The following is a 230,599-nucleotide window of genomic DNA, read 5'->3' on the forward strand; positions in this document are numbered from 1 at the left end:
TGTATGAGAAGATAATATATTTTTATTAAAGTTGGCAGCAGGTCATGTGAGTTTCTTTCCAGATTATTAATAATAATAATAATAATAATAATAATAATAATAATAAGTACAAAACTACATATACTAAAAAGATTGGTTAACTGTTCAGTTATGTCAAATAAAATGATTTATATGTATAAATATATAAACTTACCTTCTGTAATGAATTTATATAAGTATTAGCAGTTGTTTCTCATTGGAAGTCATCCATGTCAGGTCTTCTTTAATAAACTGCCCTAAAAACAGCATTTCTTCTGAATGATTTGAAGCACTCAGTGTGAACTTTCACCAAACTAGCATCTATAATGACAGAAAAACAAATGTTCGCCATACACGTTTTACACTTTCGTATGTATTTGCCATTTGCATCTGTCTGACATCTAGCGCCACGAAAAGCTTACAACACACAATGCATCCAATCTGTGCATACAAATGATGATATATTGTGAGGTTTTGGTCAAATTAATTGTTGGTTTGGCGATATTTCCCCTGTTTGCATACATCTTAGAAAAACACATGACGATGCGGTTGCGGTTTTCTCCGTGTTTTTCAGTAATTTGAATAATTAACCGATATCCGTGCACTCACGTGCATGTAAACGACCTCGTTAACTCACGGTATCTAGCCTATATGATTACCTCATAACGAGCATCATATGGTGAATAAACGAGCTTTCATTTAACTTAATTTCATACCTTCAATTTGGAGTGCATGTCGCGTTTTATCATGGTTCAATTCTTTCGTTCATATCTCCTGTTAATATATCCTTCTTGGTTTTAAACTTTTAGCTAGCAGTTTAACTTTATACTAAACTAACAAGGGAACAACGTAACACAAGGTAGCTCTGATTAAACTGAACCAAATAACGAACAAAGGGAAAATAAAATGGGAAAAATATCTTATTTAGGTTTTTTGGCATATGGCTGCGTAGAGTCAGACAGAGAAATAACAGTTTAATTTAGCTAAACCATGTGAATATTATGAGACTGATTTACCTGATCTCTTCAGTCCTCCTGTGAAAGAAAATGGCGGTAAAATCCCTGACAGGAAATGTTTAGTGGAGGCGTGGCTTGATTTACACCGCTCAGAGTGAAATCTGATAACACCCTTGTTTAACACTGACACTGTCGTGAATATAACACTGGCCTAGCAATGGCAGTGTTATTTTATTACCAGATAGTGTTAAAACAGTATCAACACTGTGTATTTAACACCATCCCTGAAAATTTAACACTGGTGATTTTGCTGTGTACGCACAGTTTCATAAATCAGGCGGTGAGAGGAGTGTAAGCATAATCTTACGCCAACATATACGCCCGTTTCTACGCAAGAATGATAAATGAGGGCCATTGTGTTAAAAAAAAAGAAAACATAATGGATATACTTTTGAAACGACTTTTTTCAAATAAACTAATGAGTTTTGCATCAAATAGATTTTTGTTCCTTGCAATAAACGATGAATAATGACTATTCATAGAGAGTTTATCTATGACTTGGATAAAAAAATACGTTTTGTAAATTCTTTTCCTTTTAGAGACCAGCCCGTTTGTTAAAAGACGCGCTCAAGTTTATTTAAAATATAGACGCGCGGCCGGCAAGCGCACTCAATATAGACGTGTCTGAAACAAAACTCGTGTTCAAGTAAGCGCTTTGAAAACCAGAAGACAGCGGCACGTCCTGCGTTTCCCATGCGTTTTAGATGTCAATGAACCCTAATGCAAGAATTCTTCCAATAAGTGGTCGGTACTCGGGACACAATCAACTTGTGCAAAAAGCGGCGGGGACATCTCTCACCCGCAAATACGCGTCATCCCGGTGGCATGACAACACCGGCCCTCGTGGCCAAAAAAACAGACCGGCCCACCGGGAATCCTCCCGGTTCTCCCTATGGCCAATCCGGGCCTGCTTGCATTTATGGTTTTCAAAAGCGGTAAACTCAGCGCATCATATTCAGCACCAAGATGACTGACATATATATATATTAACGAATTAAATGCAGCACCAAACAATTCCGCACCAACCAATAGGCTGTAAAATAAAAAATGAAAACGACTGAACAAATCAAACGAACGCAAGCAAGCAAGCACGGAGGCCCCTATTGGCCGAGGCCCCTATTGGCCGAGGCCCCTGGGCTCAAGCCCAATGGTAAGCCCGGCCATGTCTGACTTAGATGCCTTGACTTTGTCTGAGTACCTGAAACAAAAACTTGGACGCGATGTTGCTTGTCAGAAAATTGAAACAATACAAAGCAGATACAGTTCATTTAAACTATCTGCTGAATGTAATGAAGTCAGTGAAATGTACTGTATGACCCACATCTCTGGCCCGAAGGGGCTTTTGTAAGACGCTATTATGAACCACGTAGGGTGGGAATCAATGGGTCAAATACTGCTCCAGTCGCTGGGGAAAGTGTGCGTCCTCGGGTAGGATAAACAATTGTGTACCTCTCATGGACATTCGGGTTGTGTCATATAACTGTCGTGGCCTTCGTGTGGGCCAGGATGATGGGGACAAAGCCCGCCGTGTGGTTGTGGACAGTCTGTTAGAGAACTGTGATATTTTATGTCTGCAAGAGACTTTCTTACCAATGCAAGATTTAGATAAATTAAATTCTATTCATGATCATTTTCATGGTGCTGGTGAATCCACAGTGGATCTTTGTATGGATTTAATTAAAGGTAGGATATCTGGGGGTGTAGCCATACTATGGAATAAAAAGCTAGATCCACTGGTTAAGGTAATTCGATTGGATGTTAATTGGTGTATTGCAATACAGATAACTTATCAAGATAAGAATTGTATTATTCTAAATGTGTACACACCTTACGAAAGTCATCATAATGAAGATGAGTATTTAAATAGATTAGCTTTTATCAGTTCTTTTATAGAAAGTTCTACTGTTTCTAGTGTGTATGTCATTGGGGATATGAATGCAGATATTTCAGATAAAAAGTCTATATTTTCCAGTCATATTGCTCAGTTTTGTCATGATAATAATCTTATTCTGTCAACAGAAGTGTGTTTGCCTGTAGATAGTTATACCTATGTTAGTGAGGCTTGGAACACAACATCATGGTTGGACCATTGTATTAGCACAGCAGATGCACATGCATCGCTGAGTGGTATGAGTATTCTGTATGGTATAGTAACAACTGATCACATACCTGTGTCCATTGTGATAAATGCGGAGTTACTTGTTGCAATGTCTAATAATGATAATAATGTCAATATAGCAAAAATTGATTGGTCTGCACTTACAGAGGAGGATCTTTCGGTTTATTATGTAAACACAGATAGATGTCTGGGTAATATTAACTTGCCTAGGGATGCAATCATGTGTAGTGATGTCAACTGTAAAGATCCAAGTCATCAGAGGGATATTTGCTCAATGTATAATGATATTGTTAATGCCTTGCATGGTTGTAGTAAGCCCTTTTTTAAATTGAAAGGTATACCAAATAAGCCTAGGCCTGGCTGGAGTAAATATGTATCTGAATATCAGGATGAAGCCAGAGAAGCTTTTAAATTATGGGATATAGCAGGAAGACCCAGGCAGGGGCCTGAGCTTGAGTATAAAAAATCTACAAATGCAAGATACAAGTACGCTATTCGCTTTATTGATGAAAATGAGCAATCATTGAGGGCTGATTCTATGGCTATGAAGCTATTAAATCAAAATACCACAGATTTCTGGAAAGATGTCAGAACAATTAATAGATGCAGAGTATCTCTTCCTTGTGCCTTGGATGGAGTTTCGGGGGCAGATAATATTGCAGAATTATGGAGACAGCATTATTGTAGTCTTTTTAATTGCATCCAAAATGAATTATATAATGTGGATGATATTCAACCTAATGATTCAATGGTGATTATGTCACGTGAGGTGGAACATGCTATGAGTAAATTGCCTCAAAATAAAGCTAGTGGACTAGATAATATTTCTGCTGAACATCTAAAATATGGAAGTAAGAGGATAGCCCCTTTACTAGCTGTCTGTTTTACTGGCCTTTTGATTCATGGCGTGTTAGCAGAGTCAATGTTGTCTGTTCTGTTAGTCCCAGTTATTAAGAACAAAGCTGGTATGGTAGGCAACTTAGATAATTATAGACCCATAGCTCTAGCAAGTATCCTGTCTAAAGTGTTGGAAAAAATCTTGCTGGATAGGTTAAATGTGATTATTGAATCTAAAGACAACCAGTTTGGATTTAAGGCTTAACATGGTACTGATCTCTGCATTTATGCATTAAAGGAAATTGTAAATAAGTATAGAAATAAAAACTCATCAGTTTTTATGTGCTTTATTGATGCATCCAAGGCCTTCGATCGGGTCAACCATGCAAAGTTATATTTAAAAATGAAACAAAGAGGGGTGCCAGAATATATTGTGAGAATCCTGGCTTATTGGTATGCCCATCAGATGATGCAAGTCAAATGGTGCAATAAAGTCTCTGCCCCTTTTGGGGTTAGTAATGGTGTGAGACAAGGGGGGATTTTGTCCCCAATTTTATTCAATCTTTACATGGATGATCTATCAGAATGTTTGAATGCCTATAAAACTGGGTGTATGATTGGGAATATGTGTGTGAATCATATTATGTATGCAGATGATCTTGTGGTGTTTAGTCCTAGCAGTGCTGGTCTTCAACAGCTTTTAAATATGTGTTCTGAGTATGGTCTTAAACATGATATTTTATATAATCCTGATAAGAGTGTGGTTATGATCTGTAGAACTAAGGAGGATAAAAGTATAACATTTCCAGTCTTTAAGCTGTCTAATAAGAGTCTTACTGTATCTGTGAAAGTAAAATACCTTGGTCATTTTATCACAGAACATATGACAGATGATGAGGATATAGAAAGACAACGGCGTATGATGTATATGCAGGCGAATACACTTTTACGTAAGTTTAGTTTCTGTTCAGATGAGGTGAAGGTGTCTCTTTTTAAAGCATTTTGCACTACACTCTATACTGCTCACCTGTGGTTTAACTACAGAACATCAAGTTTACAGAAGCTGCAGGTAGCGTATAATGATGCTATGAGAATCTTACTTAAGAAACCTAGATGGCATAGTGCAAGTGAAATGTTTGTGAGTGTTAGAGTAATTACTTTTAAAGCACTGCTACGAAATCTCATCTATAGATTTATCTGCCGGCTAAATTATTCTGATAATGAGATTATTGTGGGTCTATCTAATATAAGTGTGAGTACTACACAACACATCCTCATCCCATGGCGTCAATATTTGACGCCACTTGACCATGCGTCAATATGTTACGCGGAGGGTATACCCTTCGCGTCATTTTTTGACGAACTGGGGACTTCAATACTATTGAGTCCGTTGCATTCTCTTTCCTATTTTCGTACCATTTTCTTACCATTTTCGCGTCGGTTTAGGGTTAGATTTACATAATGACATCCCTACCCAAACCTATCCCTAACCCCAATGTCAGGCGACAACTGTTTAATTTCGCGTACTAGTATTGAAGTCCCCAGTTCGTCAAAAAATGACGCGAAGGGTATACCCTCCGCGTAACATATTGACGCATGGTCAAGTGGCGTCAAATATTGACGCAATGGGATGAGCTCACAGTGGGTTGATGTGTGGGTTGTTTATCTTGTTTTAATGTCTTGTCTGTAGTATTCTTTTGTTTTATCTGGACCCCGAGTCTGTAATAAAGATTGATTGATTGATTGATATCATTATTGGCGAAAACGTTAATCACAGTACTGCGCCTCTTTTGTGCGTTTTTGTTATAAATAAAACCTGCAGCCCTATCAGTTAAAACACAGCGACATTTTACACTTTTAATAACTAAAGCCATAAAGCATCTTTAATATTGAGTTGCCTCTATATGTCATGATTTCGGTCTTATTGGCTGTTTTGTCTTTGTTTCACTATGTGTTGTGTTTTTTTTTTGTCTTTGTTTCACTATGTGTTGTGTTTTTGTTTTGACAGCTCCACACGTGCGCGTCTCCCACCTGGTGATCTCATTATCTCTGACTCTTCTCACCAGCGTCCCGCACCTGATCCTTATTATTGCCCAATCCGGTTTGATTTAAATTCCCCTCGTTTCCTTTGTTCCTTGCAAGTTCGTCTCAGTATGTTCATGCCCATCTAGCTCAGTCTAGTTCATGTCTAGTCGTGTTATTCGTTTGCTAATATTACCCGTGCTCTCTGCTGCATTTATTCTCCCAGATCCCCTGTTCAGCTGCACACTGCCCTAAGGATTTGCTTTCTGTCTTCGCCCACCATCCGCTGGATTTGCTCACGTCTCTGCTCGATCGCTCGCTCGGTTGGAGTGGCAACGGCCGAGCTAGCGCCTCTACTGTTAAAGGGTTCCCCGAACGCTATCCTCTTCTGAGCGCTGTCCAGCGCTACACCTGCTGAAGCACCATCTGTCTTTACCTCTCTCTCTCTCTCTCTGTGGCCCCGCCAGGATTACTTCGGTGTGGGTTTCGGATGTGCGAGTGGATGTCCTACGGCAGTGCTGTGTTTCCCACTCTGTGACTTTGCCGAAAGGATTCTGCTGTGCCCTGTCTCTGTGTTATCTATTCTTCACGTCATTACCTGATTACATCGAGTGTTTTTCTTCTATACATATTGACAGTCATATTGTGTTTTCTTATATACATTACCTGATTACATTGAGTGTCCTCTATTATACATATTGAATAAATACCTCTGCGCTGGGATTCCTGCGTCTGTCATCCCTAACACTATAGGTCTGCTCTGCTCTAGATTGGTCAATTATAGACAATGGCCGATTTACACTTCAGTTGTGAATGATCATGTTAATGTTTTTTTTGTGAAATAAACATAACTGACTGTAAATGGCTGCTCGTTTGTATTCTTTTGTCTGTATTCTGATACCCATCTGCCTTCTAATAAAAACAACAACCTGAGAAAAAATGTGTATAATTCAATTGCAAATGTGCATTTTCACTAGCAGGTTGGTAACAAAGACTTATTTTAAAAACCACATGATTAGAATGATTTTCAGAATAATCTCTTTTAAAGTAGATTTTAACAAAATTGTTTTAATATTATAAAAAGTCAGATAATTACTGAAAGCTTAATTTAAAATAGTAAGCTAACTGGAAATAAAATTATAATAATCAATATTAATACTCATGTGAACATAGTCATTTATAAAACAGTCATTTCTAAATGACACATTAGCTTTACAGTTAACATAGCCTGTATTTAATATTTCAAAACAAATAACATCACAGGCTGGTGCAGTAAGGGAAGACGTGAATTATATTAATTGTATTATTTCTATTAATACACAGTCCAAGCAACTGTACTGTAAATAAACAAACAAAAATGAAAGTCGGACAAATGGCTATAGAAGGTTAAAAACAAAAACAGTTTAACTTTTCATCAGAAATGGTCTCATTTGTTTTTCCCACATTATATTATCTTTTTGATGTGGCATTACATCTGTTATGCAGTAAGGTTGTCATAAATTATTTGTTTATGCTTTACAATAAAAATAGAAAATGAAACCAACTCAAAATAATGTATAGGCAAAAGTGAAAGTGAAATTTAAAGTGAGACATGCTTGTCAATATTCAACAACATAATGGAAATGTTACCTCTGCATTTAACCCATCAGAGTGAAGCACTGCAGCAATTAGGGTAAAGGTGCTTTACTTAATACGGGCGTCACAGCGAGGGAAGACCGCATTATCCCCCGGAGAAAAACACGTCAGGCTGTTTTCTTCGTAAGGGCAGATCAGCAATGGAACACAGTACCGGAAATCATCAGAGAGTCTTTCTCATTATTTTCATGCAAAAAAATGGCTTGTAGAGAGCCAAAACTGTGGGCACTAATTCTTTCTGTGTGTATTTATACATGTATAATTATTTTACATGAATTGTATTTGCTAACCATAATGTGTTGCATGTAATTTTATTTTTTGATTTTATAATTGTGATTATTTTTAAGGTTGCCCTTTTTACATCTGGCTGGAGGATTGCCGATGAAAATTAGCACGTTTGAGCAAACTCGGGTACATTTACATAATTGTAATGTTGATTTATTTACTATGTCCGCTTTTATAAATAAATATAAAAACAAAACAAACATCACCTAATAGTTGAGTAAACTCACAAAGCTGTGCAGCAAGTTGCCCGGGAAATTTAAGTTAAGTCAACTTTTATTTTTTACAGTGAAGCGCCTTAACCCTAATTGCTGCAGTGCTTCACTGGGATGGGTTAAATGCAGAGGGCACATTTCGAGAATGTGTTATGCATACTTGACAAGCATGTCTCACTTTCACTTTTACTTTATTTCGACTTTGTTTTGATTTTCTATTTTATTGTACAGCACTATGTGGCATCTCATTGTCTGTGAAAGGTGCAATGTAAATAAAATTTACTTATTTTTTATTGTTTTACAATGCAGATGCTGATTTTATTTTATCCCTCTTTTCGTTATTTCTTCTCATTCATTACATGTGAGTAAACAGTAGCTACCCCTGTCCTTGTAATTTACACTAATATAAGTGTTTACAACAACTGTGTTGTTGTTTTTTTAGCCCTCTATAAGCATTTGTCAATTTATTCTCAAGTTTGACTTTCATGGGATTTTTTTACAATAGAATTGCTTATATTTTCTATAAATCGAAATAATAAAATTTGATTTCACTCCTCCCCTGTAAGGTTATTTTTGTCGCCCTAAAAGGTTTTGTGTCTGTATTCACACTAATGCGATAACATCTTGCTGGACCTCTATGTGAATAAATACAGGCTTTAATAATTTTAAAGCTAATGTGTCATTTAAAATGACTGTTTCATAAAAGACTTTCACATGAGTATTACTATTAATTATTATAATAATATTTCCAGTTAGCTTACTATTTAAAGGAACAGTATGTAAGAAATGTATGTCAATTAATTATAAAATGGCCCTGATATGTCAGTAGACATTAAGAAATCATTTTCATTTAAAATACTTATATCACTGACAACAGTAATCTGGCCAGGATATTGTCATTTAAAAAGTGGAGTTGCAGCCCTCAACTGATGTTTATGTTGTCATGTTGTGTATTGGCCACCAGTTGTGTGATTGCAGTACCAGTTTTAGCCACAAGTTTTGTGATTGCAGTACCAGTTTTGGCCACAATCCTACATACTGTTCCTTTAAATGTAAGTTTTCATGAATTATCTGACTTTTTATACAATTATAACGATGTAAAAAATCTATTTTAAAAGAGATTATTCTGAAAATCATCCTAATCATGTGGTTTTTAAGCGTTTGTTACCAATTTACTAGAGATAATGCACATTTGCAATTTAATACAAAATATTTTTTTCTCAAGTTGTTGTTTTTATGAAAAGGCAGGTTTCTGAATACAAACAAAAGAATAAAAACGAGCAGCTATTTACAATCAGTTATGTTTGTATTACAAAAGAAACAACACATTGACATAATCATTCACAACTGGAAGTGTAAATTGACCATAGTCTGTATAATTGACCAATTTAGAGCAGGCCTATAGAGGCAGCTCAATATTAAAGATGCTTTATGGCTTTAAGTAATAAACGTGTAACATGTCGCTGTTGTGTAACTTATACAGCTGCAAGTTTTAAGAGTTTATTTATAACACAAACCAAAAAAATAAGCGCAGTGCTGTGATTACGCGTCGTTTTAAGTGAAATAGTGGATCAGTTAAAGTTACACAGCGGTTTGCAACGGAGGTTTCCCATGTACTGCCAGCATATTGACAGATAATACACGCTATACCAGTTTGTTTTTAACATGTATCTTACTATAGTGTTATAAGCGCTCAGGGGCGTCATACACCAAATTTTAAGAGGGCACAGTGTGCACAGCTCACAGAAATTTGTGAAAACAGACATTAAAAGAAATAGAGCGTTAACAGTCCTGCACTACCACTTACATTTAAAAAATTCTAAGCCCTCTGCCTTCATGTGAAGACCACCAAAATAGTTATAGTGACTAACTTTGATATGAATTCAATCAGAATAATGACATATTGGCATCATATTTACATCTAAAATTGCATTTTTGTTTATTTACGTTCTGTTTAATGACTTGTTTAATTTAGAAATTATGCATTTACACAATAACTGCGTCATGTTATGAAATTAATCTAAAATTATTTTAAATCCATAAAGTATATAAACAATGAAAATTACATGTCATGTGATTGATTTTAATGTTCAACGCGGCAAAAGCAATAATGCTGTAAACTACACTTTTGTTTATTTTCAACTTTTTATTTTCATTGCAAATTTAACAATGTAATAATATTACGCTTCTGTTGCATTTTACATCATTATATGAAGTTGTACCAAGATGAATCTAGAAATCTACTTATAATGTCGAGGCTGTCACATGTTGAACCATACATACACACAGCAGAGCATAACTGCACATTACTGGGGTTTGGAAATGTTGTGAGCGTTTCTGCCCCAAGGGGGGCCCCAGCCCCGGCGCAAGAACGTTTGAACGGGGGGCTATGATTCTGCACGGGGAGCTCACAGTGTCAGTGGGCGTTAAGCAATCACATCTTTCATTTTAAATCAATTAATTTCTGCTCTTTATTTTCTCTCGGACGTTCATACGCGCTTTAGCCTACGATAGACATCGGATTATTAATATTAAATTAATGTATTTTATTTAGTTTACAACTAAATAAACTAAAACTGTAGAACTGCATTAATATTTATTGTTATTTACATTGTTATTTATAAGTTCGTTTCAGTGTCAGTCAGACACTTTTTATTCTTTGCTTTTGTTAAATAATTCAAGTTGAGGTTTTTTAAAGTCAGCCCAGACAGCTGAAAATATACTGCGCAAATCAATTAAGCAGAGAAGTCCGTGAAAGGGCGTGGCTTCCAACTATAATTGTATATAGTTTTAATTAAATAAGGTGGATAATTTCTGTTGAGCTGCCTGTTAGTGACGCTGAAAGTGCAAATAATAAAATAATGCAAACCAACAGGAATCCTTGCTTTTTTATGTGGGTAGGGCTCCTTATTAGTTATTGAAACGGGCCACCAGATGTTAAGGTCGCCTCTGGTCCTTCCCATTCACTTATATGGCGAATCGTTTCGTGTCGTTTTATTTATTGGTTTCTCGTTTGTTTTCTGTTTTTTAAACCATTTTCGCTTGGGTTTAGTAAAAAACAAAAAACAGAAAACAAATGAGAAACCAATAAATAAAACGACACGAAACGATTCGCAACATAACTGAATGGGAAGGACTGGCGTATCATTTGCACCTACTGGAAAAGCGGAATCACACTGCGTGTCATAAGATTTTTTTTAAACATTTATAGTCATTTTGTATTACAAACGCTTTTGTAATTTGACTAATGCTGTTAAGGAATGTAATGTAAACATAAATGTATTATAAAGTTAATCTGTGCAAACAGAATTTAATATTTGCCTTTTGTTTTACTTATTTTAAAGGTTCAAAGATATTTGAAGCAGTTTACAAATGAACCCCCCCCCCAGAGTTTAGACTCCACCTCTCTCAGGTCTGCAAGTTTCTGGGCGGGGCTGATGGTGGGCATAAAAGATGAGACAGAAGTTCAGTTACCAATTTTTCTACTTCTAGAGAAGGTCTTCGAACTCAATTGAGGATTTCCCTTGTTTCCTTGCTGTTCATTTTAACACATTCTTTAAATCTTTAAGAATGGCTTCTCAAGGGTAAGTCAACCAGAATTTAAATCTAACTGTAGGCTATTTGAGGGCGCATTTATACTATCCAAACCGCGCTCGTTTGACCCCCAGAGACTGGTTCGTTTGACTAGTGTACTCTTTACTTCACCGGGCACGGTTTGGTTAATCGTGGCCTTGTAAACTTGCAGAGATGGGTTGGAGGGTCGGTTGGGCTCAGGCGCGGAACTTGAACTGTGATCGCGGAACGCAAATCGCGCCACGACCACTCACCTTCATCTGCCATTCTAGAAACCTTCTGATACGCGCAATATGGTTACGTAAATCTATCTGATACACAAGCGACAGACCAATTAGCAATATGATGGTATGAGAGGGATGTGTGTCATCGCGCACCAAACTACTCCGAATAAAAAAACACAAACTTAACATTACGATGGGTTCCACTGTTAAGAGAGCGTCTTACTTCCTGCTGTGTTTAAAACAATCTCATTTTAATGATGAAAGCGCGCCCAGGCTCGGATCATTAAAGTACAGTGTGAGTGCGTGCATCTGGGGGAGTATGGAGGGTTTGGGTTGGATAGAGAGTGAGCCCTGAATCTGCAGAAAGTCTTGGGTAAAATAATTTCTCCCTTCATTAAGCATTTGCTTAAAAAGCTAAGAGCTTTTTCTTTATAATAATAACTTTGTATATAATAAAATAATAAGTCGATGTTTAGGGATAAGCAGGGTTGTGTTTATTTTATTTTATCTGGACTTAAACATAAGAAACCCATACAAAGTATGTGAGCCATCAATTCTGATGGTGCTTCAGTGATTATGCAAATACCCGTAAACCGAGCCATTAATGACTTAAAAATTTAAACGTGATGACTGGCTAACAGCCCCATTAAATTGAAAATTAATGAACATTATCTCCTACTTTTTGGGACAGTTGCAAAACATTCTCTTAGAAAAAGTTTTTTTAATAAATAATCTCTTTATTTTGTTCCAGAACTCACAAGAACAGACATTACTTGCTGTGTCCCATCTGTAAGAAGACCCAGGCCACTCTGTCGGTCCATCTACGCAGGGTCTGCATGAAGAAAGCTACACCAAAGGCCATCACAAATGTGGTGGAAAAGGCTAAGTCAGACGTCCTGGAGATTCTGCAGTGTGGCAGGATCTTTAGCTATGGCCACCTTCATAGGATTTTCAATTATCCAGATTCACTCAACAGGTTGGTGAAAAAGCTTTTTCGTCTTTTTTAAACATTATTTCTTGCTGTCTCTGTCAGGGAATCAGTATGTTTTAATCTTTAAAGGCTGATTGAGGAACTGGAGCAACGCCACATGGTGGTGACAGATGTTCATCCACCGCTGAAAAACACTGACACCAATGTCAGGCCTTCCACCAGCACAACCACAAAACCAGCATTGACACAAGAGACACCTGAGGAGGTCTGCAGTGATGAGAGCTCTCCATGGTGAGAATCTTGATTGTACAGCGTCAGCCATTCGGTTTGTTTTGGTTTGCGAGTTACATGAATCACAATAAGCATTATTATAGCAAAATGTGTTTTCTTCATTACAGTGACACAGACACTAATCCCAGGATGCTCATGGCAGAAAAAGGCCTTTACAAAAAGCACTCTCTGAACGATTCACTGCTGAAGGACTTTGGCACACACCTGGAGAAAGACCTCCACAATGAGAATTTCAAACAAGAGGTACAATTAAAACATTGTGTTTAAAACTTTATGTAGAAAGATTAGCTTAAATGTTGAGCATATGGTAATTTTAAATGCTTGTCTCTCTTTTCAGGTTGAAAACGTGGCCAGGTTCCTGTATTACATGAACCCAAAGGAGCCATGCCTTCTTTTCGTCAGGAACAGGCCAAAAACCAAACAGTACCTCCGTGACCTCTCTGAGGCCAAGCTGACCAAATCAACTCAGCTCAACTACCTCAAGAGCCTGAAAAGGTTGGCATTTTATATATTTTTGTTATTTATATTTAACCACAGTTGAGTACAGCACAATTTCATTGGGTTAAATACATGTGAATACTTGTACTTCCTCTGACAGATTCCTCACGTACCACACCATGAACACCAACCTGGAGTATGAAGATGAGAGGCTGCACGATGAATGCACATTATTCATTGAATACATTGGGTCTCTGCAGAAGAAATGCTCTGACGAAGAGATCACCCAAAAGAGGTATGTACCATTCCCTTCAAATGGATTACACTACATATACGTGAGCACTGTGACAAGCAATACTGTCAGAGGCGTCATGCCCATTCAAACTGAGGGGGCACGTGCCCCCTTGGTTTTTTTTGAGCCAATGGATTTTGCATCCAACCTCAAAATAAGCGTCCATTAACCTGTTATTTGACTTTTAATCTTAATATGCACAATATTATACATTCTGTGCTGCATCCTTGTCACTTTTCGGAGATTTTCGCCGTTTTGATAGTGTTTTGATTATGTTACATTACTTTTATTCTGGCGGCAGCTGGCGCTGCAGTCAGCGCGCAGTTGCAGACGTCATCAGCGTCTGGGCGCGCTCACGAGCTCTCTGCTGTTGCTGGCTTGCTGCTGCATTTGGCTATCTGAGGAATTAAAACGTGTTAGAAACGCTCACAACATTTCCAAACCCCAGTACGGTAATGTGGAGTTAACCTCCTCTGTGTAGAAAATGTATGGTTTTAAATGTGACCGTCTCAATGTTATATTAGTAGAGATTCATCTTCTTGGCACAACGCCAAAGTTCGCCAGAGTTCACGCGGGCGCGGAATCTCACATGCTCACATGAGGTCAAATTTAATGCAAAAATCCGTTCCTCTAATAATTTTATCTAAACATATTTTTTAAAATCATTATTGAACATTAAAATCAATCACGTGGCTACAGCTTATGTCATTTTCGTTGTTTATATACTTTATGGATTTAAAATTACATAAATTTGATATGATAATGTAGTTGTTGTGCAAAATTCATTAATGACACAATTAAACAAGCCATTAAGACATGCCGTTTCAGATGTAAATATGATGCAAATGTGTCATTATTCCGATTGAATAGTATTTGATATTAAAGTTAGTCATCACTCTTATTTTGGAGGTTTTTGCATGAAAGCAGGGGTTTTCAGATTGTTAGAAATGTAAGTGCCATGGAAAAGACTGAAAGCTCTAAAATATTTCGTTTGATGTCTGTGTATGCACAAATTTCTGTGAGCTGTTGACACTGTGCCCCCTTAAAAAAAAATGGTGCATGACGCCCCTGAATACTGTGATTTGGTAATACATTCAAACATTTTCTTAGGAATGACATATTGATTCAGGAGAATTCACTGACACCACGAGACTGCTGGGCTGTGTTGCTGAGAGCCAAGAAAGACTTTATGGTAGTAATGGATAAGATCTTTCCAAAGATGAAGACCACACCGGAGTTGTCAGAGTGTGCATTTGTGGTGTATTACCTTGAGGCACTGATGATTCTTAAATATCTCCAGCGACCAGGCGTGGTGGAGCACATGACAGTGAGTATTACTGCAGTCTTTACTGTTAGAAAATTGACTTTTTACCTTTTCCACCATTACTGATTACTTATTAATTGTTGTTTTGTGCAGGTGAAGGAGTGGAGAAATAGACAGCGTGATGAGTCTGGTGTCGTTGTGAGTGTTAAAGAGCACAAGAGAGCATCGTTTTATAAGATAGCCTCATTTGTCCTTACCCAGGAGGAGGAGTTGGTAAGTTCATCAAATTAAGTTAGATTTAACAAACATGTCCTTTCAGTACTAAAACTAACTAAAAGCAGGAATTAATCTGTGTTCCTGTTTTTACTTTTCCAACAGTGGTTTGACCTGTACTTTAAGCATTTAAGGCCTAAACTCCTGACCTTCAAGAAGGGTAAGAGGACACGGGACAATGTAGAGGCAGAAGACAGATTTTTTGTCTCCACCTCAGGGAAGCCAATTTACAATGCGTCCAATGATCTCAACCGTCTTCACTCTAAGTAAGCTAACCATTATGATTCATTTCCTATATGCACTTCTATTAATACTGTAGCTATATCTGAAATGTAATATTAATATACTGTTTAACCTTGAATTTTAGATACCGACTGCAGTCTGTGACCAGCCAAATGGCCCGAAAAGTCTTTGAGGCCGCTGCTAAGCCTTCATGTGAGCATAACAGTATGAAACGTTCACTACAAAACCTCATCTGCAAGATGGCCGGTGACTTAAGGTAAGCATGCTTTTATATTTACTGTGTTTGTCAAGCAATCAGCATTTCGTCATCATATTCAAACTCATCGTAAGCTATATCAAGTGCACAGTGATCACTGACTGAATTTTTTATTTAGTGATGGAGATTATATCTCACCTACTGTCTGTGAAAATGAACGTGATTCTGTTTGCGGGCGCAATCCTCTGATGGACGTGCAGGCAGCATACAACACATTGCTCCAAACACACCCGGTGACGCTGGACGGGCAAGTGCCAGATAAGGAGGTGCGCATGCTAACGTCGCCTACATTTCAAAGGCAGCTCTACGAACGTTGGCTGAAGGCACAAATGAAACTGCGTGTGCGGCACGTCATCTGTAAGTCTTTTTTAATTGTTATTGAAATGAATGATGCTGTGTATGTACATCATTCAAAGTTGTCAGTTAGAGTAAATTATTCTCATTCTTGCAGCACACTTTGGCCGCCGCCTTCCTTCTGAGAACCGAGTCAGTTCCTGGATCGTGAAGCAGGACTGGAAGAGTAACATCCCCACCCCTGCTCGCATCATCAACGAATGGAAGCCCTCAGGATTGGTGGAAACAGTGATGGACCTCAAAAGCATCCGGAGGCTCGTCCGCAGTCAGAAGTGGAAAGGACTCGCAATCGCAGACATTGAAGATAAAGGCAAGGGTATCATTGTGACCCGCTGTTTTCAGGCAGGAGAGGTGGTCTGTGATTACCACGGACGGGTCGTCACAGCCAAAGAGGGCCAGCAGATCCATCGTAACACCAGTGAGGACGAAACTGGCTATATGTTCTTCTACGAGAACAGCAAGGACCAGAACATGTGCATTGACGCACATTTGGCTTTCTGTGAGTGCCACCAGGACAAGGAGACTTTTGGCCGCCTTATCAATCACTCTAGGAAACGTGCCAACTTATGGCCCAGGGTCTACACTGTGGAGTCTGATGGGGAGGAAAGGGATGTTATCCTTTTCATAGCATCCAGGAACATTGATGTGAGTGAAGAACTGCTTTTTGACTATGGCGTGCAGAAGAAGTCCTTTAGAGGAGAGGGCTTAGACCTCTTTTGGCTGTGAATCCTGTGCTTGATATTGTTTGTCATCTCCATCACATTGTGCAAATGTCGCTTTGAGTGTCTTATTGCATAAAGTGTAGCAAACACTGCACCTTAATAATAATCTACATGCTCCATTATTCATCTGCACTAGCACACATCATTATGTGTACAATACATGTGTATATAGGTATAGTTTTTATTTTTATGTTTTGTATATTGTGTGCTTTTGTGTATAATGTGGATGTCTGCTAAAGTATGCCCAATGTCCAATGTGTACTGCGTGTATTCCATACTCTCAACATTGTTATCTTTTAGCATGTATAATTAAATCTGCTGTCTGTTGGTGATGTATAACAATAAAAGTGCCTATGTTAAATTGGAGTGCTACTGTCTTAATGTATTAAAACCGAGCCAGAGAAGGTTCAGGATCGTTTTGCACACATATTAAACGTTCAGGTATCATGATCTTATTAATTATAATAATACAATAATCAATATTAATAATAGGTACAGTATTACCTTGTGCCAAGTTCCCCCAATCCACCCCTTATGGCCCTGATGTAGTACATAGTGAATGAGGAATTAGTGGTCAGGTTAACACAATATTGTTTTTTAAAGTTTCACGTTAAGATTGCTATGACAGTTTCTTAACACAACAACACACTGGCAAAAACAGTCAGACTGGCAAAACAGTTAATATCATGCCCAAAATCACACATTGTAACCTAAACTAAACTAAACTCTCACACTGTTTACCAAAACACTGCAACATGTATCATGAACGAGTTATTTCATATCATCAACCCATGTTTTTTTTCAACAGAAACATTTAGTCCATGAAAACACAAACACTAATAGATTTAATATGTGTCAGGTCTGTCCTTATAAACAATATTTTGTATTGATTATGGGCAGAATTGCTGAAGTAAAAAAAAAAATTATGATGAGGAGGAGAAAAGAGAGGGAAGCATGAAGTTTGATCCTGTCGTCTATTTTAGAGAAGAGCAAACGGATTGAATTAAAAACCCACAACAATAAAAAAACAAAAACATACAAAAATGTATACTCATTCTTTAATAATAAAAATAATAACAAATTATATTTCTAGTTGTTCAGGGTTTCCCGATAACGTTGTGTCTTAGCACGCTACGGAGACTCTTAAGTTAAACCTTAACTATAGGTACAGTGCCGGCGCCAGCCGAACGCTGATGAGGGGGCGTCTAAAATACCAGAGGGGGCGATCAAATGAATGCATATAATTCCCCCAGCTAGAAAATACATAGGTTTGGTACATTAAGTTTTAAAGTGTTATAAACAAACATCTCTGTATAACCACAAAAACTACAGCTATAGTGAGCAACGTACAGAGCTCTGAACAATACAACAACAACAAAAAAACACATACCTAACGTTACATATTAGTACATATTCAGCCCAAAAACGGTCCAAACGCAACATTTGATCAACATTTTGGTTCAATTTGATCATATAACGTAGTTATTTTAACTGCCACAAGTAATGCACCATAAGCTAGCGATTAAGCAGCTACAGAACCACAATAGCAAAATGGCAATAACTCGTTTACATATACAGCTATGCTGTAGGATAGGCTAATTCAAATTTGTTAATTATAAATTTAACAATGTCTGTTTTTTATCTATTTACTCCTGATAAACAGGTGTGTGTGAGAGAGAGATCGAACAGGCTTACCTTTAACGTTAAATGCAGAACAATAATAGGCTGTTGGTTGTACGTTGACTTGCAAGGATGCTGAAGAACATGAACATCTGAACTTTTCAAAACTATGTACAGTCTGGCTGAATTTCATGGTGCCCGAATTGACTTAATGACAGCCGAACATTTGGATCTTTGCACCTGAAATGCTCCGATAATTCATCCACGCCACGGCATTAATTGATGTGTGACAATCCGGAGTCCGGTTTGTAGAACTTCCAATGCTATTTTCCATATATCCATTGCTACAGGGCAGGCCCAGGTCACTCTCACACTCCTGTCTGTAAATTTTTATATAATTTCTCACTTCGACATCTTGATTTCCCTCTGAGACTCAGAACGCGGGCTCATTGTCGGCGTGCCTCAAGCCGTCAACACAAACTTGTTCAACTTCAGGCGCGGCTGCAAGAACCAACAACCACATGACGTCAAAGTACCGCGAGAACGATTCGAGAAATCATACTAAGTGTCGTTTCGTCTCGCTCTCGCGGCATTTTGACGTCTTCGCCTGAAGAATTCGAACAAGCCTATAGGCTACACATGAGTGGGCGTGTGTCACGGTAGAATACATGCACACTTGTTTTTTTGTTTTGTTAAATAATTAGACTTTAAAATTCACTTTAGGAAGACAATACACAAGGCAAACGTGATTTTTAAATAGCGCATTTTATCATTAAAATCCCATTCAACATTAATGGTGATCTAAGGGGGCGGGATAGTGCCAGTGAGGGGGCGACGCCCCCTCACGCCCCCTCGTGGCGCCGGCCCTGTATAGGTATACCTTTTCTAGGCGTGTTTCCCGAACTGTAGCCTACCTTAGCGGGTTTCTTAAGGTAAACTTTCTTACGTACGACGTTACCAGGTGCTGTCCATTCCGATGGTGCTGAATAGGTTGATATCAATTGCTCGACAATCAATTGTTCACTTTATGTAATAGGTTTCGTTTCGCTGCGTTATGAGATAGCGGTGTTCTTTATTAAAGAAACATTTTTAGAAATTGTTCAAGTTACATTTATTAGGAATATCTGGTAAAAATATTTCAAATTGCAAACAACTAAATTCAACCTTATTAAACCCGCGCAAAACCCGTAACTTCATTTCCAAACGTACTATATCATGCATAAACTGCTCCATTGCATCCGCTATGCCTTCACTTTAATGGATAATTTATATTAGGGGGGGTCCCAATAAGTGCGTTGCACAGGGGAATAAAGTGGGTCGTGCAAGTCACCTGGCTGTGCATTACACTTAAAATATATAAAAACATTGTTGTTCAGTAGTTCACGCGTTTATTGTGCTTGGACACTGGATGCGCTAGGAGCGCGGTTACAATGCGGATTAAGCTTAATGGACGCATTTCTGGAGCCTGTCTGTCTACCTCAAATATAAAATATAAAAATATATTATATAGGAAATAAATATATATTAGGATTGCTTTTAATTTTAGCTTTGATTAATTTTAATGTAGAAAAATGTGTTGACCTTATAATCAAGTGGAGCAGTTTATTTTGAATGTTTATAAAGAATATGACATGCAGTTGCCTCAAAGATATAAAACATTAAAAAACTTCGATGCAAATTCGAATTAACATTAATAATCATAATTAGGAAAATCAACATGATTTTTTGATGAATGTGCTCCCATGCGATTTAAAATTATTTATTTATGCAGCTTTTTAAAGATTTAACGGATATGACATGCACAAATGAAATAGTGAGATTCGCTGTATAACTGCCATAGTTCACCAACTCCTCCACCCAAAATATATATTTAAATAGTTTCTTAAGCCTGTAGCATTTAATAGTTCGAAGCTGATGTTCCTTTGGGAAACATAATTAAAATTTTAACAACCATCAGTGTAAAGATGTCTAATTATGTGAATGTTTTGTTTTATTCTTTAAATATACAAATAATTTTTTTTACATATATTTAGTTATATAGACTGCAATGTAAGCATTTATCAGAGTGATGGCCCCTTGCGGAGTCAAGTGGGATAAGGTATGGCTAAGAGTGCTCCAGACCAACCTTACGAACGTATGACTTACATAAAGTATACTATCCAGCAAGCAATAGCCGTCATTTCAACGTCTCGTTTCAGTGTAGACCCGATATAGCCGGGCTGTGCCTAGCCCACTTCTAGCCCAAATAAACTTTAATTTGGTTACATGTGGTTTTTGACAAAATAATTTGTGAGATGTATGCTATTTTATCATGTAAGAAAAGTTAACAGCGATTACAAGGTATTTCGTTTCATTTCTTTAAAGTGTTTTATGCATCGTCTGTACGTAGTCATAATTTAGCTCATAAATAGACCGACTACGAATAAACCACGTTTAGCCCAGAAATAACCATGAATTTAATTACATGTTGTTTTGCCAAAATTATTTGTGAGATGTATGATATTTAATAATGTAAAAAAAGTTCAAAGCAATTAAGGTATTTTGTTTCATTTCTTTAAAGTGTTTTATGCACCGTCTGTACTTAGCCACTATTTAGCTTACAAATAGACTACGAATAACCCTTTAGCCCAGAAATAACCATTAATTTAATTACATGTGATTTTTGCCAAATAACTTGTGAGATGTATGGTATTTCATTGTGTAAACAAAGTTAACAGCGATTAAGGTTTGTTTAATTTCTTTAAAGTGTTTTATGCACCGTCGTACATAGACCGACTACGAACAAACCATGTTTAGCCCAGAATAACCTTGAATTTAATAAAATTTTGTTTTTGTCAAAAAACAGCCCGGTCATCGCAAGTATGACTCGCTGCAGCCTGCGGTGGACAGCCAACCCCGTCCACATCCAAGTGTCACGCCAGATGCCACGCCCATGTCCAATACGTCACCGCCTGACTCCCATATATGGCAAAGCGTGGTTCCCCTTACTGAAACCCGCTAATCCTATCGAAGTATGTTGAAGCAGTTTATTGCAATCCTGGAATCTAAATAAAATTTTATATTTCGTTTTAACAATACACGTATTCTTATATTTGTAAACGATATCCAAACTAATATGACAAATTAAATCTAGGCCACCCTCCCCCAATTTGATAAAAACATTATGAACGGAGCTAATTTCATTGGTTAAACAATAACGTATATGCTTGCTTTACCTTATTCCTTTACAGCATAATGATATAAATTCCCATTTAATATGATCGATTGTAACATACCCAAAACAAGTTTTAAATGTTTACATGTAAGTGGACATTACTTTTAAGTATTGTAAATGTAATGCTTAACATATTTTCATGAGTTTATTTTCATTTAATTTTCTAAACATTTGTTTCACTTCATCATAAAGTCTAAATATGTCAATTATAGGATCAATATGCAATAGCCTACACAATATACATACATATAGACTAAATAGAGAAATTACTTGTTTTGATAGATTATATAAGATTTTTATTTTCATTGTACATGTGCAATGACATTCTGGTGGAGCAAGCTCCAGATGCCTTCATAATAAATACAAATATATCAGTTTTCATGTTTAAAACTGTACATAAGTTTCATACACACGACTAGAAGCACTAAGCATGACCGTACACTTTACAATAGTCACAAGAATATTACAATATACAGTATAATCACAACAAAGTTGCCAATATAGTATAAAACACAACACAATACAGCATAGAGCATAAATGTTTATAGATGTAAACATTGTATGTTTCATTGTGCAATGAAACACAAAGTGGCGTGTGTTAGAATTGACAGTGGAGCATAGACGCCAAATGTTAATAATGGAAAAATTGTGTAATGAGACCAAAAGTGACATGTGCTAGAAGGTCATATTGCACTTCAGTAGAAGTTTAGTAACATGGCATTGACCTTCAGAGGTTTTGTTCTTTAACAACTTGACATGAATATGTCCAGGTCACCCAGATACTTAAAGATAAATTAAAAGACACTTCTGGCTTCACCGGGCATTTTTGTATTTATTATTGAACAAAAATATTTCATGGCCCTTACAGGCCTTGTTCCTCATAACAGTTTGAAATAAACGTGTTCAGATCCTCCAGATATTCGAAAACAAATCCATCTGGAGAAAGGCAGGCTCCATCACCTCTCCAAGGAATATCTTGCGGTGACTCTCTACCCAGGACCATGCTGGCCCAATGTTCCTTATGAACTTCCACTTTATGTTCTTTCTGTAATCCTGTAATAAAAAAAATTAAAGGTGTATTTGTGGAGCATGCAGCTACAGAGGGAGTTGAAGATGTAAGTGCTTCTGTCATAAAGCATTTGGCATTTCCTTGCGTACTAGTCTGGCTGCAGTTCAAACTGTAAAAATGGGCTGTGGTCCTGCACAGTTCAGTTCTTTTTTTAGATAAAGTAACCTGTAAGAATGTATCACCAAATTTATCAACACTACAGACTGTAAACGTTAATAACGTGCATGTGTGAAGTTCAACTAGGCATATTAAGCTGTATCATGTGCATGGACTACACAAATGACTCACAGTTTTTAAGTTATCAATGTTTTACATTTTAACAATTTCTCAAAACAAGATACAATTAAGTTTCATTTCACTTTGGCTTGACAGATATCTGATAGGTAAAGTTAACAGCAGCAAAAGATTAACCCTTACGAAAATTAACCATGGTTTTACTACAGTTAAAACCAAAAAAACATGGTTACTGTAGTAAAACCATAGTAACTACAAAATTACCATGGTTTTGACAACCATGGTTTTGACAACCATGGTTTTCAAAAACCATAGTTAAACCATGGTGTAGTAAAACCATGGTTCTGCTGATAGTAATCAATACACCAAAAAACCATGGTTACTACACTTTTTACCACAATAAAACTTATTTTCGTAAGGGAAGGTAACTGTTACGTGCACCACAGTACAATCCTTGTGAATATATTGATCATGGGATTTTATCAAGCATAAATATATGTATTAATATAGATACATTTTGGAATTACATTAGACTTTCGAACCAAATACTTTTACTTACCGACGTAGTAAACAAGTTTAGTACTTCAACTTCGTGCTTTCTCTCTTCTTCGTGCTCTTTCTCGGTTTTATAGCGGGTAGCACCAACATAAGGCACATTATCGCCACCTACTGTGTTGGAGAGAGATGTGAATGGGCGTAGTAACTGACGTCACGTCTGGATGTGGGCGTGATTGGATGTCCACCGCAGGCTGCAGCGAGACGCTAGTACTGTCTCGAGGCAGCGGATTTCTCAGCCGGCCATCGCACAGCGGATCTTTCTCTCTATGACATTTTCCTTTTTATTCACTTGTCTTTATTCATTTTATTTACTCTGCCTTGTGGATACTGACTGTCATCTTTAATAAATTGTTTTTCTGCAATTGGATCCTGTTTCTGTCTCCTCCTCTGCCCTGACAGGAAGCTGGAAAAATTATTTCAAAATTCAATGACGGTAACAAATACATAAAATGACAGAAGACAACTTTGTGACTAGCAAAAAGCTTTAGTAAGACAGTATATGAGTAAGAAAAATAGAATTAAAATTTTAATAACTTTTTTATTAACAATTTAATAATTATGAAAATTATAGAGTATTGCAAATTAGATGTTTCAGTCTTCTACAGTTTCACGTTGCCTGTGCAACGCGTATAGTGTGAATTGGTGAGTTTGACAGGATTCATTTTTCGTCATGACACCATGATACGGTTTTCCTGTATTTTATGTACACATAATATAAAAATAACATTGCTTTGTGGACTGCGTATCAATGTTTCTTCAACGAGATTAAAACATGAAACGGATCATGTTCTACATGTATAGCCAAATTATAAGTGGTTCTGTCAGGGATTGACAGGGCCGCCTTAACCTAATGTGAGGCCCTGGGGCTGAGAAGTTTTGGAGGCCCCCCATCCCCTCAATTTATAGTCTCATTTAAAAAAAAGTGTAATATCTAGGTAATCTTCATCACAAAATGCATTAGTTTCTTTCAATACATACAACAGTGAGTTTTCCCTCTTTGACCCAGAAAACACCATAATATCATTATTAACATACCACTGAGCCCACTTGAGCATAAACACAAGACACTTTATTTAACAACCACACACAGCAACATGTGGTGAAAATAAAACCAAAATGTATGAGAGTATATGTTTATATATCTTTATGTTTATTATAGTTTTTGGAATATACAAATTTGCAGAAAATTGCACACTAACTAAATGCTCACCACAGTTGTAAAAATATAAGAAGTTAAAGTAAGTTTTAAAGTGAACATGCATTAATGTTAACAAAAGATAAGTCTTTATAGACAGAATCTTGTTTTTTAATCAGTTATTTATTTTGTAGGCCATTGAAGATATAGTATGCATTGTATTTAGTATTTATGCATACATAAGCATGTAAAACAAACCCGTATGAATATGCACAAAACAGACAGGGAACATACCTGTATATAAGATCTTTAGATACGGAGATTATAAATATGAATGGTGCGTTCAGGGGATGATCATTTGAGATGGTCTTGTCGCGCTTTGACTTGCACATTTACCGTTGCGTCGTCTTTCTAAACCAACAGATGTGTGTACTGTGAGCTTACATCGCGTCAAACTACATTGCCCCAGCTGCGCACGCGTCACTGATATAAACGCGATTAAACTTAAACTTTATTACAACGAACAGCATTAATATGTTCGGGAACTCCTTTCGGTAACACTTTAGAATACTGTATCTTACTTACTGTATAACTAATAAGGAATTACTGCAGAATTAATTGTTAGTTCTTCATTAACACTCAAGTCACTACTATTAACTACTAAGAAATATGTGTTAACTAATCAGTAGGTCATAGCAGTTTTTAATTATGTTAAGTAACTATTAATTAATCAGTAACTAATCAATTTAGTCATTCCTCCTGAAGAACTACAATTAAGTAACTACTAATTCCGCTTCAGGAGGAATAACTATTAAGTAACTATTAATAAACTGTGATGCTCAGTATCCGGTTATGGCCTGTCTTCTTCTTTACTACTAATGTTAGTTGATTTACTTAGATGTATGCCTACTATACTGATTACATTCAGGTTAAAGTTTGAGCGCACACAGGTAATATCTGTGAGTTTTGTAATATCTCCCACTTTGTAAGAGAGATGGGACTGGGGGTTTCCAACTGTCAGCGGAGAGGTGCATCGCTATCGCATTTTAACAATGCGCTGTCGACCCTTAAACCAAACACTGTAGATACCACATTAATGAACTGTAAAAGTACAAGAAAGTTGCTTTTTTTGGTGGGGGAGGGGTTGTCTAAGGCTTAGTTGTTTAAGATAAAATAAAACTGGAGAACTGTTTCACTTTCTGTAAAATGTAACATCTTTGATTCTCCAATAAAAAAAAGAAAGAAAGAAAGTTGCGTATATTTTTTGTGTGTGTTTTTAATCAAGATATTTCACATCACTATTATAAAGTGATGACAAATGAATTCTGTATTCAAGGCAATGATCAAAGAATTACCACATCATTCTCAAAGAATTACCTTGAACCCATTGATAATTAATAAAGAATTACCACATCATTATCAAGTAATTACTAAGAACCTGGAACAGTATTCTAAAGTGAAAACAATGGGAACTACCACATAATTCTCAAATAATTACTTTATAAATGAACCCATTTGCGCCTGATTCTGCGCGCCGAAACATAACATCTAATGCTGGTGCATGCAGCATCAGGCGCAAATGGGTTAATAGTGGGTTTGAAGTAATTCTTTGAGAATTATGTGGTAATTCTTTATTGTCAATGGGTTCCCATTGTTTTCACTTTAGAATACTGTTCCAGGTTCTTAGTAATTCCTTGATAATGATGTGGTAATTCTACATTAATTATCAATGGGTTCAAAGTAATTATTTGATCGTTGCCTTAAAGAGTAACTAAACCCTAAACCAACTTTTTTTTAGTTAATGATCTGAAAGAATGATGCTTTATTAGTGCTGTTCATTGATTTTAGTAAGTTTTTTGACATTTGGATATAAAGTGTTTCAATACTACAATATGGTGTAAAAACGTCTGAGTGCTGCCCTCTTCAGGTTGAACGGTGGCTACTGCAGTTGAATTTTTCTATTGGATGTTGGGTCCAAAAAAGAACTCGTGACGTAAGCAGGTTCAAGCTCACCACGCCCTTGTTACGATCTCACCACACACTTGGTACGAGCTTAGTTCATCCCCTCTTTCTCCGTTGGGATCTACTTTTCTTGCATTTTTCAAATATTGCAATGGGTGGAGTCAGGCTCTGACCGGGGGTTTAGTTACGCTTTAAATACAGAATTCTTTGTCATCACTTTATAATAGTGATGTGAAATATCTTGAGTAAAAACAGACACACAAAATATATATATATATATAAGGCCATAAACATACCTGAGGTATTGGCAGGTCATGGCTCCATCTAAGTAAATCAGCTAACATTAGTAGTGAAGAAGACAGGCCATAACCGGATACTGAGCATCACAGTTCATTAATAGTTACTTAATAGTTATTCCTCCTGAAGCGAAATTAGTAGTTACTTAATCGTAGTTCTTCAGGAGGCATGACTGAATTTATTAGTTACTGATTACTTAATAGTTACTTAACATAATTAAAAAACGCTATGACATACTGATTAATTAACACATATTCCTTAGTAGTTAATAGTAGTGACTTGAGTGTTAATGAAGAACTAACAATTAATTCTGCAGTAATTCCTTATTAGTTATACAGTAAGTAAGATACAGTATTCTAAAGTGTTACCCTCCTTTCTTTATTTGGCGGCCACGGCACAGTATCTTGCGCACAGTTGGGGAGACTTCTGCATGCCAGAGACTCAGCTGCACGAGCACAGAGAGAGCGAGCGAGCGCGCGAAAGAGAGAGAGACCTGCACCTCACTAGTGCTTATTATGAAATTTTAGAAATTACTCTTTCATTTGATGGTGGATTATTTCCCGTTTCTCTGCCACACTCAGTCTAACATGCAGGAATGCCAAGTTGACAACGCGCACTTAATTACATTACGCGGAATAGAAAAATCTGTTACATCTGATATTTTATTTCACGGTAAGTTACCACGGACCAATCAGCAGCCATGTAACGTGCAGTTAGAGTGATTGACAGATAACCTGACAAGTTAAAAAACAAAATGAACGTGAACTTGGGAGGCCCCTGAACTTGGGAGGCCCCTGGGCTTCAGCCCAGGTAAGCCCGTGCATTAAGGCGGCCTTGGGGATTGATAATGGATTATGGCAGTGGTTCTTAAAGTTATTCCCGAAGGCTCACTGCTCTGCACATTTTGTATGTCTCTTTTATCTGACAGACTCAGTTTAGTTAATGGAGATCTCTTCTAATGAGATAATGATTTTTGTCAGACCTTATTTGGTGAACCAGATATTTTTTTTAAAGAGAAACTTCATTATAATAATTACTTATTATCTTATTAAAACAAGATACGACCTCATTTTGCCACATGGAAAGTTTAAACTTAAAATATTATGAGTTTTCTTGGCATTTGAAAATTGGATCCATGCATTTTAGGTCATTCAACTATATAAAGCCTAAATTAAACGCCTCAAGTTGAAGGCCCTTTGATAGGTATCTTACCCAGAGGTGTCAAGTAACGACGTACAAATACTTCGTTACCTTACTTAAGTAGATAGTTTGGGTATCTATACTTTACTGGAGTAATTATTTTTCAGACGACTTTTTACTTCTACTCCTTACATTTTCACGCAATTATCTGTACTTTCTACTTACATTTTAAAAATCGCATCGTTACTTCTATTATTTCGGCTTGTTTTCTTTTTTTACATTCCGGCTTGTCATCGTTAAAAAAACCTATCTTGATAATTTGCATCATCCAGATGAATGCGATTGTGGTTGGATGAGAAGTATAAACATACAACATTCCGACACCCTATTGGTTTGTACGCAATCCCCGCCCCCAGCTGACTGCAGATGATCAAAAGTTTGTTCGATGCTGCTGCACAGAGAAACATAAAAGAACCGCGAGAGCGATTAGAAAGCATGCGGAGCAGTTTGCTCTCGTGATGCTTTGATATCATCCGCCATCTGTTTGTACAGTAACAGAACGCGGCATTCTGTCTTCAAAAGGAAAAGTACGAAATAAAACTCGCCCATCACTTTCAGGTCAGTTCACATTCACAAGCCTGTGTAAATGTATAGCTGTCTGCTGACACCAACTCATCTGTGTGATTTAAATAGTGTAACAATACCAATTTATATCATGTAACTTCAGTTGTTCAACTTAAATGACATTGTGCTGCGTTGCGTTTTGAAGCATGGCAAAGATATCTATGCTAAAGACATCTGTTGTTTTGTACATGCTAATACCCTAAATTTTATTTGCATTAACAAAACCTACTTAGCTGAATGCTTGAGTGTTAAATCAATCAAACACATAACCATACATACAAACTTTTGCTTTTGTTAATAGACATCAGCTGTTTCCTTAAACCTGACTTTTAATTTACTTACAAGAAAGACATTTAGTAATTCTCCTTAATTGCTTGGATTTATACTGACTAAAGTAAAGTATACTAAAGCCCATTAGCTACACAAGTACAGATACAGGAATATAGGCTATAATATATAATTGCATATTTGTATAATTGTAGTTTGTGTTGCTGTCAAAATACAGTTATAAATGATAACAATAGCATATTTCTATTCTCACACATACTATAGTTGTGTGTGATTTTGTTGTTTTTTAACTAAAGAGGGCACCACTGTAAAAGTTTTGCCAGCAGCGGCCCTGCTCTGAAGTTTGACTTTTTGCACCATTACAATATTTATAGGCAACTAGTCATCATATCTTCCTCTCTATGGAACACATGTTAATGCTCAGTAGTACACATATATGGTTCTTTAATGCAGTGGTTATCAAACCTTTTTTTTTCCGCCTCCCTTGTGTACAGTGGATTCCTTCACGACCCCCCAAAGAAAATGTATGACATAAACATTCTAAAACTTACAATTTGAATTAAACAAAACATATTAAATTATACAATGTATTGCTTTTGTTTAGTAGCCTTATTTTTTGAGGTTTATTACACAGAATTTATAATAAAGTAATGTATTTCATAAAATATTATAAAACATCTTGCGGTCCCCAGTTTGAGAACCACTGCTTTAATGTATTTGTTTGCATTGTATTAAAATGCGTTCATTTTTAATGGGCATGTACCGTATGTGGTTGAAACAGATAGCCTAGTGCAGGGGTAGGCAACATGGAGTGCCGATGTCCTGAAGTATTTAGCTCCAGCCAGGTCTAATCAAGCAGACCTGAACAAACTAATAAACGTTTATAAAGTCACCTGAAACTACAGGTAGCCAAGGTTTTATAAGGGTTGGAGCTAAAATCTGTAGGACATCGGCACTCCAGGACTGATGTTGCCTACCCCTGACCCTAGTGCATCCCAAATTTTTTAACATTAACATTTTTAATATAACACTAGAGTTATTATGGCCTTTAGAAACATGTTTTAGAGGATATAGGGTAGTGCACAAAAGGCCCCTGTGGCGCGGCCTAGGCTTTTTTCCGTAATGACATTTTTTCCTTACATTACTTTTACTTTTATACTTTAAGTAGTTTTGAAACCAGTACTTTTTCACTTTTACTTGAGTAAAAAGCTTGAGTTGATACTTCAACTTCTACAAAAGTCTTTTAAAACCCTAGTATCTATACTTCTACTTGAGTAATGAATATGAATACTTTTGACACCACTGATCTTACCATTCATCAAGGTTGAGGTTGGTGACCACTGATTTAGAGCATCAGCTACATCATCATTATTTATTTCAGACACATTGGTCCATATCAAAAACTACGAAAAGAAAAAAAAGAAAAGAAATATAGACAAACTTTACACACAATATCCCATTTATAAGAGATATTTCACTCCAGTGTTTCCATAACCAAGAAAAATACCTTGTCTCAATGTTAGATCATTTAAGCCAGGCCATTATAATTAAAGTTCTACAATTATTTGGCTGACACAAGATTCTACATGTAACTCCTTAACAGCATACAAGGTAGGGATATTGTTAGATACAAATATTTCACTAAATTTGCCCACTTTGTGAGATTAAGTAGAATTATTAATGTATCATTAAATGCTACCTGGAGCGTTCTCATTTTTGCTTTACTATACTTACTATACTGCGATTCCTCTGGAAACTGATGAGAGTTGTGTGGCAAAAAAGGAGATACCAACATCCTGTCAGAGAGGCGGAGGGATCCTTATTCCCAAGGAAAAGGACTCTGCAGACATCGGGCAGTTCCGACAGATCAGCCTTTTAAATGTGGAGGGAAAATCTTCTTCAGCGAGGTCACTCACAGGCTGGCAGGATACCTGCAAAGAAACAACTTGATTGACACGTCAATCCAGAAAGCAGGCATCTCAGGCTTCTCCGGTTATGTAGAACATACTAGTGTCATCTGGCATCAGATCCAGGTCACCAAAAAGAAAGGAACAGATCTTCATGTGGTGTTCCTGGATCTCGCAAATGCCTCTGGCTCAATCCCTCACAACCTGCTGTGGACATCCTTTGACTACTTTAGAGTCCCTGCAGCTCTCACAACCCTTGTCAAGGCCTATCTTAAGGACGTCCAACTCTGTGTGACAACAGCAGAGTACACAACAGCTTGGCAACACCTGGGAGTGGGAATCATGGCCAGCTGCACCATCTTCCCTCTGGACAACTCAAGACCTGGGCTGAGGCTGCCGCCAGTCAGAGCCTACATGGATGACCTCACAACTCTCACCACGACCAAGGCTTGCACTGTACGGCTATTAAGTAAGCTCCAGGAAAACATTGAGTGAGCTTGCATGAAGATCAAGCCAAAGAAAGTCCAGAAGTATTTCCATCATCAAGGGGAAGCTGTTAGACTACAGCTTTCACATTGGCAATGAACCCATCCCAACTGTTTCGAGAAGCCAGTAAAGAGCCTAGGTTGTTGGTATGATGCCTACCTTAAAGACAAAGACCAGGTAGAGCAGCCTAGGAAGGAGGTAGCCAGTGGTCTTGAGAACATTGACAGAACTTTGCTTCCGTGCAAGCTGAAGCTCTGGTGCATGCAGTATGGACTACTTCCACGTCTCCTGTGGCCACTAACCCTCTATGAAGTCCCACTCTCAAAGGTGGAAAAGCTGGAGAGATTGGTCAGCTCATATGTAAGGAAGTGTCTTGGCTTTCCCAGGTGGCTCAGCAGTATTGGACTTTTTGGCAAAGGGATGCTACACCTGCCCATTACCGGTCCGGTAGAGGAGTACAAGTGTGCCAAAGTCAAACTGGAGATGATGCTACTGGATTCAAGCGATCCATTTGTAGCCCAAGCTGTCCCTATCTTGGCCACCAGAAGAAAGTGGACCCCGTTGGCTGCAACTGAGCAGGCAAAGGCAGCACTCAGACACAAGGACATTGTGGGCCGGATGTAGGAGGGGAGGAGTGGTCTTAGACTTGGGGCCAGTACACCAGTGTGGAGCAAGGCCTCTCCATCTCAAAGACGCAACATGGTGGTCCAGGAGGTATGTCGGGAGGAGGAAACGAAGAAGGTGCACCCAAGCTGTTGGACAGGCAAAGCAAGGGCAGTGGATGGCATGGGAAGGAGTGGAGAAGAAGAAGGTCTACTGGAAAGAGCTATGGGAGATGGAGACAAGGGCAAGCTTTACTGTCAGGGCTGCCTATGATGTCCTGCCTTCTCCCACAAACCTAAGCCAATGGCATGCCGAGGACCCTGCGTGCCCTCTATGCCAAAGTCTAGCAACACTGAAGCACGTCTTAGTGCGATGCAACATCAGCCTCACCCAAGGCCTGAAGTTGCTGAATTGACTTGCTGCAGTGTTGTAAAGTCAATGGCCAAGTGTAAATGCCATTCCTCCCCCATCATCCCAGTGTGGCCAACTTCATTTGTTCGGGAGGGTGATGGTCAAGCCACCCTCACCACCATAAGATCAGACTCTGGTCAACTAGGCAGGAGTACAGGACTGGAAGTTGTTGGCAGACTTGAACAAGAGACTCTGCATCCCAGCTAAAAACTGCAGCCGCAAACCTGCGACCAGACCTTGTTCTGTGGTCAGTCTCACTCAAGCTTGTCTACATCATCAAGCTCACCATGCCCTGGGAGGGTGCATTGGAGGAGGCATATGAATGAAAAAAGCTGAGGTACGCTGAACTTGCAACCGGTGCATAACAACAAGGCTGGAATGTGAAGGTACGCCCAGTGGAAGTAGGTTTCAGAGGGTTTGTAGCCACCTCAACATCCAGGCTACTCCAGGAGATGGGAGTGCGAGGAAAGGCCCACCGGCAGGCAGTCAAAGACCTTTCCGCGGCTGCGGAAAAGGGAAGCCAATGGCTGTGGGTGAAGAGAAAAGACTCCGTCTGGGTCTTCAAGTGAGTTGATGGCACCTAGGGAGTGAACCTGGGATGCTGGGATTCACTGCTGAACCCTCTGGAGGTGTCATGGGCCTATCAGGAAACACCCAGGAAGGAGGGCGCCCACTTGACAACCAAAAGGGTGCCATCACTCAATTGACCATCCCATGGAGTCGCAACGATGCCTCAGGTAAGTATTAAGGGATATCAACATTAAGTACTATACAATAGACCGGTGTTGTTGGGTAATTGTGATAGTTTGCCACCATTTACCACTGAACCTGCATTAACGATGACAGTGGGGCCTCTGGCCTAAGTCAAACGGGTTGGCACATATGTTCGGGTTAGGGTGAGATATTGCCTTTTTCTTGTGGTCTTGTGTGTTGCGGCAAATAGTATGCCATACAGAACCATTTGCCACTGAGCCTGCATTAACGACAACAGTGGGGCTTCTGGCCTTAGTCAAACAGGATTGTGGCGTTAGAGTCTGAGGTTAGGTCATGTCAAGGGTTTATGCACTGAGTTAAGGGAAAGGAGCAACATCAGGAGATGGAAGGGCTGATGAGCAGTGTGGCAGAGGGTCACTCAATTAACTATCCCACAGAGTCTCATCGGTGCCTCAAGGATGCATTAAGTGATATCAACATCAAGTCCTGTACAACAGATCACAACCTGAACACATTTTAACACACTGTTGTTAATTTACATCACCTGAACACATGTAAACATACTTGCTTGTCCATACAGATTACAGCATTGATGCTGCATATGATAACTCAAGTAATATCCAATAATATGACTCAAGTATTTTTTTTTCACATTTAGTACCTGATCACCCAAACAAAATAAAGGAAAATATACCTAGTATTGTTGCAAACATACAGCAAGAGTGTATGTGAGATTACCATTTAGCAAAGAAACTTCCTTGTATGTGTAGCAGGGCGGTAAATTGCAAATTTTGAGATACCAATGTTCCGACTACGCCACCCGGGAAACCCGGGAAATCTTTAACTAAGACACACAGGTCCAATAGTCGTGGGTGGGGTGAGAAAGATACAAACAATGAATTATGAAAAATATAATTTCTTTATTATAATAATAAATAGAAAACATGTATGACAGTAAACAAAAGAAACAAAATCACATCAATAAGGGGAGCTCGCCTTCAGGAAGTCAAGAGGTCACCCCACACTATATAAAAATACACTCGTGAAAACACCAAAAACATTCTCACAGCAAATAGTGTACACACGTTCCGGCGCAATCTCCCACGTTATAGAGGTGAATACATACAACACTAAATTAAATAACTCAAAACAATAACAAAAATAAATAAATAACTAACACTGGTCGATACGTCACACCGACAACCACTCCTGCATACCAATACACGTTATGGGCACAGCTGAATTCAGGTTATACACCTCCCAGCCCAAACCCCTGAATGGATGCAGTCCAATAAATGGTGAGGTTGTGCCACCAGACGAATCCACCCACACAAACGAAAGAAACGAACTCCAGGCAAAGCAGCAATGTAGTCTCATCCGAAACGGAACTTACATTTATCTGCCAAACAAAAATACAATTTAATACAAGAAAATAATTTTAACAAGTAAAACAACAATACATACCGAGGGGTTAATGAAACCGTCATGCCCGGTCAATCAAACGAGGTATTACCAGTTTGCCTGTGCAGCAAACTAAACACACAAACAATTAATCTCCCTTTAACCGCATTAGGTTTTCCCAACGCCAAAATAACCCACCTGTAGCTGCTGCGAATACTGCAACATACAGCCATCTGGGAACCAGCTAAAAGCCGATCCTGCAGTAATAAATGCCATTATAAGTGATTTAAAGTTAACTGATGATTTACATACCACCAAATCACTTACCGCTCGTTCACAACACGCAAAGGCAAGGGTAATGAATGACGCGCAGCCGCCCTCCGCTCACTCACAGAGAGCGCTTCCATACAGGGCATGACGTAAATGACAACGTTTCCAGGTGCTACACCACTAGGATTCTTATATCCTACAAACCCGGCTCCGATTGGTTTGTAGATTTGTGTAGCACCAACCAATGAGCAACCACGAAATCATAACATGCTCCGATTGGTCCACAGAGTTAACCAAAACAAACCAATCGGTGAGGCTACACACCACCACATATGTCTTCATTTTAATCTATTACAAAGAACAAACATATTTTCCTTTGCAAGGTTAGATTTTATCAGCACCCAGCTGCCTTCATTTGCCTGAATCACCTGTATGAAACACAAACAAGACGGTTATTGATGATCAGACAGTTATAGAATAAAGTCAATTAGATATTGACATCTCAAGTTACATATATAGATAGTGACTATTTTAGAGTTACATCTTCACTATACATCCAGGGTGCAGCATGTGGAAGCAATTTCGCAGGGGAGCAAAATTGTCCTATATGATGTTAAACAAAGTAACATAAGCAGGCACACATATAAAGTTTGACAGACAGGGTAACACCCTGCTAAACACACATACCTGAAGAAACCATGAATGGGGCCCAACGAGAGGGCGGTGCCAAGAATGACACATCGCCAGGTAACTCAAAACCTCCCTTTATATAATTATTTACCCATCACGTTAACTAATAAGCAAATAATCTTACTCACTCTGCTACAGTATGTCATAAAACATTGTTTATTGTATCACACTCACATAATACACTGTTTGAAACTTAATGTTTAGGATTAGGCATCACTTGGTTTAAATGTAGCTATTTCTGTTGCTCACATTTGGATTAAACACTATATATGTTTTTGTTTTGTGCGTGTACTGTATATATTACTCCATCTGTTGAAGTTTATTATTGGATTAGCACTTTTTGGTAACATTTAATGGATTTCATTGTCTCTCAAAGGTACATTTGTAAAACAGTTTGTGAATTAGCATGCTGTGTATAGATCATGTAGATTAAACACTAACAATATATTTAAACTAAAATGTAGGGTGGTGACTAGGCCTGGCAAACTCGATTCCTTTTAAGGATCCGGGTTATTGTGAGTCACTCACTAAAGTGATCCGGGTTGTGTGAGTCACTTGAGTCAGTATTGCTAAATTGCCAAGGAAACTCAGTACAGACGCACTTGTAACTGGCTGATCCACGCGACTCGAGATTCTCAGAGCCGGAAACATTGCAGACTCGCAGACCATGGACATGAGACTCGCTCTACAGATCCACTAACCGGCTGATTCGCGTGGATCAGCCGGAGCCGGTTAGTGGATCTATAGAGCGACTGAAGTCTCCTCAAAAGCAAATCCACAACAAAAGCCTTTCACTTCTGAAATAACATGCTTATAGGTTTTAGGTTTGGGGTGTATGGTCGACCATTTAAAAAATAAGCCTAATAACAATAGCATAATAATATAGAGAAAATATACAAAAAAACTGTGTCCTGCTTATGTAGCCCCCAGAGCCGGAGAGACAGTTCGCGCAGATCAGCCGGTTACGGATCAGCCGGCGGATCAGCCGGTTACGGATCAGCCGGTTACGAGTTGAGAGATTCTCGAGTCAGAGCAGATTCGCATGTCTCTTGAGTCTGCATTGTTTCCGGCTCTGAGTGAGAATCTCAGGTCAGTTCGGTTACGAGTGGATCTGTAGTCCGAGCGAAGTCTTATCAATAATGTTGAAAGAGGTTTGTGTGTGTGGTGGCGCTGTTTATGGTTTTACATTAAATTGTAGTAGGACTCAACTGATCCGGGTTAATGACACTAGAGACTCGCGACTCATGAGTTAATTTAAAGATCTGGGTTAAAGATCCGAGTGAGTCACGTCTCAAACAGGTCTAGTGGTGACTCTGAATGTATAAAAGCACAGCGTGTCAGTCGTAGGTGTGCGTCATTGAGGGGGGCCGTTACGTTATCAACGCGCCGCCACTTGTTTGCTTGAGTGGATTGTTTACTTCTGTGTTGGTAGGGACTGCCGAAGCTGCTAACCACTGTTACAAATGTCTATTTGCTGTGTGAGGAACCGAGTGTGGACAATAGAGACGGTAAGGAGAGCGTACCGTGTGTATAATGACGTGTGTTTATAACATGTTTTGTTTTGGATCGCTAGTGCTGTGACGTCTGCTTTATATATTTAAAGGGCGATTTCGTCTCTGTCTGGCTGGTGCTGCGCTCTTTTAGGGGTGGGATCACTAACCTCTTAACATCCAGAGTTTCTCAGCGTTTCCTATTGTGAGTATCACTGGCTGCTTGAGCCTTAAGCTAAGGGAGAAGAACGAGCAGCGTAACATCTTGCTTTGTGTTTGTAGGCGCGAGGTGAAGGCAATGGCTGCATACTAAGTGCCGCGTTGTAGGCTGCATATTTCATGCTGCATACTTCCTGCTTTGGGTGCAGACTCCATACGCTGCATGCTTCATGCTTTATACTGCATATCTCGTCCTCTCTGTCTCAGCGGGCGCTGCTGTTTTGTTTCTATTATGTGTTTTGTTTTCTGTGTGTGTGCTGAAACGCGACTGCACGTTTTCTTTAAACAAGGCTGAAGCGGCTGTGTATTGTGTCTTTGAAAGTTCTTTCTTTCTAATTTTTTTTTCAGCAGGGTTTCCCTGTCATGTTAAACTTTTCTTTTCTCTGGTTGATATATTAATCATTTAACTTTATTTGTGTTTTGGTGTTCTAACTCATTTGATCTGAATCCAATTGTTTATTCAATCTCTTTTCTTTTCTTATTACTTTTACTATTATTCATATTATTTGGTTGTGAAGCTAAGGACATTTTGTCTTAAGTTTTGGGTTTTGTTCATTTGATTTGTGCAGACTCAGAGACTGGGCATTGCATTATTCCATACACATACGTATATTTGAAACTGTGTAATGTTTTATGACTTACTTAACTTAGTCTAGTAAGAATATTTATTTTGTGCAATTTGGTCTTTTGAACTGCACTAAGTTTATTGTTTTGTTATTTCTTTACCATTTTTCTCTGTAAACTTTCTCTGCTTGCCGCGCTCATTTCAGACACAGCGCTTGCATTCAGTGCAATAATTGTTTATTTTAATACCTCTTTTTGTTTTGGCAGGATCTGGGCGCTGGGTGCAGACGAGTGGCTCTATTGTGGTGGTGGTGTGTCCTTCCCCGTGTGTTGTACTTTTCACTGACACCAGTCTGTGTGTGTGTGCTAATGTTCACCTGATTGTAGTGATTTAATTCGGCATATGAGACTGCCCCAGTTGGTAAGCCCCAGCTCCTTGCCCACAACAGAAGTGTTTTATTTGTGATGAGTGGCCATATTTTTAACATTTGTAAAACTCAAAAATATTTTTGTACATTTACTACTGTCTCTGACTCCTGGCGATTCGAACCTGTGCGTGCCTCTAGGCCAGTGTTGGGAAAGTTCTCTTTCTACATGAACTAGTTCAGTTCACCGTTCACAAATTTTAAAATGAACTAGTTCAGTTCATAGTTCATATTTCAAAATTTTGAACTAGTTCACAGTTCCAAAAATGAACTAATTTATAGTTATTTTTTTCCCATATTATTTTTTAAAACTTATTGCCATTATAGCCCATATAGAACCACAGACAGCAATTATTTTATCAGTTTTAACACTGAAGCTAAATGCGTCAGATTTCCCTTTCATATCCAACTTTAAATCCTTATCCAACCAGGGTTTACATTGACTGTCTTTTATTTTTGTATTTGCTTGCACATACCTTGAAAGGCTAGCCGGGTGCTTGCGGCGATCCGCGGAGGCTTGCGTTGTGGACCAAAGCGCGATTATAAACAAAGCTTCAAGGGGTCGCAATCGGGGCAAGAAGCGCTGCGCTGCGAGGCGTCGCGTGTAGGACAACTCGCAGGTACAGTATTGCACACCGCGCGTGCACGTTAAATAGCGTTAACTTAGAGTCTATTTCAAGATCCAGAATATGCGTTAGCAGCCTATGTTAATTGTTAACGGTTTAGGACAAAAATGATGTTATTTAATGTTAAACACTGTGAGTGGGCGGCAGGGATTTCAGCAGGGTCCAGAGTCAGTGTTGTTTTGATGACGCATGCAGCCTGCTGGCAGTGTTGCCAGATTGGGTGTTTTTCCGCTACACATTAAGGCCTGTTTACAGTGTGTTTTAGCCGGGTTTTCGCCTGGAAGACTATAGAAATCTGGCACCCTATTGAAAGATGTTAAACTTAGAGAGCGTTCGTTCACAAGCACCCGAATGAACGAGTTCATAAGAAGTTCATCAGGAAGTAATACAGTACGTTCAGTTCACGTTCGCCCAAAATATGAACGAGTTCATGAACTTTCGTTCAATGAACTCGTTCAGGCACAACACTGCTCTAGGGGGCACTGTTTGTTCTTTGGTTAAAATCCCAAAGTGGGGTAGTCGGAAATAAATTTCATATTGACTGTTACGAAAGTCGCTTAATTGAGTTGTGTGCATTTTGTGCACCCCGCTAAGGACCCCTCCTGCCACACATAAAAGTGCAGAGTAAGTAAAGCTTATGATATACAGAATGTACAGTGGAGTTGCTATATACAATATTGATCAGAGTATATACAGAATATAAATATGAATGTAATGAAGGGATTGTATGTACATTATGAACAAAGCCAAGAAGGGTTATATACATTATGAATAGCAGGAACTTGAGAACAGTGGTAAGAAATACAGTTGAATGAGTGTGCAAAAGTATTTAAGTTTAACCATTTATTATATGCAAAATAACAGTAGTGCAATGATATTTTGTGTAGAAATAGTTTACTGTGCTTGTACAGTAACAGCGTTAGACAGTTTATAGTGTAATGGATTTAACCATGTGCAGTCTGTGCAAAATATGAGGAGTGCAATACATGTATGTAAAGTACTGTGACCAGTGCAGTAAAAGAGCAGATACAGGTTAGATTGGTGGTGCGGCGTTCAGGAGTGTCACAGCCTCAGGAAAGAAGCTCTTCCTGAGCCTACTAGTTCGAGAGCGTAGGCTCCTGTAACGCCTGCCGGATGAAAGGAGGGTAAAAAGTCCATGGTTAGGGTGAGAGGCATCCTTGATGATGTTTCTTGCCCTACCCAGACAGCGCTTCTGATAAATGTTCTCTATGGAGGTTAACTGGGTGCCAGTGATCTGTTGAGCAGTTTTCACAACCCGCTGGAGTGCTTTGCGGTCAGATGCAGAGATAATGCTGAGATACAGTTTGTGAGTATGCTCTCAATGGTACAGTGGTAGAATTCAGAAAGGATCCTAGGACTGAGGTGAACTTTTTTAAGGCTCCGTAAGAAGTAAAGGCGCTGCTGAGCCTTTTTGACCAGGGTGGAGGTGTTTAGGGACCAGGTGAGGTCATCTGAGATGTGGATGCCAAGGAACTTGAAACTCGACACACACTCCACTACAGCTCCGTTGATGTAGATGGGTGTGTGTGCATGATTCCTAGTCCGCCTGAAGTCCACAATGATCTCCTTAGTCTTCTGGGTGTTTAGTTCCAGGTTGTTGGTGGCACACCACACAGCCAGGTGCTGCACCTCATCCCTGTAGGCTGACTCATCGTCATCCTTGATCAGACCTACCACCATGGTGTCATCTGCAAATTTGATTATGGTGTTGGAGCCATAAACAGGAACACAGTCATGGGTGAATAGGGAGTACAGGAGAGGGCTAAGTACGCAGCCTTGTGGCACTCCAGTGTTCAGGGTGATGATGAAGGAGGAGAGGTTATCTAACTTAACAGACTGAGGTCTTTTAGTCAGAAAATCTAGAATCCAGTTGCAGATGGGTGTGCTGATTCCAAGATGGCTGAGCTTGGAGATCAGCTTGGAGGGGTTACCGTATTAAATGCAGAACTGAAATCTATGAACAGCAATCTCACATGTGTGTTCTAGGGGTGACCCCGAATAGTCGAAGATTCGATGCATCGATAGGAGAAGCCTGATTCGACTACCAATCTCATAGTCGAATCGTCGCAGATGTGTTATGAAATGAGGATCATTTAATTTTGGCCGTATGGGTGCACACATTATCTGATTTCACATATAACAGCTTTCTCACAATATATTAATATACTGCATATTATGATAATGCTGCAAATAATATGTGAAGTAGCAGCTTTCAATAAATATTTTTAAAATGCGTTAATAAATCCAACAACCCCTGTGACCGGGCTTCACGTCCATAAGAGGTCTCTATGTTAATAAAGCCTTGCCTCTTTGTTTCGACATTTAAAAGACAAAGCTGGCAAATTAAACTATGACTTTCGTTCTTTTTATAATTTCTATATTTTATTTTATTTATAAATCACTTTGGGTTATCTGATTTAACTATTTGGCTTGTGTTTTGTTTCCGTGCACTTGAGGCATTTTGCATATTTGTTCTGCACTTTGTTACTTCTGACCTTATTTTATTAAAAAAATGGTATTTATTATAAACGTAAATTCCGATCTACTTTAAGAATGTAAATTTTGGATAGCTTTTCGTTGTATCGATGTTGCGCTATTGCGTGCTGGCCAAGCTTGCGCATGTAATTTAGCCGAACGGGTTAGGTGCTCTGCGTCTCATATTTAGGAGTTCATCAAACTAAACATTAAAAAACGGATGTTTTTCGACGAGTATAAGTTTTTAAAATGTATTTAAAACAGAGTGGTTATATTGTCTATCTTAAAGTTAAACTACAAAACAGGTAAGCCGTTTTTTTTATTTCGGTGATGAAACTGAAACTAGTATCTGCACCGAACCTATTTTTGCCTGACACGAATGTCTTTCTTGTGATTTAATATTATGGTCAGTCGGTGTTCACTTTCAAATGATAGCAAAGAGATCCCTGAAATAAATAATATCATTCGGTCTTTCTGTATCTAAAGTGAATACAGAGATGATCAAAGTCAAAGCAAGCAAGCAGGTATTTCTGTGCTAAATAATAACGCGTAGTGTCTATAAAATCATTAATTTCAGTGTTTTTCTTGTTATAAATTAAAGTTTAATGAATTGTATATAAAGATTAGTTTTTATCATTTACAGTCACAATCAAAAATTATTTGTCATTTCTCATTTGTCGGGTTTTTTTGGTCATGACTGCTTTGACGCACTATCTCCAAATTAAATAAAAACACGTAATTGTAGCCGGAGTTTCCAAGGCAGGATCATCTTTGTTATTTTTTTAGGTTTAGTTATCAAAATGTATTTTTGTGTGATGTTCTGTAGATCGTGGCTTTAAAATGTTATGAGGAATAATTAAACAAATGTTGCCTTACATTTTACCTTAAAAAAATATATATAAATGCATCGTCAGTTTTGTCTTCGTTTATTACTTGAAAGACAGTTTTGGTCACTTTATCAGACAGTTGTTTATGTGTGCTGCTTGTGAAAGAAAATAAAAGTTACCAATTTGTACCTGGTCTGGCCCCCTCCCAACCCATGCACACAAACATAGATGATTCGACTATCGGTCGACTATGGAAAGATTCGAAAATTCTGATTCGAATATGTAAATCCTTAGTCGAGGACACCCCTAGTGTGTTCTGACTGTCCAGGTGGGTGAGGGCAGAGTGAAGTGCCGTTGAGATGGCGTCCTCTGTTGACCTATTGTTGCGATAGGCAAATTGGAATGGGTCTAATGTACCAGGGAGACAGGATTTTAAGTGGGATGCGACCAGTTTCTCAAAGCACTTGGCAATGATGGGGGTGAGTGCAACAGGACGGAAGTCTTTAGGGACCGAGGCAGTGGAGTGCTTCGGTACAGGCACGATGGTGGAGGTTTTGAAGCAAGTGGGGACATTTGTTTGGGCCAGGGACAGATTTTAGGCTTTGAGCACACGACCAGGTATTCCATCAGGGCCAGCTGCTTTGCGTACATTCACTTTACGCAGAGTGGAGTAAACATCTGATGTGGAGAGTGTGAGAGGCAGTTCACTGGGTTGATGCTCAGCTTTGAGATCTCCTTATTATTTTTATCAAAGCGAGCATAAAAGTGATTGAGCTCATCTGGGAGGGAGGCAGAGCTGGAGGGGGGCACAGAGTTAGGTGGTTTGTAATCTGTGATAGATTGTATGCCTTGCCACATGCGCCGGGGGTCTTAAGAATTTAAGTGTTCTTCAATCCTCTGTTTATGTTTGAGTTTGGCCTGGCAGATACCCTTCCTCAGGTTGGCTCTGGCTGAGCTGTAAGCCTCCCGGTCTCCAGACCTGAAGGCTGCATCTCTTGCTTTGAGCAGGAGGCTTTTTTTTGAGTGTGGTCACTCTGCTCACACATCTGTTGATGTGCTCCAGGACAGAGTTTGTGTAAGTGTCAATGTTAATCTGAGAGTTTGTGGTGGCCTGGGCAGCAAACTCACTCCAGTCTGTGTGCTGGAACTGATGTTGAAGAGTGGTGTCTGCACCTTCCAGCCAGATTTTAACAGCTCTTATTGTAGGTTTCACACATTTGATGACCGGGGTATACTTGGGGAGCAAGAACAAAGAGAGGTGGTCAGACGTACCCAGATGGGGGAGGGGTGTGACTTTGTAGGCATTAGTCACATTAGTATAAACGTGGTCTAGTGTTTTATGTCCCCTTGTAGTGCAGGAAACATTTTGATGAAATTTAGGGAGAACAGATCTTAAAGGGCAGTGATTAAAGTCCCCAGCAAAAATAAAGGCTCCATCCGGGTGCAGGGTTTGTAATTTGCTAATAGCAGCACAAAGTTCTTTCATAGCCACGTTAGCATTAGTGTCCGGAGGTACATAAACTGCAGCAGCAAGAATGCAAAAATGCAAGTAAACTCACGTGGTAGATAGAATGGCCTGGACTTGATAATCAGGAACTCCAGATCAGCAGAGCAGTAGGTATCAACAATGACAGAGTCTTTACACCATGATTTGTTAACATAAATGCCTACTCCACCACCTTTGTTTTTACCAGAGGTTGCTGCTACTCTGTCAGCCCTGAAGAAAGAGCATCCATCCATATGTACCACGCTGCTTGGGACATCGTTGCAGAGCCATTTTCAGTGAAAAACATAACATTACAGTCCATAAGCCATTTCTGTGTGAGGGTCCAGATCTTTAGTTCGTCCATCTTGTTCATCAGAGACCGTACATTAGCAAGGAAGATGCTGGGCAGAGCTGGTCGATGTGGGTTTAGCCTTAGCTTAGCATGCAGCCCTCCACGCTTTCCCCGTCTTTGTTTACGGTCTCGACGCCGACGCCGAAAACTTCTGGTCGGTACGAGTGGTCCGCTTGTCCACTGTGATCTCAGTAGCTCTGGCGGGAGTTCGCTGAAGTCGAAAGGATAATCTAAAACTATGTTGGAACACCGTTTGTTGATGTCCAAAAGTGACTGTTTAGTATAGATGTAGTTTGCATAACTAAATCGTGCCAACACGAGTGAAATAACCAGGTAGATTAACACTAATTTCCGAAATCTGGTAAGAAGCTGAGCCTCGCGATGTGATCGCGCCGCCATTTATATCCGCATGCCATCCGCCAGACACAAAGTAATGGAAGCACATCAGTTTTCATGCCATTGCCGGTATCCCGCGAATAATAGGCCTTGTGTAACTGCCTTTACACCACGCTCCTCTAGCCTCAACGTGCTGTAATCTCCTCACGACTCCTCTGAACTCGAAATGGCTTCTGTCAACACAAGCACAGCACTACACTGCAAGCTTTAGGTGTACACACGCACAATGAAGACAAAGACTCACCCACGGCACTCCACACACTTTAAGTGAACTAAGGACTGAGCCAAAATCAACCCGGGTTCGTCGTGTGGTTGGTTGGGGGTTGTTCTCAGTGGAGGGGAAAAGCACCTAAAGGATGGACACCAGGCCTCCTGCGTTTATTCCTATTAATATCTCCTCGGCTCACCCACAGCTCTCCGCAGTGGGACCGTAGATATGTTTGTCCAACTCACAACACACGTTAGGTAAGATACCCTCTTCAACAATACATAGTACAATGGATGATGCTACTCACGTGCAATGGCAATATTTCGCAGCGCTGGCTTCCTATATGGACTTCCAGTATTACTCCCCGGCTCGCCCACGCTTCTTTCCACAGTGGGGCCGCAAATCTGTTCATCCAACTCACAACACACGTCAGGTAATATACTCTCTTTCTCCACACTACGTAGTACAATGTATGATGTTACTCACGTGTAGTTGGCAATACTTCACAATACTGACTTCCTATGTTATCTTCCAGCACTACTCCCCGTGTGATAGAGTGAGTCACTCTGAAGGGGATAATACTGGTCTGACAGTTTCCTTTGACAGTGCTCCGGTCAGAGAGAAGGGCACGGAGAAATCTTTCCAGAAAACTTTATTATTGAAGTTTTAGAACAGGCATTGATGTACGAATAGGTACATATGTAGTTATGTTGTAGGTGTGTGGGGATGTATGCATGTGTGTGTGGTCTACAAAAGAAACAAAGAATAAAATATTATTAATCACAATGTACAAAGTATAATGAAATGTACAAAGGTATACAGTTATATCCAATACAATAATAAACATTGAATCAGAATATGGAAAATAAAATTATTTAGTCAAATAACCTAGAAAGAGCCATAAACAACTAATATACAGGCATTCAAAGGGTAATAAAGCAAAGTACTAAAGGGATTTGGTGGTCTTTGCCTCCCTCTAGTGGAAGCGGACGTAACTGCACCCCATGCGCTCATTATGTAATGGCTCGAGACCAAGACATGCTGAACTACACACTAATTGCGTCTAACAGTGACACAGATCTTAAATACAATTTAGCAGTAAGACAAAAGGGTACAAGAACTGAAATATACCACTCATGAATACAGCGTAAAGCTGACATAATGTAAAAGGAAATAATCTCCAATCTAACAATGGCTTAAAACAGTCACATGATATCTATTAACTAAAGAAATACACGCAAAAGTATTAAACCATGCGCATAATATACTTAACAATAAAGCAAGTGAAAGTAAACAACATCTAAACGAGTCCTATAGCAATATTTGCATATTAGTTCGAAATAAAACTTACTTTCTCTTAGATTACGCACACGAGAGCAACCATCCCACAGAATGCAGAGTCGTGAATGAAGAAGTGACGCGCTCGGAACGGAAATGATATTAATGCGATTTCAAAATAAAAGACTTTCTGACATAGCCGCCCCCAAATTTAGCAATAAATTTGAATCCCAGAGGAAAGTCTACTTAGTCAGCGTCCTCCCAGGCTGGCAACCGCACAAGACGCACGACTGGCCGTAGGTAGGTCTGTCCCTTGATCTTAACTTCAGCTGCCCTGACTCGTCCATCCGAACCGGAACAAATCTTCACCACTCTCCCAATGGGCCACTGAGCTCTGGGTAGCTGCGAATCAACTACCATCACCACCTGGCCAACAGTCAGATTGTCTGTGTCCTTGTTCCACTTCGACCGCTTCTGAAGGTCCGGAAGATGACAACGGATTAAGTTAGACCAGAAATGGTCCACCAGGATCTGGCTGTGACGCCATCTTCTTCTGCTGAGAAGGTCACTAGATGCGTAGACAGCCTGTGGGAGTGATGCGTCGCGGCGTCCCATCAACAGCAGATTCGGTGTGACGGGGTCTGGATCTGCAGCATTGGAGGAGATGTACCCAAGCGGTTTAGCATTAAGTATTTCCTCCACTTCTATTAGCACAATCTGCAGCACAGGTTCAACAACGGTATGGTCCTGAAGGATGACTTGAAGGGCTGACTTAATCGACTTGATCCCTCGTTCCCACGTCCCCCCAAAGTGTGGAGACCCAGGGGGGTTGAAACGGAACTCAATTTGCTGTTTGGCTAGCTGTTCTTGAAGAGGAACTTCTAAAGCGGCAAAACTGGCTTGCAGCTCCACCTCGGAAGTTGGTTCCTCTGTCAGACAGGATCTCAAATGGTTTGCCGCGGCGGGCGATGAAACGACGGAGAGCCATCAGGAAAGCATCAGTGTCTATGCTCTCCAGTAGGTCAAGATGCACACAGCTCGTGGTCATGCACTTGAAAATCAAACCCCACCGCTTCTCCGTACGCCGGCCCACCTTGACTATGTAGGGGCCGAAACAATCAACCCCAGTCGACCAGAAAGGTGGCTTGTATAAGCGGAGTCTGGCAGGGGGTAAGTCTGCCATCTGAGGGACTACTGGAGTAGCACGCCATTTCTGACATTCAACACAGCCGTGCTGATGACGCTTGATGGACTCTCTTCCCCTGAGAATCCAATATCTTCTCCTCATCTCGGCGAAAACCCATTCGGGGCCAGGATGTAGCAGTTCACTGTCATACTTCTTAATGAGCAGCTTCGTGACATGAGATTTATGCTCTCTTCTGCTCTACCTCCCACTCTCATTAGGCCAACTGCTTCATCATACTCTGGAGTAAGCATGAGCAGGCGACTCAGTCTCGAGATGGGCTTACCAGTAGAAAGAGTTTCCACCTCTTCAGGGAAAGACTCCCTCTGGGCTTGTCTGAGAACATGTAGCTCTGCTGCTTGGACATCAGCTGCTGTCATAGTGGGGCTCTTCTGGTCATTAGCCGCCCCGTGAAGGCTCTCATGGGTAGCCTTGAGAAGACTGTCCCAGTCGTCTATATCAGACCTGAGTGTTGTGGTTGGAGAGCAGGTGATGGCTCCACAGAACATTATTTTCCGAAGTTCATCCTCGTCAGCTTCTTGAGCTTCTATTAACTGAAACACTGGCCAGGAGTCCGGATGTTGTCGAAGGAATGGTGGACCCTGGCTCCACCGGTTCGGCTGACTGAGATCGAGCAAGGGTTTGCCACGAGTAAGGTCATCGGCTGGATTGTCAGTGGTGCTAACATACCGCCAAGTTGAGTTCTCAGTAAGTTCTTGAATTTCGGAGACTCTAGTACCTACAAAGACCTTGTAGCGACACGAGTCCGAATTGAGCCACGTTAAGACTGTCATTGCGTCGGTCCAAAGAGTGACTTGCTGGGAATGGAGTGACAGTTCTGTCATAATGACTTTAGCCATCTGAGCCCCTGCTAAAGCAGCACACAATTCGAGGCGGGGCATAGATAGTTGTTTGCGAGGGCTTACTCGTGACCGAGCCATCAGGAATGCAATGTGGACTTCACCCTGATTATCTTGGGTGCGGAGGTAAGCGACGGACCCGTAGGCTCTTTCAGAGGCGTCGCAGAAGATGTGTGCCTCTCGTCTGGATGACCCAGCATCTGCTACTGATGGGACATAGCATCGGGGAATTTCCACTTGTGGAAGATGAACTAGTTCCCTCTCCCATTGTGTCCAGATATCCAGCAGAGTCTCTGGTCTGATCGTTTCATCCCAGCCAACTCCCACTTTCCACAGGTCTTGAATCAGGATCTTCGCTCGTGTGGTAAATGGGATTAGATACCCTAGGGGATCATATTGTGTTGCCATTACTCGCCACCGGCCATACGATTGTGCTATCGATCTCCTCCCCGGCACTTCTCCGCCCAAGGGTAGACTTTATTCTTTATCGGGTCCTGAGAGAGAGGCTATGGACCAGTATATAAATTATGCCCTGCGTGCCGGTCTCATCCGTCCCTGCGCCCTTGTATTGATTATAGGGGTTTGAATGACATTACTGTTAAGAATAGGTACCCCCTTCCTTTAATGTCTACTGCTTTTGAGCTCCTGCAGGCTGCGCAGGTCTTTACTAAGCTAGATTTACGCAATGCCTATCATCTTGTGCGAATACGAGAGGGAGATGAGTGGAAGACAGCATTTAACACCCCAACTGGACACTTTGAGTACTGCGTTTTGCCGTTCGGGCTTTGTAACGCTCCCTCTGTCTTCCAAACTCTGGTCAATGATGGGCTGAGAGACATGATTAACAAGTTTGTCTTTGTGTACATAGATGATATTCTCATCTTTTCTCCCTCTATGCAGGAACACACTCAGCATGTCTGCCGAGTCTTAAGCCGGTTGTTAGAGAATAAGCTTTATGTCAAGGTGGAGAAGTGCGAATTCCATCGTAAGTCAGTTTCGTTCTTGGGTTTTGTTGTTGCCGCAGGTGAGATACGTCCCGACCCAGCCAAGATTAAAGCGGTTGCCGAATGGCCAGTCCCCAAGTCCCGCAAGGATTTCTTAAGGTTTCTGGCTTTCGCCAATTTTTACAGGCGATTTATCAGAAATTACGGTCAGGTTGCTCAGCCTCTTACTGCTCTCACTTCCACTAAGGAGAAGTTTGTCTGGAATTCTAGTGCTCAAGGGGCCTTTGATAATTTAAAGTCCCGGTTTATGTCTGCTCCTGTTCTCACTATTCCAGATCCTGTTGCTCAATTTATTGTGGAGGTGGATGCTTCGGATGTCGGGGTAGGCGCCGTTTTGTCTCAGCGGTCTGCTAAGGATGGCAAGGTGCATCCCTGTGCCTTTTTCTCCCATCGGTTAAACCCAGCAGAGCGAAATTATGACATAGGTAATCGGGAGCTGCTGGCGGTCAGACTGGCTTTGGGTGAGTGGCGTCACTGGTTAGAGGGGACCTCGGATCCCTTCCTGGTCTGGACGGATCATAAGAATCTTGAATACATCCGTTCAGCCAGGAGGTTATCTTCTCGTCAGGCTCGTTGGGCACTCTTCTTTGACAGATTTAACTTCACCCTCTTGTACCGGCCCAGTTCAAAGAATATTAAGCCCGATGCTCTCTCTCGTTTGTTCGAAAGCCCCTGTTCCGCTGGGGACGAAACCATCCTCCCAGAGGGGCGGGTGGTGGGTGCCCTGCGCTGGGGAATAGAACAACGGGTGAGACGGGCCGGCTGGGAGGGGGAAGTGCCAGATGGGTGCCCAGCGGGTTGATTGTGGGTTCCGGATTCGCTTCGCTCCGAGGTCATCCGGTGGGGTCACGAGTAGGGATGTCCCGATCAGGTTTTTTTGCCCTCGAGTCCGAGTCATTTGATTTTAAGTATCTGCCGATACCGAGTCCCGATCCGATACTTCTATAATACATAAAAAACAGAACCATGATGTTCCTTATGTCATGCCCTACGCATTGCTGTTTCTGTGTGGAGTCAAAAGAGTCTAACTCTGTGCCAGCACATAACTATTGATGTGTTAAAAAATAATGAATATATACTATATATGTTCAGGGGTTAAATTGGGATTTGTTTTGTGGGAATGCTCTGTTAGGAGGGAGGGTTCGAGGGGTAACATGTTTAATCCTGATGACAGCAAAGCCACTGGTGTGTTTCAATGACATTTTGTATCTCTGATAGGATTTTATAAGTTTCAGTTTTAAAGCTGTGCCACATGTTGACCCAAACTTTAAAACCTGAACTTTAAATTATGCAAATCTATGAGTCTGACACCCTATATGCATTTGTTGCACATGTCATTATGCACAATTGATCAAACTTTGAAGGAAGTTATAAGACTCAACCTCCTTGACTAATTCTAGGCATAAGATAGGCTACCCAAAAAGACTCAATTAACAAGAAAAACATCATACTGATTCAGCAATATGTCTTATAAATTAGCCATAGAGATTTCCTAAGCTGGACAGCAGTTAGTTAAACAATCACTATAGTTAGGTTGTAATTTATTTGTATAATCAAAATACATTATTTTATTAAACAATACAACAAGTTGTATCCAGTTATCTAGTTAACATATTGTAATAAGATGATTGATATGGCTATACATACTTTAATACTTTGTTTCTAGACTTCTATTAAGTTTTTTCGACGTGTGCACCCTTCTTACCTCTCTCTCTATCTCTCATCTCTACAATGTGTAATGTGATCCTCCAGCGCGAATGCGCGTTCTTGAGGTTCTGAGTGAGACACGGAGCTGCGTGCTGATGTAGATTAACTGAGCATATAGTGACAAAAACGATCGACGCGTCGTTTAAATGAGCAGTAAAAACCCGCTTTTGGGTGCACCGCATGCACGAGTGTGTGAAGCCTATGAATGAAAACACGTTTATTATTTGCGTCAGTTCATACGCACCAGCGCAGCGCGTACACTGGCGCGGAGCAGAGCGAGACCTTCAGTATGTGTGCTGGCCCAATTTAAACCCTGCATATGTATCCGAGTCCTGATCGGAAGGTAACGTCAGATTCCGATCGAGTCTGAAACCACGTGATCGGGGCCGATTTCTGATCACGTGATCGGATCGGGACATCCCTAGTCACGAGTCCAAGTTTGTCTGCCATCCGGGGGTTCGGAGAACATTGGCTACTGTACGTCAGTGTTTCTGGTGGCCCTCTATGGGTCCGGATGTCAGACAGTTTGTGTTAGCCTGTCAGGTTTGTGCCCGTAATAAGGCCTCTCATCAAGCCCCTATTGGTCTGCTTAAACCGTTACCCATTCCCTCTCGCCCTTGGTCTCATATCGCCATTGATTTTTTGACCAATTTGCCTAATTCTAAGGGAAACACTGTTGTTTTGACCATTGTTGACCGCTTCTCCAAGGCGGCTCACTTTGTCCCTTTGCCCAAGCTTCCCACTGCCAAGAAAAACAGCCCAGGTAATGATCGAACACGTCTTTCGCTTACATCGTCTGCCCACAGACGTTGTTTCAGATAGGGGTCCTCAGTTTATTTCTCATTTCTGGCAGGAATTCTGTAGACAAATTGGTTCCACGGCCAGCTTGTCTTCGGGGTATCACCCTCAGACCAACGGGCAATGTGAACGGGCTAACCAAAATTTAGGTAGAGCTCTCCGCTGTCTGACATCACAATATCTGAGCTCCTGGTGCCAACAGCTACCCTGGGTCGAATACGCCCATAATTCTCTCCCTGTTTCTTCTCTCAATATGTCCCCTTTTGAGGCGTCCATGGGGTTTCAGCCTCCTTTGTTCCCGTCCCAAGAACCTGATGCGGTGGTTCCGTCTGCGCTGGCTTTCGTCCGTCGTTGCAAATGCACCTGGAGGAAAGCTAGATTTACATTACGCCAGGTATCCAGACGAACCAAAGCCGCGGCCGACCGTCACCGTAGACCCGCGCCCCGTTTTATCTATGGGCAGAAAGTATGGCTTTCGTCCAAGGATCTACCTCTCCGTGAGCCCTCTCGCAAGCTGGCTCCATGGTTTCTTGGGCCATACAGCATAGTTAAGGTTATCAATCCCGTGATGGTCAGGCTCAGATTGCCCCCAGCTCTCGGTCGGGTTCACCCTGTTTTCCATGTGTCCAAGCTTAAACCTGTTTATTTTTCCCACCTTAATCCTGTTCCCTCTTCTCACCGGCGTCACACACCTGAATTCAATTATTTGCCCAATCCGATTTGATTTAAATTCCCCTCGTTTCCTCTATTCTTTGCAAGTTCGTCTTTGTATGTTCATGCCCGCTAGCCTTGTCTAGTTCATGTCTTGTCGTGGTTTGATAAGTTTATCTTATTATTCATCCGTGCTCTCTGCTGCCTTTGCCCCTTCAGATTCCCTGTTCTGTTATACTCTCTAGTGGATTTATACCCTGTCATCGCCTTCTCGCTGCTGGATTGTTTATCATCTCTGATCTCTTGCTTGCTCGGCAGAAGTGGCACAGCCGAGTTTTGCGCTCTGTCTGTCAGCGGATTTCCCTGAGCGCTGTCCATCATCTGAGCACCGCGCTGCTGAAGTGCGCTGTCCAGCAGCCATAATAGCTGAAGGCTTTGACTGTTAATCTCTCTCTGTGCTCCGCCAGGATTTCTTCATTGTGGATTTCGGATGTGCTAGTGGACGTCCTACAGCTGTGCTGTGTTTCCCACTCTAGTGACTTTCCCGAACGGATCCGGTTGTGCCCCGCCCACCTAGTGTTATCTTCTCTTTATTACATTCTCACGGACACGGAGTGTTTTCTCTTATACATACTGACTTTCATATTGTGTTTTCTCATATACATATCTTCAAGTGTTATCCCATTATTTATCTGATTACATCAAGTGTCTGTCTCCTAAACATATTGTGAATAAACACCTCTGCGCTGGGATTCCTGTGTTGTGTCATTCCTAACAGGATCGCCGCTAAAACCTCATTCTTAATAAAGGGTGGCACGTTACCTACATTACCCTTTTCGAAGGTGTAGAAAGAGGAAGCACCTGAGCAAAAATGCTGCAAATATCAACACCAGTCTCCACCAGTTGATTCGCCAAATCAATCTTCTTAACGAAAACAACAACAGCACAATTCATCCGCGATGCAGACAAGATATTCTCATAACCAATTCCGTCCCTATAGCTAAGCTACATTCTTCCACACCGAAAACTGAATCAATTTTAACCGCATGCCGTCTCATTAAAAACCCAAGATTTCGCACACCTACATACCTCATATACAAAAAACTGGGAGCAGAGAGCCCAGCGAATTGACCACTTTACCATCAACCACGAAGACAATACACCACCAAACAAAACAAAACAACAAAACAAACACACATAAAGAAAAACAAATAGAAAATAAGCACTCGTACCTCACACTCTCCAAACGCCTTACGCAAACGCTCCCCGCACTCACTCTGCACATGTGCACAGAAAGAGAGAGAGAGAGAGAGAAATTTAAAATTTTTAGATTATGCCAATTGTGAAGCCTTTTTTATTACTTGCAATGAATAAATATTTCAAATTGAACAATTTAGATCAAGTCTGTTAAAAAACTTTTTATTAAAATATTGATTTACACCAAATTCAGAAATGAGTTTGCATGAAATGCAAAAAAATAGTTTGAACTGAATTGTTTCTGAACATTAGGTCAATTTAAAATATTTATTGTGAATGGTTACTTCAATTCTTTCAACATTTCCTTAACAAACTAACAAGTTTATAAACTTTCTGACCTTTGTTATTTTCCCTCATTCCCAGTTGTTCACATTGAAATAAAATAAATATTTGATAAATTCATAAGAAGGTGAACATTATAATTAACGCTATCAAAATGAAATGTCAACAGAAAAAATAGCTGACCGCAAACTGAATCCAAAAAGACTGAACAGGACTAAATAGACGCACTAATCAATAAGAGATCACAAAGACGGTAGGTAAAACAAACCCACAGGGATTAAACAACAGGATAAATTCCCCACAACAATCCACAGTAAAATGATAATAAATACAAGTATAAGTAAAGATTTACAAATTTTTTTTTTTACAAAATTAGAACAGAGTGGGCTAATTTGCATAATGTTAATGACGCGATGGCGCTTGCAGGTGTGTCTCATTGCGCATGCATGGAAATGGAATGTTTTGGATCATGGGTAATGTAGTATCGTATAACAACGCAATGTTTACGTTACATCTTTCAATAAAGATAAAACAAGACTTATTTTAGTGAGGTTGAGGTGGTAGGCTTTGGCAAACTATGGTATTAAAACGACACCTTTTAGGAGATGAAGAGAAAAAGAGAAAAGCAGAGAAAGAAAAGCAAGGTAAAGGTATTTTCTGCTTTCCATAGTTTAATGCCTACTAATTTAAAAACATTAGAAAAATGTCCATCACCCTTTCTTAACCCGTTTAATCCCAAATTTTTTCTTGGAATTTGAATACATGCAATTTACTCCTTAGACCTCCCTAACACACAAACTTTATGCCTTCTTTGATTTTATGTTGGTTAAGTTAGTGAAATATTAGGTTTTATACCCGGTCACAAAAGTGACCGGTGGGAAACATCATAGCCGGACTTCATTAAAATTCAATTAGACATATTTACATTAGAAAAAGTGTGTTATACTACCGGTCACAATTGTGACCGTTAAAAAAATTCTCAAAATATATCTGTAAGTGACCCCACCTACAAAATTGATAGTTCTATTTGTTAATTAAGATGTTTTAACTCTTTTTGTAGTAGTCTGAGGTAGACATCTTCTTCTAGATGTGCAAGCAGGAAGTAAACTGATCTGGTCATGTGACCTTTCACCCTAGTCACATGACATTGATACATTTTAATCAAGACAATCTATTTTTTCATTTAAAAGTTTAATTTCTTGCCCAGAGCCAACATCAACACTTTTAGAGCTTTCAGAAAGAAGAAAAAAAACACGGTCACAAATGTGACCGGTGGGATTAAACGGGTTAATTAACCCACATGACAAATATTTTAATTAACTGCAGTAAACTGTAGTAAAATTCGTAGATACTACTACACTGAAAAAAATTATTCATTCAATTTACCCAATTTTTTTAAGGTAAGCGGTTACAATCAATTTATTTAAGCTACTTAAAATATTTATTTATGACTAATGAAAAATTATTAACTGGATTTACTATATTTTTTTAAGGTAAGTGGTTGCAATCAATTTATTTTAGCTATATTTAAATAAACACATTTCATTGACTAACTTTCAACATTTTTAAGGAAATTGTTTGCAATCACTAACCTTAAAAAACAATATATATATATTGACCCCCCATTTATCTTAACTTAAACTAATACATACCTTTATGTCAATATATCATTTTAAACTACTGGCCTTGAAGTTTTAATTTTTATACTTGTCCACCAGGTGGCGCTACTTTTTACCATTTCATGCATTCATCAAAATGTCACAATTTTTGATGTTTTCTGCGGACCGCATAGCTGCTGAAAAGATAAACCTTTAATGTTGAAAATTGGTGTGTGTGTAAAATAAGTGTGTCTGAGTGGTAAGGGGGTGGTGGTGATGTCGGGGTGGAGTCGGTGTTGAGTGGGGCAGGGGGGCATATTCAACATATCCAAATTCTTCTCTCTTTGAAGGGCACATTCTGCGTTATAAACTAATTCAGTAATAAAAACGATGAGAGACCAGAACCAAAACAAAATCAATGTTCATTTTGTTTCTCGCTCATGTTGTTTATGCAAGTACACTGCTATAAGTATGAACAGTATAGCAGAAGTAGTGAAAATGGCAAGGCATTACAGCACACATAAGGCTCCTGAAATAATCATGCACTTCAAGAGCAAGGACGGCTGCTCATCTTCCTCCGAGGATTCTGAGGTCGACACGGAGGCCTCAGAGGTGGAAGTAGACCAGCTGGAATCTAATTCATTAGAGGGATCTTCAGAAGACTTCTCAGAAGGTGAGAGCAGAGAGGAGATGGATGAAGTGGCGGCAGGATGGACGTCAAATATGGAAAAATCTTCTGGTCTCCCACAAACATGGAGATGCTCCGCTACTTCCCAGCAGCCAGAGATTTGATCCCAGGGCTCACACACTATGCCACTGCCCGAATCAGTGCCATGACTTCAAGCTTTTCATTGATGCTGATGCATGAAATCCTGCAGCATATTGGGGCCATGACAAACCTACATGGGAGACAGTCATAGACTGGAGAGATCTTGAGACAGAGAAACTGCAGGCTTATGTGGGGCTTCTCATTCTGGCCGGTGTTTACAGATAAAAAAAGAATCAGCCCTCAGTCTCTGGAGTTAGAAATCAGGACAGGTCACTATCTGGGCTACGATGTCCCACAAAAGGTTTCACGGCTTCAGCCGAACACTGTGGTTCGATTAATGTTAACATATTGGCATTTAAAGGGTTAAAATTTCCAAAAATTATATTAATATTCACATACATGTTTCAGGAAGAAGTAGTGTTAAAAGATTTAATAGTTTAAAGTGGAAAAAATTATTGATGTATGATATTTTTAGAGCAGTTTTTGGGAAGGTGTCATTTTGGCCTTAGGATCATTTTGGCCTTAGGAAGTGTGAGTTTTGTATAAAATCTGACCCTGTTCAAAAAATAACAATGCATCAAAATCAATGTTGCTACCAATCTTTGACCCATCCTAGGGTCTAATAATAATTATAATCAAATGGTAGTTCAAATGTTTTTTGGGGGGAAAATATTTAGTTTTTTTGTTTTTTCTGTTAAAAAACATGGGTTAATGTAAACAAACTGGCATGTAAAGGGTAAAAATTTCCACAAATTATATTAATATTTCATATGTATGTTTCAGGCAGAAGTAGTTCTAAAAGACTGAATCATTTAAAGTGGAAAAAAATATTGACATATGATATTTTAGAGCAATTTTTAGGAAGGTGTCATTTTGTGGCCTTAGGAACACTTAAGGAAGTTTTTTATAAAATCTGACCTTGTTCAAAAAATAACAATGCATGAAAATCAATGTTGCTACCAATCTTTGACCCATCTCAGGGTATAATAATAATAATAATCACATGGTGGTTCAAATGTATTTTTTGGAAAATATTTAGTTTTTTTGTTTTTTTCTGTAAAAAAAACATGGGCTAATGTAAGCAAACAGGCATATAAAGGGTTAAAGAGCACCAATTATGCTAATAAATTAGCACGTTAGCACGTTATTGTAATATCCCATAGTACATACATGTTATTAAAACTTGAACTAATGCACTGTGAGTCTTATAAATTGCTTACATACCTCACCGATTTCTGCATGTCTAGAAAACGCTCGGATTTAGTTCCTGTCTCCGCCTCCCAAAATGTCTAGTGTATTCGGATTGGTCAGATGACTACTCAACTGTTATTGGTCAACTGGGTTCGGCGTGTGTTTGAAAGGTTACGCCCCTGACTACGCGTGGATTTTCCGGTTCTGACTGAGAGTCACAGGCAACGTAAACAAGCGCTATATTTCTCTATAAACGATGGTGTCTGTACTGCATTACCACTTCAAGCTCGATCCAGAGAGTTCAGACGGCCGTTACGATATAAACGATCTCCGTCAATGAACGCGATTGGATTTAACTTTTTTAGGTGTCCTTAGCTCTGCCAGAATGCTAAACGAAGACGAAAATGTGTTGCAAAGACATCCAAAAGGTAATTATAACGTACTACATTACTTTGCAAACTATATGGAAACACCAAATGTAGCACATAGAAGGTTTTATTTGAAATGATTATAAAACTATTTCACTTATTAACATTATTTTACTATAGTAAACTTTATTATAAAAGACCGCTTACATACTATATTACTGTGCAAACTATATGGAAAAACCAAATGTAGCACATAGAAAGTATTTGTTGAAATGATTATAAAACTATTTCATTTGTTAACATTATTTTACTATAGTAAACTTTATTATAAAAGACTGTTACATACTATATCACTGTGCAAACTATATGGAAACACCAAATGTAGCACATAGAAAGTATTTGTTGAAATGATTATAAAACTATTTCACTTATTAACATTATTTTACTATTGTAAACTTTATTATAAAAGACTGTTACATACTATATTACTGTGCAAACTATATGGAAACACCAAATGTAGCACAAAGAAAGTATTAATTGAAATGAATGTTCTACATTATTTCACTATGGTAAAGTTTATTATGAAAAACTGCTTACTTATAAGTGCTATGTTTTTACTTATTAGGTTTTAAGGAGAATGCAACATGTTCCAGGGCCTCTTACCTGCGTGATTCATCATCCAGGTTTTGCACAAATTGTCTAAATCCCTACACACAGAACATTTATTGTACCGACTATAAGCCTTTGAGGTGCAGGACTAGAGTAAGTTTTATTACATTTTTAAACCAATAACACTAAAGTATCATTATAGTAACAAAGTACCCAAAAGAACAAAAGATGCAACTTTAAAGAAAATATAATAGTCAGTCAAAAGTTTTATTTATTTATTACAAATATATATTTAAATGTTAAACAATATACAAATATACATACTTTAGTAACCATATTGTGCTCTTGTTTCAAAAATTGTTCAATTCATTTCTTACAGCTATCTATTCAGATAAATGGCATATCAAAGCTTTGTCAGCTGGTGCTATCTAAGACGACACTATAAGGTTATCATCCTGTCGTGTGTTGTTCTCCAGATACGCTTGGAGCTTCCTGATCAGATCGGTCACAATTTTGGCTTTCGACGACCCCTGCACTGAAGATGGCATGCAATCACGTCCTCCTTTGAAGGTCTCTCAAACTGTGATGCCAGGTCCATTGGAATCGGGGTTTCCTTCAGCTTATCTTCAAATACCTCATCAAACACAAGCCTGATCACATCCTCCACATAACTGTAGAAATATTGCAGTCAATAAATCTTTTGTTTTGATAATTTATTTCCCTGCTTCATACATTAAGTTTTTAATTATGAATGTATTTGAAATAAAACATTACTGCTTACGGTATGTCATTTGTGTTTTGGGAACATAGCCTTGTACTTTCCCTCTCCTGCTTTTGTTACGGCTTGGTGACATTGTAATGGATGGCTGCAAGGTACAAATACCTGTAAAATATAAACAAGCAATTAATTTATTGTAAAAGTAAATTCTACTTTATTTAACACAGTTACTAAAATACTTAAATACCTGCACAGCATTCCAATAAATGAGAAAATCAATTTTTTTTGCTGCAAATCTGAAATCTCAGGGTACGGACGGCAAAGGCATCCACTGATGATGGTGATGGAAACATTGTGAAACGATGCTACTGCCTGGGTTCCTATTATTATGCAGAGAAAAAAAACTTTGTCATCATCAGTTATACATTTAAGACTGGTAGTGGTTTCACTAGGTAAATACATAATATGTGTTAAACACCTTTGCTCCTCATATGCCAGTCTGACTCCTTGTACTGTGTGTAATGATGTTGCATGTTTGCATACAGTGTAGAAGGATGTGTCCAGCTGCAAATCTAAGATATAGACAAATAAAACAAACATGTATTCAGTCAAAAAGAAATATTATAACAATAGAGTACAACGACTATAAATCGTTAGACTATTCATTAAAACGTAAATGTATTACATATTACATGGCCCAACATTAGCAACACACATTACGTGTTTACTTCGTTTCAAAATCTAAGAAAGCTTCAAGTAAATACAACAGTAAAATACATATAACTTTAAACAAATCATCTGTACTTAGAGTTTCTTGAGTTTGATCATGAGAACAAATTTTACCGGTAACAGTTTAGCTGGCATTTGTATTTGTATTTATCTTAGCAACTTAGCAAGTTTGTAAACATGTCTAAACCAACATCGATAAAAAAAACGAAAGCCTGCATAATTCAACATACACGTGTGTAAATATGGTACGTTGTTTATGAAATACAGTATTACAACACAAAACAATTAGCTTGCAAGCTTAGCTCTACACGCACATTATGTTAATCTCCGGTTACCGGTTACGTAATGTACAGTAAAATGCAAATAATAAACATGAATACTTACAGTCTGTGATCCAGAAGTGCACAGTAATCCAACTTTCAAGAGGAGACGTTGCGCAAATCCAGCTTCGGTTCATGAGAAGCAGTTATTGTGAAAACTCCGTGAACAACTTCTGACTGGATTTTTCCGGAACCGTATTAAACATGATGTCCTCTGTGGAAGTCCATAAAGTGCTATTTTGCCCTCGCATCTAAAGAGACAGCGTCTACTCGAGAGATTTAATCGCTTAAACAATGAAACAAGAGTTTGCAAACAGAGTCAAAGCAGGGACTCCCAACCTCCGCCATTTTAGCTCTCTTCTGACTCGGCGCTCCCCACCCCACCCTCGTCTTTGAGGGCGTACCCAAGCAAAGCAGAGAGGGCTGAACTATGATAATGTTGGTCTTATCTACGTCACTAATCCCAGGAAGTAAACTGTTGCCTACAATCCGATTGTTTTTTGTAGTCCTCGAACGTTAGAGACGATAACTCGTGTCATCGTTTTCTTTAAAGTATGTACTTTTTGAATATCGTTAGCATGTACTAATGCACACTTACACACAAAAGGATGTTTAAAAACGTGTATCCCATAATAGGTGCTCTTTAAAATTTCCACAAATTTAATTAATATTTGATATCTATGTTTCAGGCAGAAGTAGTTCTAAAAGACTGCATCGTTTAAAATGAAAAAAATATTGACGTATGATATTTTTGGGAAGGTGTCATTTTGTGGCCTTAGGAACACTTAAGGAAGTTTTTTATAAAATCTGACCTTGTTCAAAAAATAACAATGCATGAAAATCAATGTTGCTACCAATCTTTGACCCATCTCAGGGTATAATAATAATAATAATAATCACATGGTGGTTCAAATGTGTTTTTTGGAAAATATTTAGTTTTTTTGTTTTTGTCTGTTAAAAAAACATGGGCTAATGTAAACAAACAGGCATATAAATGGTTAAAATTTCCACAAATTGAATCAATATTTGATATCTATGTTTCAGGCAGAAGTAGTTCTAAAAGACTGCATCGTTTAAAATGAAAAAAAATATTGACGTATGATATTTTTAGAGCAGTTTTTGTGAAGGTGTCATTTTGTGGCCTTAGGAACACTTAAGGAAGTTTTTTAAAGGAACTCTTGAGGGTTAAAACTGCACAAAAGTCCAAAACAGTAGTGCTGACTTTACACATTGCACAATAATTCATAAAAAAGTGTTAGATTTTTACAGACAACAGTAGATTTGTTTATGAATCATTATAATCATTATGTCACGATCGGGAAACACAGGAGACGAGGGAAACCCAAACGCAGACTAAAATGAAGAATACTTTAATATATACAAAGACACAGAACCAAAACACCCACGAGGGGGTAAACATACAATAAACAGACACGAGAACTAAACTAACTACATAAACACTGAGAACACTAAACTACATAAACTCACACAGGATACCAGAAACAGGAATACACTCAGGGAAACTTGCAGGGAACACAGAAGAATACCAACGCACGGAGGACAGGACAGAAGGGTATTAAATAGGGAATTCTAATAACAGACACCTGGAGCTTAAAGGTAGGGTAACACATTTTGAAAAATGCTAACGGTAGCCGCCTAGCAATGAAATCCCGATCCCACCCTCAAGTCAAATCGCTCTCAAAAGTCACGCCTCTTTCCAAACACATGAACACGCACAGATCAGACGGTCACGTCTCATGTCTCATTCACCAGTGAGAGAACTTTGCAGTACAAAGTGAATAACACTTCCAAAATAACCAACATAAACAACTGGTTTACATCAGAATTAGTTTAAGCACACGTTCGATTGTGTAGACGTAGTAACTATATCGTTATGCTAATCCGTAAACGAACACAAATTTCATAAGCAACACAACGTTTCATCAAAGTATAATATCTGAATTCATCTCAATACAAACATATCGCGTACCTACCTTACCAAAATAAACAGTGCAATGACCCTTTCAGACCCTTTGCCTCCTGTAGCTGTTTGCATCTCGTGGTAAAGCAGTAAAGTTACTGATGTTAATTTGGATTTTTGCTCTTGCTGATCCAAGCAGTTTTTGCTGTTGTTGTTATAAAAGATGCATTTAGTTTTGTTGCTCCTGTGTAGGTTGTCAATTCAGCAGAAAAGTTTGCTGTTCTCGCTGTTTACAGACAGAGCGCACGTGAATGCGCCGATGACGTATGGTGTCTGCGTGGACTCGCTGCGCGGTGGGAATTCAAATTACACTTACATATGAGGGACATAAAAGGAAACGTCCGTTCGGACCGAAATCTATGATTTGTTGAACATTTTTTGGTCCTACGCCTTTCACAGATGACATAAATTTTTACAAATACATTTAAACAACTTAACACAGTGATTGCTATCAGGATGTGAGGAGACTTTTAACCAGCATAACTAAAAATGTTTCAGGATCAAATCTGTTACCCTACCTTTAATCAAACATAAGGGAGCGGGAAACAATTCACGAACCCTGAGAGAAACGGGAACCGCGGAAGGGCATGTCACACAACTCTCTCAGGGCAGACACGTACTGTCACAACCTAATCTCTCAAACTCGGATAAGACAAGAAAATAGAGAGATCAAGTCATGACACATTATTAAAATGTTTAAAACTACTGATTCCCAGGTCTTAAATGAAAAACAGATCAGGCTGTGATATCTGGACTAACATTTCATGCCGAGGATGCACGTGCATAACTGCTGCAAAATTTCAGTATTAAAAGTTTTTCAGTCCTTGAATTTTTGGGGAGAGCTTTAGAATCCATCTGCATAATGAATTTCTAAAAATTCATATTAGTATTTAAGTTCTTTGGGGTACGCCAAATTAAGCACATAGATTGAACCCAGCATCAATGCAGGCTTGTGCCACAGATTTGAGCTGCTCAAGAATCATCACTCCAACAACGACTCCAATATCGTCATAGTCTCCAAGAACACCTTCTTTCTATTTGATTACACATATGCCCATGATGATGTTTTCCGGGTCTTTCAATAAGTCATATTGTTGACTGTCCTACATTTAAATAAAAATAAACTGTTATTAGAGATTGTTCTGATTCATAACACTTTGACAAGTCTACAGGCAAGGGTAATTACAAAAACTATGACACCCCTGTTCCCCATATATTATACAGTGCCCTCCATAAATATTGGGACAGAGTGCACACACTGAGCTTTATTTAGAGGGAATTCACAAATTCCAATTTGTCTTTAGGATTTAGGAATTACAGTCGTTTAAATGGGCCAAACGTAAATGGACAGTTGACTTAAAAGCTGTTTAATGGACATTAATTTTGTATTTGTTAAATAATCTCCTCATAAATGAAGCATGTTGTGGTCTGAAGTTGAAGTTTGGCATTTGGACGCTGTGGCTGTGAACCCACATCATGTACACAATTCGTGTCCATAAAACAGCTTTTAAGCGAACTGTCCCATTACATTTGGACCTGAAATACACTGAAATACATTTGTACATATATATTAACATATCCCAATATTTATGAAGGGCACAGTGTGTGTGTGTGTATATATGTGTGTGTTTGTATAAGCAACTCCGAGAAAGTGAAAACACATTGGAACTGCAGGTAAGCACTGCAGCTTTAAAATTTGGACAATTGATAACGAATTTATCGTGACGTGAATATTAAAACACGTTATGAGATATCGCCACTGATATATTTATAAGCAGCATGCAAAAACATCTTTCTGACACTAAAAAATGTTTATAGTAGGCTACTGACAAGAACAAAGTCTAATAATAAGCGAGTGTTCGTATCGCGTTAAGATTAAATGGGAAAGCAATAGTGACGTTACATAAATATGGTTTTATTAACTTTTACCTCGCGCCAAAACAATAACAACACAAAACACACTAAATATGAATAAGAAAACAAGTAATAGTTTCATGACACCAAATACTGCTGATTTGATCTCATTTCTGACATCAGAGCCAGGGAATCCCTGTCAGAACTGTAGCCCAGAGAGGGCGGTGGTCAGCCGGGCAAGTGAACACTGACATACGCGCTCTGATTCTCACGTAGCGAAGCTTCCTAAGCAAGCGTTCAAACAGGCGCTATCTTTACTAATCGACTGCATATTTGAATATTATACATATATATTCTCTTTAAACTACACATTGTGACCAAGGAACGGTAATATTAAGAAACGGCTATTCTGTCCATCGAGTTATTATGAGATTCAAAGCAGCCGAGTGTTTCCTGTCATTCTGGCCGCCCTCAAATCCGTGGCGGAACTTAAGAAAGTAGTTCCCAAACAAAGAGGCTTTTAAAATAACTCCGTTGTTGTTTTCTAGTTTTCGTTTTTCAAACTTGTGCCGTCGAACTGTTGTATAAAAGCGATATCGCTCTCGGAGTCGTGTGGTATTTGTTTACGTTATATCGTAACGGCTGTGATTGCCTCCGGCACTCGCCTGGAGCAGCTCTCTTATAAACGGCGTATTTTAAGTTTATAAAAATATTCAATGTAATAAAAGGTGCTGTATGACATGAAATTTACTTACTGTGAAAATAGACTGACTGAGAAAAACTCCAGTGCTGAAATATCCCAACTTCAGATCGACCGTAAACCTGACTGGAAACTTCTTGTAGCTCCAGGAAAAAATTTGCATTTGCGCGCATGCGCAAAGATCAACCTTTTTTTTAAAACTGAATTTAATTAATTGACATGACTTGGATTTAAAAGACATGCAATTAGATTAATTGGGGCCATAATCATTTTTTTCAGTGTAGTAGAGTTCAAAAACAGTATACAGAATACGGTATCATATAGTAATTATTTTGTATTAATATCCATGATATTTGTATTGATATATACAGTACTGTAGTTCTGTTGCACTACAGTTGTTGCACTAACAACATTGCTTCATATGTTGCACTTAATAAAAACTTCTACACTTAAATAGATCCCTGCTGAAAAAAACAGCATCAAACCAGCATGGACCAGCATGGGAATTATGCTGGTTTAGCTGGTGGTCACAGCATACCAGCACCAAAACACAACATATGCTGGTATGACCAGCATGGGATGCTGGTGCTAATGCTGGTTTAGCTGGTGCTAATGCTGGTTTGTTGCTGGTTTAGCTGGTGCTAATGCTGGTGCTGATGCTGGTTTGATGCTGGTTTAGCTGGTGTTCACTAGCAAACCAGCACCAAAACACAACATATGCTGGTCTTACTGGTATGTGGTTTTTTCAGCAGGGATACATTTTCATTTTTTTCAGTTTTAATTTCACTTGTCAAATTGCATTGCTATAAAAAATTTACACAAGTGGGGCTCATTTTCAAGGTTTCGCCTATAGGGCCCCATAACCCCAAGGGTATAAGTAGAATGAAGACAGGGTTATTATTATGTTGGCTTTGAAAAAGCCAATATATTGTTATTGCTATTAAACTTATTATTATTATTATTATGTTGGCTTTGAAAAAGCCAATATATTGTTATTGCTATTAAACTTATTATTAGTGGTGCTTGCATTTATGCAAGGCATCACTATTACTATTGCTCATACTTATTATTTATAATTATTATTCTTCTTTTTCTGGACACTTTTTCGGCGCGTAACTCGTCCCGCACGGTTTAACGTAGTCCCACGAAAGAGGGCTCAAATCGACCGGATTATTGAGGAGAGGTGTGCTATGACTTTTATAAGGGATCGGGTGCAGGATTTCTGAAAGGGGGGCGAAAAACCACCCGAAAAATCCCATTGACTTAACATTGCGCCCAACTTTGACAGGTCATAGCTCCGCTCGAGGATTTTATAGAAACATGTGGGTTACAACATTTGAAGAGGGTGGTAGGCTCTGTAAGAACATGGATCACAATGGGGTGTAAGTTGTACCCCTGGGGTGTAAGAGGCACCCAAAAATTCCCATTGACTTATAATGGGGCAGGAAACATGCCCATATAAGGGAATAAAACAGTTCCAGATGGGATATCTTTGCTTTACAGTGTCGTAGAGATAAGTGGGTGGGCTCATTTCACTCGGGCATCCAATCAGTCTCTCAGGATCATCCCAGAGCTATTAAGCCACGCCCCTAGCAACAATTTTGGGCACCCTAGCAACATCTCCCTTAGACTGCCATTATAAAATGCCCAGATGGATATCTTTGCATCACACTGTCATAGAGACATGGGGGTGGGCTCATTTTACTCAGGCATCCAATCAGTCTCTCAGGATCCTTACAGACTTACTAAGCCACGCCCCTAGCAACCACTTTTGAGCACCCTAGCAACATAAAATACAAACAGTTATATCTCGGCATCAGAACATCTTAGAGACACGGGGGTTGGACCGTTTTACTTGTGACTAGGGGTGTAACAATTGGGCACATCATTGGCCACTCCCAAGCCACGCCCCTAGCAACCAAATTTGAGCACCCTAGCAACCGAATAAACAAAGCCTTATATCTCCGCATCAGAACATCGTAGAGACACGGGGTTTGGACCGTTTTACTTGTGACTCGGAGTGTAATCACTGGGCACATCATTGGCCACTCCCAAGCCACGCCCCTAGCAACCAAATACAGTACCCTAGCAACAGAGTAAACAAAGCCTTATATCTCCACATCAGAACATCGTAGAGACACGGGGGTTGGACCGTTTTACTTGTGACTCGGAGTGTAATCACTGGGCACATCATTGGCCACTCCCAAGCCACGCCCCTAGCAACCACATACAGTACCCTAGCAACAGAGTAAACAAAGCCTTATATCTCCGCATCAGAACATCGTAGAGACACGGGGGTTGGACCGTTTTACTTGTGACTCGGAGTGTAATCACTTGGCTCATCATTGGCCACTCCCAAGCCACGCCCCTAGCAACCAAATACAGTACCCTAGCAACAGAGTAAACAAAGCCTTATATCTCCGCATCAGAACATCGTAGAGACACGGGGGTTGGACCGTTTTACTTGTGACTCGGAGTGTAATCACTGGGCACATCATTGGCCACTCCCAAGCCACGCCCCTAGCAACCAAATACAGTACCCTAGCAACAGAGTAAACAAAGCCTTATATCTCCACATCAGAACATCGTAGAGACACGGGGGTTGGACCGTTTGACTCATGACTCGGAGGGTAATCACTAGTGGATGCCATTTTTTTCCCTAGCAACCAAATACAGTACCCTAGCAACAGAGTAAACAAAGCCTTATATCTCCGCATCAGAACATCGTAGAGACATGGGGTTTGGACCGTTTGACTCGTGACTCGGAGGGTAATCACTAGTGGATCCCATTTTTTTCCCTAGCAACCAAATACAGTACCCTAGCAACAGAGTAAACAAAGCCTTATATCTCCGCATCAGAACATCGTAGAGACACGGGGGTTGGACCGTTTGACTCATGACTCGGAGGGTAATCACTAGTGGATGCAATTTTTTTCCCTAGCAACCAAATACAGTACCCTAGCAACAGAGTAAACAAAGCCTTATATCTCCGCATCAGAACATCGTAGAGACACGGGGGTTGGACCGTTTGACTCGTGACTCGGAGGGTAATCACTAGTGGATGCCATTTTTTTCCCTAGCAACCAAATACAGTACCCTAGCAACAGAGTAAACAAAGCCTTATATCTCCGCATCAGAACATCGTAGAGACACGGGGGTTGGATCGTTTGACTTTTGGCTTGGAGTATAATCATAAATTGTCCCACGAAACTTGCCACGGCAAGCACCACTCACATTTTCTTCAGGAAATGTACCTATCTAGTTATTATTATTCTTTTTCTGGACACTTTTTCGGCGCGTAACTCGTCCCGCACGCTTTGTCGTAGACCCATAAATTAGGGCTCAAATCGACCGGCTTATCGAGGAGAGGTGTGCTATGACTTTTATAAGCGATCGGGTGCAGGATTTCCGAAAGGGGGGCGAAAAACCACCCAAAAAATCCCATTGACTTAACATTGCGCCCAACTTTGACGAGTCATAGCTCCGCTCGAGGATTTTGTAGAAACATGTGGGTTACAACATTTGAAGAGGGTGGTAGGCTCTGTAAGAACATGGATCACAATGGGGTGTAAGTTGTACCCCTGGGGTGTAAGAGGTGCCCAAAAGTGCCCCAATGAAAAGTCAATGGGGCAAAATCCCATAGACTTACCATTGCAAAAATGTTGACGGGTCATAGGTCCGAGCCAGGATTTCATAGAAACATGTGGGTTACTAAATTTGAAGAGGGTGCTAGACTCTGTCAGGACGTCCCCCACAATGGGGTGTAAGGTTACCATAGCAACCATTTTGGGCACCCTAGCAACCTATACCATAGACTGCCATTATAAAATGCCCGGATGGATATCTTTGCACCACAGTGTCATAGAGACATGGGGGTGGGCTCATTTTACTCAGGCATCCAATCAGTCTCTCAGGATCCTTACAGACTTACTAAGCCACGCCCCTAGCAACCACTTTTGAGCACCCTAGCAACATAAAATACAAACAGTTATATCTCGGCATCAGAACATCGTAGAGACACGGGGGTTGGACCGTTTTACTTGTGACTAGGGGTGTAACAATTGGGCACATCATTGGCCACTCCCAAGCCACGCCCCTAGCAACCAAATTTGAGCACCCTAGCAACCGAATAAACAAAGCCTTATATATCCGCATCAGAACATCGTAGAGACACGGGGTTTGGACCGTTTTACTTGTGACTCGGAGTGTAATCACTGGGCACATCATTGGCCACTCCCAAGCCACGCCCCTAGCAACCAAATACAGTACCCTAGCAACAGAGTAAACAAAGCCTTATATCTCCGCATCAGAACATCGTAGAGACACGGGGGTTGGACCGTTTTACTTGTGACTCGGAGTGTAATCACTGGGCACATAATTGGCCACTACCAAGCCACGCCCCTAGCAACCAAATACAGTACCCTAGCAACAGAGTAAACAAAGCCTTATATCTCCGCATCAGAACATCGTAGAGACACGGGGGTTGGACCGTTTTACTTGTGACTCGGAGTGTAATCACTGGGCACATCATTGGCCACTCCCAAGCCACGCCCCTAGCAACCAATTACAGTACCCTAGCAACAGAGTAAACAAAGCCTTATATCTCCGCATCAGAACATCGTAGAGACACGGGGGTTGGACCGTTTTACTTGTGACTCGGAGTGTAATCACTGGGCACATCATTGGCCACTCCCAAGCCACGCCCCTAGCAACCAAATACAGTACCCTAGCAACAGAATAAACAAAGCCTTATATCTCCACATCAGAACATCGTAGAGACATGGGGGTTGGACCGTTTGACTCATGACTCGGAGGTTAATCACTAGTGGATGCCATTTTTTTCCCTAGCAACCAAATACAGTACCCTAGCAACAGAGTAAACAAAGCCTTATATCTCCGCATCAGAACATCTTAGAGACACGGGGGTTGGACCATTTTACTTTTGGGTTGGAGTATAATCATATATTGTCCCGGGAATTTTGACACGGCAAGCACCACTTCACATTTTCTTCAGGAAATGTACCTATCTAGTTATTATTATTATTATTCTTTTTCTCCCCCCAAAATTATAAACACTAACTCGTCCTAGGGCTTTCAAGCTACATGCACCAAATTTTCCACAGACCTTCAGACTGGTCTGACTTAGTGTGCTATATCTTTTCTAACTGATGGGACCTTCCGAATTCCTAAACGGGGGTCTCGAACACCCCAAAATTTCCATTGACTTAACATTGAGACAAACTTTGACGGGTCATAGCTGTGAGTGAGAAACTTGTAGAAACTTGTGGCTTACCACATTTAAGGTGGCTGACAGGCTCTGTAAGAACATACATCACAATGGGGTGTAAGCTATACCCCTGGGGTGTAAGAGGCCCCCAAAATTTCCCATTGACTTATAATGGGGCAGGAAACATGCCCATATAAGGGAATAAAAGCGTCCCAGATGGAATATCTTTACTTTAGAGTGTCGTAGAGACATGGGGGTGGGCTCATTTTACTCAGTCATCCAATCAGTCTCTTAGGATCGCCCCAAAGCTATTTAGCCACGCCCCTAGCAACAATTTTGGGTACCCTAGCAACATCTCCCATAGACTACCATTATAAAAAGCCCAGATGGATATCTTTACACCAGAGTGTCATAGAGACATAGGGGTGGGCTCATTTTACTCAGGCATCCAATCAGTCTCTTAGGATTCCTACTGAGGTATTAAACCACGCCCCTAGCAACCAATTTGAGCACCCTAGCAACATAATAAACAAAGCCTTATATCTCTGGATCTGAACATCTTAGAGACATGGGGGTTGGGTCTTTGGGTCATGTTAGCTTCATGCTAGCTCCATGCTAAGTCATACTAGCTTCATGCTAGTTTCATGCTAGCTTTATGCTAATTTCATAATAAATCTTGCTAACTTCATGCTAAATCATGCTAACTTCATGTTAAATCTTGTTAGCTGCACGCTAAATAGTGCTAGCTTAATGCTAATCATGCTAGCATCATGCTAATCATGCTAGCTTCACGTTAAATCATGCTAGCTTCATGCTAATCATGCTATTCTCATGCTAACTTCATGTTAATCATGCAAGCCTCGTGCTAGCTTCATGCTAGCTTCATGCTAATCTTGCTAGTTTCATGCTAGCTTCATGCTAATCATGCTAGCATCATGCTAGCTTCATGCTAATCATGCTAGAATCATGCTAGTTTCATGTTAATCATGCTAGCATCATGCTAGCTTCATGCTAATCATGTTAGCATCATGCCAGCTTCATGCTAGCTTCATGCTAGCTACATGCTAATCATGCTAACATCATGCTAGCTTCATGCTAATCATGCTAGCTTCATGCTAATCATGCTAGCTTCATGCTAATCATGCTAGCATCATGCTAGCTTCATGCTAATCATGCTAGCATCATGCTAGCTTCATGCTAGCTACATGCTAATCATGCTAGCATCATGCTAGCTTCATGCTAATCATGCTAGCTTCATGCTAGCTTCATGCTAATCATGCTAGCATCATGCTAGCTTCATGCTAATCATGCTAGCATCATGCTAGCTTCATGCTAGCATCATGCTAGCTTCATGCTAATCATGCTAGCATCATGCTAGCTTCATGCTAGCTACATACTAATCATGCTAACATCATGTTAGCTACATGCTAATCATGCTAGCATCATGCTAGCTACATGCTAATCATGCTAGCATCATGCTAGCTTCATGCTAATCATGCTACCATCATGCTAGCTTCATGCTAGCTTCATGCTAATCATGCTAGCTTCATGCTAGCTTCATGCTAATCATGCTAGCATCATGCTAACTTCATGCTAATCATGCTAACATCATGCTAATCATGCTAGCATCATGCTAGCTTCATGCTAATCATGTTAGCTTCATGCTAGCTTCATGCTAATCATGTTAGCTTCATACTTAAACATACTAACTGCCAGATAGCCTACTAAACTAAACTTCTGTCAATCCGTTTTAAACGTTCAGGCTACGCTTTTTCAAGCCAACATAAAGTTTGTCTTCAAACTTTAATATCTAGTTATTATTATTATTATTCTTTTTCTCCCCCCAAAATTATAAACACTAACTCGTCCTAGGGCTTTCAAGCTACATGCACCAAATTTTCCACAGACCTTCAGACTGGTCTGACTTAGTGTGCTATATCTTTTCTAACTGATGGGACCTTCCGAATTCCTAAACGGGGGTCTCGAACACCCCAAAATTTCCATTGACTTAACATTGAGACAAACTTTGACGGGTCATAGCTGTGAGTGAGAAACTTGTAGAAACTTGTGGCATACCACATTTAAGGTGGCTGACAGGCTCTGTAAGAACATACATCACAATGGGGTGTAAGCTATACCCCTGGGGTGTAAGAGGCCCCCAAAATTTCCCATTGACTTATAATGGGGCAGGGAACATGCCCATATAAGGGAATAAAAGCGTCCCAGATGGAATATCTTTACTTTAGAGTGTCGTAGAGACATGGGGGTGGGCTCATTTTACTCAGTCATCCAATCAGTCTCTTAGGATCGCCCCAAAGCTATTTAGCCACGCCCCTAGCAACAATTTTGGGTACCCTAGCAACATCTCCCATAGACTACCATTATAAAAAGCCCAGATGGATATCTTTACACCAGAGTGTCATAGAGACATAGGGGTGGGCTCATTTTACTCAGGCATCCAATCAGTCTTAATAGGATTCTTATTGAGGCATTAAGCCACGCCCCTAGCAACCAAATTTGAGCACCCTAGCAACATAATAAACAAAGCCTTATATCTCTTGGTCTGAACATCATAGAGACATGGGGGTTGGGTCTTTGGGTCATGTTAGCTTCAAGCTAGCTCCATGCTAAGTCATACTAGCTTCATGCTAGTTTAATGCTAGCTTTATGCTAATTTCATAATAAATCTTGCTAACTTCATGCTAAATCATGCTAACTTCATGTTAAATCTTGTTAGCTGCACGCTAAATATTGTTAGCGTTATGCTAATCATGTTAGCATCATGCTAATCATGCTAGCTTCACGTTAAATCATGCTAGCTTCATGCTAATCATGCTAACCTCATGCTTACTTCATGCTAATCATGCTAGCCTCATGCTACCTTCATGCTAATCATGCTAACATCATGCTAGCTTCATGCTAATCATGCTAGAATCATGCTAGCTTCATGCTAATCATGCTAGAATCATGGTAGCTTCATGCTAATCATGCTAGAATCATGCTAGTTTCATGTTAGCATCATGCTAGCTTCATGCTAATTATGCTAGCAACATGCTAGCTTTATGCTAATCATGCTATCATCATGCTAATCATGCTAGCAACATGTTAGCTTCATGCTAATCATGGTACCATCATGCTAACTTCATGCTAGCTTCATGCTAATCATGCTAGCATCATGCTAGCTTCATGCTAATCATGCTAACATCATGCTAACTTCATGCTAGCTTTATGCTTATCATGTTAGCATCATGCTAGCTTCATGCTAATCATGCTAGCATCATGTTAGCTTCATGCTAATCATGCTAGAATCATGCTAGCTTCATGCTAATCATGCTAGAATCATGCTAGCTTCATGCTAATCATGCTAGAATCATGCTAGTTTCATGCTAGCATCATGCTAGCTTCATGCTAATCATGTTAGCAACATGCTAGCTTTATGCTAATCATGCTATCATCATGCTAATCATGCTAGCAACATGTTAGCTTCATGCTAATCATGGTACCATCATGCTAACTTCAAGCTAGCTTCATGCTAATCATGCTAGCATCATGCTAGCTTCATGCTAATCATGCTAACATCATGCTAACTTCATGCTAGCTTTATGCTTATCATGTTAGCATCATGCTAGCTTCATGCTAATCATGCTAGCATCATGTTAGCTTCATGCTAATTATGCTAGCTTCATGCTAATCATGCTACAATCATGTTAGCTTCATGCTAATCATGCTAGCATCATGCTAGCTTCATGCTAATCATGCTAGCATCATGTTAGCTTCATGCTAATCATGTTAGCAACATGCTAGCTTTATGCTAGCATTATGCTAGCTTCATGCTAATCATGCTAGCATCATGCTAGCTTCATGTTAATCATGCTAGCATCATGCTAGCTTCATGCTAATCATTCTAGCATCATGCTAACTTCATGCTAATCATGCTAGCAACATGCTAGCTTTATGCTAATCATGCTACCATCATGCTAATCATGCTAGCAACATGCTAGCTTCATGCTAATAATGCTACCATCATGTTAACTTCATGCTAGCTTCATGCTAATCGTGCTAACATCATGCTAATCATGCTAGCATCATGCTAGCTTCATGCTAATCATGCTAGCATCATGCTAGCTTCATGCTAATCATGATAACATCATGCTAGCTTCATGCTAATCATGCTAGCATCATGCTAGCTTCATGCTAATCATGTTAGCATCATGCTAGCTTCATGCTAATCATGTTAGCATCATGCTAGCTTCATGCTAATCATGCTAACATCATGCTAACTTCATGCTAGCTTCATGCTAACATCATGGTAGCATCATGCTAATCATGCTAGCTTCATGCTAATCATGTTAGCATCATGCTAGCTTCATGCTAATCATGCTAGCATCATGCTAGCTTCATGCTAATCATGCTAACTTCATGCTAATCATGCTAGCATCATGCTAATCATGCTAGCATCATGCTAATCATCCTAGCTTCATGTTTATCATGTTGGCATCATGATAAATCATGCTAAATCATGCTACCTTCATACCTAAACATACCAACAGCCAGATAGCCTACTAAACTAAACTTATGTCAAACCGTTTTAAACGTTCAGGCTACGCTTTCTCAAGCCAACATAAAGTTTGTCTTCAAACTTTACTATCTAGTTTATATTATTTTATTTCTGTTCCTAAATACTGTTAGAACTTACTTTATTTGTGAATTTTTATTTTTATATGCATTTATTTTTATATTTGTAACTTTTTTATTTTTATATGCATAAATTTATTTTCATATTCATTGATTTGTTCTTATTTTATTTTCCTTATTTCCCTTTTTTTGCTGATCCGAAAATCATTCGATCCCTGACACAAAAAACCTTAATGTTACCTGTGTAACCACTATATTGTGAATTTATGTAATATGAGAGTAGACATATAGTGGACATCTGTGAAATAGAGTGGACATCAGTTTAAAAATTTGTACACGCAACATTTTCAACACTTTATAAGTAAATTTGTTTCGTGTTTAAGCATGGGAAATAGTCGTCTGTGACGCATGACTGGACTGATCGGGCAAGTGACAGTCAATAGCCGTTTTGTTGTTTTCCCTTCACTCTTTTGAATTGCGCAAACAGACGCGCCTTGAAAGTGTGTGATGTGTGATCTACGCCCATGATAGTGAGACAGCGTCCTTGTCAGTGTCCGTAAACACGATATACTCATTTACGACCCAATAAGCTAGGAAACTGATTGAGACGCACGGTTTAATTTTAAATCCAACTGGAAACAGAGAGGGATTTCAGTCACAAATCAAGGTTTCTTTTCATGGTATGTATTATGTTATATATTAAAATATGCAGTGTATAGGGGCAGTAAACGCTCATTAGTAACATATAGGTAACATTATACATATTTTAAAATGTAGAATAGTTAACAATTTGTTTGTATTATTGTATTATTTGTTTGTATTATTGTGTAGAGCAGTCATGTAAAGTATTTGCTTTGTTTGCACGCCCTAAACGGATTCAAAATTTAATGTTTTAAGACTAGATATCAACAGTAGGTTTTTGTGAATTTATTGGTTAAGTTTGATGAAGTTTGTGAATTTTGTGTATGGATAGAATGGAGTTAACCGAGATAAATCTGGTTCCATGTGTGACGTTTAACATTTTATTAAGGGTTTTAATACTTTACGATTTAGCGCAATGACAAGAAACATAATCTGGTGTAATTATTTATTTTTTCTCATAAAAAGAGAATACAGTCACCAAATGTTTGTATATGCTATTTGAGTATTGTAACTTCTAAGTTAGATTTTACTAAGTAATAATGCAAGATAGGGACCGTCTGCAAAGTACAAAGCAAACACAATAATTCCACCAGATGCTTCACTCTTTAAATTTATCTGAAGTATATTTGAATATTTCTGAAGTATATACTGAATACTTTTGCCCCCACAAAGGAGCAAAAGGGGGCATTACCCCCTCAGTTCTGATTTGTGCCCCCTCTGTTTCATTTTTGTATTCATGGTTACAAATAAAATGTTCAACCTTTTGAGTTAAATAATAATTTAATCTTATCCCCATATGGGATTTAGAATATTCAGTGACATGACGCTGTCATATATCAACACTATGCAGTGTTTTCAACCTCATAATGTTTATTTTAGATTTCAGACATTTAAATACACGTAAGCACTGGTAAAACAATAGCCTACATTTAGTTTGTAAAAACACACTGCTGTCTGTGGAAGCAGCAATAAAAATCTATTCAAATAAGATAATAATTTGCAAATAATAAATAAAAATTATTTTCAAATAAAAATAATTTGCCGACATGTGTTATTCTATCAGATAAACACAGTGGAACTAACTATAAACTAAGAACAAAAAAGTTTTTTTTTACTTTTTCTGGAAAGCCTGCAAGATACAATGTCCTATGCTTAACCGACTATTCCAACATTGCAACAAGTACTGGGAAAGACAAACATGTATTTAAAAATATTTAAGTATCATCTTCATATATACTTAACATTATTAACATGTTTAAAGGCATAAAATGTTTGGAAATAATGACAGCAGAGAAAATATTTCATTTGCATTTTACATAACAATGGTTAATAACTTTTTTATTTTTAAGAATATTTTCATTTTATGACTGCTACTAAAAAATGCTTCTTTGTTCTAACTGTTTGCGTAATGTCCTAGAGCTAGTGAACTAAATATTAATTTCATATCTGAAAATACAGAACAGTATATCACAGTTTTTGTATGTGAACAATGCAATTTTATAGACTATTAATAGAGGTTTTCCTGATATTTTTTTCTCTAATGTTTGAGACCTGACAGGGTAAGATGTTATGTGTCTTAAACTCATCATCTCTCATTTTTGCTTCCCTTTCCCTGCTTTGAAAAACTTTTTACAAAACATTTCTGATGTCCATCACATGAGTCAATAGTGATCGGGTGAAAATAAGATTTTCATTATTATTTAGAAACGTACTTTAGTCTCGTCATGTTTTCATAAACCAACTCAATCGCGTGGAGTCACTTTTACTTTGTATGCGGCTGCGCACTGCAAAACAGACGCGCACAGACATGAATGGGTGCGTGGACGTGGACATTAATTGGTGCGACTGCTGCGTCACTTTTTCAAACGTGAATTGGGTCTTTGAATGAATACACTAGTATTCTGCTTCCAGGATTTTTTTTTCTTCTTTTTATCACTTCTTAAATATGGGTAGGTTTCTTCAAAAATACAATATTTTGAGGAAAAAGCTGAAATATTTGCATTTTTGTAAAGGACTTTTGTTAGAGATCAGATTCAGAGCGATGATCAAAACATAAACTGAGTTTTCTGTCTCTTCTCTATGAAATTTTTCCCAGTCTAAATATAATTATTTATATGACACATTGATCATGCATTTATTGCAATGCATACATTCTGGCTTCTTTGGCAAAATTATTTCAACATAACAATAAAGTTTACATGTAAACTACCGAAAAGCATACAAAACCCCAAAAGGCTGCAGTGCAGTGATTATGAATCGCAGTATCATGTAAACGTGTATGAATCTTAAACAAATAAACTACAAATTTAGATCTCCAGAATATTTATATATATACAGAAGTTGTATGTAAAATGGAATGTTAGGCTTCAACAAATTTTGAATATAATATTTAACAAAAAGCAAATAAGCATTTATAATGCCATTTTTCATTTTATAACTAGCATTTAAAGCTTTGCCATAACAATCCAAAGTATAAAAAAAACAGATGTAATATGTAATTCTAAAAAAGTGCTCTCTGCACAATAAAAACACATTAAAGAAGGTGCAGTAGCGTAACGAGCCAACAACGGGCCCCTAAGCAGGATTATCAAGGCGGGTCATTTACTACAGCACATGATGACGCAATGTCCACAAGCAGGCTACAATGAATGGGACAGGACAGGATCATAGAGACATGAGATGACTGACAAAATCAGAAATAGCCTACGCGCACCACAACAAAAACATAACATCGGGGACAGCGCACCATAACATATGAAAAACACTGCTGGTGACAGCACACTATAACATTTTGTTACTCATTGCTATGACTACACACACACATACACCTAGGTCTAAATACATATAAAAGATGCTCACTTACATTATAGGCTATAGCGTTACATTATAACCACGTTATAATTTGTAGAGGTATTTTCAGGGCTTCAGTTCTGGATGGCATGATGCACACAGCAGCTCTAAACTTCAGAAAAAACACAGCTCAATCATTACATACGTAGGATCGATCCATACCGTTCAAAATCATTTGTTTACTTACTGCTGCACTTTGTGCTTTGCTTTAGGTGTCTGGTGTAGTGTTTGGGTATTTAAAGCATTATCGTTTCTTGTTTGTGCTAAGAAACCAAAAGATACAAACCAGCCGATTTCAAACGTGCACAGAAACTCTGGGCTGTGATTGGTTGGGCTCTATCGCTAGCGGTGATTTCATTGGGCGATGGCTTGTTTGACTTCATGCGCCGCAAGAATTGATAGCCGGGTTACGTCAAACTACCGCAAGAGTGATTCGCGAAACCATACGGAGGAGTTTGCTTTTAAATCGCTCTCGCGGAACTTTGCCGTCATCCGGCTGCCTATTGAAAACCCGTGAGAAAGCCTGGGAACAGCGGATAGCAACGAATATGTGATAGGGCCCGCCGACTGTCAATCAAATTCTTCCAGTCGGGCGGGCCCCTGATTGGTCCGGGCCTGTAAGCAACGCTTACCCTGCTTACCGATAGTTACGCCCCTTTGAAGGTGCTAGATTATCATAACTATGCACATAGATACAATGGAAATAGAAAATATTCAAACATTACACTATTACAGCTGAAACAAGCATAACATACAGTAGAATTCACAGGATGATCATTTAAAGGAACAGTATGTAGGAATGTATGTTATGTGTATAATAGTATGTTTTGTGGCCATAACTGGTACTGCAATCACACAACTGGTGGCCAATTACAAAATGACAACATTAACATTAGCTGACTCCACTTTTTAAATGACAATATGCTGACCAGACCACTGTAGTATTTGAAATGAAAATGATTTCTTAATGTCTAGTGACCTATCAGGGCCATTTTATGATTAATTGATATAAAGTTCTTACATACTGTTCCTTTAAACCTCCAACATAGATGAGAAATAGGGTCAGGTTTTGACTTCATGCATGTAGTATATTTATACTAAGTGCATCTCATAAGTATGTAAAAAAATTGAGGCCTAATAGTTAAAAGTGGAAACTCTACATTCTATGTAGAAGGTCACTCTCAATTGACATCAAAGTTAGATTACTTAATTTCTGTTGTGCTATGGATCGCAGTCTGTTTTTGACTAGATTTAATTTGGAGGAACTGGCTCATCATGGCAGATGAAGTCTTTGTACTGGACGATTCCTTCACAAAATATATTTTCCAAGTCAGTGTGGTATCTTCTGTGTAGATCTGCTGCTTTTTACGCAGATGTTCTGCAGAGAGAGCAAATATGTTGATGAGAAAACCAGAGTAGACGTTGAGGTCATTGTAGGATTTAAAACGCTGATCAAGTTCAGCCAGCAGCCGGTCCATCACAACTGATAAAACACCAGATGAGAACTTTTCTTTTCCCGACAAGGAAGCCTCAGGTGTTGCAGACTCACTCACATGAGTTTTGTGTTTTCTTTGTCTTTGTGTGTCTTGTTTGTATGTTGCTGAAACAGTGTCTGACATTGCTTGTATCTCGAAAACGCTTAGGTTACTCACGTAACCCCGCATTAAACTTTCGTTTACAAAGACGTGAAACTCACCGAGTGGTCAGGGGTGTTCACTGATATGCTCACACAAAAATCGCTGCAAAAGATGCTTTCCAACAGCTGTTTTAGCATTCGTTGTTAACTTGTGGACCTATTTTCCCAAACGCCTTACACCCGTACATTCTTCCGCTTAGAGCTTGAATAATAAACACTCCAGCCCAGGTGGTGGCGCTAATCCGCCTTTGCCAATTGCAAGAATAGAAACAAAGTTCCCGGCGCGGAGTAATCTAATACATGTCAATGGAGTTGGTAAAAACTACGATAAAACCTGTTGGAATGCGTCTTTTGGAGCGATTTTTGTGTGAGCATACCAGTGAACACCCCTGACCACTCGGTGAGTTTCACGTCTTTGTAAACGAAAGTTTAATGCATTTTAGGAAGGATTGTTCCAGTGCACCATTAAACCCATTGTAGAGGTCTGAGCTGAAACACAAACACGCGAAAATTCTCAGGGCAGCCGAAAATGTCGAAATTTCAGTCAAAACCATTCTATTTCACCATAAACAATCTGAAAACAGGGCTTTAAGTCTAAAATACCGAACTTGTCCTTTAAGAACTTCACAATGATAAATTGTGAAGATCTTGACATTTCGTTAAAGGGGCGTGTCCGTGGCGGCCTGTCAAAGTGTGATATTTCGCCATGAAAAAGCTGTTGTAACTCAGGCATACGATGTCCGATCTGTCACAGACATCATACGTCTGACACGGGTCCTGGCCTGAACACATCAATATAACAACAATCAGTTACAGTCACAGCGCCACCTGCTGCGCACAGGGAGTTTGGCACATCAAAATTCTTTTGAAAATGAACCTATATTTACCCACTTAAATTCATATCCCCTTGGTTCACTGCTTTACTAAGGCCATAGGGTGGCGGTGCACATGCGTGCGAGGGCCCTTCCATCGCTGCTTGCAGCTTTAATTTATTATTATTATTTTGACAGACTTAAACAGGTACTGTTTATTAGACTTAAAGACATAACCACATGTTTTTTATAATACACTCCCTTACAGAAAAAGCACATGTATTTCACATGTGCAAAACACATGTGCTCACATGTGCAAAACACATCTGCTCACATGTGCAATACACATGTGGGCACATGTGCAATACACATGCTCACATGTGCAATACACATGTGATCACATGTGTGTGATTTTGCACATGTGAAATTTAATGTGTGAACACATGTTAAAATCACATGTGACACATGAAAACATGTTAAAATCACATGTAGAACATGTGTTTTGCACATGGGAAATGTGTGCTTTTGGAACACTTTTGTGTGAATCACATGCGAATTCCCATGTGAAACACATGCAAAATCCCATGTGAAACACATGCAGATTCACATGTGAAACACATGCAAATTCACATGTGAAACACATGCAAATTCTCATGTGAAACACATGCAAATTCACATGTGAAACACATGCAAATTCACATGTGAAACACATGCAAATTCACATGTGAAACACATGGGCTCACATGTGAAGCACATGCAAATTCACATGTGAAGCACATGCAAATTCACATGTGAAGCACATGCAAATTCACATGTGAAGCACATGCAAATTCACATGTGAAGCACATGCAAATTCACATGTGAAGCACATGCAAATTCACATGTGAAGCACATGCAAATTCACATGTGAAACACATGCAAATTAACATGTGAAACACATGCAAATTCACATGTGAAACACATGGGCTCACATGTAAAACACATGGGCTCACATGTGAAGCACATGCAAATTCCCTTTCAATTTCACATGTGAAATGTGTGCTTTTGGAACATTTTTGTGTGAATCCCATGTGAAACACATGTGAAATTAGTGGATCACATGTGGCACATGTAAAAAAAAATGGTCACCACATTATGCACATGTGATCACATGTGTTTCACATGGGATTCACACAAAAATGTTCCAAAAGCACATATTTCACATGTGAAATTTATTGTGTGAAAACATGTTAAAATCACATGTGACACATGAAAACATGTTAGAATCACATGCAGAACATGTGTTTTGCACATGGGAAATGTGTGCTTTTGGAACACTTTGTGTGAATCACATGTGAATTTCCATGTGAAGCACAAAAAATTGTCATCACATTATGCACATGTGATCACATGGGTTTCTCATGTGATCACGTATTTTTTTACATGTGAACTTGAGAGTTAAAGTATATAAAGTAGGCCATACAATTGCTTATCATAACCCAGGACTCAAACTCACCCTTTGACCCCAAGGGTAAGCTATAATCTTGCTAAGATGTCGTTGATATAAAATAAAGGCACCATGATGTGACTTTGACATAAGACACATTTTACTGTAAGGAAAAACTGATTCAAATGGAGAATTTATTTGCAAACATACAGAAAATTATAAGAAGTATCCAAACATATTCATAAAACAACAAGTATCAATAAAATGCTGTCCATACAACAACAACTGTATATCTGAGTGTGTGTGTATGTGGGAGAGAGAGAGAGAGAGAGAGAGAGAGAGAGAGATGTGTCTTTATGCATGTCCATTGTTATATGTGCATCAGTCCTCAGATTCTCTTCCAGCAGGCTCCCTGTTTTAGGATAATAAAAAAAAAGAAGATTAGAGCAGTACAAGCATCAGTCTCTCTTGATAGCATTTACTTTTTCTTTTTGAATTTCAGGATTAGCTGTTTTTAGTTGTATGGTCTTTGTAGGAATGGCCACTCGAATGTGGCATCGACGATCGATTATGAAACCATGATCGTGTGGGTTTATTTATTTTTTGTGGTTATGGCAGCATTTGGTTAGCATTACAACTTTTAAATATTGATTATGATGAACTATGCATGTGCATAATGAAACACCTGTTCTTGTCGCAGGTCCTGGCATATACAGGTAGATACAACAATAAAATGCTCACTACTGTTTCACCATGCGAGAATGCATGAGAAAAGTCAGGAATCGATCAAAAGAATCAAAATGCGTGCAGCGTAACGAATCCCCGGTTCTTTAAAGTTTTAATCGGTTCTAAAATGAAACTGATTCTTCATACCCAACCCTAGTAAGTATTGTTATTTGTATTGGTGTATGATCTTACTCTGCACTTATGGCGCTTTTCCATTGCATAGTACCCCACGGTTTAGTTTAGTTTGGGTCGGGTCAGCTCACCTCACTTTGGCGTGGTTAGCTTTTCCATCGAGTTTAGTATCACTTCCTAGTGGGAGGGATTATAGGGGTGTCGTTATATTTGCGCTGCAGACTGTGACATCATACAAGTGAGAGCATCATTGTACATTTCCATACTTTTATTATTTTCTCAGTCCGCCACAAAATTAAAATTGGCCACCACAAATAGATGTTTGCACATCGCGTTTATCACTAACGTTACCTCTGTCTCACATGACAGTTTCTGTTCAAACACTGCGGCGTCAGTCGACGGCGCTCCGCTGAGCCTCAATGAAGTTGAATTTAAGCATATAATGCTGAAGTGCTCGATGTGAATGTTCTGCCAAAAACTGCAAGTTTGGAAAAAACTGTTATGGTGTTCCTGATTCTCAACTTGTGGATGTTTTTCATCGCTAAAAGGGAGTTTGGGAACTTATAGCAGAGCACAGATGACAACATGTTTGCTCGAGACAGCGCAAGCTAGCACAGGTAAAGCTAATCTACATTATAGGATGACGCGATTTTCTCAGACCAATCAGTGATTTACAGTGTTTTCGCATCAAGTTTGGTATCAGCTCGGGTCGCTTTGAACCCCAACCGAGGTGGTACGAAAAAAAGTATCGGGTACTATGTACTGCACCCAATGGAAAAGCGCCAAAAAGTAAGCAGACCCGACCCAAACTAAACCAAACCGTGGGGTACTATGCAATAGGGCTGTCACTTTTTATTCGATATTCGAATATGCATTCGAACATGACGTGAAATATCCGTAGTCGAACTATAAATAAACAATCTGGTTCTTAAAATGCCATGGGTTGCTAGATATTCGAATATATTCGGATACATTGCATGATATTCGAAACCGTTCGAATTTGATTTTTCTCAAAAGTGACAGCCCTACTATGCAATGGAAAAGCAACATTAGAATAGGAATGTAATAGTTAAAAAGAATAATATTTGTGTAAACAAGTTGGTAAACTAGAATTTGCCCAAAACTCACAATATTGTAACATCCTTACCTATTACTAGCTTCACTTTCTCTGTCAGGACTCTGTCTTTGTTCACCAGTGGTCCCTTTTTTCCCTGTGACGGAGCATGTTGTCATTTTTTCTAAGGTGGAAATGGAGTCCATCACAGTTCTGGTGAGTTTCTTGTAATTCTCACACTTTTGGGCATAATCCAAGGTGACTGGGTTCAATTTAGTGACAGATGTGTTCTGTAAAGATAAAAAAAACAATCCTATATTAACAGGCCAGCCAACCTTGGAAAAATATTTTAAATACAATAGTGTAACAACTAAAGGGACAGATGACCCCAAAATAAACATTATTTACCAATTTACCATTATGTTAATCTTCAATATTGTGAGTAAAACCTTACATTCTGTTCATCTTTCAATCTGTTTATATTACTAGGTATTATAGAAATACCTTTCTTTGTGTTCCACAGAGTAACATAAGTGTATGGAATTGAAACGACATAAGGGTGAGTAAATGACAACAGAAATTTCTTGTAAGGGCGGACTTTGCCCTTAAAGGCCTGGAGAACTTTGTAGAATCTTTTGTTGCCCTGAAAGTAATAAGAACAAAACCTATGCTTCTTTAATTTTGCTCAGTACAACTAAGAGACAAACAAAGAATTGTGTTTTGTTTTCTCTTAACTTTTACTGCCTGTCTAAAATATACTTTTTTGCACATTAAAGCAGGGGTGCCCAAACTTTTTTCTACCAAGGGCCAAAAATCCAACCTGACTAAGAGCCGAGAGTTTAAAGTAAATGTTGCTGTGTTATATATTAATATTAAAGTTGCCCTGATTCTCCTAATTTATAAATTTCTAATATTTAAAAAATAAATAAGCAAACATTACTTTGTTGCCAACAATTTCCCGATACGGTACATATCCAGATACAAGGCCACGATACGATGCACATCACAATACTATAATATTTTGAATTACATTTTGTTCAGAATTTAGTTACATTATTATTATTATTATCTGTTTATTATACATTGAATAAGCAGTGTTGTAACTGTTGTGTGTTTGACATTCATTTATTAGCTTTTGGGGTAATTCGTAGAAATACTTTAAGTAATACTTAAATAAAGTTTTTTTACACCAGATTTACAAATATAGTGCCTTACTCTAAGCATTATATTTGTCTCTCATTCAATTATTCTATATCTATGAATATATGTATACACATGCAGTCAAACCTAATACTACTGTATTTAATAGAAGTTTGCAAGTTGTGCAGACCCGTGTGCCCTTTAACTTTAACTCTACATATTCCGGGAGTCATATGCGTATTTTCGATCAACAGCGATTCGTCATGCTACCTTCAAAAGTGCATCCGAATCGATACGGAAGGTGAGGTATATATGCGCGCATCGTCAGGCGTTCATGACGATGTATCTTCGTATCAATATTTTGAACACAGCACTAGTGTTTATGCATAACTAATACAGTTTTATTTTCAAAGGTAACTGAGAAAAGAATTTTGCCAATCATTTTTACATTTACATTTTCCTTTGTCTGTGTGCCACTCCCTCGACCTCCCCATTATTAGCCTATAGTGCAGGGTACCTGAGTTCGTTGAGTTTCGTGATGCACACCTTCAAGTATCCATGTACATTAAAAATAAATGTATTCATTTTAATTCCTTGCATTTAATTTCAATTTACATTTTTGTAATGTACAAATAAAACAAAAAAATTACATTTTAAAAACTGTTTAATTAGAAATATGAACATCTGCGTCAATGATGTTTCCTTAACTCACGTGGCATGACATGCCAAATTAAAGGTCATTGGCCCTAGTTTGGGCACCTCTAAATTAAAGGGATAGTTCCTCCCAAAATGGTCATAATTTACTCACTTCAATGTTGTTACAAACCTGGATACATTTCTTTGTTCTGATGAACACAAAGGAAGATATTTTGAGTAATGTTTGTAACCAAACTGATCAGAGGCCCCATTGACTTCTAGTATTCTTTTTCCTATTATGGAAGTCAATGGGGCCTCTGATCAGTTTGGTTACAAACATTACTCAAAATATCTTCCTTTGTGTTCATCAGCACAAATAAATGATGCAAGTTTGTAACAACAGGAGAGTGGGTCAATTTCCCTAATTTTATTTTTGGGTGAACTATCCCTTTAAGCAAGTGAATGTAAACAAAACAGGTTCTGTTTTATTTGGCTTACCTTTCATTGCTTTGCAGTTGAGTGTGAATCATCCACTATCTGAAAAAGAAGTGTATGGAGTGTTGAGGTCAGCAGTATTTTAAAAAATGATTATGAAAAATTGCACATCTATCAGCTGTTTACAAACCCAGGTATTGCTAGTGCAGGAGTTTTTAAAAGGTATGAAAGCTAGTACCCCATATGATAAAGTTTTAGCGAGGGACCCGTTTCCTAAAGTTTTTATCCATATTTTGTAAAGAAACATTGTAATTATGTTTTCAGCAATTTTTTTACAAACTTAAATAATTTGCTACTACTGTGTATACGTTTACCATTTTTGATTTGTCTTTTTCCTTTTAAAATTTGCTGGGGAATCTCTTACTGTATGTTCACACCGCCGCCGACTTGAGCTTCCAAAGTAACCGGAAGTCATTCATTTACAATAAAAGCTGACTTCTATCAGCTGCAAGGAGCGTCAAATCCATCGGCGTCGCCTTTTGAGCGACCAGAGCATCAATCAAAAAGTTGAAAGAAGCTCAACTTTATTGTAATGAGGTATGACGGGGTTCAGCGATTGAAAGTTACGACGATACAGTTTACATGCACCCTAAACACTGCAATCTGATTTAAATGTTCGTTTACATCTACATTATATAGAATCCGAACCGACAGTCTGCACAAGCACACCGCCAGCGTTGCCAGACTCGCATATCAAAACCATCCGAATGGATGTTCAAAACTAGCCCAAAAGCCCACTGACTATTCACAGCCCAAATACCAAGAACTAAGCAACGAAATAATTTATTCTTTAACCCGCAGAAAAAACAACTGCTGGAAACAGTTTAAACAGTAGCCCAAATCTAAACTCGAAAAAAAGCAGAGGACTTGGCCACGCTACGCTGCGGACAGCATCTCTCGTCGAGTTCACGCTTTATCTCTGGATAAAAGTTAAAACTGAGTTAGAAAGTTGTTCTTAAGAAGTTTTCAGATATAGGTAATGAAAACACACATTTTAAAAGGCACAACGCTATATTAATTACTTTAAGTAGCCTAATGTTTTAAAAGTACACATAAACGCTGCAGAATTTAGTACATTGCGTGCACAGCGTGTGACCCTATTAACGTTACGTGATGCATTACCTTGTTGTTGCATGTTTCTGTGATGAGAATCATGTGATATAAGAGGTAAATAAATATAATACGTGAACTTGGAGCACAAATGTTCAGCGCATGTGCACAATGTATTTTTGCATCCGATTTAGAAAATACTATGATTCACGCGTTTACATGCATACTTTTCTCCTGCTGATCGGATCACAGATCGGAGTACACCACTTCAATACGATCCAATTTGCATCCGATTGTCCTCAATCATATTGATTAAGGTGTTTACATGACGACTTTTCAATACGATTGAGCCATCAATATGATTACAAACGGATTATTTGGTTGCATGTAAACGTACCTAATTTGGGGTGATACCGGGTTGCATATTCACCTTATGGTTTGAAGGAGTCTCATCCTCTTCGTTATCATCTTCCTCACGAGCAAATGTAGCCTTACAAAACACCAAAGCACATTTAATAGGACAGAGGACACATGAGAGTAATATATGAAAAGATATAAGAAAAGAGACAAAATGAGAGCATGACAAAGGAAATGTATTAAATATTTGATTTGAAGGACAATATCTCTCAATTATAGCATAACATACCATTTGTTTTGATGTCCACATTTTGTGTGTCTTTAACCACTGACTGGTACTCTGCCTTTTTTTACCCAAGGCTCTCTGTATTGAGTAAAGCAAAAGTGATTATACAACAGTATCTTGCAGAGTATAAAATAATAACATAAATGAAAGCATCAAAATATTTATAGACTTTCCTTTTTAATAAAGGAAATTTATTTGTTAAAAATAAGTTAGCTGATTAACTTAAACCTATTTCTGTCAGATGAACTTTCCTATCAGCAAGGAATCACCTCAAAAATACATTGTTGTAGATATTTTTGCTATCAAACGACATTGTTTTTTTTACAACTTTACTCACAGGTTGTGGTTTTATAACGTGTATCAATTCGGAGATCGGTCCTATCAGACTGCTGTGCAAGCGCTGGTCTGAGTTCAGTTTAAGGCGCGTTTTGTTATATTTCCCATTTATGTTAGCTCTGATAGCTCAACATTTAAAAATAGCAGTCTGCGTAGCATGTTAAACATGACTTATCAAATAAACATGTTTACCATGAGGCGACTTAAAACCTATAAAAGTTAAATAAACGAATTAAATGAAATTCACTTACCGTTCACGTTGAGTATTTGTGCTGGAAACGCTTTCCAACCGCCTTTAGGCGGTTTGTTCCTCGTTGTCCACAAGACCAACCGTCTTTGGGTCACTTAACATTTATTGTCCTTCGCATATTTATCCAAACCAACTCTTACATGGTTTTCTTTTATCCATTTAATGAGCAAGGTTCAACTTGTTTCGTCTTATTTACCTCAGACAGCAAGTTGCAACGGATAAAGAGCGCGAATCACATTAAACCAGATCAACTGACAGACGTACAACGTCAAAGTTCCGCGAGAGCGATTTGAAAGCAGACTCCTCGAATCGCTGTCGCGATACTTTGACGTCATCGTCAGCCTGTCAGTTCTTTTGGCGCCGTATGAAGTCGAAAAAGCCTTTTGACTGGATGATCTGGATGAATGAATACGACAGACTGTAAAAAAAAGATGAATACACAGAACAGATTGGAACCGCCTTGAAAAAAAGAGGAGTGTGTGCGCGTGTGTGCCTGCGTGCGTGTGTGCTTGCGCATGCTCACTGGGATTGGTTAAATGCGGATCAATATACCCCTTATTTGCACAGCAGAGCCATCAAATAATTCTGTGTTCCTTGGATATGCAAGATTGCAATTAATGCATATTTTTTTTTCATGATAATGCACTGTAACTAACAGGGTGGCTTTTTTCCAGGTTGATGATGACAAGGTGATGACACAAAGGAGCTTCCATTGCCTTTATTGCAACTAGGACTGACAATAATGTCTGCAAACCCTTCTCCAAATATTACAGTCTTTCTGAATTGCTAAAACACGTTTTTTGAAACCATCACTCATTTTCTCAAAACCTTAAACACAAATCCCAATTTTAAACAAAATTCACAGAACCCCTGACTCTTCTAGCAAAATCAAACAATTCCTTCAAAACCATTTCACTTGTACTCAAAATCAAACTAAGCTTTCAAATCATACACACATAAGTCTATAATATAAAACACTACAAGCATCCATTAGACACTACCTTAAAAAATGTAAAACACAACATCCAGGACATCTGCTTACAGAAATACATGTTTATTGTACATAACAACACACTTGACAAATACTGTTAAAAATCTCTATTACTGTAATCACACAAGTTTAGTTCAGTGAATATAGCGAATACTTTACTGTAAGTACTTCAAGTAATAGTAAGTTTTCAATATTACTGTAAGCAGCACTTGTATTTTGTAAAAAGTCAGCAATCCAACTGCAAATTTTGCCAATTGCATCGTCTCTGGTGTCCTTTTCTTCCTCATACTCTTCATCTTTCTCTCAGACTGTTTCCAATCCACACAATTGGTAAAAAATACCATTAGATAAAAGTGTGTAGAATTTTGAGTTGTTGTGTTTACTCGATGATAACGGTGTTTTAGTTGTGTTCAACTTTTGCCTGCCTGTGTTTAGCATTTATAAAACAAGTGCATTGCAGTGTGAAATGTGTGTTTTAGTGAGAAGTTTGTGTTTAGAATTTTGCAAAAAGAGTGCATGATTTGACAAATGGGTTTAGGCCACTATGAATTTGGTTCAGAGATTGGGGTTTAGTGTTTTAGCAATTCAGAAAAACTGTAAGTCTTATTCTATTACAACATTGCCACCTGCCAGCAACCAAATATCTGTTTAAAAATATGTTGTCAATTTTTGTAAATAGATCATTTTGTCAAAATAAAGATTTAAAAAAATCTGCCACCTTATTTGTGTGTATATTGCCTTTATGCAGATTTCAAATGTATTTATATAATTTATCATTGGAACCAAAGTACACATTATCACACTTGTTGATGCGCAGTAAAGCCGAAAGTTGATGTTTACGCAAACATTAGCCTACTTGTGGTTTGGTAACATGTGATCCACATGTTGAAACTATTGCATTATATAAGACATTTCTCACATGTGCTTTATGTTATAACATGTTCCACATGTGCGCTATTATGTTGCAGCATGTGGTGAGATGTTGTTCACAAGTGGTAATATTGTCCACATGTGAGCACATATTTTCCAGATGTGAGCATAAATTGTCCACATGTGAGCACATATTGTCCACATGTGAGCACATATTGTCCACATGTGAGCACATATTGTCCACATGTGAGCACATATTTTCCACATGTGAGCATAAATTGTCCACATGTGAGCACATGTTGTCCACATGTGATAACATGTGATAACATGTGGTCACATGTGACCACATGTGAACAACATGTGAAAAACATGTGAAATGCATGTGCTTTTTCTGTAAGGGCTTAATATGGGGTGGCCAGTCAAATGTCACTGGGTAAAGTGCACAATGAATTGTCTGTTGTTTAAGTAAAGAAAATTGCGATAAACTCTTATTGCAATGCGACTCTGAAGAATGAGAATGAAATGTGAGGGTTTTTCTCACTTTGGTGAGATTCTGTATATGAATATACTACATATGAATATCATTCTTATGAACAAATTATTAAGAGCAAGTTAATGTACCTCAGTTTTACATTTAAATTGTTTTTTTTATTTTTATTATTTGCAGTTCCTGTTCAAATGTATGTTCAGTATGATTGTTTTGATAGAAGTAACAAAGATACATTTCCAGTTTTATTATTACTTATTTTTCAGACATTCTTCTTAAAATACACTCACCTAAAGGATTATTAGGAACCACACTGTCTTACAAAACAAAACATACATAATTAGCTCCACTTGTTTACGCTAGTGTGTCTAATACAATTAAAAGCATCTACGTGCAAATGTAGGTCGCAACCTACTTACCGGTCTCACAACCTCTCCAACCAGGCTACACAGCTTTAAACCACGACAGAATAAAATGTAAGTTTCATCAGTACCATGGCCGGGAACACTCCGCGTTTCACATCAAGCATGAATTAAACACACGAGCCGAGCCAAACAAACACTCACAGCGTTTTAAATCAAGCATGAATTAAACACATGAGCTCAAACAAATGAGCACGACAAACGCAACATCTCTCCCCAACCAAGAGTATGTCTTTGAGCTGCCGCCATTGAAGTTAGAGCCATTCATAAACAGCTCCTTGGTCAGCGATTGGTGGCGCGATCCATGACGTCAGACCCTTAGGCCCGCAGATTGACAGATGGATCGTCAAATCAGAATCCAAACCTGAAACACAGCATACAGACACGCACACATATACAGCAACAACAACAACAACAAAAACAATTGCATAGCACAGCATACGTAACACCCCCCCCCCCTTAAAACTAAACATAAAGTAGCTTTATATAGATAAAGTATCAGCAATAACATTCTGTGAACTTTTTTATGCTTTATGATTAAGTTATAGCTCTGCACAACCAACGACCAACGCATAAGGCGTTGATTGTGATTGTACATTCTGGCCAAAAACACCAAGGGATTGTGGTCAGTGTAGACAGTAATGGGCAGAACCGATGACTCCACATAAACCTCCAAATATTGTAAAGCCAAAATCAAACCAAAAGCTTCCTTCTCGATGGTAGAATAATTTCGTTGATGTCGATTTAATTTTCAAGAGAAGTAGCAAACTAGATGCCCTAAACCAAAAGCATCATCTTGAAGAAGCACGGCTCCAATGCCTGAAGCACTAGTGTCCACTTCCAGTTTAAAAGAGCGTGTAAAATCTGGGGCAGCAAGAACAGGCACTAGTTAGCAAAAACTTTACACCTTCAAAAGCATGCTGACACGCGTCAGTCCAAATAAAAGCATTTGCTAGACTTAACAAATTGGTCAAAGGATGCACTATGGTAGAGATGTTTTGACAGAAACTTCTGTAGTACCCACCCCTACTTTTTGCCAAAGTTATCGTTGCTTTACCAAACTCACACTTGGACAGATTAATTGTTAAGGAGGCGTCAGCTAACCTTTCAAAAACAGTCAGAAGAACAGTCAAATGTTCAAACCAATCAGACGAATAAATCACTAAATCATCTAGATATGCATTAAAATTTTTAACTCCTGACAGTACAATGTTTACCAGCCGCTGAAAAGTGGCGGGTGCATTTCGCAGGCCGAATGCAATGACCCGGTACTGTAGGAAGTAATCCGGTCTAACAAAAGCTGAAATTTCTGCCGCTCGAGCGGTCAATGGCACTTGCCAATACTCTTTCAGCAAATCCAATTTCGTCACAAATTTAGCAGAACCCAAGTTATCAATGCAGTCTTCCATTCTAGGAAGTGGATAGCTATCTGGTACAGTCACAGAATTTACTTTTCTGTAATCTGTGCAAAAGCGAAATGTACCATCGGGTTTCGGAACAAGAAGGCAAGGTGAACTCCATGGACTGTAGCTAGGTTCAGCCGTTTTTTTTTTCAACAAATAATCCACCCCAGTCTTCATCACAGAGCGCTTGAAATTTACTCTATATGCATGTTGTTTAATGAAAGAACTACACGTCACTTGAATATCATGCTGAAACACATGAGTTTGAGTCGGCACATCACCGAACAACATAGGAAATTCTTGGATTAATGTCATAATATCCTGTTTTTGTGACTCAAGCAAATTCTCAAGGTTTTCTGGCAAGTTCTTTAAAACTTCAGAATTTGAAAGTCTACCACCCATTGACAAATCATTACGAAGTGTAACACCATCATCGGTATAACACTCACCAGAAGGTGGCAGCAACATCTCATTCACTGCAGTGGAGTCAGGCCCAGCAAGGACAGCAGCGGCTAAAACCTGGTAGAAACAAAAGGCTTCTCATGCCCCCCTGAAACTTTCTCAGATACCTTGCGATCAGGCATGTGGATCACAAAATCAGTCTCGCTCAATCTCTTAGAGTTCTTATATGGACCAGAAAAATGAGCAGTCAAAACTGATCCAACAACCCGTCCTTCACTATTTTCAACGGGCCTCGAACAGTATGACCAAAACCAAGTCTGCAGGACTAAACCCCAGAGATTCTTGAGTTGCTTCCCGAACTGCAAACAGCACAAATGGTACTCCTTCATCCCATTCTTTCCCAGAGCTTAGATAATACTTTCTCAAATTGACTTTAACGTCTTATGAAAACGTTCAATAGCACCCTGATTTTCAGGATGATATACACTTGAAATTCGATGTGTGATGCCCAAAGTTCTTAACACTTGTCTAAAAACGTTAAAAAGAAAATTTGTCCCCTGATCTGTTTGCACGATTTTTGGCAACCCAAATGTAGTAAAAAATTTGAGCAAAGCTTTTATAACAACAGGTGCAGTTATTTTTCTTGTTACGTCCCTCGTTAGTTAGATGTTATTTTTCTTAATGGGACAGCTTCCGGAATTTGTGATTTCGGCAAGGGACCAACACAATCCAAGATTATGTGTTCGAATGGATCGCAAATAACAGGAATCTGAACTAATGGAGCTGGTGGAATCTTTTGATTGGGCTTACCCATCATCTGACATTCATGACAAGTGCTGCAATACTGAGAGACATCCCTTTTCAAACCAGGCCAGAAAAAAATGCTTAAGAATGCGGTCACACCCAAATTACCTGCTAACTCATGGTCATGTGCCAAACTCAACACTTGTTTACGGTAAACAGTAGGCAAAACAATCTGGCACACAACCTCCCACTCATGCTCCACATCTGGATTAGGACGCCATTTCCTTAACAGCAGACCATTTTCAATCACGTATTCTACTAAACTGGTTGAATCAGATTTTGTACTTTCAGCAGCAGAAAAACAATAAGTTAGTGACACGTCTTCTCATTGTGTGATCTTAATTTGTTCATGAGAAATGGGTTCAGCTAACAATTCAGTCTCAGCAACAGCATTAAAAGAATATTTTGTCCTGCCGAACATCTTCAGCATCCTTTTTCTCTAACCCTGAACTTTCTTCAGTAAACACAGGTTACATAAAAGAGTCAGACAGAACTATGTCATTTCCAATTCTGCGTTTTTGAGCACGAGTAACAACATTAGCAGCAAATACCTCTTGAAAATGATCAGAGATGTCATCAGCATGGATAAAACAGTCAGGTTTATCAATAACTTCTGGCACAGGTGACACTTTACCTCCTGCCAATTCATTTCTACGGATGAATGTAAAGCTATTAACATGAAAGGAAGAACGTATCCCAACTTTAACAAAACCTGAAACTAGGTCATTCTGTAAGTGTATCTGATGCAACGGGACCTTTATTACAACCATTTAAATCCCTTGAACTAATACACTTGACCCACAAGACATCCGTTCCGACAACAGAAGTACATCAGCTATTACAAACGATTGGATTGAGCCTGTATCCGTCAGGATTTGTACATCTTTTTGCTCCTCAGGTTTACCATTTAAAGAGATTAAACCATTCATCAAGAATGGCTTAAACCCTGCATCAATCTCATCCTTCTCTAGAACAGTTTCAGACACAGCCTTTACAAAACTAACAGGTTTTACCCGTCCTTGCTGATTCTTGCGCTTAAGCATCAGGCCAGGGCCGGCCCATCCAACAGGCAATATAGGCGATTGCCTGGAGCCCCGCGACGAGACAAGGACCCTCCATGTTTAAAAATTATTTTGTCATTGCACAAATCTCATAAACGCGATCAGCAGACAGTATGCGCTGCATGCACAAGGACCTTATTGATTAAAATAGGGATCACAATGACGGTAGGTGAAAAAAATCCACAGGAATTGAACAACAGGATAAATTCCCCCACAACAGTAAAATGTAAAATTACATTAAAAAATTACAGTAAAATTACAATAAATACAACACCTTAGTATAAGTAAAGACATAAAACATTACAAAATAAGAACAGAGTGGGCTAATTTGCATAATGTTAATGACGCAATGGCGCTTGCGGAGGTGTGTCTCATTGCTCATGCTTGGAAATGAAACGTTTTGGATCATGGGTAATGCAGTATCGTCGTATAACAACGCAATGTTTACGTTACATCTTTCAATAAAGATAAAACAAGACTTATTTTAGTGAGGTTGCGGTGGTAGGCTTTGGCAAACCATGATACGCTACTGTACTCGGTCTGAGATACCTCCCATTCAAACCATTTTCCTCCGGCATCGAGACGGCCGTGACCGTCAAATCAACGAACAGAGGGCGGGCTGAGAGCCGTGACGTAGACGTTAAGCGGCAGCGCCGAATGTACGGTTGTGGACATGGAGGCACAGAAAGCTATTCACTTTGTTGTGGAGAACCGGCACTTGCCAACTTTAGCTCGAACAAGAAGAGTGTTTGTTAAACATTTTGAATGGAGATTATGTTGTTGCCCCACTCCCGACAGGTTTTGGGAAAAGTTTAATTTATAAACTATTACCGATCGTCATAGAGAAACTGTGTGCAGCACAGCTTGACGTGCACAACAATCAAGAAATCATGGAAGGGAATTTCATTGTTCACAGTTAATGGTGGAGGACGCGTGGTTAAACATTCTTTGGTGACGTTCCTGATTAATCAGAAAATAAGGTAGGAAGATTTAATTTACATGTGGTTATGGCTGTCTGGTGGAAGAGTTTGAGAGGAGAGAGGGGCGTTCCTCCACTTAGATGTGAGTGGAAAGACACCGTAAGGATAGTGTTTACCTAGCTCTGGTCCGATTTACTTAACATAATCTGCAAAAGTCGTTCACAGCCATGTTAACTTTGGTATTTCGCTCGATGGCTTTGTTTTCACATCATACGTGTATTTTACAGCAGAAATTCGATGCGGCTGAGCCGGCGCATAACGCACATCATAACCAAACGTTATCTGATTGGCTTACGTCTAGACCAATGATTTTAAACTTCAGACAAGCCCCTCCCACTAGAAGAAAAACGATTGTCAATTATGCCCAACCAGACTCTTGTCTATGAAGCAAAGCAAAATAGCAGAGGATGATATTACCAGGCTACCTTTTAGCAGAGGTGGAAAGTAACAAATTACATTTACTCACATTACTGTAATTGAGTAGTTTTTTTGGGTACTTTTACTTTTTTAAATAGTTTTTAAAATCTGTACTTTTACTTTTACTTAAGTATGTTTTGTTTAAAGTATTTTACTACGCTACATTTTAAATCATATCTGTTGCCGAGTAAAAAAATATTTAAAAAAGCAAAGTGATAAAGACGTGCAACGGATGATTGATGGGCGGGGGAACGCGAAAAAAGAACCATGGAGACGGACGAGACAGGCGCGTGCTAATGCAGACCCGCCTCAAATCTTATGAAAGAAACCCCAGCCATATTTAAGCGACCATTTTCCACTGACACAAAGCGAGTGTTTCATTCCTATGAAAGATTCATGCTCTTGAGTACGAAATTGCTGACCGGGTTTTTACCGCTCATTTGCACAACGCGTTTTTAAAACCATGCACATTATTTTCCGAGGTCTAGCAGCTTTGCGTCAAGTCAAACACAACTTCAGAACATCCTCGAGAATGCGCAGGTCATTAGACATTGCACAGAGAGAGAGAGAGAGAGAGAGAGAGAGAGAGAGAGAGAGAGAGAGAGAGAGAGAGAGAGTGAAAGAAGAATAAAGGTCTGACATCAGGTACCCAGCTCAGGGAAGCTAGAAGACAATAAACATGTCAAAAGTATATAGGCACTCATCTCAACATTATATGCTCATTTAAACTATATATAGTTTAATAAAATAATGTTTGTTACCAGAAATACATCAATTACAACCTTACTATAGTGATTGTATTTACTAGCTGCTGACCACCTTCAAAAGTTCATAATTTACATGTAAAAATCATTAAACAATTCCATAAAAGTTTCTTAGTTTAAAAAGCTTTTTATTTTATTAACTTTTTGTTATTGCACTTTAATTGTTAAGATGTTCCTACAATTAAAAACAACTAGTTTGAGATTTATATTCCCTTGTCGTTTTTGAACTATACTAGAATCCTCCACCTCTCCCCGCTGTAAAAAAAAGTTACTTTTACTCTGAGTAAAGTTAAAATGACTTACTTTTTACTTTTACTTGAGTAGATTTTTAGACCAGTAACTTTACTTTTACTTAAGTAAAATATTATTAAAGTAACTTTACTTTTACTTGAGTACAATATTTTATTACTCTTTCCACCTCTGCCTTTTAGGAGCTGAAGAGAAAAAGAGAAAAGCAGAGAAAGAAAGGCAATAACAAGGTAATGGTAGGCATATTTTCTGCTTTACATTGTTTAATGCCTATATATGCTAATTTAAAAACATTAGAAAAATGTCCATCACCCTTTCTAAATTAACCCACATGAAAAAAGACTATAATTTACTGCAGTAAACTCTATAGTAAAATTCTTAAATACAAAAAATATACTATAGTGGGGTTCAAAAACAGTATACAGAATACTGTATCACCCTATAGTAATTATTTTGTATTAATATCCATGATATTTGTATAGCTATACGGTACTGTAGTTCTGTTGCACTACAGTTGTTGCACTAACAACATTGCTTAATATGTTGCACTTAATAAAAACTTCTATACACTTAAATATATACATTTTAATTTTTGTCTGTTTTAATTTCACTTGTCAAATTGCATTGCTATGAAATTTTTTAAACCAGTGAGGCCCATTTTCAAGATCTTGCCTAGGGCCTCAAAACCCCAAGGGCCAGCCCTGCTTTAGGCAATCTGAAATAACGTGTCCCACCTTGTGACAATAGAAACATTCTCATGTCTCTTTCAAGGCTTTGAACCGGTTCACGGAACGAAAACCAGAAACTTTGATGTTTTGCAAGGAACAGAAACGAAACCAGAAACTTTCCAAAAATATATGTTCCGGAACATAATCGTTTATTGAAAATAATGGTAACCGGTTAACTCCTGGGGTCCAAAAACTTGCCGCTGCGTTTTGACGTGTTTTCTCCTTATCATGGCGGAATCAACTTAAAATACTCCATCATTAATAATCATACACTTACGTGTTTGACATCATTTAAAACTGTGAAGGGTCTTCTTTAATTTGTGTACATTCACAGTAAAAATAGATCTTTGTGTTTTTTGTCAAATAAAGAAAATAAACAAGGTGCGCATTCAGACATTTCTGTCTCCGCCAGTTGTCTCTCAAAACACGTAGCAAAAATCAATTGAAACTCTGCGAATACTCGTCACACAAACATGATACACATATCCAAAGAAAGCCTGAAATGTCTACTTTTAAACAAGCTAATTATAATCAAAAACAAATATTGCCTGTTTATATAATCTGCATTGAAGTAAAAAGAGTACTGTTTTTCAATTCAATTCAATTTTATTTATATAGCACTTTTCACAATAGTTAATTGTTTCAAAGCAGCTTTACATTAATAGATTGATGAAAAGCATAGAAAAACGAGCATAGTAATAATGTAACGTATACAGTAAAGTAGTAAGTTAAGCCAAAGGTGGCGGACTCTCCCCTAAAAAACCCCTAGGAGAAAAACCCTCCTGGCTAGTCCAGGGGAAAACTCCTAGGAGGGAAAAAACCCTTGATATATATATATATATATATATATATATATATATATATATATATATATATATATATATATATATATATATATTTATATATATAAATATATATATATATATCGGGGTATGTGAACGGGTAAGCCAATTAAACTGGTTCCGTGTGGTCGCTGGTCAGGCAACGGCTGGGCATCTCGTAGAAGGACGGTCAGTAGATCAACGGTGTGATGACATTCACGATTGCAGGAACTGGGTCTGTTTGTCTCATTGTCCTCAGGGTCGAGGACGAGACAGGGAGAGAGAAACAGAATCCTATTAGCGTAGGGGCTGTTCACATGTAATGCAAGTGTCATACAGTATAGTGGTTTAAGTCAGCTCGGTTCCAGACAGGCTAACTATTGCTGCAAAAGTATATTACCCAATATGAGGTATGTGAGTGCTTTGTTCTAGACAAACTAACTATTGCGGGATAAGTATATTTACTGGACATTTTATGTGAATGCTTTTTTAAAGAAGAATGTCTTAAGTTTAGTTTTAAATTGATTGAATGTGTCTGATACTCGAACATTATTTGGTAAATCATTCCAGAGCTTAAGGGCTAAGTAGGAGAAAGATCTACCACCTTTAGACACTTTTGATATTCTAGGGATCATTAAGTGGCCAGAATTTTGTGATCGCAGTGTACGTGATGGATTGTATTCTGACAGTAATTCTTTAATATACGAGGGTGCTAGGCCATTTAAGGCTTTGTAGGTGATTAGTAATATTTTAAATTCTATGAGATTTTCCTGGCTAAGCTCATTATCTCTAATGCGGTCATGCCCACAGGCGGTACCCACTGTTCACATGGTAATGAACAGATGGACAGTTCAAACAATATCAAACAAAGCATAAAGTTTGATCAGATTTAAAGACTTTATCGCATGTTTGGATGATAAACTTTATACACACACGTGAGGAATATCTTCATTTATGTCTGGACAATGAGGAAGAGAAGCGTTTATCTTTAACATTACCTAAGAAGAAGAACAATGGAAGATGTACAGGAGGAGGATATATTCCTGAAGTAAATTTAAGTCATTTATCCTCATTTATATTTGCTTTCATGTAATATATGCTTATGGCTTGTGCAGTTCAGCCTACACAAGCAACCTCAGCAGACTGCACGCTTCGGATTGAAAAACTTTCGCATTGTTTACAAACGAGGATGCATGAAGTCACATAATGGTGAATAACTGTTACATGCCATACAGTGTTAGACACAGTAATTCACTTTCGTATCCTTCATGGCAACTTTCAGTAAGGCTGCACTGCAGGATCTTTTAAGTGTGTGCTGTAATATGATTCCATATATTGTTTACAAATGAGGACGCATGAAGTCACGTAATGGGGGATAACTGTTACATGCCGTTCAGTGTTAAACACAGTTATTCACTTTCATATCATTCATGGAAACTTTCAGTGAGGCTGGACTGCAGGATCTTTTAAGTGTGTGCTGTAATATGATTTCATATATTGTTCACATGCAATGCAATTCCATACATTGCGCTTACAACAGAAGCTAGACGATCATTCAATGGGCATCTGAAAACAGCTTTATATAAAACTAATCACTGCAGATGTTTATCTGAGATGTTCTGAATTTAGTTTAAGTACATGATAGTTTATCTGAATGTAGTGCTATCAGTGATATTTACCCATCAGTTATGTATGTAAGAGTATTTCTGTGGACAATTTATGCTAAGAGTTGTTTATAACTCTCTTACAGGTCTGCATCCCTCTCATCAGTACAAAACTATGAATTGGAAAAACATATTCACAATTTTTGGACAAAGTTATATGGTAACATGAGCCACATGAGCAGCTCTATTGTTTCTTAGTTTATACAACTTAAGTTTTTGAATAGGGTTTGTTTCTACTCACATTAATTTCTATTTTGATTATATTGTTCACTTCTTAATAAACCACAAACAAAAATGTATATTCCTTTTGTCCTCTACATTCTTTACTGTAGTGCCCTCTCACATTCCTGCCTCATTATGCAGCTCATTATGCGATTCTTTTGTTGCTCAGCTGTCAATCAATCCTTCTTGCATACGGCCCCTCTAAACAAAAAGTGTATTACAATTTCTAAATCAACATATTGTTTTATGTGAATGAGTAGGCAGAATGATTTTCACATCATTTTAAAGAAAAAACTCGAGACTATTAGATTATGTTTAGAAAAGTCTTGTGAAAACATGTTTAGTATGGGTTTTGTGGACTTATATCAGTGACTTAAAAATTTAGCTTTTTTAAAAACCACGCATAAACATTTTTCTCTCAGAAATACAAACATGTACATACATGTAGCTCATATAATATGATAGCCCAGTTTGTGCTGAACGCAGTGTTATGAGACACTTGCCATTAATGTTTTAAAGCAACTGAAAAAAGACAAAATGTAAGAGCATGTCACAACCTCTGCCAGTGTCCCAAAATGGTCGGACCCCAGAGGGTTAATACCATTATTTTTTTCTGTTCTTTGACAAGATTTCTGTGCAATATGGCTCTGTGAAGTTTACTTCCGGTTGTCGTTGACTCATCGGAGAAATGAGAAGCTTGCCACCAGCAAGTAGCCTACTCAAGCCCAAGTCTTTAATGCTCAATCATAAAAGGTAAATATTGTAGGCTACCAAAGATATCAAGATGTTTGTTTTTTTAATACTAATTAGTGGTGTAACGGATCGCAGTTGATCCATGATCCATACAGATCACAACCCACGGTTCAGCTCGCATGCGATTCGCAGATTAATTTGCAAATTTAAGTAGGCTTGAAAATGTTAACACTTAAGTGATTTTAAACAATTTAACCGCAAAAAGGTGCTAAAGTGAACAATGTTCTGTACGCACAGACCCACATGTGGTTAAATGTGTCGGTCCAACTCCAATCAAACGTCGTTATCTTTATGCTGATTATCTCTCATACTTTAGTCCATTAAAATACATTTGGCGAATAAAGCACTGAAAAACAACGTCATTTTCACTTTACGTGGAGCGACTTTATGTGTTTATGCTGCAACTTCTTCCCAAAGCGCCGTTTGGAATTCGTCCTCCGTCTGTGTGTGTGCGCGTGTTTAAGTGCACTCAACAAACGTAGGCATGTCAGAATTACAGTTATGCCGCTTACATGTAGTCTTTTTTAATGTTTGATGACAAGATAGAGACTTAAGAAAAATTATGTAGACTAATAATTTAAGTTTAATGTCCTAATGATCAGCCTACTCATTTAGTCCCACAGCTGACATGGAACGTTATTAACCAGTTCGAGAACTTAATTTTTTTGTTCTAACCAGTTCAGGAACGTCAACTTTAGGGTTAAACTGAAAACCAGAAACATTAAAATACTGTTTTTGTTCAGAACGAACCAATTGGGTAAAAAATCTGGTTCAAGGCCCTGGTCTCTTTACTCTGTGGTGAACAGTTTTGAGTTGACAACGAATTCAGTGCTTTCTCTGGTCGGCCTGAAACAAAAACACTCTTATGTGTTAATACGTACTCATCCACAAGAATAGCAGCTTGTGACAACAACGTAACTTTTTGTTCATTCAGGTATGTGACTACTCGTTCTGACAAACAATTCTTAAAATCTTCTAAAAGCATTAGCTCTCGCTACGAACTTAAATCTTGCATATTGTTAGTAGACAACCATTTATCAAAAAGAACTCCCTTCTCCTGGGCGAATTCCACAAATGTTTGATGAGCGACCTTCTTATGGTTCCTGAAACATTGCTGATACGCTTCAGGTACCAATTCAAATGCGCGAAGAACAGCGTTCTTTACCACATCATATTGCAAGCTTTCCTCTATTGATAACGCAGAACAAACTTCCTGAACTTTTCAACTAGTCGACACTGTGGCAGAAGACACCAAAACCTCTTTTGGCCAATGAAGTGCAGCAGCCACACACTCAAAAGCAGCAAAATACGTATCCACTTCGGATTCTCTAAAGTGAGGCACTAAAGCAATTTGCTTACTAGTATCAAATGTTGCGGTCGAAATATCACTCACAGAGTATGCCAAATTCACTGAAGTAACAACGGGGCTAACAGGTTTAAGCTGCGCGGTTTGGTCAGAGACAACCTTCGCTGACTCTAACTAGAGCTGTCCCAGTTTTATCTGTTTCTAAATTTCCAATTTACGGATCTTTAAGTGTAGCGTTATTTCAGTTTGGAGTCTACCAGCTCGCTCCTGCGCTTCCATCTGGAGTCGGGCTATGCGAACCTTAAGTAGTGCATCATCCCCAGACTCCACAGAAGATTGAGACAGTGGATAGAAGGGAGGTAAGACAGCCTTGGGCTTGGCCTCCACCTCGGCATTCTCACCTGTTGCCTCCTCTGAGTTCCCCACGCTAGGCATACTTTTATCCACAGCCGACATGTCAGCTCGCTCCTCCTTGAATCTGAAGATAAGAACACTTTTAGTTCGACCAAATGTTTCCAAATCTCAATCTTAATAATGCCCTTTAGAGACTTTCTCACCACAGGAATACGATAGTGGTTAGCTATCTGCAACAACTTGTCTTTTCTACACCGCTTAAACATTGCAAAGTTAAATTGGCAATAAATGATTGCAAGTCAAAAGTACTCATTGAATCCAATTTTCACTATACTCACTTTCCAATGCACCAAACAATGCCCTTGTCATTGCATTTTCCCACGCCATACACACACACACACACACACACACACACACACACACACACACACACACACACACACACACACACACACACACACACACACACACACACAACTACCCTCTGAGATATTATATATGGAAGGTATTTTTGGACTTTTTTAAATTAATTAATTAAATTATAAAATAATTAATTAAATTATAAAATATAAAATAAAATCGCAAAATATGTCCCAAATTTGAAAATGAAATGCAAAAATAAAAATTAAAACATTATATTAAATTATTTCATTTTTATTTTTAACGTGATGAAGCATCATTCCGGCCAAATTGAAAAATTTAATTAAATTGACGATTTGACATTTCATTTTCAATATAATCTTGAGTCAAGACTGACAATATTAAAATAAAAAGGCAAGCTTGAAAAGGAATCTGTAAATACATTTTTTAAAAGGCTTTTTATTCATGCCCAAGCAATAATAGGGACAAAATTAAAATGTAAAGTTCAGTTTTAATTTTATGTTCTGTTTTTCTTTTTCATTTTCGTTTTAATTTTCGTGTTCATTTTTATTTTCAACTTGTATGCAAATTCAATGTTAATCAGTGGGTGGGGCTTACTTGCTTAAAAAAGGTATTGGCTGAAGCAGTGTTGCCAACTCAGTGACTGTGTTGCTTGCCAACTTAGCGACCTTATTGCTACATCTAGCGACTTTTAGACCCATTTAGCCAAACTTAGTGACTGTTTGGATGAATCTTAGCTTCACATCTGTACAGATAGGCTACTGTGTCGATTGTACTGGCCAACGAGTGCGGGGTGGCGCTGTCACGGTGAAATGTGCGTCTACCCTCTGTGCATGGAGCTGGGCAGCGAGCAACATTTAGACTGTAGGAGCTGACGCGTGGATGAGATTCGCGTACATTGTTGCAGTTCTGACCATAGCTGAAGCGTGAAAGAAAGCTATGCACATAAATGCGGTGCGGTGATGTCACGGCATATAGAAATACATAGTAATTCATGTTGTTATTGCTAATATAATTTGTTGTTTTAATAATATATAAGATTACTGCTTTCCTGGGGTGGGTTGCTGTTAACAGCCTACCGTGTGATTTTGTTGCTTCTTCACCGTGGTAAAACAAAATCCCGTACGGTCACAGCCCACAAATCAGCATTACAAATGAGGACCACTTACAAATTATGCAGGGTTTAAAAACTGGGCCGAAGCTGAACCCAGTCACAAAGGCTGAAGTCTGCTCCGGTGTGCCCGCTGCAAAAGTAAGTTTCTGGTCGCTGTGTATGTCCATTCTCATGAAATGCATCCAAATAACACGCAGTGTGATTATCGTGCTATACGCCAAATTTCAATTTTGAGAGCATATGATACACCAGTCCTTCCCGGATTTCGGCGCATGTATTGCACGATTATCACACTGCGTGATACTGTATGTGTATGCATATGAGAATGACTGACGCCTCACCGGATCAGATGTCTAAAAATACGCACATACATAACAGCAGACCAGCTTCTTTTAATGAGCACGACAAACGCAACATCTCTCCCCAACCCAGAGTATGTCTTTTAGCTGCCGCCATTGAAGTTTGAGCCATTCATAAACAGCGCCAACAATCGCAGACATGATCTGCGATTGGTGGCACGATCCGTGACATCAGACCCTTACGCCCGCAGATTGACAGATCCCTGATAGCACACATACATCTCAAAGACGTCTATTTGATGTCTGCGTTTACATCTGAAAGACGTATTATTTACATTGTTTGCTCATCTGCAATACGTCTCTGAGACGTTTCCTAAAATATGTCATATAGACATATTAAAGACGTCTGCAAGACGTTTTTGATTTAGAATGTATGTAAAGCAGCTCTTTCTAAGACCTTTATGTTTTTACACACCAGATGTATTCCAGATCTCCAGATCTTTACTAGACATCTTGCAGATGTACCTGTGCTATCTGGGATGGATGGTCAAATCAGAATCTACACCTGAAACACAGCATGCAGACACGCACACATATGCCGCAACAACAACAACAACAAAAACACTTGCATAGTACAGCGTACGTAACACTGGTTGAGAAAGGTTTGGGTGTGCATCATTTTTCAGTCAATACACATCTATGAAGTAGTTCTAGGTCTGTTGATAGCATTACAGTTCCATATCAGTTTACAAGTTGAACTAAAATAATAGATGCATTATTTTCAAATAAGCCAACGGCCCATCATCAGAATGTTCATTTTGTTTTGTACAATGTAATCTACAGATCCTTGAAATCTAGTCTGGCAGCGAAACTCTTCACACAGCAGTGATCTATGCTCGATATCTCCTCTCGTCATTAGAAAACTGAACATTTTATTTTTGAAATGGTATTCCTTTCAGAGATCAGTTTAGTCTCTAGCCTGACCGATAAATAAACACAGACTGGAAATGAACTTAGGACCAGCTGCGTAACGTGGCAATGTGCATGTGTCCAATGACACTATAGGTCCTTGAATAAATGTAGCTACCAATAGACAAGTACATTAAGAACCAGTATCAAAAAGGATATTAAGATATCTTACCTCTTAAGCATACAAACTTAGGAAAAAACACACAAAATTAGCATTTTTTTAACTTTCAGTTTTTTTTTTATTTAAACTGTGGCCATTGGCAGGTAATGCAACAAGGATTGTTATAGTCAACAGATTCTAGTAATATATCTACCAATCTCTTTGTAAAAATACAAAGAGCCATTATTTTAAAAACATTTGGCACTCCATTTTTGCCCCCACTTTACAAATCAGTAATAACTCAGTAGGCTAAATATAAATCCATTGCATTTAATATTTTTGCATTCTTCCTCATGTTAGTATTACTTTCTCCAGAAAAAGTATTCAAAAATGTTCTAAATTTGGTTGATTTGACACAAAATGGCCCATACTATACTATTAATATAGAGGTGGATATTGTTAGTACATCTGTCTATGATAGCTATCCACATATCCAAGAGTTTTGCTTGACGTAATTAGTGAAATCTGAAAGAGATATTTACATGTGTAATTGTTATTATGAACTTTGAAGATGTTAGTGAATGAATGATTGATTGGTTGCACACATGTACAAAACAACCACACAAAAAGAAAACAAAACAAACAAACAAACAAACACAATGGCTTGCCAAACATGTATGGTAAGCCACAGGTATGTGTAACGATACAAAAAGGTACAGGAAGCAGTCGCAGGGATACTCAAATGTTTATTCACATACAAGGATAAGACACACAGAACAGGGAAAACACAGAGTCCAGTTGGTGGTAATGGGGACCGAAGGACTATGGTGATGAGTGCTGGTAGTAGGTGATGACGTTGGTGGAGTATGGTCAGTGGTGATAATCCAACAGAATACCAGAACATCCACACGAAGATGACATGTAACTCGATAATCCAACAAACAGAAACACGGTAATCCAAACGACACGATAACCAACATAGAGTGAGGGTCTGGCAGGGAACAGAGAGCTGAGTGAATATTTATGGAGAGCATCATTAAATGCTCAGTGAGACAATCAACACAGGTGAAGGGAATCGGGATAACGAGCACATGACATAACAGGTGAGTAAACACCACACACAAGACATGGACGAAACAGTGTGTTTGCCTACCGTGACAGTATGTAGGCTGAACAAACAACGACAGTGAGCAGCCTTAACTGTGGCATTACAAGGGTGAGTGTCAATAAAGGTGCAGTGAATTGGGCGTTTTATACTGTTGTCTTCCGTCTACATATGACGTTTGCGTGGTTTTTAACCCTCTGGGGTCCGACCATTTTGGGACACCGGCATAGGTTCTAACATGCTCTTACATTTGGTCTTTCAGTTGCTTTAAACTAGGGATGCACGATAGGATTTTTTGGGCCGATACCGATTTAAACAGACAACTTCTGTCCGATACCAATGCCGATACCGATATTAAAAACTTGTATACAAACTATACAGTTGGTCTATTAGCTAGTTTATTTCTGCATCAAATTATTTTTACTTAACATGAATTGGATCTAATTAACATTCAACTAACCAACATAATAAGAGAGGCACAAAGTAAGCTAAAACAAATATAATATAATAAGACAACATGACAACCTTCAAAGGTGTTTTTTTGCTATAAATATTGCTACTTCAAAAAAAGAAGTTGGACTTCTTTTCCCATTATAAAGTGCAGTCTGTTTCTTTTATTGTCCAAGACATTTGAGCCAGCACAATAGTCCACACCAGAAAATTAAATCATTTTAATTGAACATAGATCAGATCTGTTTAACAATTATAAAAATATGCAAACATGTCATACCTTTGCAATAAACTTATACACTTGCAATACTTTTTTTAACAACAAAATCAAATTTAAAGTACTATGAAAAAGATTAAAAACTCATGAATGAACAGTTCATTCAATACTTGTGGATGGTGCAAACTAGAACATTGAATCATTTCCAATGAACATACAGTAGATGTTTAACATAAAGATTAAAATATAAAATGACAAACTTCAAAGAGAGGTTTTCTTCTTTACAATAAAGTCATATTTAAACTGTTATTGTCATGACTTCTGAGTGATCGGTGGTGGTGTGTGGGGTATGTGTTGTTTATTTACCTGTGGTGACGGTTCCTCATGTGTTCACTAAACCCCGCCCGCTCGTTTCGGTAATTGTTCACCGGTGGTGTCTTGTTTACTTTTCCCTTTATATTTCACGCCGTCCTGTCTTTCGTTGCGCGCTCAATGTTTTGGTCACAGTCTTGCTACCCTGCCTTGTCTTGTCGGACGTTTCTGTGTATTCCCTCTAGTTACCTCAGGTTTGGCTTCGGCGTCCAGAGGCTCGTCTTCACCCGGGATCCTCTCGCCTGTGGATTACATTTGCCATCCTCATTGACTCTGTATGTTTCTCGGAAACAGCTGGTTCGCTTCGTATTCAGGGGGTACACCAGTTGCTTTCGGGTTTCTCCGGCTATCTCCATTTCCGTGAGTGGTATATCTAGGTTTCACACATTGTGGATTATATGAACTCTATGGACTTTGATTGTTTCTCGGAACGGCTGGTTCGCTTCGTATTCAGGCGGTACACCATTCACTTCCGGGTTGCGTCATCTACATCTGCGTCCACAGTGGATTACCTCCAGTCGTTAAACATTGGATTTAACATCTTCCATCTCAGCCTCATCCACCTTCAGTCGTGCGTGTATCATGCCCTCTGTCGCGTGAGGTGATTGTGCTGGTGTTTACTACGGTGAACGTGGGTGGCTCTCTCTCTTCAAGATCTGTACTGGACTATTCTCCTATAGTGTCGACTCACTCTCTCTCCTACTGTCGTGTGTGCTTCATATCGGCAGTAGTGATTATATCCGGCGTGAGTCGAGGGTATTGCCGTGTGTGGATCTTGAAACATTGACTTTGCTCTGCATCTACCTCTTTTCTAAATAAACATTGTTAACTTGCTATTGACTCCGAACCCTTCATTGTGACAGTTATGACACAACATAGTTTAAAAACCCACTAACAGTTTATTCAGTGCATATACTGTTATCAAGTTTTATGGTTGCATCTTATAAACATGGGCAAGTTCTTCTATATAAAAAGAAGCTTTTCAGCTTTTTCACAGTGCAGTCTGTTTCTTTTATTATCCAAGACATTGGATGCAGCACTGAACAGTCATTCACTATCAGTGCTTGTGCACGGTGCACACAAATACGTGCGGGCAGTTTGCAAGAGATGGAAAGCGACCTTGATTGACTTGCCAGTATTGCAGGGGATTCTCATTTCTTTCTATTGGTATTTCTGCGATGTATGCATCCTTTTGTGTGATGTAGGGTTAATCCTTATTCCATGTGATAAATTCTCCTCCAGAACTTCATCGAACATATCAAACAGACTGGGTGCCTTTTCGTTTTCCTTGTGTGGCTTTTTGGCTATCGGGTTGTCCTCTGGTTGGCGCACCGCGTCGCTTCCACTACTTTAGTCGCTCAAATCAAGTTGTGCTTGTAGCATCATGTGTATTCCCTGCTTTTTGTCCGCATCGAAGTAGTTATTTTTGTATCGTGGGTCTAGCAGCGTTGCGATACAATAAAGAGGTTCTGAGTCAATTTTAGCAAAACCCTTAGGCACTGCATCTAAAAGTTTTTTTTTGTGGTTTTTTCTCCCTGGTCAGTTTCAAGGTCCTTGCTCAGTAGCTGCTTTAGTGCAACGATTGATGGAATCACATCCACTGCAGATGCTCCAGATGCACTCATCTACCTCGTTAGTTGCTCAAATGAAGAAAGAATAGACACCGTGTTCTCAATTAAACACCAATGATGAGCAGTTAATGTCACGGGCAAAACATAGTCTGCACTATAAGCCGCGATTGCTTGATCCAAGAGGCTTCGCAGCATATAAAAAGTGATGTTTCACCGTGTGGCAATGTCTTGCTGAAGAATTTTTGGTTGTATTCCCATCTGAATTTGGACACTGTGTAAATGCGAGAACGCAAGAGGGGAATGCTTGAAGTGGCCAACGATTTGTCTGCATAATGCTATCATGTCAGATATGCTCTGTTGACTTAACAAGCCCAAGTAAGGGTAAACTTGCGACATCACTGACATCCATTGCCTTAGTAATGTTTCTTGCATTATCTCGTACAACTGCATGTACTTAGAATTTGTCGATTTTCCACGTTTCAAGATTTGTTGAATGCTGAGTAATCTCGCATGATTAACTACGTGATTTATATTTTTATTCCCTCATCGCACATCAGACAAACTATAATTTATACAGATTTATTTTGTTTTGGGAAGTATTTAATTATTTTGATAATTATTGTTAAAAATGCTGGATTATGCAACAGACATGCAACTCATTGCTTTTATGCAGGTTAATTAATAAACAATCGGCATCAGCCTTTCTCGTGCTATTGCCGATATGCCGATGGTTTCAAATTCATCAAAATTGGCCAATAACTATCGGCGGCTGATACATCGGTGCATCACTACTTTAAACATATTAATGGCTAATATCACATAACATTGTTTTCAGCACAAACTGTGCTAAAATAATATGTGATGTGTGTACGTGTTTGTATTTTTAAGTAAATGATGTTTATGCATGGTTAGTAAAAAAAAAAAATATAAATAAAGTTGCTGAAATAAGGCCAAGGAACACATACCAAAAATGTATTTTTCACTAACAAAAAAGTACTGGATCTTGTACAACTGGAAAGTTACTACAAATAGATGTAAAAACCATTTTACCCACTCATTCACATAAAACAATATATTGATTTGACTTTTGTAAGACACTTTTCCTTGTGTAAAGGCAATATGCTAGGGACAGGGCCAGATTAAGACTTTGTTATACCCTGGGCAACAATATTTAAGGGCCCCATCATCACGACTCCAGGATCGCCATAATATTAGGGATGCACCAATACCGGTATCGGGTATCGGCCTCGATACCACATTTTCTAAAGTACTCGTACTCGTTAAAAGTCCCCCGATACCTGGAATCGATACCACGGTCTGAGAAATGTCTATGTTTGAGCGGCGTGTAAGGGGTTTTAATGCCTCTTGTGTTGTCCAAAGAGGCAGAGTTTACAACTAACTGGAAAACTAGTCCTTTGTTTTTTTGTTAAATTATATGACTAAAGCTGTTACCTGTAAATTTAAACCATGTTTATTTATTAAGTACTCGGTATCGGTATCGGAAGGTACTGAAATGCAAGTACTTGTACTTGTACTCGTATTCCAAAAAAGTGGTATCAGTGCATCCCTACATAATATGGTCATATACAGAATATGTTACTGTAATATACAGTAAATATACTCAATACTTCAAATTCTAACTGTCATCAGGTGTATTTTGAATATTTAAATGCTCATTCAAATGCACTACTATGTCCCCTATAAAAGACATTCACTCACATATGATGCTGCTATGAAAACAAAACACATCAGCATCTGTATAATCTCCAGGCTGTAAACGTAAGCTGGTGGTGTAGAAAAGTCCTGGCTAGCGGAGTTGTCCTTGTCGTTGACGGAAGTTGACTTAACAGAACTGTCTGCAACATTAACAGGAGTGAAGAAATTACCTATTTTCAGTGGTGTAGTCTAGATTTTTGTAGTGAGTATACTGTGATTTTTCCCTCTCACCCTTATGCTCACTTGTCCCAGTACGACACCCCATAAGCACCACCACACTCATAGATGCATACAATATGGATCTTCATATATCGTATCTGAGAGCATTCTGAAAGTGTACTCATAAACACATAAACTGAATGTGTTTTCAACATGTCAGTTTTTTATAAGAAAAAAAGACTTTAACAGCCAATGGGTTTACAGCAGGGGAAACTGGACTGATTTTTAGACTGGTTTAGTTTTCATCAACATCCAACTCAGGGCCAAAAGTTACTCAACTGTTAATTAAAATTAAATAAACTGTTTACAATCTTCTATCCTCACAGAAGTTTAAGATCATATACATCTTGAACGTAGATATATAAATGAACACAGAGAAAGGAAGTTTAACACTGTGAAGCACAAGCAAACATGCTGGAAGGCAGCTAAAAACCATCAGGACATAAACACCGGCTTATTTTATTTTATTGGAGCCTTACCTCCAGATAAAGTAATAAACTGGACTGATGATTTAAATGTTGTTTTCTCACATGTGCGTTGTTAACTCTCCGGATTTTATGTTGCAGCACTCGTTCACTTCTCCACATGGACTGATTGTTTACAGGGTTGTGTGAACTGCTACACTGCAGGTTCGACTTAATTTGGCGCTAAGCAGACCTCTTGGTGATGTCAAAGTACCGCGAGAGCGATTCAAAGCAGATTTCTCCATGTGATAACTGGAATCGCTCTCGCGGTACTTTGCTGTCACTCGCCTGTGGGTTCTCTGCTCCCCAGTATAGCGCCGCTATAGTAATTTGATTTCATATGCCGATTGGATCGCGCAGATACCTGCGTATCACGTATACTACACCACTGTTTATACGTTACATTTTCTGATGTCCTTTTCCTTTTTTAATTTCCACTTTGCGCTCCCACTTAGCGTCTAATTTTTTCAGTTGTAGCTACGCCTTGCGTCCGTAACACTCAGCGAACCTTTGATCGACCTCATGCGGACTGACCAATGAAGAGAGGGTCTTAACTTGAGGACCTCTCTTCATTGGTCAGTCCGCATTAGACTGACTCCGCTCTCTCAACTCACATTTAAAGTCATAGGCAGCGCAGCATCTCTCTGTGCAGCGCAAAAGCCCGTGTTGACAGTTTGTTTAATATAAAGCGGCCAGCGGGAGATTACCAGATACAGTATTTTGCTCGTGCCCTTGCTGCCCTGGGCCCTTTAGAGGTCTTGGGCCCCTGGGCAATTGCCCAGTTGCCCATATGGTTAATCCGGCCCTGGAAGGGAGGGTCAATGGTAATGAATGTTGATGTGATTTAAACCTGCCGATAAAGACCCAACCCCTTAAAGGCGCAAAAGAGGATGTTTTTCGCCGACTGAGAATCCAAAAACGGTTACTGAGTTTTTTAAATGAGCGCATGCGTAAGAACAGCCTCCCTCCTTCACAGCTCATTTCTAGGGAACGCCTTCCAAAACTCGGGCACGAATATTTGAACACGAGTGTTTGTTTAACACCGGCATATGCTGTGTCGCGTGACTCGCGTCAGTGGATTCATTATGTGAAATGATGATGATAATAAACAAATAAGACGTTAAAACATTAGATCAGTCTACGCTACTCCCATTTCAACTAGCATGTAGCAGACTGGTCACTGCCTTACAACTACAGTACAAGAACAACGTCAATATACTTGAATAACAGTACAATAATAATTATTCCCCAAAGAAAGAATAATCACTTTTACCTGTCGGGAAGAACTGCACGTCTGTTCTGACACCTCTCTGTTCCTTCATTGCTCTCCAGCGTTGAAATGTTTCTCCAATAACGACTCTGTTTACATTACGTTCTTCTGACAAATTTCTCCTATTCCCAGCGGCTTAAAAAAGTCTTTCTTTTGCGTCCTCCTTCGAGTTTCTTCTTTACCGTGGTGCAAATTCGAGGAGGAAAGCAGGATCGACAATGAAAACAAAACGAAACTTAAGACGGAGTTTCATGCGCTATGCGCATGCGTCGCCTGTGTTTAGTTACTGGAGCACGCACGTCTCTCACAAGGATCGTAATGGCAGTGATTGACAAGCCAGAGGGCCAATCGCTTATGCGATGACTGCATGAGGAATTGGCTGATTTTTTTAAGGCCCTATCTTGTGCACAGATGACGTATATTAATAATATTACTTTCAGTGCAGCTAATAAATCTTTTATCATTTAGTAAAGACAGTTTCAAGTGATATTGCAAAAATGTATAAAACAAACATCCTCTTTTGCACCTTTAATGCCTCAATGGGTTGTGCTAGAATGAATTTGAGGAGACTTAAAGAGAAAATGTTTTGCTTGTAGTTTAATATCAAAATAGTGTACAATAATAAGTATCAAATGTAAATTTTGTACATATACATTTTAGCAGATAACTTTGTGTCTGTTTGGAAAACAGTTCCTGAAGATACAAGTGAACATCACATGACTGGCATTTCCACAGTCTTTATAGATGGTTTCAGCATTAACAACATAAACAAAGGCTTTCATGGAACACATGTAAATTTCGGTAAACTCCGCTAAGAACAAATAACAACAAAGTCCTTTTAGAGTAGTTTAATTCTGATAACAAGCACAATAAACAATAAGTAGATCACCTTAGTTCATATTTCATAGCTAAAGCTAATAAAAAATGACACTTAGCCAACGTTGCTGTGTAAAATGTGTACTATAATGTATACAATGCCAACTACAAACCGGCTGCCAAACCTCCCTTTACATAATGGTGATTCATGTACACATACACTCATTCCAGAGATCAGTTTAGCCACTAGTCAGACCATTAAACAAAAGAAACCAGAAGTGAAGTTCCGACCAAACTCGTTACCGTGACAACACACGTGCATCCGATGAAACTGTCTATTGAGGGTATGCACTGACGTCACTTTCCACGTGAGCATGCCGGAGCTCTCCCTGTTGAGTGGCAAAACATTTAGCAAAATTTGCTGGCTATTCTAGTGGTGGCCACGAAAATGTCAGTATAACTGACAATTATCAGTAAAAAATACATTTAGTTGGACTTGATAGTGACCCTAGCAACTTGTCAACCCACCTGTGGTCAGTGGACGTTGGCATGGACGGTCCATTTATTTTCAGTGATTTTTTGGCAGTCTGTAAAACGATAGCTCAGAATTCTTGTTAAATCTGTTAGTACAGTCTATTTAACAACAGCTTTTTCCTCATTTAGAGGCGTTTTCCTCGTGTTTTCGCTGATTTCATACTGTACACAAATCCTGCCACTCTGTCTTTTGCCACTGGATGCAGCCAGTATTTGGTGCCTAGGGATGTTCACAATTGTTCTCTCACGTTCATTGGCATTGATGATGAATCACGCCCTACACTGCAGACAAGAAGCTGAGTTTCTGGTTTTGACGCTGGGCTGCCAGACGTGAGGAGTACAGTTGGGGCTTTCACTGCAGGGAACCAACCCTCCTCCACTCCATAGCCAGTTAAGATGTTGGATGATAGGGCAGGACTGTTAAAGGCAGTTCCACTGCTCTCCTCCAGAATACCAGTTGCCATTCGCTGCATTGGAAGGTGAGCATTTCTCTTTGCAGACTTGGACATGCTGTGTGGGCGTCCTGAGGTATGCTTTCCGAGACGATTAGTTCATGGGGCAGCTCGGCCAATGCAACTGTTTTCACTGCGCTTCACCTTGATGCCTGTCCGGAAGTGCATTGGACCTGCCCCTGCCTAAGCTGTGCAGAGGATCTGAACATAAGAACACCCAGCCCCTCCAGACTGCACAACTTCCTCCCCTGCTGGAGGGCCTGGCGTAGAATATTTCATTCATTTCTGTTCCGCTACTGGCTTTCAGCTGGCAGTACCCAAATTTCATGAACAGTTTCTCCTTTTTCAGATCTCCAGAGGACCCCAGGTGCTATGGGCGGAGCAGAGCTAACCCATTCTCCTTCCTTCTCTGTTGCCAGTGGACTGTGACTGGATGTTCAGAGAACCCAACCAGGTTTCTTCATGATCCATCAGTTGAACCGTGGAGCTAAGTGAGTTCCACAACACGCACCCTTGGCACCCCCTCATGCAGCCCCAGACTGGAACATGGCAAGCACCTCTGCTTTGCTCGGATGCCCCACTGTGGGTACATGTGCAGGACCTTAGTCCCAGTCGCACAGGTCCTGGGAGCCTGGCTAGAGCTATCCAGTCTGTTGTGTTGGTACAGTCGCACCATCAGACTTGTCTAAATGTGGAAAAGTGGTCTTTTTGCAGTAATATTCAATACTCAAAAGATATACAATAGACTACGCCACCCTGGGACTATACCAGGGAATCACAGTTCACTTAAAATGTTATAAGGAACCCAGGTTCATTCCACTGAATAAAATGAGCAAGAGACGTGGGTAGCAAAATAGAGTTTGTTTATTTGTACAAAAGTTTAAAATGCAGGAATAATAGTCACCCAGCAAATTACTAAAGCTGGAAATCACAATCCACAATAAGGATTCACATTTATTTTAGAGCTGTAGCCTATTGGCATCAGATGGGCTAAGAGAGGGAGCAAAAGAGGAGAATCACACTAAGTCCACACACGCACACACACACTCACTCCAATACCCGTGATTTTATCAGTGGTGCTCACACAGCATAACACAGCACACGGTGAAGGAAAGCCTCACTGCCGTCGGACACACAGCTCCTGTAATTGTGATACAAAACAAAATAAATCAAATCAATAGAAAATAATCAATGAAAACTTATTAAATGCAGGGGAGCAAAAGAAGCCCTTCCAACATAAAGAAAAAGAAATAAATTCTAGCTTAAACAGCTAGATAATAACACAAAAGAAAAAGGAAAAGAAAAGACAACAATGTCCAAGAGAAAATCTCAGCATTCTGAATCAGTCCAAAATGAGAAACACCACAAAGGGAAAATGAAGAAATAAATAATCTGAATGAGCGCGGCCCTCGAACTCGTTATTTCCCAACGTACGAGGAAAAGATCTTTAAATACAGTCACAGTAGGAGCAGGTTTTAACCAACAACTCCAAAATCGGGCCGCGCTAAATCACCCAGGACAAAAATGATGAAAACACACAGCAAAAATATAAAGAAAAAGAAACGAAAGCAAATCAAGCAGGAACAAAACAGCAGCGTGCTTCTATATGTAGTAGGGGAATGCAGCACGCACAGTCTTAGCCCAAATAACGCAGCCGCTTGCCACACCAAAAAGCAGAGCTGACGTCAGTATCCACGGGATAGAAATGAAGTAGATGCCAAACAGCATATATTGGATGTCCCAACTCAAACGGTAAACACACGGGAATGCTGGGACTAGGCAGTGTAACGAGCCAGACCGCACGTAACGGTTGTTTACAATAGACTCTTCAGTGTACACAAAGCCGCACAAAATGACACAAGCGGTGTTAGAATGTCCACACGGCTGTGTTTTAACCACAGACCTCTGTTGAATGCTGGTAAACAGGAAGAGCGCAGGCACAGAACAGATGACGCACATCCGGCCCGCACAAAACAGCCATTTATACACACCTCCCTGCGGGACGATAGGCTACCAATAACACTGATGAAGGACGCATTAGAGTCGGTCCCCTTGTGGAGTCAGAAGGATGCGTATTTTCGTGTTTCGATTTTCTTCGCTTTGCGTTCAGTACAATTCTTGTCCTTCAGGCTGTCCCTGTTCCCCCATCTTCACAGAAGTTGCAGAGTGGCCCTTGTTCCCTAAGAAAACATGAATTTTGCATCGTACTTCAATGTGATGGCCAGGATTTAAGCCACACAATTCTTATACATTCACCTTTGCATTGTTTAATACATTAAAAGACATTACTATAGGTTTGGTTTAAGATCTTTATTTGTCATTGTAATGAGTCAGTGCACGGGCTTAGTTATGTGGCTTAAGATTAAAATATCAAAACCAGTTAAAACGTATCTTTGGCTAAAATGTGATTTATAAAAACATAGATCAAATTGTTAAAGTTCATTTTATAGTTAAGATGACTTGAAATGTTTAATACCTGGTGTGTTGTTTGAATGGACCAGTCTAGTAACAAGGAGATTCAAACAGAAAGTTGATCTGTTTTATAGGGAATCTAAGGAAATTAGACAACTTTTATGTATTAGAGGGGACATTTGAAAATGTGATGTCTTGATCAATGTGATTTTATTTAATAGAATTATTTTTGCATTTACTAAAGTTTATCCATGGCTCTTAATTTAGTTAAGTGTATTGTGTTTATTTCAGGGTTTGTGTTGTTACCAGGCCCGGGGTGGGTAATCGGGAGAACCGGGAGAATTCCCGGTGGGCCGCTTCACTTTTGGGCCGGTCGATTTTTTTTTTTTTTACATTTGTCACGTTAGTGAGTCTATCTTCTCTTAAATGACACTTCACAGGTTTCGCATTAGGTGTGTTCGACTTCATGCGGCGCTGCGCAGACCGATCGGCGGCTGACTTGAAGCAGTGCATTCCGGTTAGTATTTCTGTCCGACTTAAGCTGGCGCTGCAGGCACGTGACTGTGTCATATGGTTTTTAAGTACCGCGAGAGCGGTTCGAGATCAGCCGCCTGAGTTAGCCAGCGCAGTTCCCGAAGAGGAGCTGCACGGGCTGTAATGACGACACAGCTGTTTCAAGATTGGTCGGATTCACCACATGACAACAATCACGTGTGTTTTGTGTGTATTTTCACGCCCTCAGTTCCACAAATGCTCACAAATCTGTATTTTTATAACAGTTAAAGCTCTTTTCATGTAGTCGCGATGTTATATTGTGTCATCTTCATCAAAATAAAATGGATACAAAAACGTAGACCCCACTACATTGGTATTTAAATAATTTATGCTTCTGTTAAACTTTATTCTTGTAAAAACAGATGCTGTAAGCCTCTTCAGTTCCACTCATGCTCATACACGGACATTCAAAACAGTATAATTCACTTTTTATGTAGTTTACATCTTACAAATCATGTTGAATGCGATTAAGCAAGCAAACGGCACGTGATCAGCCATGCCTGACGTAAATGCAGCAAACTACGGGAACCACAGCGCGTCCGACTTCACGTCTCCGTTTTCACCTCCTCCCCGCCTGCACGCGGCTAATCTCGCCGATCGGTTACATCCAGCCACAGCCGATGTCGAACACACCTAACAACACTGCAGCGCGGGTTGTACCATGTGAGGGAGTTTTCCCCTCCCCTCCCATAGAGTTGGTTCGGTCCATAGCACGTCCAAGAAAACTTTCTCTGGCAGGCTGGGCCGGCCCTACCGTAACAATACGCGTCTGAGAGGAGGAGGGCGTAAAAAACAGGTTGAAGAAAAAATCCATTGGAGGAGGATGCTGCCAAATGTGCCAAACCTACAGATTTATTTTCAAGAGGACAAACAAAAGAGACAACAGGTAACTTAAAGAGAAATAAGCCTAGTAATGATTAGCATTAACAACGTAATTATTCAACTAATACCCTTGTCAAACTATTTACAAGCCAAAAAATTTTTTTGTTGTTAAAATATTACCCTTTTGTGTATACATGGCGATTCATAGACTTTGAAAATATTATGAAAGCAGCTTCTGAGCAGTCCCCCGCTGAAAATGAGGAGGCCATGAATAAACAATATGAATTAAAGTTATTTAACCCTCAGGTTGTGTTCAGAACCCTATAACACCTTTTGTTTTCCCAGTCAAAAATGACCAGCCTAAAAAAGCTTATTAATTACTTGTTATGCCATTTACCCAATATTGTATTCAATATTTTTGTCAAATTGTTTTATTTTTTAATTAGGACTTTTATATTTCTATTTGCATTAATCATCGGCCTCATAGCATTAGCAATGGTAATAATTTATCAACCTTTCCTTATGGAATACACTCTAAAAAGGTTAAAAGTTATTTTATATATTGGACAGAACACGCTGCTGGGTTAAAATTGACCCAGCGCTGGGTTGTTTTAACCCAACTGTTGGGTTATTATAATCCATGGTTGCATAACAACAACCCAACATTGGGTTATTTTTAACTCAGCATGGGGTAATTTTTAACCCAGCATATGTTCTGTCCAATATTTACCCATTATGGGTAAAAAGTAACTAAGCCTTTTTTAGAGTGTAGAGGAATATTTTTGTTAACTTCTTATCTTAAGTGAAATATTATTTAACTTTTACCTTATTTATTGAACCATGATATTAATAAAAACTATAGTAAGAGCTGAACTGTTGCTTTATTTATCCAATTTGAAAAAAGTGCTAATTTGGAATAACACTATGGAAAAAGTGGGCCGGTCTTGGGCCTGAAACTCCCGGGCCGAAAAGTGGCCCCACTCCGTCCCTGGTTGTTACTGTTGTGAAATGTGTATTGTTTTGTCTCCTCTTTTTGTTTTCATGCTGCTGGCCACCTCTTATAAATTCAGTGTAAGTGATGTCTAGAGAGAGTTTATTGTTACTTATTGTTCCCTGAGAAATGTGGTGCTGGATTTGTCCTCATTTAGTTTGAGAGGCTAAAACACAATGTTTTATGTCTTTGTTTGTACACTAGATTTTTCCCTGTCTCCTTTGCATCTTCGACTTGCGCAATTTTTCTGGTTGATCATCTAAATCTGAATCAAATAAAGGTAATGCACTGACATATTGGATATCTTCCGCTCTCTTCCTAGACCGTGTTACAGCCATATTGCATTCATGCCTACTAGTTAACAAATCAAACAACACCGTTAAATCTTGGCCTAAAAGCATTGAGTATGGAAGATCATCTATGAGACCAACATTCAGCAAATAGACCTGTCCTTGCACTTCTTCATGAACATCTGCTGTAGAATAACATTTCTCATCTCCATGAACACATCACATAGGCACCTTTGGACCAACATTTCTGAGATTACCTGAAACTTAATGGGTGCGAACCATTGATTGCATGCTACCTGTGTCCACTAAGGCCCTTACTTCCTGACCATTAAGGACTACTGCCTCAAAATGCAAGGGGACATCTGTCTGCTCAGTGTGGACAGGTAGTGGCACACAACACAAATAAGCATTGGTAGAAGGATTGTTGGGACACCTAGGTTTAATGTTACCCTCCTGTTCACACTGATAACACACAACACCCTTTCTGCTATTAAACTCCTGGTTAGGGCTTTGATTGACAGGACTACCCCAATCACCCACAGACTTACCCTCACTTGTGGTCTTGGTCCCGACCTCGGACATCTTTGCTTGACTTTTTGGTTCTTTGAATCCACCCCACGGGTTGTATGTCCACCTCTTATAAATATACATAATATTTACACACATCACAAACTCATATATTAACCTAAAAAAATACTTTAATTTTGTACAAGATTAATCTATGCCCATCCCTAATGGACTGGCCAGCACCATGAAAACAAAAAAAGGGGACACACAATACAATACACATTTTCACAACAGTAACAACAACACAAACCCTGAAATAAACACAATAAATGTAACTAAATTTAGTAAATGCAAAAGGAATTCTATTAAACAAAGTCGTATTGATCAAGACATCACATTTACCAATGTCCCCTCTAATACATCAAAGTTGGTAGAGTCTTATTTCCTTAGATTCCCCATAAAACAGATCAACTTCCTGTTTGAATCTCTTTGACACATTTTAGTCAAAGATACATTTTAACAGGTTTTAATGTTTTAATCTTAAGCGACATAACTAAGCCCATGCACTAACTCAGTACAATGACAAATAAAGATAGAATAAAGACTCATAAAAACAGTCAGTTAGGTCTTAAAGTGAACGCAAACAGTTCAGAAAGAAATCAGACGTGCAGTATACTGTATGGATCTGTGTTTATTTAGGCTTAAAGTGCCAGTACCCTCAAAAAATCTGCTTATGTTTGTGTTATTATGTTAATCAAACAAAAGAAGACAAAAGGTTAATCACTTCTGTAGCTTTAAAAATATGAATTATACTTAATTTAAAGAATGAAGAAGACAGTGTTATTATTTGTCTGACTGTTCTACTACTTTTATACTTTATTTGTAACTTTGTTCTTTTCTCTTTTTTGTGCTGATCATTTCTAGATTTATTCTAATCTTATTTTCCTTATTTCCCTTTTTTTGCTGATCTGAAAATGATTCGATCCATGATTTAAAAATGTAATGTAATCTGTTTAACCATTACTAGAATGTAAATTATGTAATTTGAGAGAAGGCATTGAGGTCCAGCCTATTTCACAGAGGTCTTCTCAGTTTAAAATTTCGGGCCTTGCCACTGTTTGATACTGATAAAATAATTCCTCTCTGTTGTTCTATATGGGCTGTGGCAATAATTAATAGCTTGCAGCAACATATGGAAAAATGAACTAGTTTATTTTTGGAAGTGTGAACTTGGTTCAATATTTTAAAGTATGAACTATGAATTTAACTAGTTCATTTTAAAATTTGTGAACTAAACTTATAGTTCATATGATGGCTATGCAGGAGTGACAGCGCTAGGGCTGCTTCATATGAGAACACTTAAGCACTGGCTTCACAGCCGAGTCCAGAGATGGGTGTGCAACAACGGCAAATCAAACTGACCTGCCACCAAACTCTCGTCCTGTGGTCAGAACTTTAGGGGCTGTCCACACGGAGACGTGAATCACTGTATACGTATAAAAAAAAGTTATCGTATTTGTGTTTCGTCCACACGGATCCGGCGTTTTGGGAGACTGGAACCGCTATTTTTTGAAACCGGGCCCTAAAGTGGATAAATCTGAAATCGACACCCTTGCGGTTTTCCATTTGTACAGCCAATCCGTATATTTTGTGAAGCGAAAACGTCATCACATCACGTGTCGGCAGCATCACACGTAACAGCAACAACAATAATGGCGGACTACATGATTGTGTTCATGCTACAGAAGCTACTAAGCCTACTAGCTTTATTACATCAAAATCTATTGCTTCTATGCAATTGTGGTGAGCAACAAGCGATAATGGACAACACCATACGCCACATGCTCTTAGATCCAGCACGGAACCAGGAGAAAGACTCCGCTCTTGCTCTTGAAGTTGTTGCATTTGCCATCACTTCTTCTTCTTGGTTCGTATACAGTGCGCAAGGTTATGCGCATGCTCAAAGTCTTCTTCTCCATGTATAGTGTATATCTGTGGCAGAATTACAGCGCCCCATACTGATCTGGCATATATACTACACTGCTTTCAGTCGGTTTCAGTGGTTTCGTGTGTGCGCAGATATTTCTTGAGACGACGCTGTGTTTACAGATTATTTTTTTAGAACGAGGAAATAAAAGATCAGATAGAGAATGCACCGGCTTCGTGTGGACAAAGCCTTAGTTTCTTTGAGCAGGAGTACCCTTAGAACAGGTCCACAAGCATGCTGTGGTATTCATGCATGCCTCCAACTCAGGATGGAGAGCCACGTACAATGGCCATGTAGTTTCAGGCTACAAGGTAAAGATGTTCTAGTCCATACATACGATACTGCGACCATTGCGTTGCATGTCACAACTCGCCCGCCATCTCCTTTTGTAAAGTCAGAAGAAGAATCTGAGGTCGCTTCCTGCTATTGCATCCCAGACACGCTCAAACTCTTGAAAGACCACACATAGATATGTTTGCATCCTCCAAACATATCTATCTCTCACTGCAATCTATTTTAAGCTCTGACTGAGGAAACACTGCACACAGCTGGCCTCAGGGTCTTCACAAATATGCATTTCTCCCAGTGAAGTCAGGGAAGACGAGGTGCCGGGCCTATTGGCCCTAATTTCCATGGTTCACGGAACTCGTGCTTCTCACGACAGCCCCTCCCTTCCTGTTGGATTCATCTGAGAAAGGACCTTCTTTCTTTCGGTTTGACTTTTTGAAAACCTGTGTTAGACTTGGCATCCACATAAGTGACTCCCTAGGGCAGGATTCCCCAAATCTTATACTTGATGATACTGCAGAGTTTAGCTCCAACCCTGTTCAAACACACCTGAGCAAGTTAATCAAGGTCTTCATGATCACTAGAAAATCACAGGTGGGTAAGTTTGATTAGGGTTGGAAGAGAACGCACCAGGGCAGGCACCTTGCTCTGCTCGGCTTCCCCATTTTCCCCTGACACAAGCTATTTCTCCACTTGCGTTCGAGGGTCGAGCATATCAGTACCACTCTTGAGTGTGCCTTGAAAGTACACACATAGTTGAGAGAGGTATAAATGGGTCGCAGGTAGGGATGTGCCGGAAGGCGAATATGTTATTCGGAAAAGCACGGATAATACTGTAGCTACAAAACGAGTAACGAAATTATCCGAATAAAATAAAAAAATATTTACGTGTTTGCTGCAACAGCGCTAAATTATAAAGCCCTTAAAGCATAAGAATAATATGTGTGTGAAGTGAATGAGTGTAATCTATAAAATGACAAATGATATTTCTGCGCGTCTCTTATTTAGAAACGCAAGCAGTTTTGGAATTAGTTTTAAATCTTATAGTTTTAACCTTTTTTTTTCGTTTTATTTAATTACACAGGACCAGAAAACCTTGATAAAATGCTGCAATAAAATATTCGTTAATAACTTTGTGTCTCTGTGTGACTTCGGTCACAGATGATCTATTAATTACTTTAAGTTGAAGCAAGCTTTATTGTCAATCTAGGTGAATATAAAATAAGTAAAAAGATAAAAATATGAAAAGGTAAAATTTTAAAAGCAAAATTTAAACTGAAGATTACTATGACATAAATTGCAATTAACATAAAAATAAAGTAAATAACAATTGAAACATTTGAATTAAATCTTTCTAATTACCTTGTTGTTTAAAATCATGTTGCTTGTTTTGAACTAAGTCAAAACTGATTTTTAAATGCTACCTAGTCTCACAAAGTTTCGTGATGTAGTCACGTATATTTTTGTGATTATTTTTCGTGATATCACGAATTTCCGTGTTTTTTCGTGATCGTACGACGAATTCCTGTTTTCGTGTGATTATCACGTATTGCTTACTCAACTGCTTTTTCCTATTTTTAAACCATTGTCGCTTCTGTTTAGGGTTAGATTTGGTGCTTGCATTAGAATGTCACTTTATACATTGGTTTATACATTTTTTCTGATTTATTTTTTATATGTTTTTTTATGTTAGGGTTAGAGTTGGGTAGGGATGTCATTTTATGTAAATCTAACCCTAAACCGAAGCGACAATGGTAATAAAATAAGACAAAACAATTGAGTAACCAATACGTGATAATCACACGAAAACAGGAATTCGGTATACGATCAAGAAAAAAACGCGAAAATTCGTGATAATATCAAGAAAAAGGAATAAAAAAAAAAGTTACTATAACGAAATTTCGTGAGACTGGGCTGCTTAAATAATAGAGCATACTGTTATTTGAAATTTTAAACAATTATCTGATTATTTATTTATTTAAATGAAGATTAATGCTAAAGTTTTTTTCTGACCCTGAGGACCCTGTCCCGGGTCCACAATTTCGTATTTTGACTTAATATAAAATGTTCTTTTAATCTTTAATGGTCCGTCATGGACCCCAGTAACACATATGAGATACTGTTTGAAAGCTTGGAGTCTCTTCTTTCTGCAGATATGCATCACTTTGACATATCTTTTATTGTAAGAATGTTATTTACACTTAATTTACACTATCACCCCCCCCCCCCGATATTTTTTAATATCATTTAATATTCACATATTTCATATTTTTCAAATATGACAAACATGGGCAAGTCTTATATCAAATGAAAGCTCTCATTCTCAGGAATAAGGCTACAGCGTTATTTTTGTTCTAATATCAACACATATCCAACAATCGTTGAATGAATAATAAGGTAAAAAAATGGTCTTTTGTAAACATATGTGAAACTTGAGTGTGAACTGCCTCAGATAGCACATATAGCCACAAATGATACGCCATCTTTTATCTTAGGTCTTACTCTAAACATGAGTCCATTCACAGCATTTTATTTGGTTGTGTTCATTAATAATCCCTTGCTATTTATTATATGTGCAAAACCAAAAATTAATATTTATATGAAAAATGTATTTTCACACCCTTCAGTAAAATGAGAATAACTTTTGAATGCGACATGCTAAAGAGATCATTCTTTTTTGGGTGTTTACTGTCTGCTGCTGCTAACAACCAGAACTGTCTGCAGTCTGCTAGAACACACAGAACCAGAGTTATACACTATCAAAGACAGTATTTACAACATAAAAAAGAAAATTTGGTGTTTTATCATATGAAAAACAACATAAATAACAATATATGTCACAAACAGCAGCTTTTTATGTAACTTCAAAGGGTTTTCTTTAAAATGATATAAAGAAATTGCATTTATTCCACTGTATGTTGTTATGGGGACACTTCAAATGTTTTTAGTCAGAAATTGTATACAAAAAGGGTATTAATCCTCCCTTCAGTTGGAGTAAAATAACTTTTGCATACATTATGATAGAGAAAAAAATTCTTTTTCTTCTGTAAGCTGACAATTGCTGGAATCAAACAAAACTGTCTGCAGTTAGCTGAGGCACCCAGGGCCAGAGTTATACACTTTCAAATAAAAACTTTAGAAAAAAAACACCAAAAAGCGCCTATTTATTTTTGTGTTTATTAGAGGACTAACAACACATACAACCATGATTAGCACTTTCAACAGTGTTTTATGTAATTTCAAAGGGTTTCCTGTAAAATGATACCATACTTTTGTATGTAAACCTCTGCATGTGGGTATGAGAAGCTTTTGAAATTGGGTAGGCCAAATCCAGGCGAAAATCCCCAAAATAGCTTCAGGGTGGAAGAAGTTAAAACAATTTGTTATGTTCGCTCAAACGCTATGGACATAGATGATAATGAGCTCAGCAAGTTTGTTGTAATGCTTATTATGCTTTCTTAAATTCTTGTCAAAACAGATATTTTTGAACGTTTCGAATCTGTCAATCCGTGCAAGTCTTGTCGATCTTAACAACTTTTTAACATAAATCAGTCCCGAACTTTATCTCTCTTGATGATAACTCTTTAAACATCAAGCAATTTTATTCACGATTTTATTTACAAATTCCTGCGTGTTTTTAAACCAAAACCAAGATGTCAGACATGATTTTAGATGTTTAATAACTAGAGTATTCAAATCGCTAGACGAGGGATTAATGTAGGCTACTTATTTTTTCAGAAAACCTCCACTCGTTTAGACAGAATGGGTCACATGGAATTGTGCTGACAGACACAATACACGTTTAAAGGTGATTTATACCATGGTCTGTTTAAATACTCGAATCTGATTGGTTGGAAGGTGTGCATTAAAACCGTTTACTGCACAGGTAGTTCCAGTCAGTTTGATTACAGTTAGAAATTAATCCGCTACTATAAACATCTATAAACGGGGGCGGAGTGGGACCAAAAAATCTACCGGGAAATTTCTTATACCACCGGCCCTCCGGTGCTATACGAAGGTCTCGTGTTTATAGTAAAATTAGGGTAATACAAATCGTAATCAATCTGCCAAAAAAAAAAAATAAATTATAATAATAATAAAATCATGGCTAATTTTCCAAAATGAGTAACAACAAAATGATACCTGTTTGAAAGACGAATATGCGCACCTGTCAATCAAGTGCATCAATTAAAATGTATATTTGACATACATTTTTAAAATCTTGAATTGTAGAGGTAAAATAAAACACGTCTTACATTTAATACTGTTGTGTCTTTATTCTTGTGGTCTAGAATAGGACATCAATGTGTTAAAAAATGTTTAAAAAAAATTATAATCAAATGAACGTCAAAACTTGGCGTCAATTTAATGTCAAGGTCTTGACATCGATTTGATTTGCATTTTTGACCAATTCTTTGATGCCAATGTTTGAAATCAATTTGATGTCTATTTGACATCAATTGCCCGCTGGGTATTTCATAACAGAGCGAGGCCAGAGATGAACGTGCTCATAAATGGGAGTAATATGGAATAATGTGTGCATCTTTGAATAACTGTAATAATTTCTCCTTTAAATAAAATTTTGACATATAAAGATTTGAGAGATAATAATATTTTTATTAATAATGTCATTGCTTATTTTTTTAACGTGTTTGGCGCATTTACCTTAGAGTTTATTTCAGTAATATAATATTGCTGTTTTTTTGGTAATAATAATACAATTTACATGCAAATCCTGCTTTCTTATCTGTTTATTCATTTCATTATGTTGTTATTTTAAGTTATGGGGGTATTTATTGCCATATGAGACGTTTATTGGCGTCATATGCGGAATAATGTGTACATCTTTGAATAACAGTTCCTTTGAAAATAATTTTTGTCAAAGTTTTGAGAAATAATAATGTTGTGAGGATATTTTTTTGCCATGCAGTTGCATACTCTCGTCTATAATATGGAAATCACATAGTAGGAAATATAAAATGTGATACTGCAAAGTTACCCTTCTAATTTTTATTTATGATATATGTTGAAATAAATAAACCTTTGCAAATCTGCTGATTTGATCCATTCATGTCCTGACCACCAGGTTAGAAATTTTAAACATTCTTAATCCACATTGACTAGTCTATCAAATAGTCTATCCGCTTGATGGATCCGACCGCATGTACTTTAATAAACAGGGATTCGGCGGCTTTTAGGTTGAGCACTTTAATGTACCATTGAGCAAAAGGCTGCACAGTTTGACCAGCGGGAAGCGGCCGCACATCAGGCCGCCAGACAGGGTTGCTAACTCGCTATGTACAACTATTATCAGACCGGCCCTCGTAGCCTCAAAACACTACCGGCCCACCGGGAAATGTCCCGACTCTCCCGATGGCCACTCCGCTACTGCTACAGTTTTGTCAATGTGCTCTCAAGTTTGTTATTTTAATGCAACAAAACAGTGATACATAGCACAGGCACAAGCTATATGAGGCTTTGGAAATGAGAAGTTTGTTTTCCATGCTTATTGGTAACGAGCAGGGGCGTCACTAGACCCCTTTTACTGGGGCACGTGCCCCAGTGTAAATCTTTTGTGCCCCGGTGTAAATCTCAAGTTTAAATTGTATCAGTTAACTAGTGCAATCCTTTTCAAAGACAATCGCGGCAAAAACTGATCTATATGCAATGTAGTTACCCAATTTACGCTTGTAAAAGCGACAAAGCAGTCGCATTGACGCCTGCACGCACGTATCCATGTCCGCACGCGTCTTTGCGTCATTAGCGCACAACCGCATTCAAAAGGTGACACCACGCGAGTGAGTTAGCTTATGAAAACATGACGAGACTAAAGTAAGTTTCTAAATAATAATGCTAATCTTATTTTGACTCGATCATTATTGGCTTCTGTAGATGGACATCAGAAATGTTTTGTGCAAAGCAGGGAAAGCGAAGCAGAAAGGAGAAATGATGAGTTTAAGGGAGGTAAGAGAAACAACATCCTCATCCTGTCAGGTCTCAAACATTAGAGATAAAATCTCAGGAAAACCTCTTGTCAAGTCTATAGAATTGCATTGTTGCTGAGAAAATCAACAGATGTATGTGATACTGTTCTGTATTTTCAGATATTAAATTAATATTTAGTTTACTAAAATATTAGACACATAACAGCAGTAACTATCACTGAGATTATTTAGATTAGCAGGCATAAAATTACTGTTTTCTTAAAATATTCTTGTAAAAATAAGTTATTAATCATTGCTATCATTGTATAATGTAGAAAATATTTCTCTGCTGTCATTATTTATGCCTCCAAACATGTTAATAATGTTAGGTATGAAGAAGATTACAGTTGTATGTATCTTTTGCAGTAACTGTTGCACTAGAATAGTGGGTTAAGCAATTAAGGACATTATATAGTAGTGTTGCACACTTCTTGCACACAGCAGGCTTTCAAAAAAAGTCAGCAAAAAATGGGGGGCCTGTGCCCCAGGAGAGCTTTATGTCTAGCAACGCCCCTGGTAACGAGAATCAAATTATTTGTCTTTTTGATTAAAATTTTGTATTATTATTTTTAATAAATATTTACAGTTATTTGAGTTATAATTATAATAAAAAGCAAAAATGCATTTAAAATGCCATTTTCATGTAATAAGACAAACTTCGGTTTAAGACACACCCACTTCCAGTTCCATCCGAATACAAATAATTTTGAGATTGTTACAGATACAAATACAGATACAAATACTGACTCTGCTGCACACTCCTAGTCGCAGGTGTTTCTATGGAGTAGAAGTGTAACCAGCTAACAATTTTTGGTTCCCAAAACGTTCCCCTAACGTTAGTTTTTGGTTCTCAAAACAGGGGCGGATCTACCGGGGTGGCACGGGGTGGCAGTTGCCACCCTAAATAAAAGCATTGCCACCCCATATGCCACCCCAGCGCGGGTATCCTAATATATATAATATATACCCGAGTAGGCTCTTTTAACCAGAAAGGCAATGTAGTTTTTCTCTGCGTGTGTTTGGGGGTGGGAGACACACATCTGACGATGATTGGTGTGTGTGTCTTAGACGGGGTGGGACAACCACATAGCTGATGGTGATTGGCTTAATTTCCATCGTTAGCCAACCAGAGGCAGCAGAGTTCATACACAAGCATGCAGTCAGTCCGAGCAGAAAGTCTTTTACAGTGTAAAAAAAAAGTCCGTGCAGATTTGCCAACTTGGTGACTTTGTCGCTAGATTAAGAAACTTTTTAGACCCCTTTAGCGACTTTATTAAAAAAGCGACTAGGACAAATCTAGCGATCTTTTCTGGCGTGGTTGGAGACGTTTGGAAACTGCGGTGAAAGGATGCATCGCCCCATCCAAGGCACTCACATGCAGCCCGGTTCTCGCGCTGCAGTCCATCCCTTTCGAGTCGCACAAACCCGCAACAACAGAGCGATGACAAGTACAACGATCTCAAAACAAAGGTAGCAGACGCAAGCACAAAGTATAAAAAGCACAAACGTTACTTTTCCATCGTTGAGGTTAAAGGCAAGAATGTTTATGAACGTGCAACTTATGCCCATGAAGAAAGAGTCTCTTCACGTGACGTCTTTAGAAAGTAATTCTGATCTAATAAAGCACCTCACATCATCAAATGCTGCCAAAACAAATTCTCTTTAGTGTCTTAAAGTGATTAAGTTGAGCATCACATCAGCAAATCAGAGTACTAAATACGGTCATATTTATAGATAAATGTTGCATCAGGATAAAAATACAAAAATTAAACTGATGTTAAATATTGCACGAGGTAGTTGCTTGGTAGTTAAAACAACTGAACTGCATGTTTGTGTAAGCAGTAAATATATTTTAAGCAGTTCTTTCTAGAGTTAGCCCGTCATGTCTTATTAGCTACTGCAGCCATCAAAATATTCCATACGTGTGTAGCAGAGCGGTCAGGTTGAAATATAATTTCTCTATTGGAAGATTATGAAATACCAACAAGGCCCAAAAAGGGCACAGCTTTCGACTACGCCACCCCCAAATATACCGGGGGAACAGTCCAAAAAGGACACAGGTTCGTTACCTTAGAAGTGAGCAAGAGACAAGAGCACCAGAATAATGAAAAATATACACCTTTATTTGGTATTAGCTAAAAAGAGTATCAAACACTGGTCTTCAGTCACTTATAAAATCAGCACAACACATACAAAACAATTAACATTGGCTGGGCCTCAACTCAAACAAGAGGAGAGAACAACCCCCGGTTACACATGGAATCACCCCAACACCACGCACACACACGGCACACGTGTGAAAGGTATAGATTCAGCACAGCACACAGTGTAAAAATCACTCAAAAAGAAAAATACAAAATTATCTCCTCCCATCCAAAAGAATGACCCACCCCACACAATCGTCAAAAAAAAAACAAATCTACAAACAAAAATACAAAGAAAACAAACCCACAATTAGTTACACACCATAAACCAATATTAAATATAAAATCACAAAACAAAAACTACTAAACACTGATACCAATGGAAAAGAAAATTAAATAGCCCACGTTCAAAAGAGGCAGTACCTTTACATATGCTGTGAGTCAAACGCCACCAGCGGACATGATGGCACAAACTGACAGTAAACTCACCTATAGTAGTACTTACAAATCATCAAGCCAGCTCTGATGCACACGTGGAGGTTATAGTCTACCAATAAGAAACACAAGCCTTATAGGGTAGTAATAGTAAGGCCCAGACTGATACACGTGCAGGCAGTAGAGATGTACAGGAAGACTGGGCAATAACCTCAACTTATAATAGTTAAGCCCAGACTAATACACATGCAGGCATTAGAGATCTACAGGAAAACTGGGCAATAACCTCAACTTATAATAGTTAGGCCCAGACTAATACACATGCAGGCATTAGAGATCTACAGGAAAACTGGGCAATAACCTCAACTTATAATAGTTAGGCCCAGACTAATACACATGCAGGCGTTACAGGTTTACAGGGAAACTGGGCAATAACCTCAATCTGTAATAGTTAGGCCCAGACTAATACACATGCAGGCATTAGAGATTTACAAGGAAACTGGGCAATAACCTCAACTTATAATAGTTAGGCCCAGACTAATACACATGCAGGCGTTAAAGGTTTACAGGGAAACTGGGCAATAACCTCAATTTGTAATAGTTAGGCCCAGACTAATACACAAGCAGGCATTAATGATTTACAGGGAAACTGGACAGTAACATCAGATTATAATAGTTAGGCCCAGACTGATGCACAGGCGGGCATTAAAGGTTTACAGGGAAACTGGGCCGTAACATCAGACTATAATAGTTAGGCCCAGACTAATACACAGCAGACTCCCAAACAGGACCAAAGAAAAAGTGGTATTAAACCACATACGAAATAAGAAAACAAGCAAAATAATTCAAAAAAAAAATCTCAATTACACAAGAAAAACAAACAAATAAATGTAGTAAAACACTAAACCCACATTAACTAAGCGACTTATCAGTGAACCATGGACACAAGAAGTTCATGTGAATAAACACAAAGTCGCTGACACAAATACCGGCATACCGAGTGAAGCCCCGTTGCCTAAAATCGGATTCAAAAGTGACCCATACAGTTTCAAAGGCAAAACAGCAGCGCAGTCAAACCCCTTGAAAATAACCCTCTCATTCCCCGGAAAGTGGTCGGAAGACCAGATCAACCTGCCGAGCATATAACAGGATATTATTATTTTAAAAGGTTAGAAATTGACAAACCAGCGCGAATAGAAACAAAATAAGATTAGCGGTCGTAACTCACTAAACGAAAGCGTCTTCGCTAGAATGAACGTTGTTCACTGTTCACAAACCAGACGCCAAAGCACGCTGAAATGGTCCAGCATGTAAGTTTCAGTACACCAGTTCCCATAGTCCAACAAATAGAGCGCACATACCTGGGATAGCAGACAGCCCACGCCAACAACGGTAGTCAAATTATCCTGTAGTGTTAAACAAAGTAACGTAAACAAACGCACATAAAGTTTGCCGGAAGGTTACACGCTGCTAACGCACATACCTGGAGAAAACATGAATGAGGTCCCACAAGAGGGCGGTGACAAGGATGATGCATAGCCCAAATACATGCCTTTATATAATGATTCACACATCACGTGACCTAATGAGCAGATAACCTTCCTTACTCTGCTACACGTGCATATGAAATCGCTCGATATGATATAGTCTGATGTTTTTATTTGTCTTCGTTAAGGAGACAAAACTATTCAGTGTTGTGTATGTTTAGAAAGCTTGAAAGACAACTTAATGCGGCATTTTCTTTTCCATATTATGAAAAGAAAGGCTGATATCCATTCTTTTTACCAAAAATAATAGAAAAGTCAAATACTATGGGAGTGGAAGGTACAAATAAAACAGAAAAATATGTTGTGGAAGGGAGAGGAGTAGATGAAGTCATGAAGGAAAGAAACATATGGATGGCAAAGAGCTAAAAAGAAGTGAAAAGACAAAAATCCATCATGAAGTGAGTGAAAGGATTAAAGAAGAGGGTTATGAGAGAAAGAGATGTTTGCCTTTCAAATATGTTTTACATGAATATAAACTAGGCAAAAATTTGAGGTCCAGTGTTCACCGAATATAGTAAATACAGTATATAATTTCTTGAATCCACGACAACCATGCAAGGACGCTTACTTCATTGCCACCCCTTGTAGTTCTCATGCCACCCCCTTGCCACCCCATAAATAATTTTCTAGATCCGCCCCTGTCTCAAAACGTTCCCCTAACGTTAGTTTTTGGTTCCCATAACGTTATTTTTCAAGGTTTGTTTTTGGTAAGCCAGGAAAGTTTTCTTTACAGAAATAGAACGTTATTTTTAGGTTATTTTAACGTTTTCCTAACGTTAGGAAAACGTTAGAATAACGTTAGGAAAACGTTAGAATAACGTTAGGAAAACGTTAGAAAAACGTTAAAATAACCTAAAAATAACGTTCTATTTCTGTAAAGAAAACTCCTGGCTAACCAAAAACAAACCTTGGAAAATAACGTTATGGGAACCAAAAACTAACGTTAGGAAAACATTAAAATAACCTAAAAATAACATTCTATTTATGTAAAGAAAACTTTCCTGGCTAACCAAAAACAAACCTTGGAAAATGCACAGTTGACATGGAGTGAAAAATGATCTATCACCAGGGCGCGAGGGCGCGTTGCCGCGGCTCCGTGCAGGCACTGACAGAGCGCGCAGAGCTCAAGACTCCAGCCTCATTGAAGAAGTGAAGGCTTACAAAAGTACAGCACGTCTATTAGTACATCCCATGCTGTGTTTTTATCTATCATATCTATCTAAAATAAGTAAAACCCATTTCCATATAAGGAGGAATAAAATAATTTATTTAATAAAAAATCTATAATAATTAAATTATGCTATTACTGGAAAAAATGTCTATTAAAATATTATACCATTATATAACACAGGTTATTTTATATAAAAATACCTCAACACATCACATATTATGTATTTAGATAAAATTCTATTTTATCAAATATATAAATAACCAGTGACTTCAACACAATAAAGAAGACTTAAAATTTATTGACAATATATAAACATTTAATTCACTTTAGTTTAACAGACCTTACAGCAGCCGCCTCTCCATTATTAAGTAACAACAATCAGCATCTCTCTCTCAGTTTTTACAATAATCAAAAGCTTCTAACTTCATATTCTCTTCATGGAAATAATTAAAATATATTTTCGTGTTCACATATTTAAGCTACTAATAAAGAAACAAAAAAGAAATCGCTAGAATGTTATACTCTGAAGTAAAAACGCAATGACAAATAAATCAGTCACTTTAGGTTAAAAGATCTTACCACAGTTAGTCGGCTATCCGTTTTTACAACAAAAAAAGTTTCTAACATTATGTTCTCCTCAAATTCTCCTCAAATCGATTGGAAATCACTCGTATATTTCTTCTCACATATTTAAGTTACTAAATCAAGAAAGAGACAAAAGAACCGGTAAAATAATGTTAGTCTCTGAGGTAAAAACGAAAGGACCGTTATTTTTTAAATTAACGACTTTTCCTGAGCACAAGATAAAGCGGGTACTCGTGAAGAAGGTGGTAAGCTAGTGCAGACAAGCACGCGCATATTAGATGTGCACACTAAAGGAATAATGGGTTTAATTATGCATTCACTTCATTTCCTAAAAAAAAAACATAACCAAAAAATAACCATTAGAGAACGTTCTGTATAAGTTATTTTTAGGTTATTTAAAAATAACCACCCTGCAACGTTATGGGAACGTTATTTTACGGTTCCAAAAAAATAACCAAAAAATAAGGTTCTGTATAAGTTATTTTTAGATTATTTTAAAAATAACCACCCTGCAACGTTATGGGAACGTTATTTTATGGTTCCAAAAAAATAACCAAAAAATAACGTTCTGTATAAGTTATTTTTAGGTTATTTTAAAAATAACCACCCTGCGACGTTATGGGAACGTTATTTTATGGTTCCAAAAAATAACCACAAAATAACCACCCTGCAACGTTATGGGAATGTTATTTTATGGTTCCAAAAAATACCCAAAAAATACCCAAAAAAGAACGTTCTGTATAAGTTATTTTTAGGTTATTTAAAAATAACCACCCTACAACGTTATGGGAACGTTATTTTATGGTTGCAAAAAATAAAACCTAAAAATAACGTTCCCAGAACGTTAGTTTTTGGTTCCCAAAAAAATAACCAAAATATAACCAAAAACTAACGTTAGGGGAACGTTCTGTGTTTGCTGGGAAATGCGTTTTGATGATTTACCTCCAATTCTGTCAAGGTTAGACTCGCTCCACCAGTATTTAGTTGTAGTCGAAATTAGATTTAGCATCTTTTAATGCACTCAAATGTCTATACTTCTTCATATCAAAAACTGTAAATACTTTTAGGGCATAGTATAAGTAGGTACATGATGCAGGCTCAGTCAGAAAGCCTATTGTATCATGTGCCCCGCCCACTCCTCGCTGTTCTTCTCACAGCGTCCACGGACATTTAAGTTGTGTCTTTTGAAACAATAGTGAGGTAGACTGAAGCTGAAACGGCATGGTTTCATGACCCTTTAAAGAAACATTTCTTTCTTACCTTTTAATAATCTGAAGGTCTTTTTTTTCACAACCATTAATAAAAAAAAAGGTTTGCATGGCATCGTGAAGCACGTTTATGTTTATCAGCCTGGAAATCATGCTCAGAATTTTCTATGCCTGTTTCTAATTGTATTTTCTCCCCTTCTCACTTAATCCTAGACTTGTTCTTGGTACTCCATATGCCTTCCAATTTATACAATCCTGAAATAACCTCTGGTATGAGACGAAGGAACAGAATTACCATGACAGTTACACCTTCCACTATTTCAGGTAAAAATGAAAGCTAATTAACATTATTAGATTATAAATCAATATTGTTTATAACAGTAGTATTCATTGTTAAGTTAAGCCCCATTCACACACTGCCAGCAACTTTGTTGTTGTGTGTCACAGGTCTCTATCTATTATGTCATTAGGAGGCCTTCCTAATTATAGTTTTCCTAATAACAGTTGTAAACATGACTGCAGTAGCTGACAACCCAGCTTAATCTGAAGACCAAACTTTCGTCATGTATAATGAAATTCCTGAATTTGTCACCACAACGTAACATTCAGACATTGCCAGTTAGTAACAGCAACATTATAACAACGTCATGTGATAGTCAGTCGGTAATTTTTACTTGTAATTTTTATTTTGTTTTTCAAAATTTTTAAAGAATTTAATGGACAGACAAGCAGTCTAACTATGTAGGCCTATGTCCTCATTTGCCCCAAACGTAATTAATATGTGCAATTGTGAATCTGGGCCTGCGCTTGCGGTATGCATAAAAGGGTGCGCTGTCACATTTTTGCAGAAATGCATGTCAGGCTACACAGAGCCTATTGTAAGCTATTGCATAATACCTACACAAGAGTATAAAGCCAGCTTAAGTCAAGTTTAATGCCTTCCAGAATAAAAATAACAGAAAGAACAGGCCATCTTCTTTAAAAAAAAATGTAATCCTATCTTCATTTGTTTTCTTTTTATCATCTCTAAAATATGGGTAGTTTTCTTTAAAAAGACCACATTTTGAGCAAAAGCTGAGATAATTGCATTTCTGTAAAGAACTTTTGTTAAAGATCAGGGCCCGGTTCCCCAAAACGTTCTTATCGCTAAGTAGTTCTTAACCTATTCCTTAACCTCTCTTTTAACTCCATGGCACATTTCCCAAAACGTTTGTACGCTAAGTATATCTTCTGTAAGTCACACTTTCGTAAGGTTGGTCTGGACCATTCTTAAGCTCTCTCTTAGCGTTGTTTGAGCGCAAAACGCTATCGCCGCCACTGTGCAGCAGTCTTTAGAAATCAGCGCAGCGCACTACAAGTCAAACTATGGTATGTTGATAATGATTTTATGTTATGGACATTTTAAGACTTATAATAAAATATGTTTGCAATGGATACAGGACTCAGTGGCGTGTTTACCATTTTGGTGGGCCTTAGCAAAGTCTAAGAACCAGGCCCCAAATGCCCCAGTGTAGGAGCCACAGTTTAATTTATTTATGGTTTTACAATTTACTTATAGTTGTCTTTTTTGTTGCATTTGAGAAGTGCACCTTTAACAGGTGGAGAGGGCGTTCCCCTATAAGTTGGAGTGGGTAGCGCATAATGGGGAGAAGGCGTGTCAGCAGATACAGTCTTTGACCTTGGCCTGGATCTGCGCTACCGGAGCGCTGTATTAAAAAGCTGAACTCCAAGCGCCATAAAACCATATTTAAGGACATTTAAAACAATTTGCATCTATGTTTTGTATTTTATTTTATTTGCAATAAATACGGATAAATCATTGAATGACAACACTCTTGGATTTTCTTGGATTCGGGCTGTGAGTCTGACCCTGTACCCGCATTCTCCAAGTGGTTTAAAAACAATAGGAAGAAAACAGGGGGTTACAGGAAAAACCCAAACATTGTTTTTTGCCATTACAAAACGTCAAAGACTTGCTGTAAATTCTTAAAGGACTTTTTTGGATCGGTATTGGAGGATTTATGTTGGAACTGCGCGATCTGAAGACAAAGGAAGCGTCGGCTTAACGCGTGGCAGATCAAACAAAGAAAACACTTCGGTGGAGGTATGTGCTTTCAAAGCGAACATTTTTGAAGAATTATTCGTTTGGAAATATTATTTGAAGGATTTAGAAACGAATTTCACCGCAGATTTTTGAGTTGATGAACTGTGATCATTTTTTGAAGTTTATTAAAGCCCCACTGTGTAAGATCTACTCCCATCTAGCGGTGAAAGTCTATATGACAAGCAACTAAATATTACTTTCTAGCCCCCCCCATTCGGAACGCGTTTTAACTCGTACGGTGGCCCGGCCGTGTCATGCCATGGTTAACATGGCTTCCAGTAGCTACAAAGCAAAACCAATGAGAAAAAATGAACAATTTGCAATGTCCTTTGCCTGTGATCCATCAAAGCACACAGATTTATGTTTAACATGAAAAAAGTCTGATTGTCATGATATGTCCGCTTAAAATCACATACAAATAGCAACCATGACGGGTTTAAATGGACGCGAACTAATATTATGTCAAAGTACAATGCTTATGTTTTAAGTAAACGTTACATGTCCGTGTATATGTAAGAGCTTTCTCTCATATTGGTGAAAAAAGATCGCGCAACTTTCACAAGCTTGTAAAATGAAACGAAAGACGCGCAGATCAGACGCTTTTATCAGAGTATTATGTCAGACATTATGTCAGAGTACAATGCTTATGTTTTAAGTAAACGTTACATGTCCGTGTATATGTACGTTAAGAGCTTTCTCTCATATTGGTGAAAAAAGATCGCGCAACTTTCACAAGCTTGTAAAATGAAACGAAAGACGCGCAGATCAGACGCTTTTATCAGAGTATTATGTCAGACATTATGTCAGAGTACAATGCTTATGTTTTAAGTAAACATGTTACATGTCCGTGTATATGTAAGAGCTTTCTCTCATATTGGTGAAAAGAGATCGCGCAACTTTCACACGCTTGTAAAATGAAACGAAAGACGCGCAGATCAGACGCTTTTATCAATGAAAGGCTAAAAATAGCGCTGTCACCGTGTGTTTGTGCTAGAGGTCAGAACAGATGAAAAACATTTATCTCAGTACCTCAGATTACATAAATGGGCGGAGAGACGGCGTGTGTCTGTTTGAACACATTAAACCACATGCATGTTTACACTAACAAGTGTTATGCATAATCATGCTAAAGTTAGCCAAGGAACTATAAAACTTCAAGTTTACAACATGGACTGTATAGATGTAAACGAATATGCTGAATTACCTGTGGAGAATATAGAAAGTGCAACTTCAGTGTCCCTTGAGTCCCATCTTGGAAAACTAACTCCAATAGTGACTTTGGTCTTGATGTTTTTCCTGTCACGTTGTCGTTTAAAATCCCCGTTTCGCATCCTTGGCGATTTGTTTTAATGTCCTCGAGAATATGTCTTCAACAGGCTTTCAAATCAAAGCATTAGATCGCAGGTTCATCACGGTGTGCGGTTGTTGTAAAATCCGAAGGATTCAGCTAACGTTACGCAGGTCACAGGCTGCATACGTCATCAAGCCTGGTTTATTTAAATTAACTGAGCCTTACATTCGCAAGTCATACGCATATTACGCATATTACATCAATTTACAATTAACTAAGAATAATTGTCAGCTTTATAATTGTTAATATTCAGAAAAAAGACTGTCTTGATGACGTATACCGCCTACACATGCAACCTCCGAAGGCTTCAGCTATCAGCCAGCGTGAGTGTAGTCTGAAAGCGCGAAAGGCAGAGCTTGAATTTCAGGAATGTCCCTCGTCGGCGAATGTATTTCAAAGATGGAGGAACAACATGGATTCAGCCAGAGAGCGCTTCGACGGTATGCATTTTAAATAGCAGATTCTACACTTACGAGAATACTTTCATTAGTGGGTGGGAAGTAATTACACATGAATGAGCACATACTTTTGAAAGAAAACATGGGTTTTTGTTAAGAATTAACTCAATAAAGTACACAGTAGAGCTTTAAAGCGTGGCCAAACAATTGACAGCGGTGAAATTGCGGCTTGCCTCGAATGAATAAAACGCAAAGATACGTTCACACTTGGAAAGAATAGGAACTGTTTCTACATTTTTGAAAACTTTTGCATTGATTGAAGCAAGATAAATATTTTTTGTGATTTTTGGAAGTTTATTTTTTGAAAATAATGGCCGATTCTGGCGAAGAGGAAACCACTTCTCTTAAAGACATGAATGAAACTATTGCGCAATTGCGCTCATCTAGAGGAGGAAAAATGTCACGTGTAACACGGAGAATGAACATTGTGCATAATTTAATGACTAGTCCAGAATTTATTGATGAAGTTGGACAAAACATGATTAAGTTTAATGAATTTTTTGAAGAGTTCAAAGCCGTGCATGCCTCCTATAGTGAAATGTTGGATGAGGAAGCAAAAAAGGAAGATCATGAAACATGGTATCAGCCTAGATGTATACAGATAATGGCTTTTATTGCTAACGTTGAGAAATGGATTTCTGATATAGAAAATTCAGGTTCACAAGCCATGGCTGAAGTCTCTCCTTCTGACACCCATGTAGAAGAATCTCTTCCTCTCGAGTTACTTGACAATGCAAATGAACATCTTCAGGATACTGATTCGCAATCATTTAGATCACATACATCGTCTGTATCATTGCGCATTAGTGCAGAGGCAGAGAGAGTAGCTTTAATGGCTAAAGCAGCAAAGCTGCAAGAAAAGCATGCGATTGAGGAACAAGAGCATATTCTACGAAGAAAGAGAGAGTCTTTGGAGTTGCATTCTGAAATTGAAGCCACTACTGCAAAAATTAATTATCTGAAAGAAGCTGAAACGAAAATGTATAAATCCCAGTCTGATGTCACAGTTCAGATGCCTGTGTTAGGCGCAGAAGCAGATGAAGTGGAGACAGAAATACCAACAGTTACACATGTACCATTAGATGAAAAGCTCGATAGCTCACTTTATTTTCATGACAGGACCTCCCCAGTAGTTAGGACCAGGTCAGGTGTTCAGGTTCAATTCCCCCTTCCTAATTTAGGCCCAGACAGACATCACAGCAGACCTGTTGTCCAGCAAAGTGCCAGAAGTGATATCCATCCACAACTACAGCAGACCTCAGCACACAGTATTCCCCCAGTCATTCCCCAGTCACTTGTAAGTTCAGTCCCAGCCACTCAGTTGGCTGTACCTCAATGGCAAATTCCTACACCCAGTTTAGCACAGGAAAGCCATATGATCAAAATTCTGGAAAATCAGAGTGAATTAACAAGAATTCTTATGAAACAGCAACTCCTGTCTACACTACCTCAAGGTACCGTTCCATTCTTTGATGGACATGTTCTTGAGTTTAAGTCATTCATTAACTCCTTTGAAAATATGATTGAAAGCAAAACTGACAACAATAAAGATAGATTGCAGTTTCTTATTCAATATACTAAAGGCCCAGCACAAAGGCTAGTCAAGAGCTGTGAGTACTTATCACCAGATAGAGGCTACCAGAGAGCAAAGAAGTTGTTAAAGGAAAACTTTGGAAATGAATACAAGATCTCTTGTGCTTACTTGGAAAAGGCCCTATCCTGGACACAAATAAAATCTGAGGATTCTAAATCACTACAGGATTATGCCATGTTTCTTAGGAGCTGCTGCAATGCTATGGAGGAAATGGAATATATGGAGGAGCTGGATACAATATCCAATATGAGAAGCATTGTGCTCAAGTTACCATATAAGCTCCGGGAGAGATGGCGTAACAAAGCTTATGAACTGCAAGAACAGCGTAGTCGAAGGGTAAGGATTTTAGATTTAGTCTGCTTTGTTGAAAACCAAGCCCGCATAGCAGCTGATCCAGTCTTTGGTAATCTTCAAGATCAGTCAGTTAGTAGAGGAAATGCTAGATCCCCAGTCAAATCACAGCTCTCAAAGTCATCTGGCAGTAGTTTTGCCACTAGTATAGCTATTGCCCAAAAGGAGACAAAGTTTGATCTTTTTTGCCCCTTCTGTAGCTCAAGACACACATTGGATTTGTGTAAAGACTTTTTAAAGATAACGCATAGAGACAAGCTCAGTTTTTTAAAGACCAAAGGCATATGCTTTGGGTGTCTCTCCACAGGCCACATTAGCAGAGACTGCAAAAGGCGTCTCAGCTGTAAAATATGCAAGCAAGCTCACCCTAGTGTCCTACATATTGAGGCCAAAGATGGTATCATCAAAAAAGCAACTGTACCCTCTGATGTTATAGGTCGTACATCAGCAGAATTATGTGGTCATATAGGGGCTGGAGACCAAGAGAGTGTGCTGTCTATTGTCCCAGTTCAGGTCAAGGCAGCAAAGGGCAGCCAAGTCCTACAGGTATACGCCCTCCTGGACCCTGGATCCTCTGCCACCTTTTGCTCTGAGGATCTTATGTTTCGGCTCAATCTGAAGGGTAGAAAAACACACATTCTTCTACGCACAATGAATCAAGAAAAATCTGTTCCAACTCATGTTGTCTCTGGAATGGAAGTTTCAGCACTGGACAGCAATAATTTCCTACCTCTTCCTGATCTCTTCACTCAAAAGGAAATGCCAGTTACCACAAACAGCATTCCCAAGCAGAAAGACTTAGCACAATGGAAATATCTAAGTCGAGTCAAACTTCCCAGCATTAGTTCAAAGGTGGAGCTATTGATTGGCACACATGCTCCAAAATGCATAGAACCATGGGAGGTTATTAATAGTCAAGGTGGGGGCCCCTATGCAGTTAGAACCTCGTTAGGGTGGGTTGTAAATGGACCTCTGAGAAGTGCTGATGGCAGTGCAGAGAATGTGACTGTGAACAGGATATCAGTTGTAGGTCTAGAACAGCTTCTGATATCACAGTATAACCAGGATTTTAGTGAGGTAGCATCTGAGGAAAGGACCGAAATGTCAATTGAGGACAGAAGGTTTTTAGAGATTGCCAATGAGGCGGTCTTACAAGATGGACATTACCATCTGAAGTTGCCCTTTAGGAGGGCTGATATCAGTATGCCTAACAATCGCCAAGTTGCAGAGCAGCGTCTTCAAACTCTGAAAAGGAAAATGAAAAAAGATGAACAATACAGGCAGGAATATGTTGCATTTATCAATGACATCTTTGAGAATAATTATGCAGAGGAGGTCCCAGAGGAGGAACTCACACAGGCACCTGGAAAGGTACGGTACATACCACACCATGGGGTGTACCACCCCAAAAAGAAGAAACTGCGAGTGGTGTTTGATTGTGCAGCTACTTACCGAGGTGTATCCCTCAACACAGAGCTACTGCATGGTCCTGATCTCACCAATTCTCTTGTCGGAGTTATTTGGAGATTCCGCAAAGAACCCATTGGAATTATGGCTGACGTTAAGTCAATGTTCCATCAGGTTAGAGTAGAAAAATCAGGTGTGGACTACTTGCGCTTCCTGTGGTGGCCACAGGCTGACACTAGTCAAACCCCAAAGGAATACCGTATGCTTGTGCACATATTCGGTGCTGTGTCCTCCCCAAGTTGTGCAAGTTTTGCATTACGAAAAACTGCTGATGACAATGAAAACTGTTTTCCCCCTCATGTAGCTGAAACAATCCGGCACAACTTTTATGTGGATGATTGTGTTAAATCCATGGCCAAAGAGTCTGATGCCATCCAGCTAGTAAAAGACCTCACTGCACTATGCTACAAAGGTGGATTCCAGCTGACTCAATGGGTCAGCAACAGCCGAGCAGTTCTAGCATCCATTCCAAAAGAAAAATGGGCAAAGGAAATCAAAACACTGGATCTTGACAAAGACAGCCTACCCATTGAAAGAGCCCTGGGACTGCAGTGGTGCGTGGACTCTGACCATTTCCAGTTTAACATCAATTTAAGCCAAAAGCCACATACCCGCAGAGGCATACTTTCTGTTGTAAGTTCAATTTTTGATCCCCTCGGCTTTCTTGCTCCTCTCATTCTCCCAGCCAAGCAGTTGTTACAGGAACTCTGCCAGAGAGGCTTTGGATGGGATGAACCTTTGCCCCGAGTTATAGTAGACAGGTGGAAGGAATGGATAAACAGTTTAGAAAAAATAAAAAGCTTCAGTGTTGCACGTTGTCTGAAACCAAAGGGCTATGGAACAACAAAATGTGCAGAACTACACCACTTTGCTGATGCCAGTGAGAGTGGCTATGGCTCAGTAAGCTACATAAGACAAGCTAATGAGCAGGACATTGTACATGTCACTTTTCTCCTGGGAAAGTCCAGAGTCCTTCCTTTAAAGAACATCACAGTACCTCGGCTGGAGCTGGCCGCTGCAGCATTGTTGGTAAAGGTGGACAAAATGCTAAGGAGAGAACTACATCTAGTCTTAAAGCCCTCTGTTTTCTGGACTGACAGCCAAACCGTACTTAAGTACATTAGAAGTGACACTGTAAGATTCAAGACGTATGTAGCAAACAGGGTCTCGCTGATTCGGGACAACTCTGAGCTGTCTCAATGGAGATACGTTAGAAGCAAGGACAATCCAGCTGATGATTCCTCAAGAGGATTGAGTGCAGGCAAATTCATGGAACAGAAGAGGTGGATGCATGCCCCAGAGTTCCTATGGACGCCTGAGGAAAGCTGGCCAGTGGTGGAGGCATTGGGCTCAGTGAAACAGGATGATCCAGAGGTTAGGAAAAGCACTACTGTGTTTACAACAGCGGCGAACACTGAAAAGCCCACAGACCAGCTTATTTCATACTTTTCAGATTGGATGAAGCTACTTAAAGCAGTGGCATGGTACCTCAAGCTGAAAAATACCTTGATGCCGAGAGTCAAAAAACAAAATAACTTTCCCTCGTATCAAGTCACTACCCGTTCCCACAGCCTAAAGGTGAGCCCAAAACTAGCCACCAAACCCGGTGGACAGCTCCTCACAGTGAAGGATCTCTCACAGGCAGAAAGATCAGTTGTCTCTTATGTTCAGAGACAAGCATTCGCAGCTGAAATTACAACACTGCAAATGAACCCACCTCAAGTGAAAAGGAGCAGCAGGATCTGTAGGCTCAATCCTGTGCTAGATGAAGGCATTTTAAGAGTAGGTGGCCGGCTACATAAAGCTGCCATGCCTGATGAAACTAAACAGCCCTGCATCTTGCCCAAGGAATCGCACATTTCAATTCTTATTTTAAGACACATTCATGAATGCTGTGGTCACAGTGGTAGAAACCACATGCTCTCAGAGCTCCATAAAAAATATTGGATTAGTAAGGCTAACTCCTTAGCCAGAAGGGTGATCTCAAGATGTGTCACGTGTCGACGTGTGAGGGGCAAAGCAGGTGAGCAGAAAATGGCAGATTTGCCACTGGAAAGAATCTTACCTGACCTCCCTCCCTTTACCAATGTCGGATTGGACTACTTTGGCCCGATTGAAGTAAAGCGAGGAAGAAGCACCATCAAGAGGTATGGAGTTCTGTTTACATGTATGTCCAGCAGAGCTGTTCATTTGGAAGTAGCTTTCTCATTAAACACTGACTCATGCATTCACGCTTTGAGAAGATTTGTTTGCAGAAGGGGGCAGGTTAAGCACATCAGATCTGACAATGGAACGAACCTGGTGGGTGCTCAAGTGGAGCTCAAGAAGGCTCTGATGACACTGAACGAAAGGAAGATTCAGGATGCCCTGCTTCCTGATGGAATTGAGTGGAGTTTCAACCCACCAACCGCATCACATCACGGTGGAGTCTGGGAAAGACTTATAAGATCTGTTCGTCATGTGCTGAACTCCACACTCCATCAACAAACCATCGATGATGAAGGTCTTCAAACTCTATTCTGTGAGGTAGAGGCTATCTTAAACAACCGTCCTCTCTCCACAGTGTCCTCAGACCCATACGACCTAGAGCCGCTGACCCCAAACCACATCCTCCTGCTGAAAACCCAGCCCATTCTGCCTCCTGGAACCTTCCTGAAATCAGACCTTTATGCCAGACGCCGCTGGAAACAGGTCCAGTACATGGCGGATATCTTCTGGCATAGGTGGACCACAGAATACCTTCTTCTGCTCCAAGAAAGGCAAAAATGGACTGCAGTGAAGAAGAACCTGAATGTTGGAGATCTTGTCCTGGTAGTTGACCCCACTGCTCCTAGAGGATCCTGGCCATTAGGAAGAGTGCTAGAGACCAAGCCTGATCCAAAGGGGCTGGTTCGGTCCGTAAAGCTCCAGACACGGACTTCAGTCCTTGATAGGCCCATTACCAAGCTATGCCGAATTCTGGAGACTGAAGAATGTCCGGTGACTCCTAAAGATTACCAATAAGGGAAGTAATGTATACATATATTTTCTAAAAGCAAAAAGAGATTTTTGAAAACTGGCTCCTTTTTTGTATTTATTTTAAATAATTGATTCTATAGAGAACAATTAGGGGCTGGTGTGTAGGAGCCACAGTTTAATTTATTTATGGTTTTACAATTTACTTATAGTTGTCTTTTTTGTTGCATTTGAGAAGTGCACCTTTAACAGGTGGAGAGGGCGTTCCCCTATAAGTTGGAGTGGGTAGCGCATAATGGGGAGAAGGCGTGTCAGCAGATACAGTCTTTGACCTTGGCCTGGATCTGCGCTACCGGAGCGCTGTATTAAAAAGCTGAACTCCAAGCGCCATAAAACCATATTTAAGGACATTTAAAACAATTTGCATCTATGTTTTGTATTTTATTTTATTTGCAATAAATACGGATAAATCATTGAATGACAACACTCTTGGATTTTCTTGGATTCGGGCTGTGAGTCTGACCCTGTACCCGCATTCTCCAAGTGGTTTAAAAACAATAGGAAGAAAACAGGGGGTTACAGGAAAAACCCAAACATTGTTTTTTGCCATTACACCCAGCATTGCCCAAGGTTTTTCATTCCACTACAAGTTACAAGTCACCAATTTAAATACGACTTGAGTAAAAGTATTAAAGTAACCCAATTTAAAAGTACTCAAGTATTTTTACTCGTACTGAATGTTGGCTCAAAGATGCAGTAGTCCTCAACACAAAGAGACATTGTAGGTCTGGGCAGTGAAAACTAAGAAAGTTTATTTATGAGGTTTTATTTCCTAATATAGAAAAGAAATCAAACACCTCAAAATGTTGACCTGGCAGAACAAACACAGATTAAACATAGTCATAGTCTTTTGACTAAAATTTTATTTAGTTTTAGTCATATTTTTGTCATCTGAATTGATTTAGTTTTAGTCTAATTGTATTCAACTAAATGCCATGAGATTTTAGTCTAGAAATCTACATTAAATTTAATTTAAACCCATTTAATTTTTGTCTAGTGTCATTGTGTACTTGAATGTGCCATGCTGAAAAATATAGCCTAACTTTGTGATATAAATATATGGTAACACTTTACAATAAGGTTCATTAGTTAACATTAGTTAGCTACATTAGTTAACATGAACTAATAATAAACTGCACTTATACAGCATTTATTCATCTTAATATTAATTTCAACAATTACTAATACTTTATTAAAATCTTGTTAACATTAGTTAATGCACTCTGAACTAACATGAACAAACAATTAAAGCTTAATTTTGTATTAACTAACATTAACAAAGATGAATAAATAATGTAACAAATGTATTGCTCATGGTTTGTTCAAGTTGGTTAATACATTAACTACTGTTAACTAATGAACCTTATTGTAAAGTGTTACCAAATATTCTTATATAGGCCTATCCTAAAAAATATATAATTTGAATATTTAAAAAATTCCAGTAAACAAAAATTACACTAACAGAAATATGATAATGCATATTAAAAACGTGAAGTTGTTCATTTGAAAGATTAATTGTAAACACATGTAGTACGTAACACCACTATCTCACAAGTGCACTACATTTCTTCCGTCATGCATCCCTCTTTACAGTAAATACATTACAGCATACTTGATTAAATGTGAGGACAGTGAAATTGTACACTTATTATCAATCTTATAATGTACTTAAGTTACTCGGGCAATCAGTACAAGACCTCGCTGGTTTATTTTGGCTTAAATAGTAAGTTATATCAAGTTATGTAACTTAACAGCTCAGGTTAGCTGATAAAGTAGCATCAGAGTAAACATTTGTGCTTGCCTTTGAGTTGCGGGATGACCCCCACAATCGCGCATCACTTTTGTTTTGATTGTAGCATCACATGTTTAACAAAGGGTCCCTTGACTGAAGCAAATGTGATATGCATCCATATGTTTGCTCTTTATCTCTTCTCTCAGACCAGACGCAAACTTTTCCCTTCAGTTTATGACATACGCAGCACGCAGATGTCCCGCTATGGTGGCTCAACGCAAGCCATTCAGCGTTTGACATCAAAGTACCGCGAGACCAGACTTCTCCATATGCATTTGATTCGCTCTCGCAGTACTTTGATTTCATACGATTGCTCTGCGCAGCGCCAAATGAAGTCCCTCAGTTGTGTGTGTGCGTCTAACCTCGCGACCACAGATTCTATCCATCATCACCCTCTGACACTTTCGTCTCGTTTTTATTTGACGAATAAACAATGTTGCGAGTAACGTTAAAGGAGCATTTCACCCATAGAAACATTAATCTTTATTGAAAGTGTGTTATATTTGTGGTCGAAATGTAACATACATTTAGAATTTGGTGCCTATTTGACCGAGAAAAGGGGTGTTTGTAGTCTCACTCCCTCAACAAAGATATAGCACTTTCTTCTTTCAATGATGCAAAATGATGCTTTTTACATCATTGAAAGAAGGAAGTGCAACACTGAAATCTGTATTTCTCCTGTCTCACTGGCGACTGAGAAAATGATGCACGACCATTCAAAAACATGACTGGGGTTCTAACGATACAAAGCTTAATGCTAATGGGTGAAGTATCCCTTTAAGTGTCATTTCAAATGTAGTGTAGTAAAGAGTACAAATACCCAATCAAAAATTTAATTGAGTAGAGAGTAAAAGTTGCCTATATTTTTGATACTCAGTACAAGTACAAAGTAGCCCAAAAAATACTTAAGTACAGTAACGAAGTACATTTACTCAAGTACTTTACACCTCTGATATATATATATATATATGTATATATATATGTATATATATGTATGTATGTATATATATATATATGTATGTATATGTATGTATATATTATATATATATGTATGTATGTATATGTATGTATATATTATATATATGTATGTATATATTATATATATATATGTATGTATATATTATATATATATATGTATGTATATATTATATATATATATGTATGTATGTATGTATGTATGTATGTATGTATGTATGTATGTATGTAAGTATATATATGTATGTGTGTGTGTGTGTGTGTGTGCGTGTGTGCGTGTGTGCGTGTGTGCGTGTGTATATATATATATATATATACATTTATTTTGTTTTCACTGCTTAAAATAACACTAAATTGTTACAGTTTGGTATGACAAAAATTCTTGGCTTAAAAAAAAATTCACGCCCTCTCAGATATATCTTTTGCTTGCAAATATTTTATAGGATATATTTAAAACAATGTAATTAATACTGCAACTTCAGTGTCTGACATCTTACAAAAAAACTAAATGAGGAAAAAGAAGAAGCATTAGATTAAGATTCATACTGATCTAACAAAGTGAACTAACAAACACCAGCCAACAACATTGTAAGTTGGTTATTCCTTGAATTTATGGATGGGAATCACATAACTCTCATGTTCATATTGCAAAAAGAAACTTACTGTGAGATACAACAAGCTTATAGACTAGAAATACACTGAAGATGAGATTTTAATGACAATGATGAGATACAGAATATGATTTAGGTTTTTTGGACATGATTTATACCCCTGCGTGGTGTCTTTATCATGTTTATACCTGTACGAGTGTGGAACAAAAGATGCGTGTCACTGATCAAACCAAACAACCAATCACAAGTGTGAAGCCCAAAGTCTTTAAAGTAAACTTGACCATCGAGTGAATGTTGTGCAGTTACGAGAGCACAGAGAGAGTCGAGTGAGCGCTCATTCCAGCACTTGTGTGGCTGCATTTGTGCACGCTGAGCAGAGGTGCGCTTGAGTTTCGCTCATGAAGTAGCTTATGTGCCCTCGCGAGGATGCACGCAAATATTAGTCTGCGTGCATACTCGCACATCTCTCGCTTGCGCGTGCTTTATCTGTAGGCTACCTTAGATTTGCGTCTGAATAAACGTAACATCCTTTCCCACACCTTGTGGCCAGTAGGGGGCCCCCCAAGCCCGCAATGCCCCACGCAATTGCGTGGTTTGCGTGGTGGGTAAACACGCCACTGCATATAATAGGATTCATACTGTAAAAATAATTGACTTACCATTAACAATAAAGAACAATAAAGATACATTACATAAATGCACACACATACATCTCAGTAGCCATTAAAACTTTCAATGTATATAAAGAATAAATGTATAATGTGATAAAAACGCTATAAAAACACTTCACTAATGGGAAACATGGGGGAACAGACTTCGACACAACACCGGCCGCAAGCCGTTTAGTACATGCCATTTTTTTTATTCGGCAACACTTAAACCCTTTTGACATTTGATTTGACCTCCCAAGACAACTCATTATGGAGCTGCTTCTCAGACCATATTCTGTATCTGTAGGTTGCTTTTTATTGAAAACATTAAAGGCGCAAAAGAGGATGTTTTTCGCCGACTGAGAATCCAAAAACGGTTACTGAGTTTTTTTTAAATGAGCGCATGCGTAAGAACAGCCTCCCTCCTTCACATTTCTAGGGAACGCCTTCCAAAACTATAATTGAACACGAGTGTTTGTTTAACACCGGCATATGCTGTGTCGCGTGACTCGCGTCAGTGGATTCATTATGTGAAATGATGATGATAATAAACAAATAAGACGTTAAAACGTTAGATCAGTCTACGCTACTCCCATTTCAACTAGCATGTAGCAGACTGGTCACTGCCTTACAACTACATTACAAGAACAACGTCAATATACTTGAATAACAGTACAACGATAATTATTCCCCAAAGAAAGAATAATCACTGTTACCTGTCGGGAAGAACTGCACGTCTGTCTTGACACCTCTCTGTTCCTTCATTGCTCTCCAGCGTTGAAATGTTTCTCCAATAACGACATTACGTTCTTCTGACAATTTTCTCCTATTCCCAGCGGCTTAAAAAAAGTCTTTCTTTTGCGTCCTCCTTCGAGTTTCTTCTTTACCGTGGTGCAAATTCGAGGAGGAAAGCAGGATCGAAAATGAAAACAAAACGAAACTTAAGACGGAGTTTCATGCGCTATGCGCATGCGTCGCCTGTGTTTAGTTACTGGAGCGCGCACGTCTCTCACAAGGATTGTAATGGCAGTGATTGACAAGCCAGAGGGCCAATCGCTTATGCGATGACCGCATGAGGAATTGGCTGATGTTTTTAAGGCCCTATCTTGTGCACAGATGACGTATATTAATAATATTACTTTCAATGCAGTAATAAATAGTCTTTTATCATTTAGTAAAGACAGTTTCAAGTAATATTGCAAAAATGTATAAAACAAACATCCTCTTTTGCACCTTTAACTAATGGCAAGCAATACCGCATTAAAAAGAAGTAACTGCAGCTGCTTGCCAATCAATTCTGATTTTAAAGTACCTTAACATTAGTATAAAAGTGTATTACATAATTTTTTAAAGTCATTAAACCCATGTCTGTGAGGATTTTTAGAGACGAACCCAAGCGCAGACGTATATGAACACTTAACACTTTATTAAATATAAAACTAGAAAACAAAACCCACGATGGGGCAAATAACAAACAATAAACTGAACAAAAGACAGGATTTACACAGGACTATACTAACTAGACTAAACTACAAAAAACAATAACAAGAAACTGGACTTAGGCTAAACTAAACAGACTTCAAATACTCACACTGACAGGACAAAACGGACCAGTACAAGACACCAAACACAAGGACTTTAAATAGGGAAAACTTAATGACACACACCTGAAAAGAATCATGAGTAAGGGATCGGGGGAAAAGTGACGAGACCTGGGAAATGCGTGGTCAGAATAATTCAATACTAAAACCACGCATTTCCCACATAAAACATGGTACTGCCAGGACCCCGAACATAAAGACTAGATGTAATTTAACACATGATTCAGACGGGTCCTGACACATGTCAAAAAGTGGCACAAGTGGCACAACGGGATAAGGAGGGTGAATGATTAGCGAGGGATACGCGGTTCGTATACCCGTATTACTGACAATTTGATAATTTAATTAATGGATAACTTTAACTGTTACAATAAATGTTACTGGGATAATCTGAGTAATGTTCCATTTGTATAGAACGTGTTGTCTTTCTTAACGCCGTAATGAACCTTCTCGTGCATAACTTCAACTGAGCAATCGTTCCCAAATAATTCAGCACCTTCACTTGGGACAGCGACATTGTTACGTCGAACTTAGAGGCAGCGTGTTAAGAAGCTTCCTAAGGGACACTTCGGGGAACTCACTTAAAAACATAAACAACTTTGGTAAGATATATCTTTTTGAGTCTTCTTAGCGCGCTAAGAGTGAGCGTTATCGGGGAACCGGGCCCAGATTTAGAGCGATGATCAAAACATACACCAAGATTTTATTGATTTTGAATCAGTGGATGCTTCAGTGTTGGTTAAGAGCGACACCTGGTGGATAATAGTGGAAATATAGATTGTTGTAAAAACTCATCATTGGCAGAGAAGCATTTTCTCTTAATTGACGAAATAACTCCTCAATGGTGGGCAATGAGTTAAAGGTTTAATCTCCGTGTATCTGCAGCTTCTGCACTGCTTCTGATGTAAAGCCATCCTTGTTGTTAACAGATTGAACACTTGACTTTTTACCAAGCATTTAGATAATCTAGTTTTTATATGAACAAAAAAAATCTGCATAAAGTATTATAAACATCATAATCATGTAACTCTACTGTTTCTCTACGTTACAGCAAAGCCTTGCTTTAAGAGGCTTTTTGTTCATTCTGCGTAAGCTTGAGGTCTGTACTTTTTTACACACATATTGTAAGGACTCTGCCATAGTCTGGTTTGGTAATTATATCTAGTTGTGTATGGCAGGGTCCTGACAGTACAATGTTTTGTGTGGGAGAGCGTGGTTTTGATATTGTCATATCAGACCACGTTTTTCCCATGTCTTGTGACTTTTCCCCGCTCCCTTGTATTCTCTTGTCATTGTGTGTTATTTTTCCCCGCTCCCTTGTATTTTCCAGTCTTTGTCTTTTAGGTCTTGTTTAGTCTAGTGTTCTGTTTTCATGTATGTATATGTGCATGTGGATGTATGTATGTGTATGTATGTGTATTTGTATGTGTGTGTATATATGTGTATGTATGTGTATATATATATATATATATATATATATATATATATATATATTTATATATTTATATATATATGGATGTATGTATGGATGTTATATGTATATATGTGTATATTGTATGTATGTGTGTATATGTTTTTATATATTTGTATATATTTATATATATAAATATATTTATGGTTTTGTCTTGTGGGTACTGTGGTTGTCTTGTGTTTGTATGTGTTTTACAGGTTCACTTGTGCTTCCCTCACAGGTGTTCCTGTTCAGTTTGATTGCCTCCTCTCGTCTTCCTCACCTGTTGCTTGTTTTCCCGTCATCATGTCTGTGTATTTAAGCCCTGTGTGTTTGTTTGTTCCTTGCAGGTTCGTTTGTCATAGTTTGTTGAGATACTCGCCTGTCACTTTGTCTTTATACTAGTCTGTCACAGTGTATGTTCTTGCCATTTCTAGCTACGCTAGTTCCTAGTCGTGTTTTGTGTCTGTTTCTTGTTGTGGAATTATCTCTCCTACCCCAGTCTGTGCTCTCTGCTACCCGGGAGTTTTTCTGTGGACTCTGATTACTCGACGGCTCTCAGAGACTGTTTCTCACTCACCAGTTACGGACCACTCTCCTTCTGCCTGCTTAACTGCCTGCCTGTTTTATTGACTGCCTTTTGTGCTTACAGCAGCGCACACTCGCCGCGGCATTGCCGCTGTCCAGTAGGAGGGTCCTTCAGCACTGAAGCTGCACGGCTTCTCCCTTCAGCACCACTAACGCTCTCTCTCTGCCCGCCACAGGATCTCCTCTTCCATCTGCCTCGAGTGCCTGTAGTCAGACTGTCATCTGGCCTTTTGTGGTTGGCCCCCACATATACTCTCTCCCACCGTTCGCTGTCTGGCCGGAGCCCGAACGTGTGTGGCTCTCCTCCCCGGTGCTTGTGTGTGCTCCCCGCCTCAGCCGTCTGCCCTGGTGTGGCTTTATGCCCAGACGCGCAATTGTCTGTTTACCCACATTATTATTTAAATAAAACCTTCTGTTTACTGCATTGGGATCTTCTCTGTTTTCTTGAGTCCTGACAGAACGAACCTGCCATAAATGGATCCCGCAGATACAGAATCTGGCTGTTCAGCGACCGCTCAGCTCTCCACTACTGCCCAGGAGGAGGATTCGGCCTTCACTGCCCACCGTAACCACCATGCCCGTTTACTCTTTGGCATGCGGCAGAGAGGAGCAGAGATCCGGTCCTTCGCCTCCAAGTTCTTGGAGGAGGCTCGTCTTGCCGGTCTTAGCGGGAACGAGCTAAAGGTCATCTTCTATGCCTGTCTCGATGAGCCTCTCAAATCCAGTGAGGTGGAGTTGCTCAAGCCCTTAGACTTCGTTGACATGGTGAGCTACGTCATGAACAGGCCCGAACCCAAGTCCAGACCTCTGTCACCTGTCCCAGAGGGCCGCGTTGTCGGGAGGATGGTCCTGGAGAGCTCAGCACCCACCACATCTAGCTCCATAAGCTCCGCCCCGCCAGCCAGCCTTCGGGGTAGTCGTCTGGCGATAAGGGGAAGGGGCATTCAGACCGGGGCGATCAGGTTGGGGAGGTCGACTTTCATCTCTCCAGCGCCGGAGCCTACGCCCGCACCCGATCTCCTTCCTGCATTACCGGTCTCCGAACGGAGGAAGAAGAGGAAGAAGGACTCCTCCGCTCTTCAACCAGCTGCCACCCCTCAGTTCTCTGAGAAGCAGCAGCCCCTGCCGTCTGCGCAGCCTCCGCTGCAGCCCCTGCCGTCTGCGCAGCCTCCGCTGCAGCCCCTGCCGTCTGCGCAGCCTCCGCTGCAGCCCCTGCCGTCTGCGCAGCCTCCGCTGCAGCCCCTGCCGTCTGCGCAGCCTCCGCTGCAGCCCCTGCCGTCTGCGCAGCCTCCGCTGCAGCCCCTGCCGTCTGCGCAGCCTCCGCTGCAGCCCCTGCCGTCTGCGCAGCCTCCGCTGCAGCCCCTGACGTCTGCGCAGCCTCCGCTGCAGCCCCTGACGTCTGCGCAGCCTCCGCTGCAGCCCCTGACGTCTGCGCAGCCAACCGCAGCAGCCTTTGTCTCTGTCCCGTCTCCGCTGCCGTCCGCAGCGGCCCCTGCCACTGTCCCTGTCTCGTCTCCGCTGCCGTCCGCAGCGGTTCCTGCCACTATTCCTGTCTCGCCTCCGCAGCCGTCCGCTGCGCCCCCTGTCACAGTCTCCATGTCGTCTTCGCTGCCGGATGCAGCGCCCCCTGTCATTGTCACTGTCTCCATGTCGTCTCCGCCGCCAGACGCGGCGCCCCCTGTCATTGTCCCTGCCTCGTCTCCGCTGCCGGCCGCAGTGCCCCCTGTCACTGTTCCTGTTTCCCCTCAACCTGTAAACCCTGACCTAGTTGTTCCTGCCTTGCCCCAAGCTGTTTCCTCCCCACGGAACCCTGTTAGGCCTGCCCGGCCTCCACGTACCCAACCCTCAGCTACTCCCCGGGGTCAGAAGGCTCGCCCAGTTCCCAGTCCCATCCCTCCTCCTGTGAACGTTGTTGTTCCCCCGCCCCCCCTCCCTTGTTTGTTGTTCTTGTTGTCCCACCCGAATCCTCTAGTTGTCCTGTCTTGTCTTCCCTTGTTAGTGTTTGTCATGTTTTCGTGGGTGCTGTCCAGTGTCCAGTCTGTCTTGTCCTGTGTCTCTCCTTGAGGGCCGCCAGGTGGCGTCCCTTGAGGGGAGGGTCCTGTAAGGACTCTGCCATAGTCTGGTTTGGTAATTATATCTAGTTGTGTATGGCAGGGTCCTGACAGTACAATGTTTTGTGTGGGAGAGCGTGGTTTTGATATTGTCATATCAGACCACGTTTTTCCCATGTCTTGTGACTTTTCCCCGCTCCCTTGTATTCTCTTGTCATTGTGTGTTATTTTTCCCCGCTCCCTTGTATTTTCCAGTCTTTGTCTTTTAGGTCTTGTTTAGTCTAGTGTTCTGTTTTCATGTATGTATATGTGCATGTGGATGTATGTATGTGTATGTATGTGTATTTGTATGTGTGTGTATATATGTGTATGTATGTGTGTATATATATATATATATATATATATATATATATATATATATATATATATGGATGTATGTATGGATGTTATATGTATATATGTGTATATTGTATGTATGTGTGTATATGTTTTTATATATTTGTATATATTTATATATATAAATATATTTATGGTTTTGTCTTGTGGGTACTGTGGTTGTCTTGTGTTTGTATGTGTTTTACAGGTTCACTTGTGCTTCCCTCACAGGTGTTCCTGTTCAGTTTGATTGCCTCCTCTCGTCTTCCTCACCTGTTGCTTGTTTTCCCGTCATCATGTCTGTGTATTTAAGCCCTGTGTGTTTGTTTGTTCCTTGCAGGTTCGTTTGTCATAGTTTGTTGAGATACTCGCCTGTCACTTTGTCTTTATACTAGTCTGTCACAGTGTATGTTCTTGCCATTTCTAGCTACGCTAGTTCCTAGTCGTGTTTTGTGTCTGTTTCTTGTTGTGGAATTATCTCTCCTACCCCAGTCTGTGCTCTCTGCTACCCGGGAGTTTTTCTGTGGACTCTGATTACTCGACGGCTCTCAGAGACTGTTTCTCACTCACCAGTTACGGACCACTCTCCTTCTGCCTGCTTAACTGCCTGCCTGTTTTATTGACTGCCTTTTGTGCTTACAGCAGCGCACACTCGCCGCGGCATTGCCGCTGTCCAGTAGGAGGGTCCTTCAGCACTGAAGCTGCACGGCTTCTCCCTTCAGCACCACTAACGCTCTCTCTCTGCCCGCCACAGGATCTCCTCTTCCATCTGCCTCGAGTGCCTGTAGTCAGACTGTCATCTGGCCTTTTGTGGTTGGCCCCCACATATACTCTCTCCCACCGTTCGCTGTCTGGCCGGAGCCCGAACGTGTGTGGCTCTCCTCCCCGGTGCTTGTGTGTGCTCCCCGCCTCAGCCGTCTGCCCTGGTGTGGCTTTATGCCCAGACGCGCAATTGTCTGTTTACCCACATTATTATTTAAATAAAACCTTCTGTTTACTGCATTGGGATCTTCTCTGTTTTCTTGAGTCCTGACACATATATTTTACATATTTTTGAGCAAGGAGCACAGAAGATAATGTAAGTTGTTATTGATCAATTTCTTCACTGCGACAGCCCTAGGAATGTAATGTGTTAGGGGCCGGTCACAATAGACTTTTTGTTCCATTGACTTCCATTCATACTCATGCGAATGAATCAAACTGGAAACACAATATTTTGTATCACCTGGAACATTGTGATCAGTACAAGACCGTGACTTTTCTCTCTTAGAGGTTGTGTAACTTCTCTTTACTAAAAAAGCACAAATGGACGAAGCCAAAGATCATATTGATGAGCTGTTCCCTGCCCACTCCCAGCAGCAACATCCAACAAATACTTGCATGCTGAAAGTCTAGTGTGACCGCAGCTTTAGCTGGGAAAAGACAAATGGCCTGACTTCACTCCCATTGGTAGCCGCTATACCGAAAGTCCCTAATAATATACATAAAAAATAAAAGTTTCTCAACTTTGTTGTGTCACTAGACTCAGCCACTTCCTGTCACCATTGGTCACTGTCGCCTGTTAAGTATCCAAACTTCATCTGTGATGAATGAGATCCCTGCTAGTTGCTGTGTGAACGGAATCATTAGAAAAAAAATATTTTTACCAAAAGTATTACTGTATCTGCCTCACTATTGTCATGTTAACTCATCAACAAATATATTCTGAATCAAGTAGAAACATACTTAAAGTCAGTACTGCATATTCTCACTCTGTAGTTTCTTAGTTCACAGGTACAAAGGGCCAGTAATTTGTATCGTGCTGATATTTCTGTCGGCGGTAAGTTCATTTAATGCTTTAAAGATTTGTTACCTTGATTTATTTTGTGACTATTGTAAATATTGATTGGAATTATATGAGTTAATTTAAATTCTTAGAAAATTAATTAAAAGCTGCATGCATGTTAATCAATGAAATAGTCAAAGTGACATTGTCAGTCTCATAACATAAAAATACCCAAATACAAGTTTAACCCTGGAGAACCCATGGGTTAAATTTGGCCCATGTTAATTGCTGCTAATAAAAGGGTTCTTGAATTCTCCAGGGTTAAAAATAACGACTGCTACTGAGATACTGTGAAGCAACATAAGACTGACATTGCGATGCTGGTTTAAATTGTGCGCTAAATGTGTCCTACTACATTGCTTGAAATGGTTTCTGACTACAATGTAAAAATACATACAAGTGCATTTTTAAGTTTAAAAATAAAGCCAAAATAACTTAAAGGGATAGTTCGGGCAAAAACGATATTAAACCCATGATTTACTCACCCCCAAGCTGTCCGAGCTGCATATGTCCATCGTTTTTCAGACAAACACATTTTCGGATATTTTAGAAAATATTTTAGATCTTTCTGTTGATTAAATGTAATGTTACGGGGTCCAGCAATAGTCCACGACCTTCAAGTCCAAAAAAAGTGCGTCCATCCTTCACAAATTAAATCCAAACGGATCCAGGATGATAAATAAAGGTCTTCTGTGGGTAATCCGTGTGGTGTTGTTGTAGAAATATCCATATTTAAAATGTTATTAACGTAACTAACTTCCTTCCGGTAGCGCCGCCATCATGGAATCATCCGCATTCAGGATGAGAGCTTACGCAGCGTACATAGTTTCTCTGCTGCTGCACTGTCCCCCCGCCCTCCGAATTTGTCATACGTCACTAAGAAAAGTGCGTACACTACGCTAATACGCTCTCCTGAGTCTAAGATGGCGGCGCTACCGGAAGGTAGTAAATTACGTTAATAACATTTTAAATATGGATATTTCTACAACAACACCGCACGGATTACCCACAGAAGGCCTTTGTTTATCATCCTGGAGCCGTTTGGATTTAATTTGTGAAGGATGGACGCACTTTTTTTGGACTTGAAGGTCGTGGACTATTGCTGGACCCCGTAACATTACATTTAATCAACAGAAAAATCTAAAATATTTTCTAAAATATCCGAAAATGTGTTTGTCTGAAAAACGATGGACATATGCAACTCGGACAGCTTGGGGGTGAGTAAATCATGGGTTTAATATCGTTTTTGCCCGAACTATCCCTTTAAATAATGGAGTTGGGTTAGTTTAAGCTACATCAACTCATGAATAAAAACTGTAAGTTAAAATGACTTGTAAATTAAAGTTGATTGATACAAAGAATATCAAACAGTGTTGGGGTCAGTGTTGGGGGTAACGCTTTACAAGTAACGCGCATTACGTAATTATATTACTTTTCTGAATTAACGAGTCAAGTAACACATTACTTTATAAATGTACACTAATATTTCAGTTACTTTTTTTTTTAAAGTAATGTGAGTTACTTTTCAATTTAATTATTTCAATTTAAAAATAAAATACTGTATGTATGAATGTACTGAATTAAACTAAACATATTGATGAGAATAACGCACTCTGTGCGCCTGAGCAGAAACAGTTTGAGTCAGAAACGAAGATGGCCGGCCAGAGCTTGACATTTTTGCGATCATAAAACACACATGCAAGGCCTAAAAGAGATCAAGCCTCAGCCAAGTAAAAAAAGCAGAGATAATTCAGTTTTTGTGACGGACTTTTCATAGAGATCCCATTCAGAGCAATCTTTAAAACAGACACAGACATGCAGCCGCTTGCCATTGGGCAATACTTCCGGGTTTAAAAAGTTGCGGATGGGCGCCACCTGGTGGATAATAGCGGTATTGCGGAAAGACTCGTCATTGGCGGGGAAGCGTTTTCTCTTAATTGACGAGATATCTCGTCAATGGCGGTGAAAGAGTTAAGTAATGCGTTACTTTACTCGTTACTTCAGAAAAGTAATATTATTACGTAATGCACGTTACTTGTAATGCGTTACCCCCAACACTGGTCCTGACTAACAACAAAATGAAACTAAAGGTGTCTCACTAATTATGCATATACAGATACACAATAATCAAACATATCTGTAACCTAGTAAGGTTATAACATACACTCACCTAAAGGATTATTAGGAACACCATACTAATACTGTGTTTGACCCTCTTTCGCCTTCAGAACTGCCCTAATTCTGTGTGGCATTGATTCAACAAGGTGCTGAAAGCATTCTTTAGAAATCTTGGATTATATTGATGAGATGGCATCTTGCAGTTGATGGAGATTTGTGGGATCCACACTAGGGTTGCTATGGTGACAGAATTTTCCTACCGGTTAATCAGCAGGTGACACCGGGTGGGAGGGGCTTATAAATGCGCATGCAGACGTGTGCATTTTACTTTTGAGTTACGTAACTGTTTAAATGCAGCGTTTGCGTAAGCGGCGTTAAATCGCGTATGAATTTGCGTGCAATGCAAATGCAACAGCTGGTTTAATTAATTGCTTGAGTCAATGTACGCAGGTTCTAACGAGTCAGCCAGTCCCAAGCAGAGCAACCGACTACTTCTCCATAAAGCACTGCTTAAATGATGGGTTTATTATTTTTCCTGATGAAAAACACAACAACAAAACGATCCCGCTTATATTAAACAATATATATGTATATTATAACAAAAACGAGTCATCATAATTCTGCCATCGTTTAGTCAGTCAGCTCGCCTTGCACACTCTGAGGAATAAATAAAATCTGACACCTGCTGCTCTGTGATGTGACGCTCGTTCAGCTCCGCTGAATTCAGGCAGCAGACACATTCAGTTGTTCATGTTTACTCTCTCTAACGAAACTAAAAGATTTAATTACAAGAAAATATCAAAAAGACGGTGTAGCGGTGGGCAAGTGCATTTGCATTTTAAAAAACACACCCAAAACGACACATTTTTGCTCAAACCTACAAAGTGGCAATGCTAACATTTTCATGCTATGACCCCTTTAATGTCGGATAGGTGTCAGGAGTTTTTAATATTAATATCAGTGGTAAATTATTAGTTAATTTTTTTTAGTACATTTTATATGATAAATTATTAGCTATATTATATTGTTGTATTAGTTAGATAAGATCAGTTGGATTGCTTTGTAATGAAGCCAGCAAGAAAGAGGAAATCCTCCACTGTCTGGGAATATTTTGAAATTGTTTTATTTTACTGTGTTGATATAATTATAAATATAATATATATAAGTCACACCAACATCCGAAAATAGTCCTCTTGGTTTTTTTCAATAGCGGGGCTTTTTCAGGTGCTGCGTAATATCAATGCACAAAGTCCTCGATTATTAAGCCAGAATGAGAGTATAGTTCCTAGCTATATCTGCCTAGAAAATCACAACTTTTAATTTTCTGCCAGTCTAAGTACACGATGTAACTACAGAAGTCACATTTTAAATGAGTAAAATATCAAAACTATTTGTTTTTTTTTGCGCAATGCTAATGGTCTAATCAGATTCAATGAATTATGCTATGCTATGCTAAAAATTGTACCGCCAGACCCGGAGATCAGCTGAATGGATTCTAAAACGGTAAAAATCAAATGTTCAACTCTAGGTGAGCTGGAAAATTAGCATATTTTCAAAAAAGTGGAGTGTCCCTTTAACAGCAGTATTATTGTTATACGTTCAGATAATAATCATAAAAAACAACTATTTTTACAGGTTTGTACTACTAATATTTGACTGGTATATTAATCTTCTTTCAGACTGTATGGACATTTCTGGATTGTGGTCAGATGCAAAAAATCATGCTTTCCATGCCCAGAGCCCATTCACTGACAAAACACATACAAACAAATGCATCATCAACAATTTCAGTGCTTGACATGGGAATCAGTGAGGAAGAATGGGATAGACTTCAGAAGGCTCTTGACTGGCCGAGTCCAGAACAAGAAATCACACAGCTGAATCAGAGCACAAGTCCAGTTCACACAACATTCACTATTGTGGGACTCAATGAAACTTACAAAGTGGGAGAGAAGATCCATGTTATTATTACAGCTAGAGATCACAACAACAACTTAAAATCATATGGAGGTGATTTTTTTCAAGCAAAGCTTTTCAATTTAAACTTAAAGGTATGTATCTGAATCCTACAACACATTTTGTGTCTGTGTATCTGATGTTAATTTTGAGTACCTGTAGACAGGCACAGATTGGCCATTGGGAGGACCGGGAGAATTAAAGGTCGGCCGGTCTGTTTTTTGGCCACGAGGGCCATTGTTGTCATGACGCGTCTATATTTCAGTGCGCTTGCCACGTGACTTGATATAAATGGCCTCTAAAAGGAAAATTTACAAAACTTTTTTTATTTAAATCATAGATGTAACAATGATTTGTCATTATTGTCTATTGCAAGAGTAACAAAAATATATTTATTGCAAAACTCACCAGTTCAATAGAAAAAAGTAAGTCTCAGATGAATAGGCCATGTTTGAGATAGGAGTTTTTGTATATTTAAAGCGTACATTTTGCGGTTGAAATCGGCTTGTTTTTCCGGAGATTCTAGCGTGCAGCGGGGGGCGTCATTGTCTGTGTGTATTTACATACTGTATAAGCAGCTTGGTTTTCGCCCCCTCCCCCAAAGGGAACAGCGTGACTACTGAATAAGGATAGTTCGCCCAAAAATGAAAATAATATAAGTAATGACCTACCCTTATGTCGTTCTAAACTCAAAAGACCTCCGTTCATCTTCAGAACACAGTTTAAGATGTTTTAACGTTAATACTATCCTAAATAGTATTCGAAACTAGAATTAGTACGTCCCAAATCGTAGTATGTTGAAATGAGTATCCCAAAGATACCCAGATGGTCTACTATTTCCGGTTAGAATTCGGAGTGCGGATCAATGCACACTCTAACGGCTAATATTGCCCACAACCCATTGCGTGCGGGAGGGAGGAGCTTAATCACACTGACCTTCTTGCTTATTTGTAGTAATACTGTGGCTGTACAAATGTTAACTTTATTAGTCCAACGAAAGAAAAATGGTTACTACACTTTTACTATAGTAAAAGCATGGTTAATTTTCATCTGGGTATTTTTGAGTTATATACATGTATAAACTACTAGGGCCGGGACTCGATTAAAAAAAATTATCTAATTAATTAGAGGCTTTGTAATTAATTAATCGAAATTAATCACATTTTAATCACATATAAATATTTGACCTGAGAACATTGAGAAGTTATTTTTTCACACGGATTTTTAGTATACCATGAATAATGACTGAATACATAAGCTTAAGCAACAAAATATTGTTTATTTTTGTCCAACCAAGTCGTTGTACTCGGAGTCGGGCTAATGTCCACGCTAGCTGCTATATGTTTTGCATTGAGATGATACTTGAGGCTCGATGTGATGCGGGTGATATGTGAATTCCTTGTTGCATAGCTTACACACAACCATGCTCTTATCGACGCTTCCATCCGTTCGTTTTTTATAAAAGAATTTCCCATCCACGGGGCCAACCAAAGCGATCTCATCAGCTTCTTCGTTCATGTTCACTGTGGTTTGTTGTTGTCTGAAGTCATGAACACTAGTTGGTGCTCCAGTATAATCGATCCGCCGAAACTCATCCAATCAGAAAGGTTCCGCGGTGCAAAAATAAGTGCGATTGAAATGCGTTAAAAATGTTTAACGTGTTATTTTTTGTGTAATTAATGAATCTTAATTAACGCGTTAAAGTCCCGGCCCTAGTATAAACCTTAAATATTTTGACTTAAAAATAAGTAGCTTTCATTACATACATTGCACATGAACGTCAGAACCAGCCGCCTCACAAACAACCTACGTTTGGTTCTACAATGACGCTCCGTTTCATTCCTCAACTTGGTAGAACACATTGTAAAATGTATTGTGAAAAAAACGATGAGAAAAAAGATGGTAATAGTAAATAACATTATATTGGACATAAGTTATAAGAATGAATGAAATATTGTTAACAGTCGTGGTGTGCGTTACTAGGCAACCACGTTTTCGTTAACGTTGCATGACGTCATCGAAGTATGTCCCAGAACGTGCATACTCTTTTGCTACACACTCAAAAGTATGTATGTTTTCCTAACTCAAAATGTCCCAGATCCAACTTGTGTCCCTACTTTCCGTGACTGGTCACATATTTTGTCAACCCTACCTCTCAATTGTGCCCCTAGTCTAGCGGAAGCACATCCATCGGTTAAAAGTGACACAAATTTTCAAACAGTTGCTGTAAAATAAAAACACCTTCTGGTGGTTCTTCTTCACATATTTATTTTAGTATTTAGTAAGAAATACTACAACCATGCGGGGAGAAGTGAATATTGCATGACACGCATCTTAAAGTAACAAGTTGGTTGAAACCCAGAAGTTCGACCCAGAAATTTGACGCGCCTGCTACGGTGTCAGCATTGCTACTGTTTGAACAACTACTTGTTGTTCAGTTCGGTTATGTACACACTATGCAGAGTTCTCTAAATGCTGTTGTCACTAGGGTTGTCATATTTACTCCTGTTAAATACTGAACTGTATGTGTACAGAACAGGATTAAGCATTAAAAGGTGAACTGACAACCATATTAATATCCAGGGTGTACGGGACAATTATTTAGTTTTATCCAGGTATTAATGGGAATGTCTGCTCTGTCATGTCATTTGATACATTTTGAGCTTTGGGGTTTTTGAAAATTTTGTCATCAAGTGTTTAAATGTGCGTCATGGATATGACAGGTTTCTTTATTGAAGAAAAAAAATGCCTAGAAGGGAAAAAGTCTTCTGTATGCGACTATGCGCTGTGCAGAAAATGACAAAGGCACGAGCATTTGTTGACTAGTGTTGCCAGATCTTGCTCGAAAAAAACAGCAAACAAGAAAAATCCAAAAATAAACCAAAATACAAATGCTTTACCCCAAAGATCAAAATATTGGAACCGCATGTTCACACTTCATGAGCCAAAAGCCATAAACGGTTAAGCGCCAAAATGGTATGTTTTCCGATTTAGATGCGTTTTCCCTGTGTTTTCGCTGATTTTACACCATACACAAATTCTACCGCTCTCTTTTGCCACTGATTTGGCCCACGGGCCTTGTAATTGACTCGTGCTGTAGAGCATTTTTAGATGTATTTGGGATATGTGCACAGAAATATGTTCTTAAGTCATTTTTGTGTGTGCTGCTGAAGATGTCATAATAATTTGTGCAAATCTGTGTCAAAATCATAGCATAAAGGTGGCCATCTGGGCAGAGCTAAGATCACAGTTATTTAACCACGTTAAATGTGATAAAATTGTCCATGGAGCATATATGTTATGACACAAATGTTATGATGCATACCAAGAGATCCATATGAACACAAGCTATGCAGTTTCTTTTATAGACAGCAGGAGGTTACACATTAGTAAAGAGCTAATTGCTGGTTGAGAAAGGGCCACTAAACGGTGGACGTGTGATATACAGAATTTAATGGGTCTGAAGCGATATACCACAACAACAAAAAAACTTTACTTTAAATAAATTATTAATTAAAAGCAATTTATACCTTATCATTTTATCACATTTAACTGTGTAAAATGTAATGGTACTGTCGTGTATGGGTTTATAAATAAAAAAAATCATAATTCCATGAGGCTGAAAATTGTCTGTTGAAAATTAAAAAAAGTTGTATTTAAAAAAAAACTGATTTATTTTTAAATTAATTTTAGAAATTGAATTTTGTTAATTACATTTTTAACAATGAAAATGTTTGCAAAAGGTTTTGAGTTAAATTATTCACACCTTAGTTATACATTCAATTGCAGACCCTAAAATGCAGGCACTTTTTTACACTTATGTTTTTTTTTTCAATTGGAGCTATTTAACATGCTTTTTTGCTTCAAATACATTTGTCATTATTTTCCTTCCATAGTCCCAAAGAGTTTAATTTATAGATGGCATCATGAATTCACAGATGTATTGTAAAATACATCATGAGAAAATGCTACCATCACTCTTTTAACACAATAAAGACCCAAAACACACATCTAAAGCCACTGGTTTGTAAATAAGAATAGGGAAAAAGTGATTCAGTGGCCAAGCATGTCTTGAGACCTCAACCCTACTTTTGAGGGGACTGTGGAGTTCCGAAATAACAAGTTAAACATCATTCTCCATCCAGCATCTGAAAAAGGTCATTGTTCAAAAATTAATCGGGTTTGCAACACCTCATTTATTGTAAATGCATAATTTTTCGTATCCTAAAATGTTAAATGATTTATATGCTTTTTTATCGAAACTGTTTTTGTAAAAATGCAGCAAAATGGTCTCATATTCACTTTCAATTTTCGAAGGTGTAGTCATTCATGTTCCGACTCTGAGCACTGTATATAATATGATAATTGCATGATATACTCTATCAATGTCCAGGCAAGCGTTTATGGCAAGGTTGAAGATCACCGCAATGGGACGTACACTGTTGATCTTCTGCTACCCTGGGAAGGTCAGGCACAAGTGTCTGTTCGACTGGTCCACTCCAGTGAAGTTATAAAGTTTACTAAAAAATACTGGGAGTCCTCAATTGCACGCAGCCATTATTATGGCTACTTTGAAGGACCAGGACCTGATGGACTCATAAGTGAGAAAGTGGAATGTAATCTTAAATGGGGCCCAGACGGAAGTTGGATTAAAGGCAACTGCTGCTGTGAATATAAAGATGTAAAAACAGGAACGGTATGGCAATGTGAGAGACCAAAGAACCTTACCTGTGACTACTGGGTGTATCATGAAAGAGGACCATTGAAAAGTCCGTTAACTCCTTTTGAGAAGCAACTCATTTCAAGGTAAACAGAAATCTTCGACAGACCCATAAAAAAGAGAAAAGTCTCTTTATGAAAATTGTAAATATAAATTCTGACATTTATAATTATGGAAGATGTTTTTATAGTGCATGTAAGTTGAAAGCCTATATTATTTCAGTATGTCTTGTTTCCTGGTTTTTGTAATCAATGACTTCATGAAAGTCAATGCTAATTAATCAAAATGTTTTTCTTACAGAAAATTAACAAATGTTGGCATTCCTGGAGAAACTCAAATCATAAACATCCTCCCCAGTACTGCAGGCAATGGTATGTCTATGGTCAAATATTGTACATCATGTGTAGATAAATAATACAATAATATAAATGAATAGTTCACCCAAAAAGGAAAATGTCATCATTACCTGAACTTCATGTTGTTTGAACCTCGTTCTTCATAACCCAAATGCAGATTTTTTTAAGTGTTTCTCTTTCAGTGCACAGGCAGTTTCAGAATGTTTACTATTATACACTGATTGATTTTGAAACTTTGGCAAAAACATGTCCCACTAAGAAAAGTGCTAATTCTGTTGGAAATTAATAACATTTTCATGAAGAAAAAGAATCAATGATATAATCAGGGGGTCCTTTGCACATATGTAAGGTCCTTTTATAGGTTTATATTTGAAGAGTTTGGTTCCAAAACGCAATAAACGCCATTTTTGAAAAAAATGAGTTACTGCCAGAATCAGTATTATATCAGGTCAGTATTAAAAAGTAAATTCTTAATTTTACGCAAAATCCAATATCCGCCGTGTTATTCTGTCATCTTTTCTCCATTTTTTCCCAAAACGCAATAAACGCCACTCCTCCTTTTTTACAGAATGCAATAAATCCGTTCCAGAAATTACAGCGCACCATTCACGCAATGTAAACAAACAATGGTGCCGCGCTGAGTACACGGAGTCCTAGTTTTTCTCATCTACTTTGTACTTCGTGAACAACAAACAAACAAAAACAAAATAATACTTTAATAGCATTGATAAACCTGTGATGGTTTTCTGTGACGGGAAAGAAACGTAAGCCATCAACATCTAATAATTTCCTCAAGAGGCACTCGGAAGACGGGTGCTTCTTTGCCCGGGCCAACAGCATCAAGTTTCTGTCATGATAACAATGTCATTGACCCCAGGGGATCTTATGAAAAACTTTCCATTATTTTAAGCCCGGTATACACTGTGCGATTTTAAATAGTCTTTTAGGATTGTTGCTTGCCACACTGTGCGATTAAGATCGTAATTAAGTCCATGTCACACTATATGATCTCAGTTTCCATCAATGTCAGACTGTACGAGTTTAAAGACTTTTAAAAATCGGACGCACGCAAACAAACGCATCCGCAGTTTTACGTCATCGATTGACGACGGCTGGGAAAACACACGCTGAAGCGAAGGCTAACAAACCGAAACAACATCTACTGCTCATTTTAATCATAACTTGTCTCGAGCATAAAAAGAAGAAAAAACGAAGGAGACGAGTACCTGGCATTTGAATTTCCAGCGCGATTTCTCTCCAGGCTGCTTCATTTTTATCCTATCATGGTACAGAGGCGATGACACATTGTACAAACACTCTTTATTGTTTCCATAACTCCACAAGTTTCTCCTCCTGCTGTACAGTCTACCTGGTTCTTTTTTACATTTGTCTGCGTTGATTTGTTGTTGTCGCCGCACTAATTGTGTCATCGGGTTCTGTGCTTCTATTGGTTATTGAGCTGCCGGTTGTCGTAGGGAGATGTCACACAGCAGGATTGTATCTCAAAATTTCTGACACTGCCAGAATTTTGTCGGAGGATAATTTTGATCGCAACGGTCATTAATCGGCTGTCTGTGAACATGTCAAACTAGCGATCAAAGACGGCAGATATTAGCCTGGGATTCCAGAAATTGTTTAGGATTTCAAAATTTGTCCCGGACAGCTAAATCCTGGCTGAAATCTCATAGTGTGCACCGGGCTTTACTCAAAGTCAACGAAAATATATTAGGGTATAAAATGGTATTTTGCTATGATGACATGAACTGGGATAAGATTTTCAATTTAAACCGCCAGCATTAATTGTGTTTATTACACTATTCAGGCATTTAGGGCAAAGAACGTACCCATTTATTTATTATATGATATAAACACAGCATACAAAACAATCACAACTTAACTTAAAAAATTCCAAGTGTACCGAGTTCAAATGATCAATTTATTTGAAGAAAAGATGCAAAAGTGATGACAATCCGCTGTAGTAATCGGATCCGGACGTACACTGATTCAAAAACTGCTGCCAGAAGAAGCGATGATGCATCATCTATGATTGTAAAAAGGCATTGGCTCTCATGTAGAGCTGCACGATTATGTATAAATTGAGAATCAGGATTCTTTTGCTTAAAATAAAGATCATGATTCTCTCACGATTCTCAAGAACTTTGTTAATTTTAAAGACGTACAACCCCTGAACATTATTTCACATTAGTTTTTACGGTAAATACACAGCAGTAAGTGACCATAGACTTCCATAGTAGGGAAAAAAATATTTTGGAAGTATTGTGATAAATATGTAAGCACACAGTTGAAGTTAAATTCCATCATATTTTTTTATTCCTACTATGGAAGTCTATGGTCACTTACTGCTGTTTGTTTACCATCATTTCTCAAAATATCTTCTTTTGTGTTCATCAGAAAAAATCAATTCATACCGGTTTAGAACAACATGAAGATGAGTAAATGATGACCAGAATTTTCATTTTAAAGTGAACTATCCCTTAAGAATGTGACCGACTACGTTATGCTGGTTTATGTTTGAATGAGATCTGACTGTTCGTTCTTCGTATAAAGTAATCGTATGGCTTCAGTTCGCAAGGTTTGCAACGTGAATGGTTTGTAATACTTTTATACTGTTTTATGCAATAGAAATCTGACTGTACTTTTACTTACCTGTTGTGTTTTATATGGTTGAGAAGTGGTTGGGTTTAGGGTAAGGGTAGTGTTTAGCTGCTCCAAAATAACTTTAAAACCATAAATGTTTATGAAACTATATCTACATTTACAAATGCATGAAATTAAATGTGTCTAATCTGATGTATAATTCAAAAACCTTAAAATGTAACAACAGGTTGTATAAGATACTGCCGCTAAAGGACACTAATACCTTAATACGTCACTTTACGTCGTAATAAGGTGCTTGCACAAACGACCTATGAGGTCGTTATTTTTTGGAGAACTGTCTCAATTTGAGAAACAACAGCAATATAGTAAATGTAAATGTCTTCAGGACACTCCAAATGTCTGACAAAAGTTGAGATTAGTTATTTATTTAACACTTTTAAGGCATTTTTGAAGCTTGAGGGATTTTCTGTTTATACTAATGGTTTTCTGGCATGGGAGTGGCGGTGACTCCCATACAATAAAACTCAAAACATCACTTTTAAAAAAATCTGTGTTTGAGTTCTGAGAACAAATGACATTGGGGGTCAAACAAATTTTAACTTGATATTTTTAATATTGACTGAGTATGATCATGTCAAAGATTAAAATCATAGTGAAATTAATGGAAAAAATCGAACTTTGATGCTCTCAGAATTAGATTTTAATACTTTAGCCTGTTTTTTTACTGGCATGGTCACATATGTATACTTAGTATCCATCATTTAAATAAAATGCTGTCTCTTCTTTAGGCACAACAGAAAGATGCAGATCTGGTCTGACCACACCAGTTCCTGCAGGGTTTTATTTTAAGGATGTCTGGAAGTCCTTTGTGTGTAACACTCAAAGTTTTAGTTCACCACAAATGATGAATTGTCTTCAAAACAAGATAATTTACTTATTGGGAGACTCTACCACAAGGCAGTGGTTTGAGTTTTTTCAAAGAAAAATGCCAGGCAAGTAATTTAATGACATCACATCATTCACTACAATTTAATTTCTTAATAAATACCTACAAATCAATTTCTCTTGCACTTTTTACATATTTTAATTGTTGCAAAGCAGCTTTAAAAGAAAATACATTTTCAAAAAAAAAAAAAAAAAACTAGTACAGAAATGTATAAATAAAAATTATTTAATTTTGATGGGTTAAGAGTTGTAAATGAAGGTACAAAATTTGTCACTGGGGCAGTACCTCTTCAAAAAGCACGCTTTTGTATCTGAAAGGTACATACATTTTTAAAAGGTATCATCACAACTTTTGTATATTTCTTTCTGAGAGTGCAGTGATCTGAGAATGATAACTACTATGGACAAATCACTTGAATTGGAATAAACAATGTCCACACTCCAATATCCTTTGCATAATGATGTTTATTTAATGCATAATTCGCAGGTTTACAAAGTTAAACTGCAGGATAATATAATGGCTATGGCTATGTTTATGGCTATGGTAAGAGCTCCTCGCCAAGGGCTATTACGGCTTCAATCTATCCTCCATCGCAGTTTAAATTAACCCTCCATAAGCAGCCTGTCTCACCCCCTCAGCCCGTTTCCCTAGGTGAAAAACGTAGACCAAGTGGCCCTAAGAAGGGCGATCTGGAGATGGAGGGGATCACTCTTGGGGGGATGGTGAAGGACATCCACCTGAAGGATTTTTACTTTCATGTCTCGATTTTCCCAGACAAATGCCGTTTCTCCACATTGTGTTTGAGGGGTGGGCATATCAGTACAAAGTCTTACCATTCAGGCTTTCTCTCTCTCTCCCTGTGTCTTCCTGAAAGTAGCGAAGGAGGCTTTAAAACCCCTGAAAGAGAAGGGTGTGCGTCTTGCATAGATATACAATTGGCTCATAATAGCTCAATCACCCAAGGAGATTGTGGCACAGCAGTGTTCACTGTGTAACCATTACACCTGCGTGCAATCTTACTTATGAGTCAGGTCTCCAGGCATGCAATAGTTTAAACATGCGGCGTGTGGATTCAGGTGTCTGGACGACACCCCAGCTGCATTGGCACATTAATTGCAAAGAACTGTGGGCTCTATATCTTGTGCTCGTCCGTTTAACCCTCTGGGGTCCGACCATTTTGGGACACTGTCAGAGGTTCTAACATGCTCTTACATTTGGTCTTTTTTCAGTTGCTTTAAAACATAATAATGGCAAGTGTCTCATACCACTGTGTTCAGCACAAACTGGGCTAAAAAATTATATGAGCTACATGTATGTACATGTTTGTATTTTTGAGAGAAAAATGTTTATGCGTGGTTTTTAAAAAAGCAAAAAATTTTAGTCACTGATATAAGTCCACAAAACCCATACTAAACATGTTTAACAAGACTTTTTTAAACAGAATCTAGTAGTCTAGAGTTCTTTCTTTAAAATGATGTGAAAATCATCCTGCCTACTCATTCACATAAAACAGTATATTGATTTAGAAATTGTAAGACACTTTTTGTTTAGAGGGGCCGTTTGCGAGAAGGATTGATTGACAGCTAGCAAACAAAGGCTCGCATAATGAGCTGCATAATGAGCTGCATAATGAGCTGCATAATGAGGCAGTAATGTAAGAGGGAACTACAGTAAAGAATGTGAGGACAAATGTATACATGCTTGTTTGAGGTTTATTAAGAAGTTAACAATATAATAAAAATAGAAATGAAGGTCAGTAGGACATTTTCAGTTTATTTGGAAACAAACCCTATTCAAAAACTTAACTTGTATAAGAAACTGATAAACAACAGAGCTGTAAACTTCATGTGGCTCATGTTACCATATAACTTTATGTCCAAAAAGTGTGAATATGTTTTTCCACTTCATAGTTTTGTACTGATGAGAGGGATGCAGACCTGTAAGAGAGTTATAAACAGCTGTTAGCATAAATTGTCCACAGAAATACCCTTACATACATAACTGATGGGTAAATGATAACACTACATTCAGATAAACTAAACTGTCATGTACATAAACTAAATTAGTATCTCAGATAAACATCTGCAATGATTAGTTATATAAAAAGCTGTTTTCAGATGACTGTTTCCAGATGCCCATCCCCTTATCGTCTAGCTTCTGTTTTAAACGCGTTTCTGTAAGCGAGTATGAACTTTAAAAACACATCACATATGGCGTCCATGTGCGCAAGCTCGCGTCTCCGTGGAAACAATGCGGCGCTCATAATAAAACGGTGTCGCGTGTAAAGCGCAATGTATGGAATGCGTTGCATGTAAACAATATCATATTACAGCAGATCCCGCAGTGCAGCATTACTCAAAGTTGCCATGAAGGATACGAAAGTGAATAACTGTGTCTAACACTGTACAACATGTAACAGATATCCACCATTACGTGAGATCACACGTACTCGTTTGTAAATAAGCATGTAAACATGGAATCATATTACAGCACACACTTAAAAGATACAGCAGTGCAGCATTACTCAAAGTTGCCATGAAGGATACGAAAGTGAATAATGGTGTCTAACACTTTACAGCATGTAACAATGAAATCCGCCATTACTTGATCACGCATCCTCGGTTGTTAACAATGCGAAAGTTTTTCAATCCGAAGCGTGCAGTCTGCTGAGGTTGCTTATGTAGGCAGAACAGCACAAGCCATAAGCGTATTACAACATGATAGCAAATATAAATGAAGAAAAATGACTTACAGTTTCTTCGGGAATATATCCTCCTCCAGTGCGTCCTCCATTGTTCTTCTTCTTAGGTAACGCTAAATATAAACGCTTCTCTTCCTCAATGTCCAGACATAAATGAAGATATTCCTCACGTGTGTGCAGCCCCGCCGCTCCCATAACGCGCATCACGCGCTGTGCGTAGGGCACCAGATGCTGAGAGGGCACCAAAACAATAGCCTAATGAAAAAAAATTATAATGCTGATAGAATTTCATTAGTCTATTGAAATATTATTACGCACTTTTTATCCATGTAAATGTTACAAAAAAGGGGGGACGAGATAATTTAATTGTGCTAGTATAGAAAGTATGCCCCACAGCCTTTGATGGTCCGTGTCAGTTGATCGCGCGGGCGCCTGACGAAGTTTGACAGAGGCCGTTTCTCAATCTGAAGGCTGCAGCCTCCAGAGGTCGCATTTCTAGGCTGCATACATCATCAAAACGTTCTTATTTCGTAATATTAACGATTATGAAGTTGACCATTATTCTTAGTTAATCGTAAATTGTTTTAATATGCTTATGACTTGCTAATGTAATGTTCAGTTAACTAAAATAAACCAGGCTTGATGACGTATGCAGCCTGCATATGAGACCTCGCGCAGGTTGCAGCTTTCGGATTGAGAAACGGCCAGTCAGTAGGCAACTTTTGGAAATGGCCCGAAAAGACAGCAGGGGTCAGGATCGGAAAAAGAAAAAGATGAAACTGCGGGATGATGCCCGTGCATCACTTGCAGGTAAGTCTATGTTTAATTCCTAAATAAGGGAAATGCGCATGGGCTGCAGCTGCTGCTAATCGTAATGCGCCTCGATCTTGCTGTGCTGATATTAATGTTAGCAAACTATGTTGTTATAAGTTATAACTTCAGTGCAAGCTAAATTGAGATTTTACTGTAAAACATTACCTATGCATTTTACAAATAACTGACGGCAGCTGTTACTTTCTTTATACGTTTTTTTAGATATTGAGCAGTTAGTTTATTTTGTGGTTTATTTTGACGTGACGGTGGTTAATACTTAGTTAATGTTAGCAGTCAGTGCACATGGTAGGCTAACAATTCCTGACTGTTAAATATATATAAATATAAAATGTCATGATATGAAGCAAACATTACTGTGACACTTAGTTCTCTAAATCTTTGTAATATTTAAGAATTTTGAGTATTCTTGTTATTGATGTTTATTTAATGTAATTTATTTAAAGTGACATTGTACTTGGGAAAAACATGTCTGGATTATTTTGATAATTTAAGTTTGGTATTTGTTCTATTTTGCTATTCTATAAAAGTTTGCACTTTCAAATGTGTGTGTTGACTAAAGCTGTGAAGATTTTACTTTCTGCTATTAAGTTATATGTTTGGTAATAAAAAGTTAAACTGGCAAAAACAAACAAAAAATTTCTCAGGGTCGGGGGCATTATAAAGGAATTATGCATAGGGCACCAAAATGGCTAGCAGCGGCACTGCGTGTGTGTATAAAGTTTATAATCCAAACATGTGGTAAAGTCTTTAAATCTGATCAAACTTTACTTCGTCTGTTTGTTATTGTGTTGAGCTGCTCCTCATTACTATCTCAACAGCGTGTACCACCTGTGGACGTGACCGAATTAAAGATAATGAAGTCAGCCAGGAAAAACAGTACTCCCTTTACTTCAATGCAGATTATATAAACAGTCAATATTTGTTTTTGATTATAATTAGCTTGTTTAAAAGTAGACATTTCAGGCTTTCTTTGGATATGTGTATCATGTTTCTGTGACGAGTATTCAACTGATTTTTGTAACGTGATTTGAGAGACAGCTTGACGGAGACAGAAATGTCTGAATGCGCACCCTGTTTATTTTCTTTATTTGACAAAAACACAAAGATCTCTTGTTATTGTGAATGTACACATATTAAAGAGGACCCTTCACAGTTTCAAATGATGTCAAACACATAAGTGTATGATTATTAATGATGGAGTATTTTAAGTTGATTCTGCTATGATAAGGAGAAAACACATCAAAACGCGTTGACGCGTTTTTGGACCCCTGGGGGTTAAGCAACAAGTTACGGGGCAAAGACATATTAGTAAACATAGACAACACTGCAACTGTTGCATACATCATTCGCCAATGCAGTTTATGCTCTCGTCACCTGTCCCATTTCGCACTTCATCTCCTCCTCTATAGTCAGATAAATGGATGCACTGGCACACAGCTGGCCGCAGGGTCTGCACAAATTTGCATTTCCCAGTGAGCCTTATTGAACAGACACTGTGCTGAGTCAGGGAGGACAAGGAGAGCATTTTATTAGTTGCGCTGTATTGGACAACCAGGGGTTGGTTTCCAGAACTCACGCTTTTTCTGAAGAAGGGGGCATATTATGGCACTATATCTCGGTGCACAGTAAGTGTTAGCTCCCGCTTGCGATAAATCACTTAGCTAATTGATTTACTACAAGCAGTATCTAATACTATATCTGCAGTGCAAGCATCGTCCACAAGACAGGCGTAAGCGCTGAAATCAAAGCTGTTTGCTGACCGGTGTTCTTCTCAAAAAGAAAACTCTCGAGAATGCCTGATTAGCGTTGTGCTTTTGTATCTCCAGCATCACTGTGATATCTGCTCACCACACACCTGTAAACTGTAGATCTGTGGGTCAGCACGACCTGTTCATTAGATTTCTCAGAGGTGCACAAAGACGAAATCATTTCCCCCCTCCCTCTGTTCCTCCTTGGGACCTGCCCATGGTTCTGAAAGCCCTCCAGGGTTGTCCCTTCGAGCCTCTGCATACCGTGAGTATTAAGTTTCTTACTATGAAATCTTTAACGCTCCTTGCATTGGCCCCTGTGAAAAGGATAGGGGATCTCCACGCATTTTTGGATGATGATTCGTGCCTTCAGTTCGGACCTGATGTATCCAGTGTAACACTGAGATCCAGGCCTGGCTACGTACCCAAAGTTCCCACCACTCCTTTCAGAGACCAGGTGGTAAACTTGCAAGCGCTGCCTTTAAAGGAGGCAGACCCAGCCATGGCTTTGTTATGTCCTGAATGTGCACTAAGTGTGTATGTGGACCGAACTCAAGCCTTAGAACTTCAGACCAGGTCTTTGTCTGTTAAGGTGGTCAGCAGAAAGGGTAAGCTGTCACCAAGCAGAGGATGTCCCATTGGATTGTGGACACCATCGTCCTTGCTTATCGTTTGTAGGGCATCCCATCCCATGAGTTCTCAACATGGGTTCCGGGTTCGGGTCAAAAATATAAGCAAATGGGTCGGGTCGGACCTCGGGCTTAATCTTTTACGCTCCGTGAAAAAAAAATATTAATCATCACTGCTGTTCACCGTAAAGAAAGTCTGGTCTGGCTGCTGCGTGCAACGTGCATCACAGAGAGGGGCAGGGGATAGCAATAAGCTCCGGGGCGGATCAGCAACGGATCCAGACCGGAACTGCCGGCTTCAGAGCGGATCCATTGCGGATCCGCCCCAGAGCTTATTGCTATCACTGCGTGCACGCCTGTTGCCTGGAGAAGAAGAGATGGAGAAAAGTAAATTTAGTAAATATTTATATAGCCTGTATTTAAAGTTTATTGTTTCAGTTGTTTGTATTGTTAAACGGCGTGAACATTAAAGCTTGATTTGAATTCCTGTCTGCTGGTCATTTTTATAGCCTGTATGAAAAAAAAGGCAAGGAGGGTCGGCGGGATCAGGCCGCGGGTCGGGTTTGGACAGATAAATCACGTTGATGTGTCGGGTTACATCGGGTCCGGGCTTTAAAAGACACGGGCTGGGTCGGGTCGGGTTGTAATTTTCAGGCCCGTTGAGAACCCTTTTAATTTGAGAGCTTACTCTACAAAAAGTGTGGCATCATCTTGGGCATTAGCTTGTGGTTCCTCGCTGACAGACATCTGTAGAGCTGATAGCTGGGCGACACCTAACACGTTCACTAGATTCTACATTGTTCTTATCGAGGCAATATCCTCTCAAGTTCTCTCCTCAAACAGACGCTACACTGTAGTGTCAGTATGGAATGCTGAAATGGTCAAAGCATCACAAATTTTTTTTTTACTCTCCTCCATCGTCTTGGTGGCTCATGCCGCGGAGCATCGACTGTCAGCCTCTCACTAGATGTATTCTCTGAAAACCTTTGTTAGGCTAGGCGCCTCCATTGTGTCCCCTACGCAGGTTCCTATGTGTGTATAGTCTGTGGGGTTAATCCTACTAGTCCACGTTTTTCCTTAGTAGAGCCTGCTCTGCATCTATCATACCATGTTCAATTCAATTCAATTCAATTTTATTTATATAGCGCTTTTCACAAAAGTCAATTGTTTCAATGCAGCTTTACATAAATAGAAGCAGTGAAAAGCACAGAAAAACGACAGATAGCACAACAAAATACATGATAGCATAAGCAGTTAAATTTGCTGCGGCTATGACTCAATATTATAAGCGAACGTATTACTAAAGTACCGTCTAGAAGAGGAAGCTAAGTAAAGCCCAAAAAGGCTGCCTCCCCGGGGTGAAAAACCCCCTAGGAGAAAAAAACTCCCGGGCTTTTATCCGAGTAAAAATAAGTCATGGGAGGGAAAAACCCTTGGGAGAACGGATAAGGAGATTTAGCGTAGATTAAGCGGGTTCTGCCGGTGATCGTTGGTCAGGCATCAGCCGGGCATCAAGTTGAAGGACGGCCAGTAGATCAGAGGTGTGCCGACTTTCACATCTACCGGGACTGGTTCTATTTGTCATGTTGTCCTCGGGGTCGAGGACGAGACAGGGAGAGAAAACAAAATCGTATTAGCGTAGCGGCCGTTCATATGTATTGAAGTGTCACACAGTGATGTGGTTTAACTCAGCTTAGTTCCAGACAGACTAACTATTGCGGCATAATTATATTATCCACAGTTGAGGATTTAGCAAATTATAGTATATATGGTAAATAAGGGTCACCTTCCGATCTTTAAGAGAAAATGAAACCTGACGACCCATTTGACTAAGGCCTAAAGCCCCACTGTCGTCGTTAATGCAGGTTCAGTGGCAAACGGGTCTATATTGTATACCATTTACAAGACCACGAGAAAACGCCAAACATCGCAACCCGACCATACGTGCTAACCCGTTTGACTATGGCCGGAAGCCCCACTGTCGTCGTTAATGCAGGTTCAGTGGCAAACGGGTATGTATGGCATACTATTCACAAGACACACGAAAGCGCGAAAAACGCATCCCGACCATACATGCCAACCCGTTTGACTAAGGCTGGAGGCCCCACTGTCGTCGTTAATGCAGGTTCAGTGGCAAACGGGTCTGTATTGCATACTATTTACAAGACTTACGATAGCGCCAAAATCGCAACCCGACCATACTTGCCAACCCGTTTGACTAAGGCTGGAGGCCCCACTGTCGTCGTTAATGCAGGTTCAGTGGCAAACGGGTCGGTATGGCATACTATTCACAAGACACACGAAAGCACCAAAATCGCAACCCAACCATACGTGCCAAACCGTTTGACTAAGGCCGGAAGCCCCACTGTCGTCGTTAATGCAGGTTCAGTGGCAAACGGTGGCAAACTATTTAATGCAATCCATGTACTGTTCAGAGATTCTATATGAGCAACCAACACATCCTCATCCCATTGCGTCAATATTTGACGCCACTTGACCATGCGTCAATATGTTACGCGGAGGGTATACCCTTCGCGTCATTTTTTGACGAACTGGGGACTTCAATACTATTAGGTACGCGAAATTAAACAGTTGTCGCCTGACATTGGGGTTAGGGATAGGTTTGGGTAGGGATGTCATTATGTAAATCTAACCCTAAACCGACGCGAAAATGGTAAGAAAATGGTACGAAAATAGGAAAGAGAATGCAACGGACTCAATAGTATTGAAGTCCCCAGTTCGTCAAAAAATGACGCGAAGGGTATACCCTCCGCGTAACATATTGACGCATGGTCAAGTGGCGTCAAATATTGACGCCATGGGGTGAGGATGGGCTGGAGCAACCTGTCGGTTGTTTCATATTTTTCATGCCACCCAGTGTAACCTCCTTAGGGGATGGCTTCCGCAGCGTTCTCAGTTCCGCCCAGGCTAGTTCTCTTCCCAGTTTGCCTTGTTAAATACTCGCGTGTTGGGGCGGCCCTAGCGTATGCAAATACCTGCATGCTAAGTTCCTTGGCGTTTTACTAGTTTCTCAAAGTAGATTGGTCCCGCGAAGCATGTTCCCAGTATGTCTGTCACAATGTGATGTCTCCGTTCTCTTCCTTCAGGGAACGAGGCTTACTTCTGTTACATGTTTTGTATGCCTTCATATCAGGAAAAATTTACATATGTTACAAAAATAAGAAAAACAAATGTTTAATTTGACTAACTTATCTTTTTAGGTCTGACAAAAATTAATCTTCACTCTGATTCCCAGAATGGCCCCTTGATGGCTGTGGAGTGGAAAAATAATATCATTATTCACTGGAGGCCACATGGTTTGCCTCTGCAGTTTCGTAAAATGCCAGCAGCTGACCTGCATTATATCAGCAATGAAATTGATTCTATAACAGGTGGTCCTCATGTGGTTGTTGTCGTCACAATATTTGCCCACCTGGTTGTTCACCCAGTAACATTTTATGTACATAAAGTGGCCGGAATTCGTCAAGCTGTGGTTGCACTATTGAAGCGTGCACCAAAGACTACTGTCATTATCAAGTCTGGCAACACCGGACTCACAAAGGTAAAGTACACTGCATGAGTTTCTTAGCCATTTGCTCTTCTAATTTCAAACTACTTCCTGTGCATTACTGTTTGCATGCTACTGTATGACTGAAAATAAATTGTTTTTTAATTATCCTTTTAATTTCCTGTTCAATTATATTATAAAGTAAAATGGTTACACTTTATTTTGATAGTCCACTTTAGACATTCTACTAACTATAAATAACTTTGCAACTACATGTCAACTATCTTTCAATAATTTGCAACTACACGTCAACTAACTGTCATTAGAGTATTAGTAGACTGTAAGGGTTGGGGTTAGGGAAGAGGTTTGGGTTAGTGAATTAAGTTGACATGCACCTGCAAAGATACTTATAGACAGTTGAATGTCTGTTGAGATATCATCACAATAAAGTGTTAGTAGATATTAAGCAGACAGCCTACTAATTCTCTAAAGATTGGTAGTTGATATGTAGTTGCAAAGTTACTTATAATTAGTAAAATGTCTAAAGTGGACTATCAAAATAAAGTGTTACCTAACTACTAAATAGAAGCAGTAGCACAAACCTTAGTTTTCTTTTCTTACAGTAGCTTGACTCTTCAGAAAACCTTTCTATTAATAACCTCGTAAACTAATTTATAAAGGAAAAAGTGAATGATGATGCAGGGTGTAATTTTTAAGCTGAGTTTCCCCAAGCGCTGTTAATTGACAGTAGGCTTGTGATAGGCTACTTTCTTAAAGGCAGCAAATATTACCCAGAAGTTTTTAAGTAAGTTACAGTTTTAATTTGAAAAGAGTTTGTAACTGTTAGAATGTGACCCTTTTTACAGTTCCTTTAAGAACATTCAGAAAATTTTTTTTAACAGTTTCAAAATTATTGATGGTAATATTTCTCTAACATTTGCATTTCAAATAAACCACTTAAGTACCTCCAGCTGTCTATAATCAGTAATCAACAAAAACTCTAGTATCACCAGCTAGAGTTCTCAACGGGTCGGGCCGGCCCGACAAACCCGGGTTCGGGTCAAAAATATAAGCAAATGGGTCGGGTCGGACCTCAGGCTTAATCTTTTACGCTTCGTAAAAAAAATTATTAATCATCACTGCTGTTCACCATAAAGAAAGTCTGGTCTGGCTGCTGCGTGCATCACAGAGAGGGGGGGGGATAGCAATAAGCTCTGGCGCGGATCAGCAACGGATCCAGACCTGGAGCTACTGGCTTCAGAGCGGATCCGTTGCGGATCTGCCCCTGAGGTTATTGCTATCACTGCGTGCACGCCTGTTTTCTGGAGAAGAAGAGATGGAGAAAAGTAAACACAGATGAATTCACCGTTGCTTGCTACTACAGGAGGAAAAGCCGCTGGCTGGGTACATGTTTGAGTTTTTTTTATTTATTATTGTGTCATTTTTATTTAAGGCATATTTATATAGCCTATTTTTAAAGTTTATTGTTTCAGTTGTTTGTATTGTTAAAAGGCGTGAACATTAAAGCTTGATTTGAATTCCCGTCTGCTGGTCATGATAATAGCCTACGTGTATAAGAAAAAAAAGGCAGGGGGGGGTCGGCGGGGTCAGGCCGCGGGTCGGGTTCGGACAGATAATTCACGTTGATGTGTCGGGTTACATCGGGTCCGGGCTTTAAAAGCCACGGGCCGGGTCGGGTCGGGTTGTAATTTTCAGGCCCGTTGAGAACTCTACCACCAGCTGTCCACAATCAGTAATCATCATATCTACCCTATCACCACAAAGGCAAGCCATATATAAGTCACAGTTTAACTTTCCAAAGATCTTCAGAATCCCTCCACCACCCAGTCTCCTCTCACTCACCAGGTTATTTCCTAAACCTGGGGGGGATACTCTGAGTTCGGGCCCATTTTCGAGCTCAGAGCCCTCTCCCCAGACAGCACGCCAAATACATTTACTAATTTAATCTATCCATAAGTGTGAACTCGTGAACCAAAACAGTTCTTAAAAATACAAGCATTCAGAACGTTTCAGAATGGCAGAAAGAAATGTCACTTTGTTCCCCTATTATTCCCGAGAAGAAACATTCTTAAAAAGGGCAATTGGACATTTTAAACGTTTTCATAGATAAATATAAATGTAAGCAAAATGTTTTAACCCTTATAAGTCAATCTTACCCCCAAGCCACTTCTTGAGTTAAAAAACATGGTTCCCTTCATCTCAGTAAAATAAGATTTTGTGACTTTTCTAGACTATCTGTCAAAAACCTGGGCTTGATTCTGTCGTTCTAAAGAATGAATGACCAAAATTAAATTAAATTAAAATTAAATTAAATTTAAAAAATGACCAAAAGAGGCCTTTTGAGGGTAAAAATGACCCCAATTGAAACTGAATGAGAAATGCTAAACAAATTTTTTTTTCTTTTTATTTGTCAAAATAAAATCAATGCATCTAGAATAAATCTGAAAATTTCAACACAGAAAAGTAGGCCTGGTACTAGAGCACAATTTCAATATAGAAAAGACATGCTCAACAACGTGATCTCATGAGAATACGTGTGTATTTTTAAGTTTCAGTGTGGTTCTACAATACGTACATTTACTTACGTTTAAAACACACTGAAACGTCCAATATCGACGTTTTGACATGACTAATACGTAAATTATTTACGTATTTACAGCTTTACAAACGTACAAATTTGTACGTAAGTTATTCCTATTCATAAATATTAAAATCGCGGGCATTTGCATTTCTTACTCATAATGACATGTTTTCAGTCAGATTTTCTGACTTATTTATTTAAGACAGTTTACCCATTTACCTAATGAAATGATTATGATATCAAGATCGGTCAGATTGCGCGTTCGTTAATGTGAATTCAAATATCCCGCCTCAAGAAGCGTTACAACACATTGCTTTACGGCAGTGATATCAAAAGCTCATTGGCTCTTTGAGTGCCACGTGACATATTTGCGTCATTTCCTTTTCCTTTGGTGTACATTTGAAATGAAAAAAACGCGCCGTGACAAAGGGGAGCTGGATCAACGCTGATCAAACTCTTGGATTAATAACTTTAATACTTCTTTTTACTTTACTTCATATACTCCAGAGAGGACCTTGGCTGCAGCACATCGTCATTTTAACTTCTTTTGGTACTGATTTTAATATTCGCAGTAAATAAGTTGTTGTGATCACACTTGTCTGTCTGTTATGTTTTTTTAAACAGTAACGTTAAATGATTTTAATAAACTGTTTTGCGTAGGACTGTAGCACCTTAAAATATTTTTTGAATGCTATATTGTTACTAATATGTTCCTAAACATATCTGTCCATTACGTTGCATAATATAAAAAAGAATACATTACGTATCTAAACATTTTGTATAAAAAGAGATTGGGTTTAGGGTAAGGTTTGGGGTAGGGTTAAGGTGGTAACATATCGCTAAAATGGTTAAAGGGAAATTATACAGCAATCTTTATGTAATGAAAGATATGTATATCTATGTAGATAAATGTTTTACGTTTTTTAGCTGTAAAAACGTAATAATGCTACGTTTAAATGTTGTAAATACGTCTACATTGTACGTTTTAGCATCTATTTAAACATACAAAAATTTTTGTTTTTTAAAGTTACGTGTAAATACTACGTATTAACAGTGAGACCAGGCTGTGCTCAATCACATGCACACATAAAGGTGCGACTGCCACAGAGAGAATTTTGTTTACAGAATTTGGCAAAAAACAACCACAGATGCAAAACAAAGATGTAAATTGGTGGGCTCCAATGCTCACACAGGCGCGCACACACGTGTTGGCATATGTGGTTTACATATGTGGACACAATGCATTTTCTACTGTACAAACTGTTATATTCTATTCCCTTACCTACCCCAGTCCCTAACAATGTCACACAACTACCATTTAGTATGTTTTTTTCTGTGGCATTTTGTCAACATTTTGTCATTTTGTCAAAAATTACAAAAAAAATCTACTATTTGAAATAATATTTATTTTTAATGTCCTTTCTAATGTTTATATATACATAAATTCACAAAATGTATCACTAAAGTAGTGATTTGAGCAATTGGCCACATTCAATGACATTTACTAGTAAGAACAGTCATGTCAGCTAAAATAGGTAAATAAACAAAGCCGCTCAAAAGTCAGCTTGCAAAGGATTTGAACCTATACATTAGCTTGATGATTTTCCCAAGTGGCTGATATCCTCAGGGGAAAATATGATGTTGACTCAAGGACAACATTTATGTAAATAAAATCTAAACCTACCCCAAACCCCAACCAGAACTGAATCCTAAAATTAGAGGAAAATAAGGGAAGAATAATCTTATAGAAGCAGCTAATCAAGTTAGATGAAACTTGAAACAAACTGTAAAGTTATTTCTAAAATCTGATTGGTTGATTGAAATGTTGTCGCAGGGTCAACATAATGTTGCCCTGAGGACTTCAACCACTTGGTAAAAATCAGGAGAGCCGAAAGGGAACACTGTGAATGTCTTTAAAAACATATTGGTTTGACATGATTAAATTAAGGTTTTCTTAAAATGAAATAAAACTTGCTGGATCTATATAATTCAATTATGGACACCAGTTCAACATGATTGAATCAATATTTCTCAAAATGAAATTAACGTTTATTAATATTAATACATTTTAAGAAAACTCAATCATTTGGAACCGGTGTCCAATCTTCTTTTTTCAGTGTAGGTTCATTAGTCACAAATTCATGTTTTTTGGCCTTTCTTGCTGTCAAATGACCTAAACACTTTTACTGTGCTTCGTTCTAGCACTTTTTTGTAACTAGAGTTTGTTTTGTTACAGAATGAATTAGGAAATGACTGGCACAGGATGCAGTTAAACACCGTATTGAGAGAGATGTTCAGTGATGTTAAGGGAGTGGTCTACTTTGATGTCTGGCAGATGACTTCATGTCACTACACACCTGAAGACATTCATCCAGCCGGTGTAGTCGTCAGCAATGAGATTAACATGTTGCTCTCATATATCTGTCCTTCTTGACACGTGTAAAATAAAAGCAAATATTTGATTTATTCAAAAATCATTTACTCTCCTAACAACATCAAACTTTTAAACGGTGGTCGGTGTCAATAATTCTTTGTTTAAAAAATCTATTTATTCATGTCCTTCAAAAGCTACATTTCCCAGAAAACAAATTCATAACTCTAAATTAATCAATAATGTTGTATTACAGTTGTCTTCATTGTGTTGATAATACAATGATGTTACAATCTTTGGCATTTGTGTTTTTGTTTGTATTGTGTTCTAATTGTCTGGGAAGGGATTGGTTGCCATTTTGCACTTTGGATCACACTTTGTCCGTCTGTTTTGTGAGGTGGGCATTGTTGGAGAAAATGTATTTCTTATTACATTTTCTAATATATTATGTTACCATATAAGAATGTATATTCCTTGGCTTAGATTTAGGAATGTATAATCATTTGCTTAGAATCATATTAATCTAAACTGCCAAGGTGAAATAGTGGGTAGAATGTTTTCTTGTTATCATACGACCTTTGATTACTGCATATTCAAGCTGCATCATCAAGTTACTATCTCTGTTTTGGTAGAATGTATTCAATCCTATTCTTCTAGACTTAGAAATATGTGTGATGTTGTTACCATTGTGAAGGTCTGTGAGGTTCAACCTTTGGAATGAACCGATAACCAGTGATTAAAACCTATATAAATACAGTCCACAGAGAAGCTCAGATCGAGAGACAGTTGAGTGTTTCCTGATGAGACATCTCAATCTGGGTTCTCCCTGCAGAATATATACTACCCCATTCGTGGTCTGAGTGTGTCTTATTTTTGTTAAGGTTCCTAAGTATTTTAAACCTGACAGGCATTGTTATATGATCCCCTATTTATTAAATTATAATTTATAAATACTTTACTGTTGATGGGTGGATAATTTATTTATTTTCATGCAACAATGCTTATTATAGCATTACATTAATTATTTTAATCTGCAATATTAGGCTATAAACAAGAATTTGTTTAGTGCTCTTCAGCATGACTTTGTTCAATGCTAACTCCTGAACAAAATAACAGCCTTCTGCATGGCCAATGTTTACATATTTGGCATATTTAATTTAAACCCAATTGTTCTACACCTTTGTACGCATGTTAATTTAAACAATTTTGAAAAGCGCTATATAAATAAAATTGAATTGAATTAATTATATACGTGAAGTAAGAGAACTTAAAAAAAAGCTAAATATAAGATAACCACGCCCCCATTTTCACTATTACATAAGGGAATGGATGTGTATACATTGTATAAACACAGCATCAAGTTCATTAAGTAGAAGTTTAATTCACATCTTGTGGATTTCCTGATTAATTCCTTGTGGAGATTAATCTAAACCCTGTCTGGAAAACCTGTCCCTTGTGTTCAAATCTATTGATAAGACACACAGATAGAGAGAGCGAGAGATATTTTTTTATTTTAAGTTCACCTTTATTATTACAATTTTAATTAAGTGAAAACAACAATAAACAATTTATACTTTCCTTTTAAAACATCAAAACCAACTTATCTTCATATAATGTACAGAACAATTCATTTATCCCCTATATTTCCAAAAACATTATCAAACTTCCACTTATTTGTAATATGCATGCTCCACTTTCAAAAGTCCCAAAAGCATAGATAATACACTCACAACTCCCCTGCCCTAACAGTCTGTTTTTTCTGGTTTTCCAGATAGCCAGTTTTGCAGTGCCAGATAAAAAAAATTATTAAAACCAACACACTTTTTTCTGTACTGAAAACTTGGGCCCAAAAATGAATAGCTGAAGAAAGAACTCTTCACTCAAAGACAAAAACCAATGACTAAAGCCCGGAATACACTGCACAATGTTTGTCCTCTAATAGACCAATTTAGAGTAGACGTCACAGTTACGTCACTACAAGCTGCGCGCGCAATTCGGTTGCAGAAAAACAGTGGAAATGAATTAGACACGAGTGAAAAGAGCAAGATAACTCACTAGAAAATGTCTGCTGTTAAGTGTCAGAATAAGAATGCCAAAAAGATGGCTTTCATTTTTATAGAATACCATCGTCGAAGATATCATTTGAAGATAAACGTAGGTGTTTATGATTACAATAAGCCCTTAAACGGACAGAATGGAGCGAGGAAATCATCTGGAAATCTTTTAATAATTAGAATAGAAAATAAGTAGAGAAGATGTCCGGTGTTCTGTCGAAGTCTGTTCCCTTCATGTATTTCTTATAGCGTTTTTATCACGTTACAATTATAATTTATTCAGAATAAATGTTTTTTATACTGAAAAGCAATAATATCACAATTTTTTTAAATATTTAAAAAAAAATTCGTTTTCTATTATTTCTTTTTATTTCCTTATATCTTAGCTTATGTCTTCTTCCTGTTTGTTCTAAAATTATTATGTTTACATACTTAATAAATATATAAATATAGCACAGACACACACACACACACACACACACACACACACACACACGATGTAAAGTGTTATATATAAACAGGCCTTTTTAATGTATGTTTAAACATAATACTTTTTAGAGTTGGGGTACTCGAACTTGGATATTTTGAATGAACTCTGACTTGTCAGGCACTCGGGTGAATTTGTACTCGGACTTGACACGGACTTGGACATTTTGGACTCGGAAAATATGCCGAGTACAGTCGAGTCCTAGCCTGGTTAGCCAGACCTACATCAAGATGTAAGGTCTGGCAACTCTTCACACAAACGGCTCAATGCAAGGGGCGGGATATAAGGTTGTCCCTCAAAATGCCTCTGCACGCAATAGGATAGCGCTATGACGGATCAGAGCAACGAAGAAGGTGACGTAGTTACCGTAACCAGTCGGCAAAACTCCAAACACATCTTTCTTGCTTAAAAAGGACTTCAGTAGGGTTTATTTGCTCTTCTCTCAAAGAAAAACATAAGTCTAAGTCCTCCAGAGTCGCGGCCAAAGCCGCTTCAAAAGATAGCTGTTCGCCAGCAGCAGCAGCCATTCTCTGTTTTCAAGTAGGAACCGTTGCAGCTCTGTCGTCATCATGTTAAGCCCGCCCCACAGACGCTACACACGATGTGATTGGCCTGACCAAATTTTGGTTTTTGGAGCTGTTAAGTGTATTGTGAGTGCCTAGACTAAACCCTGGCAGCAAATATATTTTGCGGCCGCTACGGTGCGTCTAGATTTCTAGGCTAGTCGAGTCCACGTCATGTGCAACATTAAAAACATCATGAACTTGAGATGAGAAATTAAATAATGTCTCGTCTCGTACACACTGCAAACTTTCGAAAGTGACAACCGCATTTAAATGCGGGAGTGAATCCCCTAAATGTTCGTTTCATGTCTGTATGGAACAGACTCACTCCCGAAAATGTGATGATTGACACAGAAATAACCATAGCAATGTTCTGCCGTCTCGCGTGCTCATCACTCACAGCTTTGACCAAAATAATCTAACAGCATTGTGTTTTGCAATGAACCTCCATCCGGGCGTTGTGTATTGTACGCTTCTTTTGTGAGGCTGCTTCACAGCGCGCGGTCTTGCAGTGTTGCCAGGTCCTCGGCTTTTTTGTACGTAAATACCGTAAATTACTGAAGTGTGTGTGTACAGAACAGGATTAAGCATTAAAAGGTGAAGTGGCAACCCAAATTAATATGCAGTGTGTACGGGACCGTCTCCCCTCCTGTTATTTTACTGCAACACACATCGCATCATACTTGCAGACAAACACATCACACACATCAATGCGTGGCTAGCACGATGTCCTCAAAGTCAGCAATAATTTGTTTTGCTTACAAAAATCATAGAGAATTTATTTGCAAGACATCTGGTAAAAAGAAGATACCTTTATATCCCTTTCTTTTCTTTGAAATCAGTTTTGATAGGAAACTAGTTGACATGGAATAAAAATGTTCAATGGCAATGACAAGATGCAATAGAGGTATTTTTATTACATTTTTATATTGCCATTGGTTAAATGGGTTGAAGGGTTAAAGTATTAATAGAAAGTAACCGTTTACAATAAAAATTTTGTATCTTTTTTCAATTTAATTACTTTCTGGACTCGGGCGGACTCGACTTGGACTCGGCCTTTAAGAACTCGGACTTGAGTCCAACTCGGACCCTTTTGGACTCGGACTTGAAGTTTAAAGGACAAGTTCGGTATTTTAGACTTAAAGCCCTGTTTTCAGATTGTTTATGGTCAAATAGAATGGTTTTGACTGAAATTTCGACATTTGCGGCTGTCCTGAGAATTTTCGCGTGTTTGTGTTTCAGCTCAAACCTCTACAATGGGTTTAATGGTGCACTGGAACAATCCTTCCTAAAATGCATTAAACTTTCGTTTACAAAGACGTGAAACTCACCGAGTGGTCAGGGGTGTTCACTGATATGCTCACACAAAAATCGCTGCAAAAGATGCTTTCCAACAGTAGGGCTGAACCAGAAAATTCGAATATTCGAATATTCGTTCCGTGGGTTGACATTCGTTTTGAGATTCGAATATATATATATATATATATATATATATATATATATATATATATATATATATATATATATATATATATATATATATATATATATATATATAAATATTTTTCAGCGTTAATGCAGAGCTTTTGCCAAGCAGGAAGTGCGCTTCACGCTCCCGCTCTGTAGATGGCGCAGAGAGACCAACATCCATAGCCAACAGCCACCAAACGGCACTAGTGGAAGAGATCGCCTCAAACGGAAAGCACGCTTCCTGCTCTGGCATTCACGCTAATAGTGTTGTAAATAACGTTCAGTTTCTTGCAAAAACTAATTGATTTGCTTCACAAGACGTCAGTATGTCACACGCAGTTATGGGGGATTACTTTTGTATTGGATATATATGCTTTAGCTCTTAAAGTGTGCGGATCGGTTGACTTGCATGATGGAGCACTGGGGTTTCTGCAAAATATCTTCTTTATTGTTCTGCTGATGAAATAAACATATTGGATGGTGTAAGTGTTAGTAAATAAACTTGATTTTGAAAGTATGCTACCGTTTTATTACAATTTGTTGAACTTCGTTCATTTATTTTCGTTGCTTTATTTAAATAGCCTACTCTACCTTGTCAGTAATTACTGTGCTGCTAATTTCTGATACGGGAATGTTTGTTTGTTAGAAAAATGTGTTTTGCTCTTGTGTTTGCTCTTGTGTTTTGTTTCTCTAATGCTGTTCTCGCATGACGCGTGACAGGCACGCCGCTTCCGGCTTGCGCTGTTCTGTAGTATTTTTAAAGTTTATTAATTCTAAACATGTCACATGTCCATATTGCACGAAAAAAAAGGCACTACATTCTCTTGGGTCCGCAGCAACACATCCGTCACATAATAAAACTGTAGATAGACAGACAGACACACACACACACACACACACACACACAAACACACATACACACACACAGAGATTCCTGCCTGTATTGAAGAGAAAAATATGTTCAGCCCCTCCTTCCGAAGCTTCGAATATTCGATTTTATTTCTACTAGAGCTTCGAAGCTCAAAAAATGGTATTCGGAACAGCCCTATCCAACAGCTGTTTTAGCATTCGTTGTTAACTTGTGGACCTATTTTCCCAAACGCCTCACACCCGTACATTCTTCCGCTTAGAGCTTGAATAATAAACACTGCAGCCCAGGTGGTGGCGCTAATCCGCCTTTGCCAATTGCAAGAATAGAAACAAAGTTCCCGGCGCGGAGTAATACCGTACCTCACAGGACATGTAATACAAGTCCATGGAGCTGGTAAAAACTACGATAAAACCTGTTGGAATGCGTCTTTTGCAGCGATTTTTGTGTGAGCATATCAGTGAACACCCCTGACCACTCGGTGAGTTTCACGTCTTTGTAAACGAAAGTTTAATGCATTTTAGGAAGGATTGTTCCAGTGCACCATTAAACCCATTGTAGAGGTCTGAGCTGAAACACAAACACGCGAAAATTCTCAGGGCAGCCGAAAATGTCGAAATTTCAGTCAAAACCATTCTATTTCACCATAAACAATCTGAAAACAGGGCTTTAAGTCTAAAATACCGAACTTGTCCTTTAAGGACTTGGTCTTGACTCGTACTCGACAAAGGTGGACTCGGACCCAACTCTAATACTTTTATAATAGTTTTAGAACAAACACGTAAGATAAATATAAGGAAGAAATAATAGAAAACAGGAAAATTATGAAATATTTAATAAACGCTATTATATTTAATACATGATAGAATTGCTTTTATATGTACTTTAGCGATTCAGACTGTAAAAATAATTGATTTAGCAAAACAGAACAATACATATACATTACATACATGCATATCAGTGGCCAAGCCATTTAAACTTTTATCTATCTAAAAATAAACGTAACGTGATTAAAACGCTATAAGAAACAGTGCACTAAGGGAAACATAGGGGAATCAGACTTCGACAGAACACCGGATCCATAAAAATCACGGTTTAATGCTAAAACACTTCACAACCCTACTGCGGAGCAGTCACTTTCTGCAACCAGTTTGGCCCCGCCCACAAATAACGTCATCTCTGTTTGCAAACACGAAATTGGTCTATAAGATCACCTTATCACACTGTGCAACATGTATCGTTAAAACTCTGGTACGAGAGCCATGTAGACTGTACGATGATGACACGGAAGCTTCGGTAGTGATGGTCGTTTTCGAAGCACTGCTTCATAAGGCTTCGAAACATTTACGAATCTTTTATTTCGAATCAGTGGTTCGGAGCTTGTTTCAAACTGGCCCAAGTCACGTGATTTTAGCAAACGAGGCTTCATTACGTCATAACTGTTTCGAAACGTTTCGAAAATCTGATGGTTCACCACTAGGGGGAGTTGATCACATGACCAGTGTCTAATAAGTTTAGGTGAACTCGGGTCAGTTTTATTATGAAAGTTCATAAAACATTCATCCTTCTGACTAATAACACTGCCATGTTGTCTACTTTTTGTTTATAGACCGATTTAATGACAAAAATGTGCATAATTAAAAGGGTAGTTAGTTTTATTCATTTGTTTGCCCTAAATAAAACTAAAAACATATAATACACTTTTATCTATGTTTTAATTAAGTTAAAAATTTTTTTTAACATATTTTAATAAAAATCTTGCTATTATTTTGTAAAAATGTAAAATGTTTGGACACATCTGCTTATACACTATATTGACCAGCAGGGGTCGCCAGCGTGTGTGGGTTTCGAACTGCTTCGAAAAACTGAATCAATTTTCGAAGCAATTGGTTCAATTGATTCGAAGCTTCGAAAAGCTTCATTTCTCCCATCACTAAGCTTCGGCGGCAGCGTCACACGTTGCGCAACGTCATCAGCATGCGCTCATGGTAAACAAAAGGCTTGTTTGAGATGAGCAAATTCTGCGCAGAATCGATCACCGGTGATCAGCGCAAGATGCATTCCGGTTAGAAAAGTGTCCGACTTACGTCCGACTTGCTCTGATGTCACACTGACGTGTACAAAATAACTCTCGCGATGGAGAGGCGGGCTCGTCGGATTCTACAGCCGAGCGCAGTTGCTCTCCACCGACTGCGTTGACGAAAAGCACGATGGGAAAAGACTTGCTGACGACACAGCTTAATGCTGATTTGCCCGGGAATGTCAGCTGATGACTTTTTAATTCTAAAAACTCCACTTCCTGTAGTAGTTTTTATATTTATTCAACTTGTTCGTGACTTATGACATTGATATTATTAATACATTCCTTTAAACTTTTGTAATGGTGTTGTATTATTTGTACAGTGTGCTGTTTATATTTCACACAGAAACGAATTTGTATTACGTCTAGACTTAGATTACATCCCAACATTTACTAAGAAGCCTTTTCCAATAATGAACAGTTCAGCTTTGTGATTCTCCTTATAAACATCTTAATGTAAATGCATTTGTTGGTATTTCAGTTGCATCTATTTAATCCGCGATAAAATACGCGAACGCGATCTCTTCCATTGCTGACGTTTGCAGTCAACAACACTGCGAGATTCATGAAGCGTCCGGCTTGCCTCCACTTTTTTCACTCCTCCCCTCACTGCAGCCGGCTACTCTCGCCTATATTTCAGGCGAGGCCAGCTGCATCTCAAACAAGCCTAAATACTGGCGCGCAGGTCGTAGCAGCAAACACACTGTGCGTTGATCATGCCGAATTTCTGACACTGTCAGAAAACTATCGTAGGTTATCTTTGGACGCAAGACCGGGAAAACGGCCGTCTTTGAACCTCTCTCATATGACATAGGACCACCGATGGAGAGCCACGATCACAGAAATCGCGACGATTGTTTCACGATGGCAATCTTTCGTCTGGGAGAGCCAATAATATTGCAGTGTATCCCGGGCTTTAATAAGCCCAAAAGATCAGACAGACGTGAGCACTGTATATAGAGAAAAGAACTGACTCTATCTTGGAACAAAAAAGGCAACCCACCCCAACACTAGCATTGAGGTGCCCCACATGTCTGTTTGTAGCTATGGCTCCATATGCAATCCTCCCTTGGAAGGCACCTGTCTGTTAATCAATCAGATGTTTGTACAGACCGCGCCAGCAGCCTTATAGGGGAAGGATTCAGTCCAAAAAACTCTGTCAATCTTGTTGAAGGAACTCCATTCAGCAGCATTAGAAACTTTGACACACGTCAAGTAAACAGCCTTCTTTTTAAATTGTCTCATATAAGTATTGGAACAGAGGCACATTTTGTGTTATTTTAGCTGTTTACCAAAATGTATTCCAGTTACAGTCATATTATGACTATTGGCTTACAGTGCACACTCTCAGCTTTATTTTGAGGGTATTCATATCCAAATTGGCTAAAGGATTTAGGAATGACAGCCGTTTAATATGGAGCTCCCCCTTTTTAAAGAGGTCAAAAGTAATGGGACAGTTGACTTAAAACAACCTGGTCTCATGGGAAATACGTACCTCTGCACACTTTTTTGCAGCGCCACAAATATGTACCAACAGGTACGTATTGCTACAGTTTTGAAAAATAAACGTCCACTGGGGTCGCTAAAGAGAAGAACTCCATGTGACATTACATTAGGAGTTGCATTACATTACATCGCGAGAGTTAACCACGCATGTTGGTTTAATTTGATATAAAGTTTATTACTCTATATAAATCAGGTTAAACGTGTTCAATTCAATCGCTGTTTTATATCTGTCAGTTCTGCTTAGGCTTATTGTATCTCAAAATGATTTTAAATCAGCACATCGTAACTAAAGCGATTAAATGCCATCTTCAGCTTTTACGTGACGTGATGCAGATTCGACCAGTTTATCATATTAGGATAACGGTAACGAGATACTCGTCGAATTGACCACAGTAACGTTATATTTCGGCGTGCGTGCTTAAACCCGATAGGCTAACGTTAAGCGTTGAATTTACCATGCTTTACCACAGTAACAGTATATTTCGGCTACTGCGTGCTAAAACCCAATATGCGTCGAATTTACCATGCTTTACCACGGTAACAGTATATTTCGGCTACTGCGTGTTAAAACCCGATACGCGTCGAATTTACCATGCTTTACCACGGTAACAGTATATTTCGGCTACTGCGTGCTAAAACCCGATACGCGTCGAATTTACCATGCTTTACCACGGTAACAGTATATTTCGGCTACTGCGTGCTAAAACCCGATACGCGTCGAATTTACCATGCTTTACCACGGTAACAGTATATTTCGGCTACTGCGTGCTAAAACCCGATACGCGTCGAATTTACCATGCTTTACCACGGTAACAGTATACTCTCACCTCAGGGCCCCCCCTCCCAGAATGTTTTAGATGTCTTCATATATAAAACACCTCCCTTACGAAAATTAACCATGGTTTTATTGTGGTAAAAGTGTAGTAACCATGTTTTTTTGGTGTATTGATTACTATGAGCAAAATCATGGTTTTCAAAAACCATAGTTAAACCATGGTTATGTAGTTACTACATGGTTAATTAACCATGGTTAATTTTCGTAAGGGCTGATTCAGTTCATTAGCTTGTTAGTGTGTTAATTAAGGAACGTTTTAAACATTCTGGAACAAGACTGATGAGTGGAATCAGGTGTTTCATATAAGGAGATATTTAAAACATTTTGGGAGGGGGACCTTGAGGACTGAAGTTGGGAACCACTGACCTAAAGGATTATTAGGAACACCTGTTCAATTTCTCATTTATGCAGTTATCTAATCAACCAATCACATGGCAGTTGCTTCAATGCATTTAGGGGTGTGGTCCTGGTCAAGACAATCTCCTGAACTCCAAATTGAATGTCAGAATGGGAAAGAAAGCTGTGGAGTTTAATCAGACCCAGCGCACACAAAAACCATGCGCGAGTGAGAGATACGAGCAAGCGAACACTCTTCGAGCGCGAAAAAGCAGCACACAATTGTGTAAAGCATCCTTGCGAGAGCGCACCTCCGCTCAGCGCGCACAAATGCAGTCACGCGAGCAAGGTCTTGGATGAGCTTTTGCTCGACTCTAACTCTCTCTATGCTCTCACAGCTGCACCACACACGCTCGCTCGATCAATATGACTTTTGGGTCTTTGGGGGCGGGACATTGACTGATGTCTTCGTGCCTATGATTGGTTGGTTGATTTAATCAGTGATTTGCATAATCTTCTGTTCTCAATTCGTATCCAGTCAATCTAGGTAGAGAAGACACGTTTTAATAGGACCCTTATGTCGGAGCCAACCCTATCTCCCGGCGAATTCGTAATAATTCAAACGATTTAACCAAGTGGCTAAATCGTATGAAATCATACGAGCTGGCTCGTACGAAATCGTACAATTAGTTCATCGCATTTAACACAGCCCTGTGTCGCAGGGATTTCGTGCTAATTAATACGAATATATTAAATCGTACTATACCATACAATTTTGTTCATCGCATTCAAGAAGCGTGACCTGTAGCCAGAAAAAAACCTCTGGGTGTGCATCTGAAAATCTTTGTGTGTCACAGGCAGACAAGATAACCAGAAACGCTGGGGAATTCAGGTGCTTTAAATCGACTCATCTCGTTATAGATCAAGATAATTTATGAAGATCTTTAAACGAAGGATTGGAATATCAGATAGTTGACATGGTAAGCAAGTTAGTTAATATTTTTAATGAAAAAAAAGGAAAAATGAAATAAAACAAATATTATTTAAAATCAACCCTTTCACGCGCAAGTTACAAATATTTTATCTGACCCCTTGTGTCCATGGTGACGAGTCATGATTGTCACGTGACACACCGCAACAACAATAATGTATGCTATTATATATATAAGTAAACAACAACAGCCCAAGTTTAGTAAAAAAAAAATTGAAACTATAAATAAATATTCTGCATCCATTTTAGGTGTGCCACTGTGGGTGGCTCCGGCACACTCGTGGCTACGCCCCTGCCGTGACCCAAATCTCCTTCGCACATCATCGCGATATTTATCATCAATTTACAAACGTCATCACATCTCGGTGAGTATACCATAAAGTGTATGTTTGTTCGATTTTAAATCATTTTAAACGATTTTTCATTATATGTTTTTTATTAATCCAGATCGGCTTCTAAATGTTCTCTGAATTGTATTGGTCATCTATATTACATTCTTTCTTTTTGTTCAAAATAGTTCAACACAACACATAATCAAGCAGTGGGTGATTAGCGCGTGATTAAAAGCTAGTCACGTTATGTTAGTCACCATTAACATAACGTGACAGATCCTCGATCATTTTATTATATTCATATTTTTGGAATTAACTACCAATGTACTTCTACTGTGGTATTTTGTGTTTATAGTACACAAATCGTACCATGTTTTTACCGCAGTTAGTCTACTTCTACTGTGGTATTTTGTAGAGATGAGCCGGATACTCGGCTGAAACGAGTATCTGGTACGGATAAAGCACTTCTGCCGAGTACGAGTATTATACGAGTAATACGTGTCAATATCTGTGCTCGGATTAAATGAAAATCATCATTGGGTAGCTGATTGTGTCAGCGTTCTGTGATAGGCTAGTAGTAAAGCGCCCCTTCCCTACACACATACAGATGCTCTGCTCACTCACACACAGAACAGCTCTCTCTCTCTCTCTCTGCAGCCCCGTCACCTTTCAAAAATATAACATAATCTGGCCCGCAGAAAGATTTTTATTCACTTTGTTTTATATTCGTTTGATTTTTGATTTAAACGTTCATGTGTTCGTTCACATGTCGCGTCTAACAACGCGTTAAAAAATGAATCAAAGCATTACTTTCCAAAGTGCTCGGGAGCGGAAGTTGCGCTCCGTGTCATGGGTCGCGTCCCCCTTTGCTACGCAGCCATTAACCGCGCGCTCCGTGAGGTCGAGGATAACGGAATGCGTGATCGGATTTTAATTCCTCAACTGAACCTCGCGTCAATCATATCATTGTAACCATGCGATTAGTTAATCTGGTCGGGACTTTGTAGTGTTTGTCCAGAGAAGATTTGTTACTTCCGGGTGGATACTCAGCTGTTAAGGGCGATTTATAGTCGTGCGTAGGTCCTACGCCGTAGATCCGTAGCCTGTGCGTAGCTCTGCGTAGCCTGACGCGCACCTCACAAAATTCCTAACAGCGCGTCGGCTCTACGCGGACCGCAAGCTCTGTGATTGGTCCACCAGAACCCCTCCCGTCAGGTAAAAAAACTGCGTCATAGGTATTTCCGTTTGAGACAGTGAAAACAAAGATGAGCCAAGTTGAGGAGTGATTTAACTCAAACTTCAACATAAGTCGCTGTTTATTTACTTCCATCATTGCTGGTCTTCTCAAATTATACACAACAAGTTGCTATTTCTTCTTCGTTTGTGGGTTAACTTGCTTAGCTTCTTCTTCTGTGATGAATTCTGCTGCTACTGTGGTTACACGCGTGATTACTGCCAACCAGCGGTTTCGCGTGTGTTTGCACGTCGACGCGGACGGCGACGCACAAGTATAAATGAAAACCGACGCGGAACCTACGCCGTCGCTGCTACGCCGTAGGACCTACGCACGACTATAAATCGCCCTTTACTCAGAGAAGATTGAGCTGCGGTGGGGTTAGTTCACATCAAGTTACAGCATCTAATGGCGACACCGCATATGGAGGTAGTAATGCAACACATTTTAAACTACAGATAAGAAAAGAGCCATCAAAGTGCCCAGGTTAAGAAAAGAAAAAAGATGAGGAGAAATGTACAGAGGATAAAAGTATGTATACTGCTATAATGAAGTATATAATGAAGTATAATATTATGTAGCTTGTATAATTTTTTTCTGTCCAACTAGCTTATGTAAAATTGACTACCCATTCAAAAGTTATGGGATCACTTTCACTTATTAATATTTTCCCACATATAATAGAAAATTCATTAAAACTGAAATAACAAAGAACATAACGAAGTCAATACTATGACTGTATATTAAAAAAACCACTGCTTATATATTTTCAAGTATTATTATACATTAAATAATAGAAATTAAACATGACATTTACAGAAATAATGAATAATGTACTTTTTTAAACGTTAAAATAGCTCTTTTTCTAATCCGCAATAAATATAACAATTTCTGATCAACCCATATATTAATTGCATGCTCAAAATAAAATAACGGCTAAAGCCACGCCCATTTCAAGACAAACCCCGCCCACTTCCGGGTTAGGCCACACCCACTCCGAGTACAGATATAGATACAGATAATTCATATGGTTAACAGATACAGATAATGCTGTACTCGCTCATCCCTAGTGTACAGTATGTGATATTTTACCACTTTGCTTTAATCATAGATCAAGTACAGTACCAGATGTATTGATGGGTTTGGGCTCACAGACGGGGAAGGAATGGAAAGGTTGTGGTCTTTCCTCCAAAGATTTGCCAGAGTCACAAAGGAGATGACTCCATCTCATCACCTTGACCTACTGACTGATGCCCTTTTGCATTATGGACGGAGGAAATCAACTGACCTAGGTGTGTCTACTGCTGTATAACCTTTCAAAATTCTGTGCTGGTGGTTCACTGTTTATACATTTTATATTTTCTGGAGTGAAGCCGATCACACACAAAATGGTAAGCATACTATAAGTAGATTAAACTGTCTTTTCAGAGGTGCAGCTCCTGCAAAGAGTAGACAAAGCAGAGAAAATATTGATTCTCGCTCCTCAAGAAGATATCTCATCTGTCATCAGAGAGGCACCAGGTAAACAATGCACATAAGAAGCAGGTAACAATTAGTTGTAGATGGGAGAATATTACATTCCATTTATAAGTGCATTTTGCACAAGAGTATTTAGGATTTATGTGTGTCTTGTTTTCTGTTATTGTTGTTGTATAGTGTTGATTTCTGAAGGAGACATGGCGAGATGGAAAAAAAGCTAGCCCAACAGAAACCAATAAGTAAGGAACTGAAGTTAAAGTCTTAAATACTGTAAGAATGTCATGAATACTATTAACAAAGAAACAGAAGTAACATGAAATGAATTACTTTATTAGAGTGGTAGTAATGTCGTCTTTTCTTCAGACACTGTCTGTAGATGGAAAAGGGACTACATCATCAGACTGATTCAGTTCTACAAGTTCAAGTAAGAGTTTTATGTTTTATGTAAGACTATGGTAATTACAGACGTCTTTAAAGGAAAACACCACTGTTTTTCAATATTTTACTATGTTCTTAGCTCAACTTAGATTAATTAATACATACCTATCTTTAGTGGTGCACGATATATCGGCCGCCGATATTAATATCGGCCGATATGGCCATTTTTTTACACATCGGCATCGGTCCGATGTCAAAATAGGGCCGATGTGAACAGGCCGATAATCATTCCTGTGTATTTGACGTGTGTGTAGGAGACGTGAGTGTGGGGGCGAGTATGTTTGTTTTTGCACAAGCATAAGTTACACATGTGCTGAAGCCTGGTCGTTCTTCAAAGTGTCTGAAGAAGATCCTCGCTAAGCTGTGTGACAGGGGTGTCCAATACGTTGATCGCGATCGCAAAGGCAAGGCCGGTAGATCGCACATAATTTAACTGTGTATCCTTATGCTGCTCCATGCCTCCAAGAGTAATTGTGACACACGTAAGTCTTTTTGAGTTGCTGTACGCGCCTTTCTTCTCAAATGTGTTTTTATAAATCTTATGCCTGCCCGCCAGAGCATGTGAGCGGAGCGGGAGCGGTGTGGTAATATTTTCATCAGAGCGCATTTCCGAAATTTCCGCTCCGCTTGCTCAATACGCTCAGCACCGCTCGCTCATCCCAGAATGCCCTTTGGCAATTTGCTAGTTCGAGAATCTGTAAAAATGGCTAGCAATAAGTTATGGAGTTCAAATATTGTTTTAATGAAGTCGCCAGCCTTATATAGGAATGAAAGAAATGAAATAACAGAATAACTGTAGTGTCGTCTGCATCTAGATGCAGTTTTAAAGATTAAAATTAGGCTACTTTAATCTAACTGATCAACACAAATACAAAGCGCCATAATATAGGCTAACTGATTGCTTACCAGCATTAAACCACTTAAAATAAAAACCTTTATAGTTCTCCGCTCCATGGATGAGAAAGCTTCAGCCAAAAACGCCTTTAAACTGACTGAACACTTGACTCTTCCCTGGACATTTAGATATACATTTTTTTCATCAACAGCATGCGTGGAACATCATAAACATTGATAATAATCTGCCGACTCGACTGATTCAGCACGTCCTCTATTTTACAGAGAGTCCGCTTAATTAACGGCTTTTCGTTCGGTCCGCGTGAGCTAAACATTTTTGTTCTATAATTTGCTCTCGCGTAGGCTATATTTCTAAATGACCAAGTAACACTCGGGATAAAATGTAAGTTGTTTTAGATAGCATTTAAGCTTCTGAAATGATGACAAATCAGTCTGACTAAAATGATATATCCAGATGAATTTAGCCAAAATAATGATTTATTCGTTTTCACACTATATAGATACACGTTAATTTATCTACCAATATACTATTGAAAATAACATAAATAAATACTCATGGCCTTCTGTATTGCATTCGTTTTGTACATTTACAGGTTCATAAATACCCAGCAAGCAATTTTGCGGCTAATAGACGTCTAGTAGCCGTCTAAACACCCCCCTGACGTCTAGGCTAAAACAAGGCTAATTTTGGGCTGTCAGTGAAAATCTAGTAGACGTCTATCATAGCCCAAGAAATAGACTAGTCATGAAATAGACGGCTATTAAACGTCTACATATATACGTCTAATAGACGGTGAATGTGGGTCTAGGCTAAAACAAGGCTAATTTTGGGCTGTCAGTGAAAATCTAGTAGACGTCTATCATAGCCCAAGAATAGACTAGCCGTTAAGTAGACGGCTATAAAACGACTACACGTGTGTGTCTAATAAAGAACAAAAGAATGGCTAAAGAATTATTTTTAATCCATTAAAAAAGGTTCTCATAAACATGCAATCATGCAATTTATTACAAAAAATATTGTTAATACAATAGAAATTCAGATAATACAAAATGAAGAAAAACTACTTTTAACAAAAAGAATAAAAACAGTAACAAAATAAAAACATATATAACAAAATACAATTTTAAAAATGAAATAACATCTAAACATTAACAAACTATCTTCAGTTCACGTCAACTTATTAATTGTACTAATTTCTATACCCCCCCCCCGTGCTCCCTGGTGCCTGTTTGAAATGCCCCCATTGCATCCTTCACTTCCAGTTCTGTTGCTGCTGGGAAGTTGTTCAACACAGCATCTGCCAAATATGAAAAGAATGCATGAGACAAGTATTTCTGCTTTATGTTAAATGTGATAGTCATTCTATTTTGAAAAAGTCATATATAAATATTGACAGGTCAACAACAGTAATCATACCGTTCTCATTACTAACAGAAGTGCATGTTTCTCTGCGTGTGTTTAATTACATTTTTGGAACTAGCAATAGAGGCTTAAAGGCAGGGTATCTGATTTTGATCCAAATTTTTTTTTTGTTATGCTGGTTGAAAGTCTCCTCAAATATTGATAGCTCTCACTATGTTAAGTTGTCTAAATGTGTATTTTTATATATTTGTGTCATCTATAAAAGGCGTAGTACCAAAAAACGTTCAACAAATCATTGAACCCTGACCGAATGCAATAATTGGACGTGGGCATGGGCCAGTTACCGGTTTGAAGGTATACCGAGATGTTCAGAGTCAAGGTTTTAATAAAACCACAAAAATTTTCTGTGATACCGTTTTCAATGTATGAACTGTGTTTACACAAAGTGAATTAAATCATGTAATTGAATTCATGTTTACATTTACAATTGAAAGAATATTATCATTTAAAGGCTTTATTTTTACCTGGCATAAACGTTGTTTGTTGCTTAAAAATAAAATGTATTGTGTCCAGTTGAAAAGTTGATGTTTTAATATGCAGACATTTGAAAATAACACATTTTAGTGTCACAATGGCAATACCAAAACACCGTGGTATTTTTGCTTACGGTTATCATACTGCCAGAATCTCATTCCGGCCCATAATTGGACGCATTAAATTTTTGCCCCTCTTCTGTGAACGTGTTTTGCATGCCACTTCACAACCTGTTCACACTCTGTAAAAATAGGGAGAATCAAATAAACCTTCCTGCTGAATTGACACAGGAGCTACAAAACGAAAGACATTTTGAAACAACAAAAAAACATCTGGATGAGCAAAGAGCAAAAACCCAAATTAACATTGGTAAGTTCACTGCTTTTCTGCAAGATGGAAACAGCTACAGGTCTGAAAGGGTCGTTGCAGTGTTTCTTTTGGAAAGGTAGGTATGCAGTGTGATTCTATTTTGATGGATTCAGATTGTATTTTAATGAAACTTGTTGCTTATGTAGTTTGTTTACGAATTAGTGTAATGATATTTATCTTTTCAAATTTCTAAACGTGCTGTATTTATTTCGGATTAAAAAAAGTTGTTTATGTTGGTTATTTTGGTAATGTTATTCACTTTGTCAGTCTTACTGGTTAATGAGATAGGAGTGTGCTTCTGGTTGGTGCGTGTAGGCTAAAGTTAGTATTTTTCAAAATCAAATACCCTGCCCTTTAAGATGCCAAGCATAAAATATTCACAATACAATCTTATTGACATAAAACCTGTCAAATGTCTAAAAATAAAACATCTAAACAATATTGTGTGGATGAGTAAACTGTTGTATCGGCAAAGAGTCATTTAATCTGGGACTTTTAATATTTAGAAAATATTAAAGGAATAGTCTACTCTTTTTCAATATTAAAATATGTTATTACCTTAACTAAGAACTGTTGAATAACCCCTTTATCATCTGTGTGTGTGCACGTAAGCGCTGGAGCGCGCTGCGACGCTACGATAGCATTTAGCTTAACCCCATTCATTCAATGGTACCATTTAGAGATAAAGTTAGAAGTGACCAAACACATCAACGTATTTCCTATTTAAGACGAGTAGTTATACGAGCAAGTTTGGTGGTACAAAATAAAACATAGCGCTTTTCTAAGCGGATTTAAAAGAGTAACTATATTTTATGGCGTAATAGCACTTTTGGGAGTACTTCGACTTGGCGCAGTAACACCCTCCCTCTCCCATTATGAGAGTGAGAAGGGGAGCGGACTTTTCAGGCGAGTCGAAGTACTCCCAAAAGTGCTATTACGCCATAAAATATAGTTCCTCTTTTAAATCCGCTTAGAAAAGCGCTACGTTTTATTTTGTACCACCAAACTTGCTCGTATAACTACTCGTCTTAAATAGGAAAAACGTTGATGTGTTTGGTCACTTCTAACTTTATCTTTAAATGGCAGCATTGAATGAATGGGGCTAAGCTAAATGCTATTGTAGCGTCGCAGCGCGCTCCAGCGCTTACGTGCACACACACAGATGATAGAGGGATGATTCAACAGTTCTTAGTTAAGGTAATAACTTAACATATTTTAATATTGAAAATGAGTAGACTATTCCTTTAAGGCAGTACCGGACTGTCGTCAATTACTCCTCACATAACCTAATGTTATATTAAAAGTACTATTTTGTGAAACACCATTCAGCCTAAAACTACATACAAACACACTTACCTTTAATAACTGAGAACTGATGTTTTTTCAAATGCTTGCTTCTGCAGTGGACCACCACTATTCATGTTGAACTTTGAAATTAATGAATTTTAGTGAACTCTAAAATAGAAAAGACAATGTCGTTAACAGTTGCAGACTGAAATATTTTCTGATTTTTTGTGACCACATGAAAGACTGTTGACACCACAATGTCTGATTAATATTGCATGTTTATAGAATTTACCTGTTCAGCATTCTTCCGGCACGGTCTCTCAAGTTTCTCCCTCCAGTTTCGCACAGCTTTGACACCTGAATAGCACATGCCTATGTCAGTAATTGTTCAGTATTGTATGCTTCAGTGTACAAGTGTTTACAAACCTTAAAGGTTAATGCCCACTGACCTGCAAGTTTTCCCTCACTAACACAATAAAACTCTTTTTTCCAACAGACTAAAGGCCTGTAAGTTAATTCCATATGGAGGAATAGCTTTCCCCCACAATCTATCTCTGCATGCATAATTGTAAAGCACAACTGCCTACATTACTGTAAGGAACACAGTAACTTAGCTAAGTTACAGTAACTTAGCTAAGTTACTGCTGTTACTAAAAAGCAGCCTACAAATCACTCATGTTGATCTTCAGTGTAACGTTACATAGACTCAATTACCTCCACTATTTTATTACATTGCAGGTTGTACTGTTTAGGTTTTATAAAACATGGGTTACTTACTACGTTACACTGTTAAGTAACCGGCAAGAATGTCGCGATTCCAACAACAAATAAAGTAAATCAATTTTAAACACATGTAAAATAAAATAATAAAAAAAACTACAAGACCAAACGAGTGTGGTACATACTTTCCTCGTGGCTGCTCGCTGATGTTGTTGCTTTTCAAACAGCGGAAATCTTTCTCGTGAGATTTGGCCCCGTGTTTGTGTACTGCTGCCATCTAGCGGTTCGGAGTTGTAACTGGATTTTGTTTATCTTTGAAATACGGTCAAATAATGAATGTTATGCGTGACAGCAGATATTCAGATAAGATAAATTAAACCAAACATCTTAATTTCACTGGTGTCTTTGCATGCCTGATAAAATATCATAATTCTTGCAAGTTATTTTGGCAAAAACAAAATTTTATTAAATTCAAGGTTATTTTGGGCTAAACATGGTTTGTTCGTAGTCGGTCTATTTATGAGCTAAATAGTGGCTATGTACGACGGTGCATAAAACACTTTAAAGAAATTAAACAAACCTTGTAATCGCTGTTAACTTTGCTTACAATGACATACCATACATCTCACAAGTTATTTTGGCAAAAACCACATGTAATTAAATTAATGGTTATTTCTGGGCTAAACGTGGGTTATTCGTAGTCGGTCTATTTGTAAGCTAAATAGTGGCTAGTACAGACGGTGTATAAACACTTTAAAGAAATGAAACAAAATACCTTAATCGCTTTGAACTTTGTTTACATGATTAAATATCATACATCTCACAAATCATTTTGGCAAAACAACATGTAATTAAATTAATGGTTATTTCTGGGCTAAACGTGGGTTATTCGTAGTCGGTCTATTTGTAAGCTAAATAGTGGCTAAGTACAGACGGTGCATAAAACACTTTAAAGAAATGAAACAAAATACCTTAATTGCTTTGAACTTTGTTTACATTATTAAATATCATACATCTCACAAATAATTTTGGCAAAACAACATGTAATTAAATTCATGGTTATTTCTGGGCTAAACGTGGTTTATTCGTAGTCGGTCTATTTATGAGCTAAATTATGACTACGTACAGACGATGCATAAAACACTTTAAAGAAATGAAAAGAAATACCTTGTAATCGCTGTTAACTTTGCTTACATGATAAAATAGCATCCATCTCACAAATTATTTTGTCAAAAACCACATGTAACCAAATTAAAGTTTAATTGGGCTAGAAGTGGGCTAGGCTCAGCCCGGCTCTATCGGGTCTATACTGAAACGAGACGTTGAAATGACGGCTATTGCTTGCTGGGTACTGTCTAATTTTAATTTCTTTAAGACAGAGCTGTGTTCTGTTTTTACTGATGCAATATAAATTTGCACTTAAAAAACCTCTTGTTAAGAAATTGTTCTTCAATTTATTTTAGTTTTTTCAAATAATATATTTATATAACAGTATAGTTTGTTAATCTTTCTCATAAGGGGAACGAATTATTATAATATTTCATAATTACTTATTACATTTATTATTACTTAAAATTAGTAAAACATGTGGATGTCGTGGAAACAATTTGTTAATTTTAATTATATCCGGAGCTCCGTATCAGTTAAACTAGGTCTAATAGCCAACACACAACTGTACATCACTGCGATTTATCAGCAGCTACTTAATTAAATGCAATTATCCAAGAACGTCAGTACAGAAAACAATTAGGCTTGCTAAAAAACAATTTTATGTCGGAGCGGGATCTGAGCGGGAATTGGTTTATTTGCGAGCGTGAGCGGAAACTTAACGGAGCGCTTGCTTGGGCGGTGAGCGACTGAGTGGAGCGCTTGAACAGTAGACCCCGCTCTGCTTCACCCACATGCTATGCTGCCCGCTGCAGCTCAGTCATGTAAACTTCCGAAATTTAGAGTCGGGTCTGTCTGCGTCCTGCAAGACGGAGGCGTCAGTTGTAGTAGGCGTGACTTGTAGTAGGAGGCGTGTCTTGTACTTTTCTAAATCGCGGTCCACCACGCGAGATCTTCCTCTTTCACGGTAAAAAAGCCCTTCTAAATCCTCTATTACACACTGCAAACTTTCGGGAGTGACAACCGCATTTAAATGCGGGAGTGAATCCCTTAAATGTTCGTTACATGTCTGTACGGCACAAAACTCACTCCCGAAAATGTGATGATAGACACAGAGATAACCATAGCAACGTTCTGCCATCTGGCGTCTCAAAGCTTTGACCGAAATAATTTAACAGCATTATGTTTTGCAATAAACCAGCGTCTTGGAGTTGTGCATTGCACGCATTTGTAAAACAGCGCGCTGTCATGCAGTGTTGCCAGGTCCTCGTGTTTTTTGTACGTACTGTTTTGGCGCTTAACCGTTTATGGCTTGCTTTTGGCTCATGAAGCGAACAAGTTTTTGGTGTTATTAAAGTGTAAAGGTACAGGGACCCAATATTTTGATATTTGAGGTAAAGCACTTTATTTTGGTTTATTATTGGAATTTTCCTGTTCGCTTTTTTTAGTGCAAGATCTGGCAACACTAGTCAGCAACTTTTCCCCTTCTAGGAATTTAGTTTTTCAGAAGAGAGACCTGTCATATCCATGATCCACATTTGAACACTTTAGTTGTGATGTACACACTATGCAGAGTTTTTATAAATGCGGTGGTCCCCTGCATTTTGCGGAAGTTAATTCGGTTGTATTATGCGGTTGTCAGAACAGGATTAAGCATTAAAAGGTGAAGTGACAACCGAATTAATAAGTGACAATCATATTAATAAGTGACAACCATATTAATAAGTGACAACCCAATTAATATGCAGTGTGTACGGTCTACATCGTGGTTCACGGATCACGCGAGCTCTCCTCGAGTACATCTCGAAAGTTAAGATGATAATCTTTTCCCAAAATTGCCTAATTTGGAGGCTTCAAATCTCATACGGTTTGATTTATAAATATACAAAGGATAACATAAAAAATAGACTCATAAGGCACTTCTTTAATTTATTATAATAAAACCCCTGGCTTAGTGTCGTTTTCTTTTTGTTGTAAATATAAACATCTGATGAAAAATGCCATTGTCATCACTTTCAATTATTGTTAATCCCTGAACGTGTTAATATATAAATTTTATTAATACGAGTAATTAATAAATTAATTCATTGTATTTAATTTAATTAACCAGCAGAATCACAGTGCCAAAACACTCCACCCATACGTTTTTTGAAATATGCACAAATGTATGCACAAAACGAAAATTGGAAATAATGGAAATTTACCATTAAAAGGCTTTTGTCATTATCCTCAGCCTGTCCTAACCTGACCCGTTTTCAAACAGCCTCTAAATCTATTTTAATGACAAATTCACTACAAACACATTGATGCCCAAAGTTATTGCTAACATACAAGCTTATTTTTAAAATAAAACTTTCATAATTTCACTTCTGACTTTGAGGTAGATCTTGCGTGGTGGACCGCGATTTAGAAAAGTACAAGACACGCCTCCAACTACTACTAGTCACGCCTACTACAACTCACGCCTCCGTCTTGCAGGACGCAGACAGATACTGTTGGAAATTTACCAGAATGCAATCGCATCGCATTCTTGCAGGCAGTGCACGCGCCCAGGGTTTGTGCCCGCGCGCAAGCGAGCGAAGGAGGGAGAGAGAGCGGCAGCGTTGTGCTGATTTATATGCTGCTTCTAATACTATTGTCATTTTCTTTCTAGTTTGTTTTACTAAACCGTATCTCCGCTATTTTAAACAGTACTCGACATGAACTCCAGGATTTTTTTAACTCCTCAAAAAAATAGAGTAATGGTGACAGCCCTAAATCTAATGTAGAGATATATTCAGTATAGTCCACGCATTTAAAGTGTTTTTTAGCATGTAGATCTTGTCGGCTTTATCATTTTAAAAGTAGATCACCACACAAAAAAGTCTGGACACCCCTGCTGCTGTATACAATGAGAGTGAGGGCCGGGTGATATGAGAGGGAGTTCGGGACAAATTGTTCAACACAACCAATTTGATCACCCACTTAAAAAATAAGCATCCCGAAGCTTACAAAGAATAAGCTTACATATCAATCAGCTAATTGGTGACATTTTGCACATGGGTAATGGTGCCCAATCAGTCATTTCTGGGAATAAATTACAAAAGTAAAAAAAAAGTGTTTTGGAAAATAGCTCTTTATTTGATTATCATTAAAATGTGTTTTCTATACAGAGATATCGGCATCGGCAAATATCGGTATCGGCCATAACAGACAAGGGTCATATCGGTTATCGGTATCCGCCAAAATTTTCACATAGTGCATCACTACCTATCTTGATTCAATGCATGCACTTTTAGTCTTTGTTAAGCACTTCGTGAATGTGTTGGCATTTAGCCTACCTATAGCCTCATTCATTCCTATGGCTCCAAACATAATTTTTTTTTTGTGCCACCATACTTACTCGTCTGAATACATGGAAGTGTTTGGTGGCTTCTAAATTCATCCCTGTTTGGAGCCATATGAATGAATGGGGCTAGGCGAAACGCTAATACAGGGGTGTCAAACATGTGGCCCGCGGGCCGGATGCGGCCCGCAAAGGTGTCCAATCCGGCCCGCATGATGATTTATACAGTTTTATTAAATATTACTTACTTACTTATTCATTTAGCTGACGCTTTTATCCAAAGCGACTTACAATTGCTATGTCAGAGGTCGCACGCCTCTGTAGCAAACTGGGGGTTAAGTGTCTTGCTCAGGGACACAATGGTGTGTCACAGTGGATTTGAACCCAGGTCTCCCACACCAAAGGCGTGTGTCTTATCCACTGCGCCATCACCACCCATACATATTTTAAAAACCCTTTTAGGTGGGTGTCTAGTTCGTTTTTAAAATGAGAGACTTGCGGAAAGCAGCAAAACGCGGAACATAGAGTAAACACGGTGCCCAAAAATCTTGCCGTTTTATTGTTGCCGCTCCGCTAAAGATCCACCGATTCTGGTAATCCACTTCGTGTTTTCCCGACCGCTCCGCAGCATCTCTGTGTCCACTCTCTGCCTGGAGAGCAAAGACGACAGTTTCCGAAGTTCGTTGCATTAACAGGTGGATTCATTACATTATATCAGTTGTTAAACCGCAGAATTAGTAATTTGTAAGTATGTTTATGTATTTCTTCCGGTAATGATTTGCTGTCAGTGTTCTAAAAGTGCTAACAACTTAGCAAGCAAACAACAAAATATCCACATTCTTATTAACGTTACAATGCTTGTCTAATCGATTTAATGTTCCTGATCAGATCTAAGTTAATATAAACACTAAACTTGCTGTTGTTGGCACACTTTGTAGACAAAAAATACAAAAAACACCAATGCCTTCACAAAATAACAACAGAGAACGGAAAGAGAGGCTTTTAGCAGCAGTTCAACATTGCAAACATGGATTCAAAGCTCCATCAAGCCAGCAGGTAAATTATATTGAATATTTAGCAGATTGTCACACTTTAATTCTTATTATATTTCCCATTATAATCACTTGTCTAAGTTGATGCTAGTAATATAACACATAATATTTATAATACTTTATTAAAACCATAATAATAGTACCACCACCCATAGTGCCATTTTTGGTTTGGGCCACTGCCCCATCTAGCATTTTCTAAATGACTGTTCTCATCTCATTACAAATATATTCCAAAGAAAAGTGAATGGTTTATAAATAATTTTGGCATTAAGGCAAAAGAAGTTAAATTAAAGCTTTTCAACCTATAATATACAGTATGAGTGTGACCTTATGAAATGTAGTTTTCACAGAGCTGTGTGTTTCTCTGGTTTTCTTGCTAAACAAACTAATTAATTGGTTTGTTTAGTTAATTTTAACACAATTATCAGCACACTAAGGTTTAAAAAAATTATCCGGCCCGCACTTCATGGCGTTATTTACCATCCGGCCCTCAGCATAAAATGAGTTTGACACCCCTGCGCTAATACATTCACATGGCGCTGTACAAAGATTAAAAGTGCACGCATTGAAAAAAGATAGGTATGTATTAATTCGTATAAGTTGAGGTAAGAACATAGTAAAACAGGGCTACTCAAATCTTACCCTGGAGGGCTGGAGCACTAAAGAGTTTATGTACCATTAACCACCTGTGATTTTCTAGTGATCATGAAGACCTTGATTAGATTGCTCAGGTGTGTTTGATCAGGGTTGGAGCTTAACTATGCAGTGCTTTGGCCCTTTAGGGTAAGATCTGAATAGCCCTGCAGTAAAATATTGAAAAACAGTGGTGTTTTCCTTTAAGTGCCTTGCTGATGTGCTTCAATGTGTGATTATAGTAATGGCATAGTTTTGAAGGAAACTGCCACCACAGTGGTTATAAATAAAAATATTGCAGCATTATTGCAAATCGTCATATGGTGTAATTAGTAATCTATTACCACCAAGGCCTTACTTGTAACATACTGTATGTTTGGTCAGGTGTACCACGGTAATGCTTTCTTCTTGCTAGCTACTGAACTTTTGTGCTGTACTTTTTGTAATGTGTAGATATTAGAATTGTGGACTCTGCTGAACATTGAGAAAAAATACCGTATTGGGAGAAGATGGCAAGAGTCTGATTCAAACTTCCAGTCTACCCTTAAAGATGTGGACCGTGAGCTCAGAGTCCAACTGCAAGGCTAGAACTGAATCAAGGGAGAGAGCAGTCCTCCACCTGAGAAGAATATATCCAGGTATAGTGCTATAAGTGAATAAGTAGATACAATATGACATTAAGTTTAAACTTAAAAAGGACTATAATACAAACTAATACATTCATTTTTCTGCATGCTTGTTTCCTAGCTTTGCTTCAGATGGGCAGGGCATTGCCATTAGACTCTCCAAGCAGGTAGCCAGCTCCAACAATAGACTGAGACAGGCAATATAAGAATACAACAGCATTCAATGGTCACCGCAGATGAGCTTCTTACCTCCGACAATTGATTTTCAGGAATCATGTGATCCCTCTTGGCATGTCTACTTCTGCTTTGATGACACTGTAAGTATAATTACTTTACCCTAGTAACCACACAGCAGTCACACTAGTAACCATCTGACAAACTAACTACCTGCAAATCATATTAGGAACCACGTGGTAACATAACATAGCATTTTGTTTTCTTTTGTCTTCTAGATTGAAGAAGATGATGTTTCGAGGAGTCTAAAAAGGCGAGGGATTGATGCCTTACATATGAAGACTCATGCAAAAGCTGCTCTCATTCAACGCCTCCAACAGCTGGAAAGAAAACTACATCAAGCCATTGTGATGTTTCACCCACATGTATCAGACTTTGTTCCTGCGGACAACCCCCACATGTGTCAGGCCCTCCCCATGCCAAGCATACAGACACTGGTATACAATGATAAGAGTGATAATGATGACAATGTGGATAAATATGATAACTAGCACTACAGATATTTTTAAATTTCTAGTCTGATATTGTATTCTGTAAAAAGAATGATGTAAAATGTATAGTATATGTTGCAGCATATCATAGAAACCTTTATGGTGGTATAATATAATGTTCGCCTTACTTGTGCAAACATGATGTTTTACTAGATCTAATTTATTTTAAAGCGTAGGTACTGTTTTTAAGCACACATATTCACACTAGTCTGTGTGAGGACAAAATTGTGTGTTTACCATTGTGATGTTACTTACAGTATTTACTGTAATGTACAAATGTGGTCAATGTGTGTAAGGTGTTTTGTTTTTGTGTGCTAAGTTGAAATGACAAAGTATTGAATCTTGAATCCTTTGAAACAAATACTGTAAAAGTTTGTAAAAAAATAAAATGTTTTCCACAATGAGTTATAGTCATGATTTCAGCTATTGTCATAGCACACTTTAGAGGTGAATGAATGTGATTAATAAATGACTTATACAATGATTTCACAGTCATAATCCACAAGACAGACTGCCACATACAGTAGGTTCTTACGTAACCATTATATTGGCTTGAAATTCTCCCGAACTAAGTTGATGTGGATTAATACTTTTTCTTCCCATTATATTACATTTAGTATTATATAGTTCGTTGCAATGGTGGTTGCTAGGCTGCTATCACTGAAACCACGTAGCTTGCATGACGTGTTTTCTTTTTAAATGACATTAAACATTTTCCTACAGAAAAAAAAACTTGATAACTCAACAATATAATCATTTTGAACAATTTCTAATTCGATTATGAGAAATTAGTTTTTTGGTAGTGTTACGTTCCCAGGAACGTATACTTTATTTTTCCTTTTTATGATTGTTAATGTGGTTGTGTACCTGTGGGTATTGTGTGTGTATGTGTGTGGTTTTCTCTTTGTCTCCCACCAGGTGAGAGGAGAGAGAGAGAGAGAGTGCTCTGATTGCTGTCGCCACCTGCAACTCATTTGGCCTGAGCGTACAACACCTTAAGAGAGCAGCAGCGAAAGACTCTGGGGCAGCCTCCTAAGCATGTTGAATCCTCCTTGCTAAATACCACATTTGTACTTTTCTAGTTGTTGGAGTATTTTCACTCTTTGTTGCATTGTGTTGTACTATCTGGCTGCTTGTAGCTAGTGGTGGGCAGAGCGAGGCTTCGTGAAACACTGAAACAGTTGAATCAATTGTGCCGTATGTTTCGAGACTTCGAAACATCAATCCGAAACCGCCTCCACAGTGACACCTAGCGGTCGTTTGCATGTCTTTACATGAAGCAGCCTTGACAAGATTTTAGACGAGCGCTGACAAATTGTATCCCACATGTTGTTTGATTGACACACAAGTGATAGAATGGGAGAGTGGATAGTGCTCTCGACCCTCATGCGTAGATCTTAGGATCGAACCTGGGAAATTCATGCGCTACGTCATCATAATAAAATGGTTTTTGTTGTTGTTTTAAAATATCTGTTTGACAACTACATGAGCTTTTAGGCTTACAATTGTCGATAACTATAGGCTATTCGGGTCTATTTAATGAAAAAAAAAAAATAGAATAGAGATATACCAAATAAATAATAAGAGATTCATAAAATATATCAAGCCATAGAAAACCACATTGTTTACATATAAAGATATTTATTCAAATATATAAATTGTTCTGTGTTGATAAACTCAACCAGCTACTTTTTTACATATAAATTCTCCAGCCTTTGAAAACAGTCTCATTCTCACACAAGGGACACTTGTTGCTGGCAAGCATTTTTTGTAAGTAGCCTAAGTGTTACATACCTATGAGGAAAAATTACTTCTTTTCAGTAATTTATAGTATTTGATCTTGCCAAAAACGCAGGTATTGTCAGTTTTGTTTCCTACCCTGTCAGTTTAAGATTCGAAGCAGATTCGACAGGTACGCCACCTTTCGAAATACTTGTGAAATGCACCGCTTGGTGTTTCGAATCACTTCATCACGTGGGTGTTTCGAATCACATTTCGGAGCAGTGTTTCGAAACATTTACGCTTCGGGATCTCGACACAGTGTCGAAACGTCAGTTTCGCGGAAGCCATCCCTACTTGTAGCCCTTTAGTGGAACTACTTAAATTTTTACATCTTGAACTCTGGAATCTTTAGGGAGGTGGGTGCCTGCTTATTTCTTTTTGTAACATGTTTTCTCCTGTTTTTCTTCTAGTCAGGGAGGTAGAGTATATTTTTGTTGTTTATTTCATTTTCTGTTGCTAGCTTAGCAGTTACACATCTAACTAGTCAGAGGGTCATTTTGTTTGTTATTTTGGGCTTTCCCCCTCCTGAGTTTTTGTCTACCTCCTTATCTTAATTTTTTTAACTGAGAAAAGAGCTCCAAACAATAAAATACTTCTCAGTTTACCTTTTGTGTTTAGTGACTCTTACCTGCCCATACACTATTACTTTTTCAACTTGCTGTTACCTTAAGATTCATCTCCTAGACTGCCACCTTAATTAAGAATGTAACAGTAAATGAGGGCTCGTCCTAAAAGGTTTTCTATCATCTGTTAACCATAATGATGCTTAAAATGGAATGTTTACTGTTCTTATAATTGAACATTTGCCTTTGTGATTGACAATCTTTGGCTGTTTTCTTTTTTCTTTTTGGTGAAGAGGAGTGTATATACTTTGACAGTAAATGGAATTTGATTTGGTTGAGTTTACCTTGTCTCCCTCAACTGAGATTTTTAATCGTTGCCGTAAAAAGGATTTCTTATTAAAGGTGCAATTTGTAAGATATTTGCAGTAAAATGTCAAAAAACCACTAGGCCAGTGTTCTATATTTTGTCCAGCTGATTATCAATATCTGTAATGTTTTCAAAACATTGACACGGGGCAGTGCAGTCTCTTATCAATGACGTTAATATCCATGTGACCCTTTGTCACCGCCTTTACTGACGTAAACGACATGACAACAGTGGTCGAGCTCGAAAAAATAAAATGGCGGCCAAGGAAGCGGCTGGAGCACAAATTTAGTGAAAATAAACGTATATTTTCACTTTTTAAGCATTTTAATTGCATTTCTAGCGAGAAATTAGTATTGTAGTTTTCAAATATGTGATTAGTTATCACAAAGGCGCTCTCTGTTTATATTTCAAACACGCTGCCTTGGAAGTGCGTCGGAAAGCCTTTCTCTGAGCGGCCTTCAGGCCTCCGAGGCCGAAGTCATGGCCTCATGAGGCAGCGAGGCAACAAGTCCTCACTGCCTTGAGTTTTCGGACGCAGCCAGTGTCGTGGACAAATGCGGAACTATGCGATAGCGCCTGTCGGGCTACGCGCTTGCTTATGAACTTATGGATATCTCTGTACCGTCTGCCTCTGGTTGTGTCAGCTCCTGTAAGCGGACGGGCCAACCAAACGACCCAAGAAGAGTTTGGAACAAAACGAGGGAGGATCAATTTGTTGTTGCATTATCTGGATGGAGAGAGCTTCACGACAACATTTAACTAGACCGATATTCTGATCCTGCTTGTGTTTTACGCGATGGGTGAGTTGTTTTGATTCGTAACCCTTCAAAAAACGTATGCTATTATATTGATCACAACATTAGTGTGTAGACTGTAATCAGCGTGTCTTCCCGCAGACGATATGCACATCAAAAGGTATTGTACAGCAATATAAATGGTCATTTTAAGACACTTCACAATAAGATTTGTACTGTCAATACATTATGTGAAAAATCATTGTAGATTGTAAGTTGAAAACTTAATTCTGTGCTGTGTTTACCATCGAATTTGGACTAATACTGTAATATATATGACTAACAATTTCGTTTTGAACATCACATATAAACTTACATAATGAAATAAACGATGTCATCATAGCAACATTTATAAGACTTGATTACCTTATCCATCAATTTGATTTCTCGTTCTCGTCTGATTGATGGCCATCAGCGGTTGAGTTAAAGACTACAAATCCCATAATTCCACGCTGCTTCAGAGCGTTGGTAAACAACATCATTGTTTTTGTTTGATCTGGCGCCATCTTGCGGCGCATAATTGCAAATTGTATCTTTAAGCTTTCAGTAATTATCTGACTTTTTATAATATTAAAACAATGTTGTAAAAATCTATTTTAAAAGAGATTATTCTGAAAATCATTCTAATCATGTGGTTTTTAAAATAAGTCTTTGTTACCAACCTGCTAGAGAAAAGGCACATTTGCAATTGAATTATACATATTTTTTCTCAGGTTGTTGTTTTTATGAGAAGGCAGATGGGTATCAGAATACAGACAAAAGAATACAAATTTACAGTCAGTTATAAAACAACAACCCATTGACATGATCATTCACAACTGAAGTGTAAATCGGCCTTTGTCTATAATTGACCAATCTAGAGCAGACCTATAGAGGCAACTCAATAGTAAAGATGCTTTATGGCTTTAGTTATTAAAAGTGTAAAATGTCGCTGTGGTTTAACTGATAGGGCTGCAGGTTTTATTTATAACAAAAACGCACAAAAGAGGCGCAGTACTGTGATTAACGTTTTCGCCACTAATGAAATGAAAGTTACGCTCGTTTTTAAAGTGAAAGAGTTGTTCTGTTAAAGTTAAACAGAAATTTGCAATGGAGGTTTTCCTCTACATATTGTACTAAGTGCCACCATATTGACAAATTATACACGCTATCAGTTTGTTTTTAACACCTATCTTACAAATACTAAAATAGTGTTAAAAGACCCAAAAGTCGCGCGCACAAAAACCATGCGCGAGCGAGATACGAGCTCGCAGAACAATATTCGCGCGTGCACAAGCGTCCTCGCGAGCGCGCAGATGAGCGAACTCTATGGGACAGCGCACCTCTGCACAGCACGCACAAAAAGCAGCCACACAAGTGCTGGAATGAGCGCTCGCTCGACTCTCTTTGTGCTCTCGTAACTGCACAACATTCACTCGATGATCAAGTTTACTTTAAAGACTTCGGGCTTCACACCTGTGATTTGCGGTTTGGTCGGTAACACGCATCTTTTGTTCCACACTCATACAGGTATAAACATGATAAAGACACCACGCAGGGGTTTAAATCATGTCTAAAATACATAAATCATATTCATAAAATGTATCTCATCATTGTCATTACAATCTCATCTTTAGTGTATTTCTAGTCTATATGCTTGTTGTATCTCACACAGTAAGTTTGTTTTTACAATATGAACATGAGAGTTATGTGATTCCCATCCATAAATTCAAGGAATAACCAACTTACAATGTTGTTTGCTGGTGTTTGTTAGTTCAGTTTGTTAGATCAGTCTGAATCATAATCTAATGCTTCCTCTTTTTCCTCATTTAGTTTTTTTAGTAAGATGTCAGACACTGAGGTTGCAGTTTTAATTACATTGTTTTAAATACATCCTATAAGACATTTGCAAGCAAAAGATATATCTGAGAGGGGAGCGAAATTTTTTTTTTAAACCAAGAATTTTTGTCATACCAAACTGTAACAACTTAGTTTTATTTTAAGCAGTGTAAAACAAAATAAACCTGGTTTATATATATACAGTTGTGGCCAAAATTATTAGCACCCTTGGTAAATATGATCAAATAAGGCTGTGAAAATTCATCTGCATTGTTAATCCTTTTGATTTTTTATTAACAAAATTCACAAAAATGTATTCTTTTATTGGATAATAAGAATTTAAAATGGGGGGAAATATGATTATGAAATAAATTTTTTCTCTAATACACATTGTCCAAAATTATTAGCACCCTTTTATTCAATACTTTTTAAAACCTCCATTTGCCAGTTTAACAGGTCTAAATTTTCTCCTATAATGCCTGATGAGGTAAGAAATCACCTAACAAGAGATCAGAGACCATTCCTTCATCCAGAATCACTCCAGACCTTTTAGATTCCCAGCTACATGTTGTTGCTTCTCCTCTTCAGTTCACTCCTCTCATTTTCTGTGGGGTTCAGGTCAGAAGAGTGGAATGGCTTTAGCAGAAGCTTGGTTTTGAGCTCAGTGACCCATTTTTGTGTTGTTTTTGAGGTTTGTGTTTTGGTTATTGTACAGTTAGAGGATCCAAACATGGCCCATTTTAAGAATTCTAACAGAGTCAGTCACTTACGGATTTTTTATCTGTTGGTATTTGATAGAATCCATGATACCATGTATTTTAACAAGATGTCCAGAACCTCCAGCAGATATATAGGCCCACAACATCAAAAACACAGCAGTATATTTCATTGTACACATGGGGTACTTTTTTTCTCTGTGTTTACCAAACCCATCTTGAGTGTTTGCTGCTAAAAAGCTCATTTTTTAGTTTCATCTGACCATAGAAGCTATTGCCATTTAAAGTTCCAGTCATGACTGATAACTGAATATGCTTTAGTTTGTTTTTGAATGAGCTAGGAGAATTTTTCTTGTAACCCTCCCAAACAACATGTGTTGATGTAGGTTCTGTTTGACAATTTTTTTAAAGGTTTTCTGAACCAGAGGCTCAACAATTTTCTGCAATTCTTCAGCTGTGACCCTAGGAGAGTCTTTAGCTACTCAAACTCTCCTTCTCACCGCACATTAGGACGATATAGGCATAGGTTCTCTTTCAGGCAGTTTTGTAACATTTTCTGATGGTTGGAAATTTTTAATTATTGCCCTGATGATGGAAATGCTCATTTTCACTGCTCTAGCTCTTTTCTTAAAGCCACTTCACCAATTTGTGAAGATCAATTATCTTTTGCTGCAGATCAGAAATATATTCTTTGGTTTTTCTCATTGTGATGGATGATTAAGGGAATTTAGGCTTTGTTTCCCCTCCTCTTTATATTTCTGTGAAACAGAAGCCAGAGCTGAATGATTTTGTGTTTACAATCATGCTGGAGTTCTGAAAATTGTGAGTATGAATGGGAATATACTTCAGAGATATTTTACCAATAAGAATTTCTAGGGGGGCTAATAATTCTGTCCAACGAGTATTTGAGAAAAACATTCATTTCATAATGATATTTCCCCTCCATTTTAAATTCTTATTATCCAGTGAAAGGATACATTTTTGTAAATTTTTTAAAAGAAAAATCAAAAGGATTAACAATGCAGATGAATTTTCACAGCCTTATTTGATCATATTTACCAAGGGTGCTAATAATTTTGGCCACAACTGTATATATATATATATATATCTCACTTAATTCTATATACTGAATATTATTGTTGTGCAATTCAATTGAAAAACCTTGGGTAATGCTGGCCCCCAAAATGGTAAACACGCCACTGTGTATCCGCTCTAGCCACAAAGCCGAAACAGCAGAACACGCAAACCCCGCCTTCAACACAATGCACTTCTGTAACCTTCTGCTACTGTTACGTTCTTAATTAAGGTGGCAGTCTAGGAGATGAATCTTAAGGTAACAGCAAGTTGAAAAAGTAATAGTGTATGGGCAGGTAAGAGTCACTAAACACAAAAAGGTAAACTGAGAAGTATTTTATTGTTTGGAGCTCTTTTCTCAGTTCAAAAATTAAGATGAGGTAGACAAAAATTCAGGAGGGGGAAAGCCCAAAATAACAAACAAAATGACCCTCTGACTAGTTAGATGTGTAACTGCTAAGCTAGCAACAGAAAATGAAATAAACAACAAAAATATACTCTACCTCCCTGACTAGAAGAAAAACAGGAGAAAACGTGTTACAAAAAGAAATAAGCGGGCACCCACCTCCCTAAAGATTCCAGAGTTCAAGATGTAAAAATTTAAGTAGTTCCACTAAAGGGCTACAAGCAGCCAGATAGTACAACACAATGCGTCAAAGAGTGAAAATACTCCAACAACTAGAAAAGTACAAATGTGGTATTTAGCAAGGAGGATTCAACATGCTTAGGAGGCTGCCCCAGAGTCTTTCGCTGCTGCTCTCTTATGCTTTGTGTACACCTAAAGACTTTGAAAAGATTTAGAAAAGACTCTATAAGATTATCAGCTCACATCTAAAGACTTCGGTTCACAGTTTTTAGTCTCAGACAAAAAGATTTTACAAACACTGAATCTTGTAGTGACACTATTTACAAGACTACAAGAAGATTATTTTAGCTTTTTATTACCACCAAATTCCTCCCATCATGCTCAGCAGTGTATAATAAAATATATATATAATATATATATATAAAATATATAGTGTATAGTGTAAAATGTAGGAGAAGCAGCTACAGTTAGCTACTGGGGCTTTTGCCATTGCAGTCATTTGCAGTGAAAGAAAAAAGAAGTGAGGGCCTTGTCCCCACTCCCACTTAGAGGTCTCAGCAAACTGTGTCCTGAAAGACATGCTGCGTGTTTTAACCTCAGCAAATGGAACATAGGCTACATAGGGTAGCATTAGTTACATTTTCCCAGTTTGTGCAAAGCTAGATTTTCTCTTTTTCATTCAGTCTTTCATTCGTGCTCTTGTACAGTAATGTCAATATCAAACATTAGTACGCCGGTTTCAACAGCGTTTGCAGCGCATACTGTGCAGTTTAATAACAGTATAAAAATCTCAAGTTCACATTACTTTATTTTATATGCATTAATGAGCAAAACCTCTTCAAGACGGTTTTTGACGGTCAGTGTAATTTATTTAACTGTGATTTGTTTAACCCACATTGTTTTCGTGCTGTTCTGGTTCGTGTAATGACATATATAGACACAATACACAATTATAGACATAACAAGCCCATGGCACATTATTAAACATGTTTCTCTTAAGTTTTACGATAAAATAAAAAATTCACTCAGTGATTGACAGCATTAAGCAGTCGATCGTGTTTCCCTTCAACAGTTAATAAGATTTAGATTTATAGATGTACGTTATCTGTTTCTCTGAACAGTATTAAGCTATATGAGGACTCATTTGCTGGGCAGAGAGTGAATGACAGCGCAGTCTTCTGGTGTTTTTAAATATTTAATTGCTTTCTTTTGAATTGCTCAAAGTCATGACTGTTTGAAACACACTTGGTGTCACATTTATGACCGCACGCGTGCGGTGTACATGCTTGTTAACATGGGCACCGAAAAAACACGCGCCGCATACGCGTTGCTCACGCTTTTCGGCAAATATCGCTCCACTTCTTTTCTTTATCCACTCTGTCGTGGTATGAACGGCAGTTTACATCAAAAAGACACGGCTGCTCTGCCCACCGCTCGACAAGGCGCTCCTCTCATCCACACGGTCCATTTTCGCCTACTTGGCGCTCGTTCTGTTTCCACGTCCGTCTACATGTTTCTTTGTTGTGACTGATGGCTTCCTGTTTCCGGTTTTCGGAGAACGAATTTATTGGTTGTTAATTGTTTTACGTCACGAGACTACGCTGGGACTTGCGATAATATCAAACATGTTTGATATGAAAGACTAAAGAAAGACTGGCATAAATCGGGTCGCCGACTGCAGATTATCACCTCACAGTTAACGATCGAGACGACGGGAGCGCGCCGAGACTCCAGTTAGATTCCTAAAGACTGCCGGTCTTTAGTCTGGGACTGTGAAAATCCTTTGGTGTACGCTAGGCATTAAGGTGTTGTACGCTCAGGCCAAATGAGTTGCAGGTGGCGAATGCAATCAGAGCACTCTCTCTCTGGCTGAATCCGAAATCGCATACTTACTGTGTAGGTACTGAATTTCACTGGGTACCTACTTAACGGGCGCTAAGGCAGTATGTACGTTCGCGTTAAGTATGTACAGCATTCGCCATGTTAACGTTATCATGTGACATATGACGTAGTAGACTTGTTCGAGTTCATCAGGCAATGTGGCAATGTGATTATATACATTTTAGTGAAGCAATCTCTTGTATTTACTTAAAACAACAGGAAACATGAATAAAAAATGAATGAATAAAACCATCACAATAAATGAAAACGTATAGAAGTGAATCCCATATGAAACAAAACTTTATTCAAATGTATTTTTCTAACAAACCATCACATATTTACTGTCAGCTCAACACAGCTGTGACAATTCTACAGCTTTATTTTCATGAATCAGCTGAGCACTTTGTGGTATATCCAGGGTCTGTGCGTGAAGTCTGGGTGCTGAGGAACAGCCCTGTGTGTGTGTATCGAAATCACCCGATTGGCTGGTCTCCGGTCGATTGCTTTGCTTTCCCGTGGCATCATGGGAAAGCTGGGATAGAAGTGTCCATCCGATGCACGCTTCAGAATCTGGGCGGACTCAGTAGGGCATCCGGGGATTTCTCGCCTACTGATTTTATGGATACTGAGGATTCGGACGTACTACTCTGTTCACGTGCTGTTTCCCCTACTACATTTTCAGTAAGTAGGTGGTTTCGAACAATACTTAAGTACACGTTCCTCTGAATCTAGCGAGAAACAGTCCAAAATTCCGCAAATTCTCGCCTACCCTTTTACGTATACTGAGGTTTCGGACATACTATTCGTTCGCCTACTGCTTTTTGCCTACTATATAGTATGGCAGTATGCGGTTTCGGATTCAGCCTCTCTCTCTCTCTCTCTCTCTCTCTCTCTCTCCTCTCACCTGGTGGGAGACAAAGAGAAAACCACACACATACACACACACACACAATACCCACAGGTACACAACCACATTAACAATCATAAAAAGGAAAAATAAAGTATACGTTTTCGGGGAACGTAACACCCCCACCAATAAGTTTTCAAACATCATTAAGGTTTTGAAAAAGAAAATAAAGGACCATATAGTATATACCCTTCACTATTCCACACAGTATACTCTAGAAAGAGCATCGGCCACAGTATTGTCCGACCCCTTACAATAACGAATAACCAGGTTATACTCTTGAATAACCAAAGGCCACCTCATCAAACGTTGGTTTGAATTACGCATTCTGTGCAAGAATACTAAGGGGTTATGGTCCGTATACACTATGATGGGATGACAACTACCTCCAAGATAGACTTCAAAGTGCTGCACAGCCAACAATAAGGCTAGTGCTTCCTTCTCAATTGTGCTATATTTCTGTTGAGGGCGGGTAAACTTTTTAGAAAAATAGCACACAGGATGTTCTGTCAGGAAAACGGACTCAGAGTCAAGTGCAAGTTAAATAGTTTATTTAGAAAAAGATAGATAACTGGAGAGCAAAGTCACTGGTAGATCCACACACGGCGTACACCCGTTGACTCACTCTGGTGGAAACACTACTGTGGGAATGAAGCACTCCCACAGTAGGAGAGAGTGAGTCGGTGTTACACAATAATCCAGTACAGATCCAAAGGAAGAGAGAGAGCCACCCACGCGCTCCGTCGAGAACGCCAGCACCGTCACCACACGCAACAGAGAGATGAAACACGCCGCCCTGAAGGTGGATGACAGGCGGAGATGGAAGATGGAAGTCCCAGTTCTCAGACGGGTAATCCACTGTGTAATCCAGATGTAGAAGGGTCACCCGGAAACCACTGGTCACCGCCTAAAAACAAGCGAACGAGCGGTTCCGAGAAACAACAGTCGTTAGAGTCAATATAATCCACAAAGGTGAAAGGGGTGTACTCCACTCACGGGTGATGATGCAAACCGGAGAGAAAGGGAGACAGCTGGTATACCGCCTAGAAACGAAGCGAACCAGCTGTATCGAGAGACAAACAAAGTCAATATAATCCAATGTTCCACAAGCGAGCGGTCCGGTTGAAGACGAGTCCCCGAACGCCGAAACCAAACCTGGGGTAACAGAGGAGAAGACAGAGAGCGACTGACAAGACAAGGCAGGGCAGCAGGACTGTGATAAAACAATGAGCGCGCAACAAAGGACAGGACTACGTGCAATATAAAGGAAAAGGTAAACGAGACACCACCGGTGAACAATTACCGAAACAAGGGGGCGGAGTTAGTGAACACACGAGGAACCGGCACCACAGGTAAACAACACACACACACACACAGATCACACAGCCATCGATCACCCAGTAGTCATGACATGTTCAACACCACAAGTATCCTCCTGCATCAACACAGCTCCTGCACCTGAAAAGCTGGCATCTACCCGCAACTGAAATGGTAGAGCGAAATTAGGAGCAGAGAGCACGGGGGCGTTGCTCAACAGGTCTTTAGCTGAAACAAATGCAGACACACATTCAGAGGTCCACAAAAACGTTTTGGCTGTGCTGAGCAGATCAGTTAAGGGTGTGACTGTAGAAAAGTTTTTGCAAAACCCCCTGTAATACCCAACCATACCTAGAAATCTACGCAGCTCCCTCTTGTTACGAGGAGTTGGGAAATCTAGTATGGCTTCTACTTTAGCTTCAACAGGCTTAACTTGACCCTGGCCCACCTTTTTACCCAGATAAGTCACAACTGCCTTAGCAAACTCACACTTAAGCAAGTTAAGAGTTAATGAAGCATCAGCTAACTTACTGAAAACTTGCTCTAGTCTATTTAGATGTTCCTCCCATGTATGGGAGTAAATCACAACATCGTCCAAGTAGGCTTCACAGTTAGACACTCCAGATTTCACTTCACAAAGGCTGAAATCTCAGAAGCTCGTGAGGTCAATGGCACTTGCCAATAACCTTTCAGCAGGTCAAGTTTAGTCACAAAACTTGCAGAACCAACTCTGTCCACACAATCCTCCATACGGGGTAGAGGGAAGGAGTCTGGCTTGGTAACACTATTTACTTTGCGATAATCTGTACAGAAACGGAAGGACGAGTCCTGCTTTGGCACTAATAAGCAGGGTGAGCTCCAAGGGCTATGACTTGGTACGGCTAGACCATGTTTTAAGAGGTACTCAACTTCCTTACACATCACTTCACGTTTCTTGGGATTAACATGGTATGGATGTTGTTTTATGGGAAGGCACTCGCCAACATCAATGTCATGAGTGATGACTGAGGTTCTACTAGGGACATCAGAGAATAAAGTGGGATATTTGTATATCAATTGAACAAGGGGCTCACTTTGATGCCTAGGCAAGTGTGCAAGATAAGCACCAAGATTATTCAATACAACTGAATTATTGAAATGATTGCTAGGCACTTCACTTGTATTCAACTCCTCTCCTACAGGAGAGTAAACAACAGCCGGCATCACTGGGGTGGGATTGATAGGTGCATTAGTCTTGTTCTTTGACACATAGGACTTTAGCATGTTAATGTGACAAATCCTGCTCTTCTTTCTACGGTCCGGAGTAGAAATAACATAGTTAGTATCACTCAACTTTTTCTCCACAGTGTATGGGCCAGCAAATCTAGCATGCAGGGGAGAAGTGGGTATAGGGAGCAAGACTAGTACTAGATCACCAGTTTTCAAACTGCGTATTGTGGTCTTCCTATCAAATCTTGTCTTCATTTTAGATTGGGCGCATGAGAAGTGAGTCTTAGCCACATCACATGCATGATGCAACCTTTCACGAAAATCACTGACATAGTCTAAAACATTAGTAGCAACCGGGGTTTTAGAGGTTAACTGCTCACGAAGAAGTTTTAGAGGTCCGCGAACTGTGTGACCAAACACTAACTCTGCTGGACTGAAACCTAAAGACTCTTGGACAGTTTCACGGATTGCAAAAAGTAACAAAGGCAAACCCTCAACCCAGTCTTTACCGGAACTCACACAATATGTACGGAGCATAGACTTCAGAGTCTGGTGAAAGCGTTCCAAAACCCCCTGTGACTCTGGGTGGTAGGCGCTGGACATTTGGTGGCTAACTCCCAACTCCTTCATGACTTGTGCAAACAGTTTTGAGGTAAAGTTGGAACCCTGATCGGTTTGAACTACTCTTGGCAACCCAAATGTGGAGCAGAATTTTATGATTTCCTTAACTACTATGTTAGCTTTTAAAGAGCGCAGAGGAATGGCCTCTGGAAACCGGGTGGCTGCACACATTAAGGTCAAAATGTACTGGTGACCTGATTTGGCCTTGGGTAAAGGACCAACACAGTCCAAAATCAGGCGTTCAAAGGGCTCACTCATTATTGGTATGGGATAAAGAGGAGCAGAAGGGACAGTCTGGTTTGGTTTACCTGTAACTTGACACTCATGACAGGCACGACAGTAACTCACAACACTGCTTCTTAAACCAGGCCAATAGAAATATCTCAAAATACGCTTGTATGTCTTGGTAATACCCAGGTGACCAGAGAGTGGATGCTCATGCGCCAGCTTCAAAACCTGAGGACGGTAAACAAAAGGTAACACAAGTTGGTGTATTGCTAACAGATCTTCACCTACCTGAGGCTGCCAGCGACGCATGAGTACTCCGTCATTCAAATAATAGGTGACCTGACCATCAGGAGCTTGCTCCAAGTTAATAGCAGAAGCGACACCTTGATAAGCTGCCAGAGAGAGATCAGCTTTTTGAGCAGCTATTAGGCCAGCCTTACAAACTTCAACAGTAGCTTCTTCTGCATTGAGACCTGGGGCTTCAAAAGAACATATTTCAGGCTTAATAGATAGAGAGCACTCCACAGAGTCTGACACAGGGTTCATAAACTAATCGGAAAGATTCACATCATCATCCAGTTTTCGAGCTTGTGCTCGAGTAACAGCACAGGCAGGGAAGACAGCAGGGAAACATGTAGCAACATCAGCATGCTTGGATACATCAGGTCTTTCTACAACAACTGGGCAAGAAAAAACTTTACCTCCAGCCAAATCGTTTCCGAGGATTACACTTATTCCCTCCACTGGAAGTTTTGTTCTCACTCCAAATTGAACTGGACCTGTGATTAAATCACACTTAAGATAGACATTATGTAATGGTACCTTTACACAACCTAACTCAATCCCGCGGACTAGAACATCTGCGCCGGAGTATGATTGTAATGAGAATGGCAAGGCATCAGCTAAAATGAAGGACTGTGCGGCCCCTGTGTCTCTCAGTATCGATATGGGATGGTCAGGTGAGTCAGCTGAAAGAGACACAGTACCAGTTAGCAAAGCTGGTTTATAACTGGAAGCCTCAAGCTGTGAGAATGAGCTTTCAGAGACAGATCTAGATGGAACAGCAAAAGCTACACTCTTGGGTTTGTCAATACCAGACTTCTGTTTCCATGCTTTACAACTTGTTATCATATGGCCTGGGTCTAAACAGTAGAAACAAACACGTTTACGATCAGCACGTTTGAATTGATCTTTCTCAGACTTTTCAAAAGTAACAGGTGGCATTTTCTCGGCCTGCTCATTATTAAAACTCCTACGTTTAGCCTGGCGCATGGAGGAAAACAATGGTTTGTGGGAAAGTGCAAATTCATCAGCTACCACTGCAGCCTCTGAGAGTGAACTTATCTTTTGATCATTTAAATGTACAACAATGCTTTCAGGCATGCAATTTTTAAACTCCTCAAGTAACACAAGCTCCTGCAGCTGCTCAAGATCAGTAACTTTACTAGCCAGACACCATTTTTCAAAAAGCACTCTCATTTCTCGTGCAAATTCTACGTAAGTCGCCTTGGCTGTTTTAATCGCACCTCGAAAACGCTGTCGATACGCTTCGGGCACCAACTCGTATGCACGAAGTACAACAGCTTTCACATCATCATAATCTAGTGACTGTTCAATTGGTAATGCAGCACATACTTCCTGAGCCTTACCTACAAAGTTACACTGAAGTAACAGACCCCACATATCCTTTGGCCAACCAAGTTTTGTAGCAATTCGTTCAAAGGCCACAAAATAAGAGTCTACCTCAGCTTCCCTGAAATGAGGAACCAGTTTAATATGCTTTGTTACATCAAAGTTTACCTAATCTCCTGTTGCCGCTCCATAATTAGCAGTGCTACTGTCCACTGGAGTATTAGGCAACAGAGGTGAAGGAAAATTTGGGGCTGGAACAGGTCGAAGTCGTAATGACTCTGCTTCCAATTCTAAGCTTCGCAATTTAATATCACGCTCAGCTTCAACCTCAAGTGTGCGGAGCTGAACAACTCTAGTTTCATGTTCTTGCTGTTTAATAGCAAGCTCAAGGTCCTTCAACCGGACTGCTAGCATAGGATCCATACCCACATCTGTGCCAGCAGGACAAGCTATAGAACTGGTTTCACTTAAAGCCCCCTCTTCCTCCAAGTTAACTTGTGAATCAGCAGGTAAAATGCCTCGTTCAATTAATTTACCATATAGTTCCTCCTTAATTGCCTGTTTTGTAGCAGTTTTAGTCAGTGAAACATCAAAGAAATCTGCAATTAAAGATACAATTTGCAATTATGCACCGCAAGATGGCGCCAGATCAAACATAAACAATGATGTTGTTTACCGACGCTCTGAAGCAGCGTGGAATTATGGGATTTGTAGTCTTTAACTCATCCGCTGATGGCCATCGATCAGACGAGAACGAGAAATCAAATTGATGGATAAGGTAATCAAGTCTTATAAATGTTGCTATGATGACATCGTTTATTTCATTATGTAAGTTTATATGTGATGTTCAAAAACGAAATTGTTAGTCATATATATTACAGTATTAGTCCAAATTCGATGGTAAACACAGCACAGAATTACGTTTTCAACTTACAATCTACAATGATTTTTCACATAATGTATTGACAGTACAAATCTTATTGTTAAGTGTCTTAAAATGACCATTTATATTGCTGTACAATACCTTTTGATGTGCATATCGTCCGCGGGAAGACGCGCTGATTACAGTCTACACACTAATGTTGTGATCAATATAATAGCATACGTTTTTTGAAGGGTTACGAATCAAAACAACTCACCCATCGCGTAAAACACAAGCAGGATCAGAATATCGGTCTAGTTAAATGTTGTCGTGAAGCTCTCTCCATCCAGATAATGCAACAACAAATTGATCCTCCCTCGTTTTGATCCAAACTCTTCTTGGGTCTTTTGGTTGGCCCGTACGCTTACAGGAGCTGACACAACCAGAGGCAGACGGTACAGAGATATCCATAAGTTCATAAGCAAGCGCGTAGCCCGACAGGCGCTATCGCATAGTTCCGCATTTGTCCACGACACTGGCTGCGTCCGAAAACTCAAGGCAGTGAGGACTTGTTGCCTCGCTGCCTCATGAGGCCATGACTTCGGCCTCGGAGGCCTGAAGGCCGCTCAGAGAAAGGCTTTCCGACGCACTTCAAAGGCAGCGTGTTTGAAATATAAACAGAGAGCGCCTTTGTGGTAACTAATCACATATTTGAAAACTACAATACTAATTTCTCGCTAGAAATGCAATTAAAATGCTTAAAAAGGTAAAATATACGTTTATTTTCACTAAATTTGTGCTCCAGCCGCTTCCTTGGCCGCCATTTTATTTTTTCGAGCTCGACCACTGTTGTCATGTCGTTTATGTCAGTAAAGGTGGTGACAAAGGGTCACATGGATATTAACGTCATTGATAAGAGACTGCACTGCCCCGTGTCAATGTTTTGAATGGAAATTTTCTCACGATTTACAAGTAGTTGAAAACATTACAGATATTGATAGTAATCAGCTGGACAAAATATATAACACTGGCCTAGTGGTTTTTTTTACATTTTACTGCAAATATCTTACAAATTGCACCTTTAACTGTCGGGGCAGCATCACATTGTAGGGTGGTTGCCACCAGTTGCACCAGGGGTAGGCAAATATTTTTGACTCAAGGGCCACATCAGGTTTTGAAATACATTTGAAGAGCCGCATACTATGTAAACAAATGTAGCTTTATTTATTCCAAAGCAACACTCAGTTATTACTGTACTATAATTATACATAGACATTAAGTTTAGTTTAGTTTAGTTTAGTTATAAAGCACACAACTACATCGTGGCGCTTTCCAAGGTGTTGTACAAAGCAGTTTTAAGAATTACATCATAAATAAATCAAAAAAAGAAGCAATAACAAATATAAGTAAAAAATAAATGCATAATTATGAAATTAAATAAATTATGAAATGTTAAACATAAAGTGTAAAAGATAACACTACACTAATATAGGTTTCAAGAGGAGTTAAAGGCTTTAGATAACAAGTGGGATTTTAACTCCTTTTTAAAAACAGACAGTGACTTTACAGCCCTAGTTTGGTGAGGTAAAGAGTTCCACAGTTTGGGACCAATGACCGAAAAAAATGTATCTTTACTCTGTTTTTAGGTAAACAATTGGAAAAAAACTGTA

At 38.8% G+C, this 230,599-nt stretch overlaps 2 protein-coding genes and 6 long non-coding RNA genes across 20 annotated transcripts in view; 4 read left to right on the top strand and 4 right to left on the bottom strand.

Moving 5' to 3' along the window:
* LOC135745794 (uncharacterized) overlaps positions 1–1,286 on the bottom strand; it is a 2,992-nt gene extending 1,706 nt beyond the window's left edge. Inside the window, exons 1-2 of one of the 2 annotated variants that reach the window (XR_010531336.2) lie at positions 1,035–1,286; positions 194–339 (exon numbers count right to left, since the gene is read on the bottom strand). This is a non-coding gene — a long non-coding RNA (uncharacterized lncRNA). Of the gene's footprint in view, positions 1–193 lie in introns of both variants that reach the window. The other variant, XR_012335685.1, reaches the window with a different exon arrangement.
* A 10,048-nt stretch (positions 1,287–11,334) lies between these two features.
* Positions 11,335–17,353, top strand: LOC135785537 (uncharacterized). Of its 2 annotated transcripts, XM_065295008.2 has the most exons (12): positions 11,335–11,728; positions 12,693–12,917; positions 13,002–13,163; positions 13,271–13,406; positions 13,501–13,658; positions 13,762–13,896; positions 15,004–15,220; positions 15,311–15,430; positions 15,536–15,696; positions 15,798–15,929; positions 16,048–16,286; positions 16,381–17,353. In XM_065295008.2, the coding sequence occupies exons 1-12, from the start codon at positions 11,715–11,717 to the stop codon at positions 17,007–17,009; spliced, it is 2,328 nt and encodes a 775-aa protein (XP_065151080.2). In that variant the 5' UTR covers positions 11,335–11,714; the 3' UTR covers positions 17,010–17,353. The 2 variants fall into 2 exon arrangements, with proteins under 2 accessions (XP_065151080.2, XP_065151081.2); XM_065295009.2 differs by lacking the exon at positions 13,002–13,163 and having other exon boundaries at positions 11,337–11,728.
* A 41,449-nt stretch (positions 17,354–58,802) lies between these two features.
* On the bottom strand, positions 58,803–60,526 carry LOC141281401 (uncharacterized). The gene is made up of 5 exons (XR_012335686.1): positions 60,104–60,526; positions 59,469–59,562; positions 59,238–59,370; positions 59,054–59,155; positions 58,803–58,943 (listed from the first exon to the last, which is right to left on the bottom strand). It is a non-coding gene; the product is annotated as an uncharacterized lncRNA (long non-coding RNA).
* A 14,420-nt stretch (positions 60,527–74,946) lies between these two features.
* LOC135785316 (NXPE family member 3-like) lies at positions 74,947–186,246 on the top strand. 8 transcript variants are annotated; one of them, XM_065294691.2, is made up of 11 exons: positions 74,947–75,116; positions 97,297–97,344; positions 136,151–136,261; positions 158,137–158,189; positions 160,424–160,555; positions 161,993–162,364; positions 166,663–167,075; positions 167,290–167,360; positions 170,753–170,956; positions 180,044–180,384; positions 185,169–186,246. In XM_065294691.2, exons 5-11 carry the CDS (start codon positions 160,520–160,522, stop codon positions 185,364–185,366), a joined length of 1,635 nt encoding a protein of 544 aa, XP_065150763.2. In that variant the 5' UTR covers positions 74,947–75,116; positions 97,297–97,344; positions 136,151–136,261; positions 158,137–158,189; positions 160,424–160,519; the 3' UTR covers positions 185,367–186,246. The 8 variants fall into 8 exon arrangements, with proteins under 8 accessions (XP_065150763.2, XP_065150762.2, XP_065150759.2 ...); XM_065294690.2 differs by lacking the exon at positions 160,424–160,555 and adding an exon at positions 101,178–101,302 and having other exon boundaries at positions 74,948–75,116; XM_065294687.2 differs by lacking the exon at positions 160,424–160,555 and adding an exon at positions 105,235–105,395 and having other exon boundaries at positions 74,948–75,116.
* LOC135739445 (uncharacterized) lies at positions 81,412–88,945 on the bottom strand. Of its 3 annotated transcripts, XR_012335694.1 has the most exons (7): positions 88,266–88,945; positions 87,682–87,756; positions 87,466–87,525; positions 85,989–86,027; positions 83,808–84,004; positions 82,792–82,837; positions 81,412–82,214 (listed from the first exon to the last, which is right to left on the bottom strand). It is a non-coding gene; the product is annotated as an uncharacterized lncRNA (long non-coding RNA). The 3 variants fall into 3 exon arrangements; XR_012335695.1 differs by lacking the exons at positions 82,792–82,837; positions 88,266–88,945 and adding an exon at positions 88,016–88,226; XR_012335693.1 differs by lacking the exon at positions 82,792–82,837 and having other exon boundaries at positions 81,413–82,214; positions 88,266–88,456.
* LOC135739446 (uncharacterized) lies at positions 83,836–90,514 on the top strand. 2 transcript variants are annotated; one of them, XR_012335696.1, is made up of 5 exons: positions 83,836–83,930; positions 84,238–84,273; positions 86,006–86,055; positions 88,939–89,036; positions 89,857–90,514. It is a non-coding gene; the product is annotated as an uncharacterized lncRNA (long non-coding RNA). The 2 variants fall into 2 exon arrangements; XR_012335697.1 differs by lacking the exon at positions 86,006–86,055 and having other exon boundaries at positions 83,847–83,930.
* A 9,012-nt stretch (positions 186,247–195,258) lies between the features above and the next one.
* LOC135785540 (uncharacterized) lies at positions 195,259–212,815 on the top strand. Its single transcript, XR_010546634.2, has 9 exons — positions 195,259–196,482; positions 196,743–196,858; positions 199,171–199,351; positions 199,488–199,580; positions 199,716–199,777; positions 199,902–199,962; positions 211,675–211,859; positions 211,969–212,164; positions 212,300–212,815. It is a non-coding gene; the product is annotated as an uncharacterized lncRNA (long non-coding RNA).
* On the bottom strand, positions 201,777–205,840 carry LOC135785539 (uncharacterized). Its single transcript, XR_010546633.2, has 3 exons — positions 205,265–205,840; positions 204,454–204,552; positions 201,777–202,129 (listed from the first exon to the last, which is right to left on the bottom strand). It is a non-coding gene; the product is annotated as an uncharacterized lncRNA (long non-coding RNA).
* Positions 212,816–230,599: the final 17,784 nt, after the last annotated feature.

The sequence above is a fragment of the Paramisgurnus dabryanus genome, chromosome 22 (assembly GCF_030506205.2).
Source record: "Paramisgurnus dabryanus chromosome 22, PD_genome_1.1, whole genome shotgun sequence".
In the NCBI taxonomy this organism is placed as follows: domain Eukaryota; kingdom Metazoa; phylum Chordata; class Actinopteri; order Cypriniformes; family Cobitidae; genus Paramisgurnus; species Paramisgurnus dabryanus.

Excerpts from the sequence above, each read along its gene's own strand:
- LOC135785316 (XM_065294689.2), top strand. The coding sequence starts at position 136,171 with ATGCCTTCCAATTTATACAATCCTGAAATAACCTCTGGTATGAGACGA. Across the intron at positions 162,365-166,662 it reads TTTTCAATTTAAACTTAAAG|GCAAGCGTTTATGGCAAGGT; the intron begins GTATGTATCTGA and ends ATCAATGTCCAG. Across the intron at positions 167,076-167,289 it reads GAGAAGCAACTCATTTCAAG|AAAATTAACAAATGTTGGCA; the intron begins GTAAACAGAAAT and ends TTTTTCTTACAG.
- LOC135785537 (XM_065295008.2), top strand. Across the intron at positions 15,431-15,535 it reads TTACCCAGGAGGAGGAGTTG|TGGTTTGACCTGTACTTTAA; the intron begins GTAAGTTCATCA and ends CTTTTCCAACAG. Across the intron at positions 16,287-16,380 it reads GCGTGTGCGGCACGTCATCT|CACACTTTGGCCGCCGCCTT; the intron begins GTAAGTCTTTTT and ends TCATTCTTGCAG.